Source organism: Schistocerca piceifrons, chromosome 6, assembly GCF_021461385.2.
Source record: "Schistocerca piceifrons isolate TAMUIC-IGC-003096 chromosome 6, iqSchPice1.1, whole genome shotgun sequence".
In the NCBI taxonomy this organism is placed as follows: Eukaryota; Metazoa; Arthropoda; class Insecta; order Orthoptera; family Acrididae; genus Schistocerca; species Schistocerca piceifrons.
The window spans coordinates 90,897,425-91,169,348 of NC_060143.1; the positions used below are offsets into that span (position 1 = coordinate 90,897,425).

The 271,924-nt window shown below is 42.4% G+C and overlaps 2 protein-coding genes and 2 non-coding genes across 6 annotated transcripts; 1 reads left to right on the plus strand and 3 right to left on the minus strand.

The window, feature by feature from the left end:
- Positions 1 to 69,849: 69,849 nt before the first annotated feature.
- Trnaa-ugc lies at positions 69,850 to 69,921 on the plus strand. Its single transcript has one exon. It is a non-coding gene; the product is annotated as a tRNA-Ala (tRNA).
- A 23,552-nt stretch (positions 69,922 to 93,473) lies between these two features.
- Positions 93,474 to 221,811, minus strand: LOC124802516 (phospholipase A1 member A-like). Of its 3 annotated transcripts, XR_007017126.1 has the most exons (9): positions 203,583 to 203,693; positions 163,409 to 163,551; positions 148,651 to 148,750; positions 146,022 to 146,176; positions 140,007 to 140,249; positions 129,870 to 130,055; positions 126,348 to 126,525; positions 106,188 to 106,547; positions 93,474 to 93,796 (listed from the first exon to the last, which is right to left on the minus strand). XR_007017126.1 is itself a non-coding variant. In XM_047263356.1 (8 exons), exons 2-8 carry the CDS (start codon positions 163,473 to 163,475, stop codon positions 106,337 to 106,339), a joined length of 1,140 nt encoding a protein of 379 aa, XP_047119312.1. In that variant the 5' UTR covers positions 163,476 to 163,551; positions 221,793 to 221,811; the 3' UTR covers positions 105,945 to 106,336. The 3 variants fall into 3 exon arrangements, 2 of the variants coding, with proteins under 2 accessions (XP_047119312.1, XP_047119311.1); XM_047263356.1 differs by lacking the exons at positions 93,474 to 93,796; positions 203,583 to 203,693 and adding an exon at positions 221,793 to 221,811 and having other exon boundaries at positions 105,945 to 106,547; XM_047263355.1 differs by lacking the exon at positions 93,474 to 93,796 and having other exon boundaries at positions 105,945 to 106,547.
- Positions 220,451 to 220,525, minus strand: Trnat-ugu. The gene has a single exon. It is a non-coding gene; the product is annotated as a tRNA-Thr (tRNA).
- A 14,010-nt stretch (positions 221,812 to 235,821) lies between the features above and the next one.
- LOC124803160 (myb/SANT-like DNA-binding domain-containing protein 3) lies at positions 235,822 to 236,692 on the minus strand. The gene is made up of 2 exons (XM_047264341.1): positions 236,521 to 236,692; positions 235,822 to 236,372 (listed from the first exon to the last, which is right to left on the minus strand). The coding sequence occupies exons 1-2, from the start codon at positions 236,690 to 236,692 to the stop codon at positions 235,822 to 235,824; spliced, it is 723 nt and encodes a 240-aa protein (XP_047120297.1).
- Between the last annotated feature and the right edge of the window lie 35,232 nt (positions 236,693 to 271,924).

A 271,924-nucleotide genomic window follows, 5' to 3' on the forward strand; every position in this document is an offset into this window, starting at 1 on the left:
CAGGCATCGATCTTCATCCCAAAAACCTAGATCCAGCAACTGTACAACACAATGCATGCACGTTTGCATGTTTACAGTCAACATTCCGGCGGTTACACTCGATGTTAATGTACCAGCGTTTCACACTTGCAATGACTTACCTGACCCTTAGATTAACCTGTGGCCTTGTAATGTTAATCTCATAATATGTTACACAGACAGCCGGCCGGAATGGCCGTGCGGTTCTGGGCGCTTCAGTTTGGAACCGCGTGACCGCTACGGTCGTAGGTTCGAATCCTGCCTCGGGCATGGATGTGTGTGATGTCCTTAGGTTAGTTAGGTTTAAGTAGTTCTAAGTTCTAGGGGACTGATGACCTCAGATGTTAAGTCCCATAGTGCTCAGAGCCATTTGAACCATGTTACACAGACAAATGTATTCCCGAAATTTCATTACTCTACATTAATTGTTATTTGGTGATACGATCTTTTTCCGTCAGTGTACTTCGAGGAACGATGGTGGGAATGAAAATTGTTTCTCGTCCAATGTTGGTGCTAAAATCGCTGTTGGGGATCCATGTATTGGTTGTCAGTGTGACATCAATAACGTCCTCCAGCTCTGGATAGAAAATGACCTTCTCCTAATGTGTACTGTTCTCTGCAGCTGCGTCACAGTTCAGGAGGGTAATATCATGACTTAAAAAATCAAGCGTGAATACAGTAGTACTTGGATTCTGTTACAGTGATAATGTAAATTATAAAATAACCTGATACATTAATTTTAAGAGTTTCAGTGAACGTTCACTTTAATGTCGAAGGAAGTGAAACTCGAACACGTTATCCATTAGACATCTATTATGCTATGACAGGTTGTTAAATGCACACATCAAAAAAGTTTAGCATCACCTCGGTTCCGAGAGTTCCGGAACCTGTACAGAAAATTAGAATAGAGATCAACATAAACATCATTTCCGCCATTTTTATTGCTCATGAAAAACACAAATTGCATGTCGTACCACCATACAGCGAGGCCTTCCGAGGTGGTGGTCCAGATTGCTGTACACACCGGTACCTCTAATATCCAGTAGCACGTCCTCTTGCATTCGTCTTGGCATACTATCTACAAGTTCATCAAGGCACTGTTGGTCCTGATTTTCCCACTCCTCAACGGCGATTCGGCGTAGGTCCCTCAGATTGGTTGGTGGCTCACGTCGTCCATAAACAGCCCTTTTCAATCTATCCCAAGCATGTTCGATAGAGTTCATGTCTGGGGAACATGTTGGCCACTCTAGTCGATCGATGTCGTTATCCTGAAGGAAGTCATTCACAAGATGTGCACGATGGGGGCGCGAGTTGTCGTCCATGAAGACGAATGCCTCGCCAATATGGTGCCGATATGGTTGCACTATCGGTCGGAGGATATCATTCACGTATCGTACAGCTGTTACGACGCCTTCCATGACCACCAGCGGCGTACGTCGGCCCCACATAATGCCACCCCAAAACAGCAGGGAACCTCCACCTTGCTGCAGTTGCTGGACAGTGTGTCTGAGGCGTTCAGCCTGACCGGGTTGCTCTAAAACACTTCTCCGACGATTGTCTGGTTGATGGCATATGCGACACACATCGGTGAAGACAACGTGATGCCAATCCTGAGCGGTCCACTCGGCATGTTGTTGGGCCCATCTCTACCGCACAGCATGGTGTCGGCACGAATGATGCCTGCCGCTTGGGTTCTGAGGCCATCCTCGGCTCCTTTCGGCAGCTAGCTGATTTGGTGAAGGCAACTAGTAACGCACACGGGGTGCAGGCTAAGCTGTCTATTTCTAGCATCGTACCCAGGGTTGATCGCGTTCCTCTGGTTTGGGGTAGAGTGGAAGGTCTAAACCAAAGGCTCAGACGGCCCTGCGACGGTATCGGATGCGAATTTCTCGACCTCTGCTAACGAGTGCAGAATTGTGGGGTTCCACTTAATAGGTCAGGCGTACACTAAACGCAGGAAGCGGCTACTAGGGTAGCGGAGTACGTGTGGCGTTCACATGGGGCTTTTTATGATAGAGGACCCCTCCCTCAGAAGCAAACACGATTTACCTGTTAAATCAGCCACAGCGACCTCAGAGAATCTTGGTCCTCGCAGTACAGAGATAGAAGAGATTAATATGATTTTAGTAAACTGCAGGAATATCCGAGGAAAGGTCCCAGAATTAGCATCGCTTATTGAAGGTTATCATGCACAGATAGCATTGGGAACGGAAATATGGTTGAAGCCAAAAGTGAATTACAACTACATCCTAAGATCAGACTGGAATGTTCATCGTAAAGATAGGTTAGTCGCCAATGGTGGCGACGTGTTTATTGCAATAAAAAATTCGATAAAATCTAGCGAGGTTATCACGGATTCCGAATGTGAATTAATCTGGATGAAATTGAGTATCAATGAACTGTCAAAAATGGTGATCGGATGCTTTTATAGACCACCTGGGTCAGGATCTGTAGTTGTAGAGCGCTTCAGACAGATCTTGCAGAATATCATTAGTAATTTTCCTTATCGTGCCGTTGTAACAGGGGGTGACTTCAACTTGCCAGGTATAGACTGGGAGTGTTATGCCATGAAAACTGGTATCAGAGACAGGGATTCGTGTGGCATTGTTCTGGATGTCTTGTCCGAAAATTACCTTGAGCAGATAGATAACGAACTCTTGAGGGTAACGTCTTAGACCACCTGGCAACAAACAGACGTGAACTTATCGAAGGTATCAGTGATCTTAAGGCTGTGACAGCTTCTATGACGACGGGTCCTACAAGGAATGTTAAGAAAGGTAGGAAGATATATTTGCTCACCAAGGGTGACAGGATACAAGTTTCAGAATATCTCAGCAGTCAGCATCAAATATTCGGTGATGAGGGCGAAGATGTGGAGAACAAATGGAAAAAATTCAAAGGCATCGTTCAATAAGCCCTAGAAAAATATGTTCCGAGTAAGGCTTTAAGGGACAGAAAAGATCCAGCATGGTTTAATAGCCGTGTTCCCCACGTAAACAAAGACCACTTCATCTCAGATTTAAGAGAAGTAAAAACCTAGCTGACAAACAAAAGTTGAACAAAGCGAAAATGAGCCTAAGGAGTGCAATGAGGGCAGCGTTCAGTGAGTAAAAACACTAAGAGATTTTGGTCGTATGTAAAATCAGTAAGTGGGTCAAAATCATCTATTCATTCTCTCACACCGGCACCGAAACGGAATATAACAGGGAGAAGGCCGAAACACTGAATTCGGCCTTCCGAAGTTGTTTCACCGCGGAAGATCGTAACACTGTCCCTCCTTTCATTCGTCGTGCGAACGTCGAAATGGCAGATAATGAGATAGCCGATCGTGGAATTGAAAAGCAGCTATAGTCGCTTAGTAGTGGAAAGGCTTCATGACCAGATGAGATACCTATACGATTCTATAAAGATTATGCGAAATAACTTGCTCCCTTTCTAGCAGTAATTTATCGTAGATCGCCTGAGCAACGAAAGATGCCTAACGACTGGGAAAAAAAAGCGCAAGTCATTCCCGTTTTTAAGAAAGGCCGTAGACGTATATCGTTGACGTCAGTCTGTTGTAGGATTATGGAACATGTTTCATGCTCAAGAATTATGACGTTCTTGGAAAATGAACAGCTCCTCTATAAAAATCAACATAGATTCCGCAAACAGAGATGCTGCGAAACTCAGCTCGCTCTGTTTCTCCATGAGATCCACAGCGCAGTGGACAACGGCGCTCAGGTCTTTGCCGTGTTCCTTGATTTCAGTAAGGCATTTGACACAGTCCCGCATTGCCCTTTAATGGGAAAAATACGTGCTTACAGAGTATCGGAGCATATCTGCGATTGGATTCAAGACTTTCTTGTAGATAGAACTCAAGGCGTCGCTCTTAACGGAACTAAATCGACAGATTTAAAGGTAATATTCGGAGTACCACAGGGAAGTGTGATAGGACCGTTGCTGTTCACAATATATATAAATGGTCCAGTAGAAAGCGTCGGATGCTCTTTAAGGCTATTCGCAGATGATGCAGTTGTTTATACCAAAGTAGCAACGCCAGAAGATAGTAAGAATATGTAGAACGATCTGCAGAGAATTGACGAATGATGCACACTCTGGCAGTTGACCCTGAACGTAAATAAATGTAAAATATTGTGCATACATAGGAAAAGAAATCCTCTACTGTACAGCTACACTATTGATGACAAACTACTGGAGACTGCGTCTGCCGTAAAATATATAGGCCTAACTATCCAGAGCGACCTTAAGTGGAATGACCATATAAAACAGGTAGCGGGAAAAGCAGACACAAGGCTGAGATTCATCGAAAAAATCTTAAGGAAATATAACTCATCCACCAAAGAAGTGGCTTATAAGGCGCTTGTTCGCCCGATTCTTGAGTATTGTTTATCTATCTGGGATCCCTATCAGGCAGGACTGATAGAGGAGATTGAGAAGATCCAACGAAGAGCGGCGCGTTTCGTCACGGGATCGTTTAGCTGGCGAGAGAGCGTTACGGAGATGCTAAACAAACTCCACTGGCAGACGTTACAAGAGAGACGTTGTGCATCACGGAGGGATTTACTATTGAAATTTCGGGACAGCTCTTTTCAGGAGGAGTCAGACAACACATTACTTCCCTCCATATACATCTCGCGTATTGACCATGAGGAGAAAATTCGAGAAATTTGACCCAATACAGAGGCTTACCGACAATAATTCTTCCCACGCAATATTCGCGAGTGGAACAGGGTTGGAGGGATCAGATAGTGGTACCGAAACACCCTCCGCCACACACCATTAGTTGGCTTGCAGAGTATGATGTAGGTGTGGTTGCAAAGATGGACGTCGGGAGTGAAATTGCGCATCATGCTGCCTATTGCGCATAGTTTGAGCTGCAACACGACGTCCTTTGGCTGCACGAAAAGCATTATTCAACATGGTGGCGCTGCTGTCAGGGCTCCTCCGAGCCGTAATCCGTGGGTAGCGGGCATCCACTGCAATAGTAGCCCTTGGTTGGCCTGAGCGAGGCATACCATCGACAGTTCCTTTCTCTCTGTATCTCCTCCATGTCCGAACAACAACGGTTTGGTTCACTCCGAGACGCCTGGACTCTTCCCTTGTTGAGAGCCCTTCCTGGCACAAAGTGATAATGCGGATGCGATTGAACAGCGGCATTGACCGTCTAGGTATGGCTGAACTACAGACTACACGAGCCTGTACCTCCTTCCTGATGGAATGACTGGAACTGATCGGCTGTCGGATCCCCTCCGTCTAATAGGCGCTGCTCATGCATGGTTGTTTGCATCTTTGGGTGACTTTAGTGACATCTCTGACAGTCAAAGGGACTGTGTTTGTGATACAATATCCACAGTCAACGTCTATCTTCAGGAGTTCTGGGAACCGGAGTGATGTAAAATTTCTTTTGATGTGTGTACATTATGTACCCTTGTATCTGCTTCCTCTTTATAGGAATGTTAAGTTCTTAAAATGTTCATACAGGCTTTTTTGGTGCTACTACTACATTCATGATATATGTCTTTTTTCAGAACAGAGAAACATTAGTGACAGCAGACGACATTATTGAAAATATGTTGTCAAAGTACAAAATGTTTCGAACAGGTCTCTGCAGGTTAACATCTAATAAAACGCTAATATCCATTTTGTGTATTCCAAAAATGTTATTCCTATATTTTGAGTTTCCCTTCAGTATCATTCCGTAGCACATTAACTAATTGAAATATGCAAAATAATAGTTCCTTCATTTCAAATCGCTTACAGCAGTAATCATGTGTACTGCAATTGTAGCTACATGAAGGCACGTCATGAATTATGGGCTGTGGGATTACCAATTAAGGTTGTGGTCAATCGCTAGTTCCAAAACCATTAACACTATCTACTCTTCGTGTTTCATTGCGCTGAGTAAAATAGTTTTATGACTTATATATAATTATATATTCTGAGACTTGTGAAAATGTAATGTAATTCATTTGCTGTGAACCATCAGTTGATGTTTTCAAGTAGTACGTTATCGTCCTTTTAAGAAAGAAGACTCGTAGTAATTTTTTTCTAGTACAAATACCATCTGAAGAAAGAAAATTTGCACCTTATGACAATTCAAATAGAATGTCATTTAATTTACACCAGAAACAGCACAGGACTCAAAAGAGAATCCTGCAGTATGCTACGTCTTGATCACCAGGTAACGAAAACTTCCGCTCCATGGAACACTGCGGAGAGATTTTAGATGTAATCTAGGTCATTACGCTGTCAGAAGTCTGTTCATCTTGAACTCTTCTCGTATCACCGTAGAAATTCAGTTGATAGAAACTATCTCCATTTCCAGGTTTAGAACTGGCTTCCTCAACGTTGATCTCCGCTTCATAGCATTCTATAGGGATACTGACCACAGAGGTGCGTTAAAAACATGGAACGTTTTAGGGTAACGCTCTGGCGACATTTACATTTACACTTTATGATCAAAAGTATCCGAACACCTGGCTGAAAATGACTTACAAGTTTGCGGCTCCCTCCATCGGTAATGCTGGAATTCAATATGGTGTGACCCACCCTTAACCTTGATGACAGTTTCCACTCTCGCAGGCATACGTTCAATCAGGTGCTGGAAGATTTATTGGGGAATGGCAGCCCATTATTCACGGAGTGCTGGATTGAAGAGAGGTAACGATGTCGGTTGGTGAGGCCTGGCACGAAGTGGGCGTTCCAAAACATATCAAAGGTGTTCTATATGATTCAGGTCAGGACTCTGTGTATGCCGGTCCATTACAGGGATGTTATTGTCGTGCGTTATGAACTGGAGCTCGATCGTGTTAAAAGATGCAATCATCATCCCCGAATTGCTCTTCAACAGTGGGAAGCTACATCAATGTAGGCCTGTGCTGTGATAGTGACACGCAAAACAACAAGAGCACAGCCCTCTCCATGAAAAACACAATCAAACCATTACACCACCGCCTCTGAATTTTACTGTTGGCACTACACACACTGGCAGATGACGTTCACCGAGAATTCGCCATACCCACACCGTGCCATCGGATCGCCGCATTGTGTACCGTGATTCGTCATTCCACACAACGTTTTTCCACTGTTCAATCATCCAATGTTTACGCTGCTTACATAAAGGGAGGAGTCGTTTGATATTTTCCGCTTGATCATGAAATCCAAGTTTTCTCATCTAACTGTCATAGTACTTGCAGTGGATCCTGATGCAATTTGGAATTCCTGTGTGATAGTCTGGCTAGGTGTCTGCCTATTATACATTACGAACCTCTTCAACTGTCGGCGATCTCTGTCAGTCAACAGACGAGGTCGGTCTGTACGCTTTTGTGCTATACGTGTCCCTTCACGTTTCCACTTCACTATCACATTGGAAACATTGGACCTAGTGATGTTTAGGAGTGTGGAAATCTCGTGTACAGACGTGTGACACAAGTGACACCCAATCACGTGACCACGTTCGAAGTCCGTGAGTTCCACGGAGCGCCCCATTCTGTTCTCTCACGATGTCTAATGACTACTGAGGTCGCTGATATGGAGTACCTGGCAATAGGTGGCACCACAAAGCAATTAATATGAAAAATGTGTGTTTTTGGGGTGTCCGGATACTTTTGATCACATAGTGTACATCCCGAACTTTGTAAGCTGCTGTGCAGTATGTCGCAGAGGGTACACAGTGAGTTAGGTACATTTTTCCTCCTTCCTATTACATTACCTCAGCGTGCGTGGGATGAACAATTCTGCGTATCCACCTACACAATCTAGATTTGTGTAGCTTTATCTTCTTGGTTATTAGGTGAAATGTATGTTGGGGTATTAGTGTGGTTCTTGACTCGTTTTGGAAAATGTACTATCGGTATTTGAGAGTACGGTCTCCACAGTGCACAATGTTTCTCCGGCAGTGACTCCCACTGGGCTTGATTGTGCGTTTGTGTGGCAATCTCGATTAATCATGTAACTATTCTTTGCATCCCCTCTCTGTGTTATGCTAGAGTAATCCGTTGTTAGTTAAACAATGGCCAAACGCAGATCGTTACACTCTCTGAGAACTATTGCAGTTGATTTGCCTGGTAATGGAGCAAAACTTTCTCGGACTTGTTTGCAATGCCACTCATAAATCGTTCAGTTTGTTCTCGTTTAAACGCCAGCTACTACACAGTTCGAGTAATGGCCGGAGCGCCATGCAGTGATCAAACCTAAACGCCACTCACGAATTAGGTCTTAGGGTTGTTCCAATGATCGTGTAGACATGTGATCAGCATGTCACCATTACTGTCAGTAGATGAATCTTGGTTCTGCTCCTGCTTCTTTATTGAAGCAACTCTACATTTGGCGTCACAAGGGCTGAGTGGACCCCGTACCAAACCTCCCCACTTCAGGAAAAATCTGAGGAGGTACAGGGAATCGAACACAGGTTCTTACACAACGAAGAAAGTGGCGCTAACCACTCAGCTATGAAGGCGGATCAAATCTTATGTAGTTAATGGAAATTTCGTTCACCTTAAATGCAGACGTTTATGCTGTGAAGATCTACTTTTAAACCCGATAGCCTGAAATCTGAGTTGATCCTTAAAAATTGGGGAAGGGCTAGATTCACACCAGTAACTAAAGGGAACTGATGTAACCATGACGAGCTCAGTGACAAACAGGAATGGGGCTAGGTTCGATGCTCCGCTTGTTTAGCTTAGTGATGGAGAAAAGTAAGTATTTTTGGGAAGGCTAGAAACGCCGATTATTGCTTGTTTTGAAAATAATTTTTAGTGTCCGCCAGTGGGAGTGACTGACAGCATCTGTCATGATCTGAAGATGGCTGATGACGATCGAAGTTTGTAGTTGGATAGTACTTTGCTTTTCTCAGTACGTACTTCTTTTCCTTCTTTTTCTATAGTTAAGTAGTGTTATGTGGCGTTGGGTTTCTGAGCTGTACAGATAGTTATTTCTATATTTATTAGTGATGGAAACAATTTTATTGGTACACTTTAGACTCTAATAATAATAATAATAATAATAATAATAATAATAGTAGTAGGTGTGAAACGCTGTTTGCAATAGACACCAGGGTGCAGGTCACATGTAACAAAGAAAAGCAGCTAATACACTCTAAGACAAAAAAAGGCGCATCAAGAGCTTCACAAATTGATCAAGTCAGCAACGCGTTGCTTCATCTCTGGCCCTTGAGCAAGCAGTTATTCAGATTGGCATTGATTAATAGAGTTGTTGGATGCCCTCCTGAGGGATATCGTGCCTTGTTCTGTCCATTTGGCGCGTTAGATCGTTAAAATCCCGAGATGATTGGAGGGCCCTGCCCATAATGCTCCAATTGTTCACAGTTGGGGAGAGATCTGACGACTTTGCTGGCCAAGTTAGGGTTTGGCAAGCTAGCGTATGGTTTGGCAAGCACGAAGACAAGCAGTGGAAACTCCCGTTGGGTGTGGGCGGGCGTTATCTTGCTTAAATGTAAGCCCAGTATGGTAACAAAACAGGGCATAGAATGTCGTCGACGTACCCCTGTGCTGTCAGGGTGCCACGGATGACAACCAAAGGGGTCCTGCTATGAGAAAAAATGGCACCCCAGACCATAATTCCTGGTTGTTGGGCTGTATGGTGGGTGACGGTCAGGTTGGTGTCGCATGGCCTGTCCGAGGTGTCTTTAGACACGCCTTCGACATGGAATTTCATTGACTGGAGTAGAATTGTCTTCAGTGACTAGTCACTCTTCGACCTGAGCTCTGATGACCAGCGTAGACGTGTCTGGAGGCGTCCTGGACAGTGGTGGAATACCAAACTGACTGTCACCTATCATGTGGCCCGACAACCAGCAGTGGTGGTCAAGAGTGCCATTTCATTGGTTGACAACCGCGGGCCCCATACATGACAGCGTTACGTCGATGATATTCTACACCCCTACACCCCGTTTTGCTGTCCTCCATGGCAAGCCAACCTGGGCTCACTTTTCAGCAAGATAACGTCTATCCACACAGTAGAGAGTTTCTACTGAGTGTCTTCGTGCTTGGCAAACCATGCCTTGACCAGCAAGGTCGCCGGATCTCTCCCCAATGGAGAACACTTGGAGCACCAGGACAGGTCTCTGTAACTAGCTCGGGATTTTGAAGATCTAAAGCCCCAATTGGAGGGGACATCCAGCAGCTTTATCAACCAGTGCCAAGCCAAATAACTGCTTGCCAGAAGTCGACCAACGAGTTACTGACTAGGTCAATTGGTGGAGCTCTTTCTCTCGAATGATTTATCCAATTTTTCTGAAAATATAATCATTTGTTTGTCCACACATGTGTATTACATGTAGCGATTTCCGTCCCATATGGGTAATGCCTTCGTGGTGCGTCGTTTTTTTTTTCGTCCTCGAGCGTAAACTGCATAAAATCCTTACCTGGAGTCGGCGCGCCCGCCGGCAGTGTGGCCAGCAGCAGCGACAGCAGCAGGGGCAGCGCGAGAGGCGGAGGTGGCGGCATGGCTGGCCCGCGGTGGCGGCGCGCGCCGTTTATCTGGACGCCTATCGCACCCCCGCCCACGCACCCGTCCCCCACTAGCGCCACCGAGCTTTGCTTTTTCTCAAAGCGTCGCTCGACGTCCCGATTTTTCGGTTCCTTGCGTCATTGCGGCAGAAACACTGGCATCGCTGACTTTTCTTTAATTACCCTGTTTCTCGTTTCCGGCCGTGCCGACTTAAAAAAGTTCTTCAAGAAAAGCGTGACCTGAGCTTACTGGCAAAAAAAAAGAAAGAAAAAAGAAAGTCGCCAGTTCACGTGCTACATTCACTGTTATTCTTTAATACTACACAACAAAAATTACTCTTGTGTCGGCAGGGAACTGTATTCGCGAGGCATTATTGGTCGAGGTGCTCTGCAGCTACGTTGGTGTGCAAAATGTACGGACGAAATTAACTTTCGCACTGCCAAATAACATATTTCGGTGAAGCCTGGACCATATACAGGGTGGTCCATTGATCGTGACCGGGCCAAATATCTCACGAAATAAGCGTCAAACGAAAAAACTACAAAGAACGAAACTTGTCTAGCTTGAAGGGGGAAACCAGATGGCGCTATGGCTGGCCCTCTAGATGGCGCCGCCATAGGTCAAACGGATATCAACTACGTTTTTTACAGATAGGATCTCCTATTTTTTATTACATATTCGTGTAGTACGTAAAGAAATATGAATGTTTTAGTTGGACCACATTTCTCGCTTTGTGATAGATGGCGCTGTAATAGTCACAAACAAATGGCTCACAATTTTAGATGAACGGTTGGTAACAGATAGGTTTTTTAAATTAAAATACAGAACGTAGGTACGTTTGAAAATTTTATTTCGGTTGTTCCAATGTGATCCATGTACCTTTGTGAACTTATCATTTCGGAGAACGCATGCTGTTACAGCGTGATTACCTCTTTCAGTTTCCTTCTGTAATACACTGTAGAAGTTCTATCCACATATGGTCCAAGCCCCATCGAGATATGTTATTTAGTAATGACACATCATGAGAAAGTTAATTTCGTCCTTACGTTTTGCACACCAACGCAGCTGCAGAGCCTGTCAACTAAATAATCCCTTGCGACTACATTTCCCTGTCGACCAAGAGCAATTTGTTGTCGTGTCGTATTAAAGAATAACGATGAATGTGGTACGTAAACTGGCGACTTTTTATTTATTTTCACCTGAGATGGGATATATGTCCTGAAACTAGGATGTGCCTTCCTTTTTACAAACAAATTATTTTTACAATTCAAGCAGATTTTTATCATTAATAGTAAGGAGTTGTTGTGGTACGGGGTTCTATTCCTTCACCAGCGCGCTTGGCATCTGCTGGACGGCCATTGGAACTTGTAGATGTGTGGCAATACGCCTCCACAACGCATCCCACACGTGCTCGATGTGATTTAAGTCGGCACAACTGGTAGGCAAGCATATTCGCCTAAAATCTTCTCGTTACAAGAGCGTCTCCATCTGTATTGTTCGAAGCGGTTGCGCAGTTTTCATCCATAAAAATGCAGCCCTGGAAAGATGCACACAGGAAAGGAGTACAGTCTCACAATAACGTTGACTGGTGATTGTGCCGTATTCAAAGACTCGGAGGTCAGTGTGTTCATGCAACATCGTGCCTCCCCACACTGTAATAACTGGACCACCAAAACGATCATTTTTTGACAGTGATGGACGTAGCTCATATGACAAGAGGTAGGAATACATAATTCTTTCTATGTATGCTCCAAGTTTTGTCAAGCTATCTTACTTGCCATAACACATCATCCGAAAGTTACTTTCGTCCTTAAATTCTGTACACCAGTGTACATCTCCACTATCAGTCCAAAAAGTTCCGAGACTGATTTTATTCTTGGCGTAAAGCGACGTCAGCACAGTACCTACGGTAGCAGCTTGAACTAACAACTGTAAACAACAGATGTGTAATGGGCGTGACTACATAGTGTGTCAACGTTGTTGTGTTACTAATCGCAATGGAGCATCGTCTCTAAATCATATGCTCAAGACATTCTTCAGATCGATTTGAAGAAGAGAAAAATGTGTGCAAATTTTGTGTCGTACTCCTTGACTGCCGAACAAAACAAAGACACGTGGACGCCTGCCACGACTTGACTGAAATGCAAAACGTGCTCAATTCTTTTCTGAAAAAAAAAAAATCGTCACAGGTGACGAGCGCTGGTGTTATCAAGATGAACCTACCACAAAACTTCAAAGTGCAGAAATTCACATGAAGAGTGAACGATTTGATGACATAACCGACATTCAAGCCACTGTGATGCACGAGTTGAGCAACATCAAAAAAGGACTTTTCGGAAAGTTGTACATGGTTGTATTAACGTTAAGCGCGTTGCCCTAGAGTGGAGAGAGAGACTATAACACCTGAAGCATTAAACCGCCATACTTTTTAAAAATCAAATAACAACAGTCTCGATGGCATTTTCAGATTTTTTATTTGTTAGCAACCGGTTTCGGCCCTTTCCTCAGACCATCTTCAGACTTTTCACCGCCACCAGCAGCCATAATGGCGGTGTAAAGCCGGAAAATGGTCCGAGGAAAGGGCCGAAACAGGTTGCTAACAAATAAAAAATCTGAAAATGCCATCGAGACTGTTGTTATTTGATTTTTAGCATTTTGTACCGATCGCTGTGCTCCAATCACAGAATGTTTTAATACAAAATTTTAGGAAAGTTAATACAAAATTTTAGTACTTTCCTTTATTTTTTGTTCATCGAAACTTTTTGGACTGACGAGGTATACGACTTTGCAAGCCTTCTTGCAGCCTGTGGCAGAGCTGCCATTATCATTCCTCCCTCCTCTTCTGCTACAAGAACGGCAGTATGTAACCCTTTGTACAAACTGTGAATTCTCTGATTTTTCCCATCGTGGACATTTCACAAGATGTACGTGGAAGCTAAAAATTTGTAACCTGCTCGTTTTGGAAAGTGCGGTCTCGGAACGCCTGTTGTAAACCTCTCTGTGATGCGCAGCGCTTCTGTGGTAGCGTTTGGCACTGAAGTATGTTGAACGAGTCGAATAAACGATGACGTGACGGAGCGAGCCGCTCTTCGGAAGATCTTTTCTCTCTCTATCTCATGTTAATCCAACGTGACTAGCGTCCCAGACTGACGGGCAAGAATCAAGAAGCGTTCTAATGAGATTTTGTACGCAACTTCTTTCTTTGATGAGCTACATTTTCTTAGGATTCTTTCAATCAATCTCAACCTTCCATTTGGTTCTCCTCCATAACATTCTGTGGCCATTTCAATTGAAGTCCGCTTCTTCTGGATGTCAATGTAACTTTGTACGTTCACAATAACGGTCGGGACGTAAACCATCAGCGCTGCAATTCCCTGTGACAGGTAGAATGGCCACCAGAGAGCATTAATGTTGTTCGTGTTTAGTGATTACCAGGTCTGGTAGCGTATATAAGGGTCATGAACACCATCAGATATTCTCCCTCCTTCCTCGCAGTCCTTGCCGCCCTCTACGACATAATCCTTGCCAATCAAAATATCCACGGGTGTACTGCCGGTCTACAGTGTCCAACGGGCACAATATTTCGGCGGTCATACATGTCGCCATCATCAGGTGAACTGACGGACTGAGCTCCTGTGAACATGCGGGCACGGAGATCCGTACGCTATGGCTGCTCAGAGGGAACTGGGTTCGGTCGTGGCGGCGACCGATTTAAATACCCTCCGCCCGCGGCGCGCTCCCTCCGCTGTCCGCCCCCCAAGCCACGGTCGCGCGGTGGAACAGATTGCGACGGCGTCTGAGATGACGTCGGTGTGATGGCTCTGTCCGCCGTGGTCGTCACAACTATACGTTTGCTCGATTTACTCTTGATTAACCCAGTCGCTGGTTCCCAAGCCTTGCTAAGATTATAGCCACAGTCACGGTTTATGAGATCGTCATTGGTGCGAATTTCGATGGCCTCTCTAACAACGCTGTCCCAGTATCTCGACGTCTGTACCAGAATCCTCGTGCGTTCTTACTCCATAGCGTGATTTTCCGACAAACAATGTTCAGCGACCGCCGACTTGCTCGGATACATCAGTCGAGTGTGCCTCTGGTGTTCACGGCATCGATCCTCGACGGTACGCATCGTATGACCAATATACGACTTGCCACATTGACACGGAATCTAGTACACGCCGGCCTTCCTCAAACCGAGGTCATGTATGATCGTCGAAATGTTGTGCCCGTTGAACACTGTAGACCGGCTGTACACCCGTGGATATTTTGATTATCAAGTACACCGGGAGAAACACAAGAATCGCATAATCCTTGCCATTGGCTTCTACCCTGAGCTGTGTAAAACCACCCGTATCCTGATGTTCTCCAAACCCAACAAGCCCCCATCTGATGCCCTTCCTATCGCCCTATATGTATCTCCTCAGTGTTCCACAAGCTCTTGGAATCCATCCTTACCTGGCGCATCCATCACCACCTCCATCGACGCCACCTCCTCCCCAGTACCCCATGTGGCTTTCGACCTTACTTCTCTGCCGATGACCAACTCCTACGTCTCACTCATCTCCTCTCCCTCCCATCACTCCGCCATTTATGTTTCCCTAGACCTCGAAAAAGCCTACAACTGCGTATGTCATCCTGGTCTCCTGTTTAAAATACAGACCTACGCCTTTCCTATCAACTATGTCCGTATGATTAGCCGGCCGCGGTGGCCGAGCGGTTCTAAGCGCTTCAGTCCGGAACCGCGCGACTGCTATGGTTGCATGTTCGAATCCTGCTTCGGGCATGGATGTGTGTGTTGTCCTTAGGTTAGTTAGGTTTAATTAGTTCTAAGTTATAGGGGACTGATGACCTCAGATGTTAAGTCCCATAGTGCTCAGAACCATTTGTCTGTCTGATTGTTCCTTCCTCTCCCACCGCCCCTCCTATGTTACCATCCATAACGCCGATTCCCGCACCTTCTAACCCGCCGTGGTTGTGCCCCAGGGCTCTGTCCTTTCCCCTCCTCTTCCTCCTGTACATGGCAGATATGCCCCAGTCCCCTCTCAGGTCCACCTCCTGCAGAATGCGGATGACACTGCCTTCCTTGCCCTTGCTCCTACCCTTCAACGGTCCCAACGCCATCTCCAAAATCACCTTGACCTTTTTGCCACATGGTGAAACTGGTGGCTCCTCAAAATCAATCCTTGCAAGACCCAGGCAATAATCATAGGTCGCACCATCCGCTGCTTGACTTTTTCGCTTACCACCTGCACTTGTCCTGTGCGCCTCTTCCCCATCCTCATCTATCTTGGACTCACCATTGACAATCACCTCACCTGGATCGTTCATCTCCGCTCTATATACTCAAGAGCCCACAACTGCTTCTGTCTCCTTAAACTCCTCTCAGGTCAGACATGGGGGTTTAACCCATCTACCATCCTCTACATCAACAAATCCTTAATCCGTCTCATCCTCTGTTATGCCAGTCCTGCCTGGATGTCTGCCGACCCCCTCCCCAAGTTCTATAAGTCCCACCAGATCCTCAAGCACCATGCACTCCACCTCGCCTTCCGTATACGCCTCCTGTCCTCCATGTGGATCCTCTATGACCTGATTCCTTTCCCCCATCGGTTCCTTTTCCTTGAACAAGTCTGCGTCCTCTACACCTCTCACCAACTTGATCCCCCTCATTCCCTGGTTGCTCCTCTCCTCTCCAACCCCCACCCATTGCTGTGCCTTCACCGTTGTGCCCCCCCAATCTTCCACCTTTACACCCTTCATCTCCATTCCCAAGGTGGCTTCCATCAACTCCTGGATGATGCCCTCTCTCCCTCCATTTATCCTTCCTATCAACTATGATCCTTACCTCCCCCTCCCTCCCTCTGTCCTTATCCCAGGCTCCCTCTCTCCCCCCTACCATACTGTGTTTTCCCTGCCTGCCTTCTCTTTGACTCCTTTCTCTCCCCCCCCCCCCCCCGAGTCCTTTTTCTTTCCCCACCACTGCCTTCCTCCCTCCTTCTCGCGTCTACCCTGCCCACCCTTTTTCTGTGTCCTCTCCCTCCATCGGCTTCCCCCTTTTTTGCCTTTCCTCTCCTCGCCCCCTTCCCCCCACCCCCGATATGCCTCAGTACTCTGTAATGCAGTGTTTCCGTGAGTGATCAGCATTGTACATCCCATTGTTAAGTGTTTCAAACAGCCCCCATACTGTCGCTTAAACCAGACAGTCACCGTGTTTTTTAATTGCGCCTGCCTATTTACTATGTGTTTTAATCAGCATCACCAACCTTTTGTTTTTGTATTTTCTTCGTAACTTTTTCGCCATATTTCGGTTTTTGACAGTCACCATTTTCTCGCCTGCTTTTATTGTTAGAGCGGCGTATTGTGCTACTGCCAGCCCGGGGGGGGGGGGGGGGGGGGGGGGAGGGGAATCGAAATCCAATAAAGGAAAAAAACCCTCAAATATTAAGTGATCACTGTTAAGAACACAGAGTTGTATGTGAACTGGAGGGGGTCACTGCTGTCAGCTGCAATGGGGACATTACGTGGAGTCAGTGGCAACGAGCGAAAATGTGTACTGGACTGGTATTCCAACCAAGGCTCTCCTCCTTACTAGGCAGGTGCGTTAACCACTGCGTCATACGGGACACAGTGTTATCACAACTGTGCGGACTATCTCAGCACGCCTCACTGCCTATCTACACTCCCGCCGAGCCATGTCCAAAAGAACAGACATCACACATTCATATAATTGATATGCCCAGCTGGGAAATGGACCCACTTCCTTCAGTGCGGATGGACAAATGCGTTCGACCTCCGTGGGAATCTCAGAGTAGCAAATAGTGAGTAAAATGGACAGGTACTGCGGATAGGTGGCGTTCGTTGGGAGTGTAGATTGGCCATGAGGTGTGCTGAGATAGTCTGCGTAGCTGGATAACGCTGTGTCCCATATGGTACAGTGGTTAACGCACCTGTCTAGTAAGCAGGAGAGCACGGGTTCGAATCCCAGTCCTGTAAACATTTTCGCTCGTCGCTGCTGATGTCCCTCTGCAGCTGACAGCAGTGACTCCCTTCACTTCACATGTTATGTTTCACAGCTACAGATTCTGTGCGGTATCAGATATCCGAAATAACACACACCATGCTCTCATATAATGGACACAGGTGTGCCGCGTACTCGAGTGAGATAGCGTTACCATCAGCTGATGGAAGGTCGAAAGGGGCCTCATTGCGGGTATACATTTGGCCAACTTGGTGAATGGTGCATTAACCAGATTTGTGGGGTATTAGGATGTGACGGCGATCCGATGTTGGAGTCCATGCGAATATGAACAGAGGCATACTCATTGGTCAGGTTCAAGTCGGCCACAGCTGACAACTACTAGGGATGGTCGCTGCATTGTGCACCAGACACACTGTAACTCCTTTACATCTACAGCTGCTATGCAAGAACAGTTAATGAAAAGCCTGTAATATTCTGTTTCATTCAGCACCATTGCATAAAGACTAGCGCCAGCCATAATTGGAAATTACTGTGTGATGCGTCTTAGTCTGTCATTAAAACATCAAGACAAATGGCTGCATTTGGAGTGGTGCCCCGAGCAGGAAGCATGGACTGCTGACGTGTGGCGTTGCATTGTGTTCAGTGATGAGTCACGGTTCTTCACTACACCAAATGACCATAGTCGGCAAGTAAGGCCCCATTCTTTCAGCGTTTCGGAGAGACACAGCCAGTTAATCTTGGCGTCTTGGAGTGGGGAACCATCGTGTATGACTACTGGTCGCGGCTGGTCGTGATTGAGGGAACTCTGACGGCGTGTGGCTCGTCACAGACATATTGCGTCCTTATGTGTTATCTGTCATACAGCAGTATGGTGGCGGCAGTTTTCAATAGGACAGTGCCCGTCCAGGCATGTTACGTGTCTCTACTAACTGTCTGTATGATGTTGAGATACTCCTGTGGCCAGCAAGATTCTGAGATCTGTCCCCGATGGAACATGTGTGGTACCACCTGAGTGCCCAACGCATTCCCAGAGTCTATATCCAGGATATTACAGACCAGGTACAACAGCTTATGAGACAACTTGCCTCAGAAGGGTATACAGCGTCTTGATTACACCGTTCGCAAAAGAGTCGTTGCATGCGTCCAGACCAGAGAGGGTACAAAGTCATACAGATAAGTGGACTCACTGTAGAGATCTTTGTAAATTCGACTCGATTTTGTAATCGCTGAGGAAACGTCATACATCCCAGCAGACGCCAAACTGTGATAGAAATAGAGCTGAAGCAATTTCAAGGAACATGATTGATCCTTTGAGAGGAGCCATCACCCTGGATAGAGGTGCAAACAGCCTCGATGACCGAAGGGCTTTGCTCGCGGATTCTGGGGGACAGTCGAAAAAGAAGGATGGAAGATTAGGGCTTTAATGTTGCGTCCAATAACGAGGTCATTAGAGTCGAAACGCAAACTCCGGTTACGGAAGGATGGGGAAGGAATCGGCCATGGCCGTGATGCACAAAGTATTTTCCGCCGCACATCATAATGTGGCTTGCAGCATGTAAGTATCTAGGTTTAGGAGTAGTGCAGGGAGCACATATGCTCCTAGAATGAATTTTATGCCACATATTAAGTCGGTAGAAGATCGTACATGGTTTCTGATTCAATAATGTAAGAGCGGTAACTTCCGTATGCAACAATACTAAGCTATAATCATAGTGCCTTGGTTTCAGAGGTAGTCTGGAACTACTATGTGGTGCCTGGTGTGAGGACACTGTAGGACCGTCAGGAACGCTTTGCTGATCCTCCTTACCATAAACATTCCATGTGCAACAGTAGTCTGAGGTCCAATTTAAGGAAGCACTTATAGAAGGAGGATTGTACATTGTTCACCATGTTTGACAGGGATTGTTTTACTGAAATATAGCATGCGGTGATGCCCGAAGGCGAGGCAGTGGCTCGGACTCTCTAACACGCTGAAGCCGTTATTGTAAAGATTGTCCTCAGTACGTATGATTCGCGATCGCATGCTGTATCCAATAGTACCCCAAACTGTCTCACTTGAATTTTCTCTCTGTACCGTTCAGTCAAAGCAGGCTGCTAGACTGCGGTTACAATAGTAGTGTGTACCACGGATGAGGCCATCACTGTTGGACAGATAGAATAAGGGTGCGCCCAAAGACGTTAACTGTTTGCGAAAAATAAGGCCAGCGACATCGTTCACATAGCTACTGCCATCTGAGGCGTTTCTGATTTCTGGACAATGGAAGAGTATGTAATGGTATGCGTGTCAACCATCCAAACACATTTTTTACACATCTTTTATTCTCTATTCATTAGATTTGGGCAGTATGTTGTAGGACTTTGTTCTTTTCGGCCATATATACCACTAGACCGGGAGTTGGGCAGAAGCTGTTCCCAGTTGGGAATGTTTGGAAGGGAAATTCCAGTTTCGGCATTTTGCTGATGATCAAGGGAAACATCCAGAAAAACTTGAGCAGAACCGGGGTTTGGACTTATTTTTAATTTATTTCTGGAAAAACGTTGTCAGTTGTGCGAGACAAAAATAAAACTGTTATAATTCAGTTAGTGATGTGTGTCTTTTCAGGAGCAACCTGCGGAAATTTACTGAACTGGGTATACTGGGATGGCTGCACAGTATTGTTTCCAATGAAGACTGTTAAAATAGTATCATCAGGAACAATAACAAATAACGAAATTTTGTTTATTGTGATTATGCAGTATAGTAGGAAGAATAATGATTAGATTTTGAAACGTCCCCTTAGAAAAATTATAAATGACTGTGCTGATAAACCTCTTACTTTATTTGATTTTCAGACAGCTGAGCAAAACTGAATGTACTCAGACATTTCACGCTTTACTTATTCTGATCATCTCTAAACTGACACACAATATTTTTAGCGCAACGCAATCTGACTTTCAATAATCCCTACAAAAGAAAGACCCTGGCTAACAGTAAGCTACACCTTTCATGAAACACTTACCTCACTAAAATCTTCGTTACTCGAACTACTGCAGTACAGCGAGCGCCAATACTGCCAGCTAAATAAAAGATTCTAAATACTGAAGGCACTAGGCATAGTTAGCAAATGAAAGATTTTGATAGAGAACAAACAGTGTATTTACCTTAATAGTGTTCAAAAGTCATCATATACGAGTATCTTTATAAATTCATGACATCCATCTTAACAAATATCCTTTTTCTGGCGGACGCACGTCCATTCTCAAAACTCTGACATCTCTCTCCCCACATCCACAACTGCTGGGGGCTCACTTCCAACTGCCCAACACTATGCGCTGTTCACATCCAGCTGCCCAACACTACAATAGCGAATATTCCAACAATGCCAACCAGCCACAGATTGCACACAGCACAGTCAGTGATTTTCATACAGAGCGCCACGTGGCGTTACCAACATAAAAATCTAAACAGTCTACTTACAATTTGTAAGTAATTTGGGGGTACACAGAATGCGAAATTCAGTAAAGAGATCTGCCAGCTCTGACGCCGACAATGCATCTAAAAACCAGATGGGCATCTAGTCGAACTTGGCCTGGATGACAGATGTTGGTAAGTCACACCATTTTGCGTCGGTTCTGTGACAAAGTTCATTCGGTGTAGTTGCTGGCAAGTGGTGAGGTGCCAGCCTCTCGACAGTACGCGACGTTTTCAGTAGGTGAGATATCAGCAGAACGTACTGGCCAATCACACATATACATGTTTCCACGTAAGCGAGACTCCCCACGGTTTTTTGCTTTGCGTATCAGTTTTCACTGGTAATTATGACACACACTGTATATGAAATATGAACTTGGGCGCCCCTCTCAGTCTGGCGTCCCAAGTGGGCGCTTGTGTCGCCTGGACCTTATGCCGGCCCTGTGGCCAAGGAAACAGTCGAACTCTCTCGAGCTAGCTCAGGACAACACAGGCAACATGTGGTCTTGCGTTATCTTGTTGAAAGATAACGTCACGGACGATCTGAAGGTAGGGCACACTTACCGTCCACTACGCATCAGAAATATAATGGCTGCTGTCAAGAGATGGTCAAGTTGGATACCCAAAGACACGCCGTACCGTCACGTCAGGGAATGGGTTATATAACTGTTACGAATGGAATGTGGCAACTTCTGTTCTCCTCGGAGCCCGCACACGTGGATACATCCATCCTGATAACATAAGTAGAACGGAAAATTGTCTGCAAAGACGACGTGGGGTCATTCCTGTTGTCAGTGTTGTCGTTGGGAGCACCACTGTCGGTTTGTATCTCTCTGCGGCTGCGTCAACGACTGCCGACAGTCCGTGGTGCTCCAGAAGTCGTCGCACTATCCACGTGGATTCGTATCTTGCTGCAAACTACCTCGTTCCGTGTGTGTTGTTGTGTGTGGGGTTGGGGATCTTACAGGCGCCCAACGGCGAGGTTATTAGCGCCCTAACAATGACTAAAATAAACGAATGTGGATAAGAACGAAAACTGTCGTACACGCATGCCCACGAAATGTCCACACAATTACTCTATCGCACAGGCACTTCCACATGCACTAAAACCAATGAGGAGCAAGATAGCTAATTAAGAAATTAAAACAGAGGGAAAACAAAACACAGAAGAGCTAAAAGGACAGCACAGGAAAATGTGACTGGCTGACAACTTACAAAAAACTTGGGTGAGACAGCCACCCTGTTGACACATTGAAAACATCTCCCCAAAATCTTGTTAAAAACGTGGGACAATTCACAAAACTTTAAAAGCGAACCACATTCGTTTGATCATAGCATAAAATAGACTGCAGATTAGCCGGCAAATCAGCTGCAGTCCGCTGGTCAGCACGGCCGAGCGAACAATGCCTTTCCTCTCTTACCCTAGAAGTCTGGGCCTGATGAGATGCTGTATGACATTGAGAATGGCTGTCCTGAACAAATCGACCTCACTTCCGCATGACAGACGTGTTATCCCGACGGACACGAGTTGCAATATGGCGGAACGACAAACCTATACCTCCACGTCTATATCTGTGAGGTGACCCAAAATTCCGTCAACGTATGAAAACCCACTAATTCACGGAATAACGTAGATGAAAAGGTAAAACTTGATACAAATGCCTGGAATGGCATGGAGTTTTATTTAAAGCAAAAATGAGTGCAAAAACTGGCCAACAGATGGCCCTGGAGTGCAAAATGTCACCCGAACCCCTTTGGTTGACAAAGTCACGATTTGGTGTGGATTTACTACTTCAATCTTGATCGGTCCGTTTTCTGGCGAGTAAATTCGGGGTGCTGCTTTTCAAAGTGCCAGTGAGACGGGTGCGAGGTACGCTGAAATGCCACATAATCGCATCGTCCCTAGCCTGGTTGAGAAACACCTGCTGGAAGCCACGACTTTTACGCAGGATGACGTTGCACCCATATTGCTGCGTGTATGAAAGATCTCTTGCGCACATCGTTTGGTGATGATCACCTGCTGAACCATCACTTCCGTTGCGTTTGGCCTCACCTGTCCCCAGAGATCAATTGGTGTGATTATTGGTTGTGGGGTTACACAAAGTTGCAAGTCTATGCTACCGTCCGACCTCATTAGGGATGCTAAAAGACAAAGATCCGACGGCAATTTCTCACCATACCTACTGATATGCTGTACAGTGATTTCAGAGCATTGTCCCTCGATTACAGATATTATTGTTGAATGACAGGCGACATGTTGGGCATTCGTTAAAGCGACGTCAACTGTACTAGAAATGTGTTGTTATGTTAATTATTACTTTTGTATCATACGAGGCGCCATCTGTTGGTCGTTTTGTGCACTATGTAAGCGGGCTGCCTCTGTGTTGGCAGCACTGTGTAGCGCTTTGCATTGGATCTCTGACTGTGCTTTCTTTGTAAGAGACTCTGTGGCTGGTTGGACTCGTTGGAAGTTAATCGCCAGTACTGTTGGGCAGTTGGAAGTTGGTCGCCAGCAGTGGTGGAAGTACTGCCGGGGAGTTGGGGTGATGGATGTTACATGTGAGAAGTTAGCATTGATGGAGGGTAGAGGTCTGAAGTGTTAGCATAGGCTAACGATCTGGAAGTATCCGACTTAGAGATTTAAAATTATTCATGATTCTATATCTTTGTACTGGATGTCAATGACGATTAATATTCGTGTTTGAACTGGATGTCACATTGTTAAGGTCAAAAATACATTATTTGTTTAGTAACAAAATCTTTACTTTGCTAACCACATGCCTATTAGTAGTTAGTGGCCTTAGTAGTTAGAATCTTTTATTTAGCTGGCAGTATTGACGCTCGCTGTATTGCAGTAGTTTCGCGTAATGAAGATTTTTGTGAGGTAAGTGCTTAATGAGATGCATAGGTTATTGTTAAGATTTCCTTTTAGTCAGGGCCATTCTTCTGAATTAATTATTTGAAGTCAGGTTGTAATTTTTTAATTTTTTTGAGCAGTCGGATTGCTTTGCGCTAGAATATTGTGGGTCCGTGTTGACATGATAAGAAAAAGGAAAAGAGAAAGTAGGCTCAGTACGTTCAGGTTTACTCAGCTGTTTCGGAATCAAATAACGTAGATGTTTCTTCTTGTCAGTCATTCTGCAATTTAAGTACAGACACACACATTTAAATAAAGAAGTTGAAACTTCTTTTTTTGAATAAACCCCAAGTCACTTCATGCACATGTGTCAAATTTTACCTCTCTACCTACATGATTCCGTGAAGTATTCAATTTTCAAATGTTAACAGACTTTTTGGTCACTGTGCGTACGCATTTATAGTGCGAAAGTTACGGTGTGTAACAGATGGTACCACTATCTTTTCTGTTCCATTCCAAAGTGGCACGTGGGAATGACGACTGTCGATAATCCTCCATATAAGCTTTGTTTTCACTGAGGCTCCAACATTATCCATTAGATGATTAATATAAACAGTAAATAGTAACGACCGTATAATACTCTCTTGGCTTAATCACAGGTCTTGACCAATACTCAGTAAGCACGTATTTTGTTCATTAGACGATAGTGTGTAACTTAAACGAATGCCTACCGAAAGTCAAGTAACAAGACATCAACCAGATCGCCTTTGTATACGGCATCCAGAATCTCCTGTACGGAGAGAGCGAGCTGCGTTTCACAGGGTCTCTGCAAAGTCCATGTTGCTTTTATAGAGGAGAGTTTCGTTCTCTGAAACCTTTCTTTAAAATCCGAATAATCTGCTATTTCTTCCATAACATCTGTTGAACCTCATACCAATGTCATCCAGTCCAATTGCCTTTCCACTGTTGATCAGTTTTAGCTGATTTTCTATTCTGCGTTCGCTTATCGTAATATCTGCCATTTCGACGTCCGTGAGATGAATCCAAAGAGCAAAATATTGCTGTCTTCTGCTGTGAAACAATTTCGGAAGACCGAAGTAAGTATTTCGACCCACTGCCATCTTACATGTCGGTCCCATTACGGTCTCTGAGCGAATGAATAGATGATTTCGATTCGCTTACTGACGTTACGTCAGACGAAAACTTCTTAAGCTTTTTAATCAGGTCGTATGGCGAAATTTTACTTTCACATTCACTGGATGTTTCTCATTTTCTCTTCATTCACATTTTGTTTGCCAACTTGGCTATGCCTTCATTTTAATCTCATTAATTTCCTAGAAACTTCCTAACACGGCTATTTCACAACCTTGCCCGGTACATACTTGCCTAACAAGGCGTAATATAATATACTTTTGAGTTTTCTCTGTAGGTGTTCCGTATCTTCGTCGTCAGAGTTCAATATCTGACGTTAGCTCTGCCACCAGCCTGCTGTTGTCAAATTCTGATAGGTGTTGGTAGACGCACAATATCTATCAAAAGTATACGGATACCTGCAGTTGACTACTAGATGTCACTAGAGGTGGACCCGCCAGTATAAATGGTTCAAATGGATCTGAGCACTATGGGACTTAACTTCTAAGGTCATCAGTCCCCTAGAACTTAGAACTACTTAAACCTAACTAACCTAAGGACGTTACACACATCCATGCCCGAGGCAGGATTCGAACCTGCGACCGTAGCGGCCTCCGCCAGTATAAAAGGAGGTGCAGTGGCAGGAGTTGAACTGGCGCTGTACGCGTATGATACAGCCCTGTTCACTCGCAGCATGAACGCCTCCAACGTGGGTGAGACGTCTTGGGATAATGGACAACAAAATGGCGGCTGAAATTCAACGCCACGAACAGCCAGGCAGATGTCTTCACCCGAAGACTCCTGCCTCCAGGGCTTACGCCAGTCGAAATCCTGGGAGAACCTATCCCATGGAGTGGGACGGTGAAATACCTAGGGGTCACCCTAGACCGCAGGATCACCTGGAAGCATCACATTCTTGATGTCAAAGGGAGAGCAGTAGGACGCCTTCGCGCCCTGTATCCGCTGCTAAACCCGCAGTCGTCATTGCCGCCGCAACACGGCATTACGCTGGTCCTCCCACCGTTAGAGTATGCGGCCGTGGTCTGGGGGAAAGCCGCAGATGCTCACACTGTGACTCTGAAGCGGATACAGAATCGCGCCCTGAACGTTGCCATGCATCTTCTGAGGCGCTACTCGACGCTCCAACTCCACGAGGACACCGGGATTCTGCCGCTCCGGGGTAGGATCCGCGCCATCGCCAGGAAGTTCTACAAGAAAGCGGGCCACTCCCGCAACCCGCTCATACGAGGACTGGGCTAACAACCACACCACAGTCCAACCACGCGTTGACCTGACCTGCTGAGGGATTAAGTCTTACTAATCTCCCAGCAGAGTGCGTTGACTTCTTTTTAACAGGTGCCCACCAGCAAGGACGAATCAAGGAGAAAGGTAGTATCTATTATCTCCCCCTTAGGAACCGCAGGAATGACAATTTCTGTCTAAACTGCACGACTTCGAACCAAGGACAGGCTCGTCTTTTCAGCGTTAGCGTCTGTGTATTCTGAGCAGAGAAGCAGCAATTGCAGAATGGGTCAGCCAAGAGAGCTGAATCACTTCGAACTTGGACTAGTCATTGGATGTCACCCGAGTAAAAAAGCCATCAGTGGCATTTCAACAGTTCTAAAAGCTCAAGTCGAACGTTGGTGAAGCGGCTGTGAAGTGGCTATGTGAAGAAACAACCACATCTAAGTCAAGACCAGGCACACCTCATGTGTTGACAGACAGGCATTGTGGACCTTTGCGGATGCTGCTTGTAGAAAATAGCATGAAATGGGCTGAAGGAACCACTCGTCCGTTCTGAAGTGCTACTAGCAATCCAGCTGGCTCAATGGCTGTGCCTAGCGAGTTAAAATGAATAGGGTACAGGTACAATGGCCGATCAGCTCCTCATAAGCCACTCATTTCTGTAGTCAGTGGAAGGTGACGAGGTGGCTCAAAGAGTGACGCCACTAGGCAATGGATTACTCAGAATGAGTTATTTGTAGTGATAAATCTCGCTATACCCTGTGGAAATCCGACAGAAGGGTCTGGGCTTGGCAAATGCCTGGATATCGTTACCCGCCAACACGTATAGTGCCAACAGTGAAGTTGTTTTATGGCACAGGGGTGTTTTCCGTTGTTATGGCACGGTCCCCGTACTGCGCTTAAGAAACAGGAGATCAAATACTTTTTATCAGATATTGTTTGTCCTTCTTGTACAAGGCATTACGCAATCTCCTCACTGTAGTGGGTGGTGGCTAGGAGGTGCTGTATTAAAACTCGGCGAGAAAATTCCAAATGATTTATTGTTTTTTAGCTCAAGTGCCCTTGATTCTCTTGGTCTGCGTCACAGGGCCCTGCAATGCTGAGGAAACACCCCAGCGGTCTGTGTAATGCAATGCTGTGTCGAGCTGGCCTTGTACGCCAGCGGAGTTGCGATTACGTCAGGATGCGCCGGGTGCCGACTCAGCAGTCCCCGCCCCAATCACCTCAGCACTATTCACCAGGAGCCGCCGCATGGCCAGCTGACAACTGGAAGATGGTCCGTGCTGTGTTCCTTTGCCGGCGTGGCTTAGGACAAGGCGATGACAAGCGGCCATGATCCGCATCCAAATCTGCGACCCTTGACCCAGTTGTCACCGGCATGTGTTGGAAACCAGGATGACTGCTTGCGGGAGTGAGTAGTGGAGTGGCCCGCCGCTGGCTGGCTGGCTACAGACCCTGCGTCAGCCTCAGGGGCTCGAACCAACGACCCGCCATGGACTGGGACGCTGGTGCCCCATCTGCTGCTGTGTGTAGCCGGTGGTGTGACATGCCCTGCTGTCCAAGAGAACTCCCACATTTGAATGAATCTCGTCAGAAAATGGCACCTATTTATACTCAGCTGTGCACCTCTCTATTTCCAAGCGCGCCGCTTTGTGTCACGTACGCATAACACGCTAAGTTGGCCAGTGGCCCCTTCTGCCTGTGACTTGCGCCATGCAAACTGCTGTGTGTGCCTTCTCCGGCAGTTCTACGCTCCTCTGGCCTCTATTTGCCTTCGCAATTGCTGGTATGCGCAACCCACTGCAATCCAGCTGGCTGTAACTTGTGCCCTGTTCTTTTTAACTCGCTACGCACAGCCATTGAGCCAGCTGGATTGCTAGTAGCACTTCAGAACGGACGAGTGGTTCCTTCAGCCCATTTCATGCTGTAACTTGTGCTCAGAATATTGGACAAAACTAATTTCCCTATCCCAAACGGTAGTGCCGCTACATCACACACAATCAACATACAAGTGCGATGTCTGAAAGAGAAACACGCTGTGTAATCTTTCCTTGTGTACAGAATATGGAAGATGTTACTCTTACCCACTTCGTGCGATTGCGCTGAAATGTTCATCATTTGCATACACCATCAAGTAGTATACTTATTGCCAATTAGAGGTTTGTTGCATGCCCTTTTCGTAGTCTTGCTATTTTAACAGCCAGCACTATATTAATGACGTTAAAAGCGCTATAGGTGCGCGGCTTCACAGCCAATGAGCGAGGGACTGCTAATCGTCCGGAACGGAGACAGCCGACAGCAGCTTCGAGCATAGCCACTTTGTAATTCGCCTCACTTTTGTAGACAGAATATAGAAGTAAGGTGGTATCGTCGGCCCCCGCGGGTGATTAGGACCCCCTAAATATCTAATAAACAACACGGTGCATTCTGGTGGTGATTGGATCAGTTACCTGTATTGGTTTGCAGTTTCGCCTGTAGAGCACCCAGCTGCATTTGCTAATTTTACCATCGATCAACAAGGTTATCTTCTTTTCAACGCCGACAAAAAGTTTGTAAGACAGACATTTGTAGCAGTTCTTACTGTAGTTACGCCTGTGAAGGTACTCATTATGATATTTTCCTTCTATTGCAAATTTATGAAAGATTATGTTTCAGTATTAATATTGTAATTTATGAATAAGGCTTCTGTGCGCAAACTGGGTAGTGTTGGATGGAATTGGTCTAAAAAAAGGCAGCAAAACAAATTTCTGTGCCTAGAGCAACCCTTCAAACGCTTTTTCATCTTGACCTGACTTTCGAAGAAGCAATTAGTCGAAAAATAGGTAGGAAGCCAATTCTGTCTGTTGGTTGTGAGACTGATATCTATGTGTATAACTTTTGTAAATATATAAAAAGTTTTTCAAAATATTGAAGCCATATGAATCATGATAAACATGATTTTTAAAATAAATTTAAGTACAGGGACGATCTCCTAATAGGGTTCCACGTTGTACACTCTTATAATTATGTTTGACTTAATAAAACTGTTTTTCTTTTAAGTTCTTCTTTAATCTCTTGTATTTATCCCATGGCTCTCAAATTACTGAGGCAGGTTGTTTTTTTTTTTTTTTTTTTTTTTTTTTTTTTTTTTTTTTTTTTTTTTTTTTTTGCAGGCTGTGTAAGGTTCCATAAAACAGATCATATTTTTGGCGCCATGCATCATTCCTGAAAAATTGTATGACAAAGAAGTCAAAGTCATATCACGGTACATGCATAGCAACTTTTAAGTAGATAGTAGAGAAACAGTGGTCCATTATACCATCTCTTCCTCTACTAAATTGTATTTTTAAAGTAAGTCCATTATCCTGGTTCTCTACCCCGAAGTAATTGTTTAAACAATAGATTCAGTCTTGCAGTGGATTACACTAGTCAACACGATTAACAAAATACAAAGTCACTGAACTTTAAATAGCTGTGCTCCACCTGAGTAACCTTACTTTATCAGTTTGTAACTTCTAATTTTGTATTATTACATGCTTGTGATCAGTTCATTCGAATGAATCCCAAGTAATATTACCTCTCATTACACCTTGCTTGTTGTAGCTGTATGAAAGTTTATTATATGCAGTGATGTGAATGTCTGAGTGAGACTGTTAATTTTCTTTGGTACTGCAAAATCTTGGTTTCTTTTTAAAGTTGTTGACTGCGTGCTGCATGTTTTTATTGTTACATCTAGTTTGAAATAACAGTTTGCACTAATGTCATTCTAAATTAGTGTAATAATGTTACTAAATGTGCTTATACACTGAGGTGAAGCATGGGATAGCGATAAACACATATACAGGTGACTATAGCTTACACAAGGTATAAAAGGACAGTGCATTGGTGGAGCTGTCATTTGTTTTCAGCTGATTCACGTGAAAAGGTTTCCGATAAGATTGTAGCTGCACGACGGAAGTTAACTTACTTCGAAAACGGAATGGTAGCTAAAGCCAGATGCATGGGACGTTCCATTTCAGACATCGTTAGCGAACTGAATATTCCGAGGTACATAGCGTCAAGAGTGGACAACAGTGGCCGACGGCCTTCACTTAACGACCGAGGGCAGCAGTGTTTGCACAGAGTTGTCGGTGCGAACAGACAAGCAACAATTCATGAAATTACCGCAAAAATAAATGTGGGACGTATGACGAAAGTATCCGTTAGGACAGTGCGACGAAATTTGCCGTTAATGTTCTATGGCGGCAAACGACCAATGCGACTTCCTTTGCTAACAGCACAACATCTCCTTCAATGTCTCTTGTGGGCTCGTGACCATGTTGGTTGGACCATAGATGACTGGAAAACCGTGGCCTGGTCAGAGGAGTCCCGATTTAAATTGGTAAGAGCTGATGGCAGGCCTCGAGTATGTCGCAGACCTCACAAACCAATGGACCCAAGTTGTCAATAAGGCAAGGTGGTGGTAGTTCCATAATGGTATGGGCTGTGTTTACATGGAATGGTCTGGGTCCTTTAGTTCAGCTGAACCGGTCATTAGCTGGAAATGGTTATGTTCGGTTACTTGGAGTCTGATTGCAGCCATTTGTGGGCTTTATGTTACTAAATAACGATGAGCCATGTCACCAGGCCACAACTGTTCACGATTCGTTTGAAAACATTTTGGACAATTCGATCGAGTGGTTTGGCCACCGAGATCTCCCGACATGAATACCATCGAACATTTATAGGACATAATCTAGAGGTCAGTTCATCCACAAACTCCTGCACCGGCAACACTTTCGCAATTATGGTCTGCTATAGCGGCAACATGGTTCAGGATTTCTGCCAGGGACTTTCAACGACTTGTTGAGTCTATGCTATATTCAGTTGTTGCACTATGCCGGTCAAAAGGAGGTACGTCACGATATTAGGAGGTATCCCGTGACTTTAGTCACTTCAGCGTAAGTGCGAAACGCTGAAAAATTTGGGGGGAGGGGAGGAGGAAATCTTAATAGTTTTCAACTTTATTCTATGTTCTCTATGAATGCAGTTTATCAGCGACTTGTTCCACTTAAAATGCAATGGCTCTCAGTTTGGATTAATAGACCTATCCAAGACCGACACATACACGCTTTCCTCTGCTATGCAGTTGTACTTGATTTAGACACGAGTGTGCTGGTAACAATTCGTTCAAATGTTTGTGAATTTCTAAGGGACCAAACTGCTGAGGTCATCGGTTCCTAGTCTTCCACGCTACTTAAACTAATTTATGCTAAGAACAACACAAATACCCATGCCCGAGGGAGGACTCGAACCTCCGGAGGAAGAGGGCCGAGCAATCCGTGACATGCCGCCTCAAACCCCGCGACCACAACGTGCGGCTAACACTTCGTGTTACACCGGAAATTTGTATGATGAGTTGTACATGTTGGGTATTAATCCGCAGCGCCACGCAGTTAAGTAGAGAAAGACCTTTACGTTACATACTGATGATAGAGGTGAACTGAAATATCAACTTATAAAATCTGAAGTGGTACTGATCACGTTCATAAAGGTCACTTTCAATATGGCTGAAACGTTGCTCAGTATAATGATATGACGACATAATCACATACCTGCAAACATTTTGTTCAAGATGACAACGGCTGTGCAAGCCCATGCTTGCACAGGATGCGTGTGTTTCGTTGGAGTATAGAGGGACATGGCGTCTGACAAGATCTCCTGCTGGAAGGAGGTGGCATGGGTCCTGGAGGCAGGTTGCTGGAAGTTTAGAGAACGATATCAGATATGGCGGGCATGCCAATTGGTGTGGAAATAGCCTTAGATAAATTTAGAACAGAAGCTGGGACTGGGTGTTTGAGGATGAGACTGTGGGTAGGGAACAGTGAGCATAAAGGCCAGGTAATCTCCTTCAGTTCAGCTGAGGCTTCTATAATAATAAAGTTAAGAGAGGCTAAGAAGAGTTTTCGAGAATAATTGATGTAAGAATAGGTATGCATTAGGCTGGAGACTGTATCACTTTCGAGGGACTCACTAAACGTAAGGCACTGTTGGTTTTCTGGAGAGGGCTGGCTACAGATCCTTAGGTCATGGCAATAAGTATGTGGCAAAGGTTTGGTGTAGACGGATGAAGAAGTTATTCTAGATGGGGTGATCAGGTTGGATGCGTAGTGCACAGTGGAACTATTAATCGTTAAGATTTCAAAATAAGCAGTAGTGGTGAGTTGCCCAGTAAGCATTGTAGAGGTTGTACCCAAATGAGCGTGTTGGTGGCCAGTAACAACTCCACCTTGGGGTATTATAAATGGTTGTCAGTATCTCGTAAGTCGTAGTTATTGAAGTTTGGATGCTGTAACAGGATTGTAGGAAGATTTCATTGAGGATGAATGTATGGCCTTGATGGAGGGAGAGTATATGCATAAACGACTGTTTGTTTGCTGGGAGGGAACGGTTGATGTGGAACAAATGTTGTGCTGTGAAAGCTTTCACGATGTGGTTGTCTTCCTTGCTGGTAAATATTACGGATTATATGGCCGTTGGATTGTACGGCCGTGGTACATAAAATTTTTCGCTCGTGACGTTTCGTACAGACCCGAGTTGAACACCTCTTGGTTCCGCTGAGCCTTGCTGCCACAGAAATCGGAAGATTCACCAGCAGCTAATAATATTGTAGTATGAAGAAATCGTTTTACCTTGCATGAGGACTGGAAGGGATTTAAATTGAAGTGTCGTAACAGCTGAAAACGAAACGCACTTGATTTCCAGGGACAACTGGATTGTGAGATGAGATGGAATATGGATCGACATGCAAGAGGAGTATGTTGATGGGTGTGTGGTTTTTGAAGTGCGTGGATATTTTGTAAAGGGATATGTAGGGATCGGTGGGATTATTTATAAGTCAGATAGGCGCGGTTCATTCTGGTTTTATACGTGGGGACTCCGATTTGTAGTTATAGGAATAGACCACCTGGGTTGCAGGTAGGAGGGGAGGCCAAGCTAGGACGCTGCTTCAAGGATTCGCTGTGAGGACAGATGGATCGGTTTTTTACATTCCATGGTGAGAAGGCCAGCGTAAAGTTCAGTGATGAATGAAAGAGCGGAAAGACCCAAACGCGAAGGCGATGAAAAAAGTGACCGAAGCTGAAAGAAATAAAGAAAAAGGAAGGATGAAAAATAAAAGCGGAAACAGAGTGATTATAGAATAAATGGTCTATAACAGAGAAAGGGTGGAGGAAGAGAAAGTGGAGACAAAAAAGGGGAAAGAAGAAAGAAGAAAGGGAGGCATATTTATATATACGGTTCTTCCCAAAACAGACGTCACGCCGTTGCCTTAATCGAGCTGGAAACAACAAGCAACACTAAAATCTGGGTGGCCAGATGGGGGTTTTAACTCCGCTCCTCCCAATCGCGGTCCAGAAAGAGGAAGAAGAAAAAGCAGAAAGAGAGCTATTTTGGGACTGTTTGAGGAGAGACGGTGAAAATAAGACAAAAGCGAAGAGCAAGTGCGAGCAGCAGCAGGGAGGAGAATTAATATCAACAGAAAGTGAGTGGTATTTGACCTCCGACTATAGAGACTGCAGCTAACGAAAAGACAATTTCAGGTCTAGAGTTATGCGAAGGAAAAAATGGTTATGTGCTAACAAACGATCGCAATCCGATCCCAGTCAACAGGAATTGCGATTAACGTAGGAGAGGCTTCTCAGAATGAACAACGAAACCAAGAAAAAATTGTGTAAGTGAACTCTACACTAACATAGCTGACTTCAGTTTGATGTAGAATTAAGGAACACGTACTACGAACACGTGTTATAACCTGTTTTGAGGCAGGATATCTCCTCTGAAGGAATCAACGCTGATTTAGAAAAGAGCAGCGATCTCATGAAACTCAATCCACTCTGTTCGTCTATGGCAGTTATTCCAAACATCTCTTAGACCATTACCCCTGAGTGTAACCAGATATTAGCTAGTACCCCCGTCCTCCCTCCATCCCCTCCTCCACATTATTACCAAATCTAGCACCTAACTAAACTGTAGAATGAAAGACTTTTCTTCGAATACTTTTATTTTTAAAATGATGACACATTTGTTACAAAACACGCTTCCCTTGCATTACTCCTCTCCATTGTGACACTTGCTTGACCTGCACACTGCAACCCTAATTAAAACCAAACAAGTTCAGATGTGTGCACTATACTTACTGTTGTAAATCACTTCATTGCTTCACTCCTTACTTCTGAACTGGCAGAAACTGGACGACTTCAGCCTGTTAATTATTTGTGCATAACCACTCTAATAACAATAATAATAAAACTGTATACAACATTGAAGTAGCCCCTATGTAGTTCCTGCTGCGTCGTACTGTCAATAAATTCGTTTATCTGTTTCGATGCGAATAATGAAGCCATTTCTGGACTACTGCAGGAACTATCTACAACTTGGAGAAGACATTTTCTTTAAATATTTAACATTTGTTACGTATATGCCTCACTTTTATCTCAGCGATGAACGGGACAAAGCACAACATATGTGTGTAGTGGGTGGACTATTGAGGAACCTGTAATCTTTACATCACTAATGCTACTGATGGAGAAAAAGTAATTACTGATAACTTATATCATCAATATAGAGTCTTAAAAAGTTTTGAAAATGTTTGTACGTTTATGTGTGTGTGTGTATTGAACTGCGGACCTAGAAACGACGGGGAGGCTTCATCCCGTCGTAGCCCTCAGTGGTTCACAGCCCCACAACAGGCCACAGCAGTCCACCCACCTCACCGCCGCCCCACACCGAACCCATGGTTATTGTGCGGTTCGGCCCTCAGTGGATCCCCCCGGGAATGTCTCATACTAGACGAGTGTAATCCCAAATGTTTGCGTGGTAGAGTAATTATGGTGTTCGCGTACGTGGAGAAAGTGTTTGCGCAGCAATCGCCGACATAATGTAACTGAGGCGGAATAAGGGGAACCAGCCCACATTCGCCGAGGCAGATGGAAAACCGCCGGCGGATTCGTGCCGGGGACCGGCACGCCTTCCCGATCGGGAAGCAGTGTGTTAGACCGCACGGCTAGCCAGACGGGCAAATTTTGATAATAGTAATGTTCTTTTGAAAATAATTTAGTTTCGCAACTGAAGCAGAATCGGATCGTTTAGCTTTTACCCCTCAAAAAATTTCATTTTACCCCTGAGGGGGTAATTACCCTCAGATAGGGAACCCTGGTCTATGGAAAGCAGTGGTAGCCAGGTTGGTTCATTGTTCCTTGGCTCACGGATCCGTTTTGTTGTCTTTCGTTAATATTCCTACCGTCGTCTAGTTAACGAAATATTACCTCATGGAGTCCGGTCCAGCTTTGTGACTGGATTCAGGACTGCCCATAGATAGTCATTCTTAATGGGCAGAAACTGATGCTTGTGAAAGTACCACAACGGAATGTAATTGGACCTTTACTATTCGGGATACATGTACCTGGAGTATTGAATAAACTCCGAAACTCCGTGAAGCAGTTCGCGGATTATCCTGTTGTACACAGGACAGCCACAACTACAGAAAAGTGTAGAAAAATGCAGGGAGACTTGCAAAGGCTCAAAGCTTGGTGCATGGACTGGTAGTGGACCTCCTAACAAGCAAAAGTAGGGTATTGTGCGTAAATGGGCAGTTTGATCGATTAGGCGATTGACGATCAAACATTGGAAGTAATCACACCCTAAAATATCTGGGAGTATGCGTCTGGAGCGCCCTAAAGTCTAACAACCACGAAACGAAGTTGTAGCAAGTACTGAAAAGGGAATGAGATTCATTGGAAAGATCTTTAGAAAACGGAATGCGCCTAAGAAGTGATAATACTTAACATACAAAATTGTTAAGGCTTTCGTGGCCACTTGTTGACAAACTGCCTATTTGCTTCTGTCTCGGGTTCTTCGGCCGACGTTCGTCTGATTATTTTTCTGACGTTTCGCCAGAACGAGTGGCTGGCATTGTCAAAGCTTCACCCTCCATTGCCGGTGGTGAAGTGGAACTGAACTCGCGGCCGCAGACTATATGTACCTGGCGCGCCAACGTCCGAGGGCTTCTCCGCGGTCATTTTTGGTGCGGTTCTCCTCTTGCTACCTGCGACGGTCGTTCGCTGCAGTACGGGAAGCCAGGATCCGTTTAGCTTAAGGCTTTCCTCTTTCTTGTTGAAACTGTTCGCGTGTTTTTGTATTTCTACAGCTTCTCTGGACACGCGCTTGTGATAGTGCTTCTCTACAGCCAGAACTTCCGTGTCGGCGAATTTTATTACGTGGTCGGAACAGAAAGGAATCTTATGAGTCACACCTGGTAATGGAATTGTTTATAATAAATTAAACGATCTTGTTGCCTAAGCTCTTTGAAAGTTTCTGCTATGAAATGCTCGTTTACCGATGACGAGTTTATAGTCACCTATGTCTCCATTACAAATATACCTTCGTCCATGTATGCTAACAACACGTCTCAAAAAAAAAATTAGATGTATTTCGTTAAGGCATCCCGAGCATACAGGCGCAACTGTTTTTTATGTGTTAATCGTCAAACTCACCAAAACGGTTGAGCAGGTTCCATAGCACGCAGAAACGGTTAGAGAGTGTATCTCATTGGGCCACAGTTCGTTGCTTTTCTCTGAATGATGTCCTTCACTTCATCTAACACTATATAAAACTCCTTTCCAGACGTCCTGTAAATTTTCTAGAGATCTTATTCTTCTGGCTTTCCCAGTGGTCTGTTGGCACCTTGAGGCGTTGGGTGTACTGCCTGATATCAGTTCATGCACAATGTTTCAACAACGTGACTCGTTGTCATCATCAGGTGCTCCCTGTTAATCGAGTCTTCGCTTCCAGTCCTCCTTCTATCTGGCACGGTTACCATGCCGTGCAACAATACTCGAGAAGAGAACGGCCAAGCGTAATGTAGACATGCATCTTCTAAGTGTTCTATCAATAAAAAGATGTGTTTGGTTTGCCCTCCGCACAACATTTTCTATGTGATGGTTTCAGTTTACGTTATTTGTGATTGTAATCCCAGGTGTTTTTCCGAATCGACGATCTTTAAATTTTTGTGATTTATCGTGTAACCGAAATTTAACGGATTTCTTTTAGTAATCAATGGGCGACATCACACTTTTCATTGTGTAGGTTCAATTTCCACTTTTCGCACAATGTTGACATCTTTTCTAATTTTGCATATGGTTTTGATCTTCTTATGACTTTAGTAGACGTAAATGACAGTATAATCTGCAAACAATGTAAGGGGGCTGCTCAGATTGTCTCCCACATCGTATACAAAGACTGGGCACAGCAGAGGGCCAGTAACATTTCCTTACGGAACGCCGGATATCACTCCCGTTTCACTAGACGACTTCCGGTCGATTACTAAGAACTGTGACATTTCTGACAGGAAATCTCGGATTCAGTCGCACAAGTGAGACGATACAAAGTTTCTTTAGAAGCTGCTTATGAAGAACGATGTCAAAACCCTGCTGGAAATCTATAAATATGAAACCAACTTAGAAGCCCTGTCGATGGTATGCAATAAAGGGCCCATTACGTTGGATAAGAACGATGTTTTCTTAATGCGTGCTGGTTATGTGTCGACAGATAGTGTTTTTTTCTAGAGGTATGTCGTAACGTTTGAACGCAGTTGCTCCAAAATAGTACTGCAAATCGATGTCAATGATATGGTTACGATGCTAAGTACCATTTGGTATGTACGTTCGCTGTGGTTTGCAGAATATGTATGTTGGACGTAAATAGACATAAAGTGTGTCGGATTTTAAGGAAATGCCACAGAAATCTGTACACCTATTTCACCTATTTTTAGCGGCACGTACTGTAAGACAGTTGATTAGTCGCTAATGGGCCGCAAGGAGACAGCGCTGACAAACGACCCCTTGAGACGGAGGTCGCTATCAGCAACGTCGGTAGTCGGCAGGAAGTGTGCGAGCTATCGGCGGGACTAAGAGGCCCTTGTCACAGCGCGAGTAGGGGCTCATTAGCTCCCACCCGCACGTTTAGCAATTAGCTATCGTCGCCCGTAATGCGCCAGCTATTCGCGACGTCACCCAGGGGTATCATACACTCGTCCGATTTGTTGCCGGTAAACACGTTACTCACCCATCACAATATTACAACAGCGCATTTATTGGTGTTTCAAATTGGAAAAGATAAGAAACGGAGCGAAGAAATGTGCAAACTCATTGCAAGACCTAACCTAAAAGAATAAAAAATATTTAACGTAAACCTTGTTACTGTACAAATGAATGAGACAAAACTTTTGTTAGTAAACCTACCTATATCGGCATGGGCATGCTCGATCTATCTAATGAACTAATGTACGATTTTCGCTGTAGAATATGTAGAATAAGGAAACCTAAATATGGAGAAAATACTGAAATTACATGTATGGATGCCGATCCATTCATAAACATATAAAAACTGAAGATTTCTAAGAAGAAATGATACTGATGACTGATACCTTTTATACAAGTGACTATCCAACACATTATATATATGATATTCTACAACTAAACAGGAAGGTCTTGTTGTTGTTGTTGTGGTCTTCAGTCCTGAGACTGGTTTGATGCAGCTCTCCATGCTACTCTATCCTGTGCAAGCTTTTTCATCTCCCAGTACCTACTGCAACCTACATCCTTCTGAATCTGCTTAGTGTATTCATCTCTTGGTCTCCCTCTACGATTTTTACCCTCCACGCTGCCCTCCAATACTAAATTGGTGATCCCTTGATGCCTCAGAACATGTCCCACCAACCGATCCCTTCTTCTGGTCAAGTTGTGCCACAAACTTCTCTCCTCCCCAATCCTATTCAATACCTCCTCATTAGTTATGTGATCTACCCACCTAATCTTCAGCATTCTTCTGTAGCACCACATTTCGAAAGCTTCTATTCTCTTCTTGTCCAAACTATTTATCGTCCATGTTTCACTTCCATACATGGCTACACTCCATACGAATACTTTCAGAAATGCCTTCCTGACACTTAAATCAATACTGGATGTTAACAAATTTCTCTTCTTCAGAAACGCTTTCCTTGCCATTGCCAGCCTACATTTTATATCCTCTCTACTTCGACCATCATCAGTTATTTTGCTCCCCAAATAGCAAAACTCCTTTACTACTTTAAGTGTCTCATTTCCTAATCTAATTCCCTCAGCATCACCGGACTTAATTAGACTACATTCCATTATCCTTGTTTTGCTTTTGTTGATGTTCATCTTATATCCTCCTTTCAAGACACTGTCCATTCCATTCAACTGCTCTTCCAAGTCCTTTGCTGTCTCTGACAGAATTACAATGTCATCGGCGAACCTCAAAGTTTTTATTTCTTCTCCATGAATTTTAATACCTACCCCGAATTTTTCTTTTGTTTCCTTTACTGCTTGCTCAATATACAGATTGAACAACATCGGGGAGAGGCTACAACCCTGTCTTACTCCCTTCCCAACCACTGCTTCCCTTTCATGTCCCTCGACTCTTATAACTGCCATCTGGTTTCTGTACAAACTGTAAATAGCCTTTCGCTCCCTGTATTTTACCCCTGCCACCTTTAGAATTTGAAAGAGAGTATTCCAGTCAACATTGTCAAAAGCTTTCTCTAAGTCTACAAATGCTAGAAACGTAGGTTTGCCTTTCCTTAATCTTTCTTCTAAGATAAGTCGTAAGGTCAGTATTGCCTCACGTGTTTCAACATTTCTACGGAATCCAAACTGATCTTCCCGAAGGTTGGCTTCTACTAGTTTTTTCATTCGTCCGTAAAGAATTCGTGTTAGTATTTTGCAGCTGTGACTTATTAAGCTGATAGTTCGGTAATTTTCACATCTGTCAACACCTGCTTTCTTTGGGATTGGAATTATTATATTCTTCTAGAAGTCTGAGGGTATTTCGCCTGTTTCATACATCTTGCTCACCAGATGGTACAGTTTTGTCAGGACTGGCTCTCCCAAGGCCGTCAGTAGTTCCAATGGAATATTGTCTACTCCAGGGGCCTTGTTTCGACTCAGGTCTTTCAGTGCTCTGTCAAACTCTTCACGCAGTATCATATCTCCCATTTCATCTTCATCTACATCCTCCTCCATTTCCATAATATTGTCCTCAAGTACATCGCCCTTGTATAGACCCTCTATATACTCCTTCCACCTTTCTGCTTTCCCTTCTTTGCTTAGAACTGGGTTTCCGTCTGAGCTCCTGATATTCATACAAGTGGTTCTCTTATCTCCAAAGGTCTCTTTAATTTTCCTGTAGGCGGTATCTATCTTACCCCTAGTGAGATAGGCCTCTGCATCCTTACATTTGTCCTCTAGCCATCCCTGCTTAGCCATTTTGCACTTCATTTTTGAGACGTTTGTATTCCTTTTTGCCTGTTTCACTTACTGCATTTTTATATTTTCTCCTTTCATCAATTAAATTCAATATTTCTTCTGTTACCCAAGGATTTCTACTAGCCCTCGTCTTTTTACCTACTTGATCCTCTGCTACCTTCACTACTTCATCCCTCAAAGCTACCCATTCTTCTTCTACTGTATTTATTTCCCCCATTCCTGTCAATTGCTCCCTTATGCTCTCCCTGAATCTCTGTACAACCTCTGGTTCTTTTAGTTTATCCAGGTCCCATCTCCTTAAATTCCCATCTTTTTGCAGTTTCTTCAGTTTTAATCTACAGGTCATAACCAATAGATTGTGGTCAGAGTCCACATCTGCCCCTGGAAATGTCTTACAATTTAAAACCTGCTTCCTAAATCTCTGTCTTACCATTATATAATCTATCTGATACCTTTTAGTATCTCCAGGGTTCTTCCATGTATACAACCTTCTTTCATGATTCTTAAACCAAGTGTTAGTTATGATTATGTTGTGCTGTGTGCAAAATTCTACCAGGCGGCTTCCTCTTTCATTTCTGTCCCCCAATCCATATTCACCTACTATGTTTCCTTCTCTCCCTTTTCCTACACTCGAATTCCAGTCACCCATGACTATTAAATTTTCGTCTCCCTTCACAATCTGAATAATTTCTTTTATTTCATCATACATTTCTTCAATTTCTTCGTCATCTGCAGAGCTAGTTGGCATATAGACTTGTACTACTGTCGTAGGCGTGGGCTTCGTGTCTATCTTGGCCACAACAATGCGTTCGCTGTACTGTTTGTAGTAGCTTACCCGCATTCCTATCTGTTTATTCATTATGAAACCTACTCCTGCATTACCCCTATTTGATTTTGTGTTTATAACCCTGTAGTCACCTGACCAGAAGTCTTGTTCCTCCTGCCACCGAACTTCACTAATTCCCACTATATCTAACTTCAACCTATCCATTTCCCTTTTTAAATTTTCTAACCTACCTGCCCGATTAAGGGATCTGACATTCCACGCTCCGATCCGTAGAACGCCAGTTTTCTTTCTCCTGATAACGACATCCTCTTGAGTAGTCCCCGCCCAGAGATCCGAATGGGGGACTATTTTACCTCCGGAATATTTTACCCAAGAGGACGCCATCATCATGTAATCATACAGTAAAGCTGCATGCCCTCGGGAAAAATTACGGCTGTAGTTTCCCCTTGCTTTCAGCTGTTCGCAGTACCAGCACAGCAAGGCCGTTTTGGTTATTGTTACAAGGCCAGATCAGTCAATCATCCAAACTGTTGCCCTTGCAACTACTGAAAAGGCTGCTGCCCCTCTTCAGGAACCACACGTTTGTGGTTCGTGATGAAAGACGAATGTAATGGAAAAATAATAGAAGCATTCTGTTTTTTAAGAGCAAAAATGTATGCTTATAAAGTTGGCGAGAAGAAAGAGAAAAAAATCGAAAGGTGTCAAGAAATGTATAATAAAGAATAATATACGCCTTCAAGACTACAAGGACTGTCTGTTCAACAATATTGAAAGATATAGAATGATTAAACTGATTCGAAGTGAAAAACACGAAATCTACTCAGTTAAAGTCAATGAGAAAGCATTGAGCCCACATGACAACAAGATTTGGAAAATAAAACAGACACATCACCATATGGACATTATAAAATCTAACTTCATTAATAAAATTATTTTTAATGAAAAACAACTTGTTAAAGATTTATAATAAAAATATAAGACCACCCGTTTGGTGCCTCCACATAAATTGCTTTTTTAATACAAATAAGGTAGTCAGTTATTCACCAGCTCCACAAAATTCAACTTTTTAAAATGAAAATAATGGGACCATCTAGTTGTCCCTTCACAAAAATGCAACTATTTAATAAAAAAAATTTAATATAAATGGGTAATAATTTTAGTGAATTAGCCAATATAAAAATATTAAGTATAGAATAAAGAACTTCTAGAGAAAGAATATTCAGAATTACATGAAATAGCACAAGATTTAAATATAATAGAATATTATTACAAACGTAAACAGGATTTAATAGAATGTATCGATAAAACACACCATAATCATAGTGATTCGAAGGAACTCATATATGTCCTAAAGATTCGGGAATAGAAGCATTAAATGTAAAACAACTCTGAGGCACTGCCAAGATTTTAAAGATAGGAAAATACTACAACTATCATAGAAACTGTAATCTAGTGTTAGAAAAGCCGTTTCAAAAGGATTTAAAGAAGGAAATTGCAGAATTAAAACAAAGAGCAAAAGAATATAAAATTCGTGGATATTCTTACATTAGTGGTAGTTAAGAGTATTCAAAGAACAGAATTAAGAAAATTAATATTGCAAGAAGAGGAAACGCTACAGGACTTGTTTGTCCCCATAGCAAAATTACAACTTTTATCCTGGCTCTAATTATAAAGATTTTCCTGAATTTTGCACATTTCTCTCTGGAATAACTGTATTATTCTCTTTAAAAAATTTAACAGCTGATATTCCTAATTAAGTCCAACTAAACTTGCTGTATATTTACAAACATAATAACCCCCAAAAATATAACAAGGGCGAATTAAATTTCCATCTTCTCCATACTAAATGTGGTAAACATCATATCCTAAATAACTTGATAATAACAGAAACCATTTCTTTCCTTTTGTATAAATTCCTTAGTTATGTAAGTGAATATATCCCTCTTAAGAAGTGTTGATGTCTCACTTATTTTTGCTGAATCAAAAGAACCTGGTTTTTCCCATTCAAATCCTGTATATGGTAAATACTGACTCTTAGCCCAGCCATATTGATTGTTTGCATCTAAATAAGCTAAATAATTTGATATCTGCATCATATCGAAATCCTTCAAATATTTGTCATTTGTCTTCACATGTCTCTTGCAACACTGAGATATGCCTTTTCTTACACTCTTTTCAAGCATTAGAATCATATCATAATCGTGTATTAAATTGATTGGTTATGTAGTCACTTTGGCATTGATTCCTGCATTAATCCTGGTACTGTATAGTATCAAGGGGGATCAAGATCATAGGCTTTTATATAAATTTTTCTGAAATTCTTGAAGACATAAGCCAACAACAGTACATTAGTTTTCAGACATAAACTATAATATTCACCAAGATTTTTAATGTCAGATTTTTTGTGTATTTTTCATAATGTTTTTATAGTCTTAATGTATTATGTTAGTATTGTTGAGTCTGCTATAGTAATCCTTCTTTAGTGGAAGACATGTTTCTTCAAATTTCTTCCAGCTGTCCATGTAATCGTGGGGATCACCACATTTTTTGATCAATAGCTTGACTAAATCTCCTGTAAAAACTTTTTAATGTTTAATTTTTGATCTTAAATGCCTTGATTGTTCTTCAGGTGTAAGAGGTTTCATTTTTTCATTTTCAGAGTAAATTCTTCTGAATTCATCAGTGTCTTTTTTCATCACTCAATAAATTTTCATGGGGGTTTACTCCTCTGTATACAACTGGGTCTTTATAATGCATATTAATGTATCTGATATAATAACAGAAACTGCTTGGCTCATGTTTTTGGTATTTCATAGTGTATGGTTCTTTAAGGGTTGGTTGACAGTTGTCTATCTTTCAAAGTATACATTCAAAATCGGCATAAATAACGAATGAAACTTTCTGTGAATGTTGATAATTTTTAATATCTACATATGAGCTTTCTGTGGTAATTCTACATTTAATAGTTTGTTAACTAAACAGCTTGATGTATGATTATCTAATTTTTATTTTCTAGTGAAGTGGAGAAGACACATGTGAGAGATAAATTTTGATTCTTTATGATTTGTTATCTGACTTGAAATAAGGCGATACAAATCTTTTATGCAACAGTAGTGTGAATTTTCACCTTCTTTTGAAATAAATGTTTTTCTTCCATGCATTTCGTAATTTTTAATAGATATATTCGATATTTTTCATCAAATGAATGGACATTGATAGACACATTAATTATAGTTTCAGTTTTTTGAATATTACCAACCATTACAGGAAATTCAAAATTGTCGAGTTTTTCCTCAGTTTCAAGACTAATGTCTTGATCCTTGCTTACACTTTGCGGATTTTTCTTTGCTGAATGTAATGCAGATATTATTGACCACAGGAAGCATTTTCGATCATTATTTCTGACAAGGCTTGCTTGGATCTGATCTTTTCTGGTAATTCAATATACGATTACCACCTCAATGGAATGTATCGATTAACCCCTACTTGTGGGCAAAAAATTCTGTTTAGTGCCCATGCTGATTCTTGAGCTCGAAAATTAGACATTTGTGCTAGGATATTTTCCTTCCCATGCTTGAATTTTTTAATCAATCCTTCTCTCTAGTGATAATAAAGTACTATATTTGAAATCTAAACTCCATAATTTTTCGATCTATTTCATCTGGCATTTGCAGAAGAGGATGAAATTAATGAACTCTGGCTTTGTAATCATACTATATCCTTTACAACCTCCTCTCCTACATAAGGAGCAAAGATTCATGATGGTGAGTTGCTCAAGTTGACTCCTCATTTGTAAGGATAAAATTTTTACTGTTTTTAAAAATTGAGGATCAACAACGAAGATTGTTCGAGTTGGCTACTTATTTGTACGGATAAATTTTATAAGATTTTTAAACGTTAAAAGATCAACAGTGAAGATCGTTCGAACTGGCTGCTTACTTATAAGGATATGTGTTTATTAGTTCTGAGTAAAATTGAAGTGCGCAATATGAATGAATTTCTCGCTCACCTATTTACAAAAGAACAAATTTCATTTAGATTTTTTATATTTTTAAAATGAATAACAAAGTTTTATCATTGCCTTTTTTAAATAATTGTTTCTAGTAAATTTTGATATTTGTTCAAAAGTAGATGCATTCTGAAACTGAACTTATTTACTTCAGTTCCACATCACTTCATTTTTTCTATATTCTGGTTCACAAGTTATACATGTCATTCCAAGTTTGTCAATATCTTTAATAACTTGGCATATGTTGCATTTTTTTTGTTTCATCAGTTTTCATCGACATTAGTGTTTTGTTGATAATTTACATATTTATTTTTTATTTTATTTTAGATATCTACAAAATAAAAATAATAACATGTAAAATAAAATGTTTATGAACACAAAAACAGCCAGGCCATAATTTTATCTAAAAACAATCAGCAATATGAGGTGCGAGAATAAAATAATGAGAGTGATTTTTTTTTGCAAGATGTGGCAGCCCTGCAGGCTTGCGTAGGCACAATATCTTTGACCTTGGTGTATATGCTGCTTCTAGTCCAAGCAGCACATAGATGCAACTGCTCAGTTGCGAGTTGTGCTGTAATAAGTTAACATGTGTTCGTGTCTCTCGTCACGGAAATGGAACTGCATAATATTGCGCAACGGTATGCCATTTCTTTTTGCGTTAAATTGGTTAAAAACGCGATGACAACTGACAGTAAGCTTCAGAAGGCTTTTGGAGAGGAGGCTATGTCAAAACCTCACGTTTTTCGTTGGCATAGAATGTTTAGTGAAGGCAGAACGAATGTTGAAGATGAAGACCGCAGTGGACGACCATGCATGCTGGTGTGCTTCTCTGATTCCAAGGGAATTGTTCATAAAGAGTGGGAGCCCCTTGGACAAACAGTTAACCAATATTACTACAAAGAAATTTTAAAAAGATTTCGTAAAAGAGTTCTTTGTGTCTGTGCCAACATTGCTGATAACTGGATTCTGTATCACAATAGTGCACCATCTCATACTGCTCTAGCAGTACAGCAATTTTTAACCTCATAATAAATTTCAGTACTACCACAGCCACCTTATTCACCAGATATCACTCCAAAACGACACAAGATGTCCAAAAAGCTGTGATGAGGGTCTTGGAGGATTTTGCAGAAGATGAGTTCCAGAAATGTTACCATCAATGGCAGAAGCGCTGGAAAAAGTGTGTGCAATCAGAAGGGAACTACTTTGAAGGAGACAACACTAAACTTGACTAAAACGGTAGGAAACATTTTTTCCACATCAGTCTCATTACATTTTCTCTGCCTCGTGATGACTGGGTGTTCTGTGCTGTCCTTAGGTTAGTTAGGTTTAAGTAGTTCTAAGTTCTAGGAGACTGATGACCATAGATGTTAAGTCCCATAGTGCTCAGAGCCATTTGAACCATTTAGTCTCATTACTTCATTGTCACACCTTGTAAAACAGAGGAATGAGCTTAATTTTTCAAGGAAACCTTTGACAGAATAGAAGGAGTGACCCACGAGGATACTTTTCACTTTCAATTTGAAAGTGCATGGAATACAGATTTTTGAATTCTTGCGGTAGATTATTGAAAATGGATGAAGAAGTATACTGCACACTTTTCTGCACAAGAGTCAAGGAAGTTCAATCCAAATGCAGATTGGTTTTCTGCCTGGTATTAACTGAGTGAAAGCTGCTAATTCTTGGGAATAAGCTGATACTGTTAACAAGAACCAACTGTAAAGAGTATGTATATTGAGAGGTCAATGTCAGAATATCCAGACTAAAATATAATATAATACCATACGTTATAAGCGAATCACGATAAGAAAAGTAGAATATTTTTTGTGTCAAACTACCACTTACTTCAGTTACCATTCAAATAGTAATAATGGGGATCCTGAATGTGGGCTTTCCACGACAGATTACTATCTATCTGAACACCTAGCGAGCCGTGGGTGGCTCACGTTGATGCCATTTCCTCTTTGGCATTTTGTCGCAATCGAGTGGTGTCTTACTTCTCCCTGAGTTACTACCATAACGAGTTGCTGACTTGCCTCAGCCAGTGGCAGCAGCAGCGCTTATCGATACTAGTACTGCTGTAACATCTTTGATGAGACCGCTATATTTCCACGTGGTGGTGTGTGTGGCAGTCAGTTGGTTGGGACAGAGCAGCAAGGAAGTCTCCGTGGCGCATGGTCAGGCTGGGACTGGTGGTGGCGTGCACATGCGTTCCGATTGTGAGGCCCTAGCTGCGAGAGCTACAAATTTCGTTGCTCACCGAACCTGGACATGGAAATTGAGTGATCAGTTAACATGTTATGAAACCTCAACTGCTGAGACATCTCTTTGTTCATTGACAGTTGTTTCTTCCTGGGCTGTTCCGGCCAGGAGCAACGAATGGTGTGTTGGAGTCGGTGAAATTTTGCAGCCATCTTCCTGTATGGTCTATAACTATTAAATTGGCTGCTACTTATCAGTGAAGTTTACCAGCGGTTTTTTCTCCCTTGTGGCTATTAACGCTGCAGTTACCTGCCCTGGTCGTTAGCATAGTTTTCAGGCAGTGTGTTTTCCTTGCTGTGTTGATGTTGTTCTGCACGGCATGTAATTCAACAGCCTTTTAGTTGTTTGTTCAAATTTTTTTCTTAAAGTGGTTATTGTTCCTTGGCTGTTTTTAGATGCCAATGTTGAAGATGTAATGTGGCTGGTATCTTCGTCCTGGGCTGATATTTTCCATTGTCGTATCGTTGGCCAGGTGGAAGGGAATTGATTAGGTTGTCAGTCTCTCCTTCAGCCATCCCTGGGTCGGGTTGCCATCCAATTATTTAACCTTACTCTTGGCTGCCTGTCTCACCTCACCTTACGTTAGAGCTACCTCAGGCCGACTCCTGGAACACTTCTGAGCACTGCTGTTCTGTTGGTTTTGGATTGTAATTTTCATTTTAGTCTGATGTACTGTGTGAGGCCTTCAGCTGCCTATTAATTTAGTTTTTTTTTAATTATAAGATAAGGCCTTCAGCTGACTTAAATTAAAGTTTGAAGATTGATTTGCTTAAAATCTAAAATTTTGAAATTCTCGTTATCCAGGCCCTAAGTCCTGAGTTGATCAATGTCTTGTGTGTGGCTTTCAGACGAGCTTTTATGTGAAATATTTTTAAGATAAGACCTTCAGCCATTTTAAATTAAAATTTTGAAAATTGATTTGCTTAAAACTATTTTTTTTTTTAAATTTGCTGTATCTGAAATTCTTGTTATCCAGGTCTTAAACCCTGAGGTGTTCAATGTCTGGTGTGTGGCGTTCAGCCCAATATTTATATGAAATATATTTTTTTAAAGTAAGGCCTTCAGCTGTGTGTATTCTTTAAGGCAAATTTTTATAACCTGTGTTCAGGTCTTAGCCATTCTTGTTTAGGTGTAGTTTCGGGCCTTCACCCCAGGAGGTATCGCAAGTTTTCTTAACTAGGCCTTCAGCCATAATATTTTAATTTGAACCTTTTAAGGCAATGTGTAATTAAGTGGTTCTTAGTCGACTTACTAGAGTTATACCTTATACCAATTAAGTGATTATTTTTGCAAATGGTTCTAATTTGCATTTGTATTTCTATTGTCTGATCCGCCAATATGGTGACGTAGAAGCCACGAGGATGCAGCCTAAGCATACCCTTACTATCGCACATGGCTTTGTAGTGCACGACACGGCGCCGTTAAGTTACAAGGAAAAGAGGATCCTATGACGTAACAATAAAGAGCAATGTTGACTTCCATGTTAATCTTTAGTTAAACAGAGTATAGTACTACTGTCCACAGACAAAATTAAGAACACGCTGGATTCACTGTACTTCAAGGTATTGCTAAGATAAGCAAATATCGAAAAATACTTGAACTGTTAAAGTGTCATGTGAATAGTTCTGTTACACTTTCATTCATTTGCTTTCTACAGCTGAGTAAGTCAATTTGTGATACACGGTGAATACAAACCATGTTCTGTGGATTACATAGGTCAGTCACTGGGAAACACTTTAACCATCTTGTATAACATTGTTTGATATACACTTTACGGAAAAAAACGACGCATCACGAAGGAATTATCCAAATGGGACGGAAATATGTAGATGTGATGTACATGTACAGACAAATAAATGATTATAATGTCAGAAAAATCGGATGATTACTTCGAGAGAACGAGCTTCAGAAACTGAGCAAGGCAGTAACGCAGTGGTTCAGCTCTGACCTTTCTGCAAACAGTAATTCAGCTTGACGTTGGTTGACAGATTATTGTCTGCCTCTCTGAGGGATTACTTGCCAAATTCTGTCCAATTGGTGCGTTTGACTGTCAAAATCCCGAGCTGGCTGGAGGGTCCTGCCCAAAATGCTCCAAACGTTCTCAATCGGGGAGAGATGCTGGCCGTGGTAGGTTTTGCAAGCGCGAAGACAACCAGTACAAACTCTCGTCAGTGTCTGAACGGGCATTATCTTGCTGAAATGTAAGCCTGGGATGGCTTGCCATGAAAGGCAGCCAAACGGGACATAGACTATCGTTGACGTACCGCTGTATTATATGGCTGCCGCAGATGACAACTGTTGTGTCTAGACAAGACAGCCTAGACACAATGAGAGGAAGCCGAAAGGCACGCGCTACGTTAAAGCAGGGTGCGTGAGGTCTGAAACAGGATACTTAATGAATGCTATAAAGAAAAGTACGTAGCTTCTGGAATACTTAACTTTAATCCATCCTTGTTGTATACATCGCTCTTGACGATACAAGTGAGACTCTTTAGATACAAGCTATGTAAGGCTAATGGCGCCTTGCTAGGTCGTAGCCATGGACTTAGCTGAAGGCTATTCTAACTATCTGCTCTGCAAAGGAGCGAGGCTTCGTCAGTGTAGTCGCTAGCTACGTCGTCGGTACAACTGGTGCGAGTGCTAGTCCGTATCTCGAGACCTGCCTTGTGGTGGCGTTCGGTCTGCGATCACACAGTGGCGACACGCGGGTCCGACATGTACTAATGGACCGCGGCCGATTTAAAGCTACCACCTAGCAAGTGTGGTGTCTGGCGGTGACACCACAACAACCAAATTGGTCTTGACATGGAATCAAATTGCACCCCAGACCATCATTTCAGGTTGTCGAGTCGTATGTCGAGCGACAGTCAGGCTGGTATCGCACCACTGACTGGGGCGTCTCCAGACACATCTTCACAGGTCGGCGGGTCTCAGTTCGAAGGGGGACTCATCACTGAAGACAATCCTTTTCCAGTCAATGACATTCCAGGCAGAGTGAGCCCGACACCACTGCAAGTCGGCTTGTCGGTACACAGAGGTCACTGGTACAGCCTCCTTCCTGTGAGCACCAGTTGCACGTCGGATGGATGATAATGATGAATCTGGAGCTCTGAGTGCCTGTCTGACGATTATTCGGTCCTCACGTTCTGCCGTCCCTCTAGGCCGACCACTTCCTTCTTGATGTTGTGTTCGGCCGTGGATCATCCATTCCTGCCAACATTATCGAATAATGGCATCGCTTCAATTCAACTGTCGAGCAATTCGCCAATTACTCCAACCGGCCTCTTAGAGCCTAACTGCACATTCTCTCTCAAAGGCTGAAAGCTGTGTATATTGCCCACATGTCTGTCTGTGGGACATCGTTACTGTCTAACTGATTACGTGGAATGAAATTCGCCCTGGTTTCCAGAAGTCCCCTGATTGCGATTCTTGCCAAATGCACTGTGAAAACGCCCTACAGCGTCACACATACATCCATCGGCCGCCATAGCTGACAATTCTGCATTTTCCGTCGAGAAATGTATGAATATCAATTTATCACTGATTAGCGTAACTCCTTCGTGGTACGTCATTTTTTGTCTTAAAATGTCTATTATAGTCTCAAATCGAGCAAGTGGTGTCATTACCGGTCCCACTGATTACCAAGTCATCAGATGATCTTTTTAGAAGGAAAGAAAAAGGCGATAGCAAAACACCAAAAAGCTACTGACTAACAAAGACAGTAAACGCTCAAAAGGGGAGGCGAAAGCGACTGAAACTTCGTTGGTTGAAAGGTTGTGTGATGTCATTTCAGTGATTACAAAACCAAGTTAAATTTCCAAAGAACTTGGCAGTATGAGCTCACTTATCAGTAGGACGTAACACACCTTCTGACTTGGATGCATGAACTGATTTGTTTGGGAAGGGTTTCATAAAGCTGCTGTATCGTCTCTCGAGGCAAGGTAGCCCACAACTGTTGTAAGCAGTCCTTGATATCCCGGATACTTGCACAGGGACGATGTTGACGTCTGAGATCTTACCACACATGTTCTATCGGTGACATATCTGGAGGTCTTGTTGGCCATGGGAGTACCTCAACATTATGCAGACAATTCAAATGCACACATGCTATTCTTGACGAGCATTGTCCATTTAAGAAATGGTATACCGATGCCTCTTCTTTAGCCATCTTCTTGTTTCTTGTTTATCCCGGCTTCTTGAGATCTCTTGTGAAGAGATACGATACAACACGTTCAGTAGTGGCGTGAGACAATTAATGAAGTTACACAACAGTTAGTAATTTAACTTTTGAAACCGCCGGTTTATTGGCATTTCTGGAAATAAAATCACTCGCATACTCTAGTGTGGTCAGCAAATTTCGAGTAACAGTTTATATGTGTAATGGGACTTATTACGTCGCAAATCGTTCTAATGAATTAATTAATCTGCATTTCAGTGTTGCTAAGCAACGTGATCAGCAAGGTAATATGTGTCTCTAAAGAGAACCTCGATATTTTGAATAAACTTTCCGTTCATTTTTGTCAAAATCAGCACTTGTCTCGAAATTAATTTCCAATTTCGTGCATTAAGACCAAGCGCGTTTGCAACTATTGTACGCGATTCTCTGGACAGCTCGATCATGCACTAGCGTGTAACATATTTCAAATCGAGCTCGAACGTTTCAGTTTTCCCATTAGGAGTCAAAATCACAAAAAATAAAATTCACCGTGCAGGTCAGCGAACAGTACACTCGCACTTTTTGCACTCTAAGTGATAACTCGTCTCAGAGTAAAAGCCACACATAAATTCACACCTTTATATTAAACAGGTAAATTATGGCCTGCAATTAATAATTAACATGTCCAATTCTGAATAAACTTCAAGAACTTGTATTTCATAATCAATAAAATTGCATCACCTGAAAGGAACTATTAGTTTGCTAAAATGTATTCAGATTACAGTCAACTCGTGTCAAGACGATGACGTCACGAATCGATACTTGCTTGGGATGAACGAAATACCTGCACTGAAAAACACTGCCCGTTGAGTTATTCACTGAATTTTATAACAAATTTGGTGCCCCTTGCATCGCCATAACGGTACCATATTGCTGTTGTATCAGATGTTACATATGAGGACGCAAGTTGCCCATAGTGTGCTGTTGTGCCATCAGGGTACAGCCATGAGCCAAAGTCATAACCAATGCCACTCCGCACCACGAAGCCAGGAGTAGCGCAGCTGTCGACCTCTCCCATGGTTGCCGCTATACACGTCAACGATGGTCGTGCAGAGGTGCAGCGCCGCCATTCGTTGCAGAGTACAGTGCGACTCCATTTGTCAGTAGTCACGGCACCACTACAAACACAGCCATTTGTACTGTGGTGTTCACAGCAGCCTGCGGATGGCACAGTGATTCCCAAGTGCAGCTATTGCTATAGCCTGATTCACAAACGATTATGGGTCGCGCTGGCCGAGGCACAGACGGGGTCTGCAGTGTTGCCAGTTCCAAAGGACAGTTGAGGTATACGTATACACGTGCTTAGTGCTTGAAGAAAGCGTGTATCCTGCAAATTGTGTCTGTCGCTTGCTTATGTGGAATTTGTTACTTACCACCAACATCAGCGATGACATCTCGCAACAAATGGAACAAAAATTCACTAAGTAACTCCCTATGATCGCGTTTAACGCTCGCATTGAGTGTGACATTCACAACAGAGCGCTCAGAACGCTACTGGACACTCAGCGACCGTCGGAGAATGCGTGACATAGGTGAGCAGAACAAGCCTCATCTCGACCAGCATCGTTCCAGACTCCAACTATAATCTCCAACAAATCGTGCTGAATATCACAGGATATTGGAGGAAACCCTTACTTGTTCTCGGATAGCATCTGCAGATGTGAAGGTGTTATGATGTGCTCGGTGCACAATACGATGGCCCTCCATTATGGCGGTCACACCTGGTTGACAGAAATCTAGACAACGAGTATGCCTGCAGTCCAATACCGGGCGACCGTCAGGTCTGAATATCCCACAAATATGGATACTGCACAATTTACCAGTGTGCGAATGTGACCCCTTTCAAGCTCTGTCACTTGCTAACAACGCTGTCTCATAGCAATATGTGGGATCTCTGCATCCATCATGGTGATCGTTCAGCGTCTAATGCTGTTCATGCCCATTATAAAACTTACCAGAGCCGGTATTAACATTAAACAGGAACAATGCTAATACACTAGGGTGCGCACCCAATCCATCCGACCATGGTGTCGGGATGCTTCAGTTTTTTAGCAGGACGTTTAAATTACAAACCAAACTAACTTATATACACTCTTAAAGCACATAAACCCTGTAAGGGGTTCACCATCCTGCTGGGGCAAATGTGATGTCGATGTATTGCTCCACTTGTTAGAACGACAATTCACAGGCGCTGCCTGAGACATAAAATATCTTTGCCCTGTTAAAAGAAAGCTGCAGTAGAGTCGCAGGTCAGAGCAGTCTCAGCCGCAGTTGTAGTCGCTCGCTGCTACAGTGTAGTTGTAATCTGTCGCTGTTACAGCGCAGTTTACAGTTAGTAGTTGTTAAAGACACGGTACAGAACAAGTTGTAAAATTTTATTATATGGAACTGAATAATAATTGTGATCAGCCTGCAGAGCTAAATGATACCATGGAAGGTGATGATGATGAAAAAATGAATAATTGTTAATATATTGAAAAATCAACAGTGTAATTAAGTCAACCACCTATTGTAAGATAAATTTTATTATTTTTATTGACATGCACATACTTAAGTCACTTGTCTGCGATGTTAATATGAATTTGTTTCAATCTATCCTGCCGTCCAGTGTGGCCGTGCTGTTCTAGGCGATACAGTCTGGAACCGTGTGACCGCTACGGTCGCAAGTTCGAATCCTGCCTCGGGCATGGATGTGTGTGATGTCCTTAGGTTAGTTAGGTTTAAGTAGTTGTAAGTTCTAGGGGACTGATGACCACAGATATTAAGTCCCATAGTGTTCAGAACCATTTGAACCAAGCCAATCTTTCCTTTTGTGATTCGTCAGTACCAGTTGACCCAGATTTGTAATATATTCAGTTTTCTCATGTAATGATTTGTAGATCTTTATCAATAACGTAAAAAATTTTCGGAATATAATTGTTTTTACCAGTCAACTATAAAAGTATAATTTCCCCTTAAGCCATTGCCAGTCCCAGTCCAATCTTTTACCTAAATTAATATATTCCACAATTTTTGTCAGATTATAGTCATGTGTTCGTTCGTAATCAGACGACCAGCTGTGCAGCTGTGACACTAAGTAAAGTCAGTTTTTTTCGTAATTCAGATCTCAGACAAGTTTATCAAGTATTAGTACATAGGCCAGGATTGCACTAAGCTGTGCCATTTACGAACAGATATATAGACAGTGTTATCCGGCGACACCATCGCGAGGTAAGAATTTTTCAGTTTATTTCTCACAGTCAGATTCAGACTGATTTCACAGGGTCATGGCGTAGCGCTGCTTACGTCAAAATTTATCTGTTTTTCAGGAGTTAAGATTTCTCAGTTTTCATAAATCGGAACTTAATTATCCAAATTTAATTATTTTTGTTTTTTATTTTCTGTTCAGGAAGGTTACACATCATTATTTTATATTTTTTATTTATACGGGAAGGTTACAACCCTTATACAAAAAAAGAAAAAGAAAAAAACTTACCATAAAAGAATTACACGAACTGTATGCAAATCAGTACATGTGATGTTCATGTACAGACAAACAACCCATTTCAGTTTCAGGAAAATTCGATGATTGTTCAGGAAGAAGAGCCTCAGAAAATGAGCAAGTCAGTAGCATGTTGGTCAACCACTGGCACTTAGGGAAGAAGTAATTCATCTTGGCGCTGGTTGGTAGAGTTGGATGTCCTCAAGGGGGGCACCGTGCCAAATTCTGTCCAATTACCGCCCTAGATTGTCAAAATCTCGAGCTGGTTGGAGGGTCCTCCCCATAATGCTCCAAACGTTCTCAATTGGGGAGAGATCCAGCAACTTGTTGGTCTTGAAGAGCAATAAAATGGGATGTAGAATATCGTGAACATACCGCTGTGCTCCTAGAGTGCACCGTTTGATAACCAAAGGGCTCCTGCTATGAGACGAAATGGCACGCCACACCATCACTCCTGGATGCTGGGCCGTATGGCGAGCGACACTAGGGTTGGTGCGCCTCTGGGGCATCTCTGGACACGTCTTCGGTGGTCACTGGGGCTCAGTTCGAAACGAGACTCATCACTGAAGACAATTCTACTCCAGTCAATGAGATTCCAGGCCCAAGACGTGTCTGGAGACGCCCTGGACAGAGACAGAATAGCAACCTGACTGTGGCCCGCCATATGGCCTGACAGCCAGCAGTGATGGTCTGGGGCACCATTTCTTTCATAGCAGGACTCTACATCTACATATACATACATACTCCGCAATCCACCATACGGTGCGTAGCGGAGGGTACCTCGTACCACAACTAGCATCTTCTCTCCCTGTCCCACTCCCAAACAGAACAAGGGAAAAATGACTGCCTATATGGCTCTGTACGAGCCCTAATCTCTCTTATCTTATCTTTGTGGTATTTCCGCGAAATGTAAGTTGGCGGCAGTAAAATTGTACTGCAGTCGGCTTCAAATGCTGGTTCTCTAAATTTCCTCAGTAGCGATTCACGAAAAGAACGCCTCCTTTCCTCTAGAGACTCCCACCCAAGTTCCTGAAGCATTTCCGTAACACTCGCATGATGATCAAACCTGCCATTAACAAATCTAGCAGCCCGCCTCTGAATTGCTTCTATGTCCTCCCTCAATCCGAACTGATAGGGAACCCAAACGCTCGAGCAGTACTCAAGAATAGATCGTATTAGTGTTTTATAAACGGTCTCCTTTACAGATGAACCACATCTTCCCAAAATTCTACCAACGAACCGAAGACGACTATCCTCCTTCACCACAACTGCCATTACATGCTTGTTCCACTTCATATCGCTCTGCAATGTTACACCCAAATGCTTAATCGACATGACTGTGTCAAGCGCTACACTACTAATGGAGTATTCAAACATTATGGGTTTCTTTTTCCTATTCATCTGCATTAATTTACATTTATCTATATTTAGAGTTAGCTGCCATTCTTTACACCAATCACAAATCATGTCCAAGTCATCTTGTATCCTCCTACAGTCACTCAACGACGACACCTTCCCGTACATCACAGCATCATCAGCAAACAGCCGCACATTGCTATCCACCCTATACAAAAGATCATTTATGTAGACAGAAAACAACAGCGGACCTACCACACTTCCCTGAGGCACTCCAGATGATACCCTCACCTCCAATGAACATTCACCATTGAGGACAACGTACTGGGTTCTATTACTTAAGAAGTCTTCGAACCACTCACATACTTGGGAACCAATCCCATATGCTCGTACCTTAGTTTGGAGTCTCCTTTGGTTGTCATCCGGGACACCCTTGCAGCACAGCGGTATGTTGACGATATTCTGCGCCCCAACCTGTTGCCTTTCATGGCAAAGCCATCATCGTCCTACATTGGAGCAAGATAAAGTTCGCCCGTACATAGCGAGAGTTTCTATTGCTTGACTTCGTGCCTGCCAAACCCGACCTTTGTCGGCCAGGTCGCTGGGTCTCTCCCCACCTGAGAACGTTTAGAGCATTATGGGCAGGGTCCTTTAACCATTTCGGGATTTTGACGATCTGTGGCGACATTTTGGCAGAATTAGGCACGATATCCCTCATTAGGACATCCAACAACTCTATCAGTCAGTGACAAGCCGAATAACTGCTTGCATAAGGCCCAGAGATGGATCAATGTGTCATTTACTTCCTAAATTTGTGAAGCTCTCTCTCTTGAATTAATGATCCAATTTATCTAAAATTGTAATCATTTGTTTGACTGAACAGGCACATCACATCTTCAGATTGCCACCCCATTCGGATAATTTCTTCGTAGTGCGCCGTTGTTTTGTTTTAGAGTGTACGTAAGATAAGGAATGTTTACAGTACAAACCTGATTATGAGAACCACCGGTGTAGACAGATATGTAGTTGCGCGCTGAACGCCTGCCTGCAGACGCAGTCCACGAGTAGCAAAGTGGTACGTGGCAGTCTTAAGTGTTCACTGAATAGCCAGAATTAAACAATTCTTACATCAAATTCCTATTAGACAAGTACGAGCCAGCACAAGGATGAATCATAACAAAAAGAAAGGGAAAAAGCGGGGAGATGAGACGTTATAACAGACAGGAAGATACTTCAAAGAAGGCTTTATTATCGAAACCATTTTGTTTAATTAGTGTTAATTTCAAGCACTTGAAGTGTATCCAAATTGCATTATTTGGAAACATAATCACTGGCAGCAAGATGCTGATCTATGCATCGCACCTTACGTCTGTACTGGAAAAAGAGAGAGAGAGAGAGAGAGAGAGAGAGAGAGAGAGAGAGAGAGAGAGAGAGAGAAAGAGAAAGAGAAAGAGAGAGAGCGAACTGAAAGCTGTTTTATTACTTCCTACGACACAATTTTTCTTTAAAAGACTCTTTTGGCCTATCTAAAATTTCGTACAGGCTCCATCTTTTATATTATAGATGGCAGGCTTGAATATTTTCTGTAAACTAAAATTTCTTTATGCCATATTTTATGTCGAAATCGATTTTCAGTGCGGAAGAATAATTTCTTTTTGTTCTTAGGAGAAGAACGAGAAATCTGTTCAGACGTTCTTCTTCTGTAAGTGAATACAATGATTTTTTTCCTCGTGTTTCAGGTTTATCATCTACACTGCTCGTCCACTTCTTAATTAATTTCTTATATGCATTAACAATTTCTTTTGTCTTATAACCGTTAATCAAGGCTACTTGTTTTAATATATCTAGATCATGATTTACGCTTACTAATTTAGAGACAGGCTATGTAATCTGTGTATCACAGATCGGAAATACGCCCACTTACAGACCACCTGCATTTTACAAGGAGATACACTGATTTCTGATTAATAGCCCATGAACAGGTCGGCCTACAGAAACATGAAACTCTACTATTATTTTCCTCTACTTCGAACGTGGATTCGATATTAGTTTGAAAATATTTAAAAACCGAAAATTTAACTCATAGCCATCTCACAGGTAGCAGTTTTCGAAAAAAAAAAAAAATACGATGTCTGTTTAAACTTGAATACTTTGCTAGTAACCATTCTATGTGTTATAAATGACAGTGTGGTTCCACAATCATGTAACAATTCCCTTTTTTAATATTTTGTAATGTCTGTTTGATCATAACCTCTGTACTCAAATGTAAACATGTGGGGTTTTGTAAGTGCATGTGCTTCTGAAAAGTTCCGCCAGTCCCTGAATATGAAGAGAAAAATAGTTTAAAAATCTCGAACATGGCTGGAGACAGCAACTGTAACTCAGTCTTCGTGAGAAAAAGGTGAAAAAACACACCGAAATCAGTTGCAATAGTACAAGGTTTATGGTGCGGAATGATAACTGCTGCCAGTCACAATGGAAGGTGATTTTATTTCATACATGGCCAGTTTTGGTCTTGTACCCATCTTCAGGTAGTTTGCATTCACACACGTTTTTCCATACTCAGTGCCACATATCACTGTTTAAATAAAAAACAAATAATGGCTTCCGGCTAAATAGCTTTGATAAATCCACATTTGCAATACATCTGATGGCCGTCAGCGACAGTTGTTAAAGACAACATGCATATACTACATACTGTCAGCAAAGGGCAGATAATGAATCTTCTTGAAGAGCTCGAAATTTACATCCCAAGCTTCAGATTACCACAACTAATTCTCAATGAACAAGTAGACCTTGTAAACAAGCCACTTCTACACGTTTTTAAAGAAATATTTAAAAATCGAAAATTGTAACTCAAACCTCCTCACAACAAGCAATTTTTGGGGAAAGAAAGACGATGTCTGTTTAATCTTATATAATTTGGTAGCAACCATTCTATACATTACAAATGGTAGTGTGGTTCCACAATCATGTAACAATTTTATTTTCAAAATTTGTAATATCTGTGTCTCTGTGTGTAGCATCTCTGTACTTCTTGGACCTAAGCTCTCTGACCATAACCTCTGTTCTCAAATGTAAACTCGTGGGATGTTGTGAGCGTACATGCATATGAAAGGACTAACATCTAAAGTGCCACTATTTTATAAGATACATAATATGGCAGCACAAATAATTAGCATGGTGACTAATGTACAGTTAACGTGTACAAGATGAAACATTTTTGTAAAAAACGTGATAAATGCAACTTGGAAACGATATGGATATACCCCCTGTATGTAATTACTATTATAGTTTACAACACATGTCGCTTAGCCATATCAAAATGTTTCACTTGTGTCTATTTAGTCATCATCAGCTATTTGTTTTTCATTTAAACTGTGACCTCCAACATTGAGTATGGAAACATGTACATGAATGTAAACCATCTGAAGATGGGCATAAGCCTGTGTTAAATAAAATCACCTTCTATTGTGACTTGCAGCGGTTATTATTTTACACTCTATAAAGGAATAGTCATGGACTTAAGCTGCATCCATTGTGAATAAAATACCGTACAAGGTTTACTGAAAATCTCTTAATCCAGGATTTAACATCTTTAGAAAGTCTTTTCAGAAAGTTCGATGACTAATGCCTAAAATGGTTAACAGAACATACACGTAAAATATAGGTTTAGGCAAAAGTAAAAACAAATCGCTGGCTTACAAAGAATTTTCACACTAAATGTTCATAATGTGTGGTGGCACATTAAATATGCAGCCATGACGCACAAATGAAGAACAAATCACATCCATAATAATAAAACCACAAAATATCTTACTGACTATCATTAGAAAGTTGCTTCACTAATGCAGCTAGTGAACTGATGTTGCATCAGTGTCTCTTGAGTTGAGGAAAATTCAGGATGCAAGAGGTAAGTAGATGTATGTTCAGAATGAGTGTGCAAAAGTGTGGGATAGAACAGTACTGAAATAGTTAGAAATGAGTATGTTATTAAAATATTGTATGAGAAAAGAGGGACTTAGCACCCATATTGTAGTATGGGTATCGCCAAAAATTTTTTGTAGAATCTAATGAGTTGAACCAAATATAAAATAACCTGAAGTACATCACCTGTAAGTGAAAACAAGGGGGAGATGGTGAAGGGGAATAAGTGAAATGATGTAAGATAAAAGAGCAGGAACTCCATTTTACCTCCCCCTCTTATCGTCAATCTATTGCCATCATTTCATTTACCCCAGTTTCTCTCTCCCCTTTTTCACTTACAAACGATGTACTTCAAGTTATTTTACGTTTAATTTGAGTTATTAGTTCCTATTAAAATTTTTTGGGCGACAGCCAAATAAAACGCCATACGTTTATCTTTTATACTACCACACAGGTATTATGTCCTTCTTTTCTATACAATGTTTAATAATTTACTCGTTTTCCATTTCAATGCTGTTCTCTCCTGCACTTAGCACACTTATTCTGTGCATACATATACTGTCCTTTCACACCCTAAATTTTGCTCAACTCAAGACACAGGGGCGACCTCAGTTCACTAGCTGCATTTCAGAAGCACTTTCTAGTAACAGTCAGCATGGTATTTTGTGCTTTTATCATTATGGAGGTGCTTTAATCTTAATTTGTGCCTTATGGCTACATATTTAGTGTAGCCCCACATGTCATGTAACTAGTAAGTGTAAAATTCTTTGTAAGTCAGTGATCAGTTTTCACTTTTGCCTTTTACCTATATTTTAACATCTATGTAATGTTAACCATTTTAGGTATCAATCCTTGATTCTTCAGAAGAAGACGCTTTTAACGACGTCAAAACCTAGGTCAAGGAGTTAGCAACAGTCCTTGTACTATTGCAATTGATTTGGCTATTTTTTCATCTTTTCCTCATGACATAAAAGTAGTCTAATATCACACAGGCTGTATCAGAAGGTATGTTACAAGGAGTGGTGGTTGGTAGATGAGTACCATGTGAACATATTGTGCTGATAAATTTATGTTCGAAAATGCTTCATCTGCGAGATAGAATTTCTGAAATGTGGCATATGACATAGACAGTTTGGATCACAAAAACTAGGCAACAATAGCCTTTGTTTCCTGTTGGTTAGGTAAGACTTGAACCATTTTGCAGCACTGCTGATGACACCATAATATCCTAATTTACTTAAGAGAATGCTGTGATTCACTCAGTCAGAGGCTTTTGACAGTACACAGAAAATGCCAATAGCCTCTAGTTTATTATCTAATGAATTAAATACAGTCTCACAGGATATGTAATTAGTTTTCTCTATATTGGACCCTTAAGCAACCCAAACTGTGACTTAGACTTGTGTCATCCAAACTGCCTGCATCCTCCTCCACATTCAAGACATGCTAGCATGCAAATGAAAAGTTCTCAAACATAAGTTTATTAGTAAGATGTGCTCACATGGTATCTATCTATTATCCACTCGCCTTGTAACATACCTTTTGATAGACCTGGGGTGTAGACACTGATATGTCTGATAGCAGAGTTATTTCGTACATGAAGGCTCCTGAAAAACTGAATGTATTTCAGCCTAAAATCGTTTTCTTGATTCATAAGTAAAAAGTACTTTACTCTCCCTTTTTTCTTTCTGTTTAAACAGTTCATCTGATGACAACTTGAATATAAGTCGAAACCGGTAATGACACCATTTGTGTGAGAAGAGGATGAAATTCACAATAAAAAATGTGACAATAACAAATTAAGGTAGTTCGCATTTGTCAAAACATTCATACAATTTCTGTACATAAAATTTCTCACTGGTAATTCATACTTATAGTATCAGTACTGTTACAAGTTAGGTTTAGGTTTTTGTGTTGCAAAGTTTTGAGTCTTGTCATGACTGCACATTGTAATAGTTAATGGGCACCTGTATATATTTCATCTTGGTGTTATTAGGTAATTTCTTAGGCAGCCTGTACCCTTCTTTATAGTGCTGCATTTTGTTTTTATAGTGTGAATGTTATTTAACACGTAATTACAGGTGTATACTGATTCAGATTACTGATTTGTCATTAGACCTAAGAACAGTACACACAGTAGGCTTAGCCTATTTAGGCTCAGCATATTTAACTTATCAGTGCTCCATAATACCAAGTAATTTCACATAAATACATTTTTAATGACTTATTTTCATATAGGGGATCTGTAATATGTATCTCATTATAAACATGAATAATATGATTTATAAAGACTAGTTGACTTCTTCTTCTTCTTCGTTTCACCCAACTTTGGGGTACGTTGAATCAATCACTTCTGTGTGTTCTGTGCCTTTCTTTTCGCCCAGTACTGCTTCATTCTTTCTGATCTTGCTTTTCTTTCCTCATCAGAGATGACAATCGTTCTTTTCTTTCTATTTTGGAGCTGGAATCCCTCTTTTCTGTCTTTGCTTATCATTTTTGCGGTCCTGTCTGTGAGCATTTTTTCTGTGATGTGTAGTTCTCTTAAGTCTTTCTCTGTTTGGATAAACCAATTTGGTTTGGATTTTTTATTCCTGAAGTAGTCAAACATTCTTTTTGTAAGTCTATTTGGGTTCATTCTGAGAATGTGCCCATAAAACTCAATTCTTCTTTTCCTCATTGTATCCGAAAGTTTTTCTGTGGTTTTGTAGAGTGTTTCATTTTTGGTATGAATTAGTTTGTCGTTATGAAATTTGGGGCCTAAAATTTTTCTCAATATTTTTCTTTCTTTGATCTCTAGCCTTTCAGTTGGGCCATGGTTAGTGATAGATAATGTCTCAGCTGCATATAGTGCTTCTGGTTTAATGACAGTGTTGTAATGTTTTATTTTTGAATTCCATGAGAGGGACTTTTTATTATAAGTATTTTTAGTAAGCTGAAAGGCTAGTTCAACTTTGTTTCTTCTTAATTCTATTGCTTTTTTCTCAAGGGCGTTCCAGCTAATCCATTCACCAAGATATTTGAATTCTTTAACAATTTCGATCTTTTGGTCTCTTACTTTAAGATATTTCATTGGCTTTTTTATATTTGTGATTATTTTGGTTTTTTCAAAAGAAATTTTAAGGCCTATTTTCTCTGCTTGTTTCTGTAATTCGAGGATCTGTTCTTTGGCTTCTTCCCATGTTTCAGCTAGTAGGGCCATATCATCTGCAAATGCTAGGCAATTAACCTTGATGCCTTTGTTTTTTGTTCCTAGTTGGATATCCACTATTGATTTTCTTGTTCCATTCTCTTACTATTTTTTCTAGGGCACAGTTAAATAACAATGGAGAGAGTCCATCACCTTGTCGTACTCCAGTTTTTATCTCAAATAGGTCTGAGAGTTCTCCCATAAATTTAATTTTGGAGTATGTGTTGGTGATGGTTTCTCTAATTAGGTTTGTAGTTTTATTGTCTAGGTTCAATTCTTTTAATATGGAGATTAGAGATTCCCTGTCTATGGAGTCGTACGCCTTTTGAAAGTCAATGAATGTGATGACATATGCTTTTGCTCTCGATTTTTGGTAGGCCATAAGATTTTTGAGGTTTAGAATTTGTTCTGGGCAGGATCTTCCCTTCCTGAAGCCTGCCTGGTATTCTCCAAGTTGACAATCTAGCTGGGGTTCTGCTCTGTTCAAAAGGACTTTAGACAGTATTTTGTATGTTACGTCAAGGAGCGAAATCCCTCTGTAATTGTTGGGGTCTGTTCTGGATCCCCTCTTATGAATTGGGTGAATGAGGGCCATCTTCCATTCATCCGGAATTCTTTCTGTTTTCCATATTTCTTCAAATATGTTTTGGAGAGATTCTATGGCATTTCTATTGACATTTTTCCACAGTTCAGCTGTAATTTGGTTCTCTCCCGAAGCCTTATAGTTTTTGAGATTCAAAATGATTGATTGTAGTTCCTCGACGGTGGGTGGTTCTGAGCTAGGACTTGTTGAAGTTGAGTTGCTGAAATCCATTTTTTCAATTGGTTCTTTACAGTTGAGAAGGTTTCTGAAATATTCCCTCAAAATTTTGCAATTATCCCTGTTGTTGTGTGCAATATTACCATTTTTATCTTGTAATTGGAGTGTCGGTGGGCTGTACTTGGTTATTTTTTGTTTAAAAGTTCTGTAAAAGCTCCTAGTCTTGTTTTTGTTGAAGTCTTCGTTGATCTGCAAAAGGAGTTGATCTTCTTGTGCTTTTTTAATTCTTTTGAGGTTTTTACTCACTAGTTTTCTTACACTCAGGAAATTTTGCCTATTATATTCATTTTTCTGAGATTGCATCTGTTGCCATGCTTTCTTTCTTTGCTCAATAAGTTTGTCACATTCCTCTGTCCACCATGCGTGTTTTTTGATTTTGGTTATAGGTGCTATTTGTTCAGCTTTGGTTAGTAGGCTTTCCTTCATTTGATCCCAATTTTGGTTCCTTATATCTTGAGTCGCGAGGGGAAACTCCTTCGAATTCATTATCTTTTCTGGATCGTATCTTCTGCTTTTGGGTTTACTGTTTCTATCTTTCCTTTTGGGGATAATTTTGAGTTTTATTTTAGAAAGATAGTGATCAGAATCCAAGTTTGCTCCTCTGAGTACTTTGACATTTTGTATTTCTGTATGCTGTTTCCATTTTATCGCCACATGATCAAGTTGAAATTCACCCAAGTGTGGGTTTGGTGAGGTCCATGTCTTCTGTTTTCTGGGTAGTCTCTTAAAGGCTGTGGATTTCAGGATCAAGCCATGCGCTTGGCAGAGTTCTACTAATCTGACTCCATTTTGGTTAGTTCTATTGTGCGCTGGGTAGTTTCCAACAATATTTTTGTATTTCTTCTCTTTTCCTACTTGAGCATTGAAGTCCCCCGTAAGTATGATGTTGTGTTTGTCTGGGATCTTTTGCACCACGTCATCTAGTTGTTCCCAAAAACGTTCCACCTTTTCCTTATTTTTCCTATTGTCTTCATTTATGGGGGCATGTGCATTCACAATTGTGTATACTCTATTAGCAGATTTAAAAGTGAGTGTGGAGAGTCTTTCTGATTGTGATTGAAAGCTGATAATGGAGTCTAAAATACTTTTATCTATTATAAAGCCCGTTCCGAGGTGGGGTGTGTTTTTCATTATTCTTTTGCCTACCTTTCCTTTGTATATTCTGAAACCTCCGGAATCAAAATTGTTTTCATCTATGTATCGAGTTTCTTGTAGTGATGTTATGAGTATTCTATGATGTTTGAGGGTATCTGTAAGATGTTTTAATTTTCCTGTTTTTAAAAGAAAGTTTACATTGAAAGTAGCTATGTAACTTGTTTTTTTACATTTCAATTTGCTTGATGTCTTATCATGTCCCGATTCATCTCTGTGCAATGCTGCAGACTCCCCAGAATCCGATAGTCTGCTTGCGCACCTTGGTGCGGTGGATTGTCCACCTGGGGTAATTTGTTTCACATTACACTCTTCCATGATTGATAGTAGTATGTAAGGGGTGACTCTTCGAGCCACAAATTTACAACCACGGTTGTTAGCCCTGGAGGTTTTTCCCAGCCGCCCCTAACCTGGGGAACAGACGCTGACCAAAGACCGCCCAATGTGAGACAGTCGCCTTTGGATTTCTGGTCCTGTGTTGGTCCACGGGTGGTATTTTATTTCCCACCTACCCTACATATCTGTAGAGCTTTCCCCTATCCGCCACCTGGGGACGTGCCCGGTAGGGGAACAGGTTCCCCCTCGGGACTAGTTGACTATTACAGACTTTATTTATTTTCTTACTGGTTTATGTTTAGAAAGAACATTATCAGACAGTAAGTTTCTTAATATTTTTTGAATTTTGTCTGGATAGTTTAGTGGGAAGACATAAAGTTTTCTAATTACTTGTGGATACTGATACACTAGTAGGCTTCATGCATCTTATTCACATCAAAGTACATCTAAGTCAGAAAATGTTCCAAGTTCTTCGATGTTGGTACGTTTCAGCTACGTTAGCTCAAGAATTTGACAAAAAGAACCATTTTCATGAAAAATAAATAGTTATACATTAACCCTTGTGCTGCCAATGATGGTAATGAAATTATCCCAGTTATAATGTTTTTGTACGTTTAAACTTTCGGTTGTGGTTGCAGTTTAATAGTCTGTGTATTTGTTTATTATCTATCGATTAGAGTTATTCAGACAATATATCCCAATATACTTATGTTTTACATTTTAGAATTGTTTTCCATGAGTCATGTGGAGAGTTCTTGTTACCCTCTTGGTAGTGTTTGCTACAAAATTTGTAGGTAATATAATTTCATTTGTAGCCTTGTTATTTCAAGGAGAAGCAATCAAAGTTGTACTGTCGTCAATATGGTTGTTATGCTGTACTTCATTTTTCTCTGATGAGGTAAGAAATCAATGACAACAATGAATTATAATGGGTCTTTGTTGTTATTTTCATCTGTGGCATTGTTAGCTTCTGCTTCTGAGTGTATAAATCGTCAGGAGGGTGAAAGAATTGTAAATACTGATAGTCCAGACGATCTCTGTGACCAAAATCTTTATATGTACAATTTATCAAGTTGCTGATGTCACAGAAATGATTGAAATGCATCAAATGACAGAGCCACCTGGGTCAGAAAATTTATCAGAAGATCTCCCTGAGGGTGAAGATCCAAATCTTTCAGGTATGTTCAAATCTAGAGGTGGTCTTGCATGGATTTCTACACCCTTCCGTCAATGAAGAAGGGCAGTTCATAGTATTTTGCGATAAAAGCCTGGTTTATAAAAGGCAGTAAAACTGTCGATTCAATTGTAAATACGTTTTCCCTCTTTCTTCCTAGAAAATGTTAAATATTGTATGAGGGCTTACTAATGAAGAATATCAAGAAGTATTTATTATATACAGTGAATCTCACTCAGAATAACCTAAAGAATGACACAACATGACAAATCAAGAGTTGTTGGCATTTAACTCAACATTGTGGGCTCCAGGAGAAACTAATAGAAATATCACAAGTGTTACCAAGATGTGGACGAGCCATCCACCCTGCAAAATCCATTTTTCATGGCTGTTATGTCATACCGGATTTCAACAATCGTCAGCTTTTTGAGATAGAACGACATAAAAATTTGCAGCATCAGAATTGCAGATACAAACTACAATAATCAGGCAATAAGGGACACTTTTGTTATCTTAGTGAATTCAGGTATGAAAAATTACAGCCCTAATGAATGACTAAATGCTGATGAAAGACTGGCAACTTTCCATGCCAACTGCCCATTTTGGCTAAGTATGATGTCAAAACCAGCAAAGTATGGACTAAAATATGGCTGTACACAGATGCTAAAACTGTATATGTATGTAATCTACCAGTATATATAGGCATGGTTCAAATGGCTCTGAGCACTATGGGACTTAACATCTATGGTCATCAGTCCCCTAGAACTTAGAACTACTTAAACCTAACTAACCTAAGGACATCACACACATCCATGCCCGAGGCAGGATTCGAACCTGCGACCGTAGCAGTCGCGCGGCTCCGGACTGAGCGCCTAGAACCGCTAGACCACCGCGGCCGGCTATATAGGCATGAAGGACAGTCAGAGAGAAGTAAATCAAGGGCGATGTGTTGTGTTGGATATGGAAGGGGGATCACTTTAGGTAACTTTCTTACTTCCATACAGCTAGCTGAATAATTGTTGCATCACAACTTAACCTTAGCTGGAGCTCTTAGAGCAAACAACAGAAATGCCCCAAGAGTTTTTGTCTAGTACGACGAAAGAGGAAAAATTTTCATTGTTTGGATTCACAAAAAAAGATGACCACAGTCTCATTTTCCCAAAGAAAAAGAAGTGTATGTGATCTGGGGCTTTCTCGGCATGTATGCAGGTTCCAAGAGTCTTCGGTGTATTGGCTGAACTGCCAGTACACCCGAGAATCTTGGAAGCTGCATACAAGCCGAGAAAACCTCAGATCACATGCACATATCGTCGAAAGACCACAGTATTACGGTGAATAAACGTTCCGCCATCACCAAGGGATGAAAATGATGGCAAAACGGTTATTCGCCTTCTTGTGGACTTTCGACGATTGGATCCGGCGGTTTACCTGGGAACGTTGGATGCAAAAGGAAAAACAGACGCGTACCACAATCTCACAATAATGAGACTACAGGAGAGTCGATGTAGGTGATATGATGAATAGACAATAAAGCTGGGAACGTACAACAAATCGTTAGTCGTACCAAATATTCTGGAAATGTTGTCGACCACGCAGCTCTCAGTGCATATATTCTGTGGTCACAAAAGTATCCAGATTGGCAGAAAGATACGTCAAGAAAGAAAAATCATTTCTTTCTGGGACTTGTCCTAAAGTTGCTGAAACCACACGTGGTATAACGAGCGAGAAATCCAACTGGACTATACACAGAAAATGTAGGAGCTATTCACGCTATTGGAATTGAAGTAAAGAAGACTTATTCTGCTGAAATTACCGAAGAAAAGACTTCAGAATTACCGACAGGAAAAATGTGAGCGTTGTGCCTGCGAAATATAGAATGGAAAAGTAGATTCATATGCATAGAACCAATGTGTCAAAACCATAGAATTGTGGCAAAATGTTCTGAATATTATGAGAAGTCATCTAAACAGACTAAATTTGTGTGATATTTTTTAAAATTTTGATTTTCTGTTGTGTCGGCAAATTCACCAAACACCTAGGATCCTAAATTATGTATGTTTGGACGATAAACTACCAATGATTGCTTCAAATCTTTAATAAACCACCAGTTTATATCAATAACTGAGATTCTGAAGTATCTTGTGACTGCCTGACCTAGAGGAACATAAAATTATACAGTGTTGAATTGACTATATTACCCTCCTGATAACATGAAGGCGTAAAATCACCTTGGTAACAGAAGGGTTAACTGAAATCTGCAGTACAATTTCCCATCGGCAAAATGAATCATCGTTGATGTTGATCAAAGTGTGCATATTTCTCCATACATTATCGATGACAATGAGGAATGCATTTCGTACAGCTTCGCCTGATATCTGCTTTGTATTAGTAGTTTTGGTAGTAAACATTTATTTAAAAAATCTGTTACTGACCTGTCACGAGCTCAAGAATTACTTCAAATGAATGTTTGTTGCTGCGCTGACTGTACATTTTGATCGATGCTTCGTTGTATCTTCGGGGTATCGTCGTTTTAACATTACATTGAAAGCCTAAAATATTAGATTCCCTGTATTTTAGCTATATTTCTGATATTTCCACTATCCTAAACCGTGTTCGCAATAAACATCTGTAACACTAGCTTTGGTCAAAGGACATTGAAAGTAACGCCGCAGTGTACTCATAGGGGATGTAGCTCAGTGGTAGAGCGTTCGCTTTGCATGTGAAAGGCCCCGGGTTCGATCCCCGGCATCTCCAAAATTTTACTGTCAAATTTCTAGATTGCAAGGTACTAATATTGTTTGAGATTAACAGATTTTTGTTGACAAAAATGAGTGGGGCAGTTGCAATTGCCGAGAAGCCAATCCTTGATGTTAATCGTGAATCGAAATTGCATTTAAATTCTTCTTTTATAACCACTATCAATTGACATTGCATACGTTGGTACACATGCGAAGCGCTTAAAGACGCAAGGCAATCACGACGACACAAAAAATATTAATCGTTTTCACCGACTTCTTGCGTGCATTTTTAGCGAGCGCTGAGAAATACTTGGGACTCCGTTTAAGGGGACAGAAGCACGACTGTTGGAATGTTAGGCCCTACTGGCCAACTGCGTGCTCTGTTCTATTGCAAATACGAATATTTATGACGCCATTCGACGCTCTTTTTCCATTCAAACGGGAATATTCGATGTGAAAGTGACTCTCGACAAACATGAGGTAAGAAAAGATATACTTCCATGGCGTCTTTCATATTTAACCACAATTGTTTTGCGCTTGCCGGATCTCAACTGAATGTTATCAATTCGCTCTTTAAATAAACTGATGACTCTCAGTCTGACTAATCAAGTACAAGTCCTAGCTTCCTTGATCTTGTTTCAGTCTTCGGTGACTATATCTTTAACAATGGTGACATTCTCGCGAGGATCAGGCCTGTTTCTTACTAGGAAGTGTAGAATATGCGGTTCGCGTGAGAGTTGTCTGGTAAGTTGTCGGAGGCAGCTGTCAGACAACGTTTTTAGTAAGAAACTTCCTGGCAGATTAAAACTGTGTGCCGGACCGAGATTCGAACTCGGGACCTTTGCCTTCCGCGGGCAGGTACTCTACCAACTGAGCTACCGAAGCACGACTCACACCCCGTCCTCACAGCTGTACTTCTGCCAGTATCTCGTCTCCTACCATCTAGCTTCTGTGAAGTTTGGAAGGTAGGACACGAGGTACTGGCAGAAGTAAAGCTGTGAGGACGGGGCGTGAGTCGTGCTTGGGTAGCTCAGTTGGTAGAGCACTTGCCCGCGGAAGGCGAAGATCCCGAGTTCGAATCTCGGTCGGGCACACAGTTTTAATCTGCCAGGAAGTTTCATATCAGCGCACACTCGGCTGCAGAGTGAAAATCTCATTCTGGAAACGTTTTTAGTATTACTTCACAACACTCTCGGTCCATACCGCCGCTAACGTATGCATAGTTTTCCCTGTCGACAATGGGCTCGTTAAAGTCACCGCCTACTACTACCATATGCTCAGGATATTTCCATGTTATCTTTGAATGACTCTACTACTGTTGTGTCTGAAATTGGTGGTCCATAGAAACGTCGGGTTATTAATCTTAAGTCCACTGATCCCGGCTACTCTTGTCCGCGTTAGTTTGGCATCAGATTGGTCTTGGACCTCGCTAGATCTTCACGGTTCTGCTTGTCGCTTTGAACACGCCTCCTGCTGGATCGTCCAGTCTATGTTTCCGACACGAATTCCACATGCTGTCGGAAGTCACCTTGCCCTCTACTTCGGGTTACCTTGCCCTCTGCTTCGGATTCGGCTGAATTCCTAGAATTCTATGATGGCAGCAGCTTCCTACAAGAGGCCCCAAACTTGGGACTTCGGTATGAGTGCTCCGGCAGTTAATATTTTATATTTAGTAATATTTGATATTTAGTAATAATAATAATAATAAAAACATACCTACGTCACATGTACACTGCCAACTGCCAATTGTCCTATCGTTGTCAAACTAGGCGTGTAAGTATGTAAATGCCTGTTTATATGAATTACGTCTTCTCGTAATCTGTAATACCGCTAAATGTGTAGTATGCATGTAAATGTGATCCACGGATGATGGGAACTACTTCTTCTATTGCTATTACTACGACTACTGCTACATTCGCTGACGGCCATATGCTTATTTCAAGGAAAGAAAACGAAAGAATCTGTTTATGAATTAAATAAATTATCTCAAGAATGTTACCTGAAAATTTCGTGCAGAAAACAAAACCCTTTGCTTTTGGAAAACAACATCCAATTCGAAGTAAAATTTTCTAACAGAAAATAAAATGTACTGACGGAAAGGATCGCAAAAACAAAACGCAATTGCGTGACACAAACTAATGTTGCCGCCAGTCGCACAAGAGTGAGCCTAGTGGCGCCGCTCTGAGGACGCAAATCAGGCTTGCTTTATGTATGTGCTGTGACGGTCGCGAGCGTTAGTTACCTTTGAGATTGGATGTAATGTGTTGATATTAGTCAAGAATCCATTTAAGGCAACAAAGACGCCATTATCAGCACATCACTGAACGAGGTTGTGTAATAGGGCTATGAGAAGGTGAATGTTGCTTCTGCGATATTGCAGGAAGACTTGGCAGGAATGCCGGCCGCGGTGGTCTTGCGGTTCTAGGCGCTGCAGTCCGGAACCGCGGGACTGCTACGGTCGCAGGTTCGAATGCTGCCTCGGGCATGGATGTGTGTGATGTCCTTAAGTTAGTTAGGTTTAAGTAGTTCTAAGTTCTGGGGGACTGATGACCTCAGATGTTAAGTCCCATAGTGCTCAGAGCCATTTGAACCATTTGAACTTGGCAGGAATGCAGCCACTGTACATGACTGCTTACAGTGGTGGTCACGAGAATGTAAGGTCACAAGAACAACGGGCTCTAAAAGGCCACGTGACATACCGAGAGGGAAGAGCATCGTGTTCGGCGTATGGCTCTAGCGCATCATCCTGCACCTGCAGCAGCAACTTGGGCAGCAGTTGGCACCACAATGGCAAAACGAACTGTTACAAATCGGTTACTTCAAAGGCAGCTCCAAGCCAGATGCCCTATAGTATGCATTCCATTGACCCCAAAGCACCGCTATTTGCGACTTCAGTGACGCAAGGGAGAGCTCATTGGAAGGAAGGGTGGAGGTCTGTTGTGTTTTCTAATGAAAGTTGGTTCTGCCTAGGTGGCAGTGATGGCCGTGTGTTGGTTACAGGGAGAACACTTGAGCACCTGCAACCAACCTGTCTGTGCCGGCCGGTGTGGCCGAGCGGTTCTAGGCGCTTCAGTCTGGAACCGCGCGATCGCTACGGTCGCAGGTTCGAATCATGCCTCGGGCATGGATGTGTGTCATGTCCTTAGGTTAGTTAGGTTTAAGTCTTTCTAAGTTCTAGGGGACTGATGACCCCCAGATGTTAAGTCCCATAGTGCTCAGAGCCATTTGAACCAACCAACCTTTCTGTGTGCTACACACACTGGAGTTACGGTGTGGGTTGCCATTTGGTATGACAGCAGGAGAATTCTCGTGGTTATCCCACGCACCATGACTGCAAATTTGTACATCAGTCTGGTAATTAAAGCTGTTGTGCTGCAGTTACTGAACAGCATTTCAGGTTTTTTTTCCAACAGGATAACGCTCGGCTGCATACCGCTGTTTTAACCCAATATGCTCTACAGAGCGCCGACGCGTTGCCTAGGCCTGCTCGACCACCAGATCTGTCTCTAATAGAACACATATGGGACATAATCGGATGACAACTCCAGCATTAATCGTCCTTGTATTGACCGCCCAAGTGCAACAGGCTTCGAACACCGTCCCACAAACTGACGTCCGGCACCTGTACACCACAATGCACGCACGTTTGCATGCTTACATTCAAGTTTCTGGCTGTTACGTCGATAATTAATGTATCAGCATTTCACATTGGCAATGGTTTATCTCGCTCCTACATTAACCTGTGATCTTGCAATGTTAATCATTTACATATGTTATCTAGACAAATGAACTCCCGAACATTCATTACTCTACATTATTTTTTGATGTTGAATTTTTTTTCCTGTCAGAGTATCTTTGCTGTGACGTAGCGTAAGATTTGGTAACGACATACAAAATAAAGTAAACAAGTTCAATAATTAAAAAAAAATGGCTCTGAGCACTATGGGACTTAATTTCTGAGGTCATCAGTCCCCTAGAACTTAGAACTACTTAAACCTAACCAACCTAAGGACACCACACACATCCATGCCAGAGGCAGGATTCGAACCTGCGACCGTAGCGGTCCAGCGGTTCCAGACTGTAGCGCCTAGAACCGCACGGCCACACCGGCCGGCTCTCGCAGGAGAAGTGGCTAATAAAGACAATCTATCAGACATCTACGAAACGCTACACTATGTTCAATGAACTGACATGGAACCCCTTGAGAGCGTTTAATAATATTCCTGAAAGAATTAGCAGAGAGCTAAAATATAAAACATGTAAACATACGCGATTATAGTTTTATAAAACTATTTCATTATCAACACAATTATATGAAAGTGAATCAAGGGAGCCAGAGTACGGAGAAGATGGTTTTAAGAAGTTGCAAGGGATGTAAAAGAACAGACAGGTTAAAGAAAGGTTGATATCAGAAATGAAATAAGCGTTTGCAGCGTAAAAGGAAAATTTGGAAGAAAATAAGATGAAGTGGACTAAATATCAACAAAGAACTGATCCTGAAGACCGGCAGTTGTGATAAAGAAATACAAAGCCAAACAGAAAACGAGATCCTGGTAGACAAAAGAAAGATGAGAACTGTAACAAAAACAGTCTAAAATGGGAGGTAACTGGTAGAAACAATAGAAAGTTCTGCGGCTGTAGTATGACTACATGAGCCCCACAAATGATGTAAAAATGTTGTTGGGCAGTATTAAAATTTGCAGACTCCATAAACAAATTAATTAGAACAAAACTGGAAGTAGAATTAATTTCATATATTACTTTAGAAATGATTTTTCAACTGAAACATAAGACAGAGATATCGTCTGGTATCTTTGGTAAAAATCAACAAGGCGTTATGTAACTTGGAAACTGCAACCTCTTCGAACGTGTGTATTAGCACAATGATTTATCATCTCTGCGTCCAGAATACTCAACAGTAATGCAGTATACAGTGAGTTGGGAAGAAATTAACTCAACATCTGCAATTTACGCAAATACCTAGTGACTTTTCTTGATAAAAACTGCTTTTAAATGTCTACTAGTGGAATCCTCATATAAAGTACATCAGTACTATATTGTAAGAGAGTATGGGATTTTTTTAACTTCAAACTTTGGTGTGTTGAATTTTAATTATGTAAGAATTCTTCTTGTGGCGGACGAAAATCTGATACTAGTAATGTAGAATCGATCCAATTTTCATCATTGCGTCACTGGTAGTAAGTCGATTATTATGTCTGATTTCACTGTTATTTTTGTAATTCCGTAGAACAAGATGAATGTTGAAATAACTTATTGGAATACACCTGGATAACGTGTTCGTCAATCGCCGATATTTCGACAGGTGGACGACTCATAGTTTTCAATGAAACGAGAGATCGTTTCATTTGTGCCCCCAAAACACCTGTTGAAAGATTGGCAGTTGTTGAAGACGTTACCCGGATGCATTCCCGTCAGTGATTTGAATATTCGATACGACAGAAAAAGCTCAAATTCAAACAAACAGAAACTTTATTGTGTAGGTCATGCCTAGAGGGTCAAAGCAAAAGAGAATATCATATGGTCCTTATCATACAGGACAAGACAACGTTGCCCCAGAGTTGCTGTGTATTTGGCAAGCAACAAGTGTTTTCTACGAGGGATATAAATAAAGTAGTGGCAACGTAGTCAAGACACTCAAGGAGATCGGGCATTCGCAAATAGGATATGGAAGCGGTCAGGTGGCGCTGTTGTAAATGTGGTGTGTGTGTTGAGGGGCATCCAAATGGAAGCATTTTTGCTGCTTGGCGCTTAAATAAGGAGTGTCGATTTTACCACTCTGGAGCACGTTTTCAAAAGACGATCAAGGTTCGTGGATTAAAATTGAGGGCACCCGTACGAAAATGCATCAGTATATTATCGAGGGTTACTTGAAGCCTGTGGTGAGGACTCATTACTGTCTAGGATGGCTGCATGATGGGTCAAGGCGTTTCATGCGGGGCGGAATGAGACTGCGGATTGGCACCGCAAATGTCGGCCCTCTATTCCTCAAGATCGGATTGATATTGAGAGTGATCTCGTTTCCGTAAACCATCGATGAACGGTCCGGGAATTAACCGTAGAGGTTGGTCTCAGTCAACAAACGGTGTGGCACATACTGACGAAACGTCTTAACGTGAGGAAAATTACGATCCGTTGGGTTCCACATCGACTCAACGACCTACAGAAATGTCACTGGTATGCACTGGCTGGTATCCATCTGGATAAATAACGCGTCGAAGGAGATGCATTCCCACATTGTAGCCATTGACGAGAAGTGGGCACAAGCCTAAGCGCCTGAATTAAAGCGTAAATCCAATAAAGTCACCTAGGTTCGCCGCGTCCACAGAAAATTCGTCAGGAAGCCAATAATGTGAAGCTTATGCCGATTGTGGCATACCAGTACTAGGGTGTTACTCTTACGCGTGCTCTGTCTGAGGGACAAACCGTTAACAGTGACTATTATTGCCGATTTATGGAGCGACATCTTCGCCCAGTTATATGGCGCAAATGTCCCACATTTATTGAGAGACGATCGCTCTATCGTATTGCCGCAAACAGCGTCAAGCTCTTACTGCAACGTTGCAATTGGGAAGCCTTGGTACGCCCGCCTTACTGCCGACTTCCTGAAGTGCCACCTGTTCAAAAATGGTTCAAATGGCTCTAAGCACCATGGGACTTAACATCTGAGGTCATCAGTCCCCTAGACTTAGAACTACTTAAACCTAACTAACCTAAGGACATCACACACATCCATGCCAGAGGCAGGATTCGAACCTGCGACCGTAGCAATTGCGCGGTTCCGGACTGAAGCACTTAGAACAGCTCGGCCACAGCGGCCGGTGAAGTGCCACCTGTACTCTGCACAGTAGGGCACTCCGCTGGTGTCATCAACACTATTGTTAGCGACTTCTCGTCATTTGGTAAAAGGTAATAAACTTTGCGTGAGACTACATCGAAGCAATGTAGCTTGTTACTTCATTAAATATTGTGTTCTGTCATTATTACTACTACTTTATTTACAGCCCTCGTAGTTCACAGAACAAGCGTAGAATTTCTGTTCGTTAAAAAATAATCTCACTCACACGAAACAAGTTACCAGATCTATAAGGTCCTTCTGAAACAGGACCTACCATTGCTCCGTCAGTTTTGCCGGCACCTCATCGGGAAGTGAACGCTCTCTGGCGAGACGTTCGTAGCACGCCCGAGCACGCGATACTGTATCTGTATTCTGTATGCGGCAGGTTTGCTTACTTGCGCCGCGATAACAAATCTCTCATTTAATGTTTCCAGTTCTGTGGCCCCGCCCTGGCCGGCTAGAGTTCGCTTATTGTGCTGCCCACTGGTGGGCCGGTACTGACTGAACGGTAGAAGTAGAGACGGCTCTTAGGCAAGTCTGCGATGTGGTTCAGGCTGCAAGTGACAGAGAAATAATTACGGTTTTAGTAGGTTACTGCTGGTTACCGTCTGTTGTCTTCTTACTTGTGTCTCCCAGTCTTATTTTAGATAGGAAAGGGGATGACATCTGTCTACAGTAAGTTTTCCATATGTTTACTTGTTTCCCTCCACATATATATTCTGTAAGGTGCATGGTTATTCTGTACGGTAGATGGTTGAGGGCACATAACACCAATATTAGGGAGCCATTTCATTCGCGTGTTGGGTGAGGCAAAAATGAATGTCTCTATGGGTTGTCCCAGGAGGAGTGGTCAATATTCAGGGATATGACAGCAATGATCATTTGAAGCAAGAAACTTCAGCCGAATGATTTCCTAGGAAGGAAGCATTAAATGTACATTATTTACACTGAAGAGCCAAAGAAACTGGTACACCTGCCTAATATCGTACAGTGCCCCCGCGAGCATACAGAAGTGCCGCAACACGAGCTGACATGGACTCGACTAATGTCTGAAGTAGTGTTGGACGGAACTGACTCCAGGATCCTGCACTTTTGTCCATATATACGTAATAGTACGAGAGTGTGGAGATCTCTTCTGAATAGCACGTTCCGAGGCATTCCAGATACGACCAGTAATGCTCATGTCTCGGAAGTTTGGTGGCCAGCAGGAGTGTTTAAACTCAGAGGTGTGTTCCTGGAGCCACGCTGTAGCAATTCTGGGCGTGTAGGGTGTCACCTTGTCCTGCTGGAACTGTCCAAGTCCGTCGGAATGCACACTACACATGAATGGATGCAGGTGATCAGACAGGATGCTTACGTACGTGTCACCTGTCAGAGTCGTATCTAGATGTATCAGGGGTCCCATGTCACTCCAAATGTAAGCGCCCCACACCATTATAGAGCCTCCAACAGCTTGAAGAGTCCCCTGCTAACATGCAGGATTCATGGATTCATGAGGTAGTCTCCAGACCCGTACACATCCATCCACTTGATACAGTTTGAAACGAGACTTGTCCGACCAGGTCACACGTTTCCAGTTATCAATAGTCCAATGTCGGTTCTGACGGGGCCAGGCGAGGCGTAAAGCTTTATGTCGTGCAGTCATCAAGGGTACACGAGTGGGCCTTCGGCTCCAAAAGCTCATATCGATGATGTTTCAATGAATAGTTCGCACGCTAACACTTGCTGATGGCCCAGCATTGATATCTGCAGCAGTTCGCTGAATGTTTGCACTTCTCTCACATTGAACGACTCTCTTCATTCGTCTTTGGTCCCGTTGTTGAGAGATCTTTTTGGGGCCGCAGCGATGTCGGAGAGTTGATGTTTCGCCTGATTTCTGATATTCACGGCATATTCGTGAAATGGTCGTACGGGAAAGTCCCCACTTCATCGCTTCCTCGAAGATGCTGTGGCCCATCACTCGTGCGCCGACTATAACACCACATTCAAACTTACTTAAATCTTGATAACCTGCCTTTGTAGCAGCGTAACCGATCTAAAAACTGCGCCAGGCACTTGTTGTCTTAAATAGGCGTTGCCGTCCGCAGCACCGTATTGTGCCTGTTTACATGGCTCTGAATACGCATGTCTATCCAGTTTCTTTGACGCTTCAGGGCATGACGTGATAAGCATTTTGGTGTGTTTGGTAGAAATTATATGAAAGAAAGTTGGCGTTGAGAGACAACTGCCAGTCTCTACACGAAGCGTCTACCCTCTGCAGGTCTTTCTGCATTTCGCTACAATTTTTATGGCAAAGTTTTGAACATGGCTGCTTGGTTCAGTTACCGTTTATAAATTAAAATTGAAACAAATTAGCCCACGGTCACAATTTTTTAGTCTTATTTAGCAGGTTTCAACACTTTTAAGAGTGCCTTCATCGGAATTTAGAAATTTAGGTCTATAACATAATTAAAATTTATGGGAAGACAAACAATTTCTTTATATAAAAAAGTGTAAGTACTGACTTACAATACAATACAAAGAAAGTACTTATACAGGGTGTTACAAAAAGGTACAGCCAAACTTTCAGGAAACATTCCTCACACACAAAGAAAGAAAATATGTTATGTGGACATGTATCCAGAAACGCTTACTTTCCATGTTAGAGCTCATTTTATTACTTCTCTTCAAATCACATTAATCATGGAATGGAAACACACAGCAACAGAACGTACCAGCGTGACTTCAAACACTTTGTTACAGGAAATGTTCAAAATGTCTTCCGTTAGCGAGGATACATGCATCCACCCTCCATCGCATGGAATCCCTGATGCGCTGATGCAGCCCTGGAGAATGGCGTATTGTATCACAGCCGTCCACAATAGGAGCACGAAGAGTCTCTGCATTTGGTACCGGGGTTGCGTAGACAAGAGCTTTCAAATGCCCCCATAAATGAAAGTCAAGAGGGTTGAGGTCAGGAGAGCGTGGAGGCCATGGAATTGGTCCGCCTCTACCAATCCATCGGTCACCGAATCTCTTATTGAGAAACGTACGAACACTTTGGCTGAAATGTGCAGGAGCTCCATCGTGCATGAACCACATGTTGTGTGGTACTTGTAAAGGCACATGTTCTAGCAGCACAGGCAGAGTATCCCGTATGAAATCATGATAACGTGCCCCACTGAGCGTAGGTGGAAGAACATGGGGCCCAATCAAGACATCACCAACAATGTCTGACCAAACGTTCACAGAAAATCTGTGTTGATGACGTGAAGTCAACATTACCTTCCTTCAATTGGGCCAACTGGCGGTGAATCGAGGAAGTACAGTACATACTGACGAAAAAACATTGAAATTAAGCGTTTCCGGACACATGTCCACATAACATCTTTGCTTTATTTGTGTGTGAGGAATGTTTTCTGAAAGTTTGGCCGTACCTTTTTGTAAAATAAATAACACGCCAGAAGGGCTTTAGTCACAAAATATTTGAAAGGAATGTGTGAAGGCGAGCCTCTAACGGCTGCTCATACCTGTACAGCCAGAGGTTGCTCAAAATGGTTCAAATGGCTCTGAGCACTATGGGACTTACCATCTGAGGTCATCAGGCCCCTAGAGCTTAGAGCTACTCAAACCTAACTAAACTAAGGACATCAAACACATCCACGCCCGAGGCATGATTCGAATCTGCGACCGCAGCAGTCGCGGGGTTCCGCACTGAAGCGCCTAGAACCGCTCGGCCACACCGGCCGGCCCACAGGTTGCAACGGACTCTGACCTGTTATGTATTTTATACGTGACATGTAAGTACCGTCTCTGTCTTGCAATGTTAGTCAGTACTTACACATTTTTACATAAAAATTTTTCTTCCCATAAATTGGTAATTATGTTATAGACCACTTTAAAAGTCTAAATTCTGATGAAGGCACTCTTAGAAGTGTTGAAACCTGGTAAATAAGACTAAAACATTGCGACCGAGGGCTCATTTGTTTCAATTTAAATTTATATGGCGTTGCTACTTTCCTATACAGAGCTATTTCGTGATGATATTACAAAACTTCAGGGATGATGGAGATTGTATCAGTGTATCAGTTTGAGGTAAGGCACCCTAGTTGACTTCCGGAAGGCGTTCGATACAGTTCCGCACTGTCGCCTGATAAACAAAGTAAGAGCCTACGGAATATCAGACCAGCTGTGTGGCTGGATTGAAGAGTTTTTAGCAAACAGAACACACCATGTTGTTATCAATGGGGAGACGTCTACAGACGTTAAAGTAACCTCTGGCGTGCCACAGGGGAGTGTTATGGGACCATTGCTTTTCACAATATATATAAATGACCTAGTAGATAGTGTCGGAAGTTCCATGCGGCTTTTCGCGGATGATGCTGTAGTATACGGAGAAGTTGCAGCATTAGAAAATTGTAGCGAAATGCAGGAAGATCTGCAGCGGATAGGCACTTGGTGCAGGGAGTGGCAACTGACCCTTAACATAGACAAATGTAATGTATTGCGAATACATAGAAAGAAGGATCCTTTATTGTATAAATTATATAATAGCGGAACAAACACTGGTAGCAGTTACTTCTGTAAAATATCTGGGAGTATGCGTGCGGAACGATTTGAAGTGGAATGATCATATAAAATTAATTGTTGGTAAGGCGGGTGCCAGGTTGAGATTCATTGGGAGAGTCCTTAGAAAATGTAGTCCATCAACAAAGGAGGTGGCTTACAAAACACTCGTTCGGCCTATACTTGAGTATTGCTCAACAGTGTGGGATCCGTACCAGATCGGGTTGACAGAGGAGATAGAGAAGATCCAAAGAAGAGCGGCGCGTTTCGTCACAGGGTTATTTGGTAACCGTGATAGCGTTACGGAGATGTTTAGCAAACTCAAGTGGCAGACTCTGCAAGAGAGGCGCTCTGCATCGCGGTGTAGCTTGCTCGCCAGGTTTCGAGAGGGTGCGTTTCTGGATGAGGTATCGAGTATATTGCTTCCCCCTACTTGTACCTCCCGAGGAGAACACGAATGTAAAATTAGAGAGATTCGAGCGCGTACGGAGGCTTTCAGACAGTCGTTCTTCCCGCGAACCATACGCGACTGGAACAGAAAAGGGAGGTAATGACCGTGGCACGTAAAGTGCCCTCCGCCACACACCATTGGGTGGCTTGCGGAGTATAAATGTAGATGTAGACGTAGATGTAGTTCGGGAACGACCGAGTGGGAAGGTATAAGCTTAAGTCTGTTCAAGTTCTGCCTTATCCTTGCGTAACTAAAGGCCACAACCTCCGAACCTTGGTCATGACATGCAGAATTCCCGCTGAATACTGCCCAATACCTTAAGGTAACTTCCCCTATTGATGAGCTGGTAATGGTGCACGCCACTTGAGGTCAGAGGGACCGAAAATCCTACGTGCCTACGGTACAGTTGTTGAATTTCATTTATCTGCATAATTTTTACAAGCTGCTGGACTTAACAACAGTTGTTCAGAATGGCGTCCCCCAGCGTCAGTGCAGATTTGGCATCGTCACACAGAGTTCTGTCATATCCTAATATCCCCGATGACGTTTGCAAAGTGTTGCAGGCACTGAGAATTCTTGCCAGGAGATCTTCTTCAGTCTCGACATATGTCTCGTACTCAAGCCTTCTCTCACGGCCCCAAAAGAAGACATCAAGAGTGGTTAGATCAGGTGTACGTGCTGGCCACGAAGGAGGACATCCTCTTCCTGTCCACTTTTCAGGAAACGTCTGATCCAGGTGTTCACGAACCCTCAATCCAAAGTAAGGTGGGACTCCATCACGTTGGAAGCACATCCGTTCACAATAACAAGTGGGATTTTAGCAACATCAGTATGGGTACATGTATTCCTCAGTCAGAGGCATCAGAAAGATTTTCGCTTATAACTTTGGACGGGGTCGCTTCCGGACCTGGGTCTCTTACCTCAAATTGATACATTTACCCTTCCCTGTCATCCATGAAAATTTCTATTATCATCACGACAAACTTTGTACACACTTTTCTTTCCTTCTAAACCTTCTGGAGAATATCTTGAACATTTGATTTAGAGATGTTGCTACACTGCGATTTTAGGTACTACTGCATTGATTGACACACAACGGTCGCACGTACGCTACTTCAACACTGCCTGCTCACAACTGCCTGGTTGAAGGCACATTTGTTACGAACAGTTCTAAGTGCAGGCTGCCACCGTAATTACTGCGCTGATGCCAGGAATAAAATGAGTCTCTGAACTTTGTTGATAGTGTACAAAAGCATTATTGCAGGTAACTCTCACGGTGCTTTGATCATGACATCCCAATCAGAACTTTGTAATCAGTTCTACTTTAGGAAATTCTGAATACAATCACGAATCTTGTTCAAATGACTCTGAGCACTATGCGACTTAACTTCTGAGGTCATCAGTCACCTAGAACTTAGAACTAATTAAACCTAACTAACCTAAGGACATCACACACATCCATGCCCGAGGCAGGTTTCGAACCTGCGACCGTAGCGGTCGCTCGGCTCCAGAATGTAGTGCCTAGAACGAAGCTTGTCTATTATTCTTTATTTCGTTCTCTAGGTGAAATTGTTGAACCGCATCGAAAACCTTCCGAAAGTTACGGAGCACAGCATCAACGCTGGTGCCTTTGTCTACGGTCCTATGGATTATGTAGCGGAACCGAGCGAACTGAATTTCACGAGATCGCTGTCTGCGGAATCCTGCAAAGCAGTATTTCCTTCTCTAAAAACGTCAACATAAGCGAGCATGAAACGTTTCTCGCGATGCTGACCTTAGTGGTATAGTGCTATAATTATGTGCATAAGTCCGTTGAGGCCTTCTTGAAATCGGGGATCCCTGCGCCTCTTTCAGTGCGATTTGAATCCTTCATTGGACCAGCAACTGACGATAAACTGCTTCTAAAAGGTGGGCAATTTCTTTCGAAAAATGTCTGTAGAATCTCATAGGGATCTCTTGCCTGTCTTCTGTTGGGTAGTTTTAGTTGCTTTTGTATTGCACGATCATTTTATGTCAATAAATGTGATTTCACTTTTTCGTACGATAGTTAAAAATAGGAACTGTGTTACGGTCTTCCGCAGTGAAACAATTTTGTAATACCGAATTCAACAGTTCGGCTTTTTGTCTGTTATTCTCTGTTTCGTTGTCAGAACGATCGCTGAGTACTATTTTAACAATGTGTTGCTGTTCCTGCACAGGTTAATGAACTACACGTTTAGGAGAAATTGGTAACTAGGAAGAATAACTGTCTAACACAATGACCTGAAACTTTGATAAATACTCTCCCATCAGGAATTCGACGAGCAGGAAAGAGCCAACGGTGTTCTTCGATAGCAGCGGGAACACTACCATTGCAGAAGCCGTAAGCAGTGTATAGATGATTTTGATTAGTTTACTGACTTTACGTAACACCAAAGCTACTTAAGATTTATCATCAGAAATATCGCCAAAACTTGCGTACATTGCACATTTCTCGTATTGCTGTCCTTACGTTCATTTTGTTTTCATTCAGCTTTTGTTTGCCAACAAGGAAGATCCTAACTTGTTTAAATCCGCGATGAAATTCTGTTTCTTTTCGTCGCAATTTTATGACACGGGAATTGAACCGCAGAGGGTCTTTCACATCCCTACTTGACCATATCCATGTCTGAAGCAATAAGTTTGAATTTTATCCACTTATGCTCTATATTTTGTGTCCAGAGACAAATATCTGATGTTGACTAGAAAGAAAACATATTTTCCTACCTTTCTTAACGTTTATTTCTACACTGGTAGCCACCGGCGCTGTGACAATTTCATTGTCAATAGTTTTCTGCTCTGCAGCAACTGAGTCGAAAATTTTCCATTTATTAGCTACTAGCAAATCTAAGACGTCGTGGTCATGAGTAGGTTTTCTAACCGCTTGTAATCACGTATTTGGAAAGGGGTAGGACAGTGTATGGTCGTTACTGAACCGATTTTTACGTGAGGTGAACAGCAGGGAGAGAGGTTAGCGTACAAAAAGGTGCTTGATGCACCAGGCCAGATCGCTCACACAGCTGCCTTTGCACCTAGAAATTTGCTCTCAATTTATTTTAAGATGTTTGCCCACATAACCAGTTCCTTACAATTGATCCTCCATGATTTTCTTCTAACTTCTAAACTTCTAAACTTCTAACTTTAAAATTGCGTTAGAGGGTAGGAATTTCCGTCGAATGAGCATTACGCAGAACTGGGAATAAATTTGTCTTCTGAGGGACTGAAAGATTTGGAATTTCGCTAGTCATTATGTATTCCCTGAATGGAAAAGACGCTGAAATGCAAGATGTATGAAAAAGAACCATCCGATTAAAAGTGCTTCAAAAATGGTTCAAGTGGCTCTGAGCACTATGGGACTTAACTTCTGAGGTCATCAGTCCCCTAGAACTTAGAACTACTTAAACCTAACTAACGTAAGGACATCACACGCATCGATGCCCAAGGCAGGATTCGAACCTGCGACTGAAGCGGTCGCGCGGTTCCAGACTGTAGCGCCTAGAACCGCTCGGCCACACCGGCCGGCGATTAAAAACATCAAAATTATAATGTTATTTGAGGTATGTGTGTGGACGAAGTTCTGTTGGAAAGTGCAAACTCTTGAGTTTTACAGTTTGCGCTCACTTCAGTTCTAGTAAAAATGGTGTCGGGACAACAGAATGCGTTTTGTGTTCTACGTTTTGCGCAGTTCAGGTCATTAATAATTGTTCAGCGTGACTTTCGTACTAGGTATGGTGTGGATCCTCCTACAGCACAGGGCATTAGACAATGGCGTGAACAATTCCGAGAAACAGGTTGTTTATGTGCAGGCAAATAGCCGGTCCGTCCCCGTGTGTCTGACACAGACATCCGCCATAGTTTCACAATGAGTCCGCAGAAAACCGTTCGCCATGCGGCTCGACACCTCACCATGCCCCCCACGTCCGCCTGGCTATGTTGCGTCGACGTGTACACATGAAACCATACAAAATTCAGCTACTGCAAGCTCTTCGTGAAAGCGACAAACAACAACGTGTGGAGTTCTGTAATTTCGTTCTTGGCAAGATGGAGGATTACAGTTTTCTTCCACGCTTAGTGTTTAGTGTCGAGGCAACATTACATTTAAATGGAGAGATGAACCGTCGTAATGTGAGAATACGTTTAGGAACAATCACATGAAGTTGTACAACATGAGAGGGACTCCCCAAAATTTAATGTGTTTTGCGCAGTTTCACGGGTAAAGGTGTACGGTCCATCTTTTTTGCCGAGAACACTGTTACAGGAAGCACATATCTCGATATACTTGAGAACTTACTTTTCCCACAATTGGAGACTGATACGAACGACTTTATTTACCTACAGGAAGGGGCAATGCCACACTGGCATCTGGAAGTGCGGGAATTTTCAAATGACACTATTACTGAACTGTGAAACAGTCGCACTGGACCATATGATTCAGCCTTACAGTACTGGCCTCCAAGGTCGCCTGACTGTTTGTGATTATTTCTTGTGGGGGTTTGTAAAAGACTCTGTTTATGTGCCTCCGTTATCATTAACAGTGAATGAACTGAGAATCCACAGCAGTTGTGGAAGCTGTAGCTCAAGACGTTCTCGCTGCAGTGTGAGAACAACATGAATACCGCATTGACATGTCGTGCATCTCACTGGGGGCGTATTAAACATCTATGAAGAGTGGATGTGGGACGGTACTAGCAACATTCTGGAGATCCCTCTGCATACGCTCAGCCAGAAAGTAAAACAAATAAAACATGCTGCAGTCAGTACTGACAATTTTAGAGACGGAGAACGAACTTATTGGGTCAGGTTTTAAGAAAGATATTACCTTTCTAAGCTACCACATAAAGTTAACCTGAAATTATTTAGAGGAACCACAGACAGAGTGAAGTCCAATTTTTCGAGCATAGGTTTCAACCCTGGTGCTCCTGTATGTACTTCCACTGTAAGAAGCTGTCTGGCGATCTGGTACCACGGTTCTCATCTGGAAAGGAGATACGGATAAGTGGTGCAGCTGAATCTACTTGCTTTGCCCTGTGGTGAAAATCCCTGAGTGGATTTACGACAATCGCCTACGAAACCTGTGTGATTTTGACAATGGTCTCAGTACAGCAGATGAAATTCATGCTTCCCGACCATGGATAGAGAAGCACCAAGGAATTTACACCCATGACGCCTAGCATTTCTGAACCTTATCTTTTGAAAACGTTCCTCATGACGTCATCTGGACAGCATTTCTTGGCCTTACACTGGGTACATGAATTAATTCTCTCTCTTCGTTGGACAGAAAACACGTGTTTATTTTAATACAAAGGCTTAAAATTATAAAATAATTTACTAGAAGTAGTGTCCTTGGACAACTACAACCTGTTCCCACTTTTCGGATGATAAATGGATTCCGCGATAAAAAAAAAAATACACCAGATTAATTTGAAGTGATCCACTCCAGGAGGCAGTTTTATAGGTTGTTAAAATATGTGAAGTGTTCTTCGGAAAGGACATGCTCCTCGGACCGAAACAATGGCAATGCCTGGTGAATATGGCGGGTGGGGTAAGACATCCCATCGAAGTCCGTTCAGTGTTTCTTTCAGTCAGTTTGCAAGATGTGGTGTGGCAGTTTCATGAAGCAAAATGAGTATGTCATTTTTCTGAGCACACTGCGGGCCTTTATTATTAAGCGTGCAATTCAAATTGAGTAATTGTGCATCGTAAAGTTCAGCATTCTCTGTTTGACCCGGATGCAGCAGAATGTACGTTTGGAGCACAGCATTGTATAGTAGTGAAATGTGGATTGTGGGAAAACCGTAGCAGAAGAAAATCGAAACATTTGAGATGTGGAGCCGGCCGCTGTGGCCGAGCGGTTATAGGCTCTTCAGTCCGGAACCGCGCTGCTGCTACGGTCGCAGGTTCGAATCCTGCCTCGGGCATGGATGTGTGTGTTGTCCTTAGGTTAGTTAGGTTTAAGTAGTTCTAAGTGTAGGGGACTGATGACCTCAGATGTTAAGTCCCATAGTGCTTAGAGTCATTTGAACTAATTTGAGATGTGGTGCTAGAGACGAATACTGAAAATTAGGTGGATTTATAAGATAAGGAACGAGTAGGTTCTGCGCAGAATCTGATAAGAAAGGAATATGTGGAAAAGGAGAAGGGACAGGTTGATAGGACATCTATTAAGACCTCAGGGAACGACTTCCATGTTATTGGAGGGAGATGTAGAGGGCAAAAACTGTAGAGGAAGACAGAGATTCGAATACATCCAGCAAATAATTGAGGACTTAGATTCCAAGTGCTACTCTGAGATGAAGAGGTTGGCACAGGAAAGTAATTCGTGGCGGATCGAATCAGACCAGTCAGAAGACTGAAGATTAAAAAAAAAAAAAAAAAAAATCTGCTAAGTTCTTCGTAAGTCTGACTCTATTTTGTAACCACTGAGATAACATCACACTCCCTCTCAAAAAGTGAAATTCGATTTCGTTTCCTCCTCTCATTTTGGGTACTTCACTTTCGTTGGAAGGAAGTGTATAACGTCCATAAATAGAGATATCATTACACGTAAGATTTTAAAATTTGCATGTGTAGAGAAAGTGTACTCTTCTTGTGTTGGCAGCTCGTGTGGGCCGTTCTACAGGCCCGTAAATCTGAGTTCAGCACTCGGCCGATAGCCCCATTACATATTCATTCGAAAGCGAAGCACCTAACGAGACAGGCGGCCGGTTTCGTTATATCTGCGTTCCACGCGACAATGGACGCTGCCAAACGTATTTTCGAAGCTATCCAAAGCTGTCCCGCTAGATTTGCAGCACGCAACTTGCAAGACTGGAACACTGATGGCTGTTGTGATTGTAAAAGTGGGGAAAGTGTGCTTCGATGTTAATGAAGACTAATGACTGCTTTGTGTCAGAAAAAGTTACTTTACTTGGCACTAAAATTGTGAATTCCGAATTGTGTTACGTGACATATAACGGAGCGCACGAAGTCGTTAACTCTGAACAGTGAATACACGGTTTACCTCGAAATTCCCCGTCCCTTCGCCGCGGTTATTAAGACACTGATCTGCTTCCCCCCCCCCCCCCCCCCTCCTTTTTCATGATTTCCCCAAATCGCTAAAGGCAACTCCCATGATGATCCCGTGAAAAGGGCACTGCCAACTTTCTTCCCAAATTTGAGTTTTGTTTCGTTTCTAATGACCTCGTCGCCGACGGGACGTTGAACCATTACCTTCTTTCCCTTTTTTCTGTCCTCTCTTAACTTAGGAATACAGTGAGAACTTTTTTGTTTTTTCATTCTCAGAGAGCTTTTGTGAGTGATTTGTATATTGTGCCGAGAGTCAGCACGCAGGCGGTGTCCAAGAGTGTGGCAAGATCTCAGATAATCGCACTCTATGAGAGTTAAGTTCTCTAGTGTGGACGGCAACCTTTATTTCTCGACAGCTGCTCGCCGTAGTTCCCAGAGAAAAAAATAAACTGTACCGGCACTGTCTGGAGAGCTGAGAGTACTCGGAGAGTGCTGAGCGGCCATTTTGCGTCCCAGATTTGTGTCGTATTTCACAGTTTGTGCACTACCACGCCTTAGTAATGCAGTATACATTGAAGAGCCGTCCGCAGCTCGTGGTCGTGCGGTAGCGTTCTCACTTCCCGCGCCCGGGTTCCCGGGTTCGATTCCCGGCGGGGTCAGGGATTTTCTCTGCCTCGTGATGACTGGGTGTTGTGTGCTGTCCTTAAGTTAGTCAGGTTTAAGTAGTCCTAAGTTCTAGGGGACTGATGACCATAGATGTTAAGTCCCATAGTGCTCAGAGCCATTTGAATTGAAGAGCCAAAGAAACTGGTACAGCTGCCTAATATCGTCTAGGACTCCCACGAACACGCTGAAGTCCCGCAACACGACATGGCATGGACTTGACTAATCTCTGAAGTAGTGCTGGAGGGAACTGACACCATGAATACTGCAGTGTTGTCCTTTAATCCGTAAGAGTACGAGGGGGTGAAGATCTCTTCTGAACAGCACAGTGCAAGACATCACAGATACACCCAATAATGTTCATGTCTGGGGTAGTGTTTAAAGACAGAAGAGTGTTTGGAGCCACGCTGCAGCAGTTCTCGACGTGTGGGGTGTCACATTGTCCTGCTGGAATTGCCCAAGTCCATCGGAATGCATAATGGACATGGACGGATGCATGTGGTCAGACAGGATGCTTACGTGCGTGTCATCTACATCTACGAGATTATTGTGCTATTCACAATAAAGTGCCTGGCAGAGGGTTCAATGAACCAGCTTCAAGCTGTCTCTCTACCGTTCCACTCTCTAACGGCGCGCGGGAAAAACGAGCACTTAAATTTTTCTGCGCGTGCCCTGATTTCTCTTATTTTATCGTGATGATCATTTCTCTCGATGTAGGTGGCTGCCAAAAGAGCTAGATCGTAAACATAAGATGTGCAGCAGCTGTCAAGGACATAGCCAAGATTTTGTCAAAGGGGGAGTTTGATTTGTTTAAGAGGACCTGACAAATGCTCATCTTTTTCATTCATTCTGAAAACAAAGTTATTTATTTCTTAATTTTAAGTGTCAGGAAGTCGTTTCTGAAAGTTTTGTATGGAATGTAGCCATGTATGGAAGTGAAACATGGACGATAAATACACTCCTGGAAATTGAAATAAGAACACCGTGAATTCATTGTCCCAGGAAGGGGAAACTTTATTGACACATTCCTGGGGTCAGATACATCACATGATCACACTGACAGAACCACAGGCACATAGACACAGGCAACAGAGCATGCACAATGTCGGCACTAGTACAGTGTATATCCACCTTTCGCAGCAATGCAGGCTGCTATTCTCCCATGGAGACGATCGTAGAGATGCTGGATGTAGTCCTGTGGAACGGCTTGCCATGCCATTTCCACCTGGCGCCTCAGTTGGACCAGCGTTCGTGCTGGACGTGCAGACCGCGTGAGACGACGCTTCATCCAGTCCCAAACATGCTCAATGGGGGACAGATCCGGAGATCTTGCTGGCCAGGGTAGTTGACTTACACCTTCTAGAGCACGTTGGGTGGCACGGGATACATGCGGACGTGCATTGTCCTGTTGGAACAGCAAGTTCCCTTGCCGGTCTAGGAATGGTAGAACGATGGGTTCGATGACGGTTTGGATGTACCGTGCACTATTCAGTGTCCCCTCGACGATCACCAGTGGTGTACAGCCAGTGTAGGAGATCGCTCCCCACACCATGATGCCGGGTGTTGGCCCTGTGTGCCTCGGTCGTATGCAGTCCTGATTGTGGCGCTCACCTGCACGGCGCCAAACACGCATACGACCATCATTGGCACCAAGGCAGAAGCGACTCTCATCGCTGAAGACGACACGTCTCCATTCGTCCCTCCACTCACGCCTGTCGCGACACCACTGGAGGCGGGCTGCACGATGTTGGGGCGTGAGCGGAAGACGGCCTAACGGTTTGGGGGACCGTAGCCCAGCTTCATGGAGACGGTTGCGAATGGCCCTCGCCGATACCCCAGGAGCAACAGTGTCCCTAATTTGCTGGGAAGTGGCGGTGCGGTCCCCCACGGCACTGCGTAGGATCCTACGGTCTTGGCGTGCATCCGTGCGTCGCTGCGGTCCGGTCCCAGGTCGACGGGCACGTGCACCTTCCGCCGACCACTGCCGACAACATTGATGTGCTGTGGAGACCTCACGCCCCACGTGTTGAGCAATTCGGCTGTACGTCCACCCGGCCTCCCGCATGCCCACTATACGCCCTCGCTCAAAGTCCGTCAACTGCACATACGGTTCACGTCCACGCTGTCGCGGCATGCTACCAGTGTTAAAGACTGCGATGGAGCTCCGTATGCCACGGTAAACTGGCTGACACTGACGGCGGCGGTGCACAAATGCTGCGCAGCTAGCGCCATTCGACGGCCAACACCGCGGTTCCTGGTGTGTCCGCTGTGCCGTGCGTGTGATCATTGCTTGTACAGCCCTCTCGCAGTGTCCGGAGCAAGTATGGTGGGTCTGACACACCGGTGTCAATGTGTTCTTTTTTCCATTTCCAGGAGTGTAGTTTGGACAAGAAGAGAATAGAAGCTTTCGAAATGTGGTGCTACAGAAGAATGCTAAAGATTAGATGGGTAGATCACATAACTAATGAGGAAGTATTGAATAGGATTGGGGAGAAGTTTGTGGCACAACTTGACCAGAAGAAGGGATCGGTTGGTAGGACATGTTCTGAGGCATCAAGGGATCACCAATTTAGTATTGGAGGGCAGTGTGGAGGGTAAAAATCGTAGAGGGAGACCAAGAGGTGAATACACTAAGCAGATTCAGAAGGATGTAGGTTGCAGTAGGTACTGGGAGATGAAGAAGCTTGCACAAGATAGAGTAGCATGGAGAGCTGCATCAAACCAGTCTCAGGACTGAAGACCACAACAAGAACAACAATTTTAAGTGGAGGATATCCTTTTGAGATGCCTCCACACAATTAGTATTTGGTCTCTAAAATTAAATAAGAAAAGCTTTTTGTAAAAAAATAATTTTTTTTCACCAGTAACGAAAAATTAAATCTCTTTATTTCGCAATATGATGATTTCACTTTATTTCCAAACGAATTAAATTCTAGTACAATGTATGACTCTTGCTAACAAACTCTCAGTCTGCTAATATAAGGCTCATTACTACAAAGCAGAAGAATTATAACGTAGGGTTCAATAACTTTTAAAAGTAAATGGGTTCAAGCGACTTTTGACAATAGCTGTATTTCTCCTATTACTATTTTGTATTTAAATTTACATCTTATCTGAAACCAAGACAGAACTCTTACAGCACGTCAAAGTATCCCAAGCTCCTCAATTCGATTTTGGAGCTTATTAAAAGTATATTTCATTTCATTAAAATTCTTCGATTTTCGTAATTGATTAAGAACTTTTTTTACAATTATTATTTCGACATTCAGCTTGAAACTATAAAAACCAAATTTATTCAGAAAACAAAATGGAATGCACAGTTTTCAGATCGTAACACTGATTCACAATTTGATTTCAGCTATGCTTCTAATTTACGTGACCCCATTAATGAGTTAGTAAATATCCATGCTACTATGGTTATACTGCCTTTGATGCTAATAAACTCCTCTATGATGTACAACATACTTGGTCTTTTATATGACACATATTTTATTTTAGAAATGGGCGAACTATAGAACGCGCTGTCATCACATACCCCTAGCACTTTCCACAAATCTCACCTCATCATTCCGTTTGAACTGATTTTCATAACTGAGTACTGCTCAGGTGACCACGTTGGGCTATATTTTGTCAACTAATGCTAGAATTTCGAGAAATTTTTTTAAATAAATGCAACTATCGCTGTTTGGTGGATATTTTTCGTTGATCAACGCGAGTTTTGGCGATACAGGCAAATGCAAGTGTAATTTTATACACTGACTAGCTGTTCTCAGCGATTCACTGCTGTGGCTCAGTCTGGGTAAATGGAAAAGAAAGAAAAGAGAAAGCACACGTTTCTGATATGTATGTGAAATGGATATACATCCTAATCTCCTTTTCCCCTGTCTCTGTCCGTCTCCTCATCCCCCCATCTTTGTCCATTTCCTGCTCCTACCACCTCTCCCACTCCATCACCTCCCCCCCCCCCCCTCTCTCTCTCTCCATCGCCTCCTGCCTCCTCTCTCTCTCTCTCTCTCTCTCTCTCTCTCTCTCTCTCTCTCTCCACTATCACCTCCCCTTTCAATAACCATCTTCTCCAGTGACGCAAGGCGTCGGATTGTTGGAGCTGTCGAAACACTCGTGTGTGATGGGGCTTTACCATGCTTAAGAAAAGTGTGTTCCACGTGTGAACGAGCTCTTTTGTGGTTAGAAACTCGATTACAGCACACTGTTTCTCATGTGTCGAGATAGTTACGATACGCACCGCCATGTTACATGATTCAGTTCAGAGTCCTCTGGCGGCAGAGCCTTTCATCTTGCATCTGTGAAGCGGGAAGGTCGGCCGGAAATACGCATGACGTGTAACACGTCAATCTATATTGAGAACAGAATAAAAAAAATGGAGGCATTAGTTTTCAACACGCCCCTGTAAAACACGGACATATTCGACTGCAACATTGTGTGAAAATTTCAAAAGAATAGGTGAAGAACTTCTGGAGATTTATGATTTTGTACAGACGAACATTTATATTTGTATTTATACAGATTTTAATTTAATGTTATTTGTAGTGATGTTTTATGTTTACCACTACACTGTCTTGTGAAATACTGCAACCCAAAAATTCTACCTGTTTCCAAATAACGACTCCAGTGCTAACATTAAACTGCTATAGATAGTTAATTAGACTACTATAGTAATGTGTACACATTTTTAACTCATCATAACGCTAGTGGGTGAAACAAACTTGGTTTTCATCTTCTTACTCATTACAAGCTTATCTATAATTAGGAACTATCAGAACAGCACTCAGTACAGGAACAATAAATGGTAGTACTTAAATTAAATTTTACTAGAAGGAAGAGGTGAAATGATTAAGAAAACAAAAACTGAGCTCAGGTAAGGCCAACATTGTACAGTAGATGGTATTGGACAAACGATATATCGCTAGTTGAAATCTGTCGATAGCGTTGTTGAATACCGATAGTGCATAACATTTTTCTCAGAATACTTTCAATTTCATTACATGGCAACTTAGTTGTCTGTAATTTCATTTATGTGGTAGGAAGGTGTGGACCTCCCAGATCCCTCTTTTGGCTACGTCTTCGCAGGAGCATCATTTCTGCCTGTCGTAACAACAGTAAAAAACAAAACACTTAAAAAGGAATGCAACTATTACATGACAGTAATAGACTGACGATGTGTAAGTGAATGTGAGTGCGCGCGCGCGTATATTTGTGTGTGTGTGTGTGTGTGTGTGTGTGTGTGTGTGTGTGTGTGTCTGTGTCTGTTTAAGTCGTCCTGTCATTGTTGCAAGTGATATCACTGAATATCCTCTAATACAACGACAGCCTGAATCTTCAGTGGTAAAATGATCAGTTTTTAATAAATTACGTAGTTTGAATGTCATCAAGAGTAAAAGAAGTGGTTGTCAGAATGGCATCAGGATAACTGTTCAATCTGGTGGTGGTTTTCGAAGATCCTGAATATTGCAGTAGTAAAGTGACATTATCTAGCAATGAGTGGATCCATCTGTGCAATAAAGTAAGGGCAATTGCAACCATATATAATGGAATTATTAAAACTCCCTCAGTAGTATTAGATGAACATATTATTTGCTGTGGTGACTTCTCATAATGAAGATATATAATGATTCACAATGCATGCATTTACAAAATCATACAGTTAAGAATTCAATATATGCAAGCTATGCTGCCCAGCATGCTGGCAGCCATAGGAAAATAGCTTCCTTGAGACGCTATAGAAGAATTTTGAAGATCTTCCACACCAGAGCACACAGCTGACAGAAGAGGCCATTATCTAGCATTTTTATGCATACTGTGTATCACTATATGATAATATGTGTTACACCACCGTGCCATGTAGTTACAGAACTGTGATCATATTTAAACATGGTCATATTTCCAACTACACACCATAGTTTAGGCAGTATCTATCCACAGTAAATAGAAAAGTAAGTCATGCTCTTTTATCCCTTTAAAAACCCTCATGTACTAATGTAGTCAGTATCAAGACCAGATGGATGTGACTTCATAGTAACTGATGGGTCTTACAATACTACTGCAAAAAGAGGAATGGTTCAGTTCTGCCCAACAATATACAGTTGACAACTGTGGACTTATTATATTGTGGCAAGACATACATTATAATTGTCATTGGTTACACTTTGTGGTGGAATATACTTTCAACACGTGTATGTATTTTCGAGAAAAAATTGTTTCTACTTTATCATGGGCCTACACCTATTCTATTAGCAATACACATTAGAGTCAGGTTAAGCAGGCAGCTGTCTTCCCTACAGATGACACACAACATTGGTCACATCCTATATGACCACCAGACGGCAACCAAACTCGCTGGCCTAATGGACCTTTCCCTTGTAAGGGTCGCTTGACTGCAAATAGGACCAGTTGTATCCTAGTGTCCAGGTTATATTTAGGTCAGCACCTGGGCCCTGAAGAGCCATTTTTGAGGAGTTCACTTCAGAGCTATTGCTATGCCGTCAGCACAGGCTGCTTTCATCTCTGTGTCCGTAAAGAACAGACACCACATTTATAATTAAGGTAAAGAAGCCCAATTGATCACTTTAATGAGGAGGGGATGCACACCACTCTCGAACTCTAACAGGAATCAGCGAAATTCTGACAGAGATGAGGGTAATTGGCAAGGGGCTCTATATCAGTAGTGTGTGATAAGAGTCTGATGGCAGGCGTGCTAGGTTAGTCCATGCAATTGTGATGGCCACTGTGTCCAGATGGTGCAATGGTCAGTCCATCTGCCCAGTAAGCAGAAGACTTGAGATCAAATTCTGGACTGGCAAAAATTTCAGCTTTCAAAAATAATGGTTCAAATGACTCTGAGCACTATGGGACTTAACATCTGAGGTCATCAGTCCCCTAGAACTTAGAACTACTTAAACCTAACTAACCTAAGGACATCACACACATCCATGCCCGAGGCAGGATTCGAACCTGCGACCGTAGCAGTCCCGCGGTTCCGGACTGAGCGCCTAGAACCGCACGGCCACCGCGGCCGGCTTTCAGCTTTCCCCATTGAATTAAATCAGTGCCCAGTCGCAGCTAATATCATTCATTCACTTGTATCCTGATTCATAAGGGCTGCAGGATCAAATTGTGTCTGTTCTTTCCGACATGCCCGCATCTCGTGGTCGTGCGATAGCGTTCTCGCTTCCCACGACCGGGTTCCCGGTTTCGATTCCCGGCGGGGTCAGGGATTTTCTTTGCCTCGTGATGGCTGGGTGTTGTGTGCTGTCCTTAGGTTAGTTAGGTTTAAGTAGTTCTAAGTTCTAGGGGACTGATGACCATAGATGTTAAGTCCTATAGTGCTCAGAGCCATTTGAACCATTTGAACTTTCCGACATGTCCAAAACAACAGACACCATATATACAAGAACAAGAGTCATATTGACTGTGATTCAAAGTCTGTATGTGCTTTTAGTAATGTAAAAGCGCTGTTCAGTTAGATGACAAACAAAAGGTTAAAAAATGAACAATTTCTTGTATTACTCGCAGTCTTTTCCACCCAGACAGCTCAACACACATATTGCCACCAGCATAGGCAGTCCAATGTGATTGCTGAGTGTTCACTTCCCACTAATATGCGCCTCAACCCCTAACCATACACATTCACAGGCGACCACATTGTGTGTGGGCGTGTGCGTGTGTGTGTGTGTGTGTGTGTGTGTGGCGAGAGAAATATTTCTCAGAATGGTGAACACCCCTGCAGTCACATAAGAGGTGGAGACTGTGAACCACATTCCATTTAAGTAATATTTTTTCTGTATTCATTATGTGAAATTTTATTGATTGCGTGACTGAGGATTCTTTTCATATGCTACAGATGTTGATGACAATCAGCTGTTACCCCTTTGGAAGATGGGACAGATGCTGTATGAGGCATCTGTGGCTTTATAACTGGACCAAAAGGCAGATGCAGAAGTATGGGGGCTGTAGAGCCAACAGCACTGATCATAAATGTCTCCGTAAGCGTCAGCCCATATTCTATATATCTGCTGTTGCTATTATTGCTACCTCAAAAAACTATTATGCTCACACAGTCCTTATTTGGCGGTGAATTCTGGATGAGTGGATCTAGCGCTAGCACCCAGCAGCTTATTGTAGACGCCTGAGCCCACACCCAGACCATCTTGGACTTCAGAACTGGCACCCAGTAGCTAATATTGGGCTTCAGAGCTTGAACTTCGCCTGCACTAGCGAGCTCCAGAATTGGCGACCAAGAGCTCATCATGGACATTGGAGCCTGTACCGAGGCCATCTTGAACTTCGGCACTCGCACTAAGCAGCTATCGAAGATCCTGTTACAGTAATCTGTTGGCCAGCTTCAGTTCCTCAGTCCATCTTAACAGCAACAACGATCAGATGCAGGAGGTGTGTGACGCCACAGAATTGCCTTTTGCAGTGATTTGGGGTGCATTTGGGAATAGGATTTTACATGTCCGGATCAGGAATTTGGCTGCGTATCAAGACCTGCTCTTGTTTGTCAATGCGTGTAATTGTCGTTGGGAATGAGAAATATACAACACTCTTGATGATTCACAATATACTGCCATAAAGTAAAACGCCACTTTACGTTGTTATTTTGTCATCATCAAAAATAATGTTGTTACTGCGCCTATACATTTGTGGGGGCAGATTGGTGCGATATCATGGAGCATGCCACTTACTGAGTGGTATGAAAAATCTCTTAAAAACAGGATAAAGAACCAGCGAAAGCCCTTGGCACATATGATTATGATCCCTATTTGACAGTTTTTAAGGGAGCTGTTACTATGTGAAAAATTCCAACATTGCTTGCTTTGCTAGGTATCTTCTGGCTTGTGAGAAAAATTTTGAGAAACATGCAGAGCATAAAGTAAATACTATGTGCGTGATAGTCATTGGTATTATAAACATCATGGAATTGAACTGACCGTCAAACTGCAGGACGCTGCAAAATTGGAGAGGCAGAATTTAGCATATAAATTCATATATTCACTGGAGAAGAGGAATACAAGCATCATAAGCTTGATATGCAGAAGAATAAGAAGATTGAGCATAATGTTGTCGGACCTTTCCACCGTTTCTCATTTGTAGGTCAATGCGAAAAACATGCCAATTTGTTGCTCATCTCTACTGAGTCAAAATATGTCCCACCTTGAATGAAATTTTCACTCTGCAGCGAATTGTGTGTTTCTATGAAACTCACTGGCAGGTTAAAACTGTGTTCTGGACCGAAAATCGAACTTTGGATCTTTGCCTTTCATGACCAATTGCTCTGCTGACAGAGCTACCCAGGCATGACTCACGACCTGTCTTAACAGCTACACTTCAGCCAGTACCTCGTCTCCTACCTTCCAAACTTCACAGAAGTTCTCCTAAACCTTGCAAGACTAGCACTCTTGGAAGAAGTGCTATTGTGGAGACAGGTCGTGGGTTGTGCTTGGATAGCTCAGTCAGTAGAGCACTCTCTCAAGACGGGCAAAGGTCCCTAGTTCGAGCCTTAGTCCACCACACAGTTTTAATTTTCGAGGGAGTTTCATATCAGCGCACACTTAAAAATTTCATTCTAGGAACATTCCCCAGGCGGTGGGTAACCCAGGTCTAAATTTCGCAGGGCAGCTTCTGTGAAGTTTGGAAGGTAGGAAACGAGGTACTGGCGGAAGTGAAGGTATGAGGACAAGTCGTGAGTTCTGCTTGAGTTGCTCAGTCGGTAGAGCACTTGCTCCCAAAACGCAAAGTTCCTAAGTTCGAGTTTCGGTCTCCCACTCACTTTTAATCTGCTAAGAAGTTACGAGTCCCACCTTATTTCCACATGCATGACACTATATTAGTTTTGAGTGCTTAAACCATTTTATATGAATGAATGATAAATTGACAGAGCACAGGAGAGATTGCTCTACCCAGACCTGGTACGTATAGAGATGCCTACTGAGCTACAGAAGTTCTTAAAGTTTAAGAATTTTTCTCACAAGGAGCAAGTACCATTTGTAGAATATGCGAAGTTTGAATGTCTTCTCATTTCTGTGGTAAACTGCGAGGGTGTCACCACTATCTTGTATACAACCGAAACAGAATGACACAAGCTTTGCGGGTGACCCCACTGTCTCACAAACAACGCACACAGAATGATGGCATGATTTGCTGCAGAAAATATGGTTGTAAGTTCAAATGACTCAAACCTTAATTATTTTAAGTCCACTGATGTGCAAAATCCTGCGAAATTGTTGCTCTCTAAGCTTCAAGCATATGCAGAGGAAGTGAATGAGATATATGGCACCAATGAATGCAACCTGAATTTCTAGCTCCCACAGCACATTCAGTGTTATTCACAATGTGAGTGAGCATGATACTCACTTCATTATTAAGTACTTGGTTTTGGTGTAGGCAGTTGTCAGATCGCTGTGCTACTTGGGGGCACAGAGAAATAAAGTACGAGGGTTGAAGTTTCAATAGTGGCAACTGTTTATTTACAGCTCGTACAAAATAGAGACGTGTTTCAAAGTTTTACTGACCTTCAGACTAGTCACCAGCATTGTGTATAACCCGTTGCCAGCGATGTGGAAGTCGTAGGATACTCTTAGCAGTGTCAGCATTTCTGAACTGAAGGAAACACTTCACGGAATTCGCTTCAGAACTGCTACAAATTCTTCGGACCGTAGACCGCGCCGCTCGAACTGTCAACACAACTGGCACTGCTAAGAGTATCCTGCTACTTCTACATCGCTGGCAACGAGTTATACATAATGCTGAAGGTCAGTAAAACTTTGAAAAGCGTATCTGTTTTGTACGAGCTGTAAATAAATAGTTGCCAATATTAAAGTTTCAACTCTCATATATGTGGTTTTCAAAGAGGGCTACCAACCACATAACGCGGAGCTTCGCAGATTTAATAAGATTTATGCAGGCATTGCTTCGGAAATTTGCTGAATCTCTATGTCAGAAGGATACGCACCTCACACGAGCTGCACAGACTGATGACATTAAGTTCCAACACATTACGAAAACTCGACCGCTGGCCCAACAGAAGAAGCCTCCCGTGCTGGCTCAGAATTATCACCAGTGGTTTAATAGCCGTGTTAGAAAATCGCTACGTAAACAAAGAGCACTTCATCTCAGATTCAAGAGACGTAAAAACCCAGCTGACAAACAAAAGCTGAACGAAGCGAAAATGAGCGTAAGGAGAGCAATGAGAGAAGCTTTCAATGATTTCCAAAGTAAGACGTTGTCAAACAACCTGAGTAAAAACCCTAAGAGATTTTGATCGTATGTAAAATCAGTAAGTGGGTAAAAATCATCTATTCATTCTTGCAGCGACCACATCGCTACCGAAACGGAAGATAACAGAGAGTAGGCCGAAATTCTAAATTCGGTCTTCCGAAGTTGTTTCACTGCAGAAGATCATAACACTGTCCCTCCTTTCAATCGTCGTGCGAACGCCGAAATGGCAGATATTGAGATAACCGATCGCGGAACTGAAAAGCAGTTACAATCGCTTAGTAGTGGGAAGGCTTCAGGACCAGATGAGATACCTATAAGATTCTATAAGGATTGTGCGAAAGAACTTGCTCCCCTTCTAGCAGTAATTTATCGCAGATCGCTTGAGCAATGAAAGGTGCCTAACGGCTGGAAAAAAGGGCAGGTGATTCCCGTTTTTAAGAAAGGCCACAAGACAGTCCACACATTTATAGACCTATATCGTTGACGTCAATTGGTTATAGAATTATGGAACATGTTTTATGCTCAAGAATTATGACGTTCTTGGAAAATGAAAAGCTCCTATATGAAAATCAACATGGATTCCGCAAACAGAGATCCTGCGAAACTCAGCTCGCTCTGTTCCTCCATGAGATCCACAGCGCAGTGGACAACGGCGCTCAGGCAGGTTTCAGTAAGGCATTTGACACCGTCCCGTACTGCCGTTTAATGAAAAAAAGACGAGCTTAAGTAGTATCGGAGCAGACCTGCGATTGGATTCAAGACTTTCTTGCAGATAGAACTCAACATGTCGCTGTTCACAATATATATAAATGATCTAGTAGAAACCGTCGGATGCTCTTTAAGGTTATTCGTAGATGATGCAGTTGTTTATACCAAAGTAGCAACGCCAGGAGATAGTAAGAATTTGCAGAACGACATGCAGAGAATTGATGAATGGTGCAGACTCTGGCAGTTGACTCTGAAGGTAAATAAATGTAACATAATGCACACACATAGGAAAAGAATTCCACTACTGTGTAGCAACACTATTGGTGACAAACAGCTGGAGACAGCGTCTGCTGTAAAATATCTAGGCATAACTATCCAGAGCGACCTTAAGTGGAATTACCATATAAAACAGATAGTGAGAAAAGCAGACACAAGACTCAGACTAATCGGAAGAATCTTAAGGAAATGTAACTCACCCACGAAGGAAGTGGCTTATAAGGCGCTTGTTCACTCGATTCTTGAGAATTGTTCATCTATCTGGCATCCCTATCAGGTAGGACTGATAGAGGAGGTAGAGAAGATCTATCAAAGAGCGGCGCGTTTCGTCACAGGATCGTTTAGCTGGCGAGAGAGCGTTACGGAGATGCTAGATAAACTCCAGTGCAAACGTTACAAGAGAGACGCTGTGCATCACGGAGAGATTTTCTACTGAAATTTCGGGACAGCACTTTTCAGGAGGCGTCAGACAACATATTATTTCCCCCCACATACATCTCGCGTATTGACCATCAGGAGAAAATTCGAGAAATTAGAGCCAATACAGAGGCTTCCCGACAATCATTATTCCCACGCACTATTCGCGAGTGCAACAGGGTTGGAGGGATTGGATAGTGGTACCGAAAGTATCTTCCGCCACACACCATTAGGTGGTTTGCGGAGTATGATGAAGATGAAGGGATCTTCCCGTATGAATACCTGGATTTGGCAGAGGATTCATTGAAACCACACTAGTTGGTATATTTCCATTCTCCAGAAAACTTACCTGATGCAGAATTTGAACAAATGGTGTGTGTTTGCCACGAATTTAATATCTCTAACGTAGGTGAATATGCAGGGCTTTATATGAGCACAGATTTATTCCTCCTTGCAGATGTATTCGAACAATTCTGGAGTTTTGCCTGCAACATGCATTCTGAATTCTGATTACTATTACTTAGCAGTTGGGTTATCATTGGACCACAATACTCAAAAATACGCTAGTCGAAATGGAGCTTTTAACCAAAGTTGTCATCATGTTGTACTTTCAGTGCGAGATGCATGGAGAGCTTTACCAATGTATTCACAGGCACAACAAGACAAACAACTCACGAATCAGTAAAATTTCAACAGTACCATCTATTCAAGTTACATCTTGTACTTGGATGTTCGGAATTTATACTGGTTTGCCATGCAGACATTTTTAACTACTGGAGGGTCATTCTGAAATCGACTGAATGAATTTTTCAACGGTGGCAGGTGATTCTGCTGTACGTTGTGTCTTGTAGATATATTTGGCTTATCCTAATAATATGTATGATGAGGACAGTGATTTGCCATTCAATACAGAGCACCGAGATCTGCGATATGGTTCCCTCCCCAAGAGGAAGATAACGCTGAATAACAAGAAAACGGTTATACAAAGTACTGACATTTCACAAGCGCCGTTCATAGTGAGGTATAACATTGCAATATGCAACTGTTGCATGAATAGGGTACCTAAGTCATTAGCAATTTCGTTGCAATGGAGATGGTATGAACTGTTGCGTGACTTTTCTCAACGACGGTTACTCTCTACACCCCTTACTACTATCTGTCGCATGCGTCCCAGGTTTCTCGTTTTAAATTTTACAAGTACTCTCAATAGCTTTTAAAAATTCACGTGCACAAATTGTCCGGATTAACTATATGAGGTTAGGAGACATTATTTTACACTTCTTAGTCCGTTTTGAAAATGTGTTACATTTAAAAAAATGTGAATAATTATTTTCTGCTCTTAAGTCTTGTGGGTTTGGAATTTTTCAATTGATTTCAAACATTTTGAAGAGGGTGCAACAGAGACAAATGGTAAATGTCAATTTTATTGCAGTTCCTCTTCACCTAAGTCAACCAATATATTGATTCATCCTACATATAACTCACGAAACGACCGTGAAGGTAAAAATGAGAGAGCATCGGACTCACACACAGGTTTAACAACAATCGTTCTTACCACGAAACATTCGCGACTGCAACATGAAAAGGGAGAAATGGCAGTGGTACACAAAGTACAAAAAATGTTCAAATGTGTGTGAAATCTTATGGGACTTAACTGCTAAGCTCATCAGTCCCTAAGCTTTCACACTACTTAACCTAAATTATCCTAAGGACAAACACACACACACCCACGCCCGAGGGAGGACTCGAACCTCCGCCGGGACCACACAAAGCACCCTTCGGCACATACCAGAAAGCAAGTTGCTACTGCATTGTCGCCCGGTCCTAAGCTGTATTGAAAGTTGCAGATCTATAGCTCATCGGAAAATTAGTTTAAAATCGACTGCAAAATTTGTACCGAACACACCAACCGACAAGAAAGCGACCTGATAAAACATGGTAAACAAAGTACTAAACCCCACCCCACAGACACGAAAGAGAGTTAATATTCCATTGTCATCCAGTTCTCACATATACTTAAAGTTTCAAGTCAGTAGTTCATTGGGAAGTTCGTTTAAAATCAATTGCTAAATTTGTAACGAACAGCCAGACAAGAAAACGACCCAATAAAAACGTGTTAAAATTAGCTGTTGCAAAAGACACACCTGGAGATGAGATTGGAATAACTAGAAATACTTACAACCTATAAATAAATTAGCGTAGTCGTGAACTAGGACAGATACTGGTTTCATTCTAGAAACTGAAGTTAAAAGGGCTATGTAAAGAACAACATTTACGTAGAAATGAAAATTAAAGTTACTGAAAATGATTTGTAACAATAATTCATAAAAAGATTCCAAAGAACGAGAAAAAAAATTAAACAGAAGTAATTTAAATTTTTATTTGCTCTTTAATCTAAATTTATATGACTTCTTTAAACAACAAATGTTGACATACAATCACGGTAGGTACTTAAATAACGTAATTACTTCTTATATTCGCAATGCATTTATACTTCATTTTGTCAGTGAGGAATATTTGGTATGTGAACATGGTTTGTGAGCTTATAGTATTCTCTGTAAACATTCTGTATATGTACAACATATGAAACGGATATTCCACAATACCAACGTGCTTCATTATTCATGATATTTCTTGACGTTTGTATTGCTGATACATGCTAAGGTCAGGAAGTATGGCTTGGTGAATGGTAACGCCAGGTAGATGGTAGATGGTGACATTGGGTGTCGTGCCATGGTGATTGGTAACTTGAGCTAAAATGACAAGGTAAGTGGTAACGTCATGTTACAGCGAATGGTAAATGCACAACGTAGTAAATGATAGTGATTACTAGCACGAGATTGTAAATGGTAACATCACTTAGTATGGCAAACTGTATCGCTCTGTGTGGCATAGTGAACGTTAACATCCGGTAGGACACCATGGTAAAAGAGAATAATACAATTGTATTCTACACTTGTTCAGTCTTCAAGTACAGTAATGGGTCTGAGAATGTAAAAATCATAGTCATCATCTGACAACCAGAGGTATTTGATATATCGGTGCCTTGCGCTCCCGTGGCGGCCCATGACAGACATTGTAATGGAGTATTTACGAATTTATATAGGCAGTGGTAGCACATGATTGGATGTGTGGTCGTATTAAGTGTCAAGATACGACAGACCAGTTCGTCACAATGTGCTTGCTGTTTAGTACCGGTTGCCCTTTGCTCCGCATTTTTACTTGTGATAACAGCAGTTGTTGCAGTTTATCGAGGTATCCACTCGACCATTTCTGCCACCAGCACTGAAAACGCATTGCTTTTCCTCCTAGTACAGTTCTGATTACCTCTCTGGTTCTTCTGTCGTCCTGTTTCGCAACTTGTTGCTATATATGACTGGATTAATTACATTTTTGGTAAGCTCTAGTTTCGCTTTCGCCTAACAACAGTTCAGAGAGAGTGCTGCTTCCTGGAATGAGTTGTGTAGCTCAGCTGTAAAGGTGCGAAAAAGTTTACTTGTAAAGACAAGGTGGCTGGAGAAGTTTTCCGACTCCTGTCATCTACTACTAAAATTGCAGGTGATATTATACGAGGGAAGATGAAATAGTCATTTGATTTTCAAATTTATATGAAGCAGAGAATGGGAAAAGTAAAGGAAAAGATGGGTGAGAATTCAGGACTTCCAGCCGCAAGGGCATTGTGCTAATGCAATGACGAAAGTTGAAAATTTGTGTCGGATCGGGACTTGGACACGGATTTATGGCTTCTCACGATCGGTTGCGTTAACCGCTTCGGTCATCAGGACACGATCCCTGATCAACTCAAATTTCCAACTGCACTGCAGCACCGCTCGATATTCAAAACTTGTTTTTCTGGGGGGGGGGGGGGGGGGGGGAGTAATGGTCACAGTTTGCGTATTTATATGTTGTTAGAGCAGCTGGTGCTACTGCTACCTAATTTACTAGGTTTTCTCCGCCACATATCACGTGATAGCTTTCGTTTGCTTAAAACATTACAAATGAAGTGAAGCACGCCTTTCAAGGAGAGCGTTGTCGCATTAAGTCGTGGAGACGCATTCCTCTCTTTGGCTTTTGAAGCGTAGTCAAACATAAATAGGGGAAGACTTACAAGTATGTGGATGTTGAACGGTGCACCGCCAGAGCACGCTAATGACGGCTTGGATGTAGGGGAGACATGTAGATGCGGCCTATGTCTAAGAAAACAGCTGAAGCCGCGTGTGGGACTAGACAGACTGTAGAGCAGAGCAGGGTGGACAGTCAGGGCAGCAACACGAGCTCGGGCTCGCGGTCGCCGAGCAGCATGCGGAGGAGGCGGCCAGCGTCTTCGTCTTCGCAGTCGTCGGCAGATCCCGCAGGCAGCGCCACGGGCAGTGGCTGCGTGTGCTGGCGGTACGGGTCGCTAGAGCGCCAACGGCCCAGCGCGAACGGCGGGGACGACGCCGTCTGCACCACGAAGAAGCCCTCCTGCCTGCGGACACACAACCACATATGCTCGTCTCGTACCTCTCGTTCAAATTCCCACTGTTCGTACAATACCTGATCAAAAGTATCCGGTCACTTCTTGGTGGGCATTAATATGAGCTGCGTCCACCCTTCGCCTACAGTGTGTTTCACAATTCATCGTACACATCTCTACAGGCTGTTTTACATAGAGAACCCATGTCCGGAAATGTCATCCAACGACGCTACAGAGCGTCAAAGTGAAAGGCGCTGGCATCTGTAAATGTTTGTATATATTGGGTGATTCTGTGATGATGTTACAAACTTTCAAGGATGATGGGAAGGATAAATGTATCAATTTCTACATCTACATCTACATTTATACTCCGCGAGCCACCCAACATAGTGTGGCGGAGGGCACTTTACGTGCCACTGTCATTACCTCCCTTTCCTGTTCCAGTCGCGTATGGTTCGCGGGAAGAACGAATGCCGGAAAGTCTCCGTGCGCGCTCGAATCTCTCTAATTTTACGTTCGTGATTCTCTCGGGAGGTATAAGTAGGGGGAAGCAATATTTTCGATACCTCATCCAGAAACGCAGCCTCTCGAAACCTGGACAGCAAGCTACACCGTGATGCAGAGTCTGCCACTTGAGTTTGCTAAACGTCTCCGTAACGCTATCACGCTTACCAAATAACCCGCTCTTCTTTGGATCTTCTCTATCTCCTCTGTCAACCCGACCTCGTACGGATCCCACACTGATGAGCAATACTCAAGTATAGGCCGAACGAGTGTTTTGTAAACCACCTCCTTTGTTGATGGACTACATTTTCTAAGTACTCTCCCAATGAATCTCGACCTGGCAGCCGCCTTACCAACAATTAATTTTATATGATCATTCCACTTCAAATCGTTCCGTACGCATACTCCCAGATATTTTACAGAAGTAACTGCTACCAGTGTTTGTTCCGCTGTCATATAATCACACAATAAAGGATCCTTCTTTCTATGTACTCGCAATACATTACATTTGTCTATGTTAAGGGTCAGTTGCCACTCCCTGCACCAAGTGCCTATCCGCTGCAGATCTTCCTGCATTTCGCTACAATTTTCTAATGCTGCAACTTCTCTGTATACTACAGCATCATCCGCGAAAAGCCGCATGGGACTTCCGACACTATCTACTAGGTCATTTATATATATTGTGAAAAGCAATGGTCCCATAACACTCCCCTGTGGCACGTCAGAGGTTACTTTAACGCCTGTAGACGTCTCTCCATTGAGAACAACATGCTGTCTTCTGTTTGCTAAAAACTCTTCAATCCAGCCACACAGCTGGTTTGATATTCCGTAGGCTCTTACTTTGTTTATCAGGCGACAGTGCGGAACTGCATTGAACGCCTTCCGGAAGTCAAGGAAAATGGCATCTACCTGGGAGCCTGTATCTAATATTTTCTGGGTCTCATGAACAAATAAAGCGAGATGGGTCTCACACGATCGCTGTTTCCGGAATCCATGTTGATTCCTACAGTGTAGATTCTGGGTTTCCAAAAATCACATGATACGCGAGCAAAAAACATGTTCTAAAATTCTACAACAGATCGATGTCAGAGATATAGGCCTATAGTTTTGCGCATCTGCTCGACGACCCTTCCTGAAAACTGGGACTATCTGTGCTCTTTTCCAATCATTTGGAACCTTCCGTTCCTCTAGAGACTTGCGGTACACGCCTGTTACAAGGGGGCAAGTTCTTTCGCGTACTCTGTGTAGAATCGAACTGGTATCCCGTCAGATCCAGTGGACTTTCCTCTGCTGTTGATTTCAGTTGCTTTTCTATTCCTTGGACACTTATTTCGATGTCAGCCATTTTTTCGTTTGTGCGAGGATTTAGAGAAGGAATTACAGTGCGGTCTTCCTCTGTGAAACAGCTTTAGAAAAAGGTGTTTAGTATTTCAGCTTTACGCGTGTCATCCTCTGTTTCAATGCCATCATCATCCCAGAGTGTCTGAATATGCTGTTTCGAGTCACTTACTGATTTAACGTAAGACCAGAACTTCCCAGTATTTTCTGTCAAGTCGGAACATAGAATTTTACTTTCGAATTCACTGAACGCTTCACGCATAGCCTTCCTTACGCTAACTTTGACATCGTTTAGCTTCTGTTTGTCTGAGAGGTTTTGGCTGCGTTTAAATTAGCAGTGAAACTCTCTTTGCTTTCGCAGTAGTTTCCTAACTTTGTTGTTGAACCACGGTGGGTTTTTCCCGTCCCTCACAGTTTTACTCGACACGTACCTGTCTAAAACGCATTTTACGATTGCCTTGAACTTTTTCCATAAACACTCAACATTGTCAGTGTCGGAACAGAAATTTTCGTTTTGATCTGTTAGGTGGTCTGAAATCTGCCTCCTATTACTCTTGCTAAACAGATAAACCTTCCTCCCTTTTTTTATATTCCTATTTACTTCCATATTCAGGATGCTCCAACGGCCTTATGATCACTGATTCCCTGTTCTGCGCTTACAGAGTCGGAAAATTTGGCTCCGTTTGTTATCAGTAGGTCCAAGATGTTATCTCCACGAGTCGGTTCTCTGTTTAATTGCTCGAGGTAATTTTCGGATAGAGCACCCCGTATAATGTCACTCGATGCTCTGTCCCTACCACCCGTCCTAAACATCTGAGTGTCCCAGTGTATATCTGGTAAATTGAAATCTCCACCTAAGACTATAACATGCTGAGGAAATTTATGTGAAAGTTATTCCAGATTTTCTCTCAGTTGTTCTGCCACTAATGCTGTTGAGTCGGGAGGTCGGTAAGGGTCGCCGGTTCGGGAACGAACGAGTCGAAAGTTACAAGCGAAACTCATTCTGGTACCTCTGACAGTGGAATACGTGTACCGGTACTGTTATTGCACCGCGCGGGGTAGTGGCGCGTTTTAGGGCGTCTTGTGACGGTCCGCGCGGCTCCAGCCGTCGGAGGTTCGAGTCCTTGGTTCAAATGGCTCTGAGCACTACGGGACTTAACATCGATGGTCATTAGTCCCCTAGAACTTAGAACTACTTAAACCTAACTAACCTAAGGACAGCACACAACACCCAGTCATCACGAGGCAGAGAAAATCCCCGACCCCGCCGGGAATCGAACCCGGGAACCCGGGCGCGGGAAGCGAGAACGCTACCGCACGACCACGAGCTGCGGACAGGTTCGAGTCCTCCCTCGGGCCTGGGAATGTGTGTTGTCCTTAGCATAAGTCAGTTCAAGTTAGATTAAATAATGCGTAAGCATAGTGATCGATGACCTCTGCAGTTTGGTTCCATAAGACCTTACCACAAATTTAAATTTTTAATTTAAACTGTTGTAATCTATGGTAGGTAACTTTCAGAGGTAGTGTTGGTAAGATTGTAGGTAGGCAACTTTCAGAGGTGGTAGTATGGTGCAAGACAAGAAAAAATGTCCAGTAAACATAGGCTCTCAAATGCATACCTCAGGAGCTATGAGCAGTTGTTCATCTTCATTTCTGTGAAACACATCTCCTCTATTGAAGTAGTGTTCATAGCTCTTAACGTATGCATTTTAGAGCCCATGTTTACTGGACATTTTTTCTTCTCTTGGTCCATAGTACCACCTCTGAAAGTTGCCTACCTACAATCTTAGCAACAACAGTAACGGTACATGCCACTGTCAGAGGCATCAGAACGGTTTTCGCTTATAACTTTGGACTCATTCGCTTCCTGTACAGAGACTCATACCTCAAAATGATACATTTATCTGTCTCCATCACCCTTGAAAATTTGTAAAATCATTACTGAACCACCCTCTATATTCCTATAGGGTGAGTCACTTAACATTACCACTGGAAACACCTCCCAGACCACAACAAACACTGAATAACCAATTCCACAGACCGAAAGTGTGGAGAGGGGCTGGTGGCATTGGTTAATACAAACCATTGAGAAATGTACGAAAGTATGATTTTCAACACATACTTATTATTTTAAAATGGAAATCTGTTTAGCACAACTGAAAATAGAAACAGATACTTAATCAATGGTGTTTGTTACGTTGTAAAATGTTAAGCACATCCGGAGTAATTTGTAACGTAAAGTTGACGCTTGAAACCTCAGACATTCAGTCGCGTGTTTAGGAAGACCACGATGTTTACGCGTCTGGCTGTCTCAGTGTCTGCATGTAGCGCTTGTTGAATTAGTCCTTACAGTCAGAATAACTGTGGTACACTGTGTTATCGGACGTCTGTAATACTGTACTGTACACAAGTAAGAACAGAAGTTCTCACAGTAGGAACGTGAGAAGGTCGCAAGTACAACAGTGTGTACAGTGTTGTAAGAACTGTGAAAATGGTTTATTCTAGCTCTGGAAAGGTAGAGATGATACTCATTTATGGCGAGTGTAGACAAAATGACCTGCAGCCTGCAGGTTTATGCGGTAAGGTACACGGGCAGGGATGATCCAACGCGCCGCACATTTGAAAACATCTACAAACAATTGCATGCAACAGGTATGGTCATAACACACAAACAGGTCCGTAACAAACCCATCACAGTGAATGCAGGTGCAGTTGGTGTGTTAGCTGCTGTTGCCGTGAAGCCACACGTGAGTTCACGTGAATTCGCTAGAGGCAGTGCAATGAGTCAAAGTAGTGTAATGCGCATACTTCATCGTCACAAATTTCATCCGTATCATGTGTCGCTGCATCAGCAATTACATGGAGACCACTTTAATAGTCGAGTGAATTTCTGTCAATGGGCATTAACAGAGAATGCGTTGCAGTTCTATCTGTTTATCGATGAAGCAGGTTTCACAAACCACGGTGCAGTGAATTTACGAAACATGCATTACCGGTCCGTGGACAACCCTCGCTGGCTCGACAGGTAGAGCGACAGCGACGGTGGAATGTAAATGTATGGTGTGGAGTAATTGCCGACCATCTCATTGGTCCCCACTTCATTGAAGGCACCAAAACAGCTGCAAAAATACAACGAGTTTCTTCAAAATGATCTGCCAACATTGCTAGAAAATGTCCCGCTGGAAACGCGTAGACGTATGTGGTATCAACATGATGGCGCTTCTGCACATTCTGCAACGAACACTAAGCTTACCCTTATCAGAACGTTCGACGGGCATTTCGTAGGACGTACCTGACGCATAAATTTGCCAGCCCGTTCTCCTGATCTTACACCTATAGACTTCTTTCTGTGGGGCTTTAAGGATATAACACATGTGGATTTGATAAACAATGTGCATGGTTCTCGGCGTGCACAGCCAACCATTGCACTGAAATACAAATTTAGGTCAATACCACTAGCTGGTAGCACACTGCGGCAGACGTTTATCCCCGTTCGCTTGACATAAATCCCGCTAGATGATAGCACATTCCTCAGATGTGCAGATTAACTCACTACATACGTAGTAAAATTAGATCAGACGTCAGTGTATGTTATAGCGATAGAAAATCAATCTGTTTTGAGGCTTTGTCAATGTGTTATAGTATATTAAGTTTTGGATTTTATCATACAGTAATCCCGTTGTTTCTCAACAATGAAAAGGGTAAAAACCTTTCTTCGAAACGCAATGACGGACAATAGGCTTCCGGCATTGGCAATGCTTGCAATTAAGAAAAGGTTATGAATGACATTACAGGCTTCAATCGTAGCGAGATCGAGACAACTGCCCGATTGAAAAATAGACATACAGCTTTTCTTTATAAATAGGCAGTGTCAGTCATGTTGCAGTATAGTTTTCTCTATTGAACGTGTAAATAATGTTCAAATGTGTGTGAAATCTTATGGAACTTAACTGCTAAGGTCATCAGTCCCTAAGCTTACACAGTACTTAACCTAAATTGCCCTAAGGACAAACACACACACCCATGCCCGAGGGAGGACTCGAACCTCCGTCGGGACCAGCCGCACAGCCCATGACTGCAGCACCCTAGACCGCTCGGCTAATCCCGCGCTTGAACGTGTACCTTCGGTGTGGTGTATGTGTATTAACATTAACATTTCTGTGGACTACATGGAAGAACAGTCAATTTCGTAAGTGGAAATTATGCCGTTTTCTTGCTTCAGGCTGACGAAACGGAGAGGAACGAAAGCTTACACATTACGTCCCTCTTGCCCTAAACTGTGCTTAATTATGTATAAAACAAGAAAATTCCAGGAAAACACTCCTTTCTTTTGTCACAGATACATATTACTGTTAATAATATTGGTAATGGCTGCAGTTGTATAAAACTGTCAAATCATAACTGTTATGCAGCACATACTATTTCATCCTTTTAAGTTTCACTGGACGTAAAAATTTGTGAACATGCGAAATGTATACTCACAAGCCTCCACTGATCGTTTCTGCAGCGTGAATTTTTCCACCTTGTACAAACTCTAGGGATTGATTGATGAGATGATACGGAACAAAAATTTTCTAATGAACTTATGTCCGAAAATGCATGGGTTCGTGCCAGAGACCAGTTATTCAACCATACCTTGTTACAGCGACTGCGGTCTAATACGCGCTGTGCCAAGCAGCCACAGTTACAGTATACATGGTTTTCTCCTAGAGTATGGTACTGTTCCTCATACGTCATGCCCTAGCGCACACTTCTGCCATAGTCATTGGTAATGTTCCGACGGATTCACTTCTCTTGCTGACTCACCTTGTAGTGGATGTGATACAGTGTTGTACACAATGGTTCCGTTTTCGAATCGAGTGCTTGCCGACATTGTGTTTACTTACGGAAAGGCAAATGGCAACGGGCGGCGAGCGGCAAGGTTGTGTCAGGAGACCTATCCCCGCCGACGACAACCACAGCATTCAGTATTTGTAACAGTGTTTCGCCGTTTGTCTGACACAGGGTCGTTTCAGGAAGCAGGAAACCATGAAGGACGTCCCCGAAATGTTCGGACACCAGACTTGGAGGAAAATATGATTAACACCAGGGAAGGCGACCGCCATGTCAGTACCAGGCAGTTTGCCCGCCAGTACAGTGTAAGCCAGACGACCGTGTGAAACACTCTCCGTGACAATTGTTACTACCCTTATGACTTGAGGGACAGCGTGTGCAAGGCTTACTAGCGACAGACTTTCCACATCAGGAGCAGTTTTGGCACTGGCTTCTTCAGGCCATCTTTACGCGGTATCTTCACCTTTCACAACAGTCATCTGTGGGACAGTATGCAGAATCCTCAAGGTGTGGTGATAGCGAACCATCAGCATCGGTACAGCCGGAATGTGTGGGTCGGGGTAACTGGCGACTGTATTTTGGAACCAGTCTTCCTTCCACTACGCCTAACAGGCCGGAACTATCGGCGTCTCTTGAGAGAGACTCGGTCAATACAACTTTGACTGTACTTCCAGGTAGTTTCTTCCAGAAAGGCTTCATGTTTTTCATGGAAATGTTGTACTCACTTCCGTTATGTATCATTTCTACCATGAAACTATACAGGACGAGACAGGATCACTGAAACAATTTTGTGGAAGCTCAGCTACAAAACAATTTATGGGGAGAAACATTCAAATTTCAAACAGGTAAGATACAGACACCGACAATACTGGTTACTCTTAGACGCTCAGACGGCACTATTACAAGGGGGTGGAGATGTTCAGTAGAGTGCCTGCTGAACAAGCTTCTCCCTGATGACAGAAAGGCGAATGACCAGCTGCACCACACAGACTTACAAAGACAAATGGCCCCGTTACTGTCCCATTTGCCCGAGAAGATGTAGGGTTAGCAATTAAGCAGTTAAAGAATAAGACGACCCTCGGTATACACTCAGAAACACTAAGAAATATAGTTGCACAGATCACCCCTTTTCTAACAGAGTTACTGAGTGAAGCATTTGTGCAAGGCATGGTCCCAGCTCTGTGGAACACTGCAAACGTAGTAATCATCAAAAAAATCTGAAGATCGGGCCTCAACATATCCGAAGAGTTATAGGTCCATCTACCACGCGAACACTTTGACTAAGGTACAGGAGAAGCTCCTCTGTCATCAACTACACTCATACAGGACGCACTTCGGCCTTACTCCACATCAGTATGGGTTTAGACTTAAAAGTTCAATAGACGATGCCGTTAACCGTTTGCTGGAAATAATAGAGGATACACAACAAAAATACACCGTAACAATAGCAGTAGATATAGCCGGCTCTTTCAAAAACGTCTGGTGGCCTGCCTTGGCCGCAAGGCTACGAGAGATCCAGGTACTAACAGTCCAATGCAATGTCTTACTCGACTGGTGCAAAAATAGTGTGGTTCAATGGCAAGCAAGAAAATAAAAGATTATCAAGTAAAGGTTCAACATGGGGGCCAAATTTTTTGAGGTCTTGCCATGGACCACTCCTAAATAATCTGGACGAAGGTGATATGGTTAAGGGTGTAGTAGTCTATGCTGACGAATTGCTAGTAGTAATAACTGCAAGCTCGAGAGCGTAAATCAAAAGCAAGGCTACACAACTCCTTATAAAAATAAGTGACTGGTGCAGCCATAACAATCTCATGTTTTCACCAAACAAGACAGTATATTTACTCGCGGGCCACTGAAGAAAAACCGACCATTAGACTGTACAACTCTAGCATACAGAAAAAAATGACAAGACACCTAGGCATATACCACGTCGAGTGATTAACATTCAACGAGCCCATAAGACTTACAACTGAAAAATCGACAAGACTAATGCACAAATCTGTCACGTTAAACTCAACTCACTACAGACTACCATTGCAGACACTACGAACGTATCATACAGTCGTCTTTGAATCTGTTATGTGCTTCGCAGCAAGTGCCTGGACACATCGTCTGTCACTAACGACCCGTAAAACCGCTGTGAGGTGTGGACGAAGAGGTGTATTGCTCAGAATATCAGCGGCATTTGGCACCACGTCCGTAGAAGCCCTATGCGCTGTACTTGGAACACACGCCAGTGACACAACCATTAGACACAGAGCAACAGCATACTGACACAGACGGGAAAGGCTAGACAGGGTACACTGATAACCGACAAACATATTATTGAAAAACGCCAATTAAATCATTTGAAGGTTGAGACATAGCAAAATGAAAGGGAATCATCTGATAAGGGTCGTCGGGTATTCTCCTTCTTCCTTAACATCCGGGAATGTTTGAAGTTCAGACATGTTGACCCAAGTCGCGGTATGGTACATTTCCAGACGGGGCATGGCCCTTACCCAACATACGTGTACCGCTTTGGCCTTAGCCAAATGATACATGTGAATGTGTGGAACGTGGATACCCCGAACACATATCAATAAAATTCAGCACACTTACACGCGTAAGACCGATGAAAGAAATAAATGACATAGGGCAAGCTTCAAGAGATCCAGATAAATGGAGCATGCTTAACCGGATCAGCCGGCCGGAGTGGCCGTGCGGTTCTAGGCGCTACAGTCTGGAGCCGAGCGACCGCTACGATCGCAGGTTCAAATCCTGCTTCGGGCATGGATGTGTGTGATGTCCTTAGGTTAGTTAGGTTTAATTAGTTCTAAGTTCTAGGCGATTGATGACCTCAGAAGTTATGTTGCTTAGTGCTCAGAGCCATTTGAACCATTTAACCGGATCACTCATGAAATATCAAGAGCGCTACACAAGATTTATAAGCAGCAACGACCACGTACAAGATCACGACCAGACACAAACCCTGCGCCACAACATGATACATGGGACAACAGAGATTCAGACACTGATAAGGAAACAGACGACATGAACAGACAATTGTCACCTGATAGTAGCATATCACACGACTGCAACAATACTACAAGTAATATATACATGGAATTTTGAAATATGTTTGTAATAAGAAATAAAATAACGAATTTTCCTGTTTGTATAAAGTAAAACAAGTGATTCTTTAGTTTTTGGGATCATTATTTCACACGTGTGATTGTATAATACTTAAACTGTATAAGATGCAAACTGTAAATCAGGTGAATTTTATAATATTGTACATAAACATACAAATACAGAATCATAAGACTTAATCAAATGAACACGAACTCATAACACCGATCAGAAGTGCCTTTCCGTGAGACGAGGCTCGAGGTCACCCTTCCGTGGCTCCTCTCCCGTTTACTGGGCGGGATAATGGAGGAAGTGATTGTAGGAAGAAATTTCACGACGTATAAACATACAGTAGTAATCACAGTAGATAGAATACGCTAATGTAGGTGAGCAGACTCGAAGTGTTTACCGAAGTCTTTCCACTTGAAGTAGCCATGCAAAGGGACCTCCTTTATTATATAAATCTTTCCTTTCTTCTATTATTTCTTCTTAAAAGTATAGGAAAATTTTTCCTTTCCCAAAATGTATTTTATGTATCACATGTTTTTTAATTAATAGTGTAATTACGTAAAAGACAAGAAAAAACAGCACTGAGAGAAACAGTAGAAATAGACGAACAGTCTGTCTCTGCAGTTTGTTACTAACTTTTAGTAGCAAACGACCCACCATAGTTACCAAATCGGTGGGTCGCTTTTCAATGCTATAAATAAATGAATGAATGAATAATAAATAAAATTAAACCTATCTCGTGAATGCTGTTATTAACCTGCTCTACCCGTTCTGTGGTTATTCTCAAGCCAACGGTGTGTTGGCAAATGCTTTTGGTCAACCTGTTCTCGCCTATTCTCAAAGTATTTCTGTTGAATTTTTCTCCTTTACCCCACGAATCATGTAAATGTTTCGCTGTATTTGTAAAAATCTTCATTTTTCCCTGGTCTTCCACGTTACATCTACAGTTTTCTGTGTTTCTGGTGTTCTCCTCTGAATCTTTCTTACCTTTTCTAATGTGTTCGCTGTTCTGTTTAATGTATGTTACTTGTTCTCTGATAATAAATCTTTGGATATATAATGCCAGTTAAAAAAGTAGTAACAAAGCAACAATTTTAAATATAAATTTTGCAGTAATAGGAAAGAGACACGTTCTTCACATTCTGGAACATTTTCTATTTTTACTAACTGGTTTTGGCTTCTTGTACCGTCATTAGGGCATTGGGAAATCACCAGAAGATGATCTGAGAGGCTGAAACTAGTTAGAGAATAAATAACAATTCTTCTAGTATATCATTTTATGTATTTATTATCATAAGAACAATTTAATTATGATAATTTGTGATAAACTGTTTCGAATAGAAACAAGTTTTAAACAGCTCAGAAACTAGTGACGTGTGACTCTGAAGATACTGAGATTTCAATACAACGTTTCAATTTATTTAGATATACCAAATATTAATGTTGGGAGCGTCTGTGCTGATTAATTACGGGATATTTTCCTGACACAAAACGACGCGCGCCCGACACAAAGAGTAGGCAGGACGCCGCGTGACGACAACCGTGACAAAGTTTCCCAGGTGCAAGTAATTGTTGGTGTCTAATCGCTGAAGCAGGCAGTCGACTGTGTTTACCGAGTTTAGAGGCAGCTTAAGTCCAGCATTTAAATTAGGTGTAAATTGTTGGTCTCCCGCATACGCGGCGATAACTAAAACTTAGTAGTTTCTTGTCAGAAAAGTTTTTACTTCAGCGGCGACTGTGCGTACGTGCCTGTTACTCCGCCTGATACGCTGAACGGGAATTATCAACATACACAAGAAAACAAAACAGGAACTGCGCCGAGCCCCGTGTAAGATACGCCGTGCTTGCTGTCTCTACTTGCGTCTTCGTGCTATGCCACCAACCGTACAAATCAGCTGTGCGTGCAGCATAAGTAACATACTGCAGGGGTAACCGTGGCGAATTCGCTCTACTTCGGCTGTTTGCTGTTACTCTGTCCATCCGCAACTGTTGTGAATAAAGTTGTCCAGATCGCTTAATATATTTTTTATGTACAGCAACGTTTCGGCTTCTGCCATCATCAGATCAAAGCTGAGGCCTGTTAAAGTTAAGTGTCAGTTGCAATGGAACCTACTACTAAGGGTAAGCCGCGCGGGATTAGCCGAGCGGTCTCAGGCGCTGCAGTCATGGACTGTGCGGCTGGTACCGGCGCAGGTTCGAGTCCTCCCTCGGGCATGGGTGTGTGTGTTTGTCCTTCGGATAATTTAGGTTAAGTAGTGTGTAAGCTTAGGGACTGATGACCTTAGCAGTTAAGTCCCATAAAATTTCACACACATTTGAACATTATTTGAGCTAAGGGTAGTAGAATGATGTGACCCTTGCAAAAGTCCTACGTATGCCTCAAAAGACACCAAAACACACTTTTACATTATCCTCACGACCTACATGGTGAGATGCTTTTGTCGGCCGGTTGGCCGATCGGTTCTAGGCGCTACAGTCTGGAACCGCGTGACCGCAACGGTGGCAGGTTCGAATCCTGCCTCGGGCATGGATGTGTGTGATGTCTTTAGGTTAGCTAGGTTTAAGTAGTTCTAAGTTCTAGGGGACTGATGACCTTAGTGCTCAGAGCCATTTTTTTGAGATGCTTTTAGAGGTATGGGAGTTCGGTCTGTTGATCTCGTCATTTGTCTTATTGAAGTTGTATTAATCAGTTCATTTTGTCATTTTCGTACGTAGAGTTCAGTTAAATAATAAATACTCTTCTGAGGTAACAGCTGTATAAGCAAATGTTGTCTATGTGTTTCTGTCGCATGAGCTCCTCACATTTTTATAATTTTATAATCGGAGTATAAAATTAAAATATTTCAATAATTATTTCATTTTTATTCTTAAGCATTTGAACACAGATTAATAAGATACAAATCCTACACTGTGGGTAAGCTGTCAAAAGACTGGCGTGTCAACATCTGTGAAAGTATGTCACAAATTTTGGCGGGCTCTTCTATCACGAGACAAAAATCCTAAAGTGCTGTACAAGTATTACGTGACCAAGAACAACACGTTATGAATAAATTGAAGTATTTCACGAAAACAGATGTCGAATGTAAGTCATAAACAATACCGCTATCGCTAATTCCGCTTGCAGCATACAAAAATCGAGAAGAATCCAAGACTACAATGAACTTTCGTCGAGAGCGGCTATTTAAAAGATAGTGCATATTATGGCGCGCTACCTGTTCTCAAACATCTCTTAAAACATTGCAGTATATCCGTTATGTTGGCGTAAATTGCTGTTAGCAGAACTGAAGGTAGAAGATGTATTGTCGTCGAAAACAGAAGCAGACGCGTTACATATCCACTAAAAACTGTCACCCCAGCGATTATCGTTTCCTCCCTTTCATGCAGTTCTCTGTACCAGAACAGCTTTGTTAATGAAACTGTTCTGCTGAGATGTTAACGATGGTAAAAAAATGCATACAAGCATTGGAAATCTTCTTGCTACAATTTCACTCGATGGAAACGTGAATCATTATGTTTACAGGCTAGTGCACGCTGACGACCTTAGCTAGTAGAACCGTAGAAGATTTTTTGAATTCAAACATTATGTCCCACCTGGAACGAACTAATTTCCTTCATGAAAATAAGTGTTCCGAAAACATCGTTCATCCGAAACTCAACTCACGCTCTTCACACATGATATTCTCAGTATCATGGAGAGACGAAGTCGGGTTCATCCAATTTTCTAAACTTTCCAAACGCTGTTTAACCAGTACCGTTTAAAGAAAGTTCACTCCTGTACAACATCCAGGTGTCCGACTGGATATAAAGTTTCCTGTAGTGCAGCATGTAATCTTATGTACAGAAACTGAAGTGATGTCTTGTATGCTCCAGCGGAGTGTAATAGCATCGTTTTTATTCACGGTACGCATTGATAACTTAGAGGATAGTATTAGCTGGAGTTTCAGATTTTTCGCAGATGTTATTTTCGAAGAGATCGTGTAGGGTAACAATTGTAGTAATAACAAGTTTCGAACATGCCTGCCTGAGATAGTATTGATCAAAACTAGTAGAAATCTTCGTATAAACATATGCGCGGAAACCTGTACCCGTTGAGATATGAGCCAATCTGTCCTCTCATTCCCCTCTGCCTGTAACGAAGCCGTAGACACTACAGACAGTGGTGACTGTGGTTAACACGTGTCAGACACATTCTACAGCCCATCTTCCTCTTTGAAATACATCTGGTTCCGTTTCGGATTATGTCACACGCTCCTGTAACTTCCGCACGTTGTCGATGGGTTGGACATACACCAATGCATTTAAAGATGTCCATAACCGGAATCCAACGGGTCCAAGTCTGTTAACGGGAAGGTCATATTATCGGACATCCTCTACCAATTCACTGCACATGAAAAGTTCGGTTGTAGCTAAAGAAACTGACTGGTGACTATTCAGTAGTAGCATATTTGAAAACTGCAGTTTTTCTACAAAAGAGATTGGATAGAAAACACGTATGTGGCGGAACTAACAGGCAAAATATAGCGCATTCAAAGAAAGGAAGTGCGAATGGCTACATGTTTGTGTGAGCGGCGCGAGAAAGTGCAACTGAAACGCAACCACTCGAACAAAGAGAGTATACAGCTCGCGAGAAGATGTTTGGAAAAATTCAAGAACCGTCTTTCACGGTCGAAAGGCAGAGTATTCTCCAGCCCAGTACATACCAACACCATTGCAAGAGTGTGGATAAAACTAGGGTAAGAACACGTCGAACAAAAGCGTACAGGCGGTCATTTTTCTCATACTCCGTACAGGAACAGAAACAGAAGAAATCTTAATGCAGGGTATCTCACAAAGGGGTTTAAACTGTTGGAACTTTAATAAGTGAGGACGTATTAAAAATAGCCCGATCCAGTTGTGATTATATGGTGCTATCACGACTAATGTGTGTAATCATTCATTTCCTTTTGTTTATTTTCAGTTGACACTAACTACATGTAAATAGCAAGAAGGCTGGAAACTAGTCCTTGGAGTAAAGAAAGTTGTTTTTAAAGTGTTGTTGGGAATGTGAAAACATGAAAGAAGCGCAAAGACGACGGTGGGCAGAGTTTGATGCTGCGCCACTGTCAAGTGCAACAATAACGAAATTATTCGACAGATTTGAGAGGGAAGGGATTTTGCGTGGTACGAAAGATGGATGGACGCATTGGTACAAACTTTCACAAGGTCCCCAAAAAGTCCACATGGCAACCTGCGCGTGAATCAAGTGTAAGTAAATCAGCGCATTTTAAAGCAAACGAAGTTGAAACCCTACATTCTCAGGTTGCTTCGCGCGATGAATGAGGACGATCCGGATAGGTGCTTCGAGATCTGTGAATGTATTTGCGATAAAGAACAGTTGACTGATGCTGGAGCGATTTAAGGAAATCACGAAAAACCTAAATGAAGATGGCCGGGCGCCGGATTGAACCGTCGTCCTCCCGAATGCGAGTCCAGTGTGCTAGCCACTGCGCCTCCTCGCTCGGTGTCAGGAGAGGTCAGTGACTTCGAACATGGATTAATAATTGGATGTCACATGAGTAATAAATCACCCCTTTTATGGTTGTCCGAGTCGACTGTTGGCGTTGTGATTGCGAGGTGGATATGTGAAGAAAGAACCACAGGTTAAACCAATACCAGGTGGACCTCACGTACTGGCACAGAGGTCCCGTCCACTGTTGCACAGGTGATTGTAAACGAATTGCATACAGCCCAAATATCACAATGACTGTAAATAGAGAATTCAAAAATTGGGTACAATGTTCAAGCTGCTCCTCATAAGCCACACACCTCTGTAGCCAGTATTAACTGACCTTTCAGGTGGTGCAGTGAGTGAAGCCATACGTTTTGGCAGTCCGATGGACTGAGTTTCAGTTTGAAAACCCCCTGGGAAATCTTACTGTTATGCCGGAGCCAAGGTAGCCCCTGAGGGCCCTCAACCCATATTACATCACAGACGACGGGGTTGTCTATGTCCAAGGCGTACCAAAAGCACCATGATAAACATCGGCTATTTACATACAAGATAATGGAAACAGACATTCCGAGCACTACTTCCTGCAGGGGGAGCTCGAGCCACAGCCTGCAGGAAGTATCACTACACCAAAACCTGATTGGCTGGAGACAGCTATTTAGGGGCTAGAACCACCCCAAAAATTCAGTTCACTCCGGATACTGACCTCTTGGACTTTGACTGCTGAAGGTCACGTCTTCGTCTCTGAATTGGACTTGTACTAGTGTGTGTGTGTGTGTGTGTGTGTGTGTGTGTGTGTGTGTGTGTGTGTGTGTGTGTGTGTGTTACCACGAACCTTTGTGGAAAATTTAGAAGTGAACTTTTTGTTTGCCTCAATTAGGAGACTTTTACTGGCATCGTTATTGTTGCCTTTCTTTTGTTGTTCGGTCATCAACCTTGTAAACGTACATAAATAAGAGTTGTGTTTGTGAAAAATTGCGAATTGTCAGTCACTACAGTTACCAATCATGATGTGAACTACCAAGAACGTAATACCAACTAGATGATGTTATGGTATGGGGGTGTTTTTCGTGGTTAGGGTATAATCGTCTTACTGAGCCTAAGAAACCGCTGAATGCGGAAGATCATGAACAGTAGAAGAACGATTGGGAGACGACGATTGTTTGTATTAGCATGAGAGTGCATCATAACAGAAAGCAGCATCTGTGAGGTAATGGACTGGACTGCCCAGAGTCTCGACCTGTTCCCAATGGAACACACTTGGGGATAGTTAGAATGTCGTCATCGATGAAGACCTCAACGTCCAACTTGACTACTTTGTCCAGTCTCTGTTCCTGAGGAAGAACTGGCGGCCCATTCCTCTACAGACGTTCGGATAGTTCATCGAAAGTGTCCCTCGCAGAGTTTAGGCCATATTATAGGCGGTGGACACACACCATGTTAATGTCCACTAATAGGTATCCGGATGCTTTTCATCAGATAGTGTATTGTTGCAGTTGAGAGTTCGAATCGAGAACAGCTGCCAACATGAGTAACGTAGAAGTAAATATCCTCGGAGTAGTGAAGCAACTTAAATCACTTAGTAAAAGCAAGTCTTCTGGTCCAGACCGTATACCAACTAGGTTTCTTTCGGAGTATGCTGATGCATTAGCTCCATACTTAACAAACATATACAACCGTTGCCTCGACGAAAGATCCGTACCCAAAGACTGGAAAGTAGCACAGGTCACACCAATATTCAAGAAAGGTAGTAGGATTAATCCTCTAAGTTACAGGCCCTTATCGTTAACGTCGATATGTAGCAGGATTTTGGAACATATATAGTGTTCAAACATTATGAGTTACCTCGAATAAAACGGTCTATTGACACACAGTCAACATGAGTTTAGAAAACATCCTTCCTGTGAAACACAACTAACTCTTTATTCACATGAAGTATTGAGTGCTATTAACAAGGGATTTCAGATCGATTCCGTATTTCTGGATTTCCGGAAGGCTTTTGACACTGAGCCACACAAGCGCCTCATAGTGAAATTGCGTGCTTATGGAATATCGTCTCAGCAATGTGACTGGATCTGTGATTTCCTGTCAGAGAGGTCACAGTTCGTTGTAATTGACGGAAAGTCATCGAGTAAACCAGAAGTGATTTCTGGCGTTCCCCAAGGTAGTATTATAGGCCCTTTGCTGACCCTTATCTACATAAACGATTTGGGAGACAATCTGAGCAGCCGTCTTCGGTTATTTGCACATGACGCTGTCGTTTATCGACTAATAAAATCATCAGAAGATCAAAACAAACTGTAAAACGATTTAAAAGAACTTACGCAATGGTGCGAAACGTTGACCTTAAATAAAGAAAAGTGTGAGGTCATCCACATGAGTGCTAAAAGGATCGCGTTAAACTTCGGTTACACGATAAATCAGTCTAAACTAAAACCCGTAAAGTCAACTAAATATCTAAGTATTACAATTACGAACAACTTAAATTGGAAGGAACATATAGAAAATGTTGTGAGGAAGGCTAACCAAAGACTGCGTTTTATTGGCAGGACACTTAGAAAATGTAACAGACCTACTAAGGAGACTGCGTACACTACGCTTGTCCGTCCTCTTTTAGAATACTGCTGCGCGGTGTGGGATCCTTACCAGATAGGACGACGGAGTACATCGAAAATGTTCAAAGAAAGGCAGCACGTTTTGTATTATCGCGAAATATGGGAGAGAGTGTCACAGAAATGATACAGGATTTGGGCTGGACATCATTAAAAGAAAGGCGTTTTTCGTTGCGACGGAATCTTCTCACGAAATTCCAATCACCAACTTTCTCCTCCAAATGCGAAAATACACTACTGGCCATTAAAATTGCTACACCACGAAGATGACGTGCTACAGACGCGAAATTTAACGGACAGGAAGAACATGCTGTGAAATGCAAATGATTAGCTTTTCAGAGCATTCACACAAGGTTGGCGCCGGTGGCGACACCTAGAACGTGCTTACATGAGGAAAGTTTCCAACCGATTTCTCATACACAAACAGCAGTTGACCGGAGTTGCCTGGTGAAACGTTGTTGTGATGCCTCGTGTAAGGAGGAGAAATGCGTGCCATCACGTTTCCGACTTCCATAAAGGTCGGATTGTAGCCTATCGCGATTGCGGTTTATCGTAACGCGACATTGCTGCTCGCGTTGGTCGAGATCCAATGACTGTTAGCAGAATATGGAATCGGTGGTTTCAGGAGGGTAATACGGAGGGCCGTGCTGGATCCCAACGGCCTCGTATCACTAGCAGTTGAGATGTCAGGAATCTTATCCGCATGGTTGTAACGGATCGTGCAGCCACGTCTCGATCCCTGAGTCAACAGATCGGGACGTTTGCAAGACAACAACCATCAGTACAAACAGTTCGACGACGTTTGCAGCAGCATGGATTATCAGCTCGGAGACCATGGCGGCGGTTACCCTTGACGCTGCGTCACAAACAGGAGCGCCTGCGATGGTGTACTCAACGACGAATCTAGGTGCACGAATGGCAAAACGCTATTTTTTGGATGAATCCAGGTTCTGTTTACAGCATCATGATGGTCGCATCTGTGTTTGGCGTCATCGCGGTGAACGCACATTGGAAGCGTGTATTCGTCATCGCCATACTGGCGTATTACTCTGCGTGATGGTATGGGGTGCCATTGGTTACACGTCTCGGTCACCTCTTGTTCGAATTGACGGCACTTTGGACAGTGGACGTTACATTTCAGATGTGTTACGACCCGTGGCTCTACCCTCCATTCGATCCGTACGAAACCCTACATATCAGCAGGATAATGCACGACCGCATGTTGCAGGTTCTGTACAAGCCTTTCTGGATACAAAAAATGTTCGACTGCTGCCCTGGCCAGTACATTCTCCAGATCTCTCACCAATTTAAAACGTCTGGTCAATGGTGGCCGAGCAACTGGCTCGTCACAATATGCGAGTCACTACTGGTGATGAACTGTGGTATCGTGTTGAAGCTGCATGGGCAGCTGTGCCTGGACACGCCATCCAAGCTCTGTTTGACTCAATGCCCAGGCGTATCAAAGCCGTTATTACGGCCAGAGGTGGTTGTTCTGGGTACTGATTTCTCAGGATCTATGCACCCAAATTGCGTGAAAATGTAATCACATGTCAGTTCTAGTATAATATATTTGTCCAATGAATACCCGTTTATCATCTGCATCTCTTCTTGCTGTAGCAATTGTAATGGTCAGTAATGTATGTTGTTGACACCGAGCTACATAGGGAGGAACGATCACCGTGATAAAATAAGGGAAATCAGAGCTCGTACGGAAAGATATGTGTTCATTCTTTCCGCGCGCTATACGAGATTGGAATAATAGAGAATTGTGAAGGTGGTTCGATGAACCCTCTGCCAGGCACTTAAATGCGATTTACAGGGTATCCATGAAGATGTAGATGTATATGTAGATGGAGGTGTCTGGAAGCCTTTGATCAGATAGTGTACCGTTGCATTTGAGAGGCTGCCACTGACCTGGGGTCGAGGAACTCGCCCATGGGCACCTGGTCGCCGCGGGCGGGGCACAGGCCCAGCAGGAAGAGGCTGAGCCCGCCGCAGCGCCAGCCCCAGAAGCCGCCGCCGGCGTCGCGGCCCGCCGTCACAGACTCGGCGAAGTACAGCGGCGCGCGGTGGTGGGAGCAGCCGAACCGGTCTGTCGGCACGACACACACCAAACGCGTCACTTTGCGCAGAGCGCCACACCAGAATTATCCAAAGAAATTAATAATGCTGCACAGAAAACAGTCGGGTGGGTCAAAAATAAAAAGAAAGTGTGGTGGAGTGGAATAGGTGAAGAAGTTTTAACGAATGGGACCAATAAATGTTTTACTATGAAAAGAAATGGCACCCCAGACTATCACTCCTGGTCGTCGGGCTGTGTGGCGGTGTTTTCAGACATGTCTTCGGCTGCCAGACTCGTTGATTAGGAATTGTTCTTTAGTCATGAGTCACGCTTCGAATTGAGCCCTGATGAATGGAGAAGCCCTAGACAGCGGTGGGATACCATCCTGACTGTCGCCCACCATACGGCATGACAACCAGGAGTGATGGTCGGGGGTCCAGTTCATTTCATAGTAGGACCCCTTTGTTTGTCATCTGCAGCGCCTTTGCAGTACAGAGGTACGTCGGCGATATACTACGCCCCGTTTGGTTGCCCGTAATATCAAGCCATCCTGGGCTTACGTTTGAGCAGGATAACGCCTACCCGCACTCAGCGAGAGTTTCTACTACTTATTTCCGTGCTTGCCAAATCCTACCTTGCAAGGTCGGCCGATCCCTCGCGAATTGAGAAAGTTTGGAGTATTATGGGCAGGGCCCTCAAACCAGCTCGGGATTTTGACGATATAACGCGCCAATTGGACAGGATTTGGCACAATACCCCTGAGGAGGATATCCAACAACTCCATCAATCAGCGCCGAGCCGACTAACTCCTTGCATAAGGACCATAGGGCGAACAACGCGTTACTGACTTACTCAGTTTGTGGAGCTCTTTCTCTTGAATAAATCAGCCAATTTTTATGAAATTGTAATAATTTGTTTGTATGTACGTGCACATACTTCCGTCCCATTCGGAAAATTGCTTCGTGGTACGTCTTTTGTGATGACTTATAGTGTACATCAGATCTATAACTTTCAATCCAGTAGGGTCTACTGCTGCGATGAACTTTTAGAATGATTTCGTGATGCTTTCAACTGCCATTCCCTTTATTTCATGTACGATTGTACAATTTCGGCCTTAGGCCATTTTCGAGTATTTTATGGATGATAATGGTGAATTATGCCACTTATGTACACTACTGACCATTACAATTGCTAGACCACTAAGATGACGTGCTACAGACGCGAAATTTAACCGACAGGAAGAAGATGCTGTGATATGCAAATGACTAGCTTTTCAGAGTATTCAGTCAAGGTTGGTCCCGGTGGCGACACCTACAACGTGCTGACATGAGGAAAGTTTCCAACCGATTTCTCATACACAAACAGCAGTTGACCGGCGTTGCCTGGTGAAACGTTGTTGTGATGCCTCGTGTAAGGAGGAGAAATGCGTACCAACACGTTTCCGATTTTGATAAAGGTCGGATTGTAGCCTGTCGCTATTGCGGTCTATCGTATCACGACATTGCTGATCGCGTTGGTCGAGATCCAGTGACTGTTAGCAGAATATGGAATCGGTGGGTTCAGGAGGGTAATACGGAACGCCATGCTGGATCCCAACGGCCTCGTATCACTAGCAGTCGAGATGACAGGCATCTTATCCGCATGGCTGTAGTGGATCGTGCAACCACTTCTCGATCCCTGGTCAACAGATGGGGACGTTTGCAAGACAACAACCATCTGCACGAACAATTCGGCGACGTTTGCAGCAGCATGGACTATCAGCTCGGAGACCTTGACGCTGCATCACAGAGAGGAGCGCCTGCGATGGTGTACTCGACGACGAACCTGGATGCACGAATGGCAAAACGTCATTTTTTTCGGATGAATCCAGGTTCTGTATACAGCATCATGATGGTCGCACCCGTGTTTTGGCGACATCGCGGTGAACGCACATTGGAAGCGTGTATTCGTCATTTTCATACTGGCGTATCATCCGGCGTGATGGTATGGGGTGCCATTGGTTACACGTCTCGGTCACCTCTTGTTCGCATTGACGGCACTTTGAACAGTGACGTTACATTTCAGATGTGTTACGACCCGTGGCACTACCCTTCATTCGATCGCTACGAAACCTTACATTTCAGCAGGATAATGCACGACTGCATGTTGCAGGTCCTGTACGAGCCTTTCTGGATATAGAAAATGTTCGACTGCTACCCTGGCCAGCACATTCTCCAGATCTCTCACCAATTGAAAACGTCTGGTCAATGGTGGCCGAGCAACTTGCTCGTCACAATACGCCAGTCACTACTCTTGATGAACTGTGGTATCGTGTTGAAGCTGCATGGGCAGCTGTACACGCAATCCATCTGACTCAATGCCCAGGCGTATCAAGGTCGTTATTACGGCCAGAGGTGGTTGTTCTGGGCACTGATTTCTCAGGATCTATGCACCCAAATTGCGTGAAAATGTAATCACATGTCAGTTCTAGTATAATATATTTGTCCAATGAATACCCGTTTATCATCTGCATTTCTTCTTGGTGTAGCAATTTTAATGGCCAGTAGTGTACGTATGACATGGAGTCATAGGAGCATACATGGCGTAATTAGTACTGAACAAACCATCCATAAAATACTTGAAAATGGCCTAAGGCCGAAATTATACAATCGCACATGAAATAAAGAGATAGACTGTTGAAGGCACCACGAAATCATTCAAAAGGGATATCAGTTCCTTGACGATCTGTTTGTCGATATTATCTCTATATAAAATGTTATTCTCCTTCTTCAACGTCGTTTCTTAAGTACTGAAGCCATCTGAAGTTCTTATAACTCTGTTTTCCTTCTTTTTTTTTTAATTCTGCGACAACAATAGTTAGCGATTCCAAACGTATCAAGCACATGTCACACCGAAAGTTTTTCTTTATTATTTGCCTCTTCCCACATAAATTACATGACGTTTCTCATAACAGCACACCCCTGATTATGCGCAACTATGCTCGCAGCTGCTGTGCACTGACACTGAGGTGCCATGCGATGTAGCAAAGAGGCAGCGACGAGAACGCTTGATGTGCGTAAGTCCACATGTGACAGTTAACTGCGGCAGTCGCCCGATTGGAACGAAGGATGAGATTGCCCAGGGCTCAGGACGAGAAGGCGTTTCTGCGCTGGGGCCACGTTATTTTGCACGAGCTTTGCACTTCTTCAATACTGGCACACATTCAGGTTGTCTCACCTCAGTATCGTAGCACACTGAGAGAGGAACAACAACAAGATGGCGTAACTCATCTCTGCTGTTAGTTACAGAAGCTTATTTTTCCGAGTGAGTATCAAACCTTCAAGACTGCCCCTGGCAGGTCAGTGGCAGAGAAGAGGAAGGAGTAAGCGACTGACCAGAGGTTTCGCCGCAGCCGGGTTGGTCCACGCCGCCGTTGAGGTAGAAGTCGGCGTGCCCGCAGCGCTCCAGCTTGCCCTGCACCAGCGCGTTGGTGTGCAGAACGTCCACCAGGAGCGCGTCGCTCGCGTCCAGCTTGTGGTCGCGGTTCGCAGTCACGAACAGCGGCAGCGCCGGATCCAGACCTGCACGCACACACACTCTGCATCTTTATTCATTTCGTTTATTTATTTAACCTGATCTTATTAGGGCTATCAGGCCCTCTCCTACATCAGACCACCGTTTCACTCGTACAGTATCTTTTTTACGTCATAGTTTTCTAAGAAATAACAATTTTAATATGACAAATAGTATTAAAATGATTTGAGTGTCTATAGCGACAACGTAAGTAAACAATACTGACTATGAACTAATAAAATTAATACTGGCAGTACTTCTGCTACTGCAGCTGCTGGCACTAATAATGAAATAATGATAACAGTAACAATAGTAATAATAGTATAATACTAGCAATAATGGTAGTGCCAGAAACAAAACTAATTTATTGCTGTACAAGACATATGTTTTCTGATATAGCGAGTTTTGGGGAAAGAAAATTTAAGGAGACTGCACCAAATAAGAATACTGGATAAAAAGGAAGAGCTGATTGGGAAGATGAATGCAAAACGGTTCAAATGGCTCTGACAAGGGAACCTCCCCATCGCACCCCCCTCAGATTTAGTTATAAGTTGGCACAGTGGATAGGCCTTGCGAAACTGAACACAGATCAATCGAGAAAACAGGAAGAAGTTGTGTGGAACTATGAAAAAAATTAGCAAAATATACAAACTGAGTAGTCCATGAGGAAGATAAGGAACGTCAAGGAGAATGTGTGCTGAGAAGCGCCGTGGTCTCGTGGTTAGCGTGGGCAGCTACGGAACGAGAGGTCTTTGGTTCAAGTCTTCCCTCCAGTGAAAAGTTTATATTCGTTATTTTTGCAAAGTTATGATCCGTCCGTTCGTTCATTAACGCATCTGTTCACTGTAATAAGTTTAGTGTCTGTTTTGCGACCGCACCGCAAAACCGTGCGATTAGTAGACGAAAGGACGTGCCTCTCCAATGGGAATCGAAAACATTTGATCGCAAGGTCATAGGTGAACCGATTCCTCCACAGGAAAACACGTCTGATATATTCTATACGACACTGGTGACGGCATGTGCGTCACATGACAGGAATATGTTGTCGACCCACCTAACTTGTACACTTGGCGAATGGTTAAAAAGACTCTTCTACCTTGCCCAATCTAGGTTTTCTTGTGGATGTGATAATCGCTCCCAAAAAAGTGATGAAAACATAAGAGAGTGTCACGGACGGACGGACAGATATTAATTGTCTGAAAATAAAAAATTAAAGTTTTTACTTGAGGGAAGACTTGAACCAAGGACCTCTCTTCCCGCTACCGCTCACGCTAACCACGGGACCACGGCAATCCTATAGTCACCCTCTCCTTGATATTGCCTATCTTGTGCATGGACTACTCAGTTTGTACATTTTGCTTATGTTTTTCATAGTTCCATATAACTTCTTCCTGTTTTCTCGATTGATCTGTGTTCAGTTATTCAAGGCCTATCCACTGTGCCAACTTATAACTAAATCTGAGGGGGGTGCGATGGGGAGGTTCCCTTGTGAGCACTATGGGACTTAACATCTATGGTCATCAGTCCCCTAGAACTTAGAACTACTTAAACCTAACTAACCTAAGGACATCACACAACACCCAGTCATCACGAGGCAGAGAAAATCCCTGACTCCGCCGGGAATCAAACCCGGGAACCCGGGCGCGGGAAGCGAGAACGCTACCGCACGACCACGAGCTGCGAACGAAGATGAATGCATGAGGGTAACAAGTGCGTACAGGAACAACGGTAATCCTTGTTGTTGCTTTAGTAGATACGCCGTTAACTGTCTTCTGATGCTGGAAACGTTATTCGGTTCTCTAATATAATGTGATAGTTTATTCCAGAGTCGGGTTCCAGCTACTGAGAAGGACTTCAAGAAAGTGACTGAACGATGGAATGGGACAAAAAGAATTTTGCTCTGATGGGAACAGGTGTTTCTGCCATGTTGTTCAGGAAAGGGCGTTAAAGTTGAGGAGAGATACGAGGGACAGTGTACGTTCATAAGACAGTACAGAAGACAGAGGGTGTGGGTAGCTGAGCATATGATGGTGAAATATGATTAAAGAGTCGAACAACAAAGATGTACAGAACACAGGCATTCACAACCAGTTCCAGGCACCGTGAGTGTTCTTCAGAAAGGTTTTGCAGGATAACATACACTCCTGGAAATTGAAATAAGAACACCGTGAATTCATTGTCCCAGGAAGGGGAAACTTTATTGAGACATTCCTCGGGGCAGATACATCACATGATCACACTGACAGAACCACAGGCACATAGACACAGGCAACAGAGCATGCACAATGTCGGCACTAGTACAATGTATATCCACCTTTCGCAGCAATGCAGGCTGCTATTCTCCCATGGAGACGATCGTAGAGATGCTGGATGTAGTCCTGTGGAACGGCTTGCCATGCCATTTCCACCTGGCGCCTCAGTTGGACCAGCGTTCGTGCTGGACGTGCAGACCGCGTGAGACGACGCTTCATCCAGTCCCAAACATGCTCAATGGGGGACAGATCCGGAGATCTTGCTGGCCAGGGTAGTTGACTTACACCTTCTAGAGCACGTTGGGTGGCACGGGATACATGCGGACGTGCATTGTCCTGTTGGAACAGCAAGTTCCCTTGCCGGTCTAGGAATGGTAGAACGATGGGTTCGATGACGGTTTGGATGTACCGTGCACTATTCAGTGTCCCCTCGACGATCACCAGTGGTGTACGACCAGTGTAGGAGATCGCTCCCCACACCATGATGCCGGGTGTTGGCCCTGTGTGCCTCGGTCGTATGCAGTCCTGATTGTGGCGCTCACCTGCACGGCGCCAAACACGCATACGACCATCATTGGCACCAAGGCAGAAGCGACTCTCATCGCTGAAGACGACACGTCTCCATTCGTCCCTCCATTCACGCCTGTCGCGACACCACTGGAGGCGGGCTGCACGATGTTGGGGCGTGAGCGGAAGACGGCCTAACGGTGTGCGGGACCGTAGCCCAGCTTCATTGAGACGGTTGCGAATGGTCCTCGCCAATACCCCAGGAGCAACAGTGTCCCTAATTTGCTGGGAAGTGGCGGTGCGGTCCCCTACGGCACTGCGTAGGATCCTACGGTCTTGGCGTGCATCCGTGCGTCGCTGCGGTCCGGTCCCAGGTCGACGGGCACGTGCACCTTCCGCCGACCACTGGCGACAACATCGATGTACTGTGGAGACGTCACGCCCCACGTGTTGAGCAATGCCCACTATACGCCCTCGCTCAAAGTCCGTCAACTGCACATACGGTTCACGTCCACGCTGTCGCGGCATGCTACCAGTGTTAAAGACTGCGATGGAGCTCCGTATGCCACGGCAAACTGGCTGACACTGACGGCGGCGGTGCACAAATGCTGTGCAGCTAGCGCCATTCGACGGCCAACACCGCGGTTCCTGGTGTGTCCGCTGTGCCGTGCGTGTGATCATTGCTTGTACAGCCCTCTCGCAGTGTCCGGAGCAAGTATGGTGGGTCTGACACACCGGTGTCAATGTGTTCTTTTTTCCATTTCCAGGAGTGTAGTTGTAATCAGTAATTGGAATCATAAGTGTTAAAGTTTCTTTTTCATGTCAAGAGGAAATATGTTTTTATATTTTTATAGGGCATCGAGAGAGTCTGATGCCTTCTTGCACATTGCAGTAAGCACTCTGTCCAATTTAGATTTTCGTCAGTTATTACTCCTAGACTCTTTGCTGAAGCAAATAGGTCGATATTTGTCCCATTTAGGGTTAAATATGGCAGGGATTCGCGATATTTCGTGCTAATGAGCCTAGAATGAACAACCAGTACCGCTTGGGTGAGCTTTAACCTTAGATCCTCCGCCAATTTTGATAGTGCACACAAGTCTGTATTAAGATTGTCGATAGCTGGCTTGAGGTTTGTTGGTTTTGCACTTAGATACAAATGGAGGTCATCAGCGTACATGTGGTATTTGCAGTAGGACAAAACTGATAAAACTGATGACGTATCATTGACATATGGTGAAATGAGTATAGGACCTAACGCGCAAGCATGGGTAACGTCTAATTCTACCTATCTCCACTGTGACTGTGATGCTGGGCATGACGCATTGCTGGGAAAGCCAGGTACGAGCGAAACCATTGCACTGAAATTGGCGAGAAATGTAGGCTGCTAAGTTTGGCATTTAAAATGTTGAAGCCGACAGTGTAAAAGGCTTTGCTGAGGTCTAAGAGGAACACGATAGTTGTCTCTCGTCCATCCATGGCAAGTTTCAGTTCATTTCAAGGAGCTATCACACAGCCATCATCATCGGTGTGTCACCCTCATCATACACGTCAACACCGGCAGCATCTAACTTACAATGGCAGAAAAGGCCTACTCTAGACTTGTCGCCGCTTTAGGGTGATCAGCACTGGTCTGTGTCTACGATCTACAGACACCTGTGCTCAACCTGCTGTGTGGGTCTTACCAAGGAAAATTTTGTGATAACCATCGCTCAAAAATTGCATTTTACTGCAATTTTCAAATTAGAAACTCATAATGCAGGAAAATATCGTTAGAATAATTAAATAACAATGGAAAATCTTGCAGAAGCCGACCTCAGGGAACATCAGTTTTTGGTTCCAGAGAAGTACTGGAAAACTGCCTCTACCACTTATCTAGAAGATACGCTGAGGAAAGCCAAACCTTCGCTTATAGCGTTTGTAGCCTTAGAGAAACATTTTGATAATGCTGACTGGAATACTCTCTTTAAAATAACAGATGTGGCAGGCATAAAATACAGTGAAAGTTTATTTACGAACTGTACAGAAACCAGACTGTAGTTATAAGAGAAGAAGGACACCAACGAGGAGCAGTGGTTCGGAAGGAAGTGAGACTTGGTTGTAGCATATCTCCGGTGTTATTCAGTCTGTACATTGAGGAAGCAGTAGAGGAAACCAAAGAAAAATTTGGGGACGGAGTTAAAGTTCAGGGAGAAGAAATAAAAACTTCGAGATCTGCCGGCGACACTACAATTTTGTGGGAGACATCAAAGGGCATGGAAGAGCAGATGAACGGAATGGACAGTGTCTTCAGAAGAAGAACATCAACAAAGGATAAACAAAGGTACTCGAAAGTAGTCGAATTAAATCGGGCGATGCTGAGGGAACCATAAAAGTAAATGAAACACTAAAATTACTTGATTTCTCCTAGTCTGGCAGAAAAATAACTGATACAGTCGAATTAGAGAGGATAAAAAACGTAGACAGGCTATAGAAGAATGCATTTCTCAAGAAGAGAAATTTTTAAATGTCTAATATACACTGAAACGCCAAAGAAACTGGTATAGGCATGCGTTATGCAAACAGACAGAATATGGCGCTGCGGTCGACAATGCCCATATAAGACAAGTGTCTGTGGCTGTTGTTAGATCGGTTACTGCTGCTACAATAGTAGGTTATCAAGATTACGGCGAGTTTGAACGTGGTGTTACAGTCGGCGCATGAGCGGTGGGACACAACATCTCCGAGGTTGCGAAGAAAGTGAGGATTTTCCCATACGACCGTTTCAAGAGTGTACCGCGAATATCAGGAATCCGATAAAACATCAAATCTCAGACATCGCTGCGGCCGGAAAATGATTCTGCAAGAACGAGACCAAGGAAGACTGAAGAGAAAAGTTTAACATGAATAAAGTGCAACTCTTCCGCAAACTGCTGCAGATTTCGATGTTGGGTCATCAACAAGTGTCAGCGTGCGAACCATCCAACGAAACATCATCGATATGGGCTTTCGGAGCAGAAGGCACACTTATGTATCATTGATCACTCTACGATACAAAGATTTATGCCTCGCCTGGACCCGTCAGCACCTAAATTGACTGTAGATGGATGACTGGAAACATGTTGCCTGGCCAGATGAGTCTCGTTTCAAATTGTATGGAGCGGATGGATGTGTACGGGTCTGGAGACTACCTCATGAATCCATGGACCCTGAATGTCAGCAGGGGACTGATTAAACTGGTGGAGACTCTGTAACTGTGTGGGGCGTGTGCAGTTGGAGTGGTATGGGATCCTTGATACGTCTAGATACGACTGTGGCAGGTGACGCATACGTAAGCATCATGTCTGATCATCTGCCTCCATTCAAGTCCATTGTGCATTCCGACGGACTTGGGCAATTCCAGCAGGACAATGTGACATCCCATAGGTGCAGAATTGCAAAAGAGTTGCTCCAGGAACACTCTTCTCAGCTTAAACATTTCCGCTGGCCACCAAACTCCCCAGACATGAACATTGTTGAGCATATTTGGGATGCCTTGCAGCGTGCTGTTCAGAACAGATCTCCACCCTCTCGTACTCTTACGTAGTTATGGACAGCCCTGCAGGATTCATGGTGTCAGTTCCCTCCAGAACTTCAGACATTATTCGCGGGGGGCCCCACACGATATGAGGCACGTATACCAGTTTCTTTGGCTCTTCAGTGTAAATTTAAGGGTTAGAAAGGCTTTCTGAAGGTATTTGTCTGAACTTTAGCCTTTTACGGAAGTTAAAGTGTGGCTTGTAAAAACTATAGAGAGATGGTGGTGGTGGTTAGTGTTTAACGTCCCGTCGACAACGAGGTCATTAGAGACGGAGCGCAAGCTCGGGTTACGGAAGGATTGGGAAGGAAATCGGCCGTGCTCTTTCAAAGGAACCATCCCGGCATTTGCCTGAAACGATTTAGGGAAATCACGGAAAACCTAAATCAGGATGGCTGGAGACGGGATTGAACCATCGTCCTCCCGAATGCGAGTCCAGTGTGCTAACCACTGCGCCACCTCGCTCGGTCTATAGAGAGAGATCAAGAGATGAATACAGTAAGCAGGTACAGAAGGGCGTAGGTTGCAGTAGTTATTTGGATATGAAGAGGCTTGCATACGATTGAGTAGCATGAAGAGCTGCATCAACTCAGTCTTCAGACTGAAGACCACAACAACAACAATGCAAGATTTAATGTTTATTATTTGTTTGTATGAAGTTCTAATATACAATTTATGATTTAACGCATTTGTTGACGACACGCCTGTGTGTCGCTGCTACCATCATTATATGTGATGTCGGCTGGGTAGGAGGATGTAGCAAACAAGTGTTTACTTGTATGAGAAGTACTGTGGGAGAGTGGAGCTGCATTTTTTTAAAAATATTAAAGCATAGCAATACAGTACATCCTATTGTCATAGAGGTATAAAAAAGTTAATACTTTTGCAATCTGGAAAAATGACTTAAAGTCAACATTGTACCTGCCTGTATTAATAATTTAGCTATGTGTATTAATCTCCATCAGTTTATAATGTAGCCACGACACCAACATCGGTGATTGACTGATGATAATTTAGTCACTATGTCTTCTTTGCCTGATATGCCGAAACCGATTTGGTACCTCACGCTGGGCTTCCTGCCTGCTATCACCATACAGCAGCGCTGCTCAGTCGCTGTCTGAGTACAGCTTTTCTTCGCATTTTGCTGCCGCTGCTACAGTGATGTGCAACTGAGGAGGAGGCAGCACGGTGCACTCTGTGCAGAGAGAGCTGGAGAATACTTTGTAATACTGTCAGTGTTTTCTCTCTCTCTCTCTGACCCATGCCTCGAGCTCCAGCTGTTGCCTACCTGGTAACTGGCAATACTGCGGCGAACGCCACGTCAGGTGACTTCTTTCTGCTTTTGACAGACATTTATATCCTCAGACGACTATCAATGTTGCTTATTAACGTAATACCTGCCATGTTTACATTATCTTTCCCATAATGAACGCTACAGTTACTAAGTAGTATCATCATACCTAAGCTTACATTACCACTAACACACAAGAGCTATTAACCCATTAACTTACTATTATTTTTCCCCATATTTGATCACATATTTACGACTTACATTTTCGAAAATTATTATGTCTTACACACTTTTCTCAAAATCATACAATATTTTTGACACAAATTATTTATACATCTATCCTCACTGTTTACTGAAATGGAATTTAGATAATACTGTTTCAGAAGTTTTTTTTGGTGGGCTATATACGAAAAAGTACAGGAATATGACACTAGACATTCCTCACGCTCTTACCATGTATAACTTTTCTTCTCCCTTGCTTTTCAGAATATATTATTTATGTGAGGGTGTTTTATAGAAGAGATTGGGGGATAGTTATTAAAACGTGGAAACAAGTGCTTATAATCATAAAATAACGAAAGAAATCTAATGTGCTATTCACCACTAAATAGATGAATTTCTCAGCTTTCCACTGATGTATAATATGATCAGAGAAGATGAACAACAAAGAAGAAGATATAGCTGCTCAACTCGTCCCATAGCAGGCAGTGTGATAATGGGACTCGAAACCTATGGCTGGCTGTGAGCCAGCTGTGTAAGCCAGTGGGCTAAGTACTTAAGCTGAAATTCCATATGAAACTCAAGATAGTAAGCAATATACTCCTCAAGAACTTTTAACCATGTCAAAGAAGTGTGATTCCAGTATACCTCATACTGCTTAATGATGAGTTTCTTAACAACAACACACAACAGATATGCAATAAGCAGTCATTAATTAGAGTGTGGCAGTTGTAAGTCAGTATAGGTATTTAAACTTTTTGGACATGAATACATGAAATGTAATTATGTATGATAGTATTGTATATGTGGTTATTGTATTCTAATAATAATATATTAACAATGTGCAACATCATTGTCTGGTGATTATTGTATTATTATTATTATTATTATTATTTTTGTCTCAGCATATCTATCTTCTTCTTTTGTGAATGCATATTTATCTTAAACAATTATTACTGTATTGCTCTGTGTACTGATCACACTGATGATGTCAGTTGTACAGGCAACATGTCGAAAGGCTAATAGCGATCATGTTCTATTCTACTTTATTCTATTGGCTGGGGCATCTTGTGGTACACTGCCCCTTGCTATTTGTGCATCGTCCCCCCACTCGCCCTCATAGATTAGATTAGATTAATACTAGTTCCACGGATCATGAATACGATATTTCGTAATGATGTGGAACGAGTCAAATTTTCCAATACATGACATAATTAAGTTAATTTAACAACATAATTAAATTAATATAATAACTTTTTTATTTATTTATTTTTTAATTTTTTAAAATATTTTTTTGTTTTTTTTTCTTTTTTTCTTAATTTATATCTAAAAATTCCTCTATGGAGTAGAAGGAGTTGTCATTTAGAAATGCTTTTAATTTCTTCTTAAATACTTGTTGGTTATCTGACAGGCTTTTGATACTATTTGGTAAGTGACCAAAGACTTTAGTGGCAGTATAATTCACCCCTTTCTGTGACAAAGTTAGGTTTGATCTTGAATAGTGAAGATCATCCTTTCTCCTAGTATTGTAGTTATGCACACTGCTATTACTTTTGAATTGGGTTTGGTTGTTACTAACAAATTTCATAAGAGAGAATATATACTGAGAAGCTACTGTGAATATCCCTAGATCCTTAAATAAATGTCTGCAGGATGATCTTGGGTGGACTCCAGCTATTATTCTGATTACACGCTTTTGTGCAATAAATACTTTATTCCTCAGTGATGAATTACCCCAAAATATGATGCCATATGCAAGCAATGAGTGAAAATAGGCGTAGTAAGTAATTTACTAAGATGTTTATCACCAAAATTTGCAATGACCCTTGTTGCATAAGTAGCTGAACTCAAACGTTTCAGCAGATCATCAATGTGTTTCTTCCAATTTAATCTCTCATGAATGGACACACCTAAAAATTTTGAATATTCTACCTTAGCTATATGCTTCTGATTAAGGTCTATATTTATTAATGGCGTCATACCATTTACTGTACGGAACTGTATGTACTGTGTCTTATCAAGTGCTCATCACTCTAGGGGAGGCAGTCAGCATATATATCTTATAAATAATTTATTCCCCAGATAAACGTGTCAAATAATTGAAAGGACAGTAAGGAGAGCTAACAGTGATACTGACCGGTGATGCGTGGCAGTCGGTAGGGTCGCAGGCTGTTGGCGGCGTACGCGGCCACGTGGGCGCCCACGCTGAAGCCCACCACGTGCACATCGGTGGCGCCGCGCGTGGTCAGGGCGCGAACCAGCCTGGCGAGGCAGCGGCCCGCGAAACGTGCGTTGTGCGCCGCCATGGGGTAGCAGGGCCCAGGGGACAGCGCCGTCCAGTCCACTGAGAGCACGTTGTGGCCGCCGCGGCGCAGGTAGGCTGCCAACGGTAGCACACTTACACAAATCCATCTCTCTGTAGTCACGTATCAAATACTGATTGGACTTGAAATCGCATTCAGTGATTCACACCCAGTCCACAGTGAGAGACGACCAGTGCAATACACTACAAACCTGTTAACCAATCCCTTGAAGTCCTAGAGAGCAGGCAAGTCGTCATTGATAATCTACCTGTTAGCACTGTCATGTTGACATCTGTGGAGTGAGCTGAAATGGCAGTATCTGGCAGGGAAGTCCTGTTTATATCAGACACTAGGAGGTAGGGCTGCTGATGTTTCCTGGTGGTGCCTCCTACGTCAGAAGAGTAGTGCACAGTCCTCAAAGGAGTGACTGGCTGATTGTTAGGTATTTGCGACTTATAATGTGTAACATCGGGCACATACACACTAAGGTTGTGATATCATCTGAAAAGCTCACCTACAGATCGAAAAAAAAACCTGTAAGTGGCAGATGTCAGTGGTAGAGAGTGACAATGCATCCACACAGCGCAGCCTGCCCCACCTGCCAATGTTCCTCCAACAGTTACCAATCAGGCAACATGGAACTGTGAGCACATGGAGCCCAGGAAAGAGCTGCAGTTGGTTGTCACCTGGCCCCTACCACTCATCTCACTCAGATGACTACTGGAACTTCATTTTAATCCAAAATTAGGTGTCATAATACACTCCAAACTTCTCACTTCCTCCTAACGTGAGGGACTGTAGTTAAAATGGGGATGCTAAACCTGCAGCCTGATGGCAAGACAATGGACCAGCAGCCAACAATACCAGCAGGCGATCGGTGGAAAACTGTACAGATTTTCAACCTGTACCTATAAAGCAAAGCCACAAACCCGATCAGAAAGCTGTTAGCAACACATACTCCAAAGTAGATTCGCGGGAGAACTCTGTGAACCATTTGAGACAAAAGTAGTGTACAGCTTCTTGAACAGATGTAGTTTCAGCATTGCAGTTTAATTATGACATACAAAAAGTAGTCAGAGAGTCGAGCACGAAGACTCAACGTGGAATCCGACTGGGAAGAAAAACAAAGACATCAAAGTCAGTTCCTTAGCTTTTGGAGATGATACTGCCTTACTAACCGTGACCTGGGAAGAAGTCAAAAAACATACTCCCGAACTATAAAAACAAGCAGGAAAAAATAAATCTCAAAATCTCCTTTGAAAAGATAAAACAAAGACAGCCGTAAGAAACCTACTGAAACATTTTGAAGTGGGAGAAAGAACATACAAATTACCAAGGAATTCCAATTTCTTGAAGAATCGATCAGCTTGAATGGCCTCGAGAAAAAGGCAGTGGAATATAGAGCAAATAACGTCGAATTGGCCTTCCAACTAACCAAAAACACATAACAAAGTGTCCCTCTCATGGAATACACTAAAACGGGACCAAAACGGAAGCACCATGTGTAGCTACTGTCTATCTCCAACCATGATCCAGTTCAGAGACTATAGATCAAAGAAAAAAAGACGTAAAGAAGAATTTTAAGCCCCAGTTGCGTAACAACGTACTAATTCACATCACAAATAAAACCCTCTAAAAAACTGAAAAATTTCTTGGACACGATGAAGAAAAGAAGAATTAATTTTTGTGGACACCTCCTCACAATGGACCCAGGTAAACTAAATAAAAAATATTTTGGGTACTTCTGCAAAGATAAATTCCAAACCCATTGTTGTAAAGAAATGGAGAAGGAGTTTAAAGAGCTCCAAATAAGAGAAATATTTACAAATAAAACTGTAAGGAAACAGACAAGAAAAAGAAATAGGTCCGAAACTGAAATTCAAACTAACGATCCCAGACTGTGAAGAGGAAAAGAAAGTACGATTAGAAAGATTGAAACAATAATCGGCTGCAAGAAAGGCGATTGATCTAACGTACTCGTACGTCAGGTGAAACTAAAGAAGATGGAGAAAAAAAAGAAGATTAAAGTATTTGTAATGCATCCTGACCAAAAACTATATAGCACTTAAGACGATTTTGTGCTGTGAAGCATTTACGCAAAAGAGTTGTCTGATAGCAAATACTAACTGGGAGCAGAGTGACTTGAAGAGCGGTGTCATTATTGAATAATCGCACTATACAAAAAATTAATCACCCTAGGATATAGCACTGTGTGACAACACCTCTGGCATTGTTAATGGGCCCAATTCGGCTAACAGAAGTTCCTTTATCTATTCCATAACCATTGAATACATTGGTTGATTATTAGACCTGTAAAGCTGCCAAATTTTCTATGAGGTTAATATAGGGAGATTTAACAGGCAGTCGAGGTTCGATGTGGCGACAGTGTTCATCACAAGGGGAACATATATGTGCTGTAGTATCGTAGCATACTTATACTGCCGGAGTGGCAGCTCGATGAAGACTCTGCAGGTGCCACGAATGGCACTTGGAACATCACCACCAATGGGATGACCTGACCAATGAAGAACCTCCTGCCTGCCGACCAAAGAAGACAGCAAGGACGGTGTTATGGGCTGTGGGCACGAGGGTGCGAGTCTTCTAGATCGAGATTAGTTCCGTGTCGTTAGTTGGTGGCAAACTTTACACCAGGCTCTGCTCGCAAACATTCAGTGTGCACAGAATGTGTCAAGCCTCTGCTTACAGCTAGCCACAGCTGCCGCCAAGTTGTCAACAGTGCAGAAGTTCTTCTGCAACAAGTTGAGTAAAATACAGGGTGTTTATAAATGAATATTGGGGTTTCAACGCTTTATAATATTTGTTATATTAAACTTACAGTTATAAATGACATGTCAAATGAAAGAGCAACTCAGACAGTTTTACCAAGAACCTTATGAATGTTCAATGTGAGCACCATTTGTCACACAGCACACATCAAGTCTATAGCCGAGTTCTTCCCAAACATTGATAAATGTGTCTTCAGTGATTGTAGCAACAGCTGCTTCAATCCAGTTTCTTCATTCATGGAGGTCTGCTGGTAGCGGAAGCACATACACACGATCCTTGATGAAGCCTCAAAGGAAACAATCGCATGGCGTTTGGTCGAGTGAACGTGGAGACGATGCAAAGCAAGCCCTGTCATCAGGCCCCTTGCGGCCTATCCAGCGCTTGGGTACAGTGAAATTCAACCAATCGCATACTTCGCTATGCCAGCGAGGTGGCGCACCATCTTCCTGGAAAATGAAGTTCTCTGGCTCATCTTCTTCCAACTGAGGGAAGAACCACTGCTCTGGTGTATCAAGGTAAGAAGTACCAGTTGCAGTAGGTTCACCAAAAAAGAAAGGGCCATAAGCCTTCCGCCAGGATATGGCACAAAAAAAAGTCACTTTAGGGGAGTCTCGTTGCATTTGTACCACCTCGTGCGGATTTTCTGAGCCCCAGATGCACACATTGTAAGTGTTAACATGTCCACTGAGGTGAAAGGTCGATTCATCACTGAAGACATCGTGATCCAGAAAATCTTCATCGTCATGAAACAGTATTTCGTTTGTGAAGTTGGCATGTAATCCATGGTCTGCCAGCTTAAGAGCCTGTCACAACTGTAAACAGTAAGGACGTCGTTGTACACGTTTTCTTAAAACTTTCCAAACAGTCGACATGGGAACTTGTAATTCATGACTAGTGCCTTCTGGACTGATTTCTTTGGGCTACGTGTGAACGACTCTCTCACTTGCTCAACAGTCTCCTCACTAACTCTTGGTCGTCCTGTGCTCTTCCCTTTACAAAGGCAGCCGGTATCTTCAGATTGATGATACCATCTACGAATGTTATAATCATTTGGTGGATCACAACCGAACTTCAGCCGGAATGCACGTTGCACAGTAACTACAGACTCGGTCTTTGCAGACTGCAAAACACAAAACGCTTTCTGTTCCCTAGTCGCCATCTTCGCTACTACCGCTGTCTAGCGGATTGCGGTGGAAACATTGCGCGCTGCGCATCTGCACTGGTGCCAAATACAACTGTTTGAGTTGCTCTTTCATTTCACATATCATTTATAACTGTAGGTTTAATGTAATAATTATTATTAAGCGTTAAAACACCGATATTCATTTATAAACACCCTGCATATTTATTTAAAATGCACTTGTGTCAACTAATCTTTTGATGCTTGTCCAGATTCCTAGAGCGACAGATCCGTTTATTCACCTTCCACTCATTTATCATTAACAGTGAATACATAACAGTTTGCTCCTCAGAACATTGCTGACTCGCATTGTAACACGTGCTGTCTAGTTAACACAGGTGTTGTCATCTTGGAAAATGGGAATTTCCACAGGATATTCATCATGAAGATGTAGAAGAAAGGGCAATATGTGATCACTGAGAAAGTTGAAATAAAAATACTGGTTCATGATCACAGTAACCTCAATGATTGAGCCTCAGTGTTAGTACGAAAAACACTCCCAAATCGTCACAGAATTATCTCAAGCGCGAACTACATTCTACACACACTGCAAGTTTAACGCTTTATTAGCCTGTCGGTGCACTCTGCACCTTGTATCATTTGAAAAGAGGTAATATCTCGACTTTTGTAGTCACAACAGACACCTCCAGTCAGCTACTGTCCGATTTGTGTTCTTTGGCTCACTGAAGAAGTGCAACTGAATGTGCCGCTGTGAGCAATGGTCTTTTGCGGGGTATCTGACCTCAAATATGCATTGCCATCGCATTCGCAATGTCCACTCGGAGGCTGGTCGAGACACGAATGGTTTGGAACAGACTGTCACTGACAATACGTGTCTCTCGACTCCAGTCCCTGTCGGTTAGGATCTTTACATGACAACTGGTCTTACGCCATGTTACGTGACTGCGAGTGGTACACCATTCCATTTACACACGTTGCACAGTCGCCATTGACACGTCAAAAAATTGTACAACTTCATTCACTGTGGCCGAGCGGTTCTAGACCTGATAGCTCCTTTCCGCCATTCATTTATGACTGCTCGTCGACGCATCTTACTGCACTGATTCCAGGCAGCTGACGGACATTTATATAGCACTTCACTGCAACACCTTACATCAGCGGTGGAGAGTTGCATGTCCACCTCGTACAAACTCTACACTATCTACAATGCTCCAAAGTGACGAGGGAGCTATTTTGAAGGATAAGGTAAAAGTTAAAGTTCTGCATTCTGGCCCTGGACAGGCCAATCCGGCTGGATCGGCCGCTGTTTTATCCGCTATCAATGGCGCCATGGAGTGCGGTATGGTTGGGCTGGTGGCCAGTACACACATGTCCCGGTCGTTGTTAGGTTTCTTGACCTTGGAACCACTACTAAACGGTAAAGTAGCTCCCCAGTTGGCCTCAAGAGGCTGAGTGCTTCCCGTACCAGTCTCCTCATGAAGGAAAAATTCCTGGCAGTACCGGGAATCCACTCCGGATCTTCCACATGGCAGTCAGCTTCGCCGACCACTCTGCTACGGAGACAGACTCTTTTAAGAGGTTGACTAATAATTTTTCCGGTGAGCTTACGTTGTTGCATGATTTTGGAGACGTTTGAGATTTATTCAAAATCCTGAACTAGACAGAGGGTATTGTGAAGGCGTGTGTGTATGTGTGTGTGTGTGTGTGTGTGTGTGTGTGTGGGCGCGCTTGCATGTCTACTTATGAAAAGAAAGTTGGGAGAGGGGATTAAGGAAATATAATAATTAATAGATCACGAGTGTCGGTGTAAGAAGTCTGCATTCTTGTATCTTATACAATAAGTAGATACCAGGGCAGAGCATGTCTCAGAAGTCAGTTGGTATGTGGAAGAGGCATCATTGGCAGCACCCCATATACTCACCGTTCCTAATGGCAGCGAGCGGCTGGATGTCCATGCCCGAGTTGTAGCCGTGCACAATCACCTTGGTTGGCAGCGAAGGGTCGAACCAAGGACCGTCGAGGGCCGCCCAATTGTCCGAGCCATCCACCTGCACTCGGTCAGCATCATCACCTGAACTGGAATCAGAAGCTCGCCTTAAAAATGGCTCTGCGCAGGCTTGCAGTTTATCAGCACGTATTTCTGGGTACCCAAAGAATCAGAAACATCTATCTTACAACACAGTGTTGCAGTGAGGTGGTAGCACGCAATATTCGTGCTCAGCTACCGCCATACCATTAGTTATAGTGACACATATTATTTTGTTCCTCTTTTCTTTTTAAAACTAAAAACAGACAATATAGAAGCGAGAAGTACAATACGTATTAGAACAGTTACAAAGTGAGTCACGTAAGATATAACGTCCCTATATTTCGTGAACGTTTCAGTTACCGCTATGAGGTTTTCAGGCGGTAGATAGTACGGTAAGGGCCATGTACTCTGGTATGTGATAAAGTGTCTTAACTCTTGTATGGATTGAGATATGGAAGCAAGTATGATACTTTTTACATAGAGTGATATACCTTGTCTAACGGCATCCGAAACTGCTTTGAAAGGACTAGTATACTAATTTAATGCTTGTTGATTTTGAGGTTGAAAATCTTCGCAAAAATTTCGAGAAATTTACTAAAACTTGAAAACAATGTGGCCATAGTCAGCTGCTGTCGTGTAAACACCGCCTAGCAGAGCTCTCATGCGAGGCTCCGTCGTTACCTGCAGCAAGACAGGCCTACGCTACTAAGGTAAAACCTCATTTTGTATACGGCACAGATATAGGATCAGCTATGATTTTTATATATAGTGCTATGGCATATGCTACCTTCTGGCGCATTAGTCCTTGCTTAGATAACTATTTCCAATATTCGGTAAGGATGTGTACGTTTCCTGCTTTTTGTGGAAAGAACTGCAGTTTCGTCAGTCATTTTTGCTTTTTTACCCTCCCCGTTGCTGCGATCTCTTGGCAGGTGATGTCTCAAGTGATTGCTGTCTCAAAAATCGACAGATACCAGTATTTGAATGCTGGATCCTATTTTTACCGGAACCGAGATTGGAATTTGCCTACACGTCGGTCAGTGGGTCTGAATATGGCGTAATATATAGCGGAAACAACAGAATAGCAAGCTGGAAATTTAGGCGGCTGGAAGCTGTTTGATTTGACATTTTCATTCAGTATCTGAACACAGGAAGAATATGCTAGAAACACACACACACTGTGGCTTACCCAGTGGTATCTCTTCTAAAAGAACAATTGAAAGCTCGTAAGAAAGTGTGCATACGTACGCCTACTTCCATATAATATCCCTGGAATAAAAATTCTTATGATGTCGCACATGGTCGTCGTTGTTGTACCAGACGAAACCAAATTCCAAAAAAATGGCTCTGAGCACTATGGGACTTAACTACTGAGGTCATCAGTCCCCTAGAACTTAGAACTACTTAAACCTAACTAACCTAAGGACATCACACACATCCATGCCCGAGGCAGGATTCGAACCTGCGACCGTAGCGGTCACGCGGTTCCAAACTGACGCGCTTAGAACCGCACGGCCACACCGGCCGGCCCAAATTCCATGCTACGCAAATTTACATGATTGTGGTTCGTAAACGGCGCTTTGTCACTAAAGAGCACATGTTAGAAAAACGTAGTATCGTGTCCCAAGCTATACAGAGCACACCACCAAGCTTATGAACACACATGACTTTCGAAATGACGTCCTACGAATGCATGATGTAGTGACAGATTATAAGGTTGGAGTTTATGTCGAAGCGAATGGTTGCCCTCTGACGGCTCCCGTATTCCTTGGCAACACGTCCGGTATCACCGTTCGCCATATAAAATTAGCATATCGAGCTTCTCCGTATTGGTGTACATATTTGCATACAAGTAATAGTGAAGCAGAATTGATCTACCGATAGACGACACATTTACTGCTTGTTCTGCAGAGCAGATAAGTAATCAGTCGAAAGGCCTGTTTACAACGCAGTAGCCGAGCCCCGTGATTTGGCTTTCAATTTTAGATATTTCTCGGATTCTTGTGCGAAGAGCTTCAACCTCAACAATAACATGGACTCGCATTCGGGAGGACGACGGTTCAATCCCGTCTCCGGCCATCCTGATTTAGGTTTTCCGTGATTTCCCTAAATCGTTTCAGGCAAATGCCGGGATGGTTCCTTTGAAAGGGCACGGCCGATTTCCTTCCCAATCCTTCCCTAACCCGAGCTTGCGCTCCGTCTCTAATGACCTCGTTGTCGACGGGACGTTAAACGCTAACCACCACCACCATCAACATTAACAAGGAATTCTCGGATGCCGTTAAAGAAAGTAAATCATTCAATTAAAAAAATGATACTTGCTTCAATATCTCAACGATACCAGAGTCAAGGCCCTTCCTCATATACCAAGGTCCATGCGCCTTAGCGTACTATCATTTGCCGAAAACCTCGTTTCGATACCTGGTAGCGTTTACGAAGTAGAAGGAGTGTTGGTATTAGGTGACTAGCCTTGTACAGTCTTATCTGATGGAATGTGCTTGAGAATGGAGTTCAGACTCACCCAGTGAAGAGGAAGAAACGGACTGCTGGATCCGGGCAGTCTCCCCCTAGGACCAGCGGACAGGGACCCATGTGGACTACCCACAGCGAGGCGCTGCAGCCTGCCAAAAGTGCAAGATAATGTCATTAAACACTACGGCTATAGTTTTTTACGCCCAAAACCTCCAGATGTCAGATACTCGTATCAGTGCCAAACGTTGTATGTCGACAGAGTATCAACCAAAACTCCGATTTAGTTCGTACTATGTGCTTTCGTCCAGCGGAACGGGCGTAAACGTTAATTACAAGCAACAGCAGATTTACGGAGCACAGGAAAAGAATAACCGTGAGTCAGTAATACAACTAGCTTGTGTGGGGACGTTGGTAAAGCATTACATCTTCGTACCAACGGTACCAGGTTCAACCCCCAATGATGAAAAGTATTTTTACTGTAATATGCATGAAAGTGTCCTTAGAAAATGTAGTCCATCAACAAAGGAGGTGGCTTACAAAACACTCGTTCGACCTATACTTCAGTATTGCTCATCAGTGTGGGATCCGTACCAGGTCGGGTTGACAGAGGAGATAGAGAAGATCCAAAGAAGAGCGGCGCGTTTCGTCACAGGGTTATTTGGTAAGCGTGATAGCGTTACGGAGATGTTTAGCAAACTCAAGTGGCAGACTCTGCAAGAGAGGCGCTCTGCATCGCGGTGTAGCTTGCTGTCCAGGTTTCGAGACGGTGCGTTTCTGGATGAGGTATCGAATATATTGCTTAGCCTTACTTATACCTCCCGAGGAGATCACGAATGTAAAATTAGAGAGATTCGAGCGCGCACGGAGGCTTTACAGCAGTCGTTCTTCCCGCGAACCATACGCGACTGGAACCGGAAAGGGAGGTAATGACAGTGGCACGTAAAGTGCCCTCCGCCACACACCGTTAGGTGGCTTGCGGAGTATATATGTAGATGTTATGCGGGACAACATGTTTATGACTGTTTGGAGTTCACAGCAATGTTGTCTTGGCAGTCTGCTTTCGCTTCGTTTCTTTGAAAGTAGTAAACCTATAGAGGACATTTATGGTTTCACAGAATATACCATCAGAACACAAAAATAAAGGAACACTTGCATCACGCTTGCGGAAGTAATAATAACAATAATAACACTAATAGTAGTAATAATAAACAAAATAATAAGATCAATAATAAGTACATAACGTTCAACTAACGAAGCGAAAGCAGACACTCCGAAGAGTTCTTTTACATATAAGGAAAATGCTCTCTCATATAACAGTTTCACCCCTAAACAGCAAAAAAATATATATAAAAAATAAAAAAATGCCGTCAGTGAGGTCTCGACACGAAACCTTTGGTACGACGACCGCACCAACTTACCCATTTGTGGTCTACGAAACAATCACTCACAGATTACGCTTTTCCTGTGCCTCGTAGTTCTGGTGTTACCTTAAATTGCCGTTTATGCATACTCTACAGGACAACAGCACACAGCACGAAGTAAATCGGTGTTTTGGTTGATATTCGATCGACATACAACTTTTGGTACCAATCTGAGTGTCTGACATATGGAGGTTTGGGTGTTAGCTTTTTTCTACTTTGTAGGTATGGCTCTCGGCTCTACACTGGGCGGAATTATAATATACTTCGTTCTGCAACGCTGTAAACCTACACGCATTTGATGAATAGTTAGGTGAAGAGAAGAAGAAAGGAAGAAAGGCGATTGTTGTTTATCGTTCCGTCGACAACGAGGATATTAAAATGGTTCAAATGGCTCTGAGCACTATGAGACTCAACATCTTAGGTCATCAGTCCCCTAGAACTAAGAACTACTTAAACCTAATTAACCTAAGGACATCACACACATCCATGCCCGAGGCAGGATTCGAACCTGCGACCGTAGCGGTTGCGCGGTTCTCGACTGAAGCGCCTAGAACCGCTCGGCCACTCCGGCCGGCAATGAGGTTATTAGAATCGGAGCACAAGCTCGAATTTTTGCAAGATGCGAAAGGAAATGGTTGTGGCCTTATAAAGAAACCATACCGACATATGCCTCTAGGGATTTAGGGAAATCGTGGGAAACCTAAATCACTGTGGCCGGACAGGGATTTGAACTGCCGTCCCGCCAAGTGCAAGTCCTGCGCCTTATCACTGCCCCACCTCGGCGATGAAAAACGAGGTAAATCAAATAAAAAGAAAAAAGAGCGGATTGCCAGAGGACAAAAGGCACAAAATACATGAGGAAAAATCACTGAAAATATATTTATTGCGTTTTATGCCAGTATGAAATGATCGCATGGCATTATTGGCCGGGAGACCCCTTGCGGGGAAGTTCGGCCGCCGTATTGCAAGTCCTTTTTAGTTGACGCCACTTCGGCGACTCGCGAGTCAATGATGATGAACACACAACACCCAGTCATCACGAGGCAGAAAAAATCCCTGATCCCACTGGGAATCGAACCCGAGACCACCCGCGCGGGAAGCGAGAACGCTACCGCAAGACCACGAGCTGCGGACTATGCCAGTTATAAATAGTGACCACGAGGCTACAATACGTAACCGGTGAAATGAGAAGAAACTGCACACAGGTTAGAACTGTGTCGGAATATTACAAAAAATGCACGTACACTTTTATATATTTAATAGCAGCAGTTGCCACAAGCTCAGCCAGAGTACTCTGTGTTCGAGCCTCAAGCTTTCATCGGTCTGGGTAAACGAGCAGTTACACACAAAGACTGAAAAGTTGTCATATCGTGTACCAAAGTGATGCGGATCACCTGAATTGGTTTAGACACAATTATCAAACAACGGTAGGCTTTATGCCCAGCATGGCTGGATGCCCATGGATTTATCGTTCAAACTGTGTGGCCCTGATCATTCTCCAATTAGACACACAGGTTATGCCTCGTTGATTTTGTAATGGTTTTTAACAAAAAACGTGACTGAATAAAGTTGAAACTGCAACACGGTTGACTTGGGTCAGCTGCCGCTGTTTGTAGCTCAACATAAAAATATCCTGGAAATGTTTATTTAACACACAAAAATTATGACTGGCACCCTAGAATAGGTATGTGACTCTGATAATGAAGTTCCACACCTGCTTGCGTCGCTGAACTCCAAACTAAATAGCAAAGATGAGAATAACCAAGTCTCTCAGTGCACACAGTCATTAATAAAACTTCACACTGTGGAAGCTGACTGAGAATTTACTAAAATTCTTTCACTTGCACTTCGTTTCATTTAGTAAAGGAAATGACGAACTACTAAGATCAAATTATGATGTATTCTCAAAACGATATACAGGCACTGTCCCTCTTGCCAATTGTTCACTCCAATTATTAACTCCAATAGCCTCAGTTTGCGCAGCGATAAATACATCAGTCCAAAATGGATACAAAGATATGACAGACGAATATATAGTTCAAGTAAAATCTTTTTTGTGACAACTACGGATCTTGGATGCCACCTGTTGTGTTATTATCAGTAAACTCCCGTTTCTTTAAAGACTCGAACTCCTATGTAAAAAAACAGCTTTCAATGTGTGATTACCTTACAGGTCAATTAATATGTTAAGTATTTGGTGTTAAGCATGTAAGTGAGAGAAATTTAAGTTTTTAAATTGTGCTTAAAGTTTGTTGGAAGTCGCTAAGTGTTGTCATTATCAAACACTGGATGAATACAGCCCCTGTAATTTGCGATCCATTTAAGGCAAAAACAAAGTTCCCACACAACTCAGTGTCTATGACGTCATATCTCCTGAACTGGAGCCAACGAGATATACGAGCCCTGCAACGAACCTGTGACGTCACACTAGAAGGCTTATCCGCCACACTTCGGGAATGCTCGGTTTCATACAGAGACCACGGCTACTCAGAATTTAATTGAAAAGATACCGACTAATGGTCTTCATTTTGTCGCGTGCTATCGAGAACTTACATGCGTTTAAAAGTGCAATCAATAATTATTAAACTCGTCTGAAACAACTACTCGCTCTCCGCCCGAGAGGGCTCCTAGCACTCTTAAGACCTGCAGTGTCACGTGCTGTGACGTACGTACCATGGCCTGCCTCTCTCTGTACACCTCATCCTGATCTATGTGTCGCACAATGATATAATTTTGTAAGTACATTCTGTGTGATGCGAGCTATGTGAGAGAAGTAATGAGACTGACTTTTTATTTACCACAGTTTTCATTTTTTCAAACAGCAATATTGTCCCCTTCAAAGTAATTCCCTTTGCCACCTGTACACCGGCGGCGTCGTTTCCTGTTTTGGTAGTAGCGCTGAAAGGCTTCAACTGGTAGAGCCTTTAACATGTCAGTCACATTCATTTGACTGTTTTCCAGGATCCCAAGAGGATGTCGTTTTAAGACAATTTTCAATTTCTGGAAAAGAAAGAAGTCACAAACACTCAGATCGGGAGAACAGGGGGCTGTGGAACAACATGGTTAAATATTCCGTCATGGACACGGCCGTGTGACATGGGGCGTTGTCAAGATGCAGCATCCATTTGTCAGCAGTGTGCAAATCTTCAAAATTTGATGTACAGTGAAAGTGTTCAACAGGTCACCTGTCATTCTTATTGATAAACGTCGGTCTGATTTCACAAAAGCACGCAAGCGTTCGACGTTTTCGTCGGGTTTTGAAGTTGAATGTCTCCCTGAGCGAGGTTAACTTCAACGTGTTGTCGGCCTTCCAAAAATGAATTGTACCAGCGAAAAACCTGTGCTCTCGATAAGGACTGTTCCCCAGAGGCCTGTTTCATCTTTCCAGATTGCGTACATTGACTGGTCCCGGCTGTAATCACAATGTCTGGACAATAGCAAAACTGGAAACACTGCACGTTTAGAGTAAGTCATCGAATACATTAAACAAGTAAACAAGGCTTTTGTTTTTCTTTGTGTGGAATTTACCTCCTCAATCCCTGTGTAGCTATATCCAAGTTTCATATTTTCTAGCTCAGGGAATAAACCAAATTCGCTGTACATAATTGTATTATATACTATAAACCATGAGCTTTCACTGCATCATCTTTTTTCGTCTCTTCATGTTCCAGGTATCTGCTTGAAAAAGTTATTTATCGCAGTGTCAGCAAGTTTTCGAAAAATAATGGTAATTTCTGTTTGTTTTTAGTAATTTTACACTAGAATGTGTTTAGACTGTGCTTTAATATGCTAACATACCGTACGGCATCGAATAAGTGATTGTTTCATCAAACAACAAAGCCATACATTGTTTTTGGTGTAGCATTGGGACTACATTTGGCAACAGCTTCTATTTTCACATTCCACTGATGGTGTTTTCATAATTTTAGGAGTTTTAACACAAATAGTCTTCACTTTGAACACCTGAAATTTTTGCAAATCAAATCAATTTTTTAAATTCAGTATTTCAATCTTATTGCCGGCCGGTGTGGCCGAGCGGTTCTAGGCGCTTCAGTCTGGAACCGCGCGACCGCTAAGGCCGCAGGTTCGAATCCTGCCTCGGGCATGGATGTGTGTGATGTTCTTAGGTTAGTTAGGTTTAAGTAGTTCTAAGTTCTAGGGGACTGATGACCTCAGATGTTAAGTCCCATAGTGCTCAGAGCCATTTGAACCATTTTTTTTTCCAATCTTATTTTGCCCAAAAACAATGTATCAATGTAAACATTTCATTCACAGAATCGAAGCTGAAGACTGTGGAGGTTAATTAAATGAAATGAAGTTCCCATATACCTATCGTGCCCAACGGTTCCTGGAGGTTTCCCTTGGTTGTAAGGCAAATGTTGGAACTGGAACTCCCCTCCCAAATCTTCCCGACAGACATCCATCTGCTCACTGCCAGCTCTCCTAGTATTTGACGGGAAAATCCCTGACTCTGCACTGGCTCAACCTAGAGAATGGAAAGAATAAACACCTGCTGCCAGTGAGTCAGCACTGGCTGATGAAGACGGTAAATATCTTAGAAAATTAGAGTTTAAATTCAAACATGACGCGGCTTGAACACCGAGAAGTAACAGGTCTTGGAGGACACCAGGATGCTGTTTCCGTATCTGCAGTGGGAAAGCTATTTCCCCGCGATGTCGTCCATTACACACCACGCTGCCAGCACGTGTTCTGGCATGCGGATTCTGAGCTCCGTCTTATGAATCAGCAATGCCACACCTGGCAGCCATCACGGCCACCTGCACACTCAACGTCGTAATCACCTCCGTCGTACGACACTGGTACACGGAGTGTACAAAAATATGGAAACACTAAAAAACAACACATTATCACACATTATCACACCGTGTACGGTACAGGAAAACCGTTGGCACTCAAAACAGCTCCAGTCGTCTTGGAATGGCTATATACATATCCTGTAAGGTTTTCAAGGGAATCTTGTACCATTCTTCCTGCAAAATAGTGGCAAGTTTGTAACGTCCCCTTAGAAAAAATATTAATGACTGCGCTAGTAAACTTCTATCTTATTTGATACAAAGACAGCTGAGTAAAACTGAACGTACTCAGACAGTTCTCTCTTTACTTATTCTGATCATCACTAAACTGACACACAATATTTTTTAGCGCAACGCAGTCTGACTTTCAATAATCCCTACAAAAGAATGACCCTGACTAACAATAACCTATACCTTTCATGAATCACTTACCTCACAAAAATCTTCGTTACTCGAACTACTGGAATACAGCGAGCGCCAATACTGCCAGCTAAATAAAAGATTCGAACCACTGAAGGCACAAACTACTGATACGCATAGTTAGCAAATGAAAGATTTTGATGGAGAAGAAACAATGTATTTACCTTAATAATGTTCAAAAGTCATAATACATACATAATTTTGTGACATCCAATTAAACAAATTTCCCTTTTCTGATAGACACACGTCCAGATCGTCCGCTCAAAACTGGCATCTCCCTCCACATCCACCACCGCTAGCGGCTCACTTCCAACTGCTCAACACTACAATAGCGAGTATTTCAACAATGCCAACCAGCCACAGACTGCACACAGCACAGTCAGTGATTTTCATACAGAGCGCTGCTGGCGTTACCAGCATAAAAACCTAAACAGCCTACTTACATAGCCCCCATGCTCCACACAAAAAATTTTACAAATTGTTTTGGGCAGTGCCCAATACTGATTTGAAAAATATTTTTCATAATTACAATAACAAAGATATCAAATGCACACACTTATTGATACACTGTTGGTCAAAAGCAAAAATTGTCCTCACAGCCCATAAAGACAGTCCTCATCATTCATCACAGTAATGCAAGGTATGAGCAGTAAAAGAAAATGCACTCTGAAGCAGTGGATTTCCATGCAGTCTTGAAGAAGTAGTGTTGTCCTTCCAACGGAAAGACAGTGTTGACTCTTGACATGCAGACAGTTAATGGGCTACAACAGAGGGAACACACAGCAGAGTCAGTCGAAGTTTTGAAGAATATTGGCAGGTAGGTCATCACAGAGCAGACACACTGTAGTCCTGGTGGACATTATGGTATTGGTGGGCCACCAAAGGTGCAGACCCGCTTAGTCCTTGCAGAGACACTACAATAGCGAATATTTCAACAATGCCAACCAGCCACAGGCTGCACACAGCACAGTCTACATCTACATCTACATCCATACTCCGCAAGCCACCTGACGGTGTGTGGCGGAGGGTACCCTGAGTACCTCTATCGGTTCTCCCTACTATTCCAGTCTCGTATTGTTCGTGGAAAGAAGGATTGTCGGTATGCTTCTGTGTGGGCTCTAATCTCTCTGGTTTTATCCTCATGGTCTCATCGCGAGATATACGTAGGAGGGAGCAATATACTGCTTGACTCTTCGGTGAAGGTATGTTCTCGAAACTTTAACAAAAGCCCGTACCGAGCTACTGAGCGTCTCTCCTGCAGAGTCTTCCACTGGAGTTTATCTATCATCTACGTAACGCTTTCGCGATTACTAAATGATCCTGTAACGAAGCGCGCTGCTCTCCGTTGGATCTTCTCTATCTCTTCTATCAACCCTTCTGGTACGGATCCCACACTGGTGAGCAGTATTCAAGCAGTGGGCGAACAAGTGTACTGTGAACTACTTCCTTTGTTTTCGGATTGCATTTCCTTAGGATTCTTCCAATGAATCTCAGTCTGGAATCTGCTTTACCGACGATCAACTTTATATGATCATTCCATTTTAAATCACTCCTAATGCGTACTCCCAGATAATTTATGGAATTAACTGCTTCCAGTTGCTGACCTGCTATTTTGCATCTAAATGATAAGGGATCTATCTTTCTATGTATTCGCAGCACAATACACTTGTCTACATTGAGATTCAATTGCCATTCCCTGCACCATGCGTCAATTCGCTGCAGATCCTCCTGCATTTCAGCACAATTTTCCATTGTTACAACCTCTCGATACACCACAGCATCATCTGCAAAAAGCCTCAGTGAACTTCTGATGTCATCCACCAGGTCATTTATGTATATTGTGAATAGCAACGGTCCTATGACATTCCCCTGCGGCACACCTGAAATCACTCTTACTTCGGAAGACTTCTCTCCATTGAGAATGACATGCTGCCTTCTGTTATCTAGGAACTCCTCAATCCAATCACACAATTGGTCTGATAGTCCATATGCTCTTACTTTGTTCATTAAACGACTAAGGGGGACTGTATCGAACGCCTTGCGGAAGTCAAGAAACACGGCATCTACCTGTGAACTCGTGTCTATGGCCCTCTGAGTCTCGTGGACGAATAGCGCGAGCTGGGTTTCACACGACCATCTTTTTCGAAACCCATGGTGATTCCTACAGAGTAGATTTCTAGTCTCCAGAAAAGTCATTATACTCGAACATAATACGTGTTCCAAAATTCTACAACTGATCGACGTTAGAGATATACACTCCTGGAAATTGAAATAAGAACGCCGTGAATTCATTGTCCCAGGAAGGGGAAACTTTATTGACACATTCCTGGGGTCAGATACATCACATGATCACACTGACAGAACCACAGGCACATAGACACAGGCAACAGAACATGCACAATGTCGGCACTAGTACAGTGTATATCCACCTTTCGCAGCAATGCAGGCTGCTATTCTCCCGTGGAGACGATCGTAGAGATGCTGGATGTAGTCCTGTGGAACGGCTTGCCATGCCATTTCCACCTGGCGCCTCAGTTGGACCAGCGTTCGTGCTGGACGTGCAGACCGCGTGAGACGACGCTTCATCCAGTCCCAAACATGCTCAATGGGGGACAGATCCGGAGATCTTGCTGGCCAGGGTAGTTGACTTACACCTTCTAGAGCACGTTGGGTGGCACGGGATACATGCGGACGTGCATTGTCCTGTTGGAACAGCAAGTTCCCTTGCCGGTCTAGGAATGGTAGAACGATGGGTTCGATGACGGTTTGGATGTACCGTGCACTATTCAGTGTCCCCTCGACGATCACCAGTGGTGTACGGCCAGTGTAGGAGATCGCTCCCCACACCATGATGCCGGGTGTTGGCCCTGTGTGCCTCGGTCGTATGCAGTCCTGATTGTGGCGCTCACCTGCACGGCGCCAAACACGCATACGACCATCATTGGCACCAAGGCAGAAGCGACTCTCATCGCTGAAGACGACACGTCTCCATTCGTCCCTCCATTCACGCCTGTCGCGACACCACTGGAGGCGGGCTGCACGATGTTGGGGCGTGAGCGGAAGACGGCCTAACGGTGTGCGGGACCGTAGCCCAGCTTCATGGAGACGGTTGCGAATGGTCCCCGCCGATACCCCAGGAGCAACAGTGTCCCTAATTTGCTGGGAAGTGGCGGTGCGGTCCCCTACGGCACTGCGTAGGATCCTACGGTATTGGCGTGCATCCGTGCGTCACTGCGGTCCGGTCCCAGGTCGACGGGCACGTGCACCTTCCGCCGACCACTGGCGACAACATCGATGTACTGTGGAGACCTCACGCCCCCCTCTGTTGAGCAATTCGGCGGTACGTCCACCCGGCCTCCCGCATGCCCACTATACGCCCTCGCTCAAAGTCCGTCAACTGCACATACGGTTCACGTCCACGCTGTCGCGGCATGCTACCAGTGTTAAAGACTGCGATGGAGCTCCGTATGCCACGGCAAACTGGCTGACACTGACGGCGGCGGTGCACAAATGCTGCGCAGCTAGCGCCATTCGACGGCCAACACCGCGGTTCCTGGTGTGTCCGCTGTGCCGTGCGTGTGATCATTGCTTGTACAGCCCTATCGCAGTGTCCGGAGCAAGTATGGTGGGTCTGACACACCGGTGTCAATGTGTTCTTTTTTCCATTTCCAGGAGTGTAGGTCTATAGTTCTGCACATCTGTTCGACATCCCTTCTTGAGAACGGGGATGACCTGTGCCCTTTTCCAATCCTTTGGAACGCTACGCTCTTCTAGAGACCTACGGTACACCGCTGCAATAAGGGGGGCAAGTTCCTTCGCGTACTCTGTGTAAAATCGAACTGGTATCCCATCAGGTCCAGCGGCCTTCCCTCTTTTGAGCGATTTTAATTGTTTCTCTATCCCTCTGTCATCTTTTTCGATATCTACCATTTTGGCATATGTGCGACAATCTAGAGAAGGAACTACAGTGCAGTCTTCCTCTGTGAAACAGCTTTGGAAAAAGACATTTAGTATTGCGGCCTTTAGTCTGTCATCCTCAGTTTCAGTACCATTTTGGTCACAGAGTGTCTGGACATTTTGTTTTGATCCACCTACCGCTTTGACATAAGACCAAAATTTCTTAGGATTTTCTGCCAAGTCAGTACATAGAACTTTACTTTCGAATACATTGAACGCCTCTCGCATAGCCCTCCTCACACTACATTTCGCTGCTTCAAGACTGCATGGAAATCCACTGCTTCCGAGTGATTTTCTGATTTTTATGCAGAGCGCTACGTGGCGTTACCAACATAAACCTAAACAGCCTACTTACAAGTTCAGGAAACGATGGTGAAGGTTGACAGCGATCATGCACACTTCTGCCCAACGTAGATAACAAGGATTCAATAATATTGAGATCTGGTGACTGTGGGGACCAGAGGAGATGGGACAGTTCTTCCTCGTGCTCAAAACGCCAGTCCTGCACGATGTGAATAGGTCTCCCGTTGTCTTGAAACACAGCATCACGTTTGGAGAACATACATTGTACCACGGAAGGGACTTCATCAGCCAAAATGGACACACAATCCTTAGCAGTAATATGACCTTGCAGAGTAACCATGGGGCCCATGGATTACAAAAAATGGTTCAAATGACCCTGAGCACTATGGGGCTTAACATCTGAGATCATCAGTCCCCTAGAACTTAGAACTACTTAAAGCTAACTAACCGAAGGACATCACATACATCCATGCCCGAGGCAGGATTCGAACCTGCGACCGTAGCAGTTGCGCTGTTCCGGACTGAAGCACCTAGAACCGCTCGGCCACCACGGCCAGCCCCATGGATTACAACAATGCTCCTACCAAAATCATCACCGACTCTCTGTCACGTTGTACTATTGTTGTAAGTTGGAAACAGTGTGAAACAAGACTCATCCGACCAAATGACATTATTCGATTGCTCCATAATCCAGATTTTATGACTTTGGCACCACGTTTTCCTGTTACAGACGTTTGCATAACTGATGAGTCGTTTTGGAATTCAAGCTCATTTTGCAATTCTCGGATTATGGAGATCTTTTAGTGCTGTTTTGGATATGCAGGGTTCGCGAGTACAACTTCTGCGGTGACTTTTGTAGCTGTTTCCCCTTATTTTTCGTCACAATCCTCTTCAGTCACCGTCTGTCACGATCACACAGCACATACTTTGTCAGCGTTGTGGCTCAGCGGATGATGTTTTTCCGTTTTCGATACATGCAGTGCAAATCTTGGATACGGTGCCTCCTGAAACACCAAACACTTCGACTCTCTTGATTACGGAAGAGCCCGCCATTCGAGCACCAACAATTTCCCCACGTTCGCATTTACTGAGCTCCGGCACAATGCACTCTCAACTAAACAGAACACTGTTCTGACTACAACATAGAGTTGCGCCGTATTGAGGACAGGTAGTGTTCGTGGTCAACCACAACAGTGAAACCACCAGGGTTGGCTATCATCCGAATTTATGTTCAAGCACGGATTTCTAGCGGTGTTTCCACGTTTTTAACCACTTCCTCTAAGTTGATCTGTCGTTTCTGACGATTTTATGGGCTGCTTATTTGCATGACCTTCTGTTGGTTGTCGTATTAATTCGGCATCTTATTACTGGTGAACGCCAACGTCCTTGCCCCAGTGATAACACTGGTTCCCGCCAGATTACCGAAGTCGAGCGCTGTCGGGCTGGGCTAGCATTTGGATGGGTGACCATCCGGTCTGCCGAGCGCTGTTGGCAAGCGGGGTGCACTCAGCTCTTGTGAGGCAAACTGAGGAGCTACTTGACTGAGAAGTAGCGGCTCCGGCCTCATAAACTGACATAGGCAGGGAGAACGGTGTGCTGACCACATACGCCTCCCTATCCGCATCCAGTGACGCCTGTGGGCTGAGGATGACACGGCGGCCAGTCGGTACCGTTGGGCCTTCATGGCCTGTTCGGACGGAGTTCAGTTCTTTAGTTATTACTGGTAGACAGCATTTTCCGGACAATTTACTACCGAGGTACACGTTCACTAGAGTAATTTCCATAACCGTGTGCGTGTGTGACATACGTCCTCCCAATTTACTACTACAACTCTTCAGTTTAAGTAACTTAATAAACACATTGTGCTGCAGAAGGGATCTTGACAATATATAATTTATGAATAACAAACGATTTATGATGACGTCTTGGGTTCATGCGAATGCTCTCTATGTCTATTTAAAGTTCACTCAACTTTAATGGACACTGACACTATTCACTTTTTCACTGGAATTAGCCATTGCGCTTTAATATTCCGTTCGGTCACCTTAAAGAAAAATATACTGATTCATGTTACACAATTAATACATATTATCAAAATGTATGTATGTATGTGTGTTTGTATGTTCCACATCTCCCCTAAACCATTTCACCGATTACAGCCAAACATGGAATACATATCCATTATTGTCAGGTAACAATCGCTGTGAGGGTAAGAATCACGTACCTGTCATAGTTCAGGACATAAGACGTCATAAACAATTAGATGCGAAACACTCCTGCATCAAGTACGACATTTAAATTTATTACTTTTGTGCCACTAACTCTATTCGCAACATATTTTACAGACAGTGGCCACATATGCCGCTGAATGTACCTAAAAAATTACGTCATTGTACAATATATAGACCAGGTGATGTGACGTCATAAACAAAGAGTTGCCTGAAAAACTGCAGTATCATGCATGACGTTAAAATTAATTACTCTTTTGCTAATAACTCTTCTCGCACCATATTTCGCAGACAGTATCCAAATATGCCGCTGAATATACGTATCATTGCACAACACATAATTCAAGAAATATGACGTCATAAGCAATGAAATGCATAAGATAAGGCCGCATCATGCCTGAAGTTTTAAAAGATATATTCTTTACTGCTAAGACACTCCTACAGTTGAGTCAATTTAAGGAAATCTCAGACACCTGGCCGCACTTTTAATAGCTTTTAACTGCGAAGCGCAAACGGCTGGAAGCGAAAACAGTAGCCGTCTATAGAGCTATGAAGAGGAGGCGTTGCTACAGAGACGTTTACAAAATCGTGTTGTAAACTCGCTCAGCATACGGAAACTGTACGTTTCTGATAGAAAATTTATAAAATCAATACCAGGACAGTGTCGGGTTTAATTGCTAGTATTAAGTGTAAAATAACTACCCTGCCTCTCTATTCGCGCCTATCGGGCTCGCGCCTTGCTCATAGTTCACTACATGATCCGATGTCCCAGTCTGACAAATTCAAATGGCCCTGGGCACTATGGGGCTTAACATCTGTGGTCATCGGTCCCCTAGAACTTAGAACTACTTAAACCTAAGTAACCTAAGGACATCACACACATCCATGCCCCAGGGAGGATTGGAACCTGCGCCCGTAGCGGTCGCGCAGTTCCAGACTGAAGCGTCTAGAACCGCACGGCCACGCCGGCCGGCCCCAGTCTGACAGCCCACGCGCCTTCTGCAGTCGCCGAAAGCTCATACCGCACTTTAGCTGACAGGACATCCCCGCGAAACCTTAGGTCTTGATCTCTGTTGATCTGTAGTGGATACGGAACAGTAGCCGGTCAGATATTTACCAAAGAAAAATCGCCAAATAGGCCTATGTTTTCAGCAGTTATTTTATTTAGACGTCTAGTTTCGGCATCTCATTAATGCCATCTTCGGGCCCCTATGCACTCCATGTATAGACAGTCAGATACGTCGACGGATTCATAAGCGGAGCGATCAGTATCTGGACTCCGCGAATTTTTTTATGGAGTGTGTACTTCGAAGCACATACCACAAAAAAAATCACTAAGGCCAGGTATTAATGGTTCCGGTTGCGCATACATCGGTATATCTGATCGTCTATACATACAGTGCACAGGGGTCTGAAGATGACATTACTGAGATGCCGGAACTGATTGTCTAAATAAATTAACTTCTGAAAGCATACGGCTGTCTGGCGATTTTTCTTTGGTAAAAACCTTTCGTCTTGAGTGCAGAAGAGATGGGCAAAGGAAAGATTTGATACATCTGTACCCTTACAAGCTTACATTGAAAAACAAAAGATATTTGAAAACAAATTCACATTTTCACTACGAGGCCGATGACGTTGCGGCAGATGTTGGTACTCCTGCCTACCTGTGGGGCCGGCAGCGGCGAGCAGCGCCAGCGGCAGCAGCAGCAGTCGGGGCGAGGCGCCGTCCATGTCGGGCAGTGAGGGCCCGGCCGTCCTCAGGGCCTGGCGGCTCTCCAGCTAACGGGCCGCGGGGCGCACACGCCGTCTGCAACACAAGCGAAGCCACGACTGACTCAAGCGGAACTCGTGCGTCCGACAGACGCCGTGCCCAATGTTCATTCCACTGACACGGACGCGGCCGCGCTCGCAGACTTGTCCCTTTGTACAGTAGCGGTCAAAGAGATCTCTTTCGGCGACAGCTGAATTTAATGCAACAGCGGATAGCCCTTCTTCCTGTTCGTACTTGTGATAAACGCGAACACACATTACTTCCGGCATTGCTAAGAGAAATTCTCTCAAGTACAGGGTGTCCATAAAAGAAAGTCCCAGTTATAAAAAATGTTCAAATGTGTGTGAAATCTTATGGGACTTAACTGCTAAGGTCATCAGTCCTAAGCTTACACAGTATTTAACCTAAATTATCCTAACAAGGGAACCTCCTCATCGCACCCCCTCAGATTTAGTTATAAGTTGGCAAAGTGGATATGCCATGAAAAACTGAACACAGATCAATCGAGAAAACAGGAAGAAGTTGTGTGGAACTATGAAAAAATAAGCAAAATATACAAACTGAGTAGTCCATGCGCAAGATAGGCAACATCAAGGATAGTGTAAGCTCAGGAGCGCCGCGGTCCCGTGGTTAGTGTCAGCTTCCGCGGAACGAGGTCCTTGGTTCAAGTTTTCCCTCGAGTGAAAAGTTTAATTTTTTATTTTCAGTTTATGTGTCAAACTCTTATGTTTTCATCACTTTTTTGGGAGTGATTATCACATCCACAAGGAAACCTAAATCGGGCAAGGAAGAAGAATCTTTTTACCCATTCGCCAAGTGTACAAGTTAGGTGGGTCGACAACATATTCCTGTCATGTGACGCACATGCCGTCACCAGTGTCGTATAGAATATATCAGACGTGTTTTCCTGTGGAGGAATCGGTTGACCTATGATCTTGCAATCAAATGTTTTAGGTTCCCATTGGAGATGCACATCCTTTCGTCTACTAATCGCACGGTTTTCCGGTGCGGTCGCAAAACACAGACACTAAACTTGTGACAGTGAACAGAGACGTCAATGAACGAACGGACAGATCATAACTTTGCGAAAATAAGGAAAGTAAACTTATCGCTCGAGAGAAGACTTGAACTAAGGACCTCTCCTTCTGCAGCTACTCACGCTAACCACGGGACCACGGCGCTCCTGTGCTCACATTTTCCTTGATGTTGCCTATCTTGCGTATGGACTACTCAGTTTGTATATTTTGCTTATTTTTTCGTAGTTCCACACAACTTCTTCCTGTTTTCTCGATTGATCTGTGTTCAGTTTTTCAAGGCCTATCCAATGTGCCAACTTATAACTAAATCTGAGGGGGGTGCGATGGGGAGGTTCCCTTGTAACCTTGTAAGGACAAACACACACACCCATGCCCGAGGAAGGACTCGGACCTCCGCCGGGACCCAGTTATAAATTTTATAGAAGCAACTGTAAGCGTTGTGGAGTATTGGTTCAAGGGCACAATGAAACAGTAACTCAACAGTTTTAGATAAGCACTACCGCGAGTACTGCTTTGCTGTTTTCCCGCTTGCAGCACCACATACGCTACATACATTGCCGCCGGCCGCTGTGGACGCAACTGCTACGGTCGCAGACTCGAATCCTGCCTCGGGCATGGATGTGTGTGATGTCCTTAGGTTAGTTAGGTTTAACTAGTTCTAAGTTCTAGGGGACTGATGGCCTCAGATGTTAAGTCCCATAGTGCTCAGAGCCATTTGAACCATTTTTACGTACATTGCCTATCGAAAGCGCGGATCCCTAATGATATACAGGGTGCATCTTTCCACCGTGTACAAACTCTAGGGATTGATCGATGAGAGGATACGGTAGAAAAAAGGTCTAATGAACTCCTGTCGGAAATGCATGGTTTCCATGCTAGAGACCATTTACTCAATCATGCTTTGTTACAGAGACTGCGATCTAATACGAACTGTACCATGCATACACAGTTAGTGTTGACAATGGTTTCCATGTGCCTGAACTCATGCTTGTACGCGCCGTAGCATGTTCTGTCTCACACGTTCGCATCGGGCAGGCTGCATCCGTAGAGTGTGAAGGGCAGCATGAATACGCTGCTCCAGTGTCTCCACATCTGTAATGGGCTCTGCATACACGATACTTTTGACAGACATCGCACAGGTTGAGATCCGGTGAACGAGCAGGCCATTCAGCTAGACTCCCTCGTCCGATCTATCTTCCAGGGAAGACATGACTGAGATGCTTCCGGACGTTAACAACGAAGTGGGCTGGACTACCATCATGTAGCAACCACGAATCATCAATGACACTTCTTCCAGCAGGGGAGGCAAAGTCATTCGTAAGAAACGTCGATAGTTCCGGCCTGTTATGCGACGTGGAAGGAAGACTGCTCTCAATACACAGTCGCCAATTTTCCCGGCGCACACATTCCGGCTGCACCGATGCTGATGATTCGTTGTCACCGTACTATTGGGGTTCTGCATACTGCCCACAGATGACTATTATGAAGCCGGCTGCGGTGGCCGAGCGGTTATAGGTGCTTCAGTCCGGAACCGCGCGACTGCTACGGTCGCAGGTTCGAATCCTGCCTCGGGCAAGGATGTGACGTCCTTAGGTTACTTAGGTTTAAATAGTTCTAAACTCTAGGGGACTGATGACCCCAGATGTTAAGTCCCATTGTGCTCAGAGCCATTTGAACTGTTATGAAAATTGAAAATACCAGTCAGCGTTAAGGTGGCCTCATCTGTGAATAGGATGGATGACACAAATCCCGGAATCGTCCTTGCCTGGTGAAGAAACCAGTGGCAAAATTGCTCCCGGTGTGGAAAGTCTGTCGTTAGTAAGCCCTGGACACGCTATAAGTGATAAGGGTTGTAACAGTTGTCATGGAGAATGTCCCACATGAGCGTCCGGCTTACCCTGTACTGGCAGGTAACTGCCTGGTACTGATACGGCGTCGCTTTCCAGTGTTGATCACATTTTCCTCCAGGTCTGGTGTCCGAACATTTCGGGGACGTCCTTCATGATTTCCTGCTTCCTGAAACGACCCTGCCTCTGACAAACGGCGAAACACTGTTACAAACATTGAATGGTGTGGTTGTTGTCCGCGGGGATAAGTCTCGTGATACAACCTTGCTGCCCTCCACCCGTTGCCATATGACTTTCCGTAAGTAAACACCATGTCGGCAAGCTCTCGATTCAAATACGAAACCATTGCGCACAACGCTGTATCACATCCACTACAAGGTGAGTCACCACGAGAAGTGAATGGATATAACATTACCAGTTACTATGGCAAGAGAGAGCGCTAGGGTGTGACATATGAGGAACAGTATCATCCTCTAGGAGAAAACAATGTGTACTGCAACTGTGGCTGCATGGTACAGCGCGTATTAGACCGCAGTCTTTGTAACAAAGCATGACTGAATAAATGGTCTGTGGGGTGGAAACCATGCATTTCCGGACGTAAGGTCATTAGTCCTTTCTTGTTCCGTATCCTCTCATCGATCAGTGCCTAGATTTTGTACACGGTGGAAAAAATCACCCACTACTTCGAAACGGTGGCTCGATGTCCACCACACGACACATGTGGCGCAAGCTGTGGATACTGTTTATAACACTGGTCGTCAAACTTTTTTGATCAAAAGCCAATATTGACGCTCTGGGCCTGTTCCTTGGACCGTATATACACCGATCTCGTTATTATTTGGTAACATACCTAACTTAGTATCTAAGAGCTCGCAACATACTAGCTACAGTAAGGTCGCGATCAGGTGGCCACCAGCTCCTTAGTACTGCTTGTTAAAAGTCGGCACCATGCGAAACACTTCGTATCGACTGTTCTTTGTTTCTTATTGCGCCACTCTCAACAACCCCAAAGTTGTGACACTCACGAAGTGTTGTGCTCTCTGTGTGCGTGAACGATTTACTGATTAATGACAGTAATTGTACTACATGTAAATGCCTTGTGCAATTTGAGACACGGTCGCAAACGTTTACTAAATATTTTGAATGTAATTTTCCTCTTACCAATTGCAATGTATTAAAACAGTCTTAATTCAGTTTCATTTACGTAGCTACAAACGTGAATCACATTGATGATGACCGTCTCAGTTATGAGTATTCACGAATGCATGTTACTTCGATGTCAAAATTTATACCGTAGCATCTGTATGGTACGTCCGCGCACGCCCGAGAGTTGCCAGTGCTGGAGGAGAAACAACAAAACATTCACTCTCTCTCCCACACCCTTTACTTCCTCAGGAGCTATGCTACTTACCCCTCTACCCTGAGGTAAGCAGCCAACTTTATTCAGCTCACTGCCGAATGAACCAACATTATGAAATCTACACTTTTAAGATGTTCTTAGCTATAGTTGACGTTTTGGATTCGGCTGTTGTTGGATGCTCGTTATTATAAAATAAGACTGAAAACCGCACGAATACTTAGTTCGGACCGCATGCGGCTTGAGGGCCGTAGTTAGACGACCACTGGGCTACAGCGGTCACTTGAGCAACTACAAAAGAAGAACCATTACTAAGTTAAAATTAATTACAAATGAAAGTAGTAACTTAACTTCCTTTACTCACCAGTCCCATCGCCCGGGCTCCCGGGTTCGATTACCGGCGGGGTCAGGGATTTTCTCTGCCTCGTGATGACTGGGTGTTGTGTGATGTCCTTAGGTTAGTTAGGTTTAAGTAGTTCTAAGTTCTAGGGGACTGATGACCATAGATGTTATGTCCCATAGTGCTCAGAGCCAATCACCAGTCACATCTTTTTCATGCACTATTCCTCTTGTTGCATAAGCCTCCGGCATCAGTTCCTTTTTCCCATAACCCTGGTACACCATCGCTACGTCAGTCAGAAATATCGGAAGAGTATCAAGAGAGTCAATTTTTCCAAGTAACCTCAAATTTTGAAATAGATTGTAAGGTGTCAGGCAAATCCAACACCTTCCATGAAAACCCTGACATGATAGCAAATCCGGCAGTATGTCACATAGCTCCGAATAAATCCTGACATTAAATTAACCAAAGTAATACGATCAACGAGTGAGCAAATGGAATACCACAGACTAACACAAGAACGCCTAAATGCATGTCATACCTTCCCACCGTGAAACAGACGCAGTTCTGAGGGAAGAAACGAGAACAGAAACCGAGAGCAGAGTCGTGTAGGCTAGGAGGCCCTACGATAAGGAACGGACACCCACGTCACCAGCCGACCGCCAGGACCACCCCCCAGCCCATGTTAAAAGACAGAGCCCTCCAGAAGAACAGTATAGATCTTACGATAAGACTAAAAGGGCCACACCAGCTGAAAGTTTTAGCGTGAGACTATACGCGTCTCTGTTACGTTGCAAACGTTAAAAACATTGCCCCACCATGAAAAGTATAACGTTTCTCATTGGATAGACAGAATTTTTGTAGGTGGAGCTTAAGTTTAACATTGAGACCCTGCATGGTCAGTTGAAAACACAGCCAGATACCTTTTTTTTTAAACCAACTTCGGTAAATTGTAGTATGGAGAAGTTAGAGAGAGTTGCTTCCGAGACAGGGAATGATGTGGAGCTGCGCCCTCGCCGCCCCCTGACGCTGCCTAACCAACGACAAGGTAATGAACGCATGCGATGCCGCATGAGAGCACATAAGCCTTCACTCAGAACTGCAGAAGTTTCATCTGTTACACCCCCTTTTTACGTAATAATAGTGTCGATCGTCAATTAAACTTCGTGGTATTCACATTTGCTACAGGAAGTTAAAATCTGAAACGCGATGATTTTTCTGTTATATAATTATTGAGAAGCCACATCAGCCACTGTAATTTACGACAAGTTAAATAAGTAATTAAGGATAATTGAGGGTCACTGTAGACCAGTTTGATAGTTTTCTCTTATATGAAACTTAACTTAAATCTAGATTATAGGTGTGATATGGCATAGGTCATCCTTCGATCCATTGTAGAACTTGGAAATCCATTCAGGGAATATTCGTTCACATTTTTGTTGAACCCAGTTGGTTTTTATCATCCGGTATTAAAATATTTCCTTCTATCAATAGTGCAATTTATAAACAATGTTCTGTGAGTAGAATAAAATTTCCAAGGGTAAACTTAACTGCTTTTTCGACGTTATTTTACCAGCTAACTAAAAATAGGAAAGTCTTGAACCCCTTCCACTAAATTTAGTTAGTATTAAGATTCTTTTACAGGGAGTGCAGTGGAGCTGACGCTGAAATCATTAAGTATTTGATTATATCATCGCTAGTCTCACTGAACTCTTCTGAACTCTACATGTCATGTGTGGTCTAGTGTCTCCTTACCAGCAACAGGTCCCAGGTTCAAACTAGTCAATTCCCTAAAAAAAAAAAAAAAAAAAAAACCACGCTCAGAGCGTCATTGCGCGAAAGCGGTAGGGAGACACGACTTATAACAGACACCACGTAGAATGTTAGAAGATATTGGAAGAGGTAGGTCGTCCCTATCTCCTGTACACCCCTCTCTTTTAATCGACGATTTCACAGATTTCCACAAGCGTTCAATGTTGTGTGTGTTGACAGATGGATCGTACTAAGACAAAAATTCAGCAGAACGATTCACAAATTTTGTGATCCCCCCACTGGGGGCCGAACCGCACAATAATCCTGGTTTCGGTGTGGGGCGTCGGTGGGGTGGGTGGACTGCTGTGGCCTGTTGTGGGGTTGTGAACCACTGAAGGCTACAGCGGGACGAAGCCTCTCCTTCGTTTCTAGATGCCCAGTTTAATACACAATACACACCACACCAGGTGGACGAGTGCATCAGCAATACCAACAGAGAGGTCTAGTTGAGCAACAAGATTTTTGATTGTGATCTCTCGATCATCTCGAATGAGAGTGTCCGCACGTTCCAACGTCGCAGGAGTTACAGTAGTGTGCGGCCGATCGTCAAGCGGGAGATCAGATAGGTTTGCGCGACCTTGTTGCGATGATGATAGACCTGTCACCCAACGATCCACCGTGCTTTTGTTCACTGCAGGTCTCCGTAGACATTCCGCAAGCGCCTACGAATATCCTCGTTGCTCTGATTTTCCGTCATAAGAAACGCAATGACAGCTCTCTGTTTGGAACGCACCTCCGTAACAGACGCCGTTTTGTAGTCTACGTATAGCGTCGCTACCAATCGGAACGTCACGAGACTACAGGGGCTGAAGCGGGAATTCTCCACAACGTCCCACAACAAACTCCGCATTTTTTCAACCGAAATTGGTCTATCAAAAAAGTGTGTTGCATTTCTGATCGAATGCCCCTAGTAGATTTGCTACCCAGTTTCATTGACAAATGATATTTTTCATCTCTCATGTTTTATCGTCATTGTTGATTAATAGTGACGCAGTGGTCCTGTTCAGGTGCTGTCAGCTGGATTCCAACCACACCTTTTCCAGAGCCGGCTCTGATATGTCACGAAACCCACATTCTCTAACTGTCTTCCAGTGATGATCGGCGAGATCTTAATAAACTGAGTGTAGAATCCCAAGCTTTACTTAAATTGGAACCTCTGTCATCGTTTATTGGGTTTTCCGACATCTTCATTTCGATAGATTTCTTAATTCAGCGTTTGCAGAAGCTTGGCTGTTGCATCACGATACTGCCTTCGTTCTGTTTCACTTCATGATTGTATTCGAGGCAGTGCTCGGCGACAGTTGATACGGTTTATTCATCTCAATCGAGCATGGCGCTGTTGTTCTTGCACGTACCCTTCACTATTCAAATACACTCCTGGAAATTGAAATAAGAACACCGTGAATTCATTGTCCCAGGAAGGGGAAACTTTATTGACACATTCCTGGGGTCAGATACATCACATGATCACACTGACAGAACCACAGGCACATAGACACAGGCAACAGAGCATGCACAATGTCGGCACTAGTACAGTGTATATCCACCTTTCGCAGCAATGCAGGCTGCTATTCTCCCATGGAGACGATCGTAGAGATGCTGGATGTAGTCCTGTGGAACGGCTTGCCATGCCATTTCCACCTGGCGCCTCAGTTGGACCAGCGTTCGTGCTGGACGTGCAGACCGCGTGAGACGACGCTTCATCCAGTCCCAAACATGCTCAATGGGGGACAGATCCGGAGATCTTGCTGGCCAGGGTAGTTGACTTACACCTTCTAGAGCACGTTGGGTGGCACGGGATACATGCAGACGTGCATTGTCCTGTTGGAACAGCAAGTTCCCTTGCCGGTCTAGGAATGGTAGAACGATGGGTTCGATGACGGTTTGGATGTACCGTGCACTATTCAGTGTCCCCTCGACGATCACCAGTGGTGTACGGCCAGTGTAGGAGATCGCTCCCCACACCATGATGCCGGGTGTTGGCCCTGTGTGCCTCGGTCGTATGCAGTCCTGATTGTGGCGCTCACCTGCACGGCGCCAAACACGCATACGACCATCATTGGCACCAAGGCAGAAGCGACTCTCATCGCTGAAGACGACACGTCTCCATTCGTCCCTCCATTCACGCCTGTCGCGACACCACTGGAGGCGGGCTGCACGATGTTGGGGCGTGAGCGGAAGACGGCCTAACGGTGTGCGGGACCGTAGCCCAGCTTCATGGAGACGGTTGCGAATGGTCCTCGCCGATACCCCAGGAGCAACAGTGTCCCTAATTTGCTGGGAAGTGGCGGTGAGGTCCCCTACGGCACTGCGTAGGATCCTACGGTCTTGGCGTGCATCCGTGCGTCGCTGCGGTCCGGTCCCAGGTCGACGGGCACGTGCACCTTCCGCCGACCACTGGCGACAACATCGATGTACTGTGGAGACCTCACGCCCCACGTGTTGAGCAATTCGGCGGTACGTCCACCCGGCCTCCCGCATGCCCACTATACGCCCTCGCTCAAAGTCCGTCAACTGCACATACGGTTCACGTCCACGCTGTCGCGGCATGCTACCAGTGTTAAAGACTGCGATGGAGCTCCGTATGCCACGGCAAACTGGCTGACACTGATGGCGGCGGTGCACAAATGCTGCGCAGCTAGCGCCATTCGACGGCCAACACCGCGGTTCCTGGTGTGTCCGCTGTGCCGTGCGTGTGATCATTGCTTGTACAGCCCTCTCGCAGTGTCCGGAGCAAGTATGGTGGGTCTGACACACCGGTGTCAATGTGTTCTTTTTTCCATTTCCAGGAGTGTAGATTGCTCGGATCGCGCCTCACATGGACAGCATCCCGAAGAATTACAACTCCTATGAGTAGCGTTCTGAAGGCAGGCGTTGCTGTCAAAATCAACAACGCGTGAGACAGAACGGTCATCAGCGGCACACCCGAGTAAAGCAACCTAGCAAATCATCTGTCGCCTTGCAGACCTTCGACTATAATCGTCAAATGAAATACAACGAGAGAAATGTCACTGTGCAAACGCAAAAATTCTGGGACAGCTTCTTTAACCAGTCTGTCGAAATTAAGATGTTGGTATACCTAATAAAACAGAATGGAGGTTTCAGTTCAAGCATGGTTTTGGATTCGGCACTCACTTTGGCGCCGGGAGTCGAACTGGGCTGTAAAGAGCGACGCAATACCAACACTACTTCCCAGACTGATGATCCAAGCAGCGAATACATTAATCTGCCAGGAAAGTTTCATAACAATACAGCTCGCAGCACCTGTGGAAGACGAGCGGGTCGGCTGTCGAAAGTCCGTGAAGAAAAAACGAATCAACAACTCGACTGAAGACTTGAAAGCACATCCATTAATTTTTTTCATTTCTAAAGTATTAGGGTAAATCCGTTTTTGGTGTATCATTAGAGGCAGTACTTAAGACTGGATTATCGTCAGTAGTGGGCGAAAGCGATATAGCCTGTGGATGTTCTCTAGTAGTTTGGGAAATTATTTGTTTCAGACTTTGGGAGACAGACGTCGTAGTTCCTTTGTCCCTCTTATGTGGATTGAGCTCGCCTGAAAGGGAAAAAATCTTGATGCTGGAGGGAATTCTGGTAGCCTGCAGCAAGCAGCCACTTTCAGCTTGTTTACTAATTAATATAACTGTACCTAGAGAAACGTAAATTGTGCTTCCTGAAAACACAGGCGCCTTCAACAATTGTTGATAAACGTTAGATTAACAATGTGTTACGAGTTAACTTGGAAATGACAAGGAAAACATGGCGGAGGCCCCAGAAAAAGCTCACTCGCAACACACTCGCCGCTCGAACGAACGACCTACGTGAGAGTAGTCGCGTTACTGGTCAGCTTCCGGATCTGTACAAATGTAGATATGTTTTTAGTACAGAAGTCTTAATTATCTTGTGCTATTTTATGAACTGTGTCTTATCGTTGTGCATCGCTGGCGGTGTGGAGATGGTCATTTTGAATCATTATTGTGCAAAGCAAAATGTAGGCTACACAATGACGGTTTTAAGCATTTTGTATATCCGTAGTTTCAGGACAGCCCTGCTATTCATAGTTAACATCAATACCTTATCGGATAGTATCAGTTCCAATCTCAGGCTATTCGAAGATGATACACTTATCTAGATGGTCACCTTTTCTTAAGATTTTACAAACACCGTCTCGATGGCGCTACTGAGATTTGACCCTACAACTGTTTTAACATTTTGTCGTTTTTTATTGGTAAATCAGTGCCAACTCAGGAGTTCTCCAAGTACTTTACTTACTGTGAGTGTTGGATGCTTTTTTAATTTTATTTTCATATTAAATCTATGCCTCAAATCATTTCGTTCAAATTTTGGTAGTTAATGACCTCCAAAAAGACAGTTCAAATTTTATTTGCAGCATTTTGTGATGGTCGTGCTTCCTCTATCGATTAATTATGTGAAGGTCGACTAAACTCAATTGTTTCAAAAACGTAATGTTGTGCACAACATGACTGAAAAGGACTGACGTGTGACTAACCGCTAGTTAGCGGCCTCCTTGGGCGTATTGATAATTGCAGTATATTCTGATTTGTGTCAACGTTTAGATGTCTTTTGTCGATTGGTGTAAGGAAATGCTCAAAAAAATTACACCAAGGAAATGCAAAATCTGTGTACCACACGTCGTAACGGAAGGTGAAACTTGAATATATCCTGCTGTGCCCTCCATAGACACGAAACACAGCCACACACACCACAGCGCCGAGCCGGCCGCGGTGGTCTAGCGGTTCTAGGCGCTCAGTCCGGAACCGCGCGACTGCTACGGTCGCAGGTTCGAATCCTGCCTCGGGCATGGATGTGTGTGATGTCCTTAGGTTAGTTAGGTTTAAGTAGTTCTAAGTTCTAGGGGACTGATGACCACAGATGTTAAGTCCTATAGTGCTCTGAGCCATTTGAACCATTTTTGAACCAGAGCGCCGACCTGCACGCAGTTGACAGCACTGAGTTAAGGCTACGTCCAGAGAACGGACAACACTGCAAGATCTATTTTTTGCTTCCCCAATACGTTAATCAAACACACTGAAGACCCAAAGAAACTGGTACATATGCCTAATATCCTGTAGGGACCCTACGAGCAAGCAAAAAATTGAAATGAGCGTACGGCATTGTGGGCCGGGAGTCCCCCATTCGAGGAAGTTCGGCCTCCGAGGGCAAGTACTTATTGCATTCGACGCCACATTGGGCGACTTGTGCGTCGGAGATTGGGATGAAATGATGATGAGGACAACGTAACACCCAGTCCCAGAACAGAGAAAAATCTCCTGCCCCACCCGGGAATCGAACCCTGGCCCATTGGCGTGGCATTCCGCCACGCTGACCACTCAGCTAACGGGGGCGGACACGAACACGTAAAAGTACCGCAACACGACGTGGTATGTACTCGACTAAGGTCTGATGAAGTGCTGGAGGAAACTGACACAATGAACCCTGTAGGGCTGTCCAAAATCAGTAAGACTACGAGGGGATGGAGTCACTCTGTACCAATTCTGGACGTGCGGGATGTCGTATTGTCCTGCTGGAATTACCGAAGTCCGTCGGAATGCACAATGGACATGAATGGATGCAGGTGATCAGACATGATGCTTACGTACGTGTCACCTGTCAGAGTCGCATCTAGACGTATCAGGGATCCCATATCACTCCAACTGCACACGCCCCACACCGTTACAGAGCCTCTACCATCTTGAACAGTCCCCTGCTGACATACAGTGTCCATGGATTCATGAAGTTGTCCCCATACCCGTAAACGTCCATCCGCTCGAAACAATTTGAAACGTGACTCGTCCAACCAGGCAACATCTTTCCAGTCATCTACAGTCTAATGTCGGTGTTGACGGGCCCAGGAGAGGCGTAAAGCTTTGTGTCGAGGAGCAGTCATCATGGATACACGAGTAGGCCTTCGGCTCCGAAAGCCATATCAATTATGTTTCGTTGAATGGTTCGTACGCTGACACTTGTAGATGGCCCGGCAATTTGCGGAAAGGCTGCACTTCTGTCATGTTCAACGATTCTCTTCAGTCGTCGTTTGTCTCGTTCTTGCAGGATCTTTTTCCGGTCACAGTGACGTTGGAGACTTGATGTTTGTACCGGATTCCTGATATTCACGGTACACTCGTGAAATGGTCGTATGGGGAAATTCCCACTTCATCGCTACCTCTGAGATGCTGTGTCCCATACCTCGAGCGCCGACTATACCACGTTCAAACTTACTTACATCTTGATAACCTGCCACTGTGTCAGATGTAACCGATCTAACAACTGCGCCGACCGTAGTGCCGTTCTCTGCTTGTTTACATATCTCTGTATTTGAATAGACAAGCCTATACCTCTTTCTTTGGCACTTGAGCGTAGATCGCAAGCGGACATAAATCGACGAACGGTTCCACTCAATATCTGCATCAGCATCAATGGAACTTCAAGAGAGCATCCAGACCGTGTCTAAAACCTACGCCGTCTCTCCGTTTAAATATTATTTTTTTCTAAACTATGTTGTTGCAGACTGTCTTCAAAAATCGTAGTGAAATAAATTCTGTCTATTTTTGTTTGACCACAAGAATGTAGTTAGCAATGAATGTAAATATTTGCCAGCTAAGCTCAGTTATATTGCATTTAAAACATTACGTGTTGCAATTTGTATACACTATGTGATGGGGTGCTCCACAGAACTCACGGACTTCGAATGTGATCAGGTGATCGGGTGTCATACGTCTTACGCGAGACTTCCACACCCCTAAACATCCCTAGGTCCACTGTTTCCGATGTGATAGTGAAACAGAAACGTGAAGGAGGGACACGTACAGCAAAAAAGGATACAGCCCGACTTCGTCTGTTGACTGACAGAGACCGCCGACAGTTGAAGAGGGTCGTAATGTGTGATAGGCAGATATCTAACCAGGCCACCACACAGAAATTCCAAACTGCATCAGGATCCACTGCAAGCACTATGATAGGCGGAAGGTGAGAAAACTTGGATTTCATGGTCGAGCGGATGCTCATAAGCCACACATCATGACGGTAAATGCCAAACGACGCCTCGCTTGGTGTAAGCAGCGTAAAAACTGGACGATTGAGCAGTAGAAATACCTTGTGTGGAGTGACGAATCACGGTACACAACGTGGCGATCCGATGGCAGGGTGTGGATATGGTGAATCCCCAGTGAGCGTCATCTGCCAGCGTGTGTAGTGCCAACATTATAATTCTGGGGCGATGGTGTTATGGTGTGGTCGTGTTTTTCATGCAGGGTACTTGCACCCTTTGTTGTTTTGCGTGGCACTGTCACAGCACAGGCCTACATTGATGTTTTAAGCATCTTCTTGCTTCCCTCTGTTGAAGAGCAATTCAGGGATGGCGATCGTATCTTTCAACACGATCGAGCACCAGTTCATAATGCGAGACCTGTGGCGGAGTGGATACACGACAGTAACATCCCTGTAATGGACTGGACTGCACGGAGTCCTGACCTAAATCCAGTAAAATGCTTTGGTATGTTTTGGAACGCTGACTTCGTGCCAGACGCCACCGACCGACATCGATACCTGTCCTCAGTGCAGCACTCCGGGAAGAATGGGTTGCCATTCCTCAAGAAAACTTACACCACCTGATTGACCGTATGACTGCGAGAGTGGAGGCTGTCATCAAGGCTAAAGATGGGCCGACACCATATTGAATTCCAGAATTACCGATGGAGGGCGCCACGAACTTTTCAAACAGGTGTCCGGATACATTTGATCACATAGTGTATAAGATAGGGAGAGGCGCAAAACGTCGCATTGGCCACCGTAGAACTTATTTAGCGTCTGTAGTAATATCGACTGAAAGAGAAATACTTTACTGTTATTTTAGTTAATGCTTTCATTGACTTTATATAGCAAAACCCTTTACTCTTCACAGAAATATCATGAGCGCCTACGTTAGTCTATGCCAAGTCGCAAGTTGGGCTTTAAGTCAAAATTCAGTAAGAAAATATTTAGATATTGTACTGCTCAGCTTCTCTGCTGTTCTGAAAATGAAACAATTTAAATCGTTGCAGGTCGTTCGCCTTTTGCACGGTTAGTTTAAATTCATATTTGCCGCGTAATGGTGGCGGCTGCAGCTCGTCGGCGATGACGCTAGAACAGCTAAAAATGCTAAATGTTGAAAAATTTTAGTCGATTTCATATGGAAGAGAATTTACAGTACTTAAATAATTCCAACAAGTGGTCTATAATCATATATTGAAATATTTATGAGATTTACACACACACACACACACACATACACACACACACACACACACAAACACACACTTGATTACTCAAACAGATGCAATTAAACCATTAACATCGAATGTAAACAGAAGAGAGCGAAATCTGTAATGGCGCTCTTGTAATAACAAAGAATTAACATGACCACAGATATTATACAGGGTGTATATAAAGTCCGGGAACACTTTCAATTACTTGTTGCACAAGAACCAAACATTGTAGAGATATCATACATATATCACTTTGAAGAGAAACCCTGAAAGTTTTTCTTCATGTATACCGCCACAGCTAATCGCAAACATGGCGAGTTCAGGTGCGAGAGCACTTCGCCTAGAGCGCTGTCACTGCATATTCCTACTTGGACATGTTGCAGAAATGGCTGATGCCTCAAATGCAATTGGACTCTCCGTTCGTCTTTCAGCAGGATGGGGCTCCATGCCATTTTCACTGCGAAGTTCGTGGGTACCTGAACACGGAGCCGCCACATCGATGGATCGGCCGTGCTGCAGAAGGGGACAGCCTCCCCGACACCAGATCTCACTCCGTGTGACTTTTCTGTGGACCCACATTAAAGATGTGGTGTACGTACCGCTTCTACCACGTGATGTAGCAGAGCTCCGGGAGAGAATACGGGAAGCGACAGCCACAGTCGACGATGCCATGCTGGGACGGGTATGGCAAGAATTCAAAAAATGGCTCTAAGCACTACGGGACTTAACATCTGAGGTCATCAGTCCCCTAGACTTGGAACTACTTAAACCTAACTAACCTAAGGGCATCATACACAATCACGCTCGAGGCAGGATTCGAACCTGCGACCGTAGCAGCAGCGCGGTTCCGGACTGAAGCGCCTAGAACCACGCAACCGCAGCGGCCGGCTGGCAAGAATTATATTACCGTTGATGTCTGCCGGGTCACTCATGGTTCGCATATCGAATGTTTGTAAAAGAAACTTTCAGAGTTTCTCCTCAAAATGTAATATGGATGAAATCTGTATAATGTTTAGTTCTTGTGACATAAATAATTGAAAGTGTCCCCAGACTTCATGTACACCCTTTATGTTACTCTAAGTACATCATTTTAAACATATAGTTATTCTTTGATGATTATATTAATTACAAAAATAATTTTTGATAACTAAAATACATATTACATTTTCAACACAAAATGATTCTAAGGGTTTTGTGAATGTCTGTTAGAAAAGGGTTTACGTAATTGTTCATTATTCTCCGCATGTTATAAACCGCCGCAAAGAAGAGCCAACAAGCATTCCATGAGTGGTGATAGTTATGGTTTACTGAATTTAGGACTAGGTCATGGCTAAAAATAGATCAGTGCACGTGAACTTTAAACTGTTGCCACGCACCACCTTCATAATAAAGTTAAGTAGTGCAACGTTTCTATGAATAAATTATTGTAAATTGTTGATAATCTGTCTTGCAATATACCGTACTTTTATTTAGTTGTTGTCCTATACGGCCCTGTACGAGTACAGTTGCTACGTAGAAGCAAGTCACCTCGTAACAGCAACTTCTAAGGGGTATTACTATCGGTATTAGTATGACGCATTAAATCGTACACTTTACCCATCGCTAGTTCTCTGAAACTTTCTTGGGGCACGCCTTTCGTCCAGCAAGGGTATTGTCTTGCTATTTTACATGCTACGATGACCAAGGACTACCGGTCACGAGCAAGAATGAGAGTAGACAGTCGATGTCCGGGTTTCGTGCGGAAGAGTGACGCGTGGATGCGTCACATTAAAATTATTTGAATAGTTTGTTAAAGTGACGATTTAGGAGTTTGGAAGTATTACGTCGGTTGTTAGGGTAACAGCGACCAATGATAACGCTTATTTGCGGAAGGTGCGCGTAATTACATAATTATGAAGTCCATGGATGAAACAGCATCGGTATTGTTGTTCAGGAACTTCTGGTGGCTGAACATAATACTACTTGAACAGTTATAAAATATTTCTTTAAAGCCAGTACCGCCATTAGACTGTTTTTTATATGCAGTGTTACATTTACACGATCACGATTTCGGCTTTAAAGTGAAATTGTGAAGTGTTTTAATGTTATACAGTGCCTAAGATGGCATACTGTCGTATTTAAAATACACTATTAGACACATTGTCTAAGGGTCAAAATATCTGGTAAAAGCCTACTGCTTTGTTTTATCACTGAGTATACCATCTTGACTGAATGACAGTTGGCCAACACAGTGATCGAACAAAGCAGTAGGCTTTTGGCCAACTGTCATTCAGTCAAGATGGTATACTCAATGATAAAACAAAGCAGTAGGCTTTTACCAGAAATATTGACCCTTAGACAATGTGCCTAATAGTGTATTTTAAATACGACAGTATGCCATCTTAGGCACTGTATAACATTAAAACACTTGATAATGGCACTTTAAAAGCCGAAATCATGATCGTGTAAATGTAACACTGCAAATAAAAAACAGTCTATTGGCGGTACTGACTTTAAGGAAATATATTATGACTGTGGCCCCACATTATGAAAAAATTATTTAAAAAAGTTATAAAATAGGTTACGGTGGACAGTTACAACCTAAAAGATTAATTCTGGAAAACAGTACAGCAAAGGCAAACTTAAGTGTGTAGGTGGAATACATTTAACTGTCAAGACGAGTGTGGCTGGGTCTAGGCATTGTGAGGAAGTGTGTAGAATAATCTGTTTTGACTGGCAGCGGTTACGATTCTGCACCCTATAAAGGAACAGTCACGGAGCTCAACTGCACACATTATGTATGTTACTAAATTTCGTGAGTACATAACTGTTGCCCGGCAATTTATTCAGCGATTACATTTATATCTGAAATTTTGCAGTGTGACGTATGAAATACTGAATTGCTTAACCATTTAGCAGGCGTGTCTTTGTAAAAAGTGCGCCAACCGCAAATAACTTTGTCTTGTATCGTTCCATTGTATCGAGCAGATGGACATGTACGGGTATGGCGACAACCTCACGAATCCATGGACCTGCATGACAGCAGGGGACTTTTCAAGCTGATGGAGGATCTGTAACCGTGTGGGGCGTGTGGGGTGGAGTGATATGGGACCCCTGATACGACTCTGACAGGTGGCATGTACGTAAGCATCCTGTCAGATCATCTGCTTCCATTCATGTCCATTGTACATTTCGACGGACTTGTACAATTCCAACAGGACAATGCGACACCCCACACGTCCAGAACTGCTACAGAGTGGCTTCATGAACACTCTTCTGAGTTTAAACACTTCCGCTGCCCACAAAACATCAGAACATGAACATTATTGAGCGTATCTGGGATAACTCGCAACCTGCTATTCAGAAGAGATCTCAACCCCCTCGTACTCTTACGAATTTATGGACAGCTCTGCAGGATTCGTGGTGTCAATTCCTTCCAGCACTGCCGAGAATTCTTCAGGGTTGTATGGCCGTGGTCCATGAAACTCTCCTATCCCTGACGTTTCGTCCAAGGCTAAGTTGGACATCTTCGGAGGTGCCCCTGGTTGTGCTGAGTCTTTCCGACTGTTGGCAAGATTCAGCACAACCAGGAGCACCTCAGACGACGTTCAACGTAGCCTTGGACGAAACGTCTGGGATAGAAGAGGTCCATGGACCACGGCCATACAACCCGGAAGAATTCTAGGTAGCTGAAACATCCGGTCGTGAAAGTTTTCATTGTATGATTAGACGACCTTCCAGCACTGTTTCAGACATCAGTCGAGTCCATGCCACGTCGTGATGCGGCACTTCTCCGTGCTCCCGGGGCCCCTACACGATATTAAACAACTGTACCAGTGTAAAACACACAGCGTTTTTGTCATCGTAGTCTACAAAATACGAAAAGCTGACCGACATCGAGCTTGAGTGGCTACTCAACGAGGAAACAGCTTTCTACATCGTACCAGACAACGAAAATGATGACGACTCGGAGGAAGAAGAGAAACTTATCACATAAAGTGACCACGATTCAGGTTCTGAACAAGAACTCGATTCATATGGCCGTGAACAGCCACTCTCCACAGGTGGTATTTTTATTGGGAGGGATAAACATGAAAAAGGAATGAAATATGCGCTACTGTGACAACAAAAACAAAAAGCAGAAATATTTTAAAAATATTTCTTAGGTCTAAAAGTGCTGTCAAAGAGGTCACAGGTGAAACAGAGGATTAATGACTATACTTATCATGGAACTGATTGACGAAATAGTGACATACGAACTCATATATAATCTACGAGAGGAAGTGTACAATATTGCAGAGAAAGGGGTATTAAAGAAACTACAAGGTGTGAAATAATAGCGGTGTTGGGACTGCTGTATCTCTTCGGGTATGAAAGATGCCCTGAAAGCTAACAGCATTAATGTCATTAAACTGTAGTCAGCAAATGGCACAGATACGGAGCTTACGGAAGCTGTTATGAGCTACAGAAGATTTCTGATCTTTTTACGTTCTATTGTATCCGTTTTGGAGACAAGAGCACGCGGATAGATAGAACAGTAACTGATGAGCTTGATGCAAGAATGCGAATATTTGACGATTTTGGGGTGAACTGCAAGAATACTTCCCGCCTACGCAAATTTGTGACAGTACAAGAAATTTTGCAAGCTCTCTTTAGTCGCTGTTCCTCTGTCCGGTATCTCCCGAACAAACCAGTGAAGTGCGGCGTAAAGATTTTTGATTTAGCAGATGCTAAGATTCTTCACAAGTAGTATTGAAGTGTATTTTGGGAAACTACATGTAGGATTATACGGCGCTTCCATCTGAGAAAGGTAGAGGCAGTTCTAGCACTTTAAACTAAGCACGATTTTGGAACTGTTGAAAAAGCTACATGTAAGCCAGAGATAATTTTGGATTACAGGGTAACAAAAGGAGGTATCGAAAGAGTCGGTCAAGTGGGAGGTGTGCGTTCTGTGCTCTGACCAGATTTCAAAGAGAAAAAGGGGGACACTTGTGTTTATACTCAACTTCATTATTTTACTTACGCTTACCGTACCTTTCTTGTCAGTTATCGTGATATTATGAAATCGATAATAGGCCTGTGACCATGCAGAAGCCGAAAAACCTATTGCAACAATGTATCTTAGTTTTGCGAAGTAGAAAGGAAAATGTAGGGCCGGCCGCTGTGGCTGAGCGGTTCTAGGCGCTTCAGTCCGGAACCGCGCTGCTGCTACGGTCGTAGGTTCGAATCCTGCCTCGGGCATGGATGTGTGTGATGTCCTTAGGTTAACTAGGTTTAAGTAGTTCTAAGTTCTAGGGGACTGATGACCTCAGATGTTAAGTCCCATAGTGCTCAGAGCCATTTGAACCATTTGAAAATGTAGGCACATTACACATAAACAAAATTCTTTCCTTCAGAAATAATAAAGATTTACGTATACTTTTTTGTTATAATAGCCTCGAAATCTTCTGCAGTATTTAGTCACTTACTATTTTAGACAGGTGCAAATCGTTAATCCTAAAACCTATGTAATATTACAAATCAGTAATCACATACAAGTTGTATATTTCATCCTAAGATTTACCTTTGCTATAAGAGTATTTATCAGAAGGATGAATCGATTCTGTAATCATAAATTTCTGTGCAAGGCAGACCGAAATTAGTTTTCACAACAATAGCTGTCACTGCATCAAAACTAGAATGACCTTTTTCATCATGCCAGTACGTGTTAATTATACTGATAACCCTTCTGCCTACAGTGTCGTACTCGCAGACATAGCGCAAAATTAACCATTTTCTCTACAGTTTACAAAGAAATATTACAAATTTCAAATTATTTAAATATTGCAACCCATCTTCTAGAGGCACTTTCTTCGTTATGCAGTATTTGATACGCTGTTCCATTATGTTCTTAACATGTTCAGACTCATCGAATGATGAATTCTTATTGAAAGCAAACACTGGAACACCATATTGAGAGAAAAACATAAGAGAACCCTGAGCATGAGTTCAGTGAGGCAGATTGGCGCAATAAATGGAAATGTCGTGTGGCTAGGGCCTCCCGTCGGGTAGACCGTTCGCCTGGTGCAGGTCTTTCGATTTGACGCCACTTCGGCGACCTGCGTGTCGATGGGGATGAAATGATGATGATTAAGACAACACAACACCCAGTCCCTGAGCGGAGAAAATTTCCGACCCAGCCGGGAATCGAACCCGGGCCCTTTGGATTGACAGTCTGTCACGCTGACCACTCAGCTACCGGGGCGGACCATTGGCGCAATGAATCTAATTATATCCAGAATGTCTGAATATTGACCCGACATTTATCAAAAATATTCGCAGAATTATTTTAAGGCGTTGTTTCTAACAGTATACGTTTCAAAATATTTGTAAATTGCAAAACCATTTGTTGCTGACTGGACATTATTGTTCAAAACGTGAGAACCACAGCCAACACCAATAAGTGATTTATTTAATTTTGCTATAAGTTTCTGGTGAATATTATGTGTTCCGTTACGGTTGACTCCCCCAAAAATCGATATTTATATTGTTTGCAGAAAAAAATTGCTGTATAAATTAAAACTGTGTATCAGTTGTTTCGTTTGGAAATCACTAATATCCAAAATTTTGACTTTTATGCTGAATCCAGGAATGCAGTATCTTACCAGTAATGGAATCATTTTTATTTTTATTGCCTTGTGGTTTAATACAACATTCATTAAAGTAAAATATTTTGCATTTTTTAATTCGGTGCCTGTTGTTGTAAGAGGAAGGGGGGCGAACAGATTAACAACAACTGCTTCACTTTTAGTTATAGCACAACAATATTTAGGTCTGTCGTACAGTTTACGAATCGAGAAGTAGTACAGCCATTTGACTGAATGCTATGACTGTGAAAGACGGCACAATACGCAAACGTACGTTCTTCAGAGCCAGTTATAATTCGGGCTTTCCTGGAGTGTTTATCTTAAGAAACGAATTCATCGCCGCGTTACTTCTATATGCCGATGACGTCTCCTTGTGCTTCTTGCTTTGGAGGTGATCGTTTACAGCGACCTATTGGAAACACCAGCCTGCATACCATACACCGAACTTTACCGGTTACATCAGATTCTTTAAGAAACGAAATTCTTCCTTTAACCAACCTCCAGTTGGGCATTTTCACCAGACCCCATAATTTAATTTAATATTCATATTCACTGACTACTACCAATAGCAAGTCGTAACTTTATCCTCACAGCTGGTCATCCCACAGCTTTCACTTCTAAACTAGAACTGTTGTCTGTTGTTCCAAAAATCGTTAGACTCGAAGTTTTGTCACTGAGTGAATGAAATCTGCCAAATATGTGCCGCCCTTTCATCTGACTACAGACTCTTAGGGCAAGCGTGCATGCATGCCAAACACACATTGCATCGCTCACATTCTTCACAAAATTGGCTTCCATATGGCTGTAGTCCCGTTAGCTGAAATGGTTCAAGTGATGCTCCTTTGTACCTCGTTTGGTTTTATTTATCTCGAGGGCCATAAAGAGGAAGATCAGTAAGTTAGGGGCATCCGACGGGATAGGTGATACCTGCTTTTGCTTTCAACATATCTCTTACTCTTTCTTTAGGCATAAGGCGGGTTAAACGAAATGTGGTATATATTGTGAAATTAAATACTTCCATAATGTTCTACTTCTAGGAAATTCGTTTCTCGAAAATATTTAATTAAATGCATACATTTTGTTTCCGAATTAAAAGCTGGGACATTTCTGTGTCCCGATCGAATTTCTCTGGACAACGGGACATTTTTGTGAAAACCCGGCAATCCCGGCAAAGCTGGGACCTCTGGTCACCCTAGATATAGCAGGAATCAATGCTCAAATAATTTTTCAGCAAATGAGTTAAACCCAAAAAATGGGAAGGATTTTCTTGAAATCCTTAGCATGTTCGCTTAGGAAGCCTCAGCTAGTGGAAGAAGCTAAGATTCCTTCACTTGCTGGCGCCATAGCAACTTCGTTCGAGAAACACAAAGAACCAGGGATCGAAAGAATTTAGAGGCCTGCCACCAAGAAAATAGGACGGTGTGTGACTTGTGGACGAGCATAAAACACCTGCGCTAGCATAAGGTGTGACTAATGCCATTGCTTTATTTGAAAAGGACATGTGAAAAAAACACATAAATGTGAGAAGTGTCAAGCAGTTCTCAAAAATACGTAAGACAAACTCTGCAGATCTAAAGAAATTTGTGAAACTGATACTGCCTCAATATAGAAAGCTTATTCCATTTTATTCTGCAATTAAAGATTGTTGTTGTGCACTGTGTGCTTAAGAAAAGTGATGGACTTGATTAACATAACTCAGCCACGGCAGCAGAGTGATGAGGTAAAATTTTATTTCCTATTGTTTAATTAAACAGTGATTTTCTTCAAATAATGTAAGTCTGTTCAATCACTGTTTAATTAAACTAAAATTAAACTGTGATTTAGCTCACACATGTTTAGTTTGATAATAGAAAGACGGCTATTCTTTACATGTGTAGAAAGTACGCTGTGCGCCCACTCATGTTATGATAGATGGAGCGCCCGCTAGAGACTTAATATAGGTAACAGAGCTTCTACTTTTGCTTGTTGGTCATCTCTGGGGCTATCTTACGAGTTGCTGGAATTACGTAGTCATCTTTTGGGAAAGAAATATCATCGGATAGGATGTGTATCGTATCCTCCAGCCTACGGTCAAAGTTGACAAGTATAACAGTAATTTACAATAACTTTCTTTAATGTATTACGAAGCGTATTGACCGTTAGAGGACGATTTATATTCGCACTCTTTGACGTATAAAGCGAAGCGCACAGGGAAGCAGAGGAACATTACAAGTGGAACTGAAATGTTGGAAAATCTTAAAGTGCAGACACTGGATAGAAATACGCTGAACACCTCATAAGCAAGTGCATCGGGAACTTGATGAACCGCCTTCCTGAGCGCAGAGCCGGGACTCAGTGTGGAATGCGGACCCGCGCAACGATCGCCGCCGTCTTATGAATCACCAATGTCTGCACGCAGCTGGCAGCCGCAGCTATAATCCGACCTCCGTGCAACGACTACAGCCCAAAGTGTCGTCCGGAGAGCAAGTGCCCGTATATCAGTGGCACACTACGCGTCGGATATTGTGAAGTTAGGAACATGAACAGTGCCACCGAGACTGAATCAGGGAATTTCTTCCTGAGAGATGAATCCCTCTTCTGCGTTCAGAATTATTACTTTCATTTTGTCCACAACTGACATGATTAAGACCATGACTCCGACTGACACTGCACAGTTGAATGAATTCTGCCTTAAGCCACAAAATGTTTATCACTACGCATTCCGTTTCAAACCTCGCGGCCTTATCTTCAGGCGGTTCTTGCAGTTCTTACATTCGCTTCTCCTCATTTCTGTACCTGTTACAAAACAATATTGCCGCAGAAACTGTAGTATCAACGTTCGATACCACACTTGTTAGAGGTTGCAGTTATCGACCGCGGTCCGTATTAGTATCGTTGGACCCGCGAGTAGCGACCAGCTTCTAGTTTCTAGCGAGCTCTCGTCCACTCTTGCTCGGGAGGTCAAGTAGTAAAGTAGCATAGCCTTCAGCTGATAGGAAGCAACTTCTAACAAGGCGCTTAGTGACGTGTGGCCTAAGAGAGGTCTCAATAGCTATCTGTTTATAATTACATATCGGCAGCCAAGAAGAATCCTGTACAACAGGTTAAGTACAATATATATTATTTTTTACCAACGATATCTAATTATTTTGGTCTTTACAGATCCAGACCATGCAGCCAGCACCTAATCGACGTTACTGACAAACCTGCGGTGATTTATATGTTTCTGTTTAGCATTGGCCACCAGTCAACATTGGCGACGACTCGTTCGTTAGTTTCTGGTTAAATTTCGAGCCTCTGTACAACCACAAGTAACATAATCATCTACAGAACTTAATTCTAGTAGATGTATCATGTTAGAAAGCAGTAAATGTGACGTAGACACAGTTATTGATTCATCTCTTCTTTTTTGCTACAGTTTTCGTTCTGTTCAAAGCCAAACTCTACCATGCTTGCTAATGACCGTTCTGTCTGGTTGTGAACGCTGTAAGGCACATTATCGTTATTAGCTGTTACATTACGAAACAAATATTCTTTGTAGGATTTAGCCCAACTTTTTTTGGCTAAAATGGCTCTGAGCACTATGGGACTTAACTTCTAGAACTTAGAACTACTTAAACCTAACTAACCTAAGGACATCACACACATCCATGCCCGAGGCAGGATTCAAACCTGCGACCGTAGCGGTCGCGCGGTTCCAGACTGTAGCGCCTAGAACCGCTCGGCCACTACGGCCGGCCACTTTTTTTAATGTGAGTATATAATTATAAGTAAAAAAATAAGAACATGTTCGAAAGCAGCACAAGAAACACAGATGGCAGAACACAAAAGTGTGGTGTCACCGCCAGACACCACACTTGCTAGGTGGTAGCCTTTAAATCGGCCGCGGTCCATTAGTATACGTCGACCCGCGTGTCGCCACTGTCAGTGATAGCAGACCGAGCAACACCACACGGCAGGTCTAGAGAGACGTACTAGCACTCGCCCCAGTTGTACAGCCGACGTTCATAGCAATGGTTCACTGACAAAGACGCTCTCATTTGCCGAGACGATAGTTAGCATAGCCTTCAGCTAAGTCATTGGCTACGACCTAGCAAGGCGCCATAGCTTTGATAATTAATATTGTGAAGCATGTATCATCAAGAGCGATGTTCTACAAATTTGGATTAAAGTTAAGTATTACAGCAACTGCGTCCATTTTCTAAGTTCTCATTTCCTTTTAACTGTTCCAGACCTCACGCCAATCTGCGTGAGCTTAACGCGTGCCTTTCGACTTCCTCTCGTTGTGACTTGGCTGTCTTGCTAAGTCACAACAAAAGCATGTTCGTGTTCCATATCTAGGGATTGGTCTACAGAACAGCCATTTATTCAAGAAGACTGATTTCACAAATATTTTTCTTTTGCACTTACACGGAGTTAGAACACGTAGTAACTAACAATAAAAAAAAAAACAATAAAAAATAGTGGCATATATACAGGGTGAAGAAAACATGCCGCACATGGGGATTCGTATGCGATTCCTCTTCCAGATTCAAGACAAAAGTTTATCTGGCAGAATCAGATCGGGTGCATTTTGAAAACATGTGTATGATAACGAGGAGCTGGCAGCACTATCACATCGTGCAGCAGATCGGAATCTGGAGGGGTACGTCCATCACTCCACACCACCGCACGAGCCGTCATAGCTCACTGGACGCTGGCACGGTAGCACAGCGTGTTCAGTTTCAGAAGGTTAGTTGCCTCTGTAATAAAAAGAAAAAAACTGAGTGAAGGGTTCAACGATTAACTTCAACGAGTGTCATTGGATGTCTGCCCCGAACAAATGCGAGGAGCATAACGAACAAAACGAGATTAAAAAAAAAGATCGAGTATACTGCTTGGTCATCAAACCCACAACCACCATGGAGCTGTGTTTCGAATTCTTGTCGGCTTCATTTTTTATTTTTTAGATATCCGTTCCCTAGTTCTCGTCGTTTATAAGAGGGACATCATTTTGTCATATGACAACAGCCTATCACATACACTGGGATTTATTAAACTGTAGCCGGCCGCGGTGGCCGTGCGGTTCTAGGCGCTTCAGTCCGGAACCGCGGGATTGCTACGGTCGCAGGTTCGAATCCTGCCTCGGGCATGGATGCATGTGATGTCCTCAGGTTAGTTAGGTTTAAGTAGTTCTAAGTTCTAGGGGACTGATGACCTGAGATGTTAAGTCCCATAGTGCTCAGAGCCATTTGAACCATTTTATTAAACTGTATGCGTATGTCTACTAACCGCACAGTGGGCAGACATAACTGGTCCTGTCAAATTCATGTAGGGCGGCTTTCTGATGGAGAACACAAACGATGAGTACGTAGATATGCCTTTGGTGTTGGGTGCATCCGATAAGCAAGCTGCTGCTCCTGCTGTTCGTACGTATTCTGTACAGTACTCTCAAAAGGCGCCATCATAATCCGAATGTTTCACGTCATCATGAGCAAACTTTTCGAGAAACCGTAATCTTCGTCCACTAGTAACGGACAGAGAGCGTCAAAGGACTCGATTTACTTCATAAACAGAGGACGCTATTTTTGAAACCGCTCACCGGTCACCTCGGCGAAGTTCCCCATGATACTGCAAAACAGTCCCAGATATCTCAAAGACTGGTTGTTGATGTATTGCACGATGAAAAACTGCATCCACATCATTACACGGTAACTCAACGCAAGCCGCCAGAACCCCACATTCGACGAATGTAGTTTAGTGAATGGCCTTTGCGCCAAGTGAAAGATAACGAACATTTTATAAATAACGTGGTATTAACTGATTAATCTAGCTTCACTCGTGGAAATATTTTCAACCTCCACAACAGCCAGTACTCGTCGGAACACAACCCACATGTCACTCGAGAATAAGGCTTTCAGGTACGGTTTGGAAAAACCTTCAGGCTGGAATTGTAGGAGGAGAGCTTTTCGGCCCATACTTATCGCCGGACAAGTGGAATGTGCCCCTGTATGTTTCTTTGCAATACTTTGTCAGACGGAGTAAAAACGTTCCACTTGGTGTTCGGCGACAGTTATGGTTTCAGCATGATGGCGCACCGCCACACTTTGGAGTGTATGTGAGTAACTATTTAAATGAAGCGCTTCCAGGAAATAGGTTCGTTATGGAGGTCCGATGTTCTGGTCCCGGACCTTACTCCTCTAAATTTTTGTTTGTGGGGACATCTAAAGGAACAAGTTTATGGTACTCCACCTATGGAAATACACGAAAGCATGCCGCTTCGGCAGTGGTGGATGCAGGTGTGTTGCATAGGAACCAGCGAAGTATGATCCAGCGAGTGGCGAAGTGTTTTCAAATGCAAGGTGGTCGCTGTGGACATCTTCTCTAAAGTGAATGTTGCTCGTTCGTGTATGTGCTGGCTCTCTGAAGATAACTCTCGTCGTCAAACGTACAGAATGGAATTATGTAGGCATTTTACTGGAGCTATTTCGGGAAGTCACGGAAACCTAAATCTGGATGGCCGGACGCGGCTTTGAACCGTCGTCCTCCCGACTGGAAGCCCAGTGTGCTAACCACTGCACCACCTCGCTCGGTGTGATTGCTTTCGCAGTGAATATCGTAGTCCCAGTACAACTGAAATGGGTGTAGCCTCGATATTAAAACGAGTAACCGCACATCACTATCGTCGTGTTGATGTCTTCTTCGGAGGATAATCATTCTCTAAAGAGTTTGCGACCCACGTTTTTGTAACATGATTCTGTCCGCCTCGATAGCTGAGCGGTCAGCGTGACGGATTGCCGTCCTACGGGCTCGAGTTCGATTCCCGGCTGGGTCGGAGATTTTCTCCGCTCAGGGATTGGGTGTTGTGTTACCTTCATCATCATTTGATCCCCATCCGGCGCACATGTCGCCCAATGTGGCGTCGAATGTAATAAGACCTGCAACGAGGCGGCCGGACCTGCCCCGCAAGGAGCCTCCCGGCCAATGACGCCAAACGCTCATCTCCATAGCATGATTCTAAAACAAAAAAAAAACAAAAAATGGTTCTGAGCACTATGCAACTTAACTTCTGAGGTCATCAGTGGCCTAGAACTTAGAACAAATTAAACCTAACTAACCTAAGGACATCACACACATCCATGCTCGAGGCAGGATTCGAACCTGCGACCGTAGCGGTCGCTCGGCTCCAGACTGTAGCGCCTAGAACCGCACGGCCACTTCGGCCGGCCGATTCTAAAACATCGAACAATGATGTTTAAGTGAAAAGTATTGGAACTTTCTCTCTGCAACTCCCAAATCATACCTGTTTTTGTGGTACATAGTTATGGGTAAATCACGATATCTGTTGAAACCCTCTGGAATATCAAAACTGTGTGCTGACCCCGGATTCGAGACAAGGCACCTTTGCCTTTCGTGGGCAAATGCTCGACGACAAACTTCTCCAAACATGACTCACAACTTGCTCTATATCTCCATCCTCAACTACATCTATACTCTGCAAGCCACCTTACGGTGTATTAACAACATAGGAGACAATCTGAGTAGCCGTCTTAGATTCCTTGCAGATGATGCTGTCATTTACCGTCTTGTAAAGTCATCAGATGATCAAAATGACTAGTAAAATGATTTAGATAAGATATCTGTGTGGTGCGAAAAGTGGCAATTGACCCTGAATAAAGAAATCTGCTAAATTTCGATTACACGATAAGTCACACAAATCCGTAGGCTGTAAATTCAACTAAATACTTAGGGATTAAAATTACAAATAACCTAAATTGGAACGATCACATAAATAATATTGTAGGTAGAGCAAACCAAAGACTGCTATTCATTGGCAGAACACTTAGAAGGTGCAACAGGTCTACTAAAGAGACTGCTTACACCAATGCTTGTTCGCCCTATTCTGGAGTATTGCTGTGCGGTGTGGGATCCGCATCAGGTGGGACTGACGGATGACATCGAAAAAGTACAAAGAAGAGCAGCTCGTTTTGTATTATCGCGAAATAGGGGAGAGAGTGTCACAGACATGATACGTGAACCAGAGTGGCCATCATTAAAACAAAGGCGTTTTTCGTTGCGACGGGATCTTCTTATGAAATTTCAATCACTAGTTTTCTCCTCCGATTGCGAAAATATTCTGTTGCCATCCACCTACATAGGGAGAAATGATCATCACGATAAAATAAGAGAAATCAGGGCTGGTACAGAACAATTTAAGTGCTCATTTTTCCCGCGTGCCGTTCGGGAGTGGAACGGTAGAGAGACAGCTTGAACCCTCTGACAGACACTTTATTGTGAATATCAGAGTAATCACATAGATGTAGATTTAGATGTAGATGTAGAAGAGTATTTCGTGTATCAGTGTCACTTCACCTTCTCCTGTTCCAGTGACGTATTGCTCGCGGGAAGAACGACTGTTGGTGAGTCTGCGTGTGGGCTCGAATCTCTCTAATTTTATCTTGGTCGTCTTTTCGAGAGGTATACGTAGGAGGAAACAATATATTGGTTGACTATTCTAGGAATGTACGCTCTCGGAACTTCAACAATAGACCACACCTTGATGCAGAACGCATCTTTTGCAGCGTTTGTCACTGGAGCTGGCTGAGCATCTCTGTGACGCTTTCGTACTTACTAAATGAACCTGTAACGAAACGTGCTGCTCTTCTTTGGATCTTCTCTATCTCCTTTATCAGTCCTATCTGGTCACATCCCATATTAATGAGCAATATCTAAGTACTGGTCGAACGAGTGTCATGTAAGCTACTTTCTTGATGGGCTATATTTCCCGGGGTTTCTTCTAATGAATCTGTCAGGCATATGCCTTCTTCAGGATTAATGTCACATGGTTGTTCGACTTCCAAGTTGCTCCATATACATACTCCTAGTTGTGTTATGGAAGTAGCTGCCTTCAGTGACTGTTCTGCAACTTCGTAATCATACAATAAAGGATCTTCCTGTCTACGTATTTGCAGTACTTTACATTTGTTTATGTTGAGGATCACTTGCCGTTCCCTGCAACTAGTGTCGAACGTCTGCAGGTCTACGTGCATTCCCCTAGACCCGCCACTTCTCTGCATACAACAGCATCATTCGCGAAAAGCCTCAAGGAAGATGTTATCTACTGTGTCATTTATGTATACAGGGTGTATCAAAAAGAATCGTCCGATTTGGTAAGTCTATATATCTGAAATTAATAAACATATACAATGAATTTTGTTTCTTGATGAACGGGAAACTCAAAGAGCTATTTTTTCATACACTTTACTTTTCATAGGTGTTCAATATGCTCCCCTTGAGGTGCACGGTATATGTGAATGTGATATCCAAACTGTTCCCACACTGCAGCAAGCATATATTGAGTTACAGCTTCCACAGCTCCTGTTATGCAATGTCTCAGTTCATTGTTGTTGGTGGTGGAGGCACATAAACAGAGCCTTTTATAAACCTCCACAAGAAATAATCACGTACAGCCATCCCCAGTGACCTCGGAGGCCAGTAATGTAAGGATGAATCATTTGATCCAGTGCAATCGACCCATAGTTCAGCAACCCTTTTGTTTTAAAAATTCCCTCACTTCCAGATGCCTTTGTGGCGGTGCCCCGTCCTGTTCATAAATGAAGTCGTCGGAATTAGTCTCCAACCGTGAGAAAAGAAAGTTCTCAAGCATGTCGAGATATGTGCTTCCTGTAACAGTGTTCTCGGCAAAGAAAAATGGACCGTACACCTTTTTCCGTGAAACTGCACAAAACACATTAATTTGGAGAATCTCTCTCGTGTTGTTCAACTTCATGTGATTGTTCCATACCCCATATTCTTACATTATGATGGTTCACCTTTCCATTTAAATGAAATGTTACCTCGTCACTACATTTACATCTACATCCATACTCCGCAAGCCACCTGACGGTGTGTGGCGGAGGGTACTTTGAGTACCTCTATCGGTTCTCCCTTCCATTCCAGTCTCGTATTGTTCGTGGAAAGAAAGATTGTCGGTATGCCTCTGTGTGGGCTCTTATCTCTCTGATTTTATCTCCATGGTCTCTTCGCGAGATATACGTAGGAGGAAGCAATATATTACTTGACTCCTCGGTGAAGGTATGTTCTCGAAAATTTAACAAAAGCCCGTACCGAGCTACTGAGCGTCTCTCCTGCAGAGTTTTCCACTTGAGTTTATCTATCATCTCCGAAACGCTTTCGCGATTACTAATTGATCCTGTAACGAAGCGCGCTGCTCTCTGTTGGATCTTCTCTATCTCTTCTATCAACCATATCTGGTACGGATCCCACACCGGTGAGTAGTATTGAAGCAGTGGGCGAACAAGCGTACTGTAACCTACTTCCTTTGTTTTCTGACTGAATTTCCTTAGGATTCTTCCAATGAATCTCAGAACTTCCGATATTATCCAGAAGGTCGTTTATGTATATTGTGAATAGCAACGGTCCTACGACACTCCCCTGCGGCACACCTGAAATCACTCTTACTTCTCTCCATTGAGAATGACATGCTGCCCTCTGTTATCTAGGAACTCCTCAATCCAATCACACAATTGGTCTGATAGTCCATATGCTCTTACTTTGTTCATTAAACGACCGTGGGGAACTGTATCGAACGCCTTGCGGAAGTCAAGAAACACGGCATCTACCTGAGAACCCGTGTCTATGGCCCTCTGTCTCTCGTGGACGAATAGCGCGATTTCGGTTTCATACGTTCGTCTTTTTCGAAACCCATGCTGATTCCTACAGAGCAGATTTCTAGTCACCAGAAAAGTCATTATACTCGAACATAATACGTGTTCCAAAATTCTACAACTGATCGACGTTAGAGATATAAGTGTATAGTTCTGCACATCTGTTCGACATCCCTTCTTGAAAACGGGGATGACCTGTGTCCTTTTTCCAATCCTTTGGAACGCTACGCTCTTCTAGAGACCTACGGTACACCGCTGCAAGAAGGGGGGCAAGTTCCTTCGCGGCCTTTCCTCTTTTGAGCGATTTTAATTGTTTTTCTATCCCTCTGTCATCTATTTCCATATCCACCATTTTGTCATCTGTGCGACAATCTAGAGAAGGAACTACAGTGCAGTTTTAAGCGTGGAAGGAAAATGTCATCCCCCATCTTGCCAAGAACGAAATTACAGAGGTCCACAAGCCGTTGCTTGTCACCTTCACGAAAAGCTTACAGTAGCTGAATTTTGTATGGTTTCGTGTGTAAACGTCGACGCAACACAACGCCAGACGGACATCGGGGGTATGTTGAGCTGCACGGTGTACGGATTTCTGCGGACTCCTTGTGAAACTGTGGCGGATGCGTTCGATGTCTGTCAGACAGTCGGGGACGGCCCAGTGATTTACCTTTACACAAACAACCTGTTTCTCGGAATTGTCCATGCCACCGTCTAATGTTCTGTGCTGTAGGAGGATCCGAACCATACCTAGTACGAAAATCACGCCGAACACTTATTACTGACCCACAATGCACGAAACGTAGAACACAACACGCTTTCTGTTATCCCGAAACCATTTTTACCAGAACTGTAGTGCACACACTGCTTCTACCTAGCGGTATAAAACTTGAGTTTGATCTTTCCAACAGTACACATATCTCAAAGAACATAATAGTTATTTTTTTTTTTAAATCGGATGATTCTTTTTGATACAGCAGGTACTGTGGAAAGTAATCGCCCTATAACACTACGCTGGGGCATGCCCGAAGTTACTTTTACTTCTGAAGACTTATCTCTGTCCAGAATGATATGCTGTGTTGTTTTTGCTAGAAATTCTTCATGCCAATTTGGCATGATATTCCGTTCGCTTGTGTTTTGTTCATTAGGCGTCAGTGCGGACTGATTCCTGGCTCTCGTGCAGGAACAGAGCGGACTGTGTTACACAGCTTTACTTCTTCCAGTACCTCATCTCCTATCTTCCAAACTTCGCAGAAATTCTCTTTCATAGCTTGCAGGACTAGCACAATGTACTGGCAGTACTTTACATTTGTTTATGTTGACGGTCTAGTGCCATTCGGTGCACCAAGCGTCGATTCCCTGCAGGTATTCCTACATTTCTCTACAATTTTCTAGCGTCGCGACTTCTGTGTATACAACAGCATCATCCGCGAAAAGCCTCACGGAAACAACCTATGCTTTGTGAGGGACTGTGTACAAAAATCAAAGCTGCACATACGAGTCATATCCACTGGAGTGACATGATAGCATGAACAACACTTTTTGATAAGATTGCTATTTGCGTTTTCTATGCGTATTTTAGTTGCAGAAACTGCACCAATTTTCTGTTTGACATTTCATATTCATATATACAAGGAATGCAGCGAGGAATGATTTCGAAAGTAGATTAATGGGAATCACAGTCAAGTTTAAGAGAAATAGCACACAAAATATTAAGTAGATTAATGAAAACCACAACAAATAAACAAAATTGGTCTTTAGTGCGCACAATATGCGACTATAAATGTAAAGAACGTAAGAGCAAAAAAACGTTGCCATTCGCGGAAAGGTGTTTATTGCTCGTAACGCAACGTACAAATTGATGTGTCGTGTCTCATGCAGTCATTCATGAGTCAGGAGAGTGGTGGAGCATATAATCGATAAGCGCAACAGCAGCTGTTATCAGTAATCTCTCGAGATAGCGTAGTCGATTTCCGCTGTGTGGAACGATGTCATCATTAGGTTCTGGTAATTTTTTTTTTTCCTGTGGTGGTGGGGCAGGGAAGAAGGACTTGTCAATATAGCAGTTACTCGGCAAACGTGCCAGAATGTTTGAGTGCCTAAAAGCACTGATGGCTACGAAAAAGGAAATTTTCCCATGAACTACCCGGTAGAAGCCGATCTTGGACGGTTGGTTACAGGAGCCGCTGGGAGTAGAGCGAGAGAATTTTCCGCTAGGCGCCTCCCAGCGACTATTCGTTGAGAGTAGAAACTTCTAGCGAAGGCAGTGTCCACCACCTCTAAGAACATTATTAACACTGTCAGATGCTCCACTTTCAGTGGCCGATAGAGTTCGGGCAGAGTGGGAGGCGTTCTCGAGATCTGAAGTTACCCCTTTTAAACTACCCAACCCATCTGAATGTGGTAGAGAGGTTGGAGACTGTTCTTTATTCAATGTACAAAATTATTGAAAGGGCCGATCGACTGCCAATTCCCAAGACAAAATGTCCCTCTAAAACTGTTTGTAAACTTTTCTCCTTCCATTGTCGCTGGTCAGAATCCGCCCGGCGGATTAACGACGAAGGCTGGTGTGCTGGCCAGCCTGGATGTGGTTTTTAGGCGGTTTTCCACATCCCACAAGTTGAATACCCGGCTGGTCCCCCTGTCCCGCCTCAGTTACACGACCCACAGACATTTGAGAACGTTCGAACTCTTTCATGGCTTACACTATACACAGACAGCTAGGGTACACTAATTCCGTCCCGGAGGGTTCGGGGTGGCGCCAGGAAGGACATCCGATCACCCTCTGACACTAACATCGCCACATTCATAGTCACAAGACAGACCCCGCGTTGCTTCAGTGTGGAACCGCGTGACCGCTACGGTCGCAGGTTCGAATCCTGCCTCGGGCATGGATGTGTGTGATGTCCTTAGGTTGGTTAGGTTTAAGTAGTTCTAAGTTCTAGGGGACTGATGACAACAGAAGTTAAGTCCCATAGTGCTCAGAGCCATTTGAACCATTTGAACTGACACGCTTGATCAGCATGAGCTGCCCTCTGCCGCCTTCTGCTGTATAGTCTTCCAGCTATTCCTAAAAGTCTTTAAGCTGTGGCGACTGTTACATTCGTCTTTAATTGATGTACAGTTCACCTTTTAATATATTTTGGTGCAAGTATACGTATGTTGAAGGCTCTATGAGTACCTACTCAGGTATTAATTAATTAAAAAATTAAAAGAAACACACTACTGGCTATTAAAATTGCTACACCACGGAAGATGACGTGCTACAGACGGGAAATTTAATCGACAGGAAGAAGATGCTGTGATATGCAAATGATTACCTTTTCAGAGCATTCACACAAGGTTGGCGCCGGTGGTGACACCTACAACGTGCTGACATGAGAAAAGTTTCCAACCGATTTCTCATACACAAACAGCAGTTGACTGGCGTTGCCTGGTAAAAACGTTGTTGTGATGCCTCGTGTAAGGAGGAGAAATGCGTACCATCACATTTCCGACATTGATAAAGGTCGGATTGTAGCCTATCGCGATTGCGGTCTATCGTATCGCGACGTTGCTGCTCGCGTTGGTCGAGATCCAATGACTGTTAACAGAATATGGACTCGCTGGATTCAGGAGGGTAATACGGAACGCCGTGCTGGATCCCAACGGCCTCGTATCACAAGCAGTCGAGATGACAGGCATCTTATCCACATGGCTATAACGGATCGTGCAGCCACGTCTCGATCCCTGAGTCAACAGATGGGGACGTTTGCAAGTCAACAACCATCTGCACGAACAGTTCGACGACGTTTGCAGCAGCATGGATTATCAGCTCGGAGACCATGGCGGCGGTTACCCTTGACGCTGCATCACAGACAGGAGCGCCTGCGATGGTGTACTCAACGACGAACCTGGGTGCACGAATGGCAAAACGTCATTTTTTTGGATGAATCCAGATTCTGTTTACAGCATCATGATAGTCGCATCCATCTTTGGCGACATCGCGGTGAACGCACATTGGAAGCGTGTATTCGTCATCGTCATACTGGCGTATCACCCGGTGTGATGGTATGGGGTGCCACTGGTTACACGCCTCGGTCATCTCTTGTTCGCATTGACGGCATTTTGAACAGTGGACGTTACATTTCGGATGTATTACGACCCGTGGCTCTACCCTTCATTCGATCCCTGCGAGACCCTACATTTCAGCAGGATAATGCACGACCGCATGTTGCAGGTCCTTTACGAGCCTTTCTGGATACAGAAAATATTCGACTGCTACCCCGGCCAACACATTCTCCAGATCTATCACCAATTGAAAACGTATGGTCAATGGTGGCCGAGCAACTGGCTCGTCACAATACGCCAGTTACTACTCTTGATGAACTGTGGTATCGTGTTGAAGCTTCATGGGCAGCTGTACCTGTACACGCCATCCAAGCTCTGTTTGACTCAATGCCCAGGCGTATCAAGGCTGTTATTACGGGCAGAGGTGGTTGTTCTGGGTACTGATTTCTCAGGATCTATGCACCCAAATTGCTTGAAAATGTAATGACATGTCAGTTCTAGTATAAAATATTTGTCCAATGAATACTCGTTTATCATCTACATTTCTTCTTGGTGTAGCAATTTTAATGGCCAGTAGTGTACTACCTCTCTCGTAAACTAACTGCAGTCTCCAGGTATCCTGCGAACGACGTATAACCTGCAAACTGCCTGATGTATGAAAGAGCCTGTGTTATCAGTCCACCAGCTACTCACATGCTTTGTTATTACCAGGTACTTCTATGACACGACTTACTCCACATTGTCTTGTTCCTCATTTTTACATTACTTACCTTAACATCTATCTTAACTGGAGTGTAAGATGTATGAGACCAGCGAAATACGCTCAGACTTCAAGAAGAATGTAACAATTCCAATTTCAAAGAAAGCAAATGCTAAAGGGTTTGAACATTACCGAACTATCAGTTTAATAAGTCACGGTTGCAAAATACTTACACGAATTCTAGATTGGAAAGACTGGTAGAAGCAGACATCGGGATAGATCTGTATGGATTCGAAGAAATGTAGGAACACGCAAAGCAATACTGCCAGACGACTTATCATAGAAGATAGGTTAAGGAAAGGCAAACCTACATTTATAGCATTCATAGACATAGAGAAACCTTTTGACAATGTCGACTGCAATACTCTCTTTGAAATTCTGAATATACCAGGGGTAAAATACAGGGAGCTAAGTGCTATTTACAACTTGTACTGTAACCAGATGGCGGTTATAAGACTCGAGAGGTACGAAAAGGGAGAAGCGGTTGAGAAAGGAGTGAGATAAAGTTGTAGCCTATTTCCGATGTTATTCATTCTGTACACTGAGCAAGCCATAAAGGAAACCAAAGAGAAATTTGGATTAGGTACTGAAGTTCAGGCAGAAGATATAAAAGCTTTGAGGTTTGCCAATGGCATTATAATTCTGTCAGAGACAGCAAAGATCTTGGAAGAGCAGCTGAGCACAATAGATCGTGTCTTGAAAGGGAGATACATGATGAACGTCAACAAAAGCAAAACAAGAATAATGGAATATAGTCGAATTAAATCAGATGAAGCTGAGGGAATTAAATTAGTAAACGAGATACTAAAAGCGGTAGATGTGTTTTGTTATTTGGGCAGCGAAATAACTGATGATGGCCAAAGTAGAGGGGATATTAAATGTAGCCTGTCAATAGCAAGCAAAATGTTTATGAAGGAAAGAAATTTATTAACATAGAATACACTACTGGCCATTAAAATTACTACACCAAGAAGAAATGCAGATGATAAACGGGTATTCATTGGACAAATATATTATACTAGAAATGACATGTGATTACATTTTCACGCAATTTGGGTGCTTAGATCCTGAGAAATCAGTACCCAGAACACCCACCTCTGGCCGTAATAACGCCCTTGATACGCCTGGGCATTGAGTCAAACAGAGCTTGGATGGCGTGTACAGGTACAGCTGCCCATGAAGCTTCAACACGATACCACAGTTCATCGAGAGTACTGACTGGCGTATTGTGAAGAGCCAGTTGCTCAGCCAACATTGACCAGACGTTTTCAGTTGGTGAGAGATCTGGAGAATGTGCTGGCCAGGGCAGCAGTCGAACATTTTCTGTTTCCAGGAACGCCCGAACAAGACCTGCAACATGCGGTCGTGCATTATCCTGTTGAAATGTAGGGTTTTGCAGGGATCGAATGAAGGGTAGAGCCACGGGTCATAATACATCTGAAATGTAACGTCCACTGTTCAAAGTGGCGTCAATGCGAACAATAGGTGACCGAGACGTGTAACCAATGGTACCCCATACCATCACGCCGGGTGATACGCCAGTATGGCGATGACGAGTACATGCTCCCAATGTGCGTTCACCGCGATGTCGCCAAACACAGATGCGACCATCATGATGCTGTAAACAGAACCTGGATTCATCCGAAAAAATGACCTTTTGCCATTAGGGTGTCGTGTCACCGCCAGACACCACACTTCCTAGGTGGTAGCCTTTAAATCGGCCGCGGTCCGTTAGTATACGTCGGACCCGCGTGTCGCCACTATCAGTGATTGCAGACCGAGCGCCGCCACACGGCAGGTCTAGAGAGACGTCCTAGCACTCGCCCCAGTTGTACAGCCGACTTTGCTAGCGATGGTTCACTGACAAATTAAGCTCTCAATTGCCGAGACGATAGTTAGCATAGCCTTCAGCTACGTCATTTGCTACGACCTAGCAAGGCGCCATTATCAATTGCTATTTATCTTGTGATGCATGTACCGTCAGACCGATGTTCACCCATTATGGATTAAAGCTAAGTATTCCAGAAGCTACGTACTATTTTTGCTACTATAAAGACCTTGTCCTGTTCCAGACCTCACGCCATCCTGCGTGATCTTAAACGCGTTGGATCGGCTGTCTTGCCAGTCCACAAAATAGGGCACCCAGGTTCGTCGTTGAGTACACTATCGGAGGCGCTCCTGTCTGTGATGCAGCGTCAAGGGTAACCGCAGCCATGGTCTCCGAGCTGATAGTCCATGCTGCTGCAAACGTTGTCGAACTGTTCGTGCAGATGGTTGTTGTCCTAAAAACGTCCCCAACTGTTGACTCAGGGATCGAGACGTGGCTGCACGATCCGATACAGCTATGCAGATAAGATGCCTGTCATCTCGACTGCTAGTAATAGGAGGCCGTTGGGATCCAGCACGGCGATCCGTATTACCCTCCTGAAGCCACCGATTCCATATTCTGTTAACAGTCATTGGATCTCGCCCAAAGCGAGCAGCAATGTCGTGATACGATAAACCGCAATCGCGATAGGCTTCAATCCGAACTTTATCAAAGTCGGAGACGTGATGGCACGCATTTCTCCTCCTTACACGAGGCATCACAACAACGTTTCACCAGGCAGCGCCGGTCAACTACTGTTTGTGTATGAGAAATCGGTTGGACACTTTCCTCATGTGAGCACGTTGTAGGTGTCGCCACCGGCGCAAACCTTGTGTGAATGCTCTGAAAAGGTAATCTATTACATATCACAGCATCTTCTTCCTGTCGGTTAAATTTCGCGTCTGTAGCACGTCATCTTCGTGGTGTAGCAGTTTTAATGGCCAGTAGTGTAGATTTAAGGGTTAGGAAGTCTTTTCTGAAAGTATTTGTGTGGAGCGTAGCCATGCATGCAAATGAAACATAGATGATAAACAAGTTAGGCAAGAAGAGAATACAAACTTTTGAAATGTGGTGCTAAAGACGACTGCTGAAGATTATATGAGTAGTCCACGTAACTAATGGGGAGGTACTGAACAGAACTGGCAAGGGAAGGAATTTGTGGCACAACCTGACCAGAAGAAGGGATCGGCTGTAGGACACATCCTGGGACATCAAGGAATCACCACCAATTTAGTATTGGGAGGGAAATGTGGGGAGTAAAAATGGCAGAGGACAACTGTAAGCAGATTGATGTACGTTTCAGTGGTTACTCGGAGATAAAGATATTTGCGCATGACAGAGTAGCATGGAGAGTTGCATCAGACCAGTCATCCGACCGATGATCACAGCAACAACGCCTTAACGTAAAAGCTTAACGCATACTTTCAGTGTTCAGTTTGGAAAAAGTGTCGCAGACGGAAGCTGCTTCCGACGCGTTGCGCTCCTTACCTCGCACCAGTGTTTACAGTAGGCTGGCTGTACCAGCTGGCCTCTGGAAGGTGACTGTCTGCGCGGATCGCGGCTCTGACGCTGAAACACACAGCGCGCGGCGTGGCGGGCGGCCACTTGAGGCAGTCAGGCGATAAGGGGTCGCCAAGGACAGCCCGCTGGCTGGAATCAGCTGAGGCGAATCTCGCCCAGTGGCGGGTAATCTGAGAACTGGTGGCCGAAAAATCCTCGAACCTGACATTGCAACAAACCGCTCCCATGTCAGGAGAATAAGTACATTTTAATGTATTTGGGAACAATTTTAAGGCCTTCCTTTTTCCATTTCGCTTATTTTGTTTTATCCATTTATAGCGGCTCATTACATTGTCGTTACATTGTGGTTTGAATGCTGGTGAATACATTTATACACATTCATAGTGTTGTTGCTGTTGTGGTCTTCAGTCCTGAGACTGGTTTGATGCAGCTCTCCATACTACTCTATCCTGTGCAAGCTTCTTCATCTCCCAGTACCTATACGATTTTTACCCTCCACGCTGCCCTCCAATACTAAATTGGTGATCCCTTGCTGCCTCAGAATATGCCTTACCAACCGATTCCTTCTTCTAGTCAAATTGTGCCACAAACGCCTCTTCTCCCCAATTATATTCAATACTTCCTCATTAGTTATGTGATCTACCCATCTAATCTTCAGCATTGTTCTGTAGCACCACATTTCGAAAGCTTCTATTCTCTTCTTGTCCAAACTATTTATCATCCACGTTTCACTTCCATACATGACTACACTCCATACAAATACTTTTAGAAACGACTTCCTGACACTTAAAGCTATACTCGATATTAACAAATTTTTCTTCTTCAGAAACGCTTTCCTTGCCATTGCCAGTCTACATTTTATATCCTCTCTACTTCGACCATCATCAGTTATTTTGCTCCCCAAATAGCAAAACTCCTTTACTACTTTAAGTGTCTCATTTCCTAATCTAATTCCCTCATCACCACCCGACTTAATTTGACTACGTTCCATTATCCTCGTTTTGCTTTTGTTGGGTATTTAGCGGACAGAATGAGATATTTCTACTTTGTTCTTTCTTTTTTCGGTACTGAATCCCTATTCATCACGAGCCAAGCGCCAGGCAGCGCTGCAGAGTTAGTGGGCACTGCAAGAGACACCTATCAGATTCCATGTTCAATCATCTGCAGCCAAGAGCTGCCACTAGAGGAAATTTACCTCCTCTGAAATTACAATGTATATTTGCGTATAATCGTTGTCAGTGAAATAAAGGAATTTAATATAATGTATCTGACATATATTGTTTCGTTAGGCGAGGGCCTGCATTGTCTGTCACAATGTACTCCGTTTTGTGTAAAGGAAGACTTCTAATTTCCGTTCACTCCTTATCTTAAACGCTTTCCAGGGCTGATTTATTTAAGGTAATGTTTCGTGTAGTCACACTGTTACAACTGATATGCATACGTAGCGTATTTGCTAATTTTGGAACCATCCCGTAATTTTAACAACTGGGATTTTGATACTGGGAAGGTTCTTTTGGAATAGGAGTTTTGTACCGTTGCTTACAATTACTTGCAAATCTAAATTTGCTCATTGAACCTAGTTTTGCTTTAAATAATTACGACTCACAAACATAGGAATTTCATATTTGTACTGAAATCAGAAAATAAATGCACAGAAATAGATAAATGTGCCTATTCGAACGTTATTTCATTTGTACTTTTAACTAACTTTCTTGCAGTTATTTTATTTTATTATGCTGTTTGGTCGCTAAGCAGCAGTTGTACAGCTACCGCCATTTCAGTTACGTAAAAAACATGTATCAGGAGGACTGTCGACGGGTCTGTTCAAATAGGGAAATAGATATTTCGCTCTGTGTACCGAAACGCATAAGGATAAAGTTAAACCATTTATGGGACCTAAATCTATTTTTAACTAACACGTCATAGTTGAATATAACACCATTTTCATTCAGCTAAGAATGTGAGCATCATTTTAATCAGTTACCTCATCCCTTTCAAACTATAACTGTTTAATTTCCTTGGTGGCAATGACGTGTTGTAAAATCAGGCCACTGCAAGCTTAAGACTTACAACATATATTTAGTCTTATACTGAATGTGTATTCACAATGAGATTCTGGTCAATAATACCACGACGATACCCTCGCTTCGGAATTCTCGTAGCTGTTCGAGATTCTGATAAACAATACGTTGACGATTTTGTGGAAGTGATGAATTATATGCAACGTTTCTCGGCACGGTCCAATCGTTGTGCTGAATATGTGTGTGAAATACTGGAAAACGCGTGTAATTCACTTGAGAAACTTTCGCTGGTATACATCGAGACAGTTTTCAGTCTAGTCAGCCAAAAACTTTAACCGTGTATTTTCTTCCTTTTTGCATCTGCGTTTCTGCGAAATTGAAGCCACTGGACTTTGATTTCATCGAAAAGAAGAACAAGTGAAACAGAAGTGAAGTACGCGCTGGTGAATATTGTGTGGTCTTACATGAATTTATATTCAAAGGATGAGCAAAAGAGTATTGACCGTCTACACAACACGAGCCGTGTACCTCCTTCCTGGTGGAATGACTGGAACTGTCGGCTGTCAGACCCCCTTCGTCTAATAGACGCTGCTCATGTATGGTTGTTTACATCTTTGAGTGGGTTTAGTGACATCTCTGAACAGTCTAAAGCTTCCCTCAACCTGGGGGAAACGCTTCAAGCAGACAACTCACTTCTATGACAGTGTTTCCGAACCTATCTGGGACCATTATCCTTCAGTGCAACCCCCTCCCCTCCAACTATCATCAGTATTAAAGTCTCACTAAACTTTGTAATGAAAAAGAATTTTCTTTTATTACTTTTTATTGTTAAAATGACGAAAGGTAAGTGATTTTTAGTGGTTATAGGTGTTTTATTAAACCACGAACTAATGAGTCAGCAAGAAAAATTGGAACTGTTTATTTCTAACAACACTTTTCATAGAATGATGAAGCAATTCTCAGTGCACTATGAGTGATAGCTACAACTCCTTTACAGAGCTAGCTATCCACTTTGAGGATAGACACCCTGCACCCTCCATTTAAAATCAACCTAGTTAAACTGTGTATACTATACTTATTGTTTCTAAATTAGTTGGCTACTCGAATCCTTACTTCTGAACTGACAGAAATTGGAATACTTGAGGCTGCCAGTGCTTTGTGTGTGACCACTGCAACTAATAATAATAAATAGTAATGGAGTATAGGCCCTACAGTAATACAGTAGTCATTACATAGTTACTGTTGTATTGTGCTGTCAATTTGGCGGTTTATCTGCTGCGAAGCGAATAATGAAGCAATTTCTGATACATTGCGGGAAGTATCTACACCCCGGAGAAGGTATTTCCGTGAGATATTTAAGCATATGTGATGTAGGTCTCAATTTTGCTGTCATAGATGTAAGTGCGAAGTATGTGCGCGTTGTGTGTGGAGTAACTGAGGAAAATACTGTTGTACTTTAGTTTCATAAACTGTAACCTTCAGCACATTGTGTCACCTTTTAATGCAAGTATTTGAAAAAAAATGTATTTATTGGTAACTTATAAAATCAGATTACAGTCTTCTGAAATAGTGATAATAGAAATGTTATTTAAAAAATAATTTCATTTCGTGACCGGAAGGCAGGCGAAGACTTTTGTTATAACCTCTTATAAAATTTCATTTTATCCCTCGTTGGGTAACTGCCCCCAGATTGGAAACCACTCGTCTACGATAAGACGTGAACTTCTAGAAGCGCCAGACTGTGGGTCCTGGATGTGGAAAATCCGTCACTGAGCAATCAAGATGTGGCCACAATTACTGCCTGCTTAGCCACTAGATAAACACAGGGAACTAAAACTTTGAGAAAAGAAGACAATCCAGAGAGAAGATGGTAAAACTGCCCACCAAGAACGTAGAGAACAAACCCGATAACTGAAACGTCAGAAACTCTCGGGGAATAGAACCCTCAGAAGATGTAGTGTTTATCGGTTTGTATCTGGGCCCCGTTATTCCTGCTGCTCTTCACTGATGAAGCTGAGGGTACAGCTTTCCATTGTTCATTTAGTACACAAAACTGGACATTTTATCAAAATACGTCTCAAAAGAGAACCAACCTTGTGTCGAGTGTACCGAGTATTTGAATTAACACATCTTCACTGATTTACGATACAAATTATTTCATCAACTTTCAAAAAAAAAAAATATTATTATTATTTTCGATTATTCCCATTTAAAGAGAGCTTTTGAACTTGAATTTCTTTATGATGATTGATTATGTTTTTTCTGAGCCCAAATTTTCTTCAAGTGTTCACTGTGTTGTTTCCTTCGCTCCACTGTCCATTTGCACCCTGGTCTCTTCTGTGTTGTGCCGGCCGAAGTGGCCGCGCGGTTCTGGCGCTGCAGTCTGGAACCGCGAGACCGCTACGGTCGCAGGTTCGAATCCTGCCTCGGGCATGGATGTGTGTGATGTCCTTAGGTTAGTTAGGTTTAACTAGTTCTAAGTTCTAGGGGACTAATAACCTCAGCAGTTGAGTCCCATAGTGCTCAGAGCCATTTGAACCATCTCTTCTGTGTTGTGGTGTCAAATTTATGTTTTTTGATGATGTTCCTGAATTCAGTTCTATTTTCTGCATCGTTTACTGTTATGTGTGCTTGTCTGAGGTCCTCTTCAACTTCTTATATCCATTTTGTTTTTCCCCTGCCTGAGTTGATGACTTTAAGAATTCGCTTTGAAATTCTGTTTTCATTCATCCTGTGGATATGTCCGTAGAACTGCATTCTTCTTTTCGTTATTGTATCCGTAATCTTCTCTGTGTATTTATGTAATTCTGAGGTTGGTCTCTTTTTCCAGATTCCTTGCTCCTGTATCGGACCAAAAATTTTCCTGAGAATTTTCCTTTCTTGTTTCTCTATTTCTTTGATTTTAGTTTGCCCACCTATTTGTGTTGTTTCAGATGCATACAGTGCCTCCGGAAGTACGACAGTGTTGTAGTGCCTTTTGCGTTAATGGATATGGATTTTACTCGTAGTTCCACGTGAGTTTATATGTTTTCTGCAGTTTTTTTATTCTTTCCTCATTGGCCTTTAGGTTGATCCCTGATGGCTGGATGATTTCTCCCAGGTACTTAAAATGTGGTACTTGTACGATTTTCCCATGGGATGTCACAATAGGCAATTTGTCTTGTCGCACTCTTTCTATGTACTGGGTTTCCTCATACGAGATTTGCAGGCCAGTTCTTTGTGCAGTTTCGTGTAACTTCTCTATGGCGTTAGTGGCTTCTTTTATATTATTTGTGAGGATTGCAAGGTCATCTGCAAAAGCTAAACATTTCATATTGAATCTATTATCTTTTCTAATGCCAATTTGGATTCCTTTGACTTCTTTTTCCCATGTCCTGATAATTTTTTCAAGAATGATATTAAAGAGTAAAAAAATTAATATAATACAAGACTATTATTAATAAAAGTGGCCTATAGGATAACTCCGGAAGCTCCTTCAGGCTGTTCGCAGAAAACGCTATTGTCTGTAGGAAGGTAGCAACGCTAGTACACTGTATCGAAATGTAAGAAGACCTGCGAAGGATCGTCTTCGTTGCCCCTCAACCTAAGCAAATGTAATGCATTGTGCATAAATAGGCGAGGAAAGCCACAACTGTTCAATTACAATAGTAGCGACGAACCACTGGAAACTATTGCGAAACACGTAGTGACTGAAGAAAGTTACACTTGCCATCCCACGCTAAGACAACTGCGCAACAAGAATGGAACATTGTAACAGGAGCATCACAGTGTCCGAGTGAAATGGCGCGGCAACTGGAATGTACACCGCAGCTGAAGTACCCAGGACGGTGCGATTCTTTTGGGCAAAATTTCTATATTGTGCACTCATTTACAGTGAAATTCTGGCAGTGAATGGACCAAATGCAATGTCACGCGCAGCCGTGCTGAAGTGGTGCCAACCATTGCTCTTTTTCTGGAAGAACTCTGGGGGCTGCGTGCCCCTAAACTTCTCTGTCCGCAGAGTAACGTTATTCCGATGTTGGGGAACTTAGAAGTACGCTAAGAGTCTATTTCACGGACGTAAATCGGATGTATTTCTTTCTTTTTTCATTTTGGTAATCGCAATATGAATAATGCCAGGGCGGTCTGTGGTGAGACAAGCGATACATTAAACCGCTTCGAACGTTTCCAAACAGCAGGCAACCGTTCTCGACAACTGAATCGCTGGCAGCCAGTCAGTGAGTCTACTTTCTCGTTCTGTGAGTGAGCCAACACACAGGATACGGCATACTTGGTTTATTCACTTACTGCTCCCTTCTTGTTGGTTGTATGCGTGATTGTGCAGGTTAAGGTAAGATGCGCAGCAAGATAACAAACTACCATACTTATTCTCCTACCTCTAAAAAGCTTAACTTGCCAATAAATCTTGTGCGGATGAAAAGACGTGAATTTCTACGTCATCGGTGCATGATAAAAGTGAAAATCTAAACCTGAACACTGAACCAAGTGGGAAAATATATTAAGCGAACGTGTTTACGATAGGTACCAAATGATCGTCCAGAATGTTGGACTTTGGATCATGAAATCGCTTTTTGTAAGAAAAATGATTGGTTAATCGTTACAAAAAGGAAAAACAATTTATTTGCAAAGAAGTAGGAGATCTGGGCATAGAAAGAAATAAACGACGCATGAATATTGTACTAGCTTGGGCTGCCTTATCTGTGTCATCTAAAGGTGACTCAATAAAAGGAGAGTCGGTTAGTCTAAGGCGCCTTGCCGCGGTTCGCGCGGCTCCCCTTGTCGGAGTTTCGAGTCCTCCCTGGGGCATTAGTGTGTGTGTTTCGTTAATGTAAGTTAGTTTAAGTTAGATTAAGTAGTGTGTAAGCCTTGGGACCGATGACCTTAGCAGTTTGGTCCCATAGGAACTTACCACAAATTTCCAAGTTTCCAATAGTCTGTTAGTGGGAAAAAATATTTAAACATAAAGGAAGTTCCGCTCACCAAGCTACAACCCAAATATCACTTTGGGCTAACGAGAAGACTTTGGAAAATACTTGCACAAGGGCGTTTTAAAACGAGCTGGAGATGAAGCAAATATATTTCACGCTCTTTTTAAAGTCGCGCAAAAGAAGCAGTTGATCTGCCAGAACTTAACGGAATAGACATGGATAACATTTCACATTCTGGAAATGCGTATACTAACATTATTAATGAGACCGCAAAGAAATGAAAAACAATTATTGAAACAATTTGACAAGATCAAAAATATCATTAGTTTTTATGAGAACACAACAATTAGCCAATTATCATCTTTAATAACCAAACACCCTGACTTGAGAGAGCTCACAAAGATTTTCATTGATGTAGTAGAGCTTTATAATGGTACTGCTGAAGTTATTTGTAACGTACTGCTCTAATGTTTGGAATCCCTGGGATTTTATAATGGGTTCTTGAGCCCAGCAAATTTCATGATCGGCTAAAATAGTGGAAGGAGAACCACTTTCTATAGAAAGAGGATATTGCTACCTCTGAATGTGCGGAAATGTTCGACTCATCGATCTGGCCTGAAAATCCTGTAATAACATATAGTGAAACAAGTATAAAAACCTTAAGTCGTCGTTTTGGCCTTCCAGAGGGAGGAAAACTTAGAGGTCTTCGAGATTATTTGACGGAGAAGAAAATGCGAGCATCCCTCATTCTTCTTCCCAATGCAGTGAAATATGTTCATATGTGCTAGCGAATGTGAGTCTAGATTTTCGCAAATGACTCTCACTATCACTCCTACAAGAATTTCATTCCATATTTCTATCATTACTAATCTGATGTTCGTTAAACTGACTGGTCTTCCGCTGTAGATGTATCAAACTATTAATTATGTACGCTCTTGCTTTATGAAAGGCAGACACATTGCTACTGATATCAAGAGAAATGTAAGAAGCCGGGAAGACTACAGAAGCCACGAACTGAGGGAATTTTGTAAACTATTGTAATGCTAGATAATGTTAATTAAAATGTAGTTTCATTCTACTACAGCAAATAATCAACTATATTGCGAAATGTAGTGACTGTCGCTGTATAATGCAAGAGCACCGCCTACCTTCGGGAAGGAACGCTATCGACATAACTACAAACGACAATGACCAGGCGTAGAGGAACTGATTCAGAGCAAGGTTTCTGGCGTGTCTCTGGACTTCCGTTAGAAATACTGAGTAGATGGTAATAATTTTCTAAGCCGCTTCGTCAATGAGACATGGGTCATCATATCACATCTACAAGAAAGAGAGGATCTTTGTAATGGACACACCCCTCCTCCTTGCCTTTGCGGAAGAAATGCGAAGTTGCACGGTCAACAGGGAAGGCCATGGCCACCATTTTTTTCGACCGCGAAGGACTTGTATACACAGAGTTTACGACAAAGGGCACGTCCATTAACGCCGACTCGTACTGTGCAAAACTTACATCGCAGCACAACGCCATAAATAAGTGACGTGGAAAGTTAAGCAAAGGCATTGTTCTACAGCTCAGCAATGGAATAACCCACACAGAGCACACAGCACAAGCTTTGCTCCATCGTTTTAGATGCTAGTTTTGAAAGCATCCACCATATATTCCAGATCTTGTGATTTCCATCTTTCGGCAAGGCGAAAGAAAATCTGGGGAAAAAAAGACGTTCACACAGCGGTTCTCCAATGCCTCCATGACCGAGAGGATTTCTGTTGTAGGGGAACTGAACCACTGGCAGGACGTTCCGACCGTTTACAGAGACTTGGCGACTGCGTTCCAAAATAATGTCATAAATCTGTGGCTCTTTGAAGTGCAGTGAAGCCTGGCATAACAATGCGTAGCTTACTTTTTGAATACTAGGCAGAGATTAGTTGGGAGAATCTTAAGGAAATGTAATGCATCTACGAAAGAAATGGCTACAAGACACTTGTACGACCGATGCTTGAGTGTTTAACAAAGAAATTCGCCAAACAGCCGTGCAAATTGAGTAGCTATTTTAATTTATTTTCGTAATCAGTTTCGGCAATTCAATATGCCATCTTCAGGCTCCATACGCACCTCTCAGAAATGTTTGATATTAGCATACTGGGTCCATCTGTTTCTCGATGTCGTGAATTGTCAAATGCTTCTTTCGAAGACCTGAATGCAAGGAGTTGCATTCAAGTCTTCGAAGGAAGCCCTTGACAATTCACGACATCCAGAAACAGATGGCGTTCACGCGAATTACTGTATCCCATCCCTTTGATGACACGATTCTCTTTTTGTTAATGAATCGTAATATTAAGGTGGTTTGCTTTGTTTGATGAATGCTAAAATTCGATAAGAGAATATCTCGTGTTAAGAAATGTCCTTTCTCATGGAGTATAGTTCGGGAGACTTTTCCCCTATGTGCATTCCCCCACTCCTTTCCAAAAAAATGGTTCAAATGGCTCTGAGCACTATGGGACTCAACTTCTGAGGTCATTAGTCCCCTAGAACTTAGAACTAGTTAAACCTAACTAACCTAAGGACAACACAAACATCCATGCCCGAGGCAGGATTCGAACCTGCGACCGTAGCGGTCTTGCGGGTCCAGACTGCTGCGTCTTTAACCGCACGGCCACTTCGGCCGGCCCACTCCTTTCCATTTGCTGTTGTTAACGACAATAGCTCTCCAGCTTCAGAAATGTTTTATAAATTAATTACGAAATTCATTGCCTAATCAGTCGTACTGAAGTCGTTTAGCCAGATTCCGTTGTGTGTTGTAGATACATCATTGGGCCGAATTTCATTATACTATCGTCCCGACTTCAGACGACATTGCACTCAGAGACACCAATAGAGAGGCATTCGCCGCTCTTGATAAGAAGCAAGGTAGCTTCACAAAGTCCGTTAGATATGGCAAAAGATGCATCCCATATTGTCAGTAGTACTAAAGCACAGAATTAAACGGAATCAGAAGATCGATAGCATCACTGCATAAGGTTAACTATAATTGAAAAAGCAACTGGCATCTTTTCATATAATCGTGGATAAGACGGCGTATTCGAATTTAATGTTAACTGTAATGGGGTTATACAGGGTTATAGCTAAATATAAATTACTAATAAAAGTGAAATTTATATTCAAAACAATGAAAACCAGAAGTAGTAGACAGAAAAAGTAGTAATTTATTTTTGTCCACCGACATTAAGAGGAATTCCAGAATGAGATTTTCACTCTGTGCCGGACCGAGAAGTAAAGCTGTGAGGAGAGCGCGTGAGTCGTGCTTTGGTAGCTCAGATGGTAGAGCACTTGCCCGCGAAAGGCAAAGGTCCCGAGTTCGAGTCTTGGTCCGGCACACAGTTTTGATCTGCCAGGAAGTTTCATTAAGAGACTCTGAGCACTATGGGACTTAACATCTGAGGTCATCAGTCCCCTATAACTTAGAACTACTTAAACCTAATTAACCTAAGGACATCACACAACACCCAGTCATCACGAGGCAGAGAAAATCCCTGACCCCGCCGGGAATCGAACCCGGGAACCCGGGCGCTTCATTAAGAGGAATTGTTCGAAAAGAAAATGGAAAATAGATGCAACAATATTTGCTTCATTTTAATATAAGTTTTAAAAAGTCTTTGGAGGATAGAAAATGAGAACGTTGTTTGTTGCATTTTGTTAAACTGAAACGCACGGTAGCCTTAATAGGGCAATCACGGTACTCGTTAAGTAGACGCGTGATTTTAAGATATGGCCTTTTCGTTTATGGGAATGTTTCATATTATGCTCGATTAACAGGCTGCATTAAGTGGCCTCAACATATAAGCCTCCAAAAGCCGACTGCAGATGGATTTTGCAGGTTCAGCATTTTGTTCTTCCTGAAATATATAATTAAGCAGATTTATAATTAATTAATTATATATATATATATATATATATATATATATATATATATATATATATATGTATATACTGACGTAGCAAAATGTTACACGTTAAGGATACAATATTTGTGTCTGTATTATGGGAGGGCTGCACACTTTTCAGTCGTAAAATAGTCAGGAAGGTAAAATATTACCTTCCATTATTCGTCTACCTTCCATTATTCGTCTGAAGTTGGTATTTAAAATACCGAATCACTCTAGAGTTAGGTAGAGCCTACCCTAAGTCACAATCACGTGCGTACCTGGCAGATACGTTTCTTCCAGATAATTCCGCCCGCCGTATGTTGCGGGCGCGGCGAGCCGATACTGACAGCAGATGATAATGAACTCCTCACATCGCTATACTTATCAGTGCCGAACACCGAGACGTCACACTGCCGTATCTGCTTATCTAGATTTCGTCGATACGATATTTGCAACTCACACAAACATAGAACAAGAATAGCGTGTTCTGGGACAGGACAGGACGACTGTCCTTTTTTCCCTAGCCTTGTGCGCAGAGATGACCTATGTGGTCAAAAGATTCTGGCTTCTAATGTTGTTTGTTCCAAAGATGTTATTCGTGCAGTTAATTGTATTTAGTCCTATTACGCTTCTATGACGTAGTTTAATTTTCGGATAAGACATCCCAGAAATTCTTGGTCGTCGAAGGACGAATTTGTTTCCTATTTTATTCATGTAGCGTGGCGAGCACTCGTCTGGTTTTCGTGTGAACTTCAGTGGCTCACAAATAACTCTACAGTTCACCTCAAAGTCTTTCTGTGCGACTCAAAGCGCGGCTGTGAAGAGAGCTTAAACTACGTCTGTAATGTTAATCACCCGCAATCTCATCACTATACAACCGACGCGTTTCGGTAGAGCAAGCTTCAGTCTTCTGATACACGCCATCCCAGGAATAAGTACAAGTCACTTGTCTGATTGTGAGTCAGGTGTGTGGTGTACTCATTGGCGGCACGGGAAGTGATGTTGCTGGAAATAGCGCTAACAAGTAGAAAAAATATTTGCTATCGACCAACACACTACGAAATACCGTATCGTCAAGACGGAGATGATGTCAGAGAAGTGGAGTGCCAACGGAAGTAGTCCAAGTCAACTTTGGCTGACTTTTTTTCAAATTTATAAATCGATTTGTAGCTTTTATTCGATGAGGTCTCCGATTCTTGTGACGTGTGTCCGAAGATGGACTCCTGTTCAACCGGAACTGTGAAATGTTATTTTATAAATGCATAAAAACATAGCCCCAATTTTAACTAACGCCTGAAAATATTATAAATATTTTCACATATATAAATAAATTTGTATATTAACTGAAAGAAATTATGTACTTATGAGATGATGTATTTTAATTGTTCATGGATGATTTTGTAAAGAAGTATCTGTGAGTTAAAATGTTAAAGTAAACTCTGTGAAACAAAATGTAGTAGGTACATTCGTTTGTCTATCGTTATACCTCGTAAAAAAGCGGAACGCGACTTGTTCGCGCTCTCTCTTTTGTCCTCCACTACCGAGATAAGCTGTATAAGTGTCACTTATACGCTTTTGTTGAATAATTATGCTAATTTTATGTTAAGTAGCCATATTTCATTTTAAAATCCCTTTCGTTGCTAGTCATGTTATATGTGATTTTATTATGCATTTTTTTAGTCCAATTTCAGGTTGCATCGAAGAGAAGTTGCTGGCACATTGTTTGGTGGTCACAGCCGAACACGGTTGTTGTTCATTCGCTGTTTAATCCATTAAATTATAATTCATACGCCCCTGAGATCATTTTCACCGATCTTTTTCTTTTAAAATCCGAGTAATGTTATTACGCGGACCGCGTAATATTCAGATCGGTCACTGGTCTCGAAACAATGTCGTCTACCAACGCACTCACTGGTCTGAAGTAATGACGATGCTGGAAGGCATAGTTCAGCTTAATTAGAAAAGGAGTGTCTTCTCTGTGTCATGTTTTATCACTTCAATAGCATTGCCTCCAGCAAAACAAGACATTCATGTAGGTTTCTCACACAGTACTTGCCAATTATACAATGCTTTCTCAAAAGACATGATTAGTAGCAGAGATGAAACTATTAACATTTCATTCATGTCTGTCTAACCTATAATAGTATAGAATACCTTTTTTTTATTGAGAAACGTTACAACAGGCCAGTTTTAATCTGATCAGATTTTACGAGTTTAACATTAGAAATGTGGTAGGGCTGAAATTATCTTTTTAAAATCTTAATGAAGATCACGACCTCGTCCCATCTATAGTCTGATTTAAGTTAGTTGGTAGCTGACCCTTGAAGTCCAAAGTTACGACGCATGGCGACGGGTACACTACTTGATGAGAAGTATCCAGCCGCCTGTTAATAGACATTATGACGGGGTACGTCCACTCTTTATCTTTATGACGGCTTGAATTCTACTAGGGACACATTCAAGGAGATGTGTGAATGATTTTGGACCCGAAAACACACAAGGTAGAAATACTGGATGCGGGGGCCTGAAGAGAAGTCGACGTTCTAGGTCATCCCAAAGCTGTTCAGGTCAGGAATCTGGACAGTAATGCTGTTGTCCACAAACCATCGCCCACGGATGTTGCTTTATGACAGGGCGCATAGTCATGCTGACACAAACAACATCTACATCTACATGGTTACTCTGCAATTCACACTTAAGTGCCTGGCAGAGGGTTCATCGAACCATTTTCATACTACTTCTCCACCATTCCACTCTCGAATGGCGCGTGGGGAAAAGGAACACCTAAATCTTCACGTTCGAGCTCTGATTTCTCTTATTTTATTATTATGATCATTTCTCCTTAACGTAGGTGGGTGTCAAAAAAATATTTTCGCATTCGGAAGAGAAAGTTGGTGATTGAAATTTCGTAAATAGATCTCGCCGCAAAGAAAACGGCCTTTGTTTCAGTGACTGCCACCCCAACTCGCGTATCATATCAGTGACACTCTCACCCCTATTGCGCGATAACACGAAACAAGCTGCCCTTCTTTGCACTTTTTCGATGTCCTCCGTCAGTCCTACCTAGTAAGGATCCCACAGCGCGCAGCAATATTCCAGCAGGGGACGGACGAGTGTAGTGTAGGCTGGCTGTTTAGTGGGTTTGTCGCATCTTCTAAGTGTCCTGCCAACAGAGCGCAGTCTTTGTTTCGCCTTCCCCAGAATATTATCTATGTGGTCTTTCCAATTTAAGTTGCTCGTAATTGTAATTGCTAGGTATTTAGTCGAATTGACAGCCCTTAGATTTGTGCGATTTATCGTATACCCAAAATTTATCGGATTTCTTTTAGTACCTGTGTGGATGACCTAGCACTTTTCTTTGTTTAGTGCCAATTGCCACTTTTCGTACCATACAGAAATTCTCTCTAGATCATTTTGTAATTGGAATTGATCGTCTGATGATTTTACTAGATGGTAAATTACAGCGTCATCTGCAAACAAAGTAAGCGGGCTACTCAGATTATCACCTAGATCATTTATATAAATCAGGAACAGCAGAGGGTCTATGACACTACCTTGCGGAACGCCAGATATCACTCCTGTTCTACTCGATGATTTACCGTCTATCACTACGAACTGTGACTTCTCTGAGAGGAAATCACGAATCCAGTCGCACAACTGAGACGATACTCCATATGCACTCAATTTGATTAATAGTCGTTTGTGAGGAACGGTATCAAAAGTCTCCTGGAAATCTAGGAATATGGAATCGATCTGAGATCCCTTGTCGACAGCACTCATTACTTCATGGGAATAAAGAGCTAGCTGCGTTTCAGAAGAACGATATTTTCTTATGTATCAGTAAGTCATTTTCTTCAAGGTGATTCATAATGTTAGAGTACAGTATATGCTCTAAAATCCTACTGCAAATTGAGGTCAGTGATATGGGTCTGTAATTCAATGGATTACTCTTATTTCCTTGCTTGAATATTGGTGTGTCCTGTGCTACTTTCCAGTCTCCTAACTGTTTCTGTACTGCATGCAGTCACAATGCTGTAAAATATGTTCATACCCTTCTGCATTTAACGTTTTCTTAGGCGCAATAAAGGGACCACACCCAAAGCGCAATACATCCCCATACCGTAACACCGCCTCCTCCAGGCATCATTGTTGCACGAAATATGAAGTCAGGTCATGTCCTCCATGCATTCGTCAAAGCCAAACCGTTCCATCGGCCTGCCACAGTGTAAGGCGTGAGTCGTCACTCCGAATCATTCGTTTCCATTCATCCACCATCCAGTTGCGCTGCTCTTTAGACCATCTCAGGTGTCGCCTAAAATACTGACTACAGAAATGTGTCGGCCTGAGAGAAGATGCTCGATTATTGTACCCCATTCTTTTTAACTCCCTACGCACAGTCATTGAGCTAGCTGGACTGCTGGTACCGCTTTGGAACTCACGACTGATTCGTTCAGCAGACTACGTGCGATTTTTTACCAGTCATCTGCAGCGTTCGACAGTCACTCTCCGTTAGTACACGAGGTCTGTCTGATCTTTGTTTATCCACATCCAGTGATGGCTATCAGCTAAGAAGGGAGAGAGAGAGAGAGAGAGAAAGAGAGAGAGAGAGAGAGAGAGAGAGAGAGAGAGAGAGAGTACGAAAGATCTATTAGATAATATGGAAAGTCACGAGAGGCTTTTCTCGAATGATGCAGTTGTGTATAGTGCACTCAAAATGCTAGAAAATTGTCGCGAAATGCAGGAAGACGTGCAGAGGATCGACACGCCCCTCAACATAATCAAATGTAACAATGTGTTATGAATACATAAACAGAAAGAACCTTTTTGTATGATTATACGATTGTAGAACAATTACTGGAAGCAGTTGCTTCCGTAAAATACGTGGAGTATGGCTATGGAGCGATTTGAAATGGAACGTTCACATAAAATTAATTGTGGGTAAGGCAGATGCTAGACTGAGATTCATTGGAAGAATCCTCAGAACATTTCACTGAATAAAGGAAGTAGTTTGCAAAATACTTGTTTGACCAATACTTGAATATTGCTCGTCAGACTGATAGCCCTACCAGATAGGACTGATAGGGGAAGTAGAGATGATCCTTAGAATAGCAGCACGTTTCGTTACAGGTTCATGTACTAAGCATAAAAGCTTCATGCTGAGGCAACTCCACTGACATATGCAGCAAGAGAGGCATTGTGCACCATTGTTTGGTGTACTGTTCAAATCCCGAGAGCGTATATTTCTGGAAGGGTCAACTAATATAATGCTTCCTCCTTTTCCCGAAAAGGCTATGAAGGTAAACTTAGAGAGATTCGACCCCACAGGGTGACTTACCAGCAATTGTTCTTCCCGTAACTGGAACAGGGAAATGGGGAAGTGACACTGGACACAAAGTACCCTCCGCCACACACCGTAAGGTGATTTGTGAAGTATACATTTAGAAATGAAATGATAATTAAATAGACACTCTAGCTACAAGCAGGCGTTGATACACTTCATTGGGGACATGTTGAAAATGTGTGCCCCGACCTGGACTCGAACCCGGGATCTCCTGCTTACATGGCAGACGCTCTATCCATCTGAGCCACCGCGGGCACAGAGGATAGTGCGTCTGCAGGGACTTATCCCTTGCACGCTCCCCGTAAGATCCACATTCCCAACATGTCCACAACACTACATTCGTAGTGCGCCTAATAGATGTTTGCCCATCATACTCATTACTCGTGGCAGATTAATCTACCAAGTCCCGTACGAGTTCGGGCATAGCGTGTGCGTTCGCACAAGAAGGTCAAAGGCCGGGAACCCATATTTTTAACTATATATGACGGTAGTATCTGTTCCCGAAAGAACAGTTACCGTGGATGACCATGCAGCTTTGCTAGAAATGAAATGATAATTAAATAGACAACCTAGCTGCAAGCAGGCGTTGATACACTTCATTGGGGACATGTTGAAAATGTCTGCCCCGACCGGGACTCGAACCCGGGATCTCCTGCTTACATGGCAGACGCTCTCTCCATCTGAGCCACCGCGGGCACAGAGGATAGTGTGTCTGCAGGGACTTATCCCTTGCACGCTCCCCGTGGATTAATCTGCCACGAGTAACGAGTATGATGGGCAAACATCTATTAGGCGCACTACGAATGTAGTGGTGTGGACATGTTGGGAATGTGGATCTCACGGGGAGCGTGGAAGGGATAAGTCCCTGCAGACGCACTAGCCTCTGTGCCCGCGGTGGCTCAGATGGATAGAGCGTCTGCCATGTAAGCAGGAGATCCCCGTCGGGGCACACATTTTCAACATGTCCCCAATGAAGTGTATCAACGCCTGCTTGCAGCTAGGGTGTCTATTTAATTATCATTTCATTTCTAGCAAAGCTGCATGGTCATCCACGGTAACTGTTCTTTCGCGAACAGATACTACCGTCATATGTAGTTATACATTTAGAAGTAGATGTAGATGTAGTAGACATAGATGTAGACAATGTTTGCTACTGAAGTCCGTGGCTGCTCTAAACCACACATTTGCAGTGGACCTATATCTAGTGGAACGTTCTTGCATTTGTTATTGTGCACTTCAAATTTCACACATAGGCGCTTCCTGTGTCCCTGTCGGACTGGCGTTCCAAACTGCCGATGGCGTCACTTGGGCCCTGTCTGGAGTCGCCGTGCTCGCATAAGGTGCGAGATGTAGTCCTAACGCCAGTTCACACTTGCCGTCGTGTCACGTCACGTCACGTCACTTCACGTCAAAACATTTCACAATGCATTTCAAATGGCTGACGTCTGTACTCTGTGTAAATAAGAGCCTGAATTGATGAAGCAATTTTCATTAAATAACTTTTAATTAACTATGAAAGTCAGCTCTACTGAAGGAGAAAAATACAGTTAGTTATGACATATGCTACACACGGAAAAAAAGTAACGGATAAGGTAAACATGCTGTATCTATTTCCTTGTAAATGTGATATTATTCTTTGTATGTAGCTATTTTCGCTGGCAAATAAATGTCGATGTTTTGAGATGTTGTTTCACTTCTCCACAATATACCATACAAAACTGATCAATAACATTCGTTATGTAGTTTGCTTTGGTCATTAATAAAAGTATCGTCCTTAGTTCCCAAATTGCGACACTATACTTCGACTTTTTGCATCACGGAAGGTACCTCATAACCTCACTTTCACCGTTCGGTACTGCGCTAAGCGAAGTGACGTGACGTAATGTGACGTCTAGGGTGAATACACACTGAAAACAGCGTGACGTGACGTGATCGTCCAGTGTGAATCGGCGGTTACTCTTACCATGCGTCGGCTTTGCCGCGGACCCTAGGGGAAGCGGCCGGCATCCCGCACTGGGCGCTCTCGGCTCAGCGCATCCACCGCAACTGCCACCTCGCTGAGGCTGGCCGGCTTTTACAGCTGTCCCGCCCGCTCGCTATGCTGGGCGGACGCCGTTCACAGTTCAGCTGCCGCTGTTGCGTCATCCCAGCCTTTCTCGCGCAGCCGTTTTCCCGTCGTTCAGCTGACCCACATCGCATCGCTCTTCATTTGGCGATTTCGCCCGAGCGCGTAATTTAATTTACTGTGCGTCCGTCAGGTGACAGTGAAAGACCGTTTACCGAGGAAGAATACACCCTATTAAGTCACCGATTTTGCTCATCTTGCTCACGATTGTACGAGGGGCATTCAATAAGTAATGCAACACTATTTTCTCTGAAAGCAGTTTAGTTCCATGCAGGATTCCCGTACACCATATTATTCTCCAATTTTTTTTACTCAATGACTGCGACAGACTTATACCACCGTTCTGGGAGGGCCTGAATCAGTCTAGAGGTCGACGTCGGAGCCAACGTTTCGCTGCCTCTGTAACCTCCCCATCATCCAAGCACTGCTACCCGCGGAGTGCATCCTTTCTTGGGCCAAACAGATGGTAATCGGAAGGGGCGAGATCCGGGCTCTATGGTGGATGAGGAAGAACAGTCCAATGAAGTTTTGTGTGCTCCACTCGGGTGCGTGGACGTGTGAGGCCTTATGTTGTCACGGAAGAGGAGTAGTTCGTTTGCCTTTTTGTGGCGTCGAACGCGATGAAGTCGTTCCCTCAGTTTCGTTAGGTTAGCACAATGTACTTCAGAGTTGATCGTTACACAGTGATGGAGGATATCAACAGAATAACCTGCTCAGAGTCCCAGAAGACATTATGGTCCTTTGCTGCTCTTTATGGCTTCTTTTAGTCGGCGAGCAACAAGTGGGCACACACCTTTGAGTATCTCAACTGATGGGTGAATGCGTCGGCCCTTCCAACAGAGACGTCCAATTGTGCAGCGAGTTGTTTGACTGTGATTTGTCGATCACTTCGATTGACAGTGTCCGCAGGAGTCACAGCTGTATGCGACCGGTCGGCATGGGGGAGATTGGACAGGTTTGCACGACCTTACTGAGATGATGACAGACACCTCACACAATGACTCTCCGTGCTTTTGTTCACTGCCAAGTCTCTGTAGACATTCTGCAAACACCTGTGAAGATCTGCGATACTCTGGTTATTCGCCAAAAGAAACTCAATGACAGCTCTCTGCTTGGAACGCACCTCCGTTACTGACGATATTTTGAAGGCTACTTATAGCGCCGCCGCCTTTCAGACCTTCATGAAACTATAGGGGCCGACTGCAGCAACGCCGATTAAAAGTTAACCGCGCTCAAGTCAGCATTTAACCCTGGTTAACTCTATACTCGGCTGCACCAACCTCGACCAAAGTTTATCGAGGGATTTGATCGCGATTAAAGTTAACCGAGCTCGAAGGGTCGATTATCTTGAATTGATCATAGTTAAATTATTGTAAGCATGTAACATGGCAGCGTGTTTTGACTTTTTAGATGGTGCAGGAGACATATAAATCGTCGCAACCGTGTTGGTGTACTTGTGGAAAGGGGAAATCCTTTCGAAGATTACGATGACCGGAAATTTGAAGAGAGGTTTCGTCTTTCAAAAGAAACAGTGTGGTGGTTATTGGATCAAATCCAAAATATGTTAGAATTTCCAACTTACCGAAATAATCCGGTCTCGCCCATGAACAGAGTCCTGATGACAACAACGGCATACACAACTGGAGCATTTAATGTTGAAACACGTATGTAACGTAGCAGCGATGGCGAGGCATTGCAGCGTCTCTGACCAGAGAGTATGCGCTTGACCGCGCGAGTGTTACGAGCAGTACTCTGTCAGTAGTCGTTGCAGTCAGTAGCTCTGTTCAGTTGCGAGCAGTACAGTAGTAGTCGTCATGCAGAGCGGTCGGTCAGTGGTAGCAGCCCAGTGCGGTTGTGTGATGTAGGCTGTCGGCATTTTGGTCAAGAGGCTGAATGAGGTATATTATTAATTAAGGTAATGATCAGATAATGTAAAGTTTATTTATTGTAATTAATCTCCAACAAGTGCCCCAATAATAATTTTTATTTTTTCAAAAGCATTTTTCAAAAAATTTTATTTTTTATTGAACTAACGATTTCGTTGCACTTCCCATTTCATTCCACTTCTTTTAAAGAAAAATTTCAGTAAAATCACAGAAAAAAGGAATATTATTATTTGCAATGCAGTTCCTCCAAGCCGTGCGCAAGAATAAGAGCAGAAATTTGACATCCAGTTATACTGAGGTAAGAATTTAATTCTGATTGTTTTATACAGGGCCAAAGACCGATATTTCGGTTTAATTGAATTTTCTTATCACTGAATGGACTTTAATTTTTCATGAGGAATTTATATTTGAGTCAGATTGCTAATTTTTGTTTAATTGTCATTGTCAGTAGATTCCATTGTGGGAAAGTTACACTTAGCGCAATGTCCATTAGCATTCCTAAATAATATTGTCATTACTTTAAAATTTCGGTGGGAAGGTTACACTCGGCTCCCATTTGTATTAAGTATTGTCATTTCATTTTCTTTTAAATTTTTGTGGGGAGGTTACACTTGGCGACACCCAGTCCAGGATCGTATTTCGTTGAGAATCTTTTGAAAAACAGTCAGATATCTGCTCTTATTTGCTTAGATATAATTAGGATTTGGCGCTACGCTTTTACTAATCTTGTGACTTTCTTTCTACAGGTCAACGGCAATTCGTTGCTCTGTTGTATTTGTTTGTTGCCTTTCTGTATTTGTGCTTATCTGTTTTGTGAATATTTATGACTATTGTAAAAATGCCCCGAAAGACTGTGAATAGTGTATCGCGAAGTATTTTGAATGAAATTACCGACTTAAACAGCGTGACTGATAGTAATTGTGACACGCAGTGTAATGATGACAATCCTGCGTTCACTAACAATCAGTGCATCCCAACCACTAGTGATGACTTTTACCTTGATAATGAACAAACGAACTCAATTGTCTCGTCTGTTAATTTGACGACAATTGATGACGCAGAACGCTCTATTGTAATGAGCGCTGCCGAGCTTAACACACTCGATTTGGAAAATTCAAGTAACGTACAGACAAGTTTGTCTAATGAAAATGAACAGGATGCACAAAGTAGGACGGATTTATTTAATTCCGAAATAGTGTCTGACAATGTACATCCGACTGATAATCCTTTTTGTAAGTTGCAGAATGACCAAATGGTCACACAAAGCGCGACAACTGCAGGTACACCATTAAACAGCACTGAGAATAGAAATGCTAATTTTGGTTCGGATCAAATTATGACACTATTGCTGCAACGAGTTAACCAACTTATGGAAAAACAAGACAACAGTAGTAAAGATTTCAAACAACAATTTAGTGAACAGAATAAAAAATTAGACAAACAAAGTGAAGATTTCAAACAACTTAGCAAACAGGTCAAACAACAGAGTGGAGATTTTAGACTACTTAGTGAACAGGTCAGACAACAGAATGAAAAATTAGACGACAATTCCAGACAGCTCAGTGAACAAATTAGAGCCGTTGCCGCGCAGTGCCATGACACTAAGGAACAGTTGCGCGTGGAAATTGAGGCTTGTTCACGAAAAAATAGCGAAGAAATAAAGTCTGTTGCGCAAGAATTAAGGGAAATGCAAACAGCCGCAACAGAAATACTCAGAGACGAAATTAGCGGAGTCGCTATACAGTGCTCTGAAAAAGCTACACAACTACGGGACGAGTTTAAAGTAATGACAGCAGAACTTTCGCGCACAATGGATGAAAAGATCGACGCGAAATTCGACCAACAGAACACTCAGATTGACGAACGCTTTAATCTTCACATACAAAACAGTGATACGCGTTTCCGCAAATTTATTCAGGATCAAAACAAAGTGAAACGACAAGTAATGGAAACAATCACAGCACAGAGACAGGAAGACAAACGTAAAATGTTCGCGAAAGCGAAGACGTATGTAGACAATAGTATTACTACAGTGTCCGACAAAATTAATACCATAGAACAGTTAAACGCGGAATTACGGGATGAAATTTCTGATCTTAAATCAAAAACAGATACATACACAACCGATTTTCAAACAGTGACCGACAGACTAGAACAATTAGAACTAGCACATGATTCAGATGTTGTCAAAACTGACGTTAAAAAACTGAATGAAACTACGCGTAAGTTGCAAAAACAGATTAATGCGTCTGATTCTAAAACCGACGATCAGGTTAAAATACTGACTGAAAAATGTGATGAATTGGCCAGTCGTATTGATGTTATCGAAAATACTAATGACAATAAATCAGACGATACTGCACCGGTTTCATTTATCCAAACACCTGAATTTCAAAATTTACAGCAGACAATTAATGAGATCGATTCGTCTAATAACACGTTGCGTAGAAAGTTATCGAGTTTACAACAAGAAGTAACAAAGTTGAAAACTATTTCAGTCACCAATACGTCACAGAAACCGCCACGTTGCGAGCATTTGTCAGAGTCACGCAGCGTGTATAATGTGAACAATTTACAGAGACTACGAGACGTAAAATCCGAAAAGCCACGCGACTTAAAATCTGAAAAGCTACGTAACTTGAAGTACGAAATGACACAGACAAACAAATTCACACACAAACCTGAACGTGTTATCAAATTCAGTGACGAGAACGTTAATTATAAGCAATTTGCATTTGTAAGAAAATCTAAGGAATTTAATAATGACAGAGCACAGATGCACGATTTGCACTGTATAAGACAATTTATTTTTGTACTTTCACCGCTATTGCCTGTAATGCAGAAATTGGAATTAACAAGAATACAACAATTTGCTTTTGGATTTTTACCGCTATTGCGTGCAACGCAAAAGCTAAAATTTATTTGCAGTGCGTAATAGACCTCAGGGGATTCATTACGCTTTAATGAATATGTGCCGTAGCGAGCATAGGGCCCCGAGCTGGAGTAGTGCTGTTTCATCTTTAGTTTTCTGCACTGCTGCCTTTTCTTCTACTATCCTTTATATCTATCCAAACTGCTCTTTAACTATTGCTCTACCTAGTATTAAGAAACATGTAATGAAAACCGGATATGACAAATATTTTACCGAATGTGACAATTTTCAGTAGGCACTCCCGTAATGGCAACTACCGCCGTAATTTTAATAACAGATAAAATCGTAATCATCAGTATGTGTAAAATTATCAGCAACAGGAACCATATTTTTGTAACAATAGATGTTTTTCACCACAACAGCATGAAAGTAAGCCGCTTAGCATACCTAACCAACAATGCAGTCTACAAGGTCAACCAAACTTTAATGTTTCGCCGCGTGCACGTATAGTCCCAGTAACGCAGTAACGCATGGCAGCAAAGAAATAACTACGTACAGACAACACACTATTTCAACTCGCATCGCAATGCGCCGTATAGAAATTACTATCATGACACACGTAAAAATAACGAGCACAATTTTCAGCGTACATTTAATAACAGTCGATCTTATGAGCAGCAACAACATCAGCAACAACAAATAATCGTGAATGAAACAGACAATAGGTGTCATCGATAGCGTAATACGTCAGTAAGAAATAACAGAGCAGTTCAAATAGTCCAAATGCCACAGCATCCTCGCGTAAATAATAGCACGTACGACAGAATTTGACCAGACACAGTACAGGTTTCATATTCCAGTAACGTAAGCAATAATTTTGACACGCAGAATCTTCTTCACGAAAATGTTATTAATTTTGACGCCATCCGACACACGTTTGCATTAAGGACAGAATTACGACGTATGTAGACGACATTCTTATCGCAGAAGCTAACTGGTCTGAACACAATATGATTCTTGAACAACTGTTACAAACTTTTCATGCACAAGGACTTACAGTTAATCTTAGTAAATCGCACTTTGGCAAAACTTCTATAAAATTTCTTGGACACGTAATTTCAGCAGAAGGCATTGCACCTGATCCGGAAAAACTTCAGGCTCTACGTGACATTAGTGTTCCTACGAAGAAGAAACAACTACGCAGTTTTTTGGGCTTAATTAACTTTTTTCGTAGATTTATTCATCACTCCGCTTTAGACACGCCTAGACTATGCCAATTAACAGGTAAAAACAGTATTTGGTCTTGGGATAAGCAAGCACACTCTGAATTCATGAACTTGAAACATGCTTTGTTGAATGCTCCACTTTTATCGCACCCAGATCTTACCAGAAATTTTTCCATTGCCACCGACAGTTCTAACACCGCTTTAGGCGTACATATTTTCCAGGAAATTGAAGAAGATGGTTCAATAGTAATTAAAAACATCGCATTTGCAAGCCGCATTTTGTCACCTGCTGAACGAAATTACTCCGTTACAGAATTGGAAACATTATGTGTTGTATGGGCTTTTACGAGATTTAGGCACTTTCTTTATGGCAGACATACCACTGTTTACACAGACCATAGAGCTATACAATTTTTACTTTCGGTTAAATTCACTCACGACAGGTTAAGTAGATGGAAACTATATTTACAAGAATTTAATTTTACAATAGATCACATTCCCGGCACACAAAATGTTATAGCAGACGCACTATCGCGTTCTCTCGGCAACAATCAGCAAGACGTAGCAACCAACTTCTGCAAAACAAATTTCAGTGTCATGTACATTCAGCAAGTAGCATTTGAAAATTTTATTTCATCGTCATTACAGGATATAGCACAAGAACAAAATAAAGACAACGTGTGGAAAGAAATTAAACACCTTTGGCAAGATAGGAATAATGTTACGATTAGAAACCATTACACTGTACGCAATGACATTCTGTTTCGCCGCTCTCATCCTGACAGCAACAATTGGTTATTATGCATTCCTGACGAACTGGTTAACAAATTAACTTGGTACACTCATTTAAACTACGCACATTACGGAGCACGAAAATGTTTTCTTATACTGAGACAGAACTGTTATTTTACCAACATGGAGAAACGTATTCGACGAGTTTTAGCGTCTTGTAAAATTTGCCAGAAAGCTAAATCAGACACCACTTCACATATTCCTCCATTATATCCCATTATACCTGTTAAATTAAGACATATGGCCGCTGTAGATATTTTTGGTCCGATTCCCAGAACTAACAGAGGTTTTTGCTACATCTTTGTCGCTGTTGAGCTCACTTCAAAATTTGTTACTTTCACTCCATTACGCAAAGCTACTGCTAAAACTGTTTCGAAAGCGTTTGTAAAACATTTTCTATTTCATGTAGGGCATGTAATGAAAGTAATTTCTGACAATGGATCTCAATTTCGTAGTAGCGTATGGACACGCATGTTACGAGCCAGAAACATTTCTCCGATCTATATATCCAAGTACCATGCTTCTTCGAACCCTTGTGAACGGTTAATGAAAGAAATTGGTAAACTGTGTAGAATATACTGCCACAAAAGACATATTGATTGGGATACACACATACTCTCATTCCAAGATGTAATTAATTCCATTCCAAATGGATCCACTATGCTATCTCCGTCTGTTATATTGAAAAACGTTGAACCACCAAACAAAATTAAAGAATTAGTAAAATTCCCCAAATGTCGTCGCCTACGACACCATGAAATAATTGACATTGCGCTGAACAACATCAAACGTGACGCAGAGCGCCGGAGAAGACAGCAAAAACAGGTTTGTAGACGCCGAGACTTTCACGTTGGACAGAAAATATTAATACGTACACACTATTTATCCAGTAAATTAAAAGGTAAGTGCAGTAAATTTGAACTTTTATACGCAGGTCCATATCGGATTCGCAGCATCCCTCACCCCAATGTTGTACACGTCGAAACTTTGAGAACCAGAAAATCGAAAGGCAACCACCATATCTCAAACATTAAACCGTTTATTGAATGAAGACACTTTATGATTCAACACACTATGATACCATTTACTAATGCAATTATTTCACCTGACTAATTACTGATGATTATCGTATTTTTCTTGGCAAGTGCCCGGCAAGGTAAGGTTAGCAGGTCGCTTTTCTTGTTGTTACACATCAGACCGTGCATATTTTTTCAGAGACACTTACGTATTTTATGACTAATTATGCAATGTTAGCTAATGACATGTTAATTTCATTACATTTTTTTCATTAAAGTCTTTAATTCTCGCCTCTATTAACTACACTACATACAAGCTGAACACAACGAACGTCACATTTGTCTTTTTTATGTACGATTGTATTCCAGTTTTGTTTATATGCACAGTTAAATAGTTAAGATATAACACACACCAGTTGACTTTGACATTTTTTTTTTTGCCCTATGACATCTCAACATCGTGACTGTTTTACATTTTTTGCTGCTGCATTGTATTATTCTGTGTACATTTTTGCATCTGAACACTGTCAATGTCTTTGACATATTACGTTTTCTGTCATGTTATGCTGTATGCTTAATTGTGTCACCATTAACCAGTCATTATTTAGTGGGTATATGATTTAAATGCAAGACATTAATCTCTGTCATCAATTTCAGAAAGAAATGATGCATGTAAGAAATAAATTCAACAGAAATGGGAATTTCACCTACGGAATAAACGAAAGGAGATGCAATGACTTTATGAGGAAGAGTAAATGGATCAGGATTAACAAACATTAACAAGAATATACTATACTCATCGTAGAATAGCAGTCTTAACTAATTTTTTCTTTCAGAATACAAGGTGATTGATGCAGGCTGTCAGACTGAACTACACATCTTAGTTTTAGTGATGAAATATGCTAGAGATAAGGAATAGTTATGTAATGAGTAATGAAGTGATTTTTGCAGATGATAATTAATACTGATGAATAATGATGAAGGATATGGTATTATGAATAATGAAGTTTTTCTTTACAGGTGATGATGATAATGAAGTTATGATGGTATTGATAATGAAGTTTTTTCTTTACAGATGAGGATAATGTTGAAGTTATGTATTTATGCTACGTAGTTATTTAAGTATTTGTTGCAGTTTGTTTTGACAGCAGGTGTTATATTGCATAGTAGGATGACGGAAAGTTTTGGAAAGGACAGCTATGGAACACATTTTATACACATTTCACTACCTGTTAATTCGAAGTTCACTACTTTTCAGCATAGTGTGCGTTTCTTCTTTCAGGTCAATAATCCATTTTGTATTTTTTTCAGGAGAAATTTTTCATGATACTTGCTAAACCTGTTACTTATTATACCTGTTCTAGTACTTGCATTTTAATTTTTACCCATTTGTGTTTATCATTTATGAATGTGATCGCATATACTGCCTTGTGACATAACCTTGCTACAGCTGACTCATGACAAATGACGTTACCTATCCTCATTTGCAGCAACAGGTCAAAAGCAAATATTGTTATGCCTCAGCAATTAATTATCGATCCCAACGCAATGCATTGCTAAAAAAAAAAAAAAAAAAAAAAAAAAAAAATATGTGTATTACCAGTCCCAAGTAGTGATACCAGTTTGAGAAAATTCTGAATAATACTGATTAGCTCTGAATAGTATGTCACTTGAGTCATGACCTCTTAATGAGACAAAAAGTATATATATTTAATAATGCTTTGTCACTAGCTAATAACTGCCACTGTTTATTGTAATGAGACTACTTATAATGCCCGTGATTATTAATGGTTTGATTGTAATTAGCTGATTTTTAATAATGACTTCGCAATGATATGAATACTACTGAATGATGAACTATGTTTTTATTCTATTCAATACTTGCTGGCCACTGAGTGCCAATAATTTGTATCACTCAACGTATGGTGTTAATGCTAGGCCAATAATTGACTCTCCTTTTCAACTAAGACTTCTGATGAACATTATTCTGTCATACTAAATATACTTTGTAACTGGCCAAGGACTGCCACTGTTTATTGTAATACGATTACCCATGATGCCAGCTAATGATTCTTACTAGATTGGAATGACTCATAATTAATTAACTATGCTATTGTTTCATAATGCTTTGTAATTAGGAAAAGGCTAATGATTAATACTATTGAAATGACAAATGATGCTATGCTTTGTAATTAGAAGGCTAATGAATCTTAATTACTGTTTAATAATGCTTTGTAATCAGGAGAAGGCTAATGATTCTTACTATATTGGAATGATAAATGATTAATTAACTATGCTGTACTTTGTAACTAGGAAAAGAAGGTTACTGATTCTATGTAAAACAATTAATGAACATTTTCTGTAATACTACATACTTGGTACAGAAATGTTCAATAACTGGGCTATGAATGCCACAAACTGCTAATGAAGACTGTAATTGTCAATATTATGTGACATAATGTCCTTCACCTCATGAACTAACTACCCTGGATTACTGCAATATCCATTTTGTCCTGTCTATCCTAGTGATCATGGAGCACTATATTTGGTTTTGCACTAATTCTACGTGGGTGTGCCTTGTAAGAGCGTGGTGTTGACACGACATGCTGTCCACCACCGTGAGCGATGAAGACATTATTATGGTCCCACTGTTTGGTGTACTTAATATACTGCCAAAATGAAAACATGGAACATTACTACGACAGTTCAGTGTCTTGGCTACACTGATAAATTCTGATGGGAAAAGAACTTCAAATTGTGTCACTTGGTGTTGTACTTCTGTGGAAAGATATGGACTTTCAGAACAGCTGTGTGCAATCTAAAGTGCTACAACCATGATGCAATCCTTCCCTTTCCTATCCTAATTTTTGTCACATAATGAAAATCATTTTTTGGTAACATCATTTATGTTCGTGGGTTATACATTTTTTTTTCGATTCGCTGAACTCCAGTGCGAGTACACTTATGTCACTGGTCGACATGATGTTTTGCCATTATGTTTATTTGTTGTGAAAATGCTAAAGACATTTTTTCAGTGCGTGTGCACTTTGGACATGATTTTTTGCCATTATGTTTATTTATTGCGAAAATGCTAAAGACATTTTTCGATTTGTTCCGAAGTACAGTATATGTACACTCTTGTCTTTCATATTGTATATACATTTTTATTTTAATGATATGTTCTGAATTACAGTGCATGTGCACTTATGTTAGGTGTTAATATGTTTTCCACTGAACTTCAGTGCCTGTGCACTTTTCTCATTTTTCAATATGATTTGTACTCATTCTGTATATTCAATACTTCAATGCATATGCACTTATGTCATTTGTTACTCATTGTATATACGTTTCATCATTTACTGATATGTTCTCAACTGCAGTGCATGTACTCATTCTGTATATTCAATACTTCAATGCGTATGCACTTATGTCATTTGTTACTCATTGTATATACATTTCATCATTTACTGATATGTTCTCTACTGCAGTGCATGTGCACTCATGTCACTTGTCAACATAATATTTTTTGCCAGTCTGTTTATTTGTTCTGAATATGCTAAAGAATTTTTTCAGTGCCTGTGCACTTTGTTATCTGTCAAATAATTTGTATATACAGTTTTCTGATTTGCTACTATGTTTTGTACTCATATCATGTCTTTGTCATATATATTTTGTACTTAGTGCGTGTGCACAACATTTAATTCATGTACTACATCTAAATATTCTGTAAATTGTAGAAGTTTATTAATTAAAGAAAAATTTTGCCGCGATTGGCAAGTCCAAATGACTCACCATCGCTGCCAAATTTTTGCCCCCCCAGTGGAGGGATATGAAACACGTATGTAACGTAGCAGCGATGGCGAGGCATTGCAGCGTCTCTGACCAGAGAGTATGCGCTTGACCGCGCGAGTGTTACGAGCAGTACTCTGTCAGTAGTCGTTGCAGTCAGTAGCTCTGTTCAGTTGCGAGCAGTACAGTAGTAGTCGTCATGCAGAGCGGTCGGTCAGTGGTAGCAGCCCAGTGCGGTTGTGTGATGTAGGCTGTCGGCATTTTGGTCAAGAGGCTGAATGAGGTATATTATTAATTAAGGTAATGATCAGATAATGTAAAGTTTATTTATTGTAATTAATCTCCAACAAGTGCCCCAATAATAATTTTTATTTTTTCAAAAGCATTTTTCAAAAAATTTTATTTTTTATTGAACTAACGATTTCGTTGCACTTCCCATTTCATTCCACTTCTTTTAAAGAAAAATTTCAGTAAAATCACAGAAAAAAGGAATATTATTATTTGCAATGCAGTTCCTCCAAGCCGTGCGCAAGAATAAGAGCAGAAATTTGACATCCAGTTATACTGAGGTAAGAATTTAATTCTGATTGTTTTATACAGGGCCAAAGACCGATATTTCGGTTTAATTGAATTTTCTTATCACTGAATGGACTTCAATTTTTCATGAGGAATTTATATTTGAGTCAGATTGCTAATTTTTGTTTAATTGTCATTGTCAGTAGATTCCATTGTGGGAAAGTTACACTTAGCGCAATGTCCATTAGCATTCCTAAATAATATTGTCATTACTTTAAAATTTCGGTGGGAAGGTTACACTCGGCTCCCATTTGTATTAAGTATTGTCCTTCATTTTCTTTTAAATTTTTGTGGGGAGGTTACAATGTAGTAATTAGTGACAGTGCTAATGTACATTCTACAATGGCACAGAGCATTATAAGTGAAGTGTGGGGAATCATAGCAACAATGTCTTGTCAATACATAAAGTTTCCTTCTCGAGCGGAAGTACGCTCTGTGATGGATGGTTTCAACACACTGGATGTATTTCCTGGAGTCATTGGTGCAGTGGATTGCGCTCACATAAGGATTCAGTCACCTGGGGGACAGAATGTAGAACTTTTCCGCAATAGGAAATCATATTTCTCCTTTAATTGTCAAACAATCAGCGACCACAATTTAATAATACGGGACATTGTGCCTCGGTGGCCTGGCTCTGTGCACGATATTTCGTAATTGCGCTCGAAGGGCACAGTTTGAAAATGGTGAAATACCAGTCGGCCACTTACTAGAAGATAGTGACTACGCATGCAGACCTTACTTATTGACACCACTTTCAAATCCATAGAGTGCGGCAGAGCATCGATATAAAAGGTCTCACATTACAACAAGGAACACTGTGGAGAGACAATATGGTTTGTGGAAGAGGAGATTGCCAATTTTATCTATGGGGATGAGGTGTAATCCACAAAAGACAATGGCAATTATAGTGAGTACAGCTGTCTTGCATAATATTGCAAGCAGCACAAGCAAGGAAGAGCCACCAGAAGATACGGAAATTACGCGGCTGCTGAGGCTATTACGTAGCTAGAGAGGCCCCGATATCGGCGATAATGAGCCAGAGCCTCCCGGTCAACAAATGTATCGTGATGACTAATTACCATGACGAGAAGTTCATCGCACTATAATTGATGAACATTTTCACTGAGGTAAACTGTTACTTAATACATGTAAAATATGTAATTATTTTTATTTGAAATTATTATAGTGCACAAATAATAAAATCTTTTTTAAACATTTACATTACATTCGGTAGAATTCTTCCACTTCCAATATTTTAGCCGGTCGCTGTGGCCGAGCGGTTCTAGGCGCTTCGCCGGCCGGAGTGGCCGAGTGGTTCTAGGCGCTACAGTCTGGAACCGCGCGACCGCAACGGTCGCAGGTTCGAATACTACCTGGGGCATGGATGTGTGTGATGTCCTTAGGTTAGTTAGGTTTAAGTAGTTCTAAGTTCTAGGGGTCTGATGACCTCAGCAGTTAAGTCCCATAGTGCTCAGAGCCATTTGAACCATTTTTTTCTAGGCGCTTCAGTACGGAACCGTGCGACCGCTACGGTCGCAGGTTCGAATCCTGCCTTAGGCATGGATGTGTGTGATGTCCTTAGGTTAGTTAAGTTTAAGTAGTTCTAAGTCTAGGGGACTGATGACCTCAGATGTTAAAAGTTCTACAGTGCTTAGAGCCATTTGAACCAATATTTTAATTTTTCTTTTAGTGCCAAAATTTTGAGATTTTTTAAATTCTCATATCTTTCATATGTTCTCTCTTCATCATTTCCAGCTGCTGCTGGAGTACTTCCACTCTCTTCTGCATTACACTGTCCGGTGCAGAGGAGGAAGTTGGTTTACGTCTCGGTGGCATCCTTCTCCGATTACATGTTTCTTGTGCCCCTGCACTTGAAGGTGTGGAAAAGGGTTGCTGAACATTCTCCATAACAACCTGTGCTGGGATAAGGCTTTCGCCAGCTTCAGCAACAATTACAGTTCCATTACTGTTTGTGGTACTGCTGGCATCACCAACTGCTGTATCATCAGCCACACCTACATTTAGATCCATTATTACACTGTACTGTGCATCCAAATCAAAGGTATTTTCCAGGAGCTTCAATGATGAGCCAACTATTTCCAGTAGTTTTGACTCGTGTGGACTCTTTTTAGGTACTGGTATTGCCTTCCCTCCTTCTTTTTTATAGACTTGAATCTTCTCTTCAGCCAAATCCTTCCGCAACATCCTCTTCAAATTCTCGTAACATGTTTTGAGCCTTTCAGGCCTTCTTTTTGTTACACCTGAAATGGATATGAAGTAGCTGATATAATTTTTGTTGTGTGTATCTTGAATTGTTATTCAATATTAATCTTAGCACCATGAAAAATAGTGTTTTACATTAGTAACAGATATTTATTGATTTATGATTCAAATAAAATTTTATCTTACCTGGAGTTGCATTAAATTGTGTTGCTATATTTTCCCATGCATCCAGTTTTTCCATAACTGTGCAACCATCTGTTTTTTTACAATCTAATATACTTGAATTTGAGGCAACCAACTCCAAAAGTATGTCTACTTTGAATTTGGAAAAATTCGGCGTCCTTTTCTTGTTCTCCATAGTGCAGTAACAACGCTCACATTACGCCAACAATATGAAAAGCGCGCGCAAGTACCACAGACCAAGGCGGTTACAACACCCTTGCCACAGGCAGACAGTGATATCATTATCTTTGCATGTACATGGGCGCTTTGCTTTGTAACACGCGGAGTTAACCGCGGTCAAACTCCTGATTAGCTAACCGCATTTTGGTAATCGGCGTTTAACTTTGGTGTAGCACAGAGACAACTCAATCGCGATTAAATTTTAACCCTGATCACGAGACCCTGGGTTATCTTGCTTTTTAATCGGCGTTGGAGCAGTTAGTCGTAGGTGCTGAAGCAGGAATGTTCCACGATGTCCCACATTAAAGTTAGCATTTTTACAAGCATTGATGGCCCTGGATATATGTTCCTACTAACGTGTGAAGCTCTCGATAGAGTGAACAATTCGACGATTGCTATTCTGTTTGACAACTCTCTGAAGCTACTGTGGCCGGATGGTGTGAAAAGAGACAACATTTTGCTGCCTGTAACAGATGGTGCTTCATATATGGCTAAAGCAGCCAAAGGTCTTCAGATTCTCTACCCCAGTATGGTGTAAGCCACTTGCCTTGCACATGCGTTGCACAGAGTTGCCGAAGAGGTGCGATCAAATTACCCTGACGTGGACATATTAATTTCCTGTGGCAAGAAAATCTATGTGAAGGCTGCGCTACGGGTGCAGAATTCAAGGAACAAGCACCTTCAACGCCCCTCCCACCTAAACCTGTTCTTACACGATGGGGTTATTGGCTTAATGCTGCTGATTATTTCTGCACCAACTACACCCAAATAAAGACAATTTTCTATGAGCTTGATAGCGATGAATCAAGTGCTATCAAAATTATGAAAGAAGTTTTTTCAGATACATTGTCTCGAAACTTGGTATACACCAACGCCAATTTTTCAGTGATATCAAAAGCCATCTAACGATTGGAAGCTGTTGGCACTCAGCTATGTGGGGCCCTGAGTATTGTGCAACATGCGCAGAGTGAGTTAGGTCGAGCTCGTGGTCATGTGGCTGACAAAGTGAAAACCAAATTGCAAAGTGTTCTCCAACGGAATCCTGGACATTCTGCACTGTGCAAAATTAGTGACAGTCTTTCAGGGAATGCCGCAACATTTGAAGATACTGAAACAAAGCTGAACTCCAGTGACCTGGCTGCCTTCAAATACGTTCCAGTGACGTCTTGTGAAGTGGAAGTGGAGAGGAGTTTTTCCAGGTACAAAACTATCCTCAGCGACAACCGTAGGTCTTTGACAATGGAAAACCTGAAAATGCACCTTGTGATCCAGTGCAACTTTGCAGATACTGAAGATTGACATACGGTATTAAATAAATTGAAACGCTTTAAATACTATGTACGAGGGCAGTTCAATAAGTAATGCAACACATTTTTCTCTGAAACAGGGGTTGTTTTATTCAGCATTGAAATACACCAGGTTATTCCCCAATCTTTTAGCTACACAACACTATTTTTCAACGTAATCTCCATTCAATGCTACGGCCTTACGCCACCTTCAAATGAGGGCCTGTATGCCTGTACGGTACCATTCCACTGGTCAATGTCGGAGCCAACGTCGTACTGCATCAATAACTTCTTCATCATCCGCGTAGTGCCTCCCACGGATTGCGTCCTTCATTGGGCCAAACATATGGAAATCCGACGGTGTGAGATCGGGGCTGTAGGGTGCATGAGGAAGAACAGTCCACTGAAGTTTTGTGAGCTCCTCTCAGGTGCGAAGACTTGTGTGAGGTCTTGCGTTGTCATGAATAAGGAGAAGTTCGTTCAGATTTTTGTGCCTACGAACACGCTGAAGTCGTTTCTTCAATTTCTGGAGAGTAGCACAATACACTTCAGAGTTGATCGTTTGACCATGGGGAAGAACATCGAACAGAATAACCCCTTCAGCGTCCCAGAAGACTGTAACCATGACTTTACCGGCTGAGGATATGGCTTTAAACTTTTTCTTGGTAGGGGAGTGGGTGTGGCGCCACTCCATTGATTGCCGTTTTGTTTCAGGTTCGAAGTGATGAACCCATGTTTCATCGCCTGTAACAATCTTTGACAAGAAATTGTCACCCTCAGCCACATGACGAGCAAGCAATTCCGCACAGATGGTTCTCCTTTGCTCTTTATGGTGTTCGGTTAGACAACGAGGGATCCAGCGGGAACAAACCTTTGAATATCCCAACTGGTGAACAATTGTGACAGCACTACCAACAGAGATGTCAAGTTGAGCACTGAGTCGTTTGATGGTGATCCGTCGATCATCTCGAACGAGTGTGTTCGCATGCTCCGCCATTGCAGGAGTCACAGCTGTGCACGGCCGGCCCGCACGCGGGAGATCAGACAGTCTTGCTTGACCTTGCGGCGATGATGACACACGCTTTGCCCAACGACTCACCGTGCTTTTGTCCTCTGCCAGATCACCGTAGACATTCTGCAAGCGCCTATGAATATCTGAGATGCCCTGGTTTTCCGCCAAAAGAAACTCGATCACTGCCCGTTGTTTGCAACGCACATCCGTTACAGACGCCATTTAAACAGCTCCGTACAGCGCCGCCACCTGTCGGAAGTCAATGAAACTAAACGAGACGAAGCGGGAATGTTTGAAAATATTCCACAAGAAATTTCCGGTTTTTTCAACCAAAATTGGCCGAGAAAAAAAATGTGTTGCATTACTTATTGAACTGTACTCGTAGAAATAAAAACATTGTTTTAGCGTTTCGATAGATGATCTTTTCACTGTACTTTGTGTTAAGAAAATAAAACATTCAGACATTAAAAAAAATAGGTGCAAATTAGCCACAGACCCTACAGAAAGAAAGAACTATACTTACAATATTTTGAGAAGTGAATTTTGTATTACTTAATGGTGAATAAAAAATTAAATAAAGAAAGAAGAATGCTTTAAATAAACTTCTATTAAGTCATATTTTATTTTTAAGGTCATATTTATGTAAGTTTTAGGTCATAAATGCTCGCTTATTTCACTGTTTTTTAGGTAATTAAAATCCGCACCCTAGTGATGAGTGAAGGATGCGCCAACGATGGCTTGGCTGCTCGGACACGATGGTGAGACGACCCTCGTTCTGCCAGTTAACGTAAACAGGCTGCAGAATGGCTTGCTGGAGTCTTAAATTTCCGCCCAGAGGAAGGATAGTGGGTCAGCAGACAGGAGTCACATGACTTGTGGAAGCGAAGTACGGTAGTGCACGCAAAGCAGCGCTGTTAAGCGATGCTTACGCCCCTGGCAGCGGGCCTGGCACAACACGGTACCGTAGCTGCTGCTGGAGGTTTAATTGGAAATAATCTGGTGTAATTGTGTTGTTGACACACTGTTTCCCTTCCCTCTCCACTGGTTTGGCAAAAAAAATGGTTCAAATCGCTCTGAGCACTATGGGACTTAACTTCTGAGGTCATCAGTCCCCTTTTTAGAACTACTTAAACCCATCTAACCTAAGGACATCACACACATCGATGACCGAGGCAGGATTCGAATCTGCGTCCGTAGCGGTCGCAAGGTTCCAGACTGTACGGCCTAGAACCGCTTTTTTTTTTTCGATATAGTTCGTTGCGTTTGGTCTAGGTGGACGTCACAAGACATCAGTTCATTCCTTTACTCAGTTTTTTTTTATGACAGAGGGCAAGCAGCCCTCTGACCGAACACACTGAGCTACCGTACCCGGCTTAACTGCTCGCCCACCCCGGCCGGCTGGTTTGGCAACCCGTGGTACACTTCTGTATGGTAGGTGGCTATGTCGTAGACCTAGGGATAGAGCAGTAGTTAAGTTTTGCATCCCTTCTGATGAGGTGCAAAATTTTTGCTACCAGCAAAGCCCAGCTTAAGGAGCATAATGTGGTTTCTTCTTGCAGATTTTTAATGAAATCTAAACTGTTTATGGGGATGATGTGATGAATCTTTCTAATGTGTAAAAGTAATGTTGTGAGCTTAAGCTGGCAGAACGAACGTTCATGATGAACGAAGGAGTGGGAATTCCTCAATCGTAACTGATGGGATAGTGAACAAGACTGAAGAAATGTTTTGAAGTGACAATTGATTGACTTTAGACGAGATGAATGCAATGTTTTCAGTTATCTCCAGATCTCTTCTGCGTGAAATCGTTCCCGAAGCACTTGGTTTTTTAAGATTTTGTGAGGAGAGGAAACAAAACAGTTCGCAGATCAACACGGAGTCAACAGAATCACATCTTCATGGGAATTTTTCGAGCACTTCAAACTGGAAGGTGAACAATTCCTTGACTCTGTTATGATAAGACGAAGCGTGACTGGCCCATTACACCCATGAGACCAAAGAAACAATCAATTCAGTGGCGGAAACCCTCCCGCCTTAAGCAAAAAATTCAAAACCGTTGTTTCAGTCTGAAAGAAATGGCCTCTTATCTTTTGCGGCCGTAAGAGGATTCTCATTGTATTTCCGTTTCAGGGGAAAACAATTAATACTGCGGCAGTACTGTGAAAGCCTCCAGAAACTATGGAAGGTTTCTAGACAATGCTCGTCTTCACACATCCAGTGCCACAAAGTAACTCTTGGATTCGTTCCGATAGGACATCATCAACCATCCCGTCACAGTCTTTGATCTGGCATCTCTAGATTTCCATCTTTTCACCTTTCTAAGATATTTATGGATGGAAAAAGTGTTTCTATCGACAATGAGGTTCAGAGGGCCATCAAACAATAGGGCAAAGACGCAATGGGTGAGTTTTCTGAGAAAAATATGTGAAAACTCATCCTTCGGTTCAAAAAATGCATTGAGAATGAAGGCAACTACATCGAAAAATAGCGTTTGATGTACATCTGTGACTTTATAAATTGTTCGTAAACATACTGCCGTTTCAATTTATAAACAGCTGAGTACTATTACTAATTTCTGGACAAGACTTATACTAATAGCAGATAAACAGCAGCTCTGTAGTGTAACTAGGGAAGCAGCTTGTTTCAGAATACCAACTTCATTTCTAAATTCTTTGATTAAATTTACATGGCATGAGCATGGAAAGCACTCAGCAGTAAATGGCAATTCATTGTTAATGCAGAGTACAGTTCAAGTTTTTAAAATTTCCTGCCTTTTGTTATTGTGTTCCTTGAATCACTGCACGTCCCTCAAGGTGCTCCTTGTTGATGAGGTCTAAATAACTTGATGAACGAATGAATGATTAATTCTACAGGAGGCAGATCGGGTGATGGTTCATCACCAAATCTGTTTAACATCATCCAAGAAAAAATGAAGAGTATACGGAAGATCGCGATAAACACAGAAGTAATGAAAGAGATCAGACTGGCATGAAAAAGACAAGACCTGAAAGTAGTGTTCCCAGCATTTGTGGATAATCTGGCATAAAGTAAGGCATATTTGTCTTTGGACCTTGCAGTCCTTTGCCAGGGAAATTTTTGTTGAAGGTGATATGCTTTTGCATACTTCCAACCTTTGAACAGCCTTACGTAGCCAGTTACAGTTACAATAGTTACAGCGGTCCTGTTATTCCATGTGAACTCCAGACCAATGTGTGGCTTGGCATTTTTTACATTAAGAAATCATTGCCAGAGGTGAAACATGCAATAAGTCATAGACAAATAAATCCTAGGACTGATGACGTACTGAATGCCAAACTTTAAATTTTCTGACTGATATTTGGCCACTCTGCCATTGACGAGTTACTAGCAAAATAAGTAGATCTCTCATGAGAAAACAGACTAGATAGGGCACTAACATGGCAAGGAAGAGCACCTGGAAATTAGATCTGAAAAATTGAGAAATTACACTAATTTAAATATGTTAGGGAATGGACAGAGTAAAATGGCTTGGATGAAGTAACAGCTTTGAAGGTGGAACTACTATACAGGATTGTGCAGAAAAATAGGTACCTACAAAAAGAAGTTAATCACCTGTAAACAAAGATCAAGCACTACAATGCAATAGGCAGGAACTCTCTACTTCTCAGAACTAAACAAGAAAGCAATATAAAGGAAACTTAGAAGGAAGAAAGAAAAACATTGAGGAAGAATGTAAGAAAATAAAAAGAAAAATATACTTCATGAATGATGATAATCATCACTTTTTAGTGCCAGCAAACTGGGAAGAAGAGGAAAAGTGAAGACGTGTATGCAAAATCATGAAAAATATGCGAAATAACATACAGAAGGAGATAGACATTGTGTGTGCACGTTACTAGAAACAGAAAGAGTAGATTAGCAAAGAAAAATGTTCTTACTCATCGTGTTAAAACTGACCACAAGTAAAAGAGGTATGAATGAAGGTGTGATTGATCCTACGGAAATCCTGTCTAAGTTGGCTAACATTCATGTCACCCTCGGACGACTCCCGTTTTTGTCACTAGAGGACAGTACCACACGACAGAATGAAGTGACTGGCTGGTAACTATCAAGAAGTCAGTAGTGGTTCAACTATAGAGAGGGGAGGAAGCAGTTGCTGCTAGGCGAATAATGCTCACTTTGAATGGCCTCGAGATTCCCCGATACACCACAGGTTGTTGAGCCTGCTCAAACAATCACACTAGCAAGAGTGCAAAAGGTACGCTAGAAACAACGAAATAGCCCCAACAACAATCTATAAATCTGATTATAATTTGACAGTTGAGCGAGACTCAGGAGGAGAGAGCATTAAATCAATCCAGCAACAAACTTCTGTTGTATATGAACTATTTTTCAATAAGAGTTCTGATACAATGAGTACGATAAAAAACTTTTATGCTGATTTTTAAGTAAAGCTAACAGTCAAAAGCTTTAAATGTTAAACCACAGTTTACTTGAAATATCCTTCGAAAAATGTCAATTGACTCTGAACCCAGTAAAATATTTTATTTCTTTATCAGAGACTGTAATATTACCAATTATGCATTTGAACTGTGATGTTTCCTAAAAATCAAGAAAGCCTTACACTTTTTCATCAAGATAATGCTTCCTCCACCAGCATCTTTGCCACTACCTCTGACCCGAATTCCTGTTGTTCCTCCCATATAGGATGGCGAATAATTACTCTATTGGCTTTTCATTCACTTCTAAGCCCATACAAATTAATCATTTTATTATATTCTCATCATTCAATTCTTCAATGCCACAATTTCCACAGGCACCCAAACTTGAAATTTCAAGGCTGCATGACCTCTTGTCAGACTGCTTTTGCCAACTTCCCTGTTTCTCCAAAAATCTTGATACCAGACGCTGACATAACCACTGTGTATGTTTGGCTTGGCTCCAAAATACTCTTGCAAAACTGCAGAATATCAGAACCATTGTCCATGAGTAGCCCGGACACTAATCCACATGCTGTTACCGCTATAATAGGATTAACATCATACTTAATCTTCCATAGTTGGCAACAGCTTCTCTTCATGTAACAAACTTTTAATTACCGCTTTTTGGTCAAAATCTGGCTTAACCAGCCAATTTTTAAGTTTCACTCTCCCTAAATGAAAACACTGAACTCTTGAAGCATACACTTATCAAGCGCCAGGTAGTGAGCTTCACACCACTCAGCCTGTGTTTCTAAAAGCAATGTGTTTGTATTATCCTGCCCAAATGACTGGTAGTATTTACAATTACCACTGAAAACAAATTCGTAGATAACATCGCTTTCCTCCATAGGTACCTTTGCACCTGCTAATTGTTCTACGTTCTAAAGTTCCCTAGCCTATATTTGAGAAGCATTCCCAACCTGACATTATTCTAAATTCAGTTTCAGAGCCCAAATTATCCATACTTGCCCACTATTATCTTGTGTTCCCATTGAATTATGTTCTTGTCCTTATATAGCTTTGCAGTGCCATCTGTATCATCCGCTGGAACGCACAAAAACGATCAGGGTGTATGGAATTATTACCATTGAGAGCAACTGACGTGGTTCTGAAGTTCTTCTCCACTTGCGTCACCCCCAATCACTCGTCAAAGTCAATCGTCTCACTCCAATGACCAGGGTTGCTATAACACCCCATCTGTTTACCTGTCCACCAGGCTGACTGCTTGTTGCTGGGCAGGGCTGCTTCATTCTCCCAAATTCAGAGGTGGCGTACCCACTCTGCACTTCATTTCCTTGTAAACAGGTGTTCTCCACGCCCAATTCCCTTTAAATGTGGTAATATATGATTTCGTTGTGTCTGACCGATCCTGCGCCGAGACACCATTTAGTTTTAACAGTTGATTTGGAACATGGTGACTGCCATATTCTGCCCATAGGCTATGCATTGCATGAGTTTTAGTTTCCACCATGACCGCGCATAAGGTGCAGTGGCCTACAGCCACCTTTCCATGGCTGTGTCTTCTGATGCCCACTATCTTGGACAGGTTATCTTTCCAAAAATCGGACATAGTTGTCTTGTGACACTGCAGTCAAATCCCTACAAATATAGAATGGCGACATTCACTCAAAACAAGCAGCAAGCAATTCTGTACCCGTTCTCATGGCCATATACTTAAGCCGCTTGCTCCAGTACTTTCAAAACTCTTTGATGGTTCTCTAGTCTAGTAGGTATCTACCTGTATTTCCACTCCAGAAATCAACCAACAACTCTCTCCGGATTTTTAAAATCCAATATTTCTTCAGGTATGAAACCATTCAAATCCGACAAGCATTTGCAATGTCATTCGCCCAGAAAACCGCTCCCCTTTTAAACCTCTCATTCCAAAAGAAATTTGTTCATGTGCCCACCAAGATGCCAGCAACATGTCTCTTAATTCCTGTATGAACAATTTTGGATGCACATTACCCTGAAAATGAAATAATTAAGCTTGCGACATCCAATAAAATCACTTCTATTGAGATAAAAGGCGAATGCTGTGCTACACTTCAAGTCAATTTTAAAACTTCTTGATCATTTTTGATCAATTTTTCATCCACAACAAGATTATGTGCAACCTGCTCCTGCTGAAACGACTTATGTGTTTTTCGCTCAGCATCCAGTGTGTGATTCATCTCTGTCACATTATTAATACCATTAGTACACTGATCGTGCATGATAGTATCACTTGTACGTATGAGTCAGTTCTTAACGCAAAGCCCGCTCATTTATGACTTGCTGGAGCTCAGAGTGCTCAGTGAAAACGCAATAGACACTTTCATCGGTTTCAAATCTTTTCACGATCTGTAGCTCGGATTCGTTGTATTTGCTTTGCAATGTTTGTGCACTGTACTGAGTTCTGAATCTACTTGTGATGCACTGGATTCAAACTCTGAATCAAAATGTTCATTCGAAACTGGTTTGTCTTGTTTCACCTTCAATGTGAATTTAGAAGTTTAGGTAGGCACATGTGTCTGTGTTTGCTTAATTTCTGTCTCTATCTTGGAATTTACTCTATCAACCTCAATTTTTACAGTTTTTGCACTGGAATTTACTTTACCAATATTTGCATTTATCTTGACAGTGTTCTTTTCAATTTAGACTTTAAGTTACTTAACGTCTCAGTTAATGACACTATCAAAACATTTTGCCCATCAAGTATGCCACCTGGAGACCATTGCTTCTTTACTGATTCTGTCAATGGACAGGTACTAAATGGCTCAGCTTGAGTACAATTGGTTGCAATTTAACTTGAGCTTCTAAAACAACATTAGGAGATTGTGTAAGACTTTCATCTCCATGCTGTACCTGAGTACAGCATATATCAAGACTGAAAACTTCAGTACTGATAATTTCCCTCTTAACTCTGTCCAAATTAATGATATCCTCTACATCACACTGTGGTGCAGGACTTATTGGGTCCCTGTTATTGGCCATTCTGTTCTGAAGTTTTACATGTGCGTCCAGAAGCCGAAAAAATGGTTGAAAACTCAGCTGCCTCATAGCTGTGAGATACACAGATAGTTGTCACTGCTAGGATGGGTTGGCTTCCAGCTGTGTGTCTCCAGATCAACAACATGCCAGCTCCGGCACATCTCTCATGGATCGTAGATTCAGGTGGGTTCCACAGTGACAAGCTGCAACTGAATGGTGGTCTTGTCTCCAACCAACCACGCTGGACTGACTGTCCTAACTTTCACTTTATAACTTACTTTATATCCAGCTGTTCCATCTCAGTGAAGCTTTTAAAAAAATTCCTCACTGGCGAATTCACTGAGAACTTATTACACACATTGATTACACAGCTGTGCTCAGTACTGTTTCCTGGTAACACGATTTCACAATTTAAAAAATTATTCTCCCTAACCATGAACATATTTGATATGATTCGTACAGAGAATAAGAACTGCAATCCTCAGAAATATCTCAGACTATATAGCCATGAAGAATAAGTACATCACTCTAAACCAATAGGAGAAATACACATAAAACACTCCTGCAAGGTGTAGTAGAACTAGCTGCCTGCAACTATGAACATAAGACTAACAGGAGTTCATTGCCACTTGACAACAGAGACCTATCTTTTTGCTCCATGTATTCGAAGTCCATCTGCACACCTTCTACATGTTAAACCTTAATTTCCCTTACCTGTTCTGCAGTCATTCATAAGTTGAGCTTCTACTGGTAGAGCCTGATGAATCTTTACACGAATACAATGCAAATAATTAAAAGAGGTTTATGCACCATGAAATAAATAACATGATAATCATGTAGCCTGAAGCAATGAATTAAAATTTTTACCATCAGAGGGATTCAAACCCAGGCCACCTGCTTACTAGGGCGATGCACTAGCCATTACACCATACTGGCACTGTGGCTGCCAGACCTGAATAATCTAGCCTAGTATGTCTCTCTCCCCATCTATCTTATTGCTATTCTCTTTCTAAACTAGCATCAGTATTCCCAAGGCTCTCTAATATCACAATTGCACCTTAGCAATGAGAGAAATGTGGTTAATCCTACCTGTACCTCCGGCACAGGTGATATATTAATCATATACAGCTGATGTGCCTAAGACATACTGAGTCTCAACTTTATCTATGACAATGATTTATATGGAAGCAATGAATTAAAATTTGTATCAGTGCTGTGATTTAATGCTGGGTCTCCTACTTACTAGGCAGGCTTCAGCCTACCTCATTATTGTAGATAAAGATGAGACTCAATATGTCTCTGGAAAATCAATTGCATATGATACTCTGGTAAAACACACACTATATTGCTCAACTCTATGTCCTCCAATTTGTTTGTTGTATGTAGGTCACACAAGAAATGCAAAGATACAGTGGTGTACATAATGTAAGAATGAAAGTAACTTTCAAATGGTATCACTCCGAAGTAACACAGCTTGATGAAACTTGGACCTTACAGAGAGAGAACTGCTACAGTATAGTACAGAAGGTAACTGAAAGAAATAAGTAGTGATACAAATAGAAATGGCACTTTTGTTTAAAAACTTAATTACACTGAAGTCACAATGATTTATGATAGTCCCCTGAACATTACAAAAGGCAGTACATGGTTCTTAATAGGGTATTTGACCACCTAGGACAGAAATTCATGCTATGAAACTTACTGCTGTGCTGGCAGTCCATTCCTCCACCAACACAGTTGATGACTGTTGGACTGTCTTTGGTGCATGTGGACATGCTGCTGCAATATGTCTTCCAACACGTCTCACATTTTCTCAATATGATTCAAGTTCAGGGAACAGATAGGACAATCCACTTGTTCCAAGAACTCCTCCACTTGCAGTGTTTGATGTGGTTGTGCAGTGCCATCTGTAAAGATGAAGTCATGGTGGAAAGCACCCATGAATAGATGCACATGGCGAAGGAGTACAATGCCAGAATAACTTGACCAATGAATGTATCACGTTCAAAGATTTGAAGGTTGGTATAACCATACAACATTATGTTTCCCTACACTGTAACACCTAGACAACCAAAATGATTATGTTTCACAATGTTCCTGGATGGATTACATGCACCCTCATCTTGCCATATGAGGAAACTTCTCTCATCTGAGAAGAGCACACAATCTTAGTCCACATTGATCCAGTCCCTATGCTCTTGGCACCATCGTTAATGGAGCTGCCAGTTTCTGGATGTCAACTTGAACACAATATACTTCTTGCCAGGCAAAGAGACCATCCTTATGGAGTCACTGTGGAGCATGAGATTGTGTGTCTTGAAGTCCTGTTAAATGCAGTTGCAGTTGCACCCACAGTTTCATGTAGTCCCTCCCTGCCTGTTGTGTAATGTAGTGATCATCCGCTACTATAGTTACCATGGTCGACCACCTCCTCTCCTTTGTGCAGCAATGGCTCGTGGTTCAAAATGCTCCCACTGCACATAAAACAATAGTGTGAGCAATAACAAACACCTGGGTTATATTCGTGACATTTCATCTGTAATCCCCTTTTTTAAAAAAAAATTGTTTTCTGTTTGTGTGTATCAATATTTGTATCAATACGATTGTCAATTACTCTGTACGTAAATGCTTGAGTAATAAAAGAAGGTGCAGCCTTCAGTTTTTTTAGAGAGCAGCTAGGAGGAACCTAGCTGTTTGCACTTGTTTTTCTGCTTTGAGCTATTGCAAGGTAAGCACCATAAGCTGCAGCCGTAAATTATTTCATAATATATGAGTTTATTTTGACATATCTGTTTCTTTCTTATTAATCCACCAGATCACATATTTACAGGAATATTTATTTAATTACAAGTTTTATTTTTCAGAATTTCTAGCAGGAAAGACACAACTTTTTGATATGGCACCGACCCACTATTGGTGTGATTTCATTACTAATTTGCAAAGTACATTTTTATATAATTTCATTCCATTTCATTTTGTTATCTTCCTGTAGATCATTAACATGATGTAGGAATTGTCACAAGAGCAATGAACATGTAAAGTACATGTAATACAAACATAATAACAGAATCTCACTTAAATAGCTATTTTCAATGCTTTTTTGAGAGTACAACATTTGTCATGATCTTGTACACAAATGTTAAGAGAATAATTTTACACACATTCAAAGTACTCATCCACATCATAGAAACTTTTGCTTAATAAGTAATTCTTAAGCTGTCTTAAATTTTACTTCATCTGTTATTTCCATCATGCACACTGGCAGAGTATTGTAAAGTTTTACACCAAAATAACTTTCATGCTTTTTGGTTTGTGTTATCCTTATTTTTTCTACATGTAATTTTTTACAATTTTGAGTATTATAATTGTTGCAGTCCTCATTGGTACTAAATTTTTCAGGTTGCTCTTGTACAAAGAAATCTTTTAAATATACACAGTGATGGTATAGTGAGAATTTGTAATTGTGAGTTCTTGGAGAATTGTGTATTGTAATTTGAATAGCTCTTTTCTGTTGTTTGATGGTATCTATTAAGCATGATTTAATTTTGCCCCAGAATTCTACACCACAAGACACAATAGACTGAAAGTAAGCAAAATACACTAATCTAGCCCACTCTATGTTGCATTCAGCAGATACTATCCTCAATGCAAAACATGCTGAATTAAGCCTGTGGGATAAATACTTGAAATGACCTTTCCAGATTAACTTTTGCCCAACATGTGAGGAACCTACAGACATTCAGAGAAGAAGTCCAAGTTTTTCAAATCAGTCATACAGCACAGTGCTATTTCCAAATCGCAACATCCGGAGTACATCCTCTATTGCACTGCTCCCAACACCCATCTGGGATTACAATGTTCATCCTAGTAAAAGTATTTTGAAATCCATCCTTCTTCCAGTTTCCTGATAAAGTTATCCAAATGTTGCCTCTGGGCCTTGTTGCAATGAAGAACAACACCACAGGGCACAGTAACTCCTCGCTGATTGACACTCACTGTCTTTTTCCGTTCCTTCAACTGCTTCATATTGTGAGGCCAGAGCCATTTGGTGGAAGACATGCAGACTACACACCATGTGACAACCAGCTTTCTGTGCATGACTGAAAGACCTCTGGCAACATGCCCCCACCCCTTCATTCTTTTCTACCAGGTAGTAAAGTTTTGCAAAGCAGTGTAATATCACCACACACCAGAATTCATGGAGCCTGTAAAGTAGATGCTAATTCTGATTGACAAAAAACACTTTTTCATGTAACTCACTAGCGACTCACGTTTCAGTAGTGTATTTCTTGATTTCGGAAAAGCATTTGACTCTGTACCACACCTATGTTTATTGTCAAAAGTACGATCATATGGGGTATCAAGAGATATTTGTGACTGGGTTGAAGGCTTTTTAGTAGGGAGGACTCAGCATGTTGTCTTGGATGGAGAGTTATTGTCAGATGTTGGGTAACTTCAAGTGTGCTGCAGGGAAGTGTGTTGCAGTTCATGTTGTATGGTAATGACCTAGCAGACAATATTAACAGTAAAATCAGGCTTTTTAAAGAAGATGCAGTTATCTATAATGAAGTATTATCTCAAAGAAGCTGCATAAATATTCAGTCAGATCTTGATAAGATTTCAAAGTGGTGCTGAGATTGGCAACTTCCATCAAAAGTTCTGAAATATAAAATTTTCCACTTCACAAAATGAAAAAACATAGTATCCTACGACTATAATATCAATGAGTCACTGTTGGAATCAGCCAACTCATACAAATTCCTGGGCATAACACTTCGTAGGAATATGAAGTGGACTGACCACATAGGTTCAGTTGTAGGTAAAGCAGGTGGTAAACTTCGGTTTATTGGCAGAATAATGGGGAAGTGCAATCAGTCTACAAAGAAGATTGCTTACAAATCACTCTTGTGATCCATTCTAGAATATTGCTCAAGTATGTGGGACCTGTACTAGATAGGAATAACAGAGGATACTGAACGTATACAGAGAAGGGAATCACAAATAGTCACAGGTTTGTTTGGCCCATGGAGTGTGTCAGAGATACTGAGGAACTGAACTGGAAGACTCTTGAAGACAGTTGCAAACTATCCTGAGAAAGTCTATTAACAAAGTTTCAATAACCAACTTTAAATGATTTCTCTATTAATCTGGAAATATACTACAACCACCTGCGTATAGTTCACATAGGGATCTTGAGGATAAGATTAGAATAATTACTTCACGTACACAGGCATTCAGACATCATTCTTCCCAGGCTCCATATGTGGATGGAACAGGAAGACACCCAAATAACTGCCACGCACCTTGTAGCGGTTTGCAGAGTATAGCTGCAGATGTAATATCACAATAATACTGCCACTGCCATGAAGGACCTGGGAAATGAAATCCAAGGATTGTTCTGAATCTGCTTGTCAAAAAGCAGCACTATATTCTTCAAGACAATAATATTAACGCACACAGTCATGACCAGAAGGTCATCAGTGGCAAATTAATACAATACTGGGAAACCTCACAACCAGATAATAAGCATCATCCAACTTACCAACAGTGCGGTGAGAGCTGGCATAACAGTGTGAATAAGCTTTGTTCATTTACATTACCAATATATAACACTGTAGATATTGTCAAAATAAAAGTTATAGCTTCATAAAACCAATTAAAGTCACTGCTTACACCACTTTTCATAGTCCAACTTTGTCAACATAAAGTTACCTATTACAAAACTTATTGTACCACTGATGTGGAATTGCCATCAAACATAGGTCATTCCTCAGCCAAAACCTAACCCATTCTGGTTCAAAAAATGGTCTGCAACCCCTTTTTATAACTTTTCTGCTGATGATGCCGCCAAACAAGTCACTTTCCTAATATTTACACTTTTGATAATATCTTGTCCTACACCGGTTCTTCGATTGGCAGCTCTTGCATTGTCTTACTTGAAATAATTTTACTGATGTGCTAACTGCTTAATAATGTATTGGAAGGACTATTTCTTTCTCCCTGGCTTCAGGGCTTGAGATGGGTCCAATGACTCATTGCTATTTATTATTTTACTGTGAGTTATGGTGATCCTAACTGCAATGGAGGTGCAAGGATATGGAATGAGTCAATGTTAACAATACAGCAGCACACAATATGGTTAATTCATGACAAGTCTCATAGTAACAATATGGGACACTAGAAGAAATAAAAATAGATTACATACATCAGAATTAACACTTATGTGTACACATTCAGATTATCAGTTTCAGAGTATTTGAGCAAAACTATAACATTACAGCAACAAATAGTTTACATTTAAGCTTTCATTGCATGGATAACTAGGTTGTATAGTAAAAACTTGCTCCTATGCACTAAAAAATTCACTAATTGAACAGAATGACTTTTGTATTAGGTAATACTTCAGTTTTCTCTTGAACTTTGATGTTTCAGGAGCAAGACTTTTGATGACACATAGAGAAATGTAAATTCTGATGCCTGTATAATTTACTCCTTTCTGTACAAGGCTATAGTTTGACTGGTTACTATGAAAGTCCTCTTTTGACCTTGTGTTGTGATCATGATGTTCACAATAGGATTTGGAGAGAGAGTGGTTTTTATTAATGAAACATAGAAGGGAGTATATGTACTGAGATATCATTGTAAATACCTGTAGTTTCCTAAACTGATTCTTGCATGAGTGCCTTGGTTGCACACCACTCATCATACATGTAGCTCCGTTCTGAGCAATAAAAACTTTTTTTGCCAAGGGCTAGTTGCCCCAAAATATGATTCCATATGACTAAAGTGCATGGAAATATCCAAAGTAAGCAGCTCTTGTGACCTCCTTATGTGTGGTTGATGCAATTATGCATATGACAAATGTTGCTCAATGTAGCCTTTTTTCTAGATCTAGGATAAGGTTGGACAAATTCAGTTTGCAGTCTATGTACACACCCAGGAACTTAAAAGAGTTTACTTGCTTTATTTGTTGTCCATTACATTCTATATTTATATCCCATAGTTCTTTCCCGCATTTCAGAATGTCATCAAATGTATTGTTTGCAGATGTTTCCCAGTTGTTCCCTGTTGCTTTACCAACTAGAAGAGAAGTATCATCAAGGAATAGCGTGAACTTGCTCACTGAGATAGTGCAGTGGGGGAGGTCATTTATAAATATAAAAACAGTAAGGGTCCCAGTACCGAGCCTTCCTATCTGTAAGGTAGGATTTAATCCATGTCCCCATTATTCCACTTAACCCATAGAAAAGCACTCCATCGTCAGGCCACAAGTGGCCTACCAGGACCATCCGGCCGCTGTGTCATCCTCAGTGGAGGGTGCAGATAGGAGGGGCGTGGGGTCAGCACACAACTCTCCCGGTCATTACGATGCTTTTCTTTGACCGGAGCCACTACTATTCGGTCGAGTAGCTCCTCAATTGGCATCATGAAACTGAGTGCACCCCGAAAAATGGCAACAGTGCATGGCAGCCTGGATGGTCACCCATCCAAGTGCCAACCACGCCCGACAGTTCTTAACTTCGGTGATCTCATGGGAACCGGTGTATCCGCTGCAGCAAGGCCATTGCCCACTTGACCCATAGTAGTCTGCTTTATTTATCAGAATTTCAAGGTTGACACAGTCAAAAGCTTTGGATAAGTCACATAGGATTACAATTGGTGCCATTTTTCTGTTAAGAGATTCAAGAATTTGACTGGTGAAAGAGAAAATAGCATCATCAATTGATATGCCTTGCCAGAAACCAAACTGACATTGACTGAGAATGTTATGGCTGTTCAGGAGATTAACAATTCTCCTGTATACCAGTTTCTCAAGGACCTTTAAAATACTTGTTAGTAGGGATATAGGGCAGTAGTTTGTTACATCAGTTTTTTCACCTTTCTTGTAAAGTGGTTTCATACAGGCATATTTTAATCTAAGTAGAACAATACCTTGTTTTAGAGATTAATTAAAAATGTGACACAAGACTGCATTTATAGAGCCATGACAGTGCTTAAGTATCTTAGTTGAAATATTATCATCCCCACAAGAGTTTTCTGACTTCATCTCTCTGATTGTCTTATTTATCTCACTAATTGTTATGGGGGTTATCTGCATCTGGCATACTCTGGCATTGTTAGCTTTATGCAAAATGGTTATCGCATCACCCATTGAGCCTTCACCACCAATTTTTTCTGTAGATGTACTTCCTGAATATTTTTTACAATATTTCCCTCCTGAATTAATTCTACATCAATCATGTACTCTACTTTTTTACCACTCTTCCTTTTTTTAACACGCCAGATGGTTTTTGATTTGTTGTTTGAGTTACCAATTTCAGATGTTACGTACATAGTTTTGGATATTTTATTATCCTTTTTAAAATATTGCAGTACAATCTAAAGTCCTCCTTTTTGATGGGATCATTAGATAGCCTTAGGGATTCATATAAATTTCTTTTTGTTCTACAGGAAATTCTGATCCCTTCAGTAATACAGGGTTTCTATTTTGCAGCCTGAGGATTGTTTCTCGGGATTATTTTTGGAAATACAGTTTCAAACATTGACACAAACTCATTAGAGAACAGATTAAATTTTTCATTAATATTCCTCTCCCTATTCCTGGCCCCATAATCTGCATCTCGCTTTCATTTCTTTCCTGTCGTATCCTTCGACCGAGGCTCCAGAACTCCAGACTCCAGAACTGGGTAACTTGCATTTTAATGGGCCCTTGGCAGCTCATCATGTTACAATGTTCATACTTGGCCATTGAGTTCCCAAGCGCATTCTGACACTAGCGCTCAATTAAAATTTAAATATTTCCTTCTGAAATTAGACAGCACACACATAAAGATAGGTTCCACTGTCAGTCTTTCTCTTAGCCTACTGACTTAATAATGCAGCTTAGTTGATGGGAAATGGGTGTAGGCTGTGAGATGGCATATCACTGCCACCCCTCAGCACATTGGAAGCTGTACCTGCTAGTGAAGAAATCCAGTGAGAACATCTGGACAGCTTTAGGAGTAACAAGGCAGGCAATCGTACTCCTGATGATCTAGGGAAAAAATCAGGTTAAAATTGCTAGAACTCTCACTGGTGGATTATTCAAAGTAGCCCTCCATATGCATCCTACCATAAATTACAATTTGTGGAGTTAACATGTCCAACACAGTAATGTGTCATGGCAAGAACATTTCTTCTAATTTCAACAAATTTAATGTTATTACATAGTTTTGACCAGATGAAGCACTTCTTTTTATTTACTTAATTTTTTTTTATTTTGCTATATTTCATTGTATATTTACTGGTTAAATGTGTGGATTCTGGCTGACAGTACCAACTGTACTGGGTCCCATTCTGTGGTCTGAAAGGAATGTTTTGATAAAGTGAATTTTCATATGAGGTTACATTATTGTCAGTTGGATGTAGGAGTACTGGCTATCTTTGGAGGGGCAAAGCTGGCTTTCAGGATGGTGTATTGTGTATGTGTATTGAAGCGAGTAATGGAAATCAACAGATGCCGATTGTTACAATACAAGATGTTTTGGACTAAGTGAATAACTTGAAGGGATTTCAGAACAACGGTAAGAAATACAGAAGATATGTTGTAAGTAAAAAGGAGAATGAAGCCCCAAGAAACAATGTTGCTATTTAAGCATGACTAGAGGAGATAAAATGGTTACTCAACTGTTCCCCTAGGCCACAGTAGGCTATATTAATGAAGAAGTATGTGACAAAATCAGGTATTTACCTAAGTTCTGAAATTATCCTCTGCTTTGTTTATAAACATCTGCATGCAAAAGAGTGTTGTACACAATGTATAGAACCAAATCAAATTTCACCTGTGACTGTTTATACAGGTGCAGCCATATTAATGTCAATGTGCAACAACCACTCAAAGATGGCAGGTGGCAGCACTATATATAAGTAGGATACATAAGTGTGTCAGGGGGTATGCTGAAAACAGTTCAGTTGTTGTCATAATGCAGAAATAGGTCGATATATCTTATTCCAAAAGGGCATGATCATTGGCTTTTATGGCAAGGGTGGAAGCATTTCCAAAGCAATTAAGTATGTAAACCATATGCATGCTGCCATGGGTAAAGTATATTGTGTATGGCGAAATGGTGCAATCCCAAAGTGATGTCAAGGTAACTGAGGTGCACCATGGGCCAGAGATGGCAGAAGTGATTGATGGCTAGGGAAATGCAAACAGAAGAATGGGTGTGTAACTGTTGAGCAACAGACCACCCAGATGAACCAAGAGGCTACCAGCAGTGTCTGTCAATGACCATTCAGCAAATGTTGCTGGATATGGACCTCTGCAGTACACACTTGGTTCATGCCCCCAAGCTGATTGCTATTCATCAGTGACAAAGGCTGTAATTTGCACACTAATGCTGCAAGTGAACATCCACTCAGTGGTGACAGGTGGCTTTTTCAGATTAATCGTGTTTTATGTTCCATGTGACAGATGGCTGATAGCCTGTACAGCCAGCAACAACTGTTGAAAGGGTCCATGCCAGAGGTGGGAGCATTGTGGTCTGGGAAATGTTTTGTGGCTTCCCTGAGTGATCTTGTCATTCTGGCAGGCACAATGGATCAACACAAATATGTATCTATCCTTGGATAATGTGTTCACTGGCACATGTAGTTTGATTTTTCCTTGGCACGATGGCATTTACCAGCGGGACAATATAATGTTTCACAGCTCGCAGTATACGTGCATGGTTTGAAGAGCACCACAATGAGTTTACCGTACTCTCTGGCCACCAAAGTCCAGAAATTTAAACTCAACTGATAATCTGTGGGACCACTTCAATCATGCCGTTCGTGCCATGGATCTTCCACTGAGAAGCCTAGTGCAGCTGGCTATGGCACTGGAATCAGCATGGCTCCACATTTCTGTTGGTACCGTCCAGAACCTCAAAGACTCTCTTCCTGCAAATTCACACTGCAAAAGATTGTTATTTTGGCATTTGGCATGTGGTCACATTAATCTGACTGAACTTTGTAGTATATATGAAGTAGTTAAATTTACATCTACATTTGTATTTTACAAAACACCTTATATTTTTTGGTTGTGTTCCACTGCCATTTTTTCCCATTTGAAAATGGTACATTTGAAGGACAACTGCCAGTAAGCTTCTACGTGAGCCCAGCTTTCTATGATTTTACTATCATGATCATTCTGGAAGATTTATGTGCGACAAAGGAGTATGTACGTTAAGTTCTCTTGGGCTGTACACTCTTGATGTTTTAATGTTCCACTACTTTGGAATGTGTGACGTCTAGCTTGGAACATCAGCAGCTGCAGTTGGATGAGCATCTCTTTGATACTCTTTTGCTTATTAAACTATCTGTCATGAAATTTGCCTCTTTTCTTTAAATCATCTTTGTCTACTCTATCAATTCAGTTTGGTGAGAGTTTCACACAGATGTGCAATACTCAAGAATAAGATGAGTGAGAGTTTTGTAAGGATACCTCTAACAAATTTCAGCCAGGCACCTGCATTTCCTATAACTGGTTTTATGTGGCTTTTCCACATAAGACTACTTTTGATTTGTAGTATAAGATGTTGTAACTACATTTTCTCTTTTAATAATCATAAAATAATCTGTAGTTTAATGAACAACTAATTGACTAGCAAAAGATAAAAAAAAACTTAGTCAAATGACAGATATTGACTGCTAGTAAGAAGAAATCAGCAGAAGTTATGATGACAATGTGGTAGAAACAAGGTGTATGCACTGGAACAGGTTATTTTCTATGGAGTCCCGCAGTTCTTTCATTACATAGAGAGTATGAAGATGATTGGAGAAGGGATTCGTTGACCATTTCATACTGTGTTGCAGATCAATGTCTGGAACAAGATGCTATATACTTACAATTTATATTGTATGCTGAAGAGTATTCTGACTAAAGGGTTGTTGTCAGTCACTCCATTAGAGAAAACTAAATACAATCTACAAGTCAACTAACTATGAATTATGAAAGTGAAATAATTATCAACATTTTTGGCGTCAGCAGCCCAAACTGAAAACATGTTCTGTTAATGGAGCCACATTATTCCTTCAAAAAGCTACTAACAAAAAAACAAAGCAGATTAAATTGTCTCCTATTACAGTACATGAAACTGAGAATTCTGTTTGGCATTGATGGTATCTCTTCAAGGTTACTGAAGGAATGCTATAAGCCAATAAGAAAAATACTGTGCCATACATTCAATGAATCCGTCCAGCATGGGATTGTTCCTGAGAGACTACAGTATGCTATTGTCAAACATCTCTTTAAAAAAGTGATAAAACTGACATCACCATCATCCTATCTCCCTTTTAACAACCTTACCTAAATTCTTGAGAAATTTGTTCACTTAAGACTTATTGACCACCTCATTCATTATAAGGTGTTAAACAGTAGCTAGTTTGGATTTCAACAGGGTGTATCAACAGAACAAGCTATTTTCTCCTTCAGCCACCAAATCTTAGAGTCTTTTAATAATAAATTATCTTCTGTGACCTTTCTAAGGCCCATGATAGTGGTAACCATGAAATCATTTTAGCAAAGGCTGAATATTGTGGTATAAGTGGACCAGCTGGCTCATGGATTAAATACTACCTAACTGGAAGAAAGAAGAAGATCATGTTGAACGACTCTGAGGGGTCCTCTGTGTCATCTAACTGGGGCTCTATTGGCTGTGGTGTTCCTCAGAGCTCTGTACTTGGCCCCCTTCTCTTCCTCGTTTATATCAATGACCTCCCTTGTGTACTAGCTTTAAAACTCATTTTCTCTTTTTGCTAATGACACCAACATCCTCATCAACAAAATTCCCAACCATGGTCTTGAGGAATAAACCAATATTGTTTTTAATGAAGTACTTAACTGGTTTGGTAATAATCAGTTATCATTAAATGTTAATAAGACCCAATTTGTTCATTTCCAAGTAAGTAAAAAAGTGAAGGATCAATTAAGTATTAAACGTAATGGTCGTGAGTTACTTTAAGTTGAGTCATCCAAGTTCCTGGGTGTACACATTGACAGCAATCTAAAACGGCCTGAACATATTTTACAATTTCTCAAAAAACTCAGCTCAGCAACATTCACTATTTGTATTCACTGTCTGTGACCGAAACACCACAAAAACTGCTTATTTTAGTTTCTTCCATGCACTATTGTTGTATAGCATAGTTTTCTGAGATAATTAGCCACTTTCCAAAAGAATATTCAGTGTCAAAAAGAGAATTATTAGGATAATAAGCAAAGTCCGGCCTAGACATACTTGTAGAACCTTTCTAGAAAATTAGGGATACTGACAACTGCATGTCAATATATCTACTCACTTTTATGTTTCATTGGTAAAAATGAGCAACTATACAAAACCAGTGATTCATACCATACCCACAATACCGAGAGGGAGATGGACCTCCATTATGAATTTAAAAACCTTAGTATTGTACAAAAATGAGTCTATTACATGAACTGCAAGGTATTCAGTGCTCCCCACTATCACTGAAATAACTTGGCAATGAGCATCCCAAAGTTAAACAACAGCTCAGACACTATCTAATAAATAATTACTTTTATTCAGTTGAAGAATATTTCAATTGTGTTAACTCCAATTGATTTAAGTCTGATGTACTCTTATGATAGTTGGAATTATTCTTAACATTACTATGTCTTTTACATAACTATTAAGATCTACATCCATTTTAACTTTTTAAGTGTAATTTGGTCTATATCTCTTAATGTGTATTTTGCCTTATACTGATATCTATATCTCCTCTTGCAAGAGAGTTTTTTAGGCATTTCTTTTGTATAATTTGTAATAATCTGACATGTCCTACATCCATGTGAATGTCTAGCTGTACTAGATTTATGGGACCTAAATAAATAAATAAGAAAGGGGAACTCTTAAATGTGGCATGTGTCAAAAGAATGAAAGAAGATATATCGTTAACAGTTTTTGTACAGTTAGGTCATTTGAGATTGAATACAAGCTCTGTTTGGATGACGACAACACAAAGGCATTTTCAAAGGAACCATCCCAGTATTTGCCTTAATTGATTTAGGGACACAGTGACAGACTTAGATCTTAGCAACCAGATGGGGCCTGAATCATGCTCATCCCAAAAGTGTGTCCTATGTCTCATTCACTGCAACCATAAAAAGGTTAAGCATTGACACTGGAGAGAATGTTACAAGTGTCAGTAGCAGCCTGAATGAGGAATGTTTTCTACAAAGACAAACCACAAAAATACAAACTAAGTAGTGTGGAAATATATGTGAACAGACAAGAAAGTTGCATAAAGCTTATATTATTCATGAATAAGCATGCTGAGAGTGTTGTGTAATGAAAGGAAGACATTTCTTCTGCATGAAGGAAAGTTCAATGGATTTTGAAGAAATAAACGTAATATAAGCAATCTGATTATACACTTAAGTAACTGCATTGGATGTAGTCTGTATGACAGGAAATTTGTTAGTGAAACAGGATGTAAAAAAGATGATCCATGATATGTGAAAGTAGCCCAGTCTGTCACACTGAAATAAATGAAAATCATTTGAAACTATTGTTCATGAAACTCAACAGATCCATTGTACAGGAAAGTCAAAATAAGCACAAACACAAAAAAAGTAACGAAAATCATTAGACTGCTAAAAATATATTCACTCATGTTGCTAAATTTCTGTATACATTAAAATTGGTGAAATCATATTCGATTTGGCAGAGCCTGACTAGGAAAGTTTTGTGGCATGTCTATGTCTTTTGCTATGTTTCAAGGTCACCTGAAATATGAGGTAGCCTCACCATCTATTAAAGAATTAGAGAGTATTTTTTTAATAAATAGGTCTAAATACAGACTGCTTTATCTCTGCCAATATTCTAAAAACAATTTTGAAAGCATTTCCAACACATAATAAAGTACTATTTGCTTCACAATTTTGAGTCTGTAAAAGATACGCAACAGAGAAATTTACATTTGACCTCAATGGTGCAGTGTGCAAAGTAAACAATCCTGCTGGACATTTCCACAACCTTGAATAGTACTGTGGTACTTTACTTGTGCTGGTCATAAAATATTAATAGAGAACTTAATTATAGTGTCTATTAATGGTATCCATTGTGCCTGGATATGATCAACTCTAAATAAAAAAAGATAAAAGTCACTTCAACTGATACTGGACCAAGAATAAGACAAATCTAAAACAATCATAAGTTATATCACTCTAGGCTTCACAATTGGAATCATGATGCTTGTAACATACCTAAACGATGTGTCAAAGGCAATACAAAGGCTATAAATAGCTATAATGATTACTGGTGCTCAAACATTCTGGTAAAGTGTCTGAGCTCAACAGTTCCGCTCAAAGTTAAATGAAGAGTTAAGCAAACAGAACATGTTTAGAGTTACTGTTTTACTTTGTTTTTCATACCAATTATGTAACAGAATTCCATATAGATTATTTTGACTGCACACTGCTCAGCATGTCTAAAGTCTTTCATGATTATGTGGATAACAGACTGAAGCGAAATATTCATACTGATATTTTATCAAACGAATTAAAGTTCTGACATCCATTACGTATTAAATTGAGGTGTTTCTCTCTGTGTATTTGTATGCATAAAACTTACCACATCTAGCATATTTTCCATTCAGTACTGGCTTATCAGTACATTTGGGAGATTAGCAGTTAATGACAAAAGAACTCTTCTACAAATGAAATTTATGACAATGTTAGGCAGCCAGCGATAATTTATTAGCTTCTGCACAAATTAAAAAATAAATACATAAATAAATAAGAAGCTAAAAATTCAAACTGTAGATTATTCTGTTTTTGTCTAAAAGTACAAAAAGAAGTTCAGTAGTCTAACATTAATCCTTTTAACAAGCTGTGAACCACCACTAAAAAGGAAACTAAGAACAGCCATACACTTGAGGACATGTTTAAGATAAAAGTTTTCTGCTATCTTTTCAGTATGACTTCTGAATGACTGAAATCAGGCACAACAAAATTCTGTATTTTTACATATTTTGAGGTATAATACACATTTCACACTATGCTACATAATTTGACAAAGGTTAATATTATTGTGGAATTATTATACATTCCCATAAGTCCCATACATTTTTGTTACATAACAAGACAGGAAAAAAATTAAATTCTATTATTGTGTTTCACATACTGTTATCTATCCCATTACACACTATGCTAAATCACACAATTTCAATAAAGACAATAATGTCTCATTTTGAACACTTCCCTTTCTTGTTCGCAAACACTTCACAATGTGTAACAGTCGGTTGTACACTCCTGGAAATGGAAAAAAGAACACATTGGAACCGGTGTGTCAGACCCACCATACTTGCTCCGGACACTGCGAGAGGGCTGTACAAGCAATGATCACATGCACGGCACAGCGGACACACCAGGAACCGCGGTGTTGGCCGTCGAATGGCGCTAGCTGCGCAGCATTTGTGCACCGCCGCCGTCAGTGTCAGCCAGTTTGCCGTGGCATACGGAGCTCCATCGCAGTCTGTAACACTGGTAGCATGCCGCGACAGCGTGGATGTGAACCGTATGTGCAGTTGACGGACTTTGAGCGAGGGCGTATAGTGGGCATGCGGGAGGCCGGGTGGACGTACCGCCGAATTGCTCAACACGTGGGGCGTGAGGTCTCCACAGTACATCGATGTTGTCGCCAGTGGTCGGCGGAAGGTGCACGAGCCCGTCGACCTGGGACCGGACCGCAGCGACGCACGGATGCACGCCAAGACCGTAGGATCCTACGCAGTGCCGTAGGGGACCGCACCGCCACTTCCCAGCAAATTAGGGACACTGTTGCTCCTGGGGTATCGGCGAGGACCATTCGCAACCGTCTCCATGAAGCTGGGCTACGGTCCCGCACACCGTTAGGCCGTCTTCCGCTCATGCCCCAACATTGTGCAGCCCGCCTCCAGTGGTGTCGCGACAGGCGTGAATGGAGGGACGAATGGAGACGTGTCATCTTCAGCGATGAGAGTCGCTTCTGCCTTGGTGCCAATGATGGTCGTATGCGTGTTTGGCGCCGTGCAGGTGAGCGCCACAATCAGGACTGCATACGACCGAGGCACACAGGGCCAACACCCGGCATCATGGTGTGGGGAGCGATCTCCTACACTGGCCGTACACCACTGGTGATCGTCGAGGGGACACTGAATAGTGCACGGTACATCCAAACCGTCATCGAACCCATCGTTCTACCATTCCTAGACCGGCAAGGGAACTTGCTGTTCCAACAGGACAATGCACGTCCGCATGTATCCCGTGCCACCCAACGTGCTCTAGAAGGTGTAAGTCAACTACCCTGGCCAGCAAGATCTCCGGATCTGTCCCCCATTGAGCATGTTTGGGACTGGATGAAGCGTCGTCTCACGCGGTCTGCACGTCCAGCACGAACGCTGGTCCAACTGAGGCGCCAGGTGGAAATGGCATGGTAAGCCGTTCCACAGGACTACATCCAGCATCTCTACGATCATCTCCATGGGAGAATAGCAGCCTGCATTGCTGCGAAAGGTGGATATACACTGTACTAGTGCCGACATTGTGCATGCTCTATTGCCTGTGTCTATGTGCCTGTGGTTCTGTCAGTGTGATCATGTGATGTATCTGACCCCAGGAATGTGTCAATAAAGTTTCCCCTTCCTGGGACAATGAATTCACGGTGTTCTTATTTCAATTTCCAGGAGTGTATTTAAGTTAATTGTGGCATAGGTTGTGTCTTTCTTGTCGTCAAAGTTGAAAACATGGATTTCTATGAACAGTGCTTTAATCATAAAATATTCCCCTGCCAAACTTGTAATAAATGTATAGGCTGGATGATGAAATCTCAAATTGAACATTGTTGTTGTGGTCTTCAGTCCTGAGACTGGTTTGATGCAGCTCTCCATGCTACTCTATCCTGTGCAAGCTTCTTCATCTCCCAGTACCTACTGCAACCTACATCCTTCTGAATCTGCTTAGTGTATTCATCTCCACACTGCCCTCCAATACTAAATTGGTGATCCCTTGATGCCTCAGAACATGTCCTACCAACTGATCCCTTCTTCTGGTCAAGTTGTGCCACAAACTTCTCTTCTCCCCAATCCTATTCAATACTTCCTCATTAGTTATGTGATCTACCCATCTAATCTTCAGCATTCTTCTGTAGCACCACATTTTGAAAGCTTTTATTCTCCTCTTGTCCAAACTATTTATCGTCCATGTTTCACTTCCATACATGGCTACACTCCATACAAATACTTTCAGAAAAGACTTCCTGACACTTAAATCTATACTCGATGTTAACAAATTTCTCTTCTTCAGAAACGCTTTCCTTTCCATTGCCAGTCTACATTTTATATCCTCTCTACTTCGACCATCATCAGTTATTTTGCTCCCCAAATAGCAAAACTCCTTTACTACTTTAAGTGTCTCATTTCCTAATCTAATTCCCTCAGCATCACCCGACTTAATTCGACTACATATTACGAATAAATAACAGATTTTGTCCAAGAAACATGTTTAACTTACACAATCATAAGGACAGCCTACAGAATCTAACAGTGAATTTAAGAAAGAACTGTGTTTTGCATTGGCTGCAGGGAACATACCCTAGAACAAATTTCAGGTACCTGAATTTAAGCATTTCTTACAGAAATACTGCAATCACAACATTCCTAATAAGTCCACTCTCAGGAAGAATTACCAGGATTTTTGCTATGTTGACGTACTACAAAAAATCAGGGCTGACACTGGCAAATCAGCTACATCCCCTGATGAGACAATGGATGCTGCAGGCCACATCATCACTAATCTAATTGCGGGAGAGCTGGACTCTGAGGCTAAATCTACACCCTATTTAATTTATCATAAACCTTTAGAGGCAACAAATAGTTCAACAATTGCTAGTTTCAGTAACTATGGGCTTAAAGTTCTATGGTCATATGGCATAAAGGAAGAGAGGGTCATATTGAGTACACAGATGCAGCTTCATACATGTTGAAAGTGTGGAAATCACTTTAAGTATTTTATCCAAACTTAGTGGAGATTACATGTGCAGCTCATGCATTGTAATGAGTGGCAAGGACAATTAGATATCAATTTCCAGAAGTAAATACACTGATATCAGCAACAAAGTAGGTTCTCTTGAAATTCTTGGAATGTTCTTAACATGTACAATGCTACAAGCAGCAGCTGCATGATATGCCTCTACCTGTGGAGCGAGATAAAGTAGGCAACATGGACTGAAGCTGTGATTTTCTACCATAAGTACGTTGAATCTGTGAAGTCAGTGATGAAGAACTTCTCTTCTGAACCTGTGGTGTCTGCAAGTAAACTCTAGTTAGTGTTCAACAGTTCTTAAGTGCTCAGTTCAGTTTCATACATCACAAGTCACTTCAGCCAGCTTCCTGGCAGTATCAAAAACTGCAGACTTCAAATATATCTCTCCAAGAGGCTGTGAGAATAATGGAAGATGCAGCTCAGAAGGTCTGTGTTGTACCATGTGAAATGGGTGGTGTGCTTTCCAGTCGGAAAGGTCGGCCCTCGACATCGGGGAAGAAGTGTTTCACTGCCCCATAAACTGCTAAAAGTTCGTGGCTGAAGGCTAAGTATTTTTGTTGGGCTCGTGAAAGTTTCTTCAAAAATAACTGAAGTGGTATGACCACGTCACTGTGGCATTGTTGTAGGACTATAGTACGGAGTCACTGGCATCCATCATGATGAAGAGTTCAGCATTTGATATTGGATGAGTGAGGGTGATTGCTCGTGCGAGAAAGTCTTTCAGGACCTGGACGGCTGCATGCATTGGTACCATCCTTGGAAGTTTGCTTGCCGGAAATGGCATTAGTGAGGGTGGCCTAGGTGTCAGCTGCTGCAGGCAAATGATGACGATAGTAGTTTATAATTTCCAGAAACCAACAGAGCTCTTTGTACGGGGTAGGGAGTGGCATGGATAAGATTGATTGCACCTTTGTTTCAGTAGGGTGTATACCAGTGTCTGAGACTGTGTACCCCAAGAACATGACAGGTTGTTGGCACAGTTGTAGTTTGTCAGTGTTGATCTCAACTCCATTTGATGAGAGAGTGTCCTTTACTATCGTGATGTGGCGTTTGTGATCTTGCACTGATTTGCTGAAGATCAGTATATTGTCAAGACATATGAAACAGAAGTTGAACTAGAGCAAGAGAGAGCCAATAAAGCGTTGCCATGTCTAGGCAGTGTTTTTTAACCTGAATGGCATGAAATGGAACTCGTACAACCTGATAGGGGTGATAATCGCTGTTTTCGGAATGTCTTTGGCTGCCACTGGGATTTGGTGATAAGCGCATCTGCAGTCCAGTAAGCTGAAAATTGTAGCACCCATGAGAAAGTGAGTGAAGTCGGAAATGTTTGGTGTCGCATAATTGTCCACCATTGTTCTAGCGTTGAAGCATCTGTAATCGCCACATATACAAAAGAGCCATCCTGTTTAGGGGTGAGGCGTATGGGTGATAACCAATTGCTGTCAGAGGGTTGTAAAATTCCCACCTCAAGAAGTTCCTGTATTAGTTGGTGAGCCGAGCATACCTTGATTGGGTTAAGGTGGTGAGCCTTGTGATGAATGGTGAGCTCTAGGATGTGATGATGCGATAAACAGTTCCGTTGTGACAGTGGAAACTGCATGTTCGATGACTGCAAATGGGTGGGATGTAGCGTCAGTTGATTTATTAGTGGCATGTGGCTAACAAGCAGCTTAATTATCTGCTCAAGAGGGGCATTGCATTGAAAGCGTCATGTATTTGTTTTGTTTACACAGGTGTGGTTGGCAGTTTGTTAACGTCGAGCATGAGGCAGGCACGTAGAGGCTGTGTATTGTCTGTAGTGCGCGACAGAGGCGTGCTTGGTGGTGGTGGCACTCCTGACATGTGTGGAGCTATGGAGCGAGCCGTGAGAGGAGGCACGGGAGGGGGGTGTGTATGTTTGTCAACACACTGGCAGGCGGGTGCACCCATGGCAGCTGGGTCATGGTCGGAGCCCGGATGGCTGGATTTTCATGAGGCATGCGAGTGTCAGTTTGTGAAACAGGAGAGAGAGAGACATTGAGCGGAACACACATGACGGGGTGGGGGAGGTGGGAGTAACACTGTGTGGTTGAGACTTAAGTCAAACGGGATAGGTGTGGTGTTGTTAACCTCTGTGCTGTTGGTCAGGTGCAGCAGATGAAGGCTCAGGTGTCAACGCTGCCGAACAGTGTGAATTGATGTGGACAGTGATAGTGGATAGCTTGTCCTTGGCACGTGCAATGTGATATTTCTAAACAGCGTTCTCATAGAGAAGGGCTCATGTCTTGGCACTTACTGTCAGGATGCGATTCACAGTTGCACAAGTCCTCCTTGCGAGAGCCATGCATTGATGGACTAAACAGATAACAGCATTTACACTCAGAGCAGGTGGTGGAGCATGGTCACATGGGATGTGAAAGTTAGACATGTAGTGAAACAGAGGATCTCAACCGACATTTGGAGACAGGTGGTGGTGTGATAGAAGTCGATTCTCAGGATTGGTTCTGTGATGTCCACCACGTGGAAGATCCAGGGGAGTGACAGTCAGAGAGGTGGAGTTGAAGCTCGACAGAGCTGCAGGTCTGGAAAGGAAATGAGTTCGTGACTTGCAGAAGAGAGCATGTGTGTGTGTGAGAAGGCGTGTGTCTATTGATTTAGGTATGATTGAAACATCAGTGCCGGTGTCCACAAGGAAGCTGTAACTCGAAGAATACTCTTTGAAATAAAGGCAGCTGTTCAATGGGACAGAGGCATGGATGGATTGTAGTGTGGGTTGGTGCTTATTGGACGATTGACTTTTTGGATGCTTGTGTCATTGTCAAATATGGTGTGGTACCAATAGTGACGGTATGTTAGGAGAGGAGGCGACCAATCATCCTCTATGTGTTCTGGTTCATGTGCCAGGGTGGTCGGTGCAGGAGCGATGATATGCAGTGGCTCGGTGGGCAGAGAGTGCACTTGCTGAGTGCCGAGTGGCGCAGCAGTCTGGAGGGGCAGAGTGCGGCCTGCCCCTGCCTGCAGCCGGGTGAGCTACTGGTGCTGGAGTGCCAGCCTGTTGTGTGTGCTCCATCTGCAGACACAAACCAATTTATTAGAGAGTGTGGGGCAGGAGATCTGTAGGCAGTTTTGATAACTACACCGACTACAAGGTTTCATCCGGCATCATCTGCTTGCTGACCAGGAGGCAAAGACAGCGCCAAAACTGGTACGAGGTGCGGTCACCAAGATGTTCCTCATACAGTATTCACAGAATAACCTCTTGTGGGGAACATGAGAGGCACTCAATGATAGTCTGTTTTGTGAAATTGTACTTTGAAGATAGTGGCAGTGTCAGAAGTAGGTCACAGATCAGGTCTGCATGCCTGTGCAGTTGAGTCATGAGGCACAGGAATTTTGAATTGTCATCGGTGATGTGGTACAGCTCAAACAAGTTCTCCACCAGTGCAAACCATGTTGCTGGATTGTCCTCAGATAAGGGAGAGGGGAGGGGGGGGGGGGGAGGGCAGGGCCAGTAAGCAGCCTGGTGGTGGCAACAAAGGAACAGCTAGCTCTGCATCTGAGTCCCTCAAATCAATCATATGACACGGATGCTTGAACGGCGTAGTCGACACAGGCAGCACTGCATTGGGTACACATGCACCATTTTCCTCCAATTATGAGTATCTTCCCACACATTTATTGCCTGCTCCTCAACAGATAAATTTTGATGCTGCTGCTTGATTATCATCAGTCTTGTCTTACAGCAGTAATTCTGACCTCGTATATTTCAGAGGTGATGCAGTTACCTATAATAATGTACTATCTGAAAGAACCTGCACAGATATTCAGTCAGATCATGATAAGGTTTTAAAATGGTACAAAAACTGGCAGCTTGCTTTAAATGTTCAGAGATGTTAAACTGAGCACTTCAAAATATGTAAAATCATGGTATCACTATTGAAATCAGTCAGCTAATGGGAATATGTGGGTGTAACAATTCATGGGGGTAAGAAACGGAATGATCACATAGGTTCAATCATAGGTAAATTAACTTGCAGACACTGGTTCATTGGTAAGGTACTGGGAAAATGGAACCAGCCTACAAAGTGATGAAGTGTGTGGGACCCATACCAAATAGGTCTAACAGGGGATATTGGATGTATACAAAGAAGGGAACATAATCATGACATGTCTGCTTGCTCCACAGGAGAGAGGCACAGAAATATTGAAAAACATGAACTCCTTGCCAGGAGCCATGGTATTGTCTGACACTCTTTGGTACATAGAACACATTTGGTCTCAGATACCAATAGTCTGCCTGGTGAGCTACATCTAAGAACAGTGTTCCAACAAAAAGGCCAATCTGATAGGTAGAAACGCCATGCATTCCATTCTAAGCAAGTTCAGAGCAGGGATGTAACTGAAGATCATAGCCACACATTGCAAATGGTGGCATATCTTCAAGAATAGAAAGAATCTTCAAGAGACATGACATCAAGTGTGTTTTTTGGCCATCAGCAAAACTGAGGAATTTGTTGCTTTCAGTCAAAGATGGGTTGGAAAGCCTGCTTGCAAAGATTCAATTATCAATATAAGTGAATAATCTAGGAATATAATATGCCCTCATATTGTTATCATAATGTCTGTGAAGATTAGTTTACTCTTATAACAGATGCACAGATGCATCTAAGCAGTCATTCTCCCCATGTGTCATGTGCAAATGGAATGAGAAGAAACACTAATATGTGGTACAATGAGGCATACCCTCTGTCATGCCCTTCACAATGGTTAACATGGTATGCAAAAGAAGATGTGGATCCCTTTGACTTCCAATATGTTCACACTGCCTATTTTAAGATATTTGTTCTGAAAGACAGAGCTGCCAAATAAGTATAGGCAAAGTTACAATGATCAGGAGAGAAACAAAAAACAGCAATTTAGGTAGCATGAGCTTGCTATTTATGAAAAAAGAAATTGATCAATACAGGAACTGAAAAATCTGGAGGTGTTTCTATAGATGTCCTACACATAACAGAACATCATTTAGAAGTCACAGATATTGAAAAATATGCATTTAAATGTGTAGAAATTACTGTGACATTATTAGGGTCATCATATGAAAAAGGGGAGAATGGCTTAAGTCCTGTACACAAAAGGTAGAGTTAAGACCCAGGCCATAGACCCCAGTGAATACTGCAGTGAACAGCTGTTTGAGTGCTGTACTTCAGTATAATAGACTTCGAAACTTTCAAGATAGCAGTTCTGATTGTGTACAATAACAAATATTTTTTACTTCATCGCACTATTAGACATGACACTAAAGAGTACAAATAATTGAAAAATAAGAGTATGTGGAGATTGCAGTACTGACTGCATCTCAGATGGTTCTGATGAAGGGCACTTAGAATTACCAACTGATCTCTACAGTAAATTCCATCAAGCAAAGGACATAGTGCAACAGCATTTTCTAATTTATTCCTAAATTCAGTTGTATTTTATGAAACAGATAACAAATGGTTATCTGGCCATGTTTATCAAACAGCAGTGATACAGCACCCTCCACCAAATGGGTTTAACTGAGAAAAGAAACATACAATTTTACTGAATCATAAATGTTGATGCAGTTATACTATTTGGAGAGAATTGACAGCCAGAACCACGGTAGGAAGTTTACAAAGGTCACATAGTAATTAAGACATTTCTTTCTGAAAAATGTTCCTACATTCTACAAATCCATTTTTCTTTTAAAATAGACCAAAAACAACTGCTGCAATAGTTAAGACAAAGAATTACCAAAATATGGGATCAAATAGTCTTGTGCCAGCTGCCAGGAAGAGAGAGCTTTGTTAATGAAGAGGACTAGCTGAAATTAAGAAATAAAGGGCACTACAAGCTCTATTGCAAAATTCTTTACTGTTTCAGAAAGAAGGCAAAAACCATGTACTATGCACAAAAAAATCTAAATTTCTAAAACAAATTAAAGGCTGTTTGAAGCATTTTTAGGCACAAAATAGATGAACTCAGCCAGTAAAATGATATTCAGCTCACTGACGGCAGTAGCAGTCAACTAGATAGTACTGAATTCAAATCATTTGTTACTAAATTCAATGAATTCTTCCTAACAGTACTTGAAAGTACAAGGACAATAAAGGATAATCAAAAGCATATTCATTAGACATACTTAGACAGGCATTGCATACTCCAGCACCAAAGACCAATTCTGTCTAATCACGTAATCACTAGGTCACGTAACCAGTCAATGTGACAAGTTGAATTTCTTGAATAACAAATAATTTCATAGTAACACTCATTTATAAAAATAAAGTTAAACAAGTGCCCCCAATTATAGGCCCATCTACCAACTGGAGAGTTCTAAAAATGACTGAGAATGTGGCTTACAACAGAATATTGAACCACCTATCTGACAATAATA

What these genes read in the sequence shown, in the direction of transcription:
- LOC124802516 (XM_047263356.1), bottom strand. Translation starts at nt 163,475, where the DNA reads ATGGACGGCGCCTCGCCCCGACTGCTGCTGCTGCCGCTGGCGCTGCTC. An exon ending in GCTCGCTGCCATTAGGAACG is followed by an intron (nt 140,250 to 146,021) that starts GTGAGTATATGG and finishes TACCGTTGGCAG; the next exon opens with CCTACCTGCGCCGCGGCGGC. An exon ending in GGCGAGTTCCTCGACCCCAG is followed by an intron (nt 106,548 to 126,347) that starts GTCAGTGGCAGC and finishes GTGTGTCCGCAG; the next exon opens with GCAGGAGGGCTTCTTCGTGG.
- LOC124803160 (XM_047264341.1), bottom strand. Translation starts at nt 236,692, where the DNA reads ATGGAGAACAAGAAAAGGACGCCGAATTTTTCCAAATTCAAAGTAGAC. An exon ending in ACAATTTAATGCAACTCCAG is followed by an intron (nt 236,373 to 236,520) that starts GTAAGATAAAAT and finishes TATCCATTTCAG; the next exon opens with GTGTAACAAAAAGAAGGCCT.